At 43.1% G+C, this 241251-nt stretch overlaps 5 protein-coding genes, 1 non-coding gene and 1 pseudogene across 16 annotated transcripts; 3 read left to right on the top strand and 4 right to left on the bottom strand.

The window, feature by feature from the left end:
- Positions 1-47138: 47138 nt before the first annotated feature.
- Positions 47139-194472, top strand: CBFA2T2 (CBFA2/RUNX1 partner transcriptional co-repressor 2). 8 transcript variants are annotated; one of them, XM_044927729.2, is made up of 13 exons: positions 47139-47327; positions 152315-152458; positions 155201-155442; positions 167169-167258; positions 171627-171808; positions 172710-172963; positions 176975-177060; positions 178059-178254; positions 182098-182166; positions 186130-186317; positions 189199-189250; positions 189444-189519; positions 189648-194472. In XM_044927729.2, the coding sequence occupies exons 1-13, from the start codon at positions 47294-47296 to the stop codon at positions 189919-189921; spliced, it is 1887 nt and encodes a 628-aa protein (XP_044783664.2). In that variant the 5' UTR covers positions 47139-47293; the 3' UTR covers positions 189922-194472. The 8 variants fall into 8 exon arrangements, with proteins under 8 accessions (XP_044783664.2, XP_044783663.2, XP_044783666.2 ...); XM_044927728.2 differs by having other exon boundaries at positions 186127-186317; XM_044927730.2 differs by having other exon boundaries at positions 47155-47270; positions 186127-186317.
- LOC102413771 lies at positions 64781-65587 on the bottom strand (annotated as a pseudogene).
- Positions 112917-112988, bottom strand: TRNAC-GCA. Its single transcript has one exon. It is a non-coding gene; the product is annotated as a tRNA-Cys (tRNA).
- Positions 194473-203009: 8537 nt separating the features above from the next.
- NECAB3 (N-terminal EF-hand calcium binding protein 3) lies at positions 203010-221681 on the bottom strand. 4 transcript variants are annotated; one of them, XM_045162639.1, is made up of 13 exons: positions 221448-221679; positions 219427-219451; positions 217816-217924; positions 216838-216863; positions 216567-216664; positions 206111-206247; positions 205704-205822; positions 205503-205582; positions 205346-205399; positions 204717-204829; positions 204469-204599; positions 203895-203986; positions 203010-203816 (listed from the first exon to the last, which is right to left on the bottom strand). In XM_045162639.1, the coding sequence occupies exons 1-13, from the start codon at positions 221673-221675 to the stop codon at positions 203799-203801; spliced, it is 1230 nt and encodes a 409-aa protein (XP_045018574.1). In that variant the 5' UTR covers positions 221676-221679; the 3' UTR covers positions 203010-203798. The 4 variants fall into 4 exon arrangements, with proteins under 4 accessions (XP_045018574.1, XP_045018575.1, XP_045018576.1 ...); XM_045162640.1 differs by having other exon boundaries at positions 204469-204546; positions 221448-221677; XM_045162641.1 differs by lacking the exon at positions 203895-203986 and having other exon boundaries at positions 221448-221681.
- On the top strand, positions 209435-211196 carry C14H20orf144 (chromosome 14 C20orf144 homolog). Its single transcript, XM_006075759.4, has 2 exons — positions 209435-209823; positions 210745-211196. The coding sequence occupies exons 1-2, from the start codon at positions 209695-209697 to the stop codon at positions 211150-211152; spliced, it is 537 nt and encodes a 178-aa protein (XP_006075821.3). The 5' UTR covers positions 209435-209694; the 3' UTR covers positions 211153-211196.
- Positions 213920-215685, top strand: ACTL10 (actin like 10). Its single transcript, XM_045162643.1, has one exon. It carries the CDS (start codon positions 214200-214202, stop codon positions 215349-215351), a length of 1152 nt encoding a protein of 383 aa, XP_045018578.1. The 5' UTR covers positions 213920-214199; the 3' UTR covers positions 215352-215685.
- A 1342-nt stretch (positions 221682-223023) lies between the features above and the next one.
- On the bottom strand, positions 223024-232398 carry E2F1 (E2F transcription factor 1). Its single transcript, XM_045162638.1, has 7 exons — positions 232097-232398; positions 227354-227444; positions 226751-226970; positions 225787-225939; positions 224774-224888; positions 224453-224678; positions 223024-224333 (listed from the first exon to the last, which is right to left on the bottom strand). The coding sequence occupies exons 1-7, from the start codon at positions 232355-232357 to the stop codon at positions 224086-224088; spliced, it is 1314 nt and encodes a 437-aa protein (XP_045018573.1). The 5' UTR covers positions 232358-232398; the 3' UTR covers positions 223024-224085.
- Between the last annotated feature and the right edge of the window lie 8853 nt (positions 232399-241251).

Here is a 241251-nt window from a genome sequence, read left to right as displayed (position 1 = left end):
TTTTAACCCTGTTCAGAAACTGTGAGCTCCATATCGACCTTGGTCCTGGCCCTACAGTTCTCTAGGCCTCAATTACCTCATCTGTGAAATGGGGGTCCTAATAACCCCTATAACCCTCACAGGGACTGTGTCAGGGTTAAATCAGTGGGGAAATATATTTTACTCTGTGAATCTTATGCAATCAATATAATCACTTTTATTTGTTGAATCCTTACTTTTATTGAATCCACTTTTATTTATCTGTTGAATTGGCCAGGCCTAGATCTGAGCATTTTCATGTGTTTTCTCAGCTTTACAGTAGCCTCGTGAAGTAGCTACAGTTAAGAATACTCCCATTATACCGAAAGGAAAATTTTGATTCAGAAGATCTAATTGGCCCAGTTCACACATTTGTGAGTAGGGCAGAGCTGGGATTCAAACCTAGTCTTGTCTCACACCAGTGCCTGGGCACTGACCCTGGGCACTAGACAGATGAGGTGTGATCATTACCAGAAAAAACTCACTACCTCACAGACCTCAACCAGCCCTCATATCTGCTCCTTGTTTCCATCTTCCACTACTACCTGGGATGCTGTTGGACAATAAATAGGGCCACATCCGTGTATAGATTCCCTGCAAGTAGAATCTTCCACATAAGATATTATCAAGGGGAAGAAAAAAAAAAGCTCACAAGAAAACAGGTGGAGTGGTACAGAGGAGCCTGTTTTCAGGGCAGGAATAGAGACCCAGACAGAGAGAAGAGACGTGAGCACATAAGGTATGAGGGGAAGGAGGGGGTGAGCTGAACTGGGAGCACAGTGCTGACATGCATACACTACCATGTATAAAACAGAGCTCGTGGGAAGCAGCTGAATAGCACAGGGAGCTCAGCTCGGGGCTCTGTGATGGCCTACAGGGGTGGGATGGGGGAGGGGAGGGAGGTTCAAGAGGAAGAGGAGATATATATATATACATACATACACGTATCACTGGTTCACTTTATTGTACAGCAGAAACTAACACAACATTGTAAAGCAATTATATGATTACGCCAATAAAGAAAGAAAGAAAACAGGTACGTATACAAGTTGTCCTCATCAAACATCTGTTTGCGAATAACTAGGGATGAACCCAAGTATCCAACAATTTGGGAGTGGCTCTATACCACTGAAAACCTACTAAGGCTACATGCATAATGCAGATGCATTATATGCGCATGTACATATAAAAATAGATGTCATTTGTTCAGTTTGCTATATACATAGGTACATGAGCTGGCTGATTAATATACATTGTCATTTAAACTTCACATGAATTCTGCTCAGTCTGTATATTATCCCCATTTTATAGGTGAGAAAATTGAGGCACAGCCCTAGTAAGAACAGTTCTCTATGCAAACCTTGGGTCTGTCTGGCTTCCAAGCTCATATCCCCCCTATTCCTTTCTGCAACTCACATAGCAGCAAAGGATGATTTCACTGTTCATTCATTCAACCAATAATGCCTATTGACTATCCACTCTATGCCAGACACAGTGGTTGGTGTATAAATAAGTAGTTGTAAACAAGATAGCCAGTGTCTCACCTCACAGGACATACAGTCCACTGTGTGGAGGGGAGGATCTCATGGTGCTTAAGAGCAAGAGCTTTGGATTCTGATTTTCCATGTTCAAATCCCTACTGTGCCTTTTCTTCCTATCTTTACTGAGATATAACTGACATGTAACACTGTGCTACTTTCCAGCTCTGTGGTCCTGGGTGACTTTTTTAACATATAAGCTTCCATTTCATAATCTATGATATAGGAATATTAAAACTACTCTACCTTGGATTATTATGAGAAATACATAAAATAATATTCATAAACCACTTAACATAGTTCCTGTAGTACATAATTAGCATTCAAAAATATGAGTTATTGGACTTCCCTGGTGGTCCTGTAGTGAAGACTCCATGCTCCCACAGCAGAAAACACAGGTTCAATCCTTGATCATGGAACTAAGATCCCACATTCCTCGAGGGGCAGCCAAAAAACAAAACAAAAAACAAACAAACAAAAAAGTGAGTCATAATAATCTTGGAAAACAGGCATCAAGCAAATAGCTTTAATTTAGAGTGATAAGTCAGAGAAGGCAATGGCACCCCACTCAGTACTCTTGCCTGGAAAATCCCATGGACGGAGGAGCCTCGTGGGCTGCAGTCCATGGGGTCGCTAAGAGTCGGACACGACTGAGCGACTTCACTTTCACTTTTCACTTTCATGCATTGGAGGAGGAAATGGCAACCCACTCCAGTGTTCTTGCCTGGAGAATCCCAGGGATGGGGGAGCCTGGCGGGCTGCCGTCTACGGGGTCGCACAGAGTCGAACACGACTGAAGCGACTTAGCAGCAGCAGCAGCAGAGTGATAAGTATCAAAACACCATAGACACAAGTAAAACAAAGAAAACCTAGGGTCTTACATATACCCGATACACGATAAATATTGGATAAAACCCAAATGAACTTTTTGGCCAATCCAATATATAGAAGAAAGAGACAAAGTGAGAAAGAAAGGAAGGAAGATAGAAAGAAATTTAACGCTATATATACACACATATTTATGATCATGAAACTAAGATCCCACATTCCTGTGGGATCATATATATATATGTGTGTGTGTGTGTGTGTGTGTGTGTGTGTATGCATTGATATTTTAAAAATATGGTTGGGCTTCAAGATTGTAGATGAACCTGAGAAAATTGAGGTTAAACAATGATAAAAGAGAACAGCATTTTATTTGACTTTTAAAAGCTTCATTCTGAAGGAGGGAGGGTTGGGGGGGAGGCAAGTGGAATCAGGCAGGAGGCAAGAAACCAGAGGGAAGATGAGATTCCTTTCCCAGGACCAAATCCTAAAGCCAGATCCTTAAAAGTCACCCCACGTACTGCCCTGCTTAAAAAAGACTTAATGAGCCCCAGACAAACTTGGTGAGAAAGAGTTCCTCCCCTAGGGGACTGTTTTCTATGGTTATAAAGACAAAGGAGGAAGGAGAGGGGTGATGTGTGTAGAATTTAAAAGGAGGCTAGCAGAGAAGGAAGGAGGATGTAAAGACAGAGAAAACAGTGGTGTGTGTGCACGTGTATATGTGTGTGTGTATAGATGTGTACGTGTATTTTTTTTGTGTATCTGTGAGAGAGAGAGAGAGAATGTATGTGTGTGTCTCCATGATCACGCAGTACGAGCAATGCCAATCAGCTGTGCCCCCATCAGTCCACTCACAGCAGTGCTATAGCTGGAGGAATACACTACCCCTCCACTATGTCAGCTGATGCCACTCTGCTGTGGTTCAGAAATTGACCTTCCAGACACACACAGGCAGGACTGGCTCCTCACCAAACCCCAGGGCAGAGATCCCAAGGGAAACCAGTTCACTCCCAAGAGATAAGAGAGAAGGACAGGGAAAGGAAGGAGAGAGGAGCAGATCAGTTCACCAGTCTCAAATTCCCATAGAAGGTTCTGCAGGCTCAGGCTTTTGGACCAAGAACCTCAGGCCCTCATCCAGACAAGGAGGCCTCTGTGCTTTGGCTCCTAGGCAAATAGCAGAGATTCCTACACTCCTGGCCTTCCAGACCCAGTGAAAGCTGAAATAACGAGAGTTTACATAACCAGCATGCTTTTGTGGATCATCTCATTTAACCTTCAAGAAAATCATAGGTCCTGTTATTATCCCCATTAGGCAGATGAGGAAACTGAAGTTCAGCGACAGGAAGTACTAAGCCCAGCAAGTCTGGCACCAGAGCTCGCTGTGACACCATACTGCACCCAGGGAGACATTTGGATCTCTGGGATCCAAAGAGGGTGTGAGGTTTCCAAAATCTAAAATTGTGGTATCTTGTGGGATAGAAATCAAACCAAGTGCTGCCCTTACACACCACGTCTTAATCTTCTTGCACCTTGTGAGGCAGGAACTGTCATCTCCATTCTACAGGCCAAGGCTCAGAGACAGAAAGCAATTTGTCCAAGATCATATAGCTAATAAACAAGAGAGCCTGGGTATGAACCAAGTTATTTCTGATTCCAAAGTTTTGGCCATTTCTAAGCTACCCTAAGATCCAAGTTAAAATCAGACTCTCAGAATGTTTAGGGAATTCAAATTGTAAGCTTGTGGAATTTAGAATAAAGGAATGTTAGCATCCAAAAAGGAGAAGGCAATGGCACCCCACTCCAGTACTCTTACCTGGAAAATCCTATGGACGGAGGAGCCTGGTGGGCTGCAGTCCATGGGGTCGCTAAGAGTTGGACACGACTGAGGGACTTCACTTTCACTTCTCACTTTCATGCATTGGAGAAGGAAATGGCAACCCACTCCAATGTTCTTGCCTGGAGAATCCCAGGGACGGGGGAGCCTGGTGGGCTGCCGTCTATGGGGTCGCACAGAGTCGGACATGACGGAAGCAACTTAGCAGCAGCAGCAGCAGCATCCAAAAATCTTGATGTGGGGCTTCCCTGGTAATCCAATAGCTAAGATTTTGGCTCCTTATCAGTTCATCTATTCACTCATTCAAAAATATTATTAAGTCTCTACTCTGAGCCAGACACTGGCTTTTGAATTTATTCACTCAAAAAATATTTATTAAATCTCTACTCTGAGCCAGTGAGGTGCTGGTCATAGACCATGAACAAGATGTATATAGTCCCTGCCATAATGGAATCTACAGTCTAGTGGGGGAATCTTTATTAAGCAAACATGCGTGCCTGCTAAGTCACTTCGGTCATGTCTGACTGTTTGCGACCCCATAGACTGTAGCCCACCAAGCTTCTCTGTCCATGGGGATTCTCCAGGCAAGAATACTGGAGTGGATTTCCATGCCCTCCTCCAGGGGATCTTCCAGACCCAGCGATCAAACCTGGGTTTCTTAGGTCTTCTGCATTGACAGGCAGGTTCTTTACCACTAGCGCCACCTGGGAAGCCCTTTTTAAGCAAGAAAACAAGTCAAATAACTCCCAAAACTGATGCGTGCCTGAAAAAAAATTAACAGGGCACAATGATGGAAAACAGCAAGGAGGACCTATTGGAGAGTGGTCAAGGGAAGGGGTATATTCAAACTAAGATGTAAAAGTTAACAAGGAGCAAATAATGCTGAGAGGAAACAGCCTGTGCCAAGGCCCTGAGGTATGAAAGACCTTGGCTTCTTTGGGTGGTTGTAGTTTAATGGCCAAGGGAGAAAGTGCAAAGAGGTCATGGGAGCCAGATAATGCAGACCCCATGAGGCACGGAAGGCATCCAGAGTATTCCAAGCTGTCAGGCACTGGAGGGTTTTAGTAGAGAACTAACATGGTTTGCTTTATGGAGTTACCCTTTATTTTTATTAAGTATTTAAAATGTTTAGGGGGGACTTCCCTAGTGGTCCAGTGGTTAAAAATCTGCCTTCCAATGCAGGGGACCCCAGGTTTGATCCCTGGTGGGGGAACTAAGTTTCACATGCTGCAGGGCAACTAAGCCCATGTGCTACAACAACTGAGCCCCTGCACTCTAGAGCCTGGACTCTGCAACAAGAGAAGTCCCCGAGCACAGCAACAAAGAGCCCATCAGCCAAACTAAAATATATACATACACATTTATAAAAATTTAAAATATTTAGGGGAATTCCTTGATGGTCCAGTGGTTAAGACTCTGCTTTCTCGCTGCCAAAGGCCTGGGTTCAATCCCTGGTCAGGGAATTAAAATCCCCCAAGTCAGACAGCGTGGCCAAAAACTAAAAATAAATAAACTAATAATTAATTAAACATTTAAAATAATGGAGACATCTAGCTAATGTGTAAAGAATAAGAAAACAAGGACTTCCCAGGTGGCTCAGTGGTAAAGAATCCACCTGCCAATGCAGGAAGATGTAGGAGACTCAGGTTTGTTCCCTGGTCCAGGAAGATCCCACATGCTGCAGAGCAACTAAGCCCCTGCCCCACAACTATTGAGCCTGTGCTCTCGAGCCCAGGAGCCGCAACTGCTGAAGTCCCCACACCCTAGAGCCTGTGCTCTGCAAAGAGAAGCCACCGCAACAGTTAGAGAGAGTGCCCTGGGCTCATTACAACTAGAGAAAAAAGCGCAGCAATGAAAATTTTGAAAATTCAAACAAAAATTTTTTTAAATAAGAAAATAATCATGTAAATAGCACCCAGTTTAAAGAATAGAACATAATCAAACCACCTGTGATAAGCCCCCTCCCTTATCACATTCCCACATCCAGAGATGATTTGCTCTAATCGTGCCCTTATATTTTGTTACAGTGTTAATGTATATGTATGAATCCTAAAAAATCTATTGTTTTACTTTTTTTCTTTTTTTGCCTGTGCTCCTAGCTTGTCGGATCTTGGTTACCTGACCAGGGATTGAACACAGGCCCTGGAAATGAAAGCACCAAGTCCTAACCACTGAATCACCAGGGAATTCCCTATTTTGTAAACATCTTACAAATGAACATTTCTCCTTCTATTATTTAGAAGTTATATCATCTAACTGTATTCACTCCAATCTCTGATCTTCAGTTACTCTCTTTCAAAGTATTTGCTGTGTTTGTTTAGTGTTTTAATGCTCGTTCTTTCTTAATCCCACAAATTACATACCATGGTCACTTTATACAGTCAGTGTCTATTCAGCAGTACATACATGTTCACCATTTTCTTTACTCTTCACTCTTTCTTGAATCAAAATTTTCTTTTGGGACTGTTTTCTTTTTTTCCGATTCCAAAGAAAATCTTTGAGAATTTCCCTTAGTGAGAGAGAGAGTATGCTAATGGTAAACTCTCTGTTTTCCTTTACCTGAAAATATTTTTATTTTATGCTTTTATTGAAAGAGCTTCATTGAGTAGAAATTCTAGGTTGGCAGGTTTTTCCCCTAGCATTAAGGATACTCTGTCCCTGTCTTCTGGCTTCCACTGAAGCTATTGAGCAGTCAGCAGTCAATCAAATACTTATTTCTGTACATAAACTGTCTTTGGGGCTTCCTTTCAAAAACCAGCAACCCAAATTTAATCATGAGAAAAACATCAGACAAATCCCTAGGGAGAGACATTCTACAAAATAGCTGACCAGTTCTCAAAACTGTCAAGGTCGAGGGGAGGAGCCAAGATGGCGGAGGAGTAGGACGGGGAGAACACTTTCTCCCCCACAAATTCATCAAAAGAGCATTTAAACGTCGAGTAAATTCCACAAAACAACTTCTGAATGCCGGCAGAGGACATCAGGCACCCAGAAAAGCAGCCCAACTCTTCGAAAGGAGAGAGAAGAAATACAGCTCCATCCACCAGAACATCGACACAAGCTTCCCTAACCAGGAAACCTTGACAAGCCACCTGTACAAACCCACACACAGCGAGGAAACACCACAATAAAGAGAACTCCACAAACTGCCAGAATACAGAAAGGACACCCCAAACTCAGCAATTTAAACAAGATGAAGAGACAGAGGAATACCCAGCAGATAAAGGAACAGGATAAATGCCCACCAAACCAAACAAAAGAGGAAGAGATAGGGAATCTACCTGATAAAGAATTCCGAATAATGATAGTGAAATTGATCCAAAATCTTGAAATTAAAATGGAATCACAGATAAATAGCCTGGAGGCAAGGATTGAGAAGATGCAAGAAAGGTTTAAGAAGGACTTAAAAGAAATAAAAAAGAGTCAATATATAATGAATAATGCAATAAGTGAAATTAAAAACACTCTGGAGGCAACAAATAGTAGAATAACAGAGGTAGAAGATAGGATTAGTGAATTAGAAGATAGAATGGTAGAAATAAATGAATCAGAGAGGACAAAAGAAAAACGAATTAAAAGAAATGAGGACAATCTCAGAGACCTCCAGGACAATATTAAACGCTACAACATTCGAATCATAGGGGTCCCAGAAGAAGAAGACAAAAAGAAAGACCATGAGAAAATACTTGAAGAGATAATAGTTGAAAACTTCCCTAAAATGGGGAAGGAAATAATCACCCAAGTCCAAGAAACCCAGAGAGTCCCAAACAGGATAAACCCAAGGCGAAACACCCCAAGACACATATTAATCAAATTAACAAAGATCAAACACAAAGAACAAATATTAAAAGCAGCAAGGGAAAAACAACAAATAACACACAAGGGAATACCCATAAGGATAACAGCTGATCTTTCAATAGAAACTCTTCAAGCCAGGAGGGAATGGCAAGACATACTTAAAATGATGAAAGAAAATAACCTACAGCCCAGATTATTGTACCCAGCAAGGATCTCATTCAAGTATGAAGGAGAAATCAAAAGCTTTTCAGACAAGCAAAAGCTGAGAGAATTCTGCACCACCAAACCAGCTCTCCAACAAATACTAAAGGATATTCTCTAGACAGGAAACACAAAAAGGGTGTATAAATTCGAACCCCAAACAATAAAGTAAATGGCAACGGGATCATGCTTATCAGTAATTACCTTAAACGTAAATGGGTTGAATGCCCCAACCAAAAGACAAAGACTGGCTGAATGGATACAAAAACAAGACCCCTACATATGTTGTCTACAAGAGACCCACCTCAAAACAGGAGACGCATACAGACTGAAAGTGAAGGGCTGGAAAAAGATTTTCCATGCAAATAGGGACCAAAAGAAAGCAGGAGTAGCAATACTCATATCAGATAAAATAGACTTTAAAACAAAGACCTTGAAAAGAGACAAAGATGGTCACTACATAATGATCAAAGGATCAATCCAAGAAGAAGATATAACAATTATAAATATATATGCATCCAACATGGGAGCACCGCAGTATGTAAGACAAATGCTAACAAGTATGAAAGGAGAAATCAACAATAACACAATAATAGTGGGAGACTTTAATACCCCACTCACACCTATGGATAGATCAACTAAACAGAAAATTAACAAGGAAACACAAACTTTAAACGATACAATAGACCAGTTAGACCTAATTGATATCTATAGGACATTTCATCCCAAAACAATGAATTTCACCTTCTTCTCAAGCGCATATGGAACCTTCTCCAGGATAGATTACATCCTGGGCCATAAAGCTAGCCTTGGTAAATTCAAAAAAATAGAAATCATTCCAAGCATCTTTTCTGACCACAATGCAGTAAGACTAGATCTCAATTACAGGAGAAAAACTATTAAAAAAATCCAACATATGGAGGCTGAACAACACGCTGCTGAATAACCAACAAATCACAGAAGAAATCAAAAAAGAAATCAAAATTTGCATAGAAACGAGTGAAAATGAAAACACAACAACCCCAAACCTGTGGGACACTGTAAAAGCAGTCCTAAGGGGAAAGTTCATAGCAATACAGGCACACCTCAAGAAACAAGAAAAAAGTCAAATAAATAACCTAACTCTACACCTAAAGCAACTAGAAAAGGAAGAAATGAAGAACCCCAGGGTTAGTAGAAGGAAAGAAATCTTAAAAATTAGAGCAGAAATAAATGCAAAAGAAACAAAAGAGACCATAGCAAAAATCAACAAAGCCAAAAGCTGGTTCTTTGAAAGGATAAATAAAATTGACAAACCATTAGCCAGACTCATCAAGAAACAAAGGGAGAAAAATCAAATCAATAAAATTAGAAATGAAAATGGAGATATCACAACAGACAACACAGAAATACAAAGGATCATAAGAGACTACTATCAGCAATTATATGCCAATAAAATGGACAACGAGGAAGAAATGGACAAATTCTTAGAAAAGTACAACTTTCCAAAACTCGACCAGGAAGAAATAGAAAATCTTAACAGACCCATCACAAGCATGGAAATTGAAACTGTAATCAAAAATCTTCCAGCAAACAAAAGCCCAGGTCCAGACGGCTTCACAGCTGAATTCTACCAAAAATTTAGAGAAGAGCTAACACCTATCCTGCTCAAACTCTTCCAGAAAATTGCAGAGGATGGTAAACTTCCCAACTCATTCTATGAGGCCACCATCACCCTAATACCAAAACCTGACAAAGATCCCACAAAAAAAGAATACTACAGGCCAATATCACTGATGAACATAGATGCAAAAATCCTTAACAAAATTCTAGCAATCAGAATCCAACAACACATTAAAAAGATCATACACCATGACCAAGTGGGCTTTATCCCAGGGATGCAAGGATTCTTCAATATCCACAAATCAATCAATGTAATACACCACATTAACAAATTGAAAAATAAAAACCATATGATTATCTCAATAGATGCAGAGAAAGCCTTAGACAAAATTCAACATCCATTTATGATCAAAACTCTCCAGAAAGCAGGAATAGAAGGAACATACCTCAACATAATAAAAGCTATATATGACAAACCCACAGCAAACATTATCCTCAATGGTGAAAAATTGAAAGCATTTCCTCTAAAGTCAGGAACAAGACAAGGGTGCCCACTTTCACCATTACTATTCAACATAGTTTTGGAAGTTTTGGCCACAGCAATCAGAGCAGAAAAAGAAATAAAAGGAATCCAAATTGGAAAAGAAGAAGTAAAGCTCTCACTGTTTGCAGATGACATGATCCTCTACATAGAAAACCCTAAAGACTCCACCAGAAAATTACTAGAACTAATCAATGACTATAGTAAAGTTGCAGGATATAAAATCAACACACAGAAATCCCTTGCATTCCTATACACTAATAATGAGAAAACAGAAAGAGAAAGTAAGGAAACAATTCCATTCACCATTGCAACGGAAAGAATAAAATACTTAGGAATATATCTACCTAAAGAAACTAAAGACCTATATACAGAAAACTATAAAACACTGGTGAAAGAAATCAAAGAGGACACTAACAGATGGAGAAATATACCATGTTCATGGATTGGAAGAATCAATATAGTGAAAAGGAGTATACTACCCAAAGCAATCTATAGATTCAATGCAATCCCTATCAAGCTACCAACAGCATTCTTCACAGAGCTAGAACAAATAATTTCACAATTTGTATGGAAATACAAAAAACCTCGAAGAGCCAAAGCGATCTTGAGAAAGAAGAATGGAACTGGAGGAATCAACCTGCCTGACTTCAGGCTCTACTACAAAGCCACAGTTATCAAGACAGTATGCTACTGGCACAAAGACAGAAATCTAGATCAATGGAACAAAATAGAAAGCCCAGAGATAAATCCACGCACATATGGGCACCTTATCTTTGACAAAGGAGGCAAGAATATACAATGGATTAAAGACAATCTCTTCAACAAGTGGTGCTGGGAAATCTGGTCAACCACTTGTAAAAGAATGAAACTAGAACACTTTCTAACACCATACACAAAAATAAACTCAAAATGGATTAAAGATCTAAATGTAAGACCAGAAACTATAAAACTCCTAGAGGAGAACATAGGCAAAACACTCTCTGACATACATCACAGCAGGATCCTCTATGACCCACCTCCCAGAATATTGGAAATAAAAGCAAAAATAAACAAATGGGACCTAATTAACCTTAAAAGCTTCTGCACGTCAAAGGAAACTATTAGCAAGGTGAAAAGACAGCCTTCAGAATGGGAGAAGATAATAGCAAATGAAGCAACTGACAAACAACTAATCTCGAGAATATACAAGCAACTCCTACAGCTCAACTCCAGAAAAATAAATGACCCAATCAAAAAATGGGCCAAAGAACTAAATAGACATTTCTCCAAAGAAGACATCCAGATGGCTAACAAACACATGAAAAGATGCTCAACATCACTCATTATCAGAGAAATGCAAATCAAAACCACTATGAGGTACCATTTCACACCAGTCAGAATGGCTGCGATCCAAAAGTCTACAAGTAATAAATGCTGGAGAGGGTGTGGAGAAAAGGGAACCCTCTTACACTGTTGGTGGGAATGCAAACTAGTACAGCCACTATGGAGAACAGTGTGGAGATTCCTTAAAAAACTGGAAATAGACCTGCCTTATGATCCAGCAATCCCACTGCTGGGCATACACACTGAGGAAACCAGAAGGGAAAGAGACACGTGTACCCCAGTGTTCATCGCAGCACTGTTTATAATAGCCAGGACATGGAAGCAACCTAGATGTCCATCAGCAGATGAATGGATAAGAAAGCTGTGGTACATATACACAATGGAGTATTACTCAGCCATTAAAAAGAATACATTTGAATCAGTTCTAATGAGGTGGATGAAACTGGAGCCTATTATACAGAGTGAAGTAAGCCAGAAAGAAAAACACCAATACAGTATACTAATGCATATATATGGAATTTAGAAAGATGGTAACAATAACCCTATGTATGAGACAGCAAAAGAGACACTGATGTATAGAACAGTCTTATGGACTCTGTGAGAGAGGGAGAGGGTGGGAAGATTTGGGAGAATGGCATTGAAACATGTAAAATATCATGTATGAAACGAGTTGCCAGTCCAGGTTCGATGCACAATACTGGATGCTTGGGGCTGGTGCACTGGGACGACCCAGAGGGATGGAATGGGGAGGGAGGAGGGAGGGGGGTTCGAAAAAAAAAAAAAAAACTGTCAAGGTCATCAAAAATAAGGAAAGTCTGAGAAACTGTCAAGAGGCAGGGATCAAGATGATCCCCAAGGAAAAGAAATTCAAAAAGGCAAAATGGTTGTCTGAGGAAGCCTTACAAATAGCTGTGAATAGAAGAGAAGTGAAAGGCAAAGGAAAAAAAGAAAGATATACCCATTTGAATGCAGAGTTCCAAAGAATAGCAAGGAGAGATAAGAAAGCCTTCCTCAGCAATTAATGCAAAGAAATAGAGGAAAATGATAGAATGGGAAAGACTAGAGATCTTTTCAAGAAAATTAGAGATACCAAGGGAATATTTCATGCAAAGATGAGCACAATAAAGGACAGAAATGGTATGGACTTAACAGAAGCAGAAGATACTAAGAAGAGATGGCAAGAACACAAAAAAGAACTATACAAAAAAGATCTTCATGACTCAGATAATCATGATGGTTTGATCACCAGCCTAGAGCCAGACATCCTGGAATGTGAAGTCAAGTAGGCATTAGGAAGCATCACTACGAACAAAGCTAGTGAGGGTGATGGAATTCCAGTGGAGCTATTTCAAATCCTAAAAAATGATGCTGTGAAAATACTGCACTCAATATGCCAGCAAATTAGGAAAACTCAGCAGTGGCCACAGGACTGGAAAATGTCAGTTTTCACTCCAATCCCAAAGAAAGGCAATGCCAAAGAATGCTCAAACTACTGCACAATTGCACTCATCTCACACACTAGTAAAGTAATGCTCAAAATTCTCCAAGCCAGGCTTCAACAGTACGTAAATCATGAACTTTCAGTTGTTTAAGCTGGTTTTAGAAAAGGCAGAGGAACCAGAGATCAAATTGCCAACATCTGTTGGAGTATAGAAAAAGCAAGAGAGTTCCAGAAAAACATCTACTTCTGCTTTATTGACTATGCCAAAGCCTTTGACTGTGTGGACCACAACAAACCATGGAAAATTCTTCAAGAGATGGGAATACCAGACCACCTGACCTGCCTCTTGAGAAATCTGTATGCAGGTCAGGAAGCAACAGTTAGAACCGGACATGGAACAACAGACTGGTTCCAAATTGGGAAAGGAGTACATCAAGGCTGTATATTGTCACCCTTCTTATTTAACTTACATGCAGAGTACATCATGAGAAACACTGGGCTGGATGAAGCACAAGCTGGACCCAAGATTGCCAGTCAGTCAGTTCAGTTCAGTTGCTCAGTCATGTCTGACTCCTTGCAACACCCCATGAATCGCAGCACACCAGGCCTCCCTGTCCATCACCAACTCCCAGAGTTTACCCAAACTCATGTCCATTGAGTCAGTGATGCCATCCAGGCAACTCATCCTCTGTTGTCCCCTTCTCCTCCTGCCCCCAATCCCTCCCAACATCAGGGTCTTTTCCAATGAGTCAATTCTTTGCATGAGGTGGCTGGTAGAAATATCAATAACCTCAGATATGCAGATGATACTACCCTTATAACAGAAAGCCAAGAGGAACTAAAGAGCCTCTTGATGAAAGTGAAAGAGGAGAGTAAAAAAGTTGGCTTAAAACTCAATATTCAGAAACCTAAGATCATGGCATCTGGTCCCATAACTTTTTTTTTTTTTTTTTTTTAATTTTATTTTATTTTTAAAATTTACATAACTGTATTAGATTTGCCAAATATCAAAATGAATCCGCCACAGGTATACATGTGTTCCCCATTCTGAACCCTCCTCCCTCCTCCCTCCCCATTCCATCCCTCTGGGTCGTCCCAATGCACCAGCCCCAAGCATCCAGTATCGTGCATCGAACCTGGACTGGCATCTCATTTCCTGGTCCCATAACTTCATGGCAGATAGATGGGGAAACACTGAAAACAGTAACAGACTTTATTTTTGGGGGCTCAAAAATCACTGCAGATGGTGACTGCAGCCATGAAATTAAAAGACGCTTGGTCCTTGGAAGACAAGTTATGACCAACCTAGACAGCATATTAAAAAGCAAAGACATTGCTTTGCCAACAAAGGTCCATCTAGTCAAAGCTATGGTTTTTCCAGTAGTCATGTATGGATGTGAGAGTTGGACTATAAAGAAACCTGAGTGCCAAAGAATTGATGCTTTTGAACTATGGTGTTGGAGAAGACTCTTGAGAGTCCCTTGGACTGCAAGGAGATCCAAGCAGTTCATCCTAAAGGAAATCAGTCCTGAATATTCATTGGAAGGACTGATGCTAAAGCTGAAACTCTAATACTTTGGCTATCTGATGGGAAGAACTGGCTCATTTGAAAAGACCCTGATAATGGGAAAGATTAAAGGCAGGAGGAGAAGGGGATAACAGAGGATGAGGTGGCTGGATGGCATCACTGACTCAATGGACATGAGTTTGGGTAAACTCCGGGAGTTGGAGATGGACAGGGAGGCCTGGTGTGCTGCGATTCATGGGATCGCAAAGAGTCAGACATGACTGAGCGACTGATCTGAACTGAACTGAGAAACTGTCAGAGCTAAGAGGCTCCTAAGGAGACAGGACATCTAAAGGAAATGTGGCGTCCTGGATGGGATCCTGGAACAGAAAAAAGACATTAGGCAATAAAAACAAATTTTTTTTAATTAAAAAAAAAAAAAAGAACTTCCCTAGTGGTCCAGTCGTTAACACTATGCTCCCAATGTAGGGGGCACAGGTTTAATCCCTGTTCAGGGAACTAAGATCATGCCATGAGGCAGGGTCGAAAAAGAAAACAAAAACAAGGGGGCTTCCCTGGTGGCTCAGTGGTAAGGAATCCACCTCCCAACGCAGGAGACACGGGCTCGATCCCTGATCCAGATCCCACACACCTCAGAGCAACTAAGCTCATGTGCCGCATATGGAGCTTATGCTTTAGAGCCCAGGAGCCACAAGCACTGAGTCACCACACTGAAACTCCTGAAGCCCGTGGGCCCTAGAGACGGTACTCTGAAACAAGAGAAGCCACTGCAATGAAAAGCCCGCACACTGCAGCTAGAATAGCCCCTGCTGCCTCAACTAGAGAAAGCCCAGGCACAGCCGAGATGACTCAGCACAGCCAAAAACAAGCAAATAAAATTATTAAAAAATAAAAATCAAGAAAACCTCTAGCCTATGTCAACATCAAACGAAACAGTCAATGTATCCAACAAATATGTGTGAAGGTCTACTCTTAATTGGTCAAGGAACTGCATCCTCAGATCACAAGACAAAAAAAGGTAAAACCTATATTTTTTTAAAAATTCAGAGGTTGTTTAACAAAATAATTCCAGGGACTTCCCTGGTGGTCCAGTGGTTAAGAGCATGCCTGCCAAAGCAGGGAATGTGGGTTCGATCCCTCCACGAAGATCCCACATGCCGAGGCAACTAAGCCCATGCTCCACAACTGCTGAGCCCACATGCTGCCGAAGCCCATGCACCCTAGAGTCTGTTCTCTGCAACAAGAAAAGCCACCGCGGTGAGACGCCCACGCACCACAGTTAGAGAGTAGCCCTCGCTTGCTGCAAAAAGAGAGAGCCCACTGGCAACAACGAAGACCAAGTGCAGCCAAAAGTAAACTAAGTACATAAATACAAAAAAATAATAACAATTTCAGTTTTAGAGTTAGGCAGTTCCTTAAATGTTATAAAGCATAGTTACCATATGATCCAGCAATTCTATTCTTAGGCATATGCCTGAGAGACATGAAACCAACTGCTGAGTGGATAAACAATGTGATATATTCATACAGTAGATTGCTATCAAGCAATAAAAAAAGAAGAACAAGGTGCTGATACAGGATACAACAAGAAAGAACCTCAAAAACATTGTACTAAGTGAAAGTCTCTCAGTCGTTTCCGACTCTTTGCGACCCCATGGAATTCTCCAGGCCGGAATACTGGGGTGGGTAGCCTTTCCCTTCTCCAGGGGATCTTCCCAACCCAGGGATCGAACCCAGGTTTCCCATATTGCAGGTGGTTTCTTTACAAGCTGAGTCATAAGGGAAGCCCAAGAATACTGTAGTGGGTAGCCTATCCCTTCTCCAGGGGATCTTCCTGACCCAGGAATCAAATCAAAGGCCCTGTATTGCAAGGTCTCCTGCAATGCAGGCAGATGCTTTACCAACTAGGTATCAGGGAAACCCAAGTGAAAGAAGCCGGTCACAAAAGACCGCGTACTGAATGATTCCATTTATGTGGAAGGAATAGGCAAATCTATATCACTAGGCAAATTTTTAGAGACTGAAAATAGAAGGGCAGCTGCCTAGGCTCGGATTGGGAGAAGAGAGTCTATCTAGGGGTGAAAGGGTTCTTTCTTTCTTTAACTGGGGTATAGTTGCTTTACAATGTTGTGTTAGTTTCTGCTGTGCAATGAAGTGAGTCAGCTGTATGTATACATATATCCCCTCCCTCTTGGGCCTCTTCCCCTCCCCACTCATGTGGGTCACCGCAGAGCACTGAACTGAGCTCCCTGTGCTATACAGCAGCTTCCCACTAGCTATTTTGCACATGGCAGTGCACACACATCAATTTAAATCTCCCAGTTCATCCCACCCGCTCCCCTCCTCGTGTCCATGTCCATCCTCTAGTCTGTGCATATTGGGTCTGTACTATATTAGCAGATTCCACGTATAATGTGTTAATATACGGTATCTGTTTTTCTCTTTCTGACTTACCTCACTTGGTATGACAGACGCTAGGTCCATCCATGTCTCTACAAATGATCCAGCTTCATTCCTTTTTATAGCTAAGTAACGCTATGTGATAAAAATGTAATGAAAATCCATTTAGAGTATGGTGATAGTCACACAACTCTGTAAATATAATAAAAATGATTGAGTTATACATGAGTGAACTTTATGGTAGATGAATTGTATCTTGGGCTTCCCAGGTGGTACTAGTGGTAAAGAACCCAGCTGTCAATGCAGGAGATGTATGAGAAACAGATTTGATCCCTGGGTCGGGAAGATCCCCTGGAGGAGGGCATGGCAATCCGTTCCTGTATTCTTGCCTGGAGAATCTCATGGACAGAGGAGCCTGGCGGGCCACAGTCCATGGGGTCCCAAAGAGTTGGACACGACTAAAGTAACTTAGCATGCATGCAAACTGGGTCTCAGTCAAACTGTCTATCCATAGAGTTTCAGTTTAACTACAATTAAAAATTTACAATTTTCAGAACCAAAGATTCTACTGTCATACTTGACTCATGTTCTCCAATATGATAGAAAAGGTCTAAAATGGATGATACAATAACTCTTTCCAAAAATGTTTGAGATTTACATGTAACCATCCTTCATGAGTTGATTTTCATGAGTTGATTTATTTTCATAAGTTGTATGACTCAGATGTTACAGAAATACTTGTGCATGAAAATAGTTTTTGCTCTACCCCTTTCATTCTTAGCTGCTCATAGTGTATTTTTAGGTTTTACCCAGCACTTTTAGATTTTTTTGAGCAAAAGAGTTGTTCAGAAAAAAAAAAAAAAAGAAATAGAGTTGTTCAGAGTTATCTAATCCACTAAATTGCTGGCTGATTTATGCTTTTAAAATAACTCTCTGGCCACCAAATAGAATATGGACAATATGGGGGTGGGGGGTTGTGGATTAGAAACAAGGAGAGTATTTCAGGAGGGAGGCCCTAGGGAGCCTCACTAGCCCTGTTTCCGGAGCCCAGTATGGGTCACTCACAAAGGACACAGTCAACAAACAGGAGACAGGCTGATGTTGGGAGTCATACGGATTCCGCAGCCTAGTGGCACATCTGTCAGGTGCCAGCAGAGGGCAGCAGAGAGCCAGGGCTGCAGAGTCCAGGGCAGGCTGGCCATCCAGCTCTGGCACAACAAAGAGGGAAATCTAGAAGAGGGTGGGAGGCAGGCATCCTTGAGGTTGCCACTTCTGAAGCATTTTCTTCTCTTCCACAGATCAGAATTACAAATTCACTTCACAGATGGTGGTAATTATTATTGTAACCATATTATACCAGTCACCATTTGTTGAACCCAACCCAACGGCACATTTTCAACCCCCAGTCACAGACACCCCCCTCAGTGGAAAGAGAACCCATTTGGGTGTCAGACTGACTTGGCCTCAACCCTGGCTCTTCCATTAACATCGAATGTGCGTGTTAAGTCGCTGCAGTCATGTTCCACTCTTTGCGACCCTATGGACTATAGGCTCCTCTGCCCATGGGGTTCTCCAGGCAAGAATACTAGAGTGGGTTGCCATGCCCTCCTCCAGGGGATCTAACTGACCCAGGGATCGAACTCGAATCTCTTAATGTCTCCTGCATTGGCAGTCGAGTTCTTTACCACTGGTGCCACCTGGGAAGGCCCCACTAACATCATATGACCTCTAATAGCTTTCTCTTTGAGTCTACTTTCCTTGTCTATAAAATGGAGATAATAAAACAAAAGGTTGGAGGGCTCTGAGAGAATTAAATGGGCTCTGTGTAAGGTGCCTAGCACATGGGAGGATCTCCATAAATTTCAATCCCTTCTCTGGCTTCTACAGATTGTTTTATTTAGGTGAATGTTTTTGCTGTCACTCAATGGACATTCTCTTGGTGCATACTCTATGCCTAGATCTATCCTAGGTGCCTGGGGACACATGGGTGGATCTCCCAGACTCGCAGAAGCCAGGAAAGCACCCACGAAGACTATCTGGATTAAAAGTCAGGGTTCCAAATACCTGTTGCCTTGCATTAAATTTATGTTGCACCCCTCAGTTTATGACCTTGGGCAGGTGATCCTGTCTCTCTGAGCCTCAGTTGTATCATCTATAAAATGGGGATAGTTGCAGTACCTAGAGGATCAAGGTGACAATTAAGTGTACAATGTACAGCAAATGCACAAAGTAAGTGCTCAGTAAATTTAAAAACAAAACAGTGTCAGGAATTCCCTGGTGATCCAGTGGTCGGGACTCAGTGCTTTCACTTCTGGTGGCCTGGGTTTGATCTTTGGATGGGGAACTAAGATCCCTCAAGCGGTGGGGAAAGAAGCAAAAACAAAAATTAAAAAACAGAGCTAGCCTCCCTTAAAGTTACCTCTCCTTTTACTGCTCACTTTAGCCACCAAATGCCTCTTCAGATTTACCAAAGCAGGATGGCATAAGAGAGGAAAAAACACCCAGCATCTGAAGACTCATTCTATCACTGACCCACCGTGTGACCTTGAACATTCATTCGGCCTCTCTGTTCTTCAGTTTCCTATCCAAAAATTGGGGTCATAACAGTAGATACCGGTTAGGGTTTTTGTGAGGGTTAAATGAAGATAATACTTAGAAATTCTTAACACAGTGTCAGACAGAGTAAGTGCACAATACATATTCAGTTGCTAGTATTATTATTATCAATATTATTATTGTTACTACTACTATCCTACCATGCTATCCTCCACATCCACCCTGGCATCAGCTCCTATGGTTCAGCTTCCTCAAAGCCTCTCAAAGCAGTCTCCATCCTCAATTCCTGAGCCTAGCGCTGTCTATCATTTCAGGCCTCTATTAGGGGCTTGTTAAAACACCAATTGCTGAGCCCCATTCAGCCATTAATAAACCCAGAGTTTTGATTCAGTGGGTCTGCCATAGACTCATTTGCATTTTTAGCAAGTTCCCAGATGACAATGATGCTGTGGTCCAAGAATTATCCTTGGACAACCTTGACTTCTGAGCTCTTCTCAGCTTCTCTGATTCAGGAGTCTCCCACCCAGTCCTTCTCCGGCTGGTGGTCCCAGAACTGGGGTGACTTGGGGGTGGAGTTCATTCAATGAGGGTCAGAGGTTACAGACTAGGGTATGAAAAGGGGATTAGCCTCTGATTCGCCCATTTGTTCTTCACCCAGCCCCCTCCCCAACACACACACACACACAGCTCTTCTCTGCCCCTCCTGAGGAATATGTATACATACAGCTCTTCTTCACCCACTCCAGGATGAGTTCCAAGCTGTGGAGGGAGCCCCCCTGGGCTCAGAGCTCACCCGTCCTTGTGCTGTGTCCAGAATAACCCTTCCTTCCTCTCCGCACAGATGTTTCATTCTCCCTCCTCTCTGGTCTGAAATTCCCTCAAAAGCACTCACTAGTAATTTTACCGAATCACAGTAATTACCTCATTACTTTGATATTAATAGACTTCACTTGGCATCAAGGACCCAGTTGAAACATGCCCAGACCCTGTGTGGGGAGATGGATTCCTGGAGGCAGGACCTCAGGAGGGCCGGCCTGACTGCAGTCCTGTGGCTCAGCTCCGCTCACCTCCCTCCCCGCTGCCTTCTCCCTTCATGCTCTTGCCCACATCAGAGACTATTCTGGAACCACAGACTTCTGAGAAACAGCAGAGGCCAAACCATCCATTCCCCAGAGGCCTAGAGTCTCCCAGCAAAATAGTAGTGAATCCAGAGGAAACCCAGGGCCCTTGACCATCCAGGGCAGCCTTGTTCCCTTCCTTCCCTCAGCTACGCCCAAGATCTGACTTGGAGACCCTCTGAAACCCAGCCTGGGTGAGGAGGCAGGGAGGACTCCTAACCTCCTGATAGTAATGAATACTTACTGAATACGGTTCATAAACCTTCCAGGTGATAGCTTATGTCATCCTCATAGTCTCCTAGGAGATAACAGTTCTCATTTAACCCATTTTACAGATAAAGAAACAGAGTCACAGCCAAGAAAAAGGTTGCACAATTGTAATGGGGGCGTCCTTGGGGAGGACTCCAGGACTGAATCAATCACCTACAGATGCTCTGGGATCCTCCTCTCCCTACCCTGAGGCTTTCTTGTCTCTAGCAGCACCTTCAACCTCTTCCTCATTTCCAGGGACAACAGTGAGATTTAGTTCATATGTATTGAGGGCCAACTCTGTACCAGATGCTTTTCTTGCCTTGTCTTCCCTCTCCCTCAGGACTGTTCTCTATGATCAAGATTTAATTAGCCCCATTTTGGATGAGGAATGAGAGTTTAGGTGATCTGCCCAAGGACTCACTCTCAGTAATAGATCTGGATTAATTCAGGTAGGCCTGACTCCCAAGCTTATTCTTCTATCCATGAGACTCTCCTGCAAGCACTCTCCTCTGCAGGCTTCAGCTTCCCCATCTGCAGTAATCAGAGGGACCATCAGTGAGGGCCTCCTGAGCGCCAGGCACTGGTTTGCCACAATCCCTCCATGGCCCGTTGCACTTGATCTTCTTAGTGTATTTGAATTGGGGACCTGTTATAAAAACAGAGCCATACTCAGTCACATCTCCCCACCCTCAGATGGATGGTAAGTGGGTTTCCAAGTTCAAGGCTCTCCAGGAACACTGCTTGGGAAACTTCCTCTACAAATAGCACAGGGGGGAGGGACAGTTTCAGCAGAAAAGCTATGCAGGGCAAGGCAGGCCAAGGCTGAGAATGACTGGGCAGCCAGAGACTAGACTAGCCAAGCTGGTCAGGGCAAGGGGGGGCAGGGGGGCAGTATAGAGGATCCTTTGTCAGACCAGAAGCTACAAGGCTGCCCCATCCCCACCATCTGGCTCCAGCTCCAACCCAGTGATGCATGATGGGGGAAATGGGGGTGGGGTGCTGGGGGCTGCCCACCTGCTCTGCCTCCTGGGATAAACCAAACCCAAGACCTCCCAGGCCCATCTGGCCAACATATCCCCGAGCCCTGACTACCCCTGGGGACTCTTTTCGACAGGCTGGAATTGGCCGAGAGTGTGGCCAGCCTGTCAGGGTCACAGGTCACTGTTAATCTGCTAGAACAAGGGACGGCAGGCAGGCAGGTGGGCAGGCAGCCAGTGTGGGCAAAGCCCTGGCAGTTCCTGCCTTCTGCTCTGGTGGTCTCAGAGGGAGATTTTCCTCTTCTGGAGTCAGGGAGGTGGGTTAGAAAGAACACAGACTCTAGGAAAGTTGCAAACGCTTATATCTAGCTACCTAGCAATTCCTCTTCTAGGTAAGGACTCCAGAGAAACTCTCACCCTTATGTTCAAGATGTCATTGCAACACCATGTGTAATAGCTGAACACTGGCAATAACCCAAACACCCATCAATAGGTTCTGGTAAGTCCCCCACATATGAACCTTCAAGTTTCGAACTTTCAAAGATAACAAATGTGCATTGCATCAATGTCAGGCGTGAGTGAAACTGCAGGTTGCCCTCTGTCTCCTACTGTTGATGACCCTTCCATTCTAACATCTCCCACCTCTTCTCCATCCTCCAGTCAGTCACTCTTCTTGCCTGCTCACTCGATGTCAGCCCCGATATGCCAACTGTTGTTCGGTACTACTGTACTTTTTAAGGTACTGTACTATAAGATTTAAAATGTTTATTTGTGTGTGTGTGTTGGTTTGTTAGATATTATTTGTGTAAAAAGTATTATAAACCTATTACAGAGTAGTACTATATAACCAATGGCCTTAGTTGGGTACCTAGGCTAACTCTGTTGGACTGACAAATTGGACTCATGAATGTGCTTTCTGAAAGGAACTTGTTCTTAGGTAGGAGACTTACTGTATAAGAACCTAGACCATTTCCTCACTGTTACTCAGTTATTGGGTCTGAGAACTGAGGTCCCCCTATGTCAACAGGACTTGACCATTTGTTCCAGGAAATTCTTGTCCAGAAAGATAAGACTGTAAACCAGTAAATAACTTTGCTATTTGCCTCAGGAAATTCTTGCTAACCAGCTTGGGCAAAGTTTGCTCACCTTGGCAAATACCTCTCTTATCAGACGTCAGTTCATTTGTCGAAGTTTCAAGAACCTCTTCTCAGGTGTCCACCAACTCCAAACTGTTTTGTCACAAACTTTGCGCAATCGCAGCCAGTTTTCTGCTTTAAAAGACTTCTACTTGGGAATTCCCTGGTGGTCCAATGGTTAGGACTCCTTGCTCTCACTGCTGAGGGCTGAGATTCAATCCCTGGTCAGGAAACTAAAATCACACAAGCTATAAATAACCCTATAAGTATTCTTCCCTGATCACCCTTTTTTTGAGGCACTAAGACTCCCTGGAGATACTGCTTCCCCTTACTGTTGTTTAGTCACTAAGTCGTGTTCGGCTCCTTTGCAACCCTGTGGACTGTAGCCCACCAGGCTCCTCTGACCATGGGATTTTCCAGGCAAGAATACTGTGGTGGGTTACCATTTCCTTCTCCAGGAGATCTTCCAACCCAGGGATGGAACCTGAGTCTCCTGCATTGGCAGGCATATTCTTTCCTGCATTGGCAGGCATATTCTTTACTGCTGAGCCGCAAGGGAAACTCACTGTTTGCCCTTGCTGCAACAGATTTCATTAACTCAGCTTTACCTAAGAGCAACAGATTTTCCTGGTGGTCTTTCTGGAGAAGTTGACAATAGACAAATAAAATGTGGTCTCTTTATATGACACAATTACTACAGGTAAAGAAAATGAACTAGAAATGGATGGATCTTGAAAAAGATAAGGTGAAAAATTCAAGTTGCAGCAAGATGTGGGGAACAATACGACAAATTACATGACACTTTTAAAACACACAAATAATATTGTGTATGATTTTAGGACAACTCATAAAAAGGAGTACAGTTATAAACAATGCATGGTGCTCATGGAAACCCAGACTCAAGGCATTTATGAAAACCAAACTCCCCTGTGGAGGGCAGGAAGGGCAGTGGGATAGAGGAGTAGAGGAATGCAATGGAATGGAAGCTCTACTGTTTTATCACTTCTGTAAAAAAGGAAAATAAAAAAATTTGAAAAAACTTGTTTAAAATGGTAGTACTTGATTATTTGGGGAAATAGGTACCCATGTGATCTTTTCATTTCCAAAAATTGTTCTTTTTTTTTAAACTGTCTACTGGTCAAAAGCTTACTCTTTAAAAAAATTCTAGTAAAATATATAAAACATGAAATTTACCAATTTAATAATTTTCAGTTGTAGAGCTGTGTGGCTCTTTTTTCCTTTTTTGAGAATAATTGCTCTACAATGTTGTGTTATTTTCTGCTGTACAATGAAGTGAATCAGTTGTATGTACACACATATCCCCTTGCTCTTGGACTTTTCTCCCACTCCCCCCACCTCCCATCCCACCCATCTACGTCATCACAGAGCACCAAGCTGAGTCTCCTGTGCTATACAGTGGGTTCCCACTAGTTATCTATTTTACGCATGGTAGTGTATATATGTCAATCCTAACCTCTCAATGCGTTCCAACCTCCCCTTGCCCTGCTGTGTCCACATGTCTGTTCTGTAGGTCTGCTTCTCTATTCCAGTTCATTCACATTGTTATGCAAACAGCACCACTATCCATCTCCAGAACTTTTGCATCTTTCCAAATTGAAACTCCATACCTATTAAATAATAACTTCCCATTCTTCCCTCCCCCATCCCTGGCAACCACTATTCTACTTTCCATCTCTATGAATTTGACTACTCTAGGGACCTCATATAAATGATATCATACCATATTCGTCCTTCTGTGACTGGCTTATTTCACTTTGCATAATGTCTTCAAGATTCATCCATGTTGCGGCATGTGCTAGAATTTCCTTCCTTTCCAAGGCTGAATAATCAGTTCAGTTCAGTTGCTCAGTCATGTCCGACTATTTATGACCCCATGGACTACAGCATGCCAGGCTTCCCTGTCCATCACATACTCCCAGAGCTTATTCAAACTCACGTCCATTGAGTCGGTGATGCACTCCACTGTATTTATAGACCACATTGTGTTTATACATTCATCCATCAATGGACACTCAGCTTGCTTCCACTTTTTCACTATACTGAATGATGCTGCTATGAACATGGGTGTACAAATACTGTTTGAGATCTTGTTTTCAGTACTTTTAAGTATATACCCAGAAGTGAAATTGCTGTATCATTGGTAATTCTATGTTTGATTTTTCAAGAAATTACCATGCCATTTTCTGTAGCAGCTGCACCATTTTCCATTCCCACCAGCAGCAAGTGCACTAAGGTTTGAATTCCACATCCTCACCAGCCCTTGTTGTTCTCTGATATTTAACAACAGCCATCTTAGCGGGTGTCTGGGGCTTCCCAGGTAGCTCAGTGGGTAAAGAATATGCCTGCAGTGCAGGAGACACAACAGACACAGATTCCATCCCTGGGTCGAGAAGATCTCCTAGAGAAGAGTATGGCAACTCACTCCAATATTCTTGCCTGGAGAATCCCATGGACAGAGGAGCCTGGTGGGCTAAGTCCATAGGGATGCAAAGAGTTGAACACGACTGAAGCGACTGAGCACAGCACATTGGGTGTCTTAAATGGGCTTTTTTTTTGAAGTGCAAATAATCTTATATGCTTTTCTATATTGAAAAAAGGAGTGGGTGGGGGGAGGAAGTAAAAAGGAAGGAAAGAAAAAGTAAAAAAGAAAGAAAACATTTCCAAAGTTAAAGAAAGGAGGACAGGTTGGCTCAAATCCATAATCAGTAGTTAGATGAACAGCAATGAACAAACACCACTTCACCTCTCTGAGCCCCAATTCTGTTACCTAGGAAAATGGAGGACTAGTAATCCCACTTCTAGAATTAAGGAAGTAACAGTTGTGCAGATATTCATGCAAAGAAAGGAATCTGGCCAGAACACCAGTACATCTCCCTGCAAAAGTCGGTAACCAGGATCTGCGTGAAGGAAATGGAGCCTCACTAGCCCTTTACTGAGGGCCAGGCACTTCCAAACTTTAAAGTTCTCCCCATTGTGCAGAAAAGAAAGTGAAGGTGCAGAGGGTCCAGGGACCTGCCCATAGTCACATATGGCAGAGCGGGGACCTGACCCCAGACTGAAACTCTCAGCCTCTGCTTTGTATGTGACCTGATCCTAATCCCAAGTGTTCACTGGAATAGGGCCCTGTAGATCAGAAAGTTTGAGTACCTCCATAACTGTAACTAATATTTAAAGAGCACTAGTCCTATGCTGGCGGAGAAGGCAATGGCACCCTACTCCAGTACTCTTGCCTGGCAAATCCCGTGGACGGAGGAGCCTGGTGGGCTGCAGTCCATGGGGTCGCTAAGAGTCGGACACGACTTAGCGACTTCACTTTTGTTTTTCACTTTCATGCACTGGAGAAGGAAATGGCAACCCACTCCAATGTTCTTGCCTGGAGAATCCCAGGGACGGGGGAGCCTGGTGGGCTGCCGTCTCTGGGGTCATACGAAGTCGGACATGACTGAAGCGACTTAGCAGAAGCAGTCCTATGCTGGAGAAGGAAATGGCAACCCACTCCAGTGTTCTTGCCTGGAGAATCCCAGGGACAGGGGAGCCTGGTGGGCTGCTGTCTATGGGGTCGCCCAGAGTCGGACACGACTGAAGTGACTTAGAGGCAGCAGCAGTCCTATGCTAGGGCTTCCCTGGTAGCTCAGCTGGTAAAGAATCCAGCCACAATTCAGGAGAGCCCAGTTCGATTCCTGGGTCGGGAAGATCCCCTAGAAAAGGGATAGACAACCCATTCCAGTGTTCTTGGTCTTCTCTCGTGGCTCAGATGGTAAATAATCTGCCTGCAAAGCGGGAGACCTGGGTTCAATCCCCTGAGAGGGGCATGGCAACCCACTCTAATATTCTTCCCTGGAGAATCCTCATGGACAGAGGAGCCTGGAGGGCTACAGTCCATGGGGTCACAAAGAGTCAGACACAACTGAGCAACTAAACACAGCACAGCACAGTCCTGTGCCAAGCACCACTCTAAGCTCTGAATCCTTACAATCACCTTGAGTAAGTGTACTTCCTGCTCACTTATTTGGAAATGGAGTCTCAGATAAGTCAGAAGATTTGCCCAAAGTCACACAGCTAATAATAGTGTCTGGTCTATATGGCTGTAAAGCCACAACTGCCCCACTAAGTGGAAGACTCAGGATTCGAACTCAGAACACATCAGGACTCTAAGCCAGTGCACATTCTTGGTACCCTCTGTCTCCCAGGGAATGAAGTGGCTTCACCTTGCTCCCAGTCCTGGGCAGAATGCAGGGAGAGGCTTCTCCTTCAACTTGGAGGCTGAACCTGCCATAGGTGCTTTTTAGGCCACAAACCATTTTTTCTTTTTTTGGCCACCCCATGTGGCATGTGAGCTCTTACAGAGATCGAACCCACCTCCTCTGTAGTGGGAGTGCAGAGTCTTAACCACCGGATCGCCAGGGAAGTCCCAAGAAACCATTCTTTGAAAGCAGGTGAAAGAGTGCTAGGCTAGAAAGATTATGAATAATTATTAATACAGTCTAAATAAGTAAATATTAAAATAAGAAAACAATAATAGCTGACCTTGAGAAGTTATCTATGTACTAAGCACACATTGTCTCACTTAATCATTTAAATCTGTCAAGAATGCTATTGAGAAAAGAAAAAAAAAAAAGAATGCTATGAGGTAAGGTTGATCTGTTTGCATTTTGAAGAAGTAAAAACCAAGCTCAGAGCGGGTAGGTACCTTGCCTGAGATCACACAGATGTCAGGTGGTAAAGTCTAAAGAGGCCTGGTGACCTAAACCTTACCCACCCTGATGCTTCCTGGGGGACATTGGGAAAGTTAATCGCACTCAGAGCCTCAGTTTGCCCAGATGCAGACAGGGAGAAAAGACAGAGAGGACAGAACCAAAGAAGCATGGAGCCATGCAGTTAGGTGGACTGGGGCAGAGGGAAGCAGTATGCTAAAGACTGTAAGCGGAATCTATTTAAGCCTAGAGGTAGGAACTTTTCTTAGTCGCATTTCACAGATGAGGACTTAGAGGCACAGAGAGGTTAAATAAATGCCCAGTGCCACATAGCTACTGGACACAGATTTGTCAGACTCAAAAGGCCTCACTTTGTGACTGCTAGACCGGAAGTCCGTCAGCACTTTCCTTATTCAAAACCAAAGACCTTAAATGCTGTGTGAGGTTTGGACTTTTTCTCTCAAGATCTGCACTATCCAGTACAGTAACCATTAGCCACCTATGAAGGTGAAGGTGCTTGTCACTCAGTCGTGTCCGACGCTGTGCAACCCCATGGACTGTAGCCCACCAGGCTCCTCTGCCTACGGGATTTTCCAGGCAAGAATATTGGAGTGGGTTGCTATTTCTTTCTCCAGGGGATTTTCCTGACCCAGGGATCAAATCCAGGTCTTCTGCATTGTGGGTAGGCTCTTTACCATCTGAGCCACGAGGGAAGCCTATATAAGCCACAGGTACTTATTTATAATTAAATAAAACTAACAATTCAGTTCCAGTGTTGCATTTGCCATGTTTCAGGTGCCCCATCTCCATATGTGGCTACTGACTATATAGACCATTCCTGGCAACCCACTCCAGTATGCTTGCTTGGAGAATCCCAGGGACGGTGGAGCCTGGTGGGCTGCAGTCTATGGGGTCGCACAGAGTCGGACACGACTAAAACGATTTAGCAGCAGCAGCAGCAGCATCCCAGAAACCTCTGTTGGCAAGTGGTGATCTAGATGTTGTGGAGGGAAGGCATCAACCAGTAGCCGCAGCAGGAATGTCACCAGGGCAGGTCTTTGTGCCGCAACCATCACTAAGGAGTCAGGAAGGGAAACAGGCAGGTACCCAGGAGGTGACAGTGACCAGGTTATGCTGAAGAGCCTGAACCCAGATGGCAGCGGGGATAGAGAAGTGGATGCCAGGAGGGAGAAGGGAGATATTCCCAAGAGTTCAGCTTTCCTGGAATACCCTCCCTGCCACTTGCTGTGTGGCTTTGGGCACTGTGTGCATGCCACTTCTCTGAGCCTCAGTTTCTTCAACTATAAAATGAAAATAATAAAAGTACAAGCTGGGAATTCCCTGGCAATCCAGTGGTTAGGGGCTTCCCAGGTAGCTCAGTAGTAAGGAATCTGCCTGCCAATGCAAGAGACATAGAAGACACGGGTTCAATCCCTGGGTTGGGAAGATCCCCTGAAGGAGGAAATGACAGCCCACTCCAGTATTCTTGCCTGGAGAATCCCATGGACAGAGAAGTCTGACGGGCTACAGTCCATGGGGTTGCAAAAGAGTCAGACATGACTGAGTGACTGAGCACTCTCGAACCAATAGTTAGGACTCCACACATCCACTGCAGGGGGCATGGGTTCGATCCCTGTTCAGGAAACTAAGATCCCTATGAGCCACATGGCACAGCAAAAAAAAAAAAAAAAAAAAATGTACCAGCTGCACAAGGGTTGTTGTGAATTTTGAATGGCTAATGTGAATAAAGCAGAGCTTTTCCTATCTGTGATAAGGGACCAGCTTACAGTTTCCAATCCACCTGTGGACTGACATTTTATAAAATACAATGAAAATGAATTATTTGAAAAATAATCACATGCTCAAATGTCAGAGCAATGTCAAATTGCCATAAAACTTCTAGACATTCTTTTCTTACTCATTGTGCAGTAACAAACAGTTTAGGGACTTAGTAACAGTGATTATAGATCACTCGGTTTCAAGACTGGCACGGTTAATGGCAGCCATTGCTATCATTAATAATAATACTGATGGAGCAATGAATAATATATGTGGGGATGGGGAGAAGAAGGGGTCTTGGATGATACCCTATTGTGGCTAATACTCACAAGGGGGAAGGGCAGGACTGAAGCCCAGATACAAGTCACTCCAGAGTTCTCTCATTCAATGCAGTAGGGAGAAGGCTACAGAGGCCACAGGACTGACTGCAGGTGGTGGTGTCTTGTCATTCAGTCGCTAAGTCATGTCCGACTCATTGTGACCCCATGAACTGCAGCATGCCAGGCTTCCCTGTCCTTCACTATCTCCCCCAGTTTGCTCAAACTCATGTCCATTGATTCAGTGATGCCATCCAACCATCTCATCCTCTGTTGCCCCCTCCTCCTGCCCTCAATCTTTCCCAGTGTCAGGATCTTCTCCAATGGGTTGGCTCTTCATATCAAGTGGCCAGAGTATTGGAGCTTCAATTTCAGCATCAGTCCTTACAATGAATATTCAGGGTTGATTTCCTTTAAGATTGTCTGGTTGGATCTCCTTGCTGTCCAAGGAACTCTTTTAAGAGTCTTCTCCAGCACCACAGTTCAAAAGCAATTGATGCTTTGGCACTCAGCCTTCTTGACGGTCTCTCACATCCATAACATGACTACTGGAAAAACCATAGCTTTGACTATAGGACTTTTGCGAAGTGATGTCTCTGTTTTTCAATACATTGTCTAGGTTTGTCAGAGCTTTTCTTCCAAGGAGCAAGCTTCTTTTAACTTCATGACTTCAGCTACTGTCTGCAGTGATTTTGGAGCCCAAGAAAATAAAGGTAGATGTGGAATTCGGGCCTGGCTCATCGAGAGGTATACCTCTGGGCTTGTTATTTTTACCAGCCTTGCTGCAGATGAAACTCAGGTGTTATGACTCAAACGTGGAGAAATGGATCCTTTTGCGATAGTCTTTTCAATTGAATGCCTGGGTGAGGGGCAGGTTCCAGATCCCAGCTTTTGCACCTTCCTGGCACAGGACCTTGGTACATGCTGTGCGTCCCCTCCCCCTGAGCATTTTTCCTCCTTTCCCCTGGTTACTCCCACTGATCACTAAGGTTTTGCCACGCCCCCTCCGTAGCTGGTTTTACAGGGAGGTTAGGAAATGGCAACCCACTCCAGTATTCTTGCCTGGAAAATCCTATGGACGGAGGAATCTGGTAGGCTACAGTCCATGGGGTCGCAAAGAGTTGGACACGACTGAGCGACATTTACTTTTACTTCTCAATTGATAAGAATTTCACAGATTCAGAGTTCTATGACTTAGAATTTCACAACCAGAGAATTTTATTGACTGGAATTTTATGGCACCAGAAAAGTATTGATTAGCTTTCCATGGTCCCAGAATTCTATTACTTAGAATTTCATGACTTAAGAATGCCATTGATTCAAATTTCATGGTTAGTGTTCCGGTAATGAATACTTCCCCCAGATACCAACACAGACTGCTCAGCCCTCTGCTCAAACTGTCACCTGTCACCTTCTCAGGAGGGGCCTTCCTTCACCTCCTTATTTCAGATTGTCTGTCTGCCACTTGCTCTGTTTTATTTTTCTGCATGGTGGTGATCACCGCTCAACAGACCAAACTCGTTACTTACTGCCCCCTGTAATAGAATGTGAGAAAATCCACTGGACAGGGATTTTTGATCTAGTTCACTGCAGTATTCCCAGGGCCTAGAACAGTGCCTGATGCCCAGTAAATGCTCTATTAATATTTGTTGAATGTTTATAAATGAATCAACTGCAGAATTAATAAACTGTTTTAATTATTACACAGTTATCATATAATAATTTTTAAAAGAGTGACTGTCCATTTATCCACCTTCCTCCTTCAGCATGCTGCTTCTTACTCACTGCCTCAACTTACAATGGAGAGGAGAATGCCTCTCCATTATCTGTATCTCACTGCCTAAGACAGGGTTCTTATTTGAATCAAGATCTATAGGCTTCAAGGAGAGGGGAAGGAATTGAAATGAAGGACAGACAGAGATGAGTCAAAAAGGAGATATCCTGACATCTGCTGCTGCTGCTAAGTCGCGTCAGTCGTGTCCGACTCGGTGCGACCCCATAGACGGCAGCCCAACAGGCTCCTCTGTCCCTGGGATTCTCCAGGCAAGAATACTGGAGTAGGTTACCATTTCCTTCTCCAATGCATGAAAGTGAGAAGTGAAAGTGAAGTCCCTCAGTCATGTCCGACTCTTAGCGACCCCATGGACTGCAGGCTACCAGGCTCCTCATTCCATGAGATTCTCCAGGCAAGAGTACTGGAGTGGGTGCCATTGCCTTCTCCAACATCAGATCAGATCAGATCAGATCAGTCACTCAGTCATGTCCAACTCTTTGTGACCCCATGAATCACAGCACACCAGGCCTCCCTGTCCATCACCAACTCCCGGAGTTCACTCAGACTCATGTCCATCAAGTCAGTGATGCCATCCAGCCATCTCATCCTCTGTCGTCCCCTTCTCCTTTTGCCCCCAATCCCTCCCAGCATCAGAGTCTTTTCCAATGAGTCAACTCTTCGAATGAGGTGGCCAAAGTACTGGAGTTTCAGCATTAGCATCATTCCTTCCAAAGAAATCCCAGGGCTGATCTCCTTCAGAATGGACTGGTTGGATCTCCTTGCAGTCCAAGGGACTCTCAAGAGTCTTCTCCAACACCACAGTTCAAAAGCATCAATTCTTCGGTGCTCAGCCTTCTTCATAGTCCAACTCTCACATCCATACATGACCACAGGAAAAACCATAGCTTTGACTAGACGGACCTTTGTTGGCAAAGTAATGTCTCTGCTTTTGAATATGCTATCTAGGCTGGTCATAACTTTCCTTCCAAGGAGTAAGCGTCTTTTAATTTCATGGCTGCAGTCACCATCTGCAGTGATTTTGGAGCCCAGAAAAATAAAGTCTGACACTGTTTCCACTGTTTCCCCATCTATTTCCCATGAAGTGATGGGACTGGATGCCATGATCTTCGTTTTCTGAATGTTGAGCTTTAAGCCAACTTTTTCTTTTTCTTTTTTTTTTTTTTAAGCCAACTTTTTAACTCTCCACTTTCACCTTCATCAAGAGGCTTTTTAGTTCCTCTTCACTTTCTGCCATAAGGGTGGTGTCATCTGCATATCTGAGGTTATTGATATTTCTCCCCGCAATCTTGATTCCAGCTTGTGTTTCTTCCAGTCCAGTGTTTCTCATGATGTACTCTGCATATAAGTTAAATAAACAGGATGACAATATACAGCCTTGACGTACTCCTTTTCCTATTTGGAACCAGTCTGTTGTTCCATGTCCAGTTCTGACTGTTGCTTCCTGACCTGCATACAGGTTTCTCAAGAGACAGGTCAGGTGGTCTGGGATTCCCATCTCTTTCAGAATTTTCCACAGTTTATTGTGATCCACACAGTCAAAGGCTTTGGCATAGTCAATAAAGCAGAAATAGATGCTTTTCTGGAACTCTCTTGCTTTTTCCATGATCCAGCGGATGTTGGCAATTCAATCTCTAGTTCCTCTGCCTTTTCTAAAACCAGCTTGAACATCAGGAAGTTCACGGTTCACATATTGCTGAGGCCTGGATTGGAGAATTTTGAGCATTACTTTACTAGCGTGTGAGATGAGTGCAACTGTGCGGTAGTTTGAGCATTCTTTGGCATTGCCTTTCTTTGGGATTGGAATGAAAACTGACCTTTTCCAGTCCTGTGGCCACTGCTGAGTTTTCCAAATGTGCTGGCATACTGAGTGCAGCACTTTCACAGCATCATCTTTCAGGATTTGGAATAGCTCAACTGGAATTCTATCACCTCCACTACATCAGGAACCACTAATTTTTTAGGCCTCAAATGTTACCATCACCTCCTCCAGGAAGTTCTCCCTGATGGCCAAATTAACTTGGCTCACCTGTCAAATGCTCTTCAACTTTCATGCACCTTGTCCACAGCACTCTGTACTTAATTTGTATTTAGAGATGTGCTGTGTGATTGATATCTGTAGATAAGGACCACATCTGTTTTGTACCTCATGCGAGGACCAGTGCATAGCACACAGAAGGTGCTTCAACATACTTGTGAAATGAATGTATGAACACCGTATCACACTCCTGCTGGCAGAATGGAAAGTGACATGCTAGGGTCAATAGCTGTCAAGGGTCAGGGGATGTCAGAGGAAGAAAGACCCTCAGGAGACCAAAGCTCCCTCTGGAGTTATCTATAGGGTTAAGGGGAGGATAGGGTAAGCAAACTTTTCATGTCAATGGACAGATAGTAAAACATAGCCTGCCTGCTGTTGTAGCAATCAGCCATAAACAATATGTAAACAATAAGCATGGATGTGTTTCCAAAAACTTTACTTAGGGATGCTATTATATAATATACAATAGAATTTATAAAGCAGACGCTTTACCATCTGAGCCACCGGGGAAGTCAGAATTTATAAACTTCATATAAGTCTCAAGTGTCAAAGTAACATCTGACTTTGGTCTGTTCAACAGTTAAAAGGTATAAACAGTACAATACAGCAAGCAGCTATAACCTGCAAAACTCTAAAAAAGTTTTAAGTGGAAAGGGTGGGAGATGGAAGTGAAGAAGGGGCGTTTTTGTTTAAATTTGCAAGGTTGAGCAAGTCACTTAACCACTCGCAGCCTCCTGTTCCTCCTTTGGAAAAGGGTGATAATGAAGTCCTTAGTTCCCAAAGCAGTTCTGAGGATTAACTGAGATAACGCCTTCAACCCAGCCAGGCGGGCTCAGCATGAACCACTGGGCTGCTATTGTTAATAATAATCATTATTATTATTACCAGGGGGACTTTGGGAGGAGCCAACGGAAGGACATATGCAAATCCCACAGCACAAAGTCTGGCACCTAGAAGACCTCCATAGAAGATCCTAACCTCCCCTGGCCTCTACCCCGCCTCCACCCAGCCTAGGTCACTGGAGATAGACCTCCCTAGCATCCTCCACCAGCCTCCCAGGCTCTCCTGCTCCCCACAGGCCGCTTTGGAGACAGAGAAGGTGCCCACGGCAGCTGGCAGGGTGCGGGGAGGAGGGTTCTGACTAGGCCCCCCGCGTATTGTCTGAGCCCGCCAGCCCGCCAGCCAGCTGATGTCCTGAGTCCCGACACCAGCTGGCCCGCCCCACCCCCATCCAGTACTCCTTCCTCCCAGGTCCCTCCTTGTCACTCAGCCTCCATCCCCACCCACCCGCAGCCTAGAGTCAGGGTGTGACCAGAGGGTCTGAGCTTTTGTCCCCCAAACCATAGGCTGATTTGCATTCCTGTAGCAATTTGCACACCCTATTCATTTGTAGAGGCTAGACAACTGCAAAGCCAGCAGGGTCCTTGGGTTTATTTTATTTGCGAGGGGTTTTGAGAGGTGACTTTGGGTGTTCCCTTTCAGCATTTAGCACTTTCTCATTCTGGGACCTTGGCCACTCAGATCCTTAGTTTCCTCATCTGTAAAATGGGTACAATAACGCCTTTCTTATTGAGTGGTTGTGGGGAGTAAAGAGGGGCTTCCCAGGTGGCTCCGTGGTAAAGAATCTGCCTGCCATGCAGAAGAGGCAGGTTCAATCCCTGGGTCAGGAAGAGAAGGAAATGGCAGCGCACTCCAGCATCCCATGACAGGGGAACCTGGCAGGTATAGTCCATGGGGTTGCAAAAGAGTCAGACACAACCGAGCAACTAAACAGCAGAGGAGTAAGTAAGGGAACGCATGCAGTGTACCTGGCATAAAGTATGTGCTCAACAGGTGACAGCTTTTTAAAATATTTATTTATTTGGCTGCATCAAGTTATAGTTGCTGCCTGGGTTAGGATGCATGGACACTCTAGTTGTGGCACATGGGCTCCTGAGTGCACAGGCTCTGTGGTGCATAGGGTCTTAGTTACCCAACCAGGGATCGAACCTACATCTCCTGCACTATAGGGTGGATTCTTAACCAGTAGACCACTAGGGAAGGCCCAACTGTTACTACTTAAACAGAGTAGCACCCTCATGCCTTAAGAGCCAACTGTTAAAACTGGTGCTGTTCCATAAGACAGCCACTAGGCATGTGTGGCTATTTAAAGTTAAACAAGCAGTAAAGAATCTACCTGCAATGCAGGAGACATAAGAGATGCTGGTTCAATCCCTGGGTCGGGAAGATCCCCTGGAGAAGAGAAAGGCAACCCACTCCAGTATTCTTGCCTGGAGAATGCCATGGATAGAGGAGCCTGACGTGCTACAGTCCATGGGGTCCCAAAGAGTCAGACAGGACTGAGCAACTTAACACAATTAAATTACAATTACAGGTAAATTGAAGGTCAGAGAAGGGGACAACAGAGGATGAGATGGTTGGATGGAATCTCCGATTCAATGGCCATGACTTTGAACAAACTTCGGGAGATCGTAAAGGACAGGGAAGACTGACGTGCTGCAGTTCATGAGGTTGCAAAGAGTTGTACACGACTGAGTGACTGAACAACAATTACATTAAATTGGAACTTTAGTTCCTCAGTCTCACTAGCCTTGTGTTCAGGTGGCTGTCGTCTTGAGCAGCACAGATATTAAACATCCCCATTAGCAAAGAAAGGTTAGACTGTGTTGATTCAGGCCCTCTAACTCCCCTGAGCTTTTCTCCCTTTCCCCAAGAGGGCTCTCTCTTCTGCAGTCTTTCTCCCTGCCCCCATCAAGGTAATGACCTTGGTGAGTGGTGTTCTATTGTTCTCAGCACCTGGGCTAGAGGGTGGAGAACAGGTGTGGAGCTGTGCCCTGGAGCACCGAGGGGGTGGGCGCAAACTGTCCTTGTGCTAAAGCAAACAGCTGCACCCAGCTCTGTGCTGGCCACCAGCAGGAGCCTCCACGAGCCCGGATATCGGTGAGGGAGGGGAGGTTCCGGGTTTCCATCCTCACCATCACCCAGAGGTGGTTTAAGGTCACACAACAGATCAGCGCCTCAGATGAGCAGCTTCCAGCGCAGCTGACACCTGAGGAAGGTGTGCCAGATGGGAGGCCTGGAGTGCAGGGGGAGGGGAAGATTAGCAACCTCTCCAAGCCACGGCTCAGCCGCACCAGAGATTGAAAGGCAGAAATAGGTCACATTCAGACTATTTCAAACCAGGTGGTCCCTGGGGTTTAACAACCATAGCAAGAAATATTCTCAGTTCAGTTCAGTTCAGTCACTCAGTCGTGTCCGACTCTTTGTGACCCCATGAACCGCAGCACACCAGGCCTCCCTGTCCATCACCAACTCCCAGAGTCTACCCAAACCCATGTCCATTGAGTCAGTGATGCCATCCAGCCATCTCATCCTCTGACGTCCACTTCTCCTCCTGCCCCCAATCCCTCCCAGCATCAGGGTCTTTTCCAATGAGTCAACTCTTCGCATGAGGTGGCCAAAGTATTGGAGTTTCAGCTTCAACATCAGTTCTTCCAATGAACACCCAGGGCTGATCTCCTTTAGGATGGACTGGTTGGATCTCTTTGTAGTCCAAGGGACTCTCAAGAGTCTTCTCTAACACCACACTTCAAAAGCATCAATTCTTCAGCGCTCAGCTTTCTTCACAGTCCAACTCTCACATCCATACATGACCACTGGAAAAATCATAGCCTTGACTAGACGGACCTTTGTTGGCAAAGTAATGTCTCTGCTTTTCAATATGCTATCTAGGCTGGTCATAACTTTCCTTCCAAGGAGTAAGCGTCTTTTAATTTCATGGCTGCAGTCACCATCTGCAGTGATTTTGGAGCCCAAAAAGATAAAGTCTGACACTGTTTCCACTGTTTCCCCATCTATTTCCCATGAAGTGATGGGACCAGATGCCGTGATCTTAGTTTTCTGAATGTTGAGCTTTAAGCCAACTTTTTCACTTTTCTCTTTCACTTTCATCAAGAGGCTTTTTAGTTCCTCTTCACCTTCTGCCATAAGGGTGGTGTCATCTGTATATCGGAGGTTATTGATATTTCTCCCAGCAACCTTGATTCCAGCTTTTGCTTCTTCCAGCCCAGCGTTTCTCATGATGTACTCTGCATATAAGTTAAATAAGCAGGGTGACAATATACAGCCTTCACATACTCCTTTTCCTATTTGGAAATGTATTGGGTTGGCCCAAAAGTTCCTTTGGGTTTCCATCCCAGCTTACTGAAAAACCCAAACGAACTTCTGGGCCAGCCTGATAAATCTTGATGTGACTGTCAATTGTCATCTCCAAATCAACATCCCTAAAACTGAACTCACCCTTGTCTCCAGGATGCGTCTGTTCATTTTATAGTTGTCTCCAGCTTAGGCAACAGCTGCCCCATCCTTTCAGCTGTCCCAGCCCAAACCTTCAGATCAACCTTGATCCTTCTCTTTCCGCCACCCTACAAAGGAGCCCTGGCTTCCCAGGAGACACCAAGATGATCCCTGGGTTGGGAAAAACCCCTGAGAAGGAAATGGCAACCCACTCCAGTTCATGCTTGAGAAATCCCATGGACAGAGGAACCTGGTGGGCTACAGTCCATGGGATCGCAAAAGAGTTGAATACAATGACTGACTAATCACACACACAAAGAAGCCATCAGCCAATACTGTTGGCTCTGCTTTCAAAACATACCTTGAATCTGACTCCTTCTCACCTTCTCTGTCTTCTTCGCTGCAGTAACCCCAGTGCTCAGGACAATGCTTGGCACAAAATCAATGTTCAGTGTATGAAAGAAGGAAGCACAGGCTCTGGGCTAGAAACCATGCTAATGCAGTGCGCATTTCTATAGGTATGATGCAGTTCATAATAAAATGTCTAAAAAGAGACCAAAATAAATAAAGAAGTGATGAGAGGACTTTCTGGTAGTCCAACGATTAAGAATCCACCCACCAGTGCAGGGAATGTGGGTTCAAGCCCTGGTCCAGGAAGATGCCACATGCAACAGGGCAATTAAGCCCAGGCAACACAACTATTGAGCCCGACTGAGGTCTGGAGCCCCTCAGCCATAAGAGAAGCACAGCAATGAGAAGTCCATGGACAGCAATGAAGACCTAGCACAAAGTGAAAGTGAAGTTGCTCTGTTGTGTCCAACTCTTTGCGACCCCATGGACTGTAGCCTACCATGCTCCTCCATCCTTGGGATTCTCCAGGCAAGAATACTGGAGTGGGTTGCCATTTCCTTCTCCAGGAGATCTTCCCAACACAGGGATCAAACCCGGGTCTCCCACATTGCAGACAGACGCTTTACCATCTGAGCCACCAGGGAAGCTCAACCTAGCACAACCAAAAGTAAATAATAAAAACTTAAAAAAAAAAAACAAGAAGTTTTCCACTGTCCACCCTGGACAGTGGAAGCAAGTATAAAGAGAAAGGCATGGACTCAGGGGCGTTTACTGGTGATGTCAATGGAATGGTGATTGGTTGTGGACGTTGACAGGAGCAAGCCTTTCTCTCATTGCCTGTCGGGCAGGAGGTGCACTGGTTTGGGGTAGCATCTACTTCTATTGGGCACTTCTGAGTCTTGGGGATTTACTCACTCTCGGGAATGGATATTGGCCATTAGCAATTGTCCGCAGTTTCATCTACAAATTCGGAAATGCTGTAAAATAATTGCAATACCCATTGTTAGATGAGCATGCTCAAACCCTACAGGTGGAAAAAATGATTTGTTAAAATTGAAAATCCTGCTATTATTTGATCCAATACTTCCTCTCTGAAAAACCTACTTTAAGAATCAAAAAAGAGGAAAAGCTAATGCACAGTGGTGTTCAATAAGGCATAATTTGTCATTGAAAAAATTGGATTCTACCACAAGAAGAATATTATGAGACCATCAAAGAATGTTAATGAGTAGTTTCTAATGACATGAAAAAATGCTGATAGTGACATGAAAAAATACAGATAGAAAAAAAAAAAGATAATGGTGAAAAAAAGCTGGATGCAGAACACATTAACAGCATGATCTGAGAAGACTGTACAGTGAAATGGTGAGAAAAATTTAATTCTCAGTGTTAAGAATTGAGTGGTTTTCCTTTTCTTCCAGACCGTGTTATGTAGTATTCAAATTCCTCACCTTGAGTTTGCTCACTTCCTCCTCAATCATAAACAATAGTGAATTTTAATGATATAACTTGCCTTGTTCATCTCTCCCTCAGGGAACTCTTGGGCTCTTCAGCCTCCAATGGAGAAAAAACTTTGCTTATTAGAAAACTCCCAGCCATGCCAGGTATTTCTCTGGTGTATAGATAGGCTTTCTAAAGCACCATGAGCATTTCAGACTCCTGTTTACCCAACAAGGATCATATACCTTTAAATTGCTTCCCCTCGTTGACTGTCATCTGGCCAGGCCTTGTGTTTATCCTATGTTAGTGGAAGGGCATGGTCAGGGCAGATGGCAGGCAGCGAATATTTCTCTCTGCCACCCATCTTCATCTTCCTTGTCACCAATTAAAGAAGAATAATTCATTTGGTTTGGACAAGAAATAGGGTCCCCAGCAATTCTTTAGGTTTACTGAGTCTACCATTATATCTACTACTGTGAGCAGGAATCCCTTAGAAGAAATGGAGTAGCCATCATGGTCAACAAAAGAGTCTGAAACGCAGTACTTGGATGTAATCTCAAAAATGGCAGAATGATCTCTGTTCGTTTCCAAGGCAAATCATTCAATATCACAGTAATCCAAGTCTATGCCCCAACCAGTAACGCTGAAGAAGCGGAAGTTGAATGGTTCTATGAAGACCTACAAGACCTTTTAGAACTAACACCCAAAAAAGATGTCCTTTTCATTATAGGGGACTGGAATGCAAAAGTAGGAAGTCAGGAAACACGTAGAGTAAATTTGGCCCTAGAGTACAGAATGAAGGAGGGCAAAGGCTAATAGAGTTGTGCCAAGAGAACGCACTGGTCATAGTAAACACCCTCTTCCAAGAACACAAGAGAAGACTCTACATGTGGACATCATCAGATGGTCAACACCAAAATCAGATTGATTATATTCTTTGCAGCCAAAGATGGAGAAGCTCATACAGTCAGCAAAAACAAGACCGGGAGCTGACTGTGGCTCAGATCATGAACTCCTTATTGCCAAATTCAGACTTAAATTGAAGAAAGTAGGGAAAACCACTAGACCATTCAGGTATGACCTCAATCAAATCCCTTATGATTATACAGTGGAAGTGAGAAATAGATTTAAGGGACTAGATCTGATAGACAGAGTGCCTGATGAACTATGGATGGAGGTTCGTGACATTGTACAGGAGACAGGGATCAAGACCATCCCCATGGAAAAGAAATGCAGAAAAGCAAAATGGCTGTCTGAGGAGGCCTTACAAATAGCTGTGAAAAGAGAAGCGAAAAGCAAAGGAGAAAAGGAAAGATATAAGCATCTGAATGCAGAGTTCCAAAGAATAGCAAGAAGAGATAAGAAAGCCTTCTTCAGCGATCAATGCAAAGAAATAGAGGAAAACAACAGAATGGGAAAGACTAGAGATCTCTTCAAGAAAATTGGAGATACCAAGGGAACATTTCATGCAAAGATGGGCTCAATAAAGGACAGAAATGGTATGGACCTAGCAGAAGCAGAAGATATTAAGAAGAGGTAGCAAGAATACACAGAAGAACTGTACAAAAAAGATCTTCATGACCCAGATAATCACGATGGTGTGATCACTGACCTAGAGCCAGACATCTTGGAATGTGAAGTCAAGTGGGCCTTAGGAAGCATCACTACAAACAAAGCTAGTGGAGGTGACGGAATTTTAGTGGAGCTATTTCAAATCCTGAAAGATGATGCTGTGCAAGTGCTGCACTCAATATGTCAGCAAATATGGAAAACTCAGCAGTGGCCACAGGACCAGGAAAGGTCAGTTTTCATTCCAATCCCAAAGAAAGGCAATGTCAAGGAATGCTCAAACACACAATTGCACTCATCTCACACGCTAGTAAAGTTATGCTCAAAATTCTCCAAGCCAGGCCTCAGCAATAGGTGAACCATGAACTTCCAGATTTTCAAGCTGGATTTAGAAAAGGCAGAGGAACTAGAGATTGAATTGCCAACATCCGCTGGATCTTGGAAAAAGCAAGAGAGTTCCAGAAAAACATCTATTTCTGCTTTATTGACTATGCCAAAGCCTTTGACTGTGTGGATCACAATAAACTGTGGAAAATTCTGAAAGAGATGGGAATTCCAGACCACCTGACTTGTCTCTTGAGAAACCTGTATGCAGGTCAGGAAGCAACAGTTAGAACTGGACATGGAACAACAGACTGGTTCCAAATAGGAAAAGGAGTACGTCAAGGCTGTATATTGTCACCCTGCTTATTCAACTTCTATGTGGAATACATCATGAGAAACGCGGGCTGGAAGAAGCACAAGCTGGAATCAAGATTGCCGGGAGAAATATCAATAACCTCAGGTATGCAGATGATACCGCCCTTATGGCAGAAAGTGAAGAAGAACTAAAGAGCGTCTTGATGAAAGTGAAAGAGAAAAGTGAAAAAGTTGGCTTAAAGCTCAACATTCAGAAAACGAAGATCATGGCATCTGGTCCCATCACTTCATGGGAAATAGATGGGGAAACAGTGGAAATGGTGTCAGACTTTATCTTTTTGGGCTCCAAAATCACTGCAGATGGTGATTGCAGCCATGAAATTAAAAGATGCTTACTCCTTGGAAGGAAAGTTATGACCAACCTAGACAGCATATTGAAAAACAGAAACATTACTTTCCTGACAAAGGTCCGTCTAGTCAAAGCTATAGTTTTTTTCAGTAGTCATGTATGGATGTGAGAGTTGGACTGTGAAGAAAGCTGAGCGCTGAAGAATTGATGCTTTTGAACTGTGGTGTTGGAGAAGACTCTTGAGAGTCCCTTGGATTGCAAGGGGATTTTGTTCTCATGATCTTAGTTCCCTGGCCAGGGATTGGACTCCTGCACCCTGAAATGGAAGCAGTCTTAACCACTGAACCGCCAGAGAAGTCTCAGAAAGTTGATTTTTTTTTTTAAATTCTTTTGGCTGTGGCAGGTCTTAATTACAGTATATGGAATCTTCATTGTCTTTTGTGGGATCTCTCCTTGCTGCTCATGTGCTCTTTAGTTGCAGCTTGCGGGCTTAGTTGCTCAGCAGCATGTGGAATCCTAGTTCCTGATCAGTGATTGATCCTGTGTCCCCTGCATTGCAAGGCAGATTCTAGACATTGGACCACCAGGGAAGTCCCCCAGAAAGTTGATTTTTTAAAAGCGCAATCATAAGATCTGGAGAGTGCAGGATGGGAAGTGACTGCTAGTAAGTATAGGGGCATGTCTCTTTGAGGTAATGAAAATGTTCAAAGCTAGGTACTGGTGATGGTTGTACAACTCTGTGAGTATACTGAAACCATTGAATTATGCCATTTAAATGGGTGAATGTATGGCATATGAATTATATCTCAATAAAGCTGTTAAGAAACAATCATATAGCTAAAGTGATAGAACAGTGATGATATCTGGGTGGAGTATTAACTGAAAAGGGACAGTACAGAGCCTTCTAGGGTGGTAGAAATGAACTTTATCTTGATATAAGTAGTGGTTACAGGGTGTTAAGCCTGAAACAATTCATCAACGTGTATGCTTGAGATTTGTACATATTGGTGTGTATGTACCTTGCACTTCAATGGTTTCACTTTTATTTTTTAACATTTTTTATTTGGCTGTGCCAGGCCTTTGTTTTAGCACATGGAATCTTAGATCTTCAATCTTTCTTTGCAGCATACAGGATCTTAGTTCCCTAACCAGGAATGGAATTCGTGACCCCTTCAGTGGAAGCGTGGATCACCAGACCACAAGGGAAGTCCCTATACAATTTTTTAATATTCTTCTTCATTATGGTTTATCATAGAATATTGAATAGTTCCCTGTACTATACAGTAGGACTTTGTTTATCCATTCTATATGTAACAGTTTGCATCTACTAACCCTGAACACTCAGTCCATCCCTCCACTACCCTCATTCATGCTGTTGTGCCTACCAGAAATGTGTCCCTTTTTAATGCTGAATAATGTTTGCTTGAATGATGATTGTACCATAGTTTATCCATTCACTAGGTGAGGAACACTTAGATTTCCAGTTTTTAGTAATTTTGAATAAAGCTGCTATTGACAACCATGCACAAGTTTTTGTGTGAACATAAGTTTTTAAATCAGCTTCGAATTTCCAGGATAATCCCAATTTGACCATGGTATATTATCCTTTTTGTATGTTGTAGAATAAAATTTGTTAATATCTGGTTGAGGATTTTTGCATTGTAAATACTTATTAATTTTCCTGTGACTTCTTCTTTGACCCACTGGTTATTTAGAAATACTATATATTTTAGTTTTCAAGTGGTTGGGAATTTTCCAGATGTCTTCTCTTTTATAAATATTTATTTAGTGAATGCATTGATTCTCTCCTTTCCTAACGATGCTTGTATGACTCCCAAGGGCATGTGTTGGGGAAGGGTGTTAAGGGGGCTGACTAGAAAGGCTCTTTGTACTCTCACAGATGCCTGTGCCTACTTCCACTTTAGTATTTCCCTTATTTATTTAACAGGTGGGCCATCTCTGTCCCAGACACTGGAGACATAGTGGAAAACAACAAAAAGGAAATTTTTATGGAGCTTGAGGTCTATAGAGAAAGATGGATAGTAATCCAAGAATGGGAAAAATACATGCAAAATGACAAATGGATTCTGTGCTACGAAGAAGAGCTGCATAGTACTACAGGAGTGGACACTAGGAGGTCTGACAGGTCTGGAGGGTTTCTCTGAGGAAGTACTAGATGAGATGATGCCTAACAGGTGTATAGGTGCAAAGTGGGGGCTTGTAGTGTGTAGAGAGGAAGGGGCTCCCAGAGGCGACGTGAGGCTAGAGACCTGGTACACAATGGGAATCACATCCTGTCTGACCAGCCTGAGAGCAATGGAGAGGCTGCCATAGAAGTAAGCCAGATTTGACTTGGCAACGACAGACAAGACTTTGGGAAGAGTTGAAAGTTTCTCAGTTGTGTCTGACTCTTTGTGACCCCATGGACTGTACAGTTCATGGAATTCTCCAGGCCAGAAAACTGGAGTGGGTAGCCTTTCTCTTCTCCAGGGGATCTTCCCAACCCAGGGATCAAACCCAGGTCTCCTGCATTGCAGGTGGCTTCTTTACCAGCTGAGCCACAAGGGAAGCCCAAGAATACTGGAGTGGGTAGCCTTGGAAAGAAGTGGAAGCCCCTTTCCTTTCCTTCTATCTCTGGAGGGGAGCTCTTGTGGTTCCAGACCTGGGGGCTTTCCTGATCAGCAGGGCCTGTGAATGTGTGTTTCTGAATCAGTTTCTCATTTCCAAATGATATTGACAGTAGCCCACTTTGAGAACCACTGAGTTACGGGCTAGTTTCTCACTATATGTTTAGTAAATAAATTCATACTTATCAGCTTGAATGTGATATTGTGGCAGAAAATTCTGTTTAGCCTCTTTGACCAGGCAACCGCTTCATAGTATGTTGTCTTAGGCAAGTTAATTATTGTCCCTACTTCCTTCCTTCCTTCCTTCCTTTTGCTGAATTTTCCTTTAATTCAGCAAAAATTTCTTAAATATCTACATCATAAAAATACTTCAAATGTTGCTCAATTATTATATTCCAAATAGCTAAGTGCCAAGACAAGGCAAGGCCGTATATGGCAGGATTCAAACGGTAATAGAATGCATTAGCAAGACTTTTTTTGAGCACCTACTTTGTGTTAACAACTTCCAGGCATGAAGGGTAGAGGCTCAGTACTGGGAGGGAAAAGAGATTAACAAAAAAAAAAAAAAAAAAAGAAAGTGCCTATAATAATAAGTATAACATTTAAAAAATGTACCAGGCATTGTACTTTTCATGCAACATCTTTCAAGCTAGGTACTATTGTGAACTACTTGCCTAGGCTTAGAAATGTAGGATGACTTGTCCAGGGCTGTATAGCTGGTAAGTATGGAGCTATAATTTATATCCACTTTGTCTGGCTCTGGCATGTGGGCTTAGATTTAGCACAATTTTAGAGTGTACATAGTATGTAGGTGTTAAGAAAAATTATCCATTTATCCAAAACTTGGAAGTAAAGCAAAAGAATAACTATATGGAACTTGAATTTGCTTTTTCAGTTAACAAGTATGTCTTGGCAACCTTTTATTACAAGTAGATTTACCTACTTTTTAAATGTTGCATATTAGTCTCCATAGTTTGTTTTACTAGTTTTCCACGTTGGACATTCTAGTCAATTCCACTTTTTGTTATTGTAAATAATTCTGGCACAACCTTCTTTCCTACACAATTTTTTGTGCACATGAGCTAGTATTTCTTTGGGATGGAGACCCACAGTGGAATTTACAATCTATTGCATGAAATATGGCAACTCATTGTTTGGTGTTGTCCTGATTATTAGAAAGACTGAGCAGCTTTTAAAAATGTTTATTAGCTATTCAGATTTTATTTTCTGTGCATTGTCTATTTATTGTTTGTCCATTTTTCTATTAAATTATCTTACTTTTCTTATTGGTTTTAAGAAGCTCTTTATTTATTTTGAATATTGATTTTTTGTTGAGTATGTTGCAACTATTTTATCTCAGTCTTTTGCTTGCAAAAGACAAGTCTAGCTAAAAGAACGTTGCTTTTGGTATCTTTGTATATAGAGGAGTTTGGAAATTTTAATCTCTTGTTTTAGTTTAGAGACTTTGGGAGGCAGAATACTTCAGAGTAGTCCAAAGTACTGGGTCTTAAGTCACAAGTTCCTAGCTTCCAATCCCATCTCTGCTATTTGTTAACTGTACCCATTGAGCAACCTCGTTGGTGGGAAAGCCCTATTCGCTTGTATAGAAGAGGGGGAATAATAATACTTCTCTTGCTCATTGTAAGGATTAACGGGATGGAGTGTATAAAAATAGCTCGGTAATAATAATGACAGCTAACAGTTATTAACATTATGATCATGACATTTTAAATACTTGGAACACTTTCGGGGGAAGCGAGTTGCCTAAAGACAGGCGCAAAGGCGAAATGACCTTAACCTGGAGAACTCAGGTGAGGCATTGCGCCCTCCCCCCCTAAGCTCCGCCCCCTAGGGCTCCGCCTCTGGGTTCTGGCAGTTGCCTTGGCCACAGCTGGAATCCCTAAGCCTGAAGCGTGGAACTTGCACGTGATGGGCGCGCGTGACGCAAGGGGGCCGGGACTGAGAAGCAGGGTGCGCCGGGATAGGGTAGTAGGTTCGCGCGGAAGGGGCGGAGCAGGTCAGGAGGCGAGGTTTAGTGGGAGTCAGTCTAGGGGCCAGGCTTCCGCGTGCGTTGGTCTGGCGGGCGAGAACGCGCGGCGGGGGCGTGCCCGGCGGGCGGGGCGGGGCCAACTAGGGGGCGGGGCGGCGCGCGGCCTAACGGCGGCGGTGGCGGTGGCGGCGGCAGAGACTGTGGGGTCGGCGAGCTTGGCGGCTACAGGTCCCGCAGCGGCGCCTGCGGGGGACCCGGGCCGCGAGTGGAGGCGGAGGTGCGCGGCAGCGGCGCTGGGCGATGGTGGGCGTCCCTGGAGCGGCCGCCTTCCAGCGTAAGCGGGGCGGGAAAGCGGGCGGCTGAGGGGGGCGTGTGAAGGCCTGCAGCTCCACAGGCGCGAGCCGGCGCGAGGCCAGGCTGGTAAACTGAGGCCCCAAGAAGGGCGGCAGATCCAAGGTCACCCGGCAGGCCGGGCCTTCCCGGGCTCCTAGGGCCGCCCAGGAGCCTCCTGCACCGCTCGAGAGCTCGGAGCTCGTGGTGTGCGCGAGTCTCTGGGCACCGCGGCCTCGGAGACCCGGCTGGGCCGGCGTCCATCTAACTTGCCGGCGGACAAGGATTGTTTTGTTCTCCTGGCGCCGGGGCCACTAAGTCCGGCCCTAGAGAAATATTACACACATCCAATTTCGAGGGATGTGTGGCGGATGGTAGAAGAGGCGAGGATGGCCCCTCTGAGGGGCCTGTTGAGTGCAGGCTCAGGGGTCTGACTGCCGGGGTTCACATTGCGGCTCCTCCGCTTACAGGCGGTGACCTTGGGTCTCTCTGAGCCTCAGTTCCCCCTTCTGCAAAATGAAGGCGAGAAGAACATCTCCAGCCCTTCCCCACCCCGGTTCAGGGTTTTGTGAGGCCGAATAGGAGGCTTGATACGGACTCTGGCACGTACAGGCGTGTAAACTGTCATTGTAATCGCTGTTAAACCTCATCCAGGGTGAACCTCACTCGGGAAAGCTCGAAATTCAGCTCGGATTGTGTATTTATTTGAGATTTTAATTTTATTTTAGGTTAGTCCTGCTTTATGATCCAGTTGTTTTTCTTACCTTCATTTCTCCTTTTCAGCATTTATCAACTGTACCTCCTAGAAATGTGAGATCTTTGGAGGAGGTGTGGGCCTCTTAATAAAATTTTCATTGTTTCTTGTTAGCAATAATAGCCAACATTTTTTGAGCAGCAGGCAGTTTGCATTCTATTCATTTAGTACTTATTAAATCATTTATTAAATAAAAAGAACCATTTTGGCCCTGGGAATATAGCAGCAAACTAGATAAACTAGACTCAAGATTTGAGTTTTAGCTGGGGGAAGGGAGAGACACACGTTCAATGAGGAAACAGATAAATCCATTTTGCATGTTTTCTCTCATTTAATCCTGGTAACATAGATAAGAATTAAGTATTTGTGTATGCCCATTGTGCAGAGGATGAAGCTGAGGACGGGAGGAACCTTGTGGATTTAGCCTCAGAGCCCAGGTTCTTCCACCCATAAAAGGGGGGCTTTACACAGCCTCTCTTCTTTGTTTGATGCCCATCAAATGTTGGATTGAAGAAATGCAGAGTAGGTAGGTGGACCCAGCTAATGCCTCTTCATAGTCAAGTCTGCAGTTGATGCTTTGGAAAGTTTAATCTATTCCTCTTGGAGTTTAACTCAGCAGAGACTAGCAGAGGTGACCTTTAGGTCTGACAAAGTTACACTATCTCTGTATAGTGGAAGGACCTTTAATATGAACTTAGATTTTTTTTTTAATGCCCATATATCTTTTATGCAGTTTTCTGTTTAAGCTCTAAAGTACAATTTTTTGGTTCTATTATGTATCTAAGGTTTGTTTTTTGTTTGTTTATAGTCTTCCTAAGAGAATTCTATATAACATTTCTAGGCAATGTGTTTAGTATGTTTTTTTTTTAAATCCGGAAGTATTTATAAGTTGCATTAAAATGTTGAGAGACTTTTTTTTTTCCTGAAGAGAATTTTTTAAAATGAGGTTCTCATAATACATTGACCATCTGCTAAGCACCGGTCCTTGAGCTGATGTAGGGCTTCCAAATATAAATAAGAGCAAACTCTTACCTCTCTGAAGTTCACCTATAATCTTGATTGGCTTATGTTTTTTAACTAAAGTGCTAGGTAGAGAGAATGGAGGAACTGAGTCCCTGGAGGAAATAGTCTAGAATAGTGGCCTCAAATGGTTTTAATGTTCTTTGTATCAGTAAATATGGTTGAGTATGCACACACATTATGTGTGTTTAAGTTACTATTACAGTGTTGACTGTACTGTCTATTATGTACATTTTATAACATGTGCAAAAATAGACGTTTTACAAAAGGATGAACTGAAACAAATATAAGTAGAAGTTCCAGTGTTTGGCTTTCCACACCCCAGTGTGTGAATAGTAACTGTGCTCCCTGTGGTGGAGACCACTGATCTTGTAGTTCGACCTTCCCCTCAACCCATGATGTCTGTTGAAATTCAGTTCTGAAGTTGTGCCTAGATTGAAATCCTGGGGTCTAGTCCTTACTAGCTTTGAGACTTTCAGCACTACTTAACCTTTCTGTGCACTTAATTTTCCTCTCTTGTAAAATTGAGAAGAGAGTTCCTGTCATTTCCTTTTCAGTTTTACTGTGATGACTTACTGTGATGTACATATTAGTAGAATGTATGTGTTAATATATGTAGAATACTTACACTGGGCCTGGCATACTGTTTTGAGTGCTCTTAGTGGCTAAGGATACAGATGACTTGGAATCTCACAATCTAGTAGAAGTGAAGTGAAGTGAAACTCGCTCAGTCGTGTCCGACTCTTTGCGACCCCAGTCCATGGAATTCTCCAGGCCAGTATACTGGAGTGAGTAGCTTTTCCCTTCTCCAGGGGATCTTCCCAACCCAGGGGTTGAACCCAGGTCTCACACATTGCAGGTGGATTCTTTACCGTCTGAGCCACCAGGGAAGCCCCAATCTAGTAGAGGTCCCGTACAAATACATGGATAATGATAAAGTGCTTTAAGTTCTCAAAGTAAGGGCTTTTGGGAATGCAGAGTAGGCACATTGTAATTGTTCTTTGAGGGTCCAAGTAAGGTTCAGGTAAGGAGGTGACATTTGGAAGGAGAGGGACTTTTTCCAGGAGAATGAGGCATGAACCTTATTGGCTGAGGGTGTAGAGTGGAAACGGGGGGCTGTTGAGGGCTTGGTGAGTGGTTCTCCAGATCTGGACCTGTGGGAAACCTTGTTAATAGATAACAGTGAGTTCTGGCTGAAGTTATGCCTGCCAGGGGCTGGATGGCAACGAAACCTGTCCTAGAACTTTTCACAGCACAACAGCTCTTTCCTCTCTGGTGGCACTCATTCTGTCTTCTTACCATATCTTAAGATATGAATGCAAACTCCTAAGTATTAAATTCCTTGAGGGTTGTGATAGTATCTGCATTATTGTGATTTATTTTGCCTAGTAGGTAAGTGCAAAATCCACAAAGGTGGAGAAAGATACGTAAATTCTTGAACCTAAAAGATTTCTGAACAATTACAAGTGGGATGATAAATGACCATACTCAATTAGTGAAAAACTCACCCATAAATATTTTATGGTAGATAAGCAGTACTCTTCAAAAGGGGTGAGAACTGTCCCATTCAGTAACTCTTTCCTTGTCTGGCACTTAGCCATTAGGATGAAAGAAGAGATGTGAAAGTGCACCAGGAAGACTCTCAGGTAGAATTAGGTCCCTTCTGTTGGCTCCTCCAGGTCCACTCTCCATCCTTTCCCACCCTGGGAAGCTGACTTACTTAGACTACATCAGCTGGCTTTCTTCCCATCTGAGGATATGGAATTTAATTATCCTGCTCCCGTCCTATGAGTGTTGTCTCTGTCTAGCTGTGTCCCTTGTTATTCTTCTGAAGGTAGTTCTCCCTACATGCATGACTCGCTCCTTCTGGTTTTGAAAGTTTGTATTTCCTTTGTTCTTCAGGCTTAGAGGTACTCTCACTAGTCCTAGGGTACTTATTCGAGCCCAGATCATAGCAGATTTAAAAGCAGCAAATGCACTTGTAGAGGAGAGAGGCTATTCCAGGTAAGGATACTGACAAGGAGAAACTGGGTCTCGTCTTTTCCCCTGGGTCATCACCTGCTGTGGCATACTGGTGTGTTCAGTCAGTTTTTCTCCCAAACTATTAGGATATGAAAAGAAAAAATGGAATAAGATTAAAAACATCCATAACCTGTGGCCACACAATAAAGACTAGTAAATTGCAGTTAGTAGCCTGTTTAAAACGACAGGGATAGACATGAGATAGGGCTTCCCTGAGAGCTCAGTTGGTAAAGAATTCGCCTGCAATGCTGGAGACCCCGGTTTCATTCCTGGGTTGGGAAGATCCGCTGGAGAAGGGATAGGCTACCCACTCCAGTATTTTGGGGCTTCCCTTGTGGCTCAGCTGGTAAAGAATCTGCCTGCAATGCAGGAGACCTGGGTTCAATCCGTGGGTTGGGAAGATGCCTTGGAGAAGGCTACCCATTCCACATTCGGGCCTGGAGAATTCCATGGACTGTATAGGCCATGGGGTCCCAAAGAGTTGAACACAACTGAGCGACTTTCACTTGCATATATGAGATAGGTTGTTTGGCATAATGGAAAAAGCAGAATTTGGAGGCAGACTTTGGGTTTGAGGTTCCATTCTACTGGGAAGTTACTCTACCTCTGAGACTCAGTTGTTTGTTTATTTGATCTATAAATGAGGTTAACCCTTGCCTCATAATAATGATGACTAATATTGAATGTTTATTTTGGGCCACCTTTTGCCTTTTAATACTTTACTTTTATTTATATATCCTGTTTTACAAACTAGGAAATTGACTCAGATCTCACCTGTGCATGCTAAGTCTATTCAGTCATGTCTGACTCTGTGCAGCCCTATGAACTAGCCTGCCAAGCTCCTCTGTCCATGGGATTCTCTAGGCAAGAATACTGGAGTGGGTTGCCTTTTCTTCCTCCAGGGGATCTTCCTTACCCAGAGATTGAACCCGCATCCCTTACATCTATCTGCATTGGCAGGTGGGTTCTTTACCACTGGTGCCACCTAGAAATACATAGAGCTAATAAATGAACAGTTTAAAATCTAGATCTTTTGTGACCACAGAGCCTGACTTCTTAACATTAAAGTAGCTGCTGAAAGCTTTTAGACTGGAAAGTGAAAGAAAGTGAAGTCGCTCAGTCGTGTCCGACTCTTTGTAGCCCACCGGGCTCCTCCGTCCATGGGATTCTCCAGGCAAGAATTCTGGAGTGGGTTGCCATTTCCTTCTCCAGGGGATCTTCCCGACCCAGGGATCGAACCCAGGTCTCCTGCATTGCAAGCAGACACTTCAACCTCTGAGCCATCAGGGAAGCCTTTAAACCAGAAAGGTGGTTTAAGTAAGAATACAGTGGATGCATGTAGCACTAGGATAAAGATGAGTTAATTCCGAGTTCATACTTCCTCCAGGGTAAGGAAAACAGGAGGAAAGATGAGGAAGTAAAATTTCTTACTGCTGGTTTTAGCCTCAATTCTTAATTTTAGGGTATTGTTTTGAACTTCATAGAAAGTGATCATTCAGTTGTAAGGATTTACTTAAGATCCTTGAAAGTTTAAAGGCTGTGGGAGAATCTCTCCCCTAGTTATCGTTTCTGCTTTAGTAAAATTACAAAGAGGAGGGGTCTTTCTGGCGCTGTATTGACTGGCCCCATGTGCAATATGAGCTAGTATATTTACATGTGACAGAGTCTGTCTCTGGGTTTTATTATGGCTGGTTAAGTAACTTTTGCCTCTGTCTCTGGTTTTTGTCTCAGGCCTCTCCAAGGCCTTGAGGCTATCTGAAATTATAGCAGTTGGGGTATCATAAATTAAACTTGTAAAATGAGTCTATAGCAGATATGTCAACTGAATCTGACTTTAAGTCCAGTTGAATTCTTTAACAAAAAAGTCTTTGCTAGATTTTCTGCTGGGGGGCACTTTTCATATATGTTGTACTCAGTTGTGTCCAACTCTTTTTGAACCCATGGACTGTAGCCCGCCAGACTCCTCTGTCCATGGAATTTTCTATGGCAAGAATACTAGGGCGGGTTGCCATTTCCTACTCCAGGTGATTTTCCCAACACAGGATCAGACCCAAGCCACCTATGTCACCTGCATTGGCAGGCCAATCTTTACCACTATGCCACCTGGGAACCTCCTTTCATGTATGTTATCTCTGTAATTCTTAAAACATCCTTGAGAGGGAGTTAGTATCTCTGTTTTACAGATGAGAAAATAAGTCTCAGAGAAGTTAAATAAATTCCCCTAGGTCACAGAGTTAACCAGTAGCAGACAAACTATTCACACTTAGTTCAGTCCTGATAACTGAATTCACTGAGATCTGAGTCCAAAACCCACATTTTTCACTCTCTACCATGTGGCTTCTTCTTTTCACTAGCTAAACTATACGTTTTTAGACATATGTTCCCAAGGATCCCAGTGTTCTCTGAAGATACTTGATTTCCCGTCATTTTTCTTCAACACCTTTCTTTCCCTAACATCTTTTCTTATTTAAAAATATCCTGTGAATGGATATGGTTTAAAGAGTGCTGTATTAGATCTTGGTCTTGTTTAGAGGTATTCTGAATTGGCCTTAGCCATGAATTAAAAACAGAAAACAAAAAGGCAGCAGAAACTCTCAGCAGCTTTTACCAATTCATCCCATATGTTTCCTGATTTTAGCAGTGAAGCACATGATGGCAGTGAACATCAAAAGCCCAAGAAATGTCCGTGCTCATTTTGCATGGCCCTGTGAGGAGCTGTCAAATATGGATCATCAAATATAGTATATGGACTATACAGTGAACCTTTACTTTGGAATGTTGCTCTTTAAAATATGGTTCTGCCCCTCTATTTTGTATTCCTGTAATTAAATGCAGAAATCAAAGTAAAACTCAGAGGTACTCGAAGCTAGGTATCCTTCTGTCTGAATTGATAGCTTTGGAGTTGGCTAGACCTTTCAATTAAATTAGCTGATGGCGACAAATATGTAATCTGACCTCTCCAGCAATTCAAGTGAAATGTTAATACCAGGCATAGCAGAGTTCCCTTGACACACCGCTTTGACCTTTTCCTCTCATACAGATGTTTCCCTTATTCCTTTGTTAACTTAGCCATCTCAATGCAAAGGTCCTGCCTGCTTTTAATTTTTTGAAGCCACATGAGAACAGACATTCAGATAGCACAGATTTATTCATTGTTACCTTATATCCCTAGAGATTCACTAATCAAAATCACCATTTTCCTCTATTTCACATAGTTTTTAGCTGGTTTACTGTCTCCTTACCACTATCCTCTCCCTCTCCCATCCCCCATAGAAGTTAAAACACTAGTGATATTTTTTTCCACCAAAAATCTGGCAGTATTTCTTTGTCCTTAGTATTGAGAAAGTGATTATGATTCATTTTGTTTCTCTCTTGAGAAGTCGCATCAACCTTACAGGGCAGAAGCTGGCAGAAAGCAAGTCTTAATGGCCTAAATTAAAAGTAGCAGTGGCTTAGAAGAGGCAGGTTCTGAGGTGGGGAAGAGGAGATGATGGTCTTAGCTCCTCTGGCATTCATTCACTAGCTGCCTGGAGCTGCTAGGAGCTTAGGAGCTCAAGTTTTCATAAGCTCCTCCTTAAGGGCTTTTCTTTAGTTGTGGCCCCTGGGCTCAGCAGTTGTTCTTGGGCTCAGCAGTTGCGGCTTAGGGGCTTAGTGGCCCCAAAGCATGTGGGATCTTAGTTCCCTCACCAGGCATTGAACCACCATCCCCTGCACTGGAAGCTGGATTCTTAACCACTGGACCACCAGGGAGGTCCCTATATTCTTTTTACCTATGCATATTAATTTTTGAAACTAGAGTAAGTTACAAATATGATACTTCTTTACCCTAAATATGATAATGTATATTTTCAGTAAACTAAGACATTCTCTTATGTAACCACAACAATGTTCTTTCCAAAATCAGGAAATACAGATTGGTTATAATATTATTATCTAATATACTGACTTTATTCAAATTTTGCCATTTGTTTCAATGTTTTTTATAGGGAAAAATTTTTCTAATCTAGGATCCAATCCAGGATCTGCATAAAATATTTGTTTAATCTCCAGTCTCCTTAATTTGAAAGAACCCTTCAGACTTATCTTTCATGATCTTGTCTTTTTTGAATGGTATAGGCTGTTTATTTCAAAGAGTGTCTCTCAATTTGAATTTGCCTTCCTTATGAATAGATTCAGATTATGCATTTTGACGGGAATATTGCAGAGTAATGTTATATCCTTCCCATTGCATCATATCAGGAAGCGTTTGATATCCATTTGTTCAGTACTGATGATGATAACTTTGATCACTTATTTAAGATGATGTCTGTCAGGTTTTTCCACTATAGAGTTTAATGTTTTCCTTTTTAATTAGTAATGTTGTGGGAGATACTGAGTCCATGTAAATACCTCGATTTCATCAAACTTTTATCCAGTAGTTGTAACATCTGTTGATGATGTTTGCCTGAGTCAGTTATTACTGTGATAGTTGTGCTTTCATATTACAGAACTGTGCTTTCAGTTTTTATTTTTTGCTTTTCAGCTTATCAGTTTTATTCTTTGCTTATTGGTTAATATTCTGCTGGAGAGCATTTTCTTACCTTTATTTGTATGTATTAATATGGATTCATATTTTATGCAGTAGGTCATAATCTGTTACTGTCATTATTTTTTGTGGTTTTCACATTGTCCCAGATTCGGCAGTGGGAACCCCTTCAAGCTAGCTTTTGACACATTCCTAACATTCTTGAACCAGTTCCTTTTTGGCACAAAAAAGATGTTCCAGGCTTATCTTCCTACCTGAACTTTGGAATCAGCTATTTCTCTAAGATGTTTCTCTCCTAATTTCTTTTAGTGGAGAAAATTATTTAGAAATCAAGATCTAGTTCCTATGTATGCTCATTGCTATAGGTTGTCTTTGCTTTCAGATCCTTTCAATGGGCAGAGCTAAGAAATCTATGTGTATATATACGCACATATATATATACACACACACATATACACATACATATATATACACATATATCTAAGTTTATTTCTATTTTTATCTAAATATAATAAAAACCGAAACTGAGCAGAGGGCTCCTATGCCCGCAGTACTGAAAGCCAAACTCTGACAATGGGAGTTTGCAGCAAAGTATGGATTTCAAACCCACCTGGTCTTTGAGTTAGGGTTATGTTTTAGAGGAAGAACAAAGAGGCTGGGACTAATTGTTATGTGGCATTACTGTGACATTTCTTATTTGTAGTTTTGGGAAGTCAGGATGTCTCTGGTTTATGATTCTCCAGCCAAAGTGGTCCATGGCTCTGGGACCATTCATCTTGTGCTGGAGAAGCAACCTGAGTTTGTACGTTAATGATGATGTTCATAATGGCAATTTTAGTTGCTTAATGATGTTGTCAGTAATAGCAGTTTTAGTCATCTGACTTTTGTTGATTAGTGTTCAGTTAGCACAAGCTTGAGTACTACGAGAGGGAATCAAATTTTGGATAGAGAGATTGATCATAAACTTGATAAGGGAACTTGATTTCAGAATTGTGTGTTCAGACTAACACCTCCAATACCACAAAGTTTATTTAGCCTTTATCTTATTTTTCCTGTATTTTTAAGCCCCTTCTCTTACCTAGGGATTGTAAACCCGACTCACATAATCCATAATGTATTTATTTGTCCAAACCTAGAATATACTGAAAATAGCTCCAAGATTGCCAACCCATGTTACTATGAAATTCAGTTTATAAACCTCTTTGTTTATGGTTTTTTTGTCTTTAGTCTAAGGGTATGTGGTCAGTATATTGAACTCAGAAGTTACTTTGGGATAACTTCTCAGTGATTTAAGAGCATTGAAACATGTATACTATTATATGTGAAACAGATCGCCAGTCCAGGTTCCATGCATGAGACAGGGTGCTCAGGGCTGGTGCACTGGGATGACCCAGAGGGATGGGATGAGGAGGGAGTTGGGAGGAGGGTTCAAGATGAGGAACACATGTATACCCATGGCTGATTCATGTCAATGTATGGCAAAAACCACTACAATATTGTAAAGTAATTAGCCTCCAATTAAAATAAATTTTTAAAAAAATAAAATAAAAATTAAATGTAACAAACATACTAAAAAATAGATGTAACTCAACTTACAGAAATTTGATGTATCAGTTCAGTTCAGTCGCTCAGTTGTGTCCGACTCTGCAACCCCATGAACTGCAGCATGCCAGGCCTCCCTGTCCAACACCAACTCCCGGAGTCTACCCAAACCCATGTCCATCAAGTTGATGATGCCATCCAACCATCTTATCCTCTGTCCTCCCCTTCTTCTCCTGCCCTCAATCTGTCCCAGCATCAGGGTCTTTTCAAATGAGAAGTCAGCTTTTCGCATCAGGTGGCCAGAGTATTGGAGTTTCAGCCTCAACATCAGTCCTTCCAATGAACTCCCAGGACTGATCTCCTTTAGGATGGACTGGTTGGATCTCCTTGCAGTCCAAGGGACTCTCAAGAGTCTTCTCCAGCACCACAGTTCAAAAGCATCAATTCTTCGGCGCTCAGCCTTCTTCACAGTCCAACTCTCACATCCATACACGACCAGCATGGAAAAACCATAGCCTTGATTAGACGGACCTTTGTTGGCAAAGTAATGTCTCTGCTTTTGAATATGCTATCTAGGTTGGTCATAACTTTCCTGCTAAGGAGTAAGCATCTTTTAATTTCATGGCTGCAATCACCATCTGCAATGATTTTGGAGCCCAGGAAAATAAAGTCAGCCACTGTTTCCCTATCTATCTGCCATGAAGTGATGGGACCAGATGTCATGATTTTAGTTTTCTGAATGTTGAGCTTTAAGCCAACTTTTTTACTCTCCTCTTTCACTTTCATCAAGAGGGTTTTTAGTTCTTCTTCACTTTCTGCCATAAGGGTGGTGTCATCTGCGTATCTGAGGTTATTGATATTTCTCCTGGCAATCTTGATTCCAGCTTGTGCTTTCTCCAGCCCAGTGTTTCTCATAATGTACTCTGCATATAAGTTAAATAAGCAGGGTGACAATATACAGCTTTGACATACTCCTTTTCCTATTTGGAACCAGTCTGTTGTTCCATGTCCAGTTCTAACTGTTGCTTCCTGACCTGCATACATGTTTCTCAAGAGACAGGTCAGGTGGTCTGGTATTCCCATCTCTTTCAGAATTTTCCACAGTTCATTGTGATTCACACAGTCAAAGGCTTTGGCATAGTCAATAAAGCAGAAATAGATGTTTTTCTGGAACTCTCTTGCTTTTTTGATGATCCAGCAGATGTTGGCAATTTGATCTCTGGTTCCTCTGCCTTTTCTAAAACCAGCTTGAACATCTGGAAGTGCACGGTTCACATATTGCTGAAGCCTGGCTTGGAGAATTTTGAGCATTACTTTACTAGCATGTGAGATGAGTGCAATTGTGAGGTAGCTTGAGCATTCTTTGGCATTGCCTTTCTTTGGGATTGGAATGAAAACAGACCTGTTCAGTCCTGTGGCCACTGCTGAGTTTTCCATATTTGCTGACATATTGAGTGCAGCACTTGCACAGCATCATCTTTCAGGATTTGAAATAGCTCCACTGAAATTCCGTCACCTCCACTAGCTTTGTTTGTAGTGATGCTTCCTAAGGCCCACTTGACTTCACACTCCAGGATGTCTGGCTCTAGGTGAATGATCACACCATTGTGATTATCTGGGTCGTGAAGATCTTTTTTGTATAGTTCTTCTGTGTATTCTTGCCCCCTCTTCTTAATATCTTCTGCTTTTGTTAGGTCCATACCATTTCTGTCCTTTATCGAGCCCATCTTTGCATGAAATGTTCCCTTGGTATCTCTAATTTTCTTGAAGAGATCTCTAGTCTTTCCCATTCTGTTGTTTTCCTCTATTTCTTTGCATTGCTGAGGAAGGCTTTCTTATCTCTCCTTGCTATTCTTTGGAACTCTGCATTCAAATGAGTATATCTTTCCTTTACTCCTTTGCTTTTTGCTTCCTGTCTTTTGACAGCTATTTGTGTCTATATATATATATATGTTGGAGAAGGCAATGGCAACCCGTTGGAGAAGGCAATGGCAACCCACTCCATTACTCTTGCCTGGAAAATCCCATGGATGGAGGAGCCTAGTAGGCTGCAGTCCATGGCGTCGCTAGGAGTTGGACGCAACTGAGCGGCTTCCCTTTCACTTTTCACTTCCATGCATTGGAGAAGGAAATGGCAACGCACTCCAGTGTTCTTGCCTGGAGAATCCCAGGGACGGGGGAGCCTGGTGGGCTGCCGTCTATGGGGTCGCACTGAGTCGGACACGACTGAAGCGACTTAGCAGCAGCATATAAATATGTGACTGGTTGGTTTTGGCACATAGTGAAATTTAAATATTTTTGTCTTGTGAAAAAGGCAGAGTGATTTGCTGTTGAATGGTTTGCCTTTGAAATTCCAAGTAAAGAATTTAAGTGTGCTCATTTCTCAGATATATTTGTAGGTGAAAACTGTAGGTTGCCTTTTTTGGAGTTTTGGAATGGGGAGAGCATTGGAAGGAAGTAGGTGGCAATGAATGAAAGTCAAGTAGTAGTGACTGCTGGAGTGAGCACTGTCAAAATAATTAAACTAATGATTAAAGAGAGAGAATGGTTTCTCTGAAAACAGGGTATCCCTGTAAAACCTCCTCGGAGAGGTTTAACCCAGCAGTTGTTAGGTGGTTTAGCTAAAATTTCTTAAGCAAATACTGAACCAAACTGAGCATAAATATTGTGATAATTAACTATTCCTTTTTCCCTCAGATGTGTAAATGGAGTAGTTTAGTTTTTCTTTCTCTTTTAGTCATGTTTTTGAGGTATAATTTACATATAGTAAACTTTATTCTTTTTTAAGGGTACAGTTCTGTGAGTTCTGACAAATATATGCAATTGTAATCATCACACCAACCAAGATATAGATTATTTCCATCATCCCCAATAGTTACCTCGTGCTCCTTTCCCTTCATTTGGCAGCCCCTGCTAACTACTATAGGAGAAGGCAATGGCACCCCACTCCAGTACTGTTGCCTGGAAAATCCCATGGACGGAGGAGCCTGGTAGGCTGCAGTCTATGGGGTCGCGAAGAGTCGGACACGACTGAGCAACTTCACTTTCACTTTTCACTTCCATGCATTGGAGAAGGAAATGGCAACCCACTCCAGCGTTCTTGTCTGGAGAATCCCAGGGACAGGGGAGCCTGGTGGGCTTCCGTCTGTGGGGTCGCACAGAGTCAGACATGACTGAATCGACTTAGCAGCAGCAGCAGCTAACTACTATACTAGTTTTTGCCCCTCTAGTGGTTTCTATCTTTCTCTCTCATTTTTTGCCTTTTCCGTGTCATATGAATGAAACTGTACGATATGTAGCCTTTGTATCTGATATCTTTCACTTACTATAATTGTTTGAAAATCATCCATGTTGTATATATCTGTAGTTCCCTTTTATTGCTGAGAAGCATTCCACTGTATGGATATATTGTAATTTTTAAAATCAGTCTGTCTACTAGTTAATGGACATTTGTGTTGTTTCCTGTTTTGATGATATGAATGAAACTCTAAACATTTATGTCTTTTGCACACATGTCTTCATTTCTCTTGGGTAAATACTTAGGAGTGGGTTTGCTGGGTTCTAGGTAATTTCATGTTTAACATCTTAAGAAATGCCCAAAGTATTTTTTGAAGTGGCTGCACTGTACCATTTTGCATTTTTACTAGAGATCTATGAGAGTTCCATTTGCTTGTTGGGTGTTTTACTTTGTTTTAGAATTAGTTGTTAAGGAAACAGTGTATTTGGGTAAAATCAGTTTTGGTTGTCTTGTTTCTACTTAAAGGCATATTCTCTTTTATAATATAGAGTCTGTCTTCTGTTGGAGTCAACACAGTCATTTCTTATTTACATATCATTAACAGAAATAATAGCAACTACCACTTAAATGTCAGAAGTGAGTAGTAGTATTCTCATCCTCTTATTTCATATAAAGTTCAGGAGTCAGGTGATTTGGTCACTATCACACAGATAGAATGCAAGGGTGTAGGTTTTTGGGAGTTGAATCTGTGAGGGGACGTTGTTTTCTTTTTGGTTAGATGTGTAATAAGTGAAAACATGGGTATCATCCCAGTGCTTCCTTTTATCTTCAGCTCACAAGCAGTGCAACCTTGGACAATTCATATTTGGATTTTGAATGGCTTTTATCATCTGTGAAAAATGGACAGCCATACCATCCCTGTCTACCTGACAAGATGAGAATCAATTGAGGAATTGTAAAAGCATGTTCTAGACACTATTTGTTATTAAATCAATGATTTTGTAATGCATGAATATATTTTAGATGTTTAAACAATACAGATAAAGTAAAAATCCCCTTTATAGTCTTAAGTGAAGCTGTTCATGTAACAACTATATTGTGGAGCCGTTAGCCGCAGGGATGGTTCTAGGTGCTGAGGGGCTTCCCAGGTGGATAAAATTCAGTCCCTGTCTTCAAAGATCTTCCAGTTTGCCTTGCCCTGTATGTCCTAACATAGATTTTTGTTGATTGCTCTTGTAGTGAAAGCTTTGACAACTGGGTTTTAATTAAGTTCGGACAGTGATTGTCCATCTTTTTCTCTTATAACTGATGCTGTTGGGGAGAGTTGTATTGGGAAATACTGAAGCAAAGATTCTGGTTCAATTGATGGAGGTAGTGAACTTCTTGGGGAGGAGATGGGATGCCAGACATGCCTCCAAGCCACTGAGCACATAACTGTAGTCATGGATACCAATGCTTGAATTGTTCTGAGCGTCCTATAGGTCTCTAAATAGTCCATGCTAATTTTGTGGCTGTTGGACTCTAAGGAATGATTAGATAAATAAGGAGAGTTTCCATTAAAGCCATGGTTTTTAAATAGAAATTTGAAATCCTAGAATAAATTGTTGATTATCTTTTTCTTGAGTCTCTTGGTTCTCTTTATTCTGCTAATTGAGTTCAATAAATCATTTATTTGAGGGGCGGAAATGGCAACCCACTCCAGTATTCTTGCCTGGAGAATCCCATGGACGAAGGAGCCTGATGGGCTACAGTCCACGGGGTCGCAAAGAGTCGGACACGACTGAGCGACTTCACTTTCACTAATATCTGTATTCTACTGTGACCCAAGCTAGTTATACTAGAAGGTGAACTTTTTTTAAAAAGATATTTTGTTTATTTAGTGGTGGCATGTGGAATCTAGTTCCCTGACCAGGGGAACATTTATTAAGCCCCTAGTACAGGACGCTGGCAGATATAAAGAGAATTCTAAGGTGCCAGAGAAGTTTAAAAGTCGTTCAATGGTGGAGGGAGGAACAGATTGATGTTTCATTATCAATGGTAAGCAGTAATAATAGCATGATAAGAACCACTGCCGATAGGCATCTGACCTAACGTATCTGCATGTATGTATGGGTGTGTTTCAGAAAAGGCTTCTCCAACAACTGTTTAAAAAATATCAGGTTTTGGTCTGGTAGTATATTTACATAATTCAGCAATTAAAAGGTACAAAGGTTATTTAGTGAACTGTCTCCTTCACCTCTGTGCTCCAGCCAACACTTGCCTTCCTTGGAGGCAGCTAGCATTACTAGTTTCTACTGTATCCTTGCAGATATATTCTCGTAGGCCGTGTAACACCATAGATAAAAGAACTTCCTCATTCTGCATTGTATTTCATTGTATGGATGCATAATACTTTTTTTTCTACAGTCCACTACTGATGAACATTTTACATGCCAATCTTTTGCTGTTAGAAACAGTGCTGCATAGCTTTGTAAAAAATGCCATTTCATAAATCTGCTGACTAGATTCCTAGAAGTAGAACTGCTTGGACAAAGGGTACAATTTGTATAATTTTGATAGATGTTGCCAAATTACTCTCCAGAGATGATATATCAATTGTTTTTACTTCTAACAACAAAGTGTGTGATCCAAGTAAAGAAAGGGTAAGAGATGGGAAAGCTGAGTCTGGACCAGGTTTTGGGGGAGGGATTGAAAATATGTTATTTAAAGTATAAAGTGCTAGGTGAAGAAGGGTAGAAGATGAAAGTAGAGAACCAGGCAGGGAACAGGTTTATGCTTGGATTTTATTCCGTAGCTAATGGAGAACAACAGAAAGGATGAGGGAATGACGTCGTTACAATTGTATTCTAAGTAGAGCACCCTAGTGGCTCTGTGAAGTTGCATTTGAAGGGGCAAGACAGAAGCAGTTAAAATAATTTTGGTTAATGCAATAGCTTTGTCAGACCATGTGTTTCAGTTTGGGGTTTGGAAACTAGAAGGGATATAGTGTGCTAAGGGAGATAGAGGATATGGATTTAAAAGAGGAAGAGTGTATCTCACTGAAAGTAGTAAGAAAGGCTTCACTGAATATTACTTAGTTGCATTTTGATGGGTGGGTCCATCTTGGATTGGTAAATACAGAGAGTGAGAAACGGAATAAAGAAAATCATGCCAGGGCCTGATACTGGAATAAGCCAGCAATAGGCAAACTTTTTCTATAAAGAGCTTAATAGTAGATATTTTAGGCTTTATGGAACACATAATGGATTCTGTCACATATTCTCCTCCTCTTTTTTTTTTTTAACAACTTTAAAAGTATAGGAATTGCTAGCCTATAACCATTACTGACATAGGCCATGGGCAAGGTTTGTATAGGAGTGGGATGGGAAATGGCCTTAGTTACTAACTCTTGGTCTGGAAGGTACAGGATGTACTAGTAAGAGCAAGAGTAAAGGCAGGTTGAGGCAGAACTGTGGGACACTTTGAATATCAGGCTAAAGAATTTGTTCCTAGGTTAGACTCATTGAGGAATCATCTATCATATTGACTCTGAGATGGTGATATTTTGCCTGGTACTGTAAACTTACTGTATTATCAGCTGTAAAAAGCCTGGCTGGGAGAACTGTCTTGTGTAGACATTTGTGTTGCATGCATATACTGCTGATGCATTGCCCGATATTAGCATGAAGTACTGAGTGAGGTCTTACCTACTTACCGGGGCTTTCCTGGTGGCTTAGTGGTAGAGAATCTCTCTGCCAGTGCAGGAGACATGGGTTCAGTTCCTGGGTCAGGAAGATCCCCTGGAGAAGGAAATGGTAACCCACCCCAGTCTTCTTGCTGGGAAATCCCATGAACAGAGGAGCCTGGTGGGCTACAGTCCATGGGGGGTCACAAGGAGTTGGACATGACTCAGTGACTAAACAACAACATCTCATTTTATGAAACTGCTTTTATCAGCACAAAGACCAAGAATAGATACTCTGCTCTTGCTGCCTCTAAGTCCTTGAACTCATTTTGAGCACCTTATGTGTACACAGTGGGTGTGCAGGTTTTTGTTGAGGCAAAAGAATGCTCTAAATATAGGAAATTCAACAGATAAAGGATCTCTGAGGTTCTTCTCATTCCACAGTCTGTGTGTCCATGAATTCAAAGGCAATAAATCCTGAGGAAACCCTCAAGATAAAATCCTCAGACCATCCACCAGACATGGTATCTGACAACCTTTAACAACTGCTTCTTTATTCCTTTTGGTGGCCAAAGTGAATAGGATAACTATTCAGACTATTAGGGCATGCAAAGTTTGGAGACAACAATTTATCAGTCATTTTTTTTTTTTCTTTTCTCTAGCTTCATTCACTTTATTCTTCTCATATAAAATTATGTGGTAGCTACAGCTGGAGCCTGGGTCCTCTGTACAGAGACTCTTTACAAGATGGTCAGTGAATTCTGATACAGAGACTTAGTGAATACTGTCTCTTTCCGGAGATCAGGGATGAGGTAACTGTGAGTCTTGGAAATGGTGTCAAAAGTGGCCTTGGTGAAGTTGCCCAAGGTGGCAGTGCAGCCCCTAGCAGAGGAGGAGTCATCAATGCCAGCCATCATCAGGAGCTTGGGCACAGGGGCTGAGACAGTACCAGTGCCCCTGGGGGCAGGGATGAGGTGCACCAGCAGAGCCACAGCGGCCAGTCACCCTGCAAGGGACCATGTGGGGCTCCAATCTTCTTCCCCCAGTAGCTGTCTCATCACACACGGATGATGGAGAGCTTGGCCAGGATGATGGCTACCTCCATAGAGTACTTGATGCCCAAACTGACATGCCCTGTAGTAACTCCCGACGGTGACAGATGCCTTGAACCTGGTCTGCTGGTCAGTACAGGTCTGCTTAATTAAGGGATGCTCCCAGGAAAAAGTGAGCGATCTCAGATTCCTTGATAGCAGAGAGAAGAAATAGATCTCCTCCAGGGACTTGATCTTCATTTCTTTGACCAGGCAGCCCAGCTTGGTAATGGGGAGCCACTTGTCCTCTCGGCCTTGCCTCTGCGAGGTCCACGGCCTCTGCCTTGGCCTCAACCCTGGCCCCAGATGCCACTGCCAAAGCCTCCGCAGAAGCTACCATGGCCTCCCATTCCAGGGCCCCCGGCGGCCTCCTCCGGGCCCTCCCACAGCACCAGCGTCATCTGCCATTTGGTGTTTTTACAGAGAAGTGCCATCTTTTCTAATTAAGGCTGTTATTTCCATTTTGAAGCAATTGAAATTTCCCAGTTTTTTAAAGCACATGTTGGTTGTGGCAGTGAAAGCTGTAAATGCAGTAATCAAAGCTTTTTTGATTGTAGCACATTTTCAGATTTGGAACTAAGTCTAACAGGATTATATGGATGATTGATAAAGATTATAAACTTAGAAGGATCTATTAAGACTTCTTTCAGAAATAAGAAATTGGGATCCCATTAGGGCTTAATTGGTTTCACTTCAGTTTTTTAGCTTGGAGGCTGCTGAAGAGTTAATTGATTGTGCAAGGGTTTGGCCGTGTGTGGAGCACAGATTTATTTTAAGGAAAGGATCTCTTTGTATGTTTATGCATTTGTGAGATCAGTCCTGTTTACATATGAACCCGCTTCTCAATTATAGGGAAAACAGGCAGACAGTTGATGCCAATTAAATATTAGAACATGACACTGATTTTGGTTCCACACATTAAGGGGGAAAACAGGGCTAAAGGTTTTACTAAACTTACCCTGAATGCTGACATTCGAAAATAGAAACCATTGGGGAAAGGTCTGTCAGTAACAGATGAGTAAATTTTTCTCATTTGAATAGGTCCTTGTATCCAGTTAGATATTAACAGTATTGTGTAGTGAGAAAGGATCTTTAGGTTGATTTTCTTAACACTTAGGGGCTTCCCTGGAAGCTTCACTTTCCAGGAAGTCTGGTTCTAGGTGAGTGATCACACCATTGTGATTATCTAGGTCGTGAAGATCTTTTTTGTATAGTTCTTCTGTGTATTCTTGCCACCTCTTCTTAATATCTTCTGCTTCTGTTAGGTCCATACCATTTCTGTCCTTTATTGAGCCCATCTTTGTGTGAAATGTTCCATTGGTATCTCTCATTTTCTTGAAGAGATCTCTAGTCTTTCCCATTCTATTGTTTTCCTCTTATTTCTTTGCGCTGATTGCTGATTAATTGATTAATACATTCAGGTGGTGATAAAGTATTAACTAAGTGTGTTAGCTAGAGAGAAGAGAGTGGTGGGGAGTGCAGTTAGATGCAATGGTTAGGAAAGACTTCTGTGATCAAATGCTATTTGAGCAAAGACCTGGAGAAAATAGGCTGCTGCTGCTGCTAAGTCGCTTCAGTCGTGTCCGATTCTCTGGCAGCCCACCAGGCTCCCCCGTCCCTGGGATTCTCCAGGCAAGAACACTGGAGCGGGTTGCCATTTCCTTCTCCAATATGAAAGTGAAAATAGGCTAGCCATGTGGATATCTGGAAGAGAAGCAGTCAGCAAAGGGAAGCAAGTGTCTAAAGCTCTGAGGAGGGGTATGCTCGATAAGTTCATGAAGCAGCAAGGAGGCCGGTTTGCCCAACAAACTGGAAACACTGTACGGGCAATAGAGATAGAATGTCAGAAGGTAAAGCGGAAAGATTGTCAGAAGGTAAAGCGGAATCAGAGCATGTGGGGTCTGAAGAGTCAGGGAAGGATTTTGGATTTTCTAAATGAGGTAGGAGACTGTTGGAGGGTTTTGAGCAGGGGGAGACTTGATCTCCTTTATCTTTTAAAGAGTTCACTCTGCTCTTGGAGAAAATACTAATGGCAATGGTGGAAGCAGGAATGTAAATTCAGAAACTATTATAAATATAAGAACAAAAAAAATTATTGCTATGGGCCAAGAGAGGGAAGTTGATTTGGATCAGAATATTTATTAATGGGGGAGGTAAGGAGAAATCGTTGAATTCAGGATATTTTGAAGGTGCAGCTGATAGAATTTGCCCCAGTGGCTTGGCTGGAATTTGCCTCAGTGGATGGTTGTGTGTCAAGGATGACTCCAAGATTATTGACTTAAACAGCATCTTTACTGATTTGAGAAAAACGGGTGTTGAGAAAGACTGGGGAGATGGTAGAAGCCCCAGGTAGGTTTAGGCTGGGATGGGGAACCAAGAATTTGAAATGGGACATTTTGTATATGGAGAAGGCAATGGCACCCCACTCCACTACTCTTGCCTGGAAAATCCCACAGACGGAGGAGCCTGGAAGGCTGCAGTCCATGGGGTCGCGAAGAGTTGGATACGACTGAGCGACTTTGCTTTCACTTTTCACTTTCATGCATTGGAGAAGGAAATGGCAACCCACTCCAGTGTTATTGCCTGGAGAATCCCAGGGACAGGGGAGCCTGGTGGGCTGCCGTCTATGGGGTCTCACAGAGTTGGACACAACTGAAGCGACTGAGTAGCAGCAGCAGCATTTTGTATATGAGGTATCTGTTAAATATCCAAATGGAGATGTAGAGTAGACAGCAGGCTATGTGAATAAGATGATGGGGAATTCCCTGGCAGTCTAGTGGATAGGACTCTGTGCTTTTACTGCCCGGGCAGGTTCATTCCCTGGTTGAAGAGCTAAGATCCTGCAAGCCACACAGCTCAGTTTAAAAAAATGGTGAATGAAAATAGAGACTGGACCTAACAAGACCTTTATAGTGAACAGATGAATTCTCTTTATCATATGAATGTTTGTAAAGCTAATTATTTGGAATTTAGATTATGCAGACTTTTCTGGTGTTTTTGTGAGAGCTATTTGACAATGAAGTAATATATTAGGAATTTATTGAGAAAGTTCCTGGGTTCTTCTTTGCAAAATCTGTGGCCGAAATTTATTAGACTTTGTATATATTTAATTGGCACTTCCCAGGTGGCGTCAGTGGGAAAGAATCCACCTGCCATTGCAGGAGATGCAAGAGATATGGGTTTGATCCCTAGGTCTGGAAGATCATCTGGAGGAGGAAATGGCAACCCATTCCAGTTTTCTTGCCTGGAAAATTCCATGGACAGAGGAGCCTGGCGGGCTACAGTTCGTAGGATCACAAAGAGTTGGACACATCTGAGCACAGACTCATTGTAGATTTAATCTACTCTACCATAGTTTACATTGTCTGTTATTCCATGTAAAATGATCATAGTGACCTTAGAAGATCTGTATGACTATTAAGTATATTGTGAATTATTTGAAGAAAGAAAGCTTTAACCATAAACATAAAGCTTTAAAGCTTTATGTTTTATCACATATTTGTAATTTGTACCTACATTGAAAAATAGTGGTTTACATGAGGATTTCATATAGATTATTTTATTCAATGCTCACAACAGGTTGATTTGTACTGTTGCCATATCCCACTTTACAGTTGAGAAAACAGAGGCTGCATGGATAATGAACTGACACTCAGGGCATGTCTCTCTGTTTAGGTAGTAGAGACAGGACCTGAACTCCTCAGAATTATATAGACTAACTCTGTTAGCTACCATGTTCCATTTCTCTGCTATGCTGAATCTGTGATAATTTATTATAATAAACTATAATTTATTATAATAAATTTTTATTATAATTATATAATTTTTGAAAGATAGTTTACAAAAGTAACTTGACATTCTCATAAAAAATTTATAGCAAATTGTAGTCAAAAGTAAAAATACCATTTCACCTCATCACTGAAAGTTTGTATTTCCAGACTTTTTGGAATACCTTTACAGACATCTGTAAGACATACGAATGTATAATTTTTTTTATAAATGGAATCATAATATTTTGTGGAGTCTTTCTAATTTCCAGTCAGATGAGCAGTCCACAAAACCATTTTGTCAGACGTTTGCTTTAAACAAGAGCAGACATTTATCTCTTCTGCTATCTTAAGTACCTTGGAACATATTTTTATGAATGACTGCAGCTTTCAGTATTGATTTGTTCAGTGTTAGTAGTGAGATGTCTTTAAAGTGATCATACCTTTCATCTCAGAGAACTTTCCAAATGCTCTGTGAAAAAGGTAAATATATGACCAATTGCTTCTTGAGGTTGCCAAGAACCGTTCAAATCCTTTTCCCCTTCTCAGAAAGTGCAGGCTGGTCCACTTCGGAGCAGCTGGCTCTTGCAGATGCACCTGTTACCTGTAGTTGTAGGAGATGATGTCTCTCCATGTGTCTGGTAGTAGAAAAAGGAATTAATGAACTTGTAACTAAAATAGAACAGTGCCAGAAGTGAAAATAGGTCCTTTCTGCTATTGATGACGTAGAGAAGGAAAGCTTCAGGTGGATCAAACTCTCCAGGCCAGTCACAGGAATCTTGCCATTTTTAGCTCATTAATGCCATAAAGGTATTTTGGTGATTATTTTCACCAGTGTAAACTAATACATATGACAGATTATGCATTTTGCTTTTTATTTATTTATTGTTTTTTTTTTTAACTGAAATACAGTTGATTTACAATGTTGTGTTAGTTTCTTATGTAAAGTGATTCAGCTATACATATGTTCTTTTGCATTATAGTTTTTTACAAGATGGTGAATGTAGCCTCCTCTGCTGACAGTAGGATCGTGTTGTTTGTCTGTTTTATGTATAGTAGTTTGTATCTGCTGACCCCAGACTCCCGATTTATCCTACTGCCACCTTTAAGGCTTCCCAGGTGGAGCTAATAATAAAGAACCCAACTGCCAGTGCAGGAGACATAAGAGACGGGGGGTCGATCCCTGGGTTGGGAAGATCCCCTGGAGGGAGGGCATAGCAACCCACTCCAGTATTCCTGCCTGGAGAATCCCATGGATAGAGGAGCCTGGCGGGCTACAGTCCATAGGGCTGCAAAGAATTGGACACGACTGAAACTGTTGTAGGAAAGGGGACCCCTTCCAGGGCCTGAAACTGGGCTCTTGTCTAACACTCAGAAATGAATTGTCCGAGAAGACGCGTGTGCTGACAAAGCAAGAGATTTTATTGGGAAAGGGTGCCCGGGTGGAGAGCAGGAGGGTAAGGGAACCCAGGAGAACTGCTCTGTCACATGGCTTGCAGTCTTGGTTTTATGGTGATGGGATTAGTTTCTGGGTTGTCCTTAGGCAATCATTCTGACTCAGAGTCCTTCCTTGTGGTGCACGCCTTGTTCAGCCAAGGTAGATGCCAGAGAGAAGGATTCTGGGAGGTGGTTGGACAGGTGGTGTCTCTTTTTGACCTTTCCCGAATTCTTCTGGTTGATGGAGGCTTATTAGTTCCCTGTTCCTTACCAGGACCTCCTGTTGTAAAACAGCTCATGCAAATGGTTACTGTAGTGCCTGGCCAGGGTGGGTGGTTTCAGTCAGCGTGCTTCCCCTAACAAAACAACTTAGCACTCACACATGAGATCTGAGTCAATTTCCTAGTTTGTAAAAGAGGATATATATCTAATTTATTTTTTTATTATTATTTTTTTTGTGGTGTTGGAGAAGACTTTTATTTATTTATTTATTTTAATTTAATTTTATTTTATTTTTAAACTTTACATAATTGTATTAGTTTTGCCAAATATCAAAATGAATCCACCACAGGTATATATGTGTTCCCCATCCTGAACCCTCATCCCTCCTCCCTCCCCATTCCATCCCTCTGGGTCGTCCCAGTGCACCAGCCCCAAGCATCCAGTATCGTGCATCGAACCTGGACTGGCAACGCGTTTCATACATGATATTTTACATGTTTCAATGCCATTCTCCCAAATCTTCCCACCCTCTCCCTCTCTCACAGAGTGCATAAGACTGTTCTATACATCAGTGTCTCTTTTGCTGTCTCGTACACAGGGTTATTGTTACCATCTTTCTAAATTCCATATATATGCGTTAGTATACTGTATTGGTGTTTTTCTTTCTGACTTACTTCACTCTGTATAATAGGCTCCAGTTTCATCCACCTCATTAGAACTGATTCAAATGTATTCTTTTTAATGGCTGAGTAATACTCCATTGTGTATATGTACCACAGCTTTCTTATCCATTCATCTGCTGATGGACATCTAGGTTGCTTCCATGTCCTGGCTATTATAAACAGTGCTGCGATGAACACTGGGGTACACGTGTCTCTTTCCCTTCTGGTTTCCTCAGTGTGTATGCCCAGCAGTGGGATTGCTGGATCATAAGGCAGTTCTATTTCCAGTTTTTTAAGGAATCTCCACACTGTTCTCCATAGTGGCTGTACTAGTTTGCATTCCCACCAACAGTGTAAGAGGGTTCCCTTTTCTCCACACCCTCTCCAGCATTTATTACTTGTAGACTTTTGGATCGCAGCCATTCTGACTGGTGTGAAATGGTACCTCATAGTGGTTTTGATTTGCATTTCTCTGATCATGAGTGATGTTGAGCATCTTTTCATGTGTTTGCTAGCCATCTGTATGTCTTCTTTGGAGAAATGTCTATTTAGTTCTTTGGCCCATTTTATGATTGGGTCATTTATTTTTCTGGAGTTGAGCTGTAGGAGTTGCTTGTATATTCTCGAGATTAGTTGTTTGTCAGTTGCTTCATTTGCTATTATCTTCTCCCATTCTGAAGGCTGTCTTTTCACCTTGCTAATAGTTTCCTTTGACGTGCAGAAGCTTTTAAGGTTAATTAGGTCCCATTTGTTTATTTTTGCTTTTATTTCCAATATTCTGGGAGGTGGGTCATAGAGGATCCTGCTGTGATGTATGTCAGAGAGTGTTTTGCCTATGTTCTCCTCTAGGAGTTTTATAGTTTCTGGTCTTACGTTGAGATCTTTAATCCATTTTGAGTTTATTTTTGTGTATGGTGTGAGAAAGTGTTCTAGTTTCATTCTTTTACAAGTGGTTGACCAGATTTCCCAGCACCACTTGTTAAAGAGATTGTCTTTAATCCATTGTATATTCTTGCCCCCTTTGTCAAAGATAAGGTGCCCATATGTGCGTGGATTTATCTCTGGGCTTTCTATTTTGTTCCATTGATCTAGATTTCTGTCTTTGTGCCAGTACCATACTGTCTTGATAACTGTGGCTTTGTAGTAGAGCCTGAAGTCAGGCAGGTTGATTCCTCCAGTTCCATTCTTCTTTCTCAAGATCGCTTTGGCTATTCGAGGTTTTTTGTATTTCCATACAAATTGTGAAATTATTTGTTCTAGCTCTGTGAAGAATGCTGTTGGTAGCTTGATAGGGATTGCATTGAATCTATAGATTGCTTTGGGTAGTATACTCCTTTTCACTATATTGATTCTTCCAATCCATGAACATGGTATATTTCTCCATCTGTTAGTGTCCTCTTTGATTTCTTTCACCAGTGTTTTATAGTTTTCTATATATAGGTCTTTAGTTTCTTTAGGTAGATATATTCCTAAGTATTTTATTCTTTCCGTTGCAATGGTGAATGGAATTGTTTCCTTACTTTCTCTTTCTGTTTCCTCATTATTAGTGTATAGGAATGCAAGAGATTTCTGTGTGTTGATTTTATATCCTGCAACTTTACTATAGTCATTGATTAGTTCTAGTAATTTTCTGGTGGAGTCTTTAGGGTTTTCTATGTAGAGGATCATGTCATCTGCAAACAGTGAGAGCTTTACTTCTTCTTTTCCAATTTGGATTCCTTTTATTTCTTTTTCTGCTCTGATTGCTGTGGCCAAAACTTCCAAAACTATGTTGAATAGTAATGGTGAAAGTGGGCACCCTTGTCTTGTTCCTGACTTTAGAGGAAATGCTTTCAATTTTTCACCATTGAGGATAATGTTTGCTGTGGGTTTGTCATATATAGCTTTTATTATGTTGAGGTATGTTCCTTCTGTTCCTGCTTTCTGGAGAGTTTTGATCATAAATGGATGTTGAATTTTGTCAAAGGCTTTCTCTGCATCTATTGAGATAATCATATGGTTTTTATTTTTCAATTTGTTAATGTGGTGTATTACATTGATTGATTTGCGGATATTGAAGAATCCTTGCATCCCTGGGATAAAGCCCACTTGGTCATGGTGTATGATCTTTTTAATGTGTTGTTGGATTCTGATTGCTCGAATTTTGTTAAGGATTTTTGCATCTATGTTCATCAGTGATATTGGCCTGTAGTTTTCTTTTTTTGTGGGATCTTTGTCAGGTTTTGGTATTAGGGTGATGGTGGCCTCATAGCATGAGTTGGGAAGTTTACCATCCTAAAAGAGGATATATATCTAATTTAAAAGGGAAGGATTAAAGGCAGAAGGTGGGTATGATGCTTGTCACGGTTCAGTTCAGTTCAATTCAGTCTCTCAGTTGTGTCTGACTCTTTGCGAGCCCATGGACTGCAGCACGCCAGGCCTCCCTGTCTATCACCAACTCCTGGAGTTTACTCAGACTCATGTCCATTGAGTCAGTGATGCCATCCAACGATCTCATCCTCTCTTGTCCCCTTCTCCTGCCTTCGATCTTTCCTAGTATCAGGGTCTTTTCGGATGAGTCAGTTCTTCGCTTCAGGTGGTCAAAGTATTGGAGTTTCAGCTTCAGCATCAGCCCTTCCAATGAATCATGGTATCTGCCCCAAAATTAACATATCAAATAACTAGTAAATATAGGCTTACTAAAATAATGATTAAGGAGGAAAAAATAACTACGTGCCACATACGCTTTTGTGTGCATCCAAGGCATCTGGGAAGCTTGTTAAATACAGTTTCTGGGACTTCACCTTCCAGAAATTTAAATTCCAGAATTTAGGATCAGGTCAAGAATCTGTGTTTTTTCATCAGACTCCCTAAGTTCTTTTAGGTGGTCTAAAGACTACTTTCAGAAATACTGATTTAGAGTATCTAAACCTGATAAAGACCATCCAAATCTAAATGGAGAAAGCATTAGGGGGAGGAAAAATTATTTTGATATAGGACATTGAAGTAGAGTTAAAGTGAAAGTTGCTCAGCTGTGTCCGACTCTTTGCAACCCCATGGACAGTCCGGTTACAGTCCGTGGGATCACAGAGTTGGACATGACTGAGTCGCTGAGCATATACACACCTAATTTAAAGTCCCATGGGGAGAATAAAAAAACTCAATTGTAAAGTTTCTTAAGTGTAAAACTAGGAAGAAATTCTCATTTTTCACATGTTTAGTTGGCGTTATTTCTTAATTGAGTACATTTACTAGTATTGATACTGCCATTCTTAATATAATGCACTGACTGCTGGGAGATAATGAGCTCATTTTACTGGGATTATCTTCCTTTAAATGCTCTGAATTAAGTAGTTTGTGAAGTGGTTAATGATAACCAAATTTGTAATCTAGGATTTCACACTTTATAACAATTCTTTAGCATTATTACTCTAACTTCTTTGACATTGTTGTATTTGTGTTTTGGATATGAAAAATATATTTTAATATCTTATAGTTAAGAATGACATTGGTCTTTACTTTTGGCAATAAGATGAAAATGCTGCCCTGGGCTTGCCCGATTGGTGACTAGGGTTCTAGCACGCTGCATGTAATGGGTGTACAGAACCAGGTGTTTCACTTTAAGTGCAGCTGTGCCGTCTGTGGGAGCAGGTGGACAGAGTCTGTGTCATCAGGAAAACACAGCTGGTGAGACTTATGAGACGAGGTAATTGACTGCTTTTCCTCAGCTATAGCTCCCTCCAGTCACCTACACTTAAGCACAGCTTTTACCTGTGCACAGGTGTTGCCTTTGGTCAGGAAGACAGCAACAACCCAAGTGAACAAAAAAGTGTACATTTGGCTGCTTGTATATTTTTGGGATTGGCACTGAGAAGGATAATTTAAGGTTTTATTTTTTTACTTTTTATTTTTGTTTTTACTTACTTGAGAGTATTTCCAGTTTATCATATTAACTTCTCTGAGGGTTCCTTGTAAGGATAGTTAAATATAGTAATGTCTATATATAGTTTATGCAGGCTCCTTTCTCTGGAGAACTGGGAAGTAAGCAAAATAAAGCAAAATGTCATAGATCTCAAGCACTAAAGATTGGAAGGGAAATAAAAAGCTCTAGAGTCATAGATTCTTAGAATAGACTTACAAGGAATTATTTCTATTTCACATATAACAAAACTATGACTTAGAGAAAATAATTCCTCAGTACCAGAGCCTGATTCCTTAGAGCACTGGATTAGAATTCAAAGTAACTTGTAATTCTGAAAAAGTGGATCAAATCCAGTGGTATTTTACAAAGAAATAGCAAAGTGAATGAGCCAACTGAATATAGGGAGCAACTAGTTATGTACATAATTTCAGTTCATCTGAGACTGCAGTCTAAAAATGAGCCTATATTGGTGTTGTTTTGGAAAGAATCATCCCACTGGGTTGCATGAAGGGAGCCAGGAGTTTGCTCCTTCCTACCTAAGGTTTAACTTAATATTTATGTACCTCAGTTTAAGAGATCTGTGTGAACAGCATTTGAGAGATTCAAAGAAGATCCCGAAATGTGATTAAGAAAAAGAAACTCCGATTGATGAAGAGCATGCATGGTGGATTGATAGGCCTTTTGCAGAAGCTGGCTGGCTGTATGCCTCTTCATTTTAGACAAGATGGTCAGGCAACATCAACTTTACCTTAGCCATGAGAAGAGTAAATACACATTGTCTGTGCTGAGGCCAGCAGCATCATTGTCACCTGGGAGCTTTTTAAAAATGTAGAATTCAGGCTGTGTCACACGTCTAGTGAATTTGCATTTTAATAAGATTTCCCCAAGTAATTCGTATGTACTTAAATATCTGAGATGTACTGGGTTAGTTCAGTTCAGTTCAGTCGCTCAGTTGTGTCCGACTCTTTGCGACCCCATGAATCGCAGCACGCCAGGCCTCCCTGTCCATCACCAACTCTCGGAGTTTCTCGAGTCAGTGATGCCATCCAGCCATCTCATCCTCTGTCGTCCCCTTCTCCTCCTGCCCCCAATCCCTCCCAGCATCAGAGTCTTTTCCAGTGAGTCAGCTCTTCGCATGAGGTGGCCAAAGTACTGGAGTTGCAGCTTTAGGATCATTCCTTCCAAAGAAAACCCAGGGCTGATCTCCTTCAGAATGAACTGGTTGGATCTCCTTGCAGTCCAAGGGACTCTCAAGAGTCTTCTCCAACACCACAGTTCAAAAGCATCAATTCTTCGGTGCTCAGCCTTCTTCACAGTCCAACTCTCACATCCACACATGACCACAGGAAAAACCATAGTGGAATCTAGGTAGACACGGTGACTTTTAGATGACTTTTTAAAAATGTTCCTTCTTTTCTCCTTTTCATAATACTTTGACTTCCTGGAATTCAGAATCAGGGTTTGAACAGAGAAGTGAGTTACTCTGTTGCTTATGTTAACCATCTACATGGATTGGCTTTGGAATATCTAAGGGGTTTTCAGACTGAGTTCTTGAGTAATCGCTAACATTTCTCTCCCTTTGTTGTTGTTTCTTCTGGAACTTGTTTTAGATGGATGTGCTACAAACATGCAAATGTTCTCATTTTCAAATAAAACACTTTTGTTGCAAACTCATTTTTAGGTTTTTTTCCCCTCATCCATAGGCAATGGCCAAAAAATAAAAGAGAACAAACAAAAATACCTCAAGGCTCTATCTTAATAGGAAAGAAGTGTGTGCTTAGAGAAGGCCCAGTTTTAGGCTTGCTTTGCTAGAAGTGAACTGGTTAAGTTATACCCAAGTAATTGTATGATAAGGCACAATTTTTCTTTTGGTATTAATTTGAAAAGCAGGTCATAAGCATATTGCTATGCATAAGTCAGAAAATAATATAGGGAATAGTGTTTTTTCATTAACAGCTTTATAATAGATATAATTCACATACTATACTCTTTTAAAGTGTACAGTATAATGAATTTTAGTATATATACAAGGTTGTGCAGCTGTTGCCGTTGTTTACCGGGACATTTTCATAATCCCCAGAAGAAACTCCATACCCATTAACAATCACTCTGCATTTTACCCCTTTCCCATCCCTTAATCTATTTTCTGTCACTGGATTTGCCTGTGTGAACATTGCATATAAAGTGTTAGAAACATTTTTTGGCTTGTATTATAACTCTTTTCTGAATTACTTGTCAATATTTAGGATTGGGAAAAATACAGTATTTTGTGACTGTCAGTTTTTTGTGACTGACTGCTTTCACTTAGCATGATGTTTTTTGGTTTTCCATGTTGTAGTGCATATTAGCACTTCATTCCTGTTTATGACTGAATAATATTAATTATATGATACACAGTCCTCATCAATCACAGATTCTGTATGTGTGAAACTGTATACTTGATAAAATGTTTGTATCCAAAAATCAATATGAGGTGGTCATTTTTGGACATGAACAGTGAAAAATTTTAAGTTGCCCAGCACTCACATTCCCAGTTGACTTGAACATGCATGATAACATTCTGCCTTCTTTCTTGCTTTAGTTCTCATACTGCACACAAGTTGTTTTTTTTTTTGTTTGTTTTTTTCCCCAAACAAGTTCTTTTTGTGGTCTATTTAGTGCCACATTTTTCACATTTTTCTGCTGTTGGTAATTTTTCTGTTTAAAATGGCCCCCAAGTGCTGTCTGGTGTTCCTAAGGAAGAGAAGACTGTGATATGCCTTAAGGGAAATATATGTATGTTAAATAAGCTTTGTTCAGGCATGAGGTATATTGCTGTTGGGAATGAATTCAGTGTTAGTGAATCAACAGTATATTAAATCAGATGGCTTTAAACAGAAACACATAAAACAAGGCTATATATTGATCCATTGATGGAAATGTTTTGACCAGAGACTCGAAGGAACCTAACCCTGTGTTTATTTCCCCTAGGAGCAGTGGTTTGGTATTTGCTAATTCAATGTTTGCAGTAGCTTTACAGAACACAAGTACTGTGAAAATGAGTATATGCTGTGCCTCATTTTTACTTAAATCTTTATCAGTTGATGGAATTTGGCTTGTTTCAACTTTCTGGCTAATAAGAATTGAGTTGCTATAAACATTTGTATATGAGTTTTTATATGGACACACATTCTCTGTTCTTTTGGGTATATACCTAGGAGTGAAATTACTGGGTTATATGGTAATTCTGTGTTTAACTTTTTGAGGAACTGCCAGGTCCCTTTGGAAGAGTAGCCAACTATTTTACATTCCCTTTAGCAGTATATTTGGATTCCAGTTTCTCCACATCCTCCCCAATACTTGTTATTTTCTGTCTTTTTCTTTATTATAGGCATCTAGTGGGTTGGAAGTGGTGTCACATTGTCATTTTGACTTGCATTTCCCTAATGACTAACAGTGTTGAGCATCCTTTCATGTGTTTCTTGTCCATTCATACATCTTCTTTGAAGAAATTTCTAGTCTTTGCCCCAAAGATAGCTTTTTTGGGGAGGGGGAATATCCAGGATTCTTGCCTGGAGAATTCCATGGACAGAGAAGCCTGGCAGGCTACAGTTCATGGGGTCATAAAGAGTCGGACACGACTGAGTGACTAACACACACACAAAATATATATATATATTTGGTTATGCCAACACATCTTGCAGGATCTCAGTTCCCCAACCAGGGATCAGACCCAGGTCATGGCAGGGACAGTGCCGAATCCTAACCACTGGGCCACGTGGGACTCCTAAAGATAACTTTTTAATGAAATCAAAACATCTATTTGATGAATAAATTTATTTTATATCAAAACTGAAAATTTTAAATTGTCAACAACCCAAATTCAGAGTTCTAAATTAGCTTTTTGCAGGATATTGATAGATTATTGATTAAAAATTTCAAATTGATTGTAATATAGGAAGTATACCTCTTAAAGCCATATTTCCATGTGAAAGAGGACTGTGTTTTCATTATGGTTTTGAGAGGAATTTAGCCCAGTCTGCTGCTTTGTGGTTGGAAGACTTAGAAAGTTCTCCATTTTGCTTTTCTAGCTTGCATTGCAATATTTAGGCTCAGTTGGGCCACAGAGCCACATACTCAAGTGAGTACAGATGTGTATTTGAATGGTACACAACTCCACACTTGAATAAGGCATATTTCCACACTTGCCATTATCTAAGTGTGTGATCACCCCAGCGTTTCCTAATTTTGTAGGATCAGTTGGTAGTAAGCTGCTTTCTTGTTCAGGTCTTCAGCTGTGTTATTATTACAAGACTTATGGGACCTTGTTGAGCCACTACCTCTTTGTATGTATATTTGGTAAAGTTTGCTAAATCCAGGAGCCTTTTGAAATTGTTCTCCTTTATCTCATATCAACAGTTATTATAGATCATTTACTTTGTGTGTTTTATAATAAGTGTGTGTTTACTGGTTATTTAAATTTTATTTCTGAGTTTGGGATATTTGTGAGTTGTCCAGATTTTAAAAAGCAAACAAAATATATTTAGCATAGTTTTCATGAAAAGCAGAGAGCTAGGGGTTCTTCAGAAGACAAGCTTTTCAGGTCTTAAGAAACTTGATACCTTGTGAGAGGTGTATGGCCGGTACACTTAAGTAAATAAGTGAGGTTCAAAATGGACAACGTGGAAGAAATGGACAAATTCTTAGAAAAGTACAACTTTCCAAAACTCGACCAGGAAGAAATAGAAAATCTTAACAGACCCATCACAAGCACGGAAATTGAAACTGTAATCAAAAATCTTCCAGCAAACAAAAGCCCAGGTCCAGACGGCTTCACAGCTGAATTCTACCAAAAATTTAGAGAAGAGCTAACACCTATCCTGCTCAAACTCTTCCAGAAAATTGCAGAGGATGGTAAACTTCCCAACTCATTCTATGAGGCCACCATCACCCTAATACCAAAACCTGACAAAGATCCCACAAAAAAAGAAAACTACAGGCCAATATCACTGATGAACATAGATGCAAAAATCCTTAACAAAATTCGAGCAATCAGAATCCAACAACACATTAAAAAGATCATACACCATGACCAAGTGGGCTTTATCCCAGGGATGCAAGGATTCTTCAATATCCGCAAATCAATCAATGTAATACACCACATTAACAAATTGAAAAATAAAAACCATATGATTATCTCAATAGATGCAGAGAAAGCCTTTGACAAAATTCAACATCCATTTATGATCAAAACTCTCCAGAAAGCAGGAACAGAAGGAACATACCTCAACATAATAAAAGCTATATATGACAAACCCACAGCAAACATTATCCTCAATGGTGAAAAATTGAAAGCATTTCCTCTAAAGTCAGGAACAAGACAAGGGTGCCCACTTTCACCATTACTATTCAACATAGTTTTGGAAGTTTTGGCCACAGCAATCAGAGCAGAAAAAGAAATAAAAGGAATCCAAATTGGAAAAGAAGAAGTAAAGCTCTCACTGTTTGCAGATGACATGATCCTCTACATAGAAAACCCTAAAGACTCCACCAGAAAATTACTAGAACTAATCAATGACTATAGTAAAGTTGCAGGATATAAAATCAACACACAGAAATCTCTTGCATTCCTATACACTAATAATGAGGAAACAGAAAGAGAAAGTAAGGAAACAATTCCATTCACCATTGCAACGGAAAGAATAAAATACTTAGGAATATATCTACCTAAAGAAACTAAAGACCTATATATAGAAAACTATAAAACACTGGTGAAAGAAATCAAAGAGGACACTAACAGATGGAGAAATATACCATGTTCATGGATTGGAAGAATCAATATAGTGAAAAGGAGTATACTACCCAAAGCAATCTATAGATTCAATGCAATCCCTATCAAGCTACCAACAGCATTCTTCACAGAGCTAGAACAAATAATTTCACAATTTGTATGGAAATACAAAAAACCTCGAATAGCCAAAGCGATCTTGAGAAAGAAGAATGGAACTGGAGGAATCAACCTGCCTGACTTCAGGCTCTACTACAAAGCCACAGTTATCAAGACAGTATGGTACTGGCACAAAGACAGAAATCTAGATCAATGGAACAAAATAGAAAGCCCAGAGATAAATCCACGCACATATGGGCACCTTATCTTTGACAAAGGGGGCAAGAATATACAATGGATTAAAGACAATCTCTTTAACAAGTGGTGCTGGGAAATCTGGTCAACCACTTGTAAAAGAATGAAACTAGAACACTTTCTCACACCATACACAAAAATAAACTCAAAATGGATTAAAGATCTCAACGTAAGACCAGAAACTATAAAACTCCTAGAGGAGAACATAGGCAAAACACTCTCTGACATACATCACAGCAGGATCCTCTATGACCCACCTCCCAGAATATTGGAAATAAAAGCAAAAATAAACAAATGGGACCTAATTAACCTTAAAAGCTTCTGCACGTCAAAGGAAACTATTAGCAAGGTGAAAAGACAGCCTTCAGAATGGGAGAAGATAATAGCAAATGAAGCAACTGACAAACAACTAATCTCGAGAATATACAAGCAACTCCTACAGCTCAACTCCAGAAAAATAAATGACCCAATCATAAAATGGGCCAAAGAACTAAATAGACATTTCTCCAAAGAAGACATACAGATGGCTAGCAAACACATGAAAAGATGCTCAACATCACTCATGATCAGAGAAATGCAAATCAAAACCACTATGAGGTACCATTTCACACCAGTCAGAATGGCTGCGATCCAAAAGTCTACAAGTAATAAATGCTGGAGAGGGTGTGGAGAAAAGGGAACCCTCTTACACTGTTGGTGGGAATGCAAACTAGTACAGCCACTATGGAGAACAGTGTGGAGATTCCTTAAAAAACTGGAAATAGAACTGCCTTATGATCCAGCAATCCCACTGCTGGGCATACACACTGAGGAAACCAGAAGGGAAAGAGACACGTGTACCCCAGTGTTCATCGCAGCACTGTTTATAATAGCCAGGACATGGAAGCAACCTAGATGTCCATCAGCAGATGAATGGATAAGAAAGCTGTGGTACATATACACAATGGAGTATTACTCAGCCATTAAAAAGAATACATTTGAATCAGTTCTAATGAGGTGGATGAAACTGGAGCCTATTATACAGAGTGAAGTAAGTCAGAAAGAAAAACACCAATACAGTATACTAACGCATATATATGGAATTTAGAAAGATGGTAACAATAACCCTGTGTACGAGACAGCAAAAGAGACACTGATGTATAGAACAGTCTTATGCACTCTGTGAGAGAGGGAGAGGGTGGGAAGATTTGGGAGAATGGCATTGAAACATGTAAAATATCATGTATGAAACGCGTTGCCAGTCCAGGTTCGATGCACGATACTGGATGCTTGGGGCTGGTGCACTGGGACGACCCAGAGGGATGGAATGGGGAGGGAGGAGGGATGAGGGTTCAGGATGGGGAACACATATATACCTGTGGTGGATTCATTTTGATATTTGGCAAAACTAATACAATTATGTAAAGTTTAAAAATAAAAATAAAAAAAAAAAGAAACCAAAAAAAAAAACAAACAAGTAAATAAGTGAGGTTCAGATGAGGACACATGAATGGAATAAAAGAGATAATCAGTAAAAGTTGCATGTGGAAGATGTCATCTGAATCAGGTCTTGAAGGATAGCTTTCAAAGAGCAGATCATGAGTGGAATCCAGGCTTTTTGATTGGCTTGATTTGTTCAGTTGGCTGCTTTTCCTTCTGCTTTGAATCAGAGGACTCCCAGATGAGGCCTTTATCAACCTTTGACACAAGTGTAAGTTTTATTTTTGCCCCCAATACTTGTGTGTAGAATTAGGACTTTATGACTTATAAGTTGATTCTTAAGTGGTTCTTATACCTTTTTGCCAGCATTTTGTATATAACTAAGTACAGTCTTCCTGAACATGTCCACTCTTGAGGAATTTGCTCAAGAACCAAACTTAATTAGCCCGTATTCAATACCAAAGTATTATCCATATCTAGGCTCATGGTGCCACCAGTTGACTGGTGTGAGGAAATGTTTTAATCTTTCTCCCCACCCCCACCCCCGCCCCCTCCACTGCCGACTTGCACTGCCCATGGCCTAGTTATTTTCAGATTATAACATTTTTCTCATATTCATGCTCTTTTTAGTAATCTTCCATTCCTCTGGAAACTCTAGTTTTATTATTGTAGGACATCTTGCCATCTCCCCTGTTTACTTTGTTCTCATTGCGAGTTAAGAAAAAGTAAAAGAAAAAAAACTAGGCATAAGACTACTGCCACTATCTTTGTATCAAGAAAGAAGAAAGCAGTCATATTAAGGGAGAATGTTAGCAAAGGCTCAGAGGTAGGAAAGCACAAGATACGTGCTTTCTGTACAGAATGACAGAAGCTCTAATTTAGGCCAACATGTATCTCATATACTACCTAGACATATTGTTATTGTATAGCCTCCTGATCTTGTGTCTAGGGATTTCGAAAATGCATTTTCGTTGGATTATTGCCCCACTAGGAAAAAATTTCAGTCTGTTGCAGTTCCACATTTGAACTGCTTCATTCTGGATTCCTCATCCTTGGACCTTTCTAATAATTTCTGTGGTCACACTGGATCTGATCTGTTCCTGTGCTAAGTGAAAGCACACAAGCTGTGTAGGCATAAATGAGAGGCATATGGGAGTGGTGTAAGAGGAACTCTAGGAGTCTTCATATGCCTGGGTGGGCATGCTAAACTAATAGCTCCCAGCAGTTCTTCTGAATCAGACATTGTGGAGCCAAGAGTCTAGCATTTGGAATTCCACTGCCTGTGCAAAGGGTCTGTCTTTTATCCTCCAAACCAACATTTGTTAAATGGCTAATGACCCAGTGGACCTGTTGACAACAGAGGAAGGAGGCTGGCAAAGATCATATTTAAAGGAAAAAAGAAAGTTCAAAGGTATGAAAGTAAGAGCAAAAAGGATTTGATCTTATCTTCACCTACTCTTTATTATTATTTTTTAACAATTTATTGTGCAGAATTTTGAACATACATAGAGTAGACAGAGTAGTGTAATGAACCTCCATGTACCTTTCCCCTCAGCCCCAGTAAGCTGCAATTACCACACTTAATGAGCGGAAACCAGAGAGAACTCTGCTGAGCCTTGGGTTTGGTTTTCAGGCCTCTTTAGGTCTTGTCACCTTTAGCCTTAAGCCATCAAACTCTTTGTTTTAGCACCTACTCTGTATAGAACACTGAGGAGTAGGGCAGTACTTAATCTCTAATAGGTCAAGGAACTAAGTACTGCTGTTTATAGTTATGAGGGCAGAAAAGTGTAATTAATTCTGTCAAGGGAGGACACTGTGGAGAGGGCTTAGAAAGGCTTTATTGAGAAAGTGGCATTTTGAATTTACTGTAGAAGGTTGAGGCATGGGAGTATGGACTGGATTCCTGATCGAGTTAGCAGTGTAAGCAGTCTATTAGTTCTTTTCACTGGACTGTTCAGAACATGACATTTTTGTTTTATTTCTAACACAAGATATATTTTAGATGAGCTTTTCCTCCTGCTTTAAGCAATTTAGAAATATAAGTCAGTTTCAGATATATTTTTGTTAAACTGTCTGTCTCCTTGAATGCATATTAAGATAAATTATTTAAGGTATGTTAGATTCTTTTGAGAAATACCATTCAAAGCAAGCTGAGCCAAGTTGATTGTCTGGACAGGACTTGTGAGAGGATGTGGGCTTTGTCAGGATATCTTGTTTCAGTTATATTTATCAGTGAAATAAGCCAGGAGAGCAGTCTGACTTTTGCATTTTGGAAAGCTGACAGGCCAAGGGGAGTGCACCGTAAACAGCGTGTTATAGATGAATGAGGTATTGAGCTAGCCCAGCACCTTCTGCCTTGTGCTCTGTCTTCTGTTATTTCTCAAGAAATGATTCCTCTTTGTGTTTCATATCCATGGTACTCTCTGCTTGCAGAAGATGTTTGGCTTGTTTCACTGTCTTCTCATATCCAGCTGTTTCTAACTGCATGGAATCCTCAGGGATCTACTCACTCCCTCCTGAACAAACAGTGCTTCCTCCTGACTCTCTTTAAAACTTTTTATTGCTTTTTTCCTTCAGTTCAGTTCAGTCGCTCAGTTGTGTCCGACTCTTTGCGACCCCGTGGACTTTTTTTCTTACATATACCTTGTTTTGTTCTTTTACTTTTTAAGAAGTGGAGGTATAATGAACATACAATCACCTATACATGTTTAAAGTGTACAGTTTGAGTTTTCTTATAGTTATACGTGTGAAACCATCACCACAATCAAGATAGTGAACATATCAATCACTGTCATAAGTTTTCTTGTGCGTCTTTGTTGAAGAGTAGCTCCTCCTCTAGGCAAATCTGCTTATAGATTAGTTTGCATTTTCTAGAATTTTACATATATATTTATATTTTATATAAATGAAATAATACTGCGTATATTCTCTCTCTCCCTCTTCCTTTCTTTCTTCCTTGTCTGGCTTCATTCATTCAGCATAACTATCTTAATATATTGTTTTATGTATCAGTAGTTTATTTCTTTTTATTGTTTTAGTATTCCCTTGTATGGATATATCATTTGTTTATTTATTCACCTCTTAATAGATGCTTGAATTGTTTCCAGTTTTTGGCTATTGTAAGTAAGTAAGGCTACCTTTGTAAATACATAGAAATGGCATGGCTGGATTGTATGATAGTTGTATAACTATTCAAGAAATTGCCAAACTGTTTTTTCAAAATATTTTCATGTACATTTACCATCCATATTTTTTCCATGGTGAAATGTCTATTTAAATCTTTTACCCATTTTAACAAATTGAGTTGTTTATTTTCTTATTGAGTTTTGAGTTATTTATGCTGGGTGTAAGTCCTTTATCAGATATATGGTTTGCAGATACTTTCTCCCAGTCCGTAGCTTGTCTTTTTGTTCTCTTGGTAGTGGTATTTAGTTGCTAAGTAGTGTTCAACTCTTTACAACCCCATAGACTATAGCCCTCCAGGCTTCTCTGTCCATGGGATTTCCCAGGGAAGATGACTGGAGTGGGTTGCCATTCCCTTCCCCAAATTCCTGGGGATCTTCCTGACCCAGGGATTGAACCCAAGTCTCTGCATTGGTACACAGATTCTTTACCACTGAGGCATCAGGGAAGCCCTTTGTTCACTTAGTGATTTTTTTTTTTTTTTTTTGGAAGAGTAGAAGCTTAGAAATTATTTGAACTGCAGTTTGTCAATTTTTTCTTTTATGGACTGGGCAATACTTTTGTTGTCATATTTAAGAAATATTTGCCTAACTCAAGATTGCAAAGATTTTCTTTTATGCTTTCTCCTAGCAGTTGTGTAGTTTTGGTTTTACATTTGGGTCTGTTAATCCTTGTTTAGCTCATTTTTCATATGGTGTGAGGTATACATCAAAGGTCAGTTTTTTGCAGTGAATGTGTAGTTTCAGTGGCAGTTTTGTGAAAAGGCTGAACTTGCTCTGCTGGATTGCCCTTACTCTTTTGTCAAAAACTGTTGTCCAGGGACTTCCCTGGTGGTCCAGTAGCTAAGACTCCATGCTCCCAGTGATCAGTTGTCCATGTATGTGTGGGTCTATTTCTGGACTCTGTTTATTTATTTATGGCTGCCCTCAGTCTTTGTTGTTGTGCATGGGCTTCTTCTAGTTACAGAGTGCAGGGGCTTCTCATTGTGGTGGCTTCTCTTGTTGCAGAGCACAAGGCTGTAGGGCATGTGGGCTTCCGTAGTTGCAGTTCTCAGGCTCTAGAGTGCTGGTTCAGTAGTTGTGGTCCAGGGGTTTAGTTGCTCTGCAGCATGTGGAATCTTCCTGGACCAGGGATGGAACCCATGTCCCCCTGCCGTGTAGGCAAATTCTTAACCACTGGATCCACCAAGGAAGTCCTCTGTTCTGTTCTACTGATATGCTTGTCTTTATGCCTCTTCCATGGGATTTGATTTACCATAATTTAAAATCAAGTAGTGTTAGTCCTCCAACTGTATTTTTCTTTTTCAAAATTGTTTTGGCTGTTCTAGGTCCTTTGCATTTCCAAATAAATTTTAGGATCAATGTGACAGTTTCCACACACACACACACACACAAAAGCATGCTGGGATTTTGCTTGGGATTACATTGAATTTTTGGGTGGGGAGGGAGGAGAATTGACATCTTAACAATATTGAATCTTCTCATCTGTGAACATAGTATTTAGGTTCTTTTATTTAGGTCTTTGTTAATTTTTCTTAGCAATGTTTTGAAATTTCAAAGTATAGGTCTTACACATCTTTGTCATTTATTGAGTATTTTACAATTTTTGAGACCATTTTTTAAATTTCCACTTTTGATTGCTCATTGCTACTATGCACAAATTTTTGTATATTGATTTTTGTATATTGATCTTGCATCCTACAACTTTAATAAATAATTTCACTTACTATAATAGCGTTTTTGTAGATTTCATTGGCTTGTCTATACCATCTGCAGCTAAAGAGTTTTGTTCTTAAGTATCATTTGATTGATGACTTGCTTGATTGTCCTATTCTATACTGTTGTTAATGTTGTTCTCCCATCTCAGGGTACCCCTATAGGTTTTCAGGTCCTCTGAATCCTTCCTCATTTTTCAGGGTCAATTAAGTTTGCTTTAGTTACTCATTTCCCTCTGTTCTTTACATCCCTGTTAAGTTGACTTCTTCCTGAACTTAAGGACTGAGACTCTTTTTGTGCATCTTTGTATTCCTCAAAATGCCTTGCTCAGATGTATCATAGGTGCTAAAATGATTAGTTGATTATATGGTTAATTTAGCAATACCTGAACCGTGAACTTCCAGATGTTCAAGCTGGTTTTAGAAAAGGCAGAAGAACCAGAGATTGAATTGCCAACATCCGCAGGATCATCGAAAAAGCAAGAGAGTTCCAGAAAAACATCTATTTCTGCTTTATTGACTATGCCAAAGCCTTTGACTGTGTGGATCACAATAAACTGTGGAAAATTCTGAAAGAGATGGAATACCAGACCACCTGACCTGCCTCTTGAGAAACCTATATGCAGGTCAGGAAGCAACAGTTAGAACTGGACATGGGAACAACAGACTGGTTCCAAATAGGAAAAGAAGTACATCAAGGCTGTATATTGTCACCCTGCTTATTTAACTTCTATGCAGAGTACATCATGAGAAATGCTGGGCTGGAAGAAGCACAAGCTGGAATCAAGATTGCCGGGAGAAATATCAATAACCTCAGATATGCAGATGACACCACCCTTATGGCAGAAAGTAAAGAGGAACTAAAAAGCCTCTTGATGAAAGTGAAAGAGGAGAGTGAAAAAGTTGGCTTAACGCTCAACATACAGAAAACGAAGATCATGGCATCTGATCCCATCACTTCATGGGAAATAGATGGGGAAACAGTGGAAACAGTGTCAGACTTTATTTTTCTGGGCTCCAAAATCACAGCAGATGGTGATTGCAGCCATGAAATTAAAAGGAGGGTTATGACCAACCTAGATAGCATATTCAAAAGCAGAGACATTACTTTGCCAACAAAGGTCTGTCTAGTCAAGGCTATGGTTTTTCTGACGGTCATGTATGGATATGAGAGTTGGACTGTAAAGAAAGCTGAGTGCAGAAGAATTGATGCTTTTGAACTGTGGTGTTGGGGAAGACTCTTGAGAGTCCCATGGACTACAAGGAGATCCAACCAGTCCATTCTAAAGGAGATCAGTCCTGGGTCTTCTTTGGAAGGAATGATGCTAAAGCTGAAACTCCAGTACTTTGGCCACCTCATGCGAAGAGTTGACTCATTGGAAAAGACTGTGATGCTGGAAGGGATTGGGGGCAAGAGGAGAAGGGGACGACAGAGGATGAGATGGCTGGATGGCATCACTGACCCGATGGACGTGGGTCTGAGTGAACTCCGGGAGTTGGTGATGGACAGGGAGGCCTGGCGTGCTGCGATTCATGGGGTCACAGAGTCGGACACGACTGAGCGACTGAACTGAACTGAAGGCTGATGATGAGTTTCTGCTCCTGCCCATTGCTCAAGCAGTGATTTGACTGGTAGACAGTATGGCCTGTACATTCTAGTGTAGGCTTATGCCCAACCATTTTGATATATTCACTGCATGAAACCCCCAGCTTTCCCCTAGCCTTAGTTTTTTCCACTCCCCTTGGATATAGATGCATTTCTCCCTACTTATCTGAACTCAGGACCCATCTTTCGTCTCCATGAAGCATTACTTGCTTTTTGCTTAGTTGGAAGAGACTTTTTTTTGTCATTTTTGGTAATTTTTATTTTATATCTCAGATTATTATATCTGGTGCTATATGTTATTTATTCCCTATTATCTTATAGTCATATTGAAGGCAGGGACTTGCCTTAACTATTTTTGCATCTTAGTGCCATGATTTTCTCAAATTTTAGTGTATAGAGGAATCATCTTGAGAACTTATTAAAGTTTGGATTCTTGACCTGCTCTTCCCCATTCTGATTCATTGGATTTAATGTGGGCCTGGGAACATGCATATTAACAGACTCCTTGAGAGAGTTTAGTTAGGCAGGTGGGCTAGGGTCCCATATGGTTTACAGCATCTGTCAAGCTCAGTACCTTGTCTTGTTCTTCAGAGCATATAATATGATCTGTTGATTGAGTAACTAAATCAGTGGTCAGTCAAAACCAATAATCTACTCATTGGTATGTCTACTAGAAGTGATCTTAAAATCTGTCAAGATTTATTTTATTCCTGGCTACCTAATATTCTATAGATTTTGGTGAGTTGTATGAACTCTTTGGACCCTCAGTTTAAAGTGCCCTTTGACTTATTTTTTTAAATTTCTGATTAGTCAGTCAATTATCCTATGCTGAAAGCTGATTATAGACATACATGCATTTGAGTTTTGTTTTTAATCTATGTCTTATAAAAATAAGCTGTCTTTAGCATAGCTTTCTTACAGAAAACAATACTTTCAGACTTTGTAGGAACTAATAAAAGTCTTTATAATTCTTAACTTGCCTAATTAAATAATTTCTATGGATACAATGTGGTATTAGTTATTGGAAAACAAGTATAATTTAAGATTTTTCTGGTGCACTGTGGGTGCTTAAGGTAAACATATAAATTAGCAAAGGGAACACGTAAGGCAGTATGTGATGTGGGACCAAATGAATTGTCCATGTATAATAGAGGTAAGTAATTACTGGAGTTCAGAGAAGAGAGAGAACCTGGAAAGAGACTTGAGAACCTGAGAAGTCTCCAAGGAGAAGGTAACAGGAGCTGAACCTGAAGAATTCTGGAATTTGATCAGAGGAGTAGGGCATCCTAAGAGGGAAAAACAAAGATTCATTTTTTAGATGAAAAAAATGGAGGCCCAGAAAAGGAAGTGTCAGGTGAGATACTGGTCTCCCCACCCCACCCCCTACTCTTTCTGTTTGTTCAGCATTGGGATGTTTCCAGTGTTACCAAGTAAAAGACAGGTAGTGTTACGGTAACCAGGTGTCAAAGCACTGAAAGGTCCCAGTTTTAACTGTGATAATCTGAAAGTTTAAAACCAAATTTTTTTTGTAAAAGAATTATTAATTTGACAGAGTTGATGTTTCATTAGTACATATTTAGTTTGCATTTTCAACAGTACATTTTCAGAAGTAAAAGAGAAGTTGGAATAATAATTAAATATAATAATTTTGTATTGTATATTCCTTGAAACCATATTTATTGTGATGAGTACATGTCTGAGGATATCTAGTAGTCAATTCTTAGTTCTCATCTTACTAGAAGAATTGACTCAGTTGATCATACTATTTGTTTAGTTTCTAGAGTACCACCATACTGTTATTTTTCCTCCTATCTCACTGGGAAACTATTTCTTCTCAGTTTCCCTTAATGGTTCCTTCTTTTCTTCCTGATCTCTTTATGGGCTCCTAGAACCCAGTGCTCAGTCCTTGAATTTCATGTGTTTATCTATATTTATTCCCTTCATGAACTCATGGCTTTAAATACTATGCTGACAATTCCCAGATTTATATATTGAGCCCAGAACCCTTCCCAGAACTCTTGATTGGTTTGTCCACTTGTCTTCATGACATCTCTACTTGGATATCTTATAGCTGTCTCAAACTAAAAAATGTCTAAATCAGAACTTTTGACCTTCCTCCTCAAATCACATCTTCCTTCCATCTTCCCTGGCCTTTAATCAGAAACCTTGGAGTTATCTCTTTTTTTTAGTATATGTATTAAAATACATTTAACATAAAATTTACCATCTTAACCATTTTTTTTTAAATTGGAGTATCAAAGAAGGCTGGGCACGGAAGAATTGACACTTTCGAATTATGGTGCTGGAGAAAACTCTTGAGAGTCCCTTGGACAGCAAGGAGATCAAACCAGTCAGTCTTAAATAAAATCAGTCCTGAATGTTCATTGGAAGGACTGCTGCTGAAGCTGATGCTCCAGTAGTTTGGCCACTTGATGTGAAGAGCTCACTCATTGGAAAAGACCCTGATGCTGGGAAAAATTGAAGGCAAAGGAGAAGGAGGCAGTAGAGGATGATATGGTTATATACCATCACCAACTCAATGGGCATGAATTTGAGCCAACTCTGGAAGATAGTAGAGGACAGAGGAGCCTGGCATGCTGCAGTCCATGGGGTCTCAGGCTTAGTGACTAAACAACAGCAGCAGTAATTGCTTTACAATGATGTGTTAGTTTCTGCTGTTTAACAACATGAATCAGCTATATCCCTTCCCTCCCCTTCGTCCCACCATCTTAAGCATTTTTAAGCTCGATGTGTTAAATACTTTCACATTGTTGGGCTGCAGTCACCAGCATCCAGCCACATAACACTTTTCATCTTGTAAACTGAAACTCTGTACCTCTTAAGCAGTAACTTCCCATTCTCTCCATCCCCTAACTCCTGGCAACTACAGTTACACTTTTTGTCTCTAATTTTAACTACTGTTAAGTACCCCATATTGGAGAAGGCAATGGCACCCCACTCCAGTACTCTTGCCTGGAAAATCCCATGGATGGAGGAGCTTGGTAGGCTGCAGTCCATGGGCTTGCTAAGAATCAGACATGACTGAGCGACTTCACTTTGACTTTTCACTTTCCTGCATTGGAGGAGGAAATAGCAACCCACTCCAGTGTTCTTGCCTGGAGAATCCCATGGACAGAGGAGCCTGGTGGGCTGCCGTCTATGGGGTCGCACAGAGTCGGACACGACTGAAGCGACTTAGCAGCAGTAGCAGCAGCAAGTACCCCATATAAGTGAAATGCATAGTGTTTGTCTTTTTGTGAGTTCCTTATTTCTCTTAGCATAAAGTCCTTAAGGTTCTTCCATGTTGTAGCATATCACAGAATTTTCTTCCTTTTAAAGGCTGAATGATATTCCATTGCATGGGTATACCACATTTTGCTTATCCATTTGTCAGTGGACATTTGGATTGCTTCTGTGTTTTTTAGCTATTGTGAATAATGCTATTATAAATATACGATACGCGTATCTTTTCAAGACTCTGCTTTCAATTCTTTTGTGTATATACTCCAAAGTGGAATTAATTGTGGGCTCAAATGGTAATTCTCTTTAATTTTTTAGGAACCTTTACTGTTCTCCACAGTACCATTTCACATTCCCACCCACAGTATATCCTCTTTGGAGAAATGTCAGTTCAAGTCCTTTGCCCATTTTTCAATTGGGTCATTTGTTTTGTTGTTGTTGTTGTTGTTAGGAGTACTATATATTAATCTGGGTAGTAATCTCTTATCACATACATAATTTGCATACTCCCATGCTGTGGGTTGGCTTTTTACTCTGTGGATAGTGTATTACGTACAAAGTTTTTAATTTTTTATGAAGTCACTTTGTTTTTTTTGTTACCTAGCTTTTAAACAAAAACTGTTCAATTTTCTGTGTAACTTTTATTTTCATTACCCCCATTGACTCAGGAGATCATGTTTGCTTTACCTTGAGAATATACACAGAATCTAAAAACAACTTCAGTCCTCCCATTCTGGTCCAAACTACAAACACATCTGACTTGGCTTAGTAGAGTTGCATGCTAGTTGTTTTCCCTGCTTCCATTCTTGCCCCTCGATAGGTTTTGAACATGGCAGCCAGAGTGATTCAGTTTAGTCAGGTCTTATAAATTCTCTGCTTAGACCCCTGTTAATGACTCCCATTTTACTCAAAATAAAACAAGAGTTTTAAAAAAGACTTTCAAGGACTTCCCTGATGGTCCAGTGGTTACGACTCAGTGCATCTACTCCAGGGGGCATGGCTTCAATCTGTGTTTGGGAAGCTAAGATCCCACAGGCTGTGTGGTGTGGCCAGAAACAAAGACTTCCAAGCTTTCTGTGTTCAACACCCATGTGTCACTCCCCCTTGATCTCTAGACTCAAACCCTACTATTGATACTTTTCCAGCTCCAGCCACATATCTTCTTGCAGTTCCCTTTTGAATACTCTAGTCCTTGTCTTGTGTCAGGACCTTTACCTAGATTGCGTTTTGTTCACCTGTCCTGTGGTTCATTTCTTCACTTCCGTTCTCAATGAGGCCAACCAAGCTACCCTATTTTAAATTGTATGCCCTTCCCCATGGCCAGCTTATCGCTTTCTATGTATTTTACTTATTTTGTTTATTGTCTGTTTCCCCTTTCTAGAATGTAAGTTCCAAAGGGGACAGGGATTTTTGTCTGTTTTATTTATTGATATATTTCCATTGCTTAGAACATTGTCAGGCACATGGGAGATGTTCAGTAAATATTTGTTGAATGAATGAATGGAATGTGATCCTTGCTATCATGCATTTTTCAGTTTGTGGTTTGCTTTCTCTAAATGAAGTTGACTACATTTTCCTTACTTTTTGGTTTGGCTTAAGTATGTGTAATTCAGAATCTTTGTGAAATTATAGGCATTTAAGCTTTGGGAAGCAGTGTTTGTTAAAGAGAATGCTATCTTGAATTATGTTTTGAATGAAGGGAAAACTGTAAAATATTAAAAAAGTCATGTGCATGCATGTGCCAGGAAAGGTGATGATATGACCAGTTTTTGAAAAATACTGTTAGGTCACTTTGGGTCTTAAATCATTGCTATGGAACTCTTTAATTACATAATGTTTCATTTCCTTGAAGTAAAAAGCAAATTCTTTGGCTTATAAAGTGGACTCACAAACCAGATTATTTTAGCTCTTGTTAAAATTATTTATCTTTTTGTAATCTACCATAAAAAATCTTAAATTTCATTGAAACCCAAAATTCTGTGGTAGAAATCACATATGGAAGACTTTTGAACAAATATCCAGTGTTGAAGCAAACGTAAATAGTAGATATCATATTGATGCCAACTGAGGAAATATGATTAGACTTAGTCAATAAATAAATCTGTTAACATAATCTGCCATGTGCCAAATGAAATAATGAAAGTATTACTGTAGGAGGATGTTTTGTTAAATGTCCTACAAAGGCCTGTGTCTTCTCTGCAAACCTACCATGTGGTAAACACTTAATAATAATTGGGAAATAATAATAAGACCAAATTTTCTATCACTTAAATTGTTTATCTGAGGGAGGGGATATTTACTTATACATAAAACTTTAATAAGATGGCTAATATATCTTGTCTGTTAGTGGCTGACACTTTTTCTTTTCTTTTTCCTGAATATTTCCAGTGATTCCATAATAGAACATTTATATTTTGATGGTTTTTTACTTAAAACTTTAAAAGAAATAGCCATACGCTAAAGGAAAAGGAATTTTCAATTGATAGAATTTTGCATTTCTGTTGGTTTACTCTAGAAAACTAGCTCATTGCTGTATTTTCTTTGCAATTAAAAGTTTACAACTTGTAACAGCAGAGGAAAATAAGTTTACATATCTCTCTTTAGTTTCATTTCAGAGCTAGAATTTGTTAAAGATATGAAATACCAGGACTTATTAAGAGAGTTTTCAGGGAATGTGATAAAAGTAAAATTTTCAATGAAAATGCAAGAGAAAAATGGGATGAACTGAAGAATTTGTAAGGTTTTCCAGCAGAATGTATGAATTATATATTTATCTGTAGATTCTGTAGTTACTTTATAAAAGTAGAAAGCTATCATTAACCTTAGTATTTTGTGTCTCCAACTGAAATATTGATTGTGTGCTTGAAATACCGAATGATTTAAGTTTTCTTATGTTTCATGCTTCCTAAGTTATCAAAAGATAGAAAAAAAAAGACTACCTGGCAGAAATTTAACTTAGGTGTATATAAAAATCTGTTATGGTCACTCCCACATTTGAGCAAAAGAATTTGAACAGAACTAGTTGTAAAAAATTTCTCTGAAGTGACTATTTTCTGACTAACTTTTGGTATAAAACCAGAAACACTTTCCTGAAGGGTAAAAAGAAATAATCCCAGTGTATCAAGTGGGAAATCATAAGGAAAGTAGCATCTTTGTATTATTGCAGTTGTTGTATAAGTGCTAGACCAGTTGTGAGTTTTAATCTGTACCTTATGTTCACTTTTACCTTGAGAACTGGGAATTTAGATCTCTTTAACTGCTTGTGTGGTTTTTTGGACATTAGTTTCCTCTAGGTAGTAATAGGGGCTTCCCTGGTCATGGTAGTTGTAAAGAACCTACCTGCCAGTGTAGGAGACATAGAGATACAGGTTCAATCCCTGGGTTGGAAGATCCCCTGGAGGAGGGCATGGCAGCCCACTCCAGTATTCTTTCCTGGAGAATCCCAGGGACAGAGGAGCCAGAGGAACCCTATAGTCCATAGGGTTGCAAAGAGTCAGACATGACTAAAGCAGCTTAGTACATGTACAGGTAATAATAGACAGGCTTCAGCAATAGGTACTTGTCTTAATACTAATAAAACTCATATTTTAGGCTTTTCAACCTCAAATTTGAGTACCTGAAGAATATATAGATGTATTTTTTTAAATCTTTCTAAGTGAAGTGAAAGTCGCTCAGTTGTGTCCAAATCTTTGTGACTCGATGGACTCTACAGTCACAAAGAGTGATTCCATGTACAGTCCATGGAATTCTCCAGGCCAGAATATTGGGGTGGGTAGCTTTTCCCTTCTCCAGGGGATCTTACCAACCCAGGACTTGAACCCAGGTCTCCCACATTAAACATGACATCAAAATCAGGCAAACTTCTTGTAAGAGCATAATTGCCTCAAAATAATCAAGAGAAATTACCATGATATATTTCTAAAACCTGTTTAGGGTGAAACTTCCTAAATGGTGGTGTAAGGGGCTTGGCAAATTCCTTCCTCTCAAATTTTTGCAGTTAAAACTGGGCAGAATTGTTAAAAGCAACCATTGTAAAACTTGTCCTGGCTTGTTCCCAGCAGCATTACTCAACAACCAAAAGCTGGAAATAGTCCAAATGTCTGTCAGCTAGTAAATATAAAGAATGTGGTACATCCACCAATAGAATACCACTCTGCAGTAAAAAGTAATGAATATTGATACTTGGATGAACCTCAGAAGCATTGTATTTGAGTTACGGTAGTCAGATACAAAAGACAACATATTATGATTCCATTTATTTGAAATGTCCAGGAATGGTTAATTTATAGGAGCAGAGTAAGCAGATTAGTGGTTTCCTAGAACTGTGGGTATAAATGGGATTTCATGTAAAGGACCATAAAGGATCTGTGGGGAGCAATTGAAATATTCTAAAATGAGATCGTGGTGATGGTTATACAGCTTTATAAATTTACTAAAAATCATTGAATTATACATTTAAAACAGGTAAATTTTATGGTAAGTATGCTATGCCTTGGACTTCCCAGATAGTGCAGTGGTTACGAGTTCACCTGTCAGGCAGGAGACTCGGGTTTGATCCCTGGGTCGGGAAGATCCTCGGGAGAAGGAAATGGCAACCCACTCTAGTATTCTTGCCTGGGAAATCCCATGGACAAAGGAGCCTGGTGGACTACAGTCCATGGGATGGCAGTGTTGAACTCAACTTAGCAACTCAGCAGCAGCAGCAGCATGCTATACCTCAATAAAACTCTTATGTTGGGTTCCCCCCACCTCCACCATTCTAAAGGAGTGGCCCAAGTATAGCACATTTCTGCAAATGGGTTTACTTGAATGGCTTTTTTTCAGCCTATTTAATTCAGGTATTCTGAGAGCTTGAGGCCAGCAGGAGATAGAGCAGTGGCTTGGTTTGATCTTAGGCACCTCAATGACACTAACATTGTACGTTTTTAAATTTATAAAATAGGATTCAGTAAATACCCAACTTTAAAAAACCTGACAAGAATTTGGACATTGAGTTTTGTCATTCACATAAAGTCTTCTGAAAGATAGAGCTGTAGATTGTAGTAACTTGACAACTCTTGCACCTTCTTGCTAGGTATTCACCCCTGGGATGAATGATACCTTATCTGGGACAAGGCAAGGGTAGCAAAAATGGTCAAAATGTTTGGAGAAACCAATTCTAAGCTAGTAGTTTTTCATAGTTATTAACAAAGTAGTCTTGAAATTATTAAAAGTTTTTGCCATTTCAAAACAGTAGCTTTCCCACAAAAATTCTTGGAGAGAACATAACTTGATTTGACCACAGCATATTTAATAGGAATTTAATCCAACTTTTCAGAATTTATCCTCTCCTTGCTCTATTTTTTAAAACTTTTTTTTTTTTTTTAATTAATTTTTGGCTGTGCTGGTCTTCATTGCTACAGGGGCTTTCTCTAGTTGCAGCAAGTGAGGCTACTGTTCGTTGCAGTGGGCAGGCTTCTCATTGCACTGGCTTCTCTTGTTAGGGAGCACAGGCTCTAGGCGCTCGGGCTTCAGTAGTTGTGGTACATAGGCTCAGTAGTTTTGGCTCTCGGGAACTGTGTCCCCTCCGTTGACATGTGGTTTCTTATCCACTGCACCACCAGGGAGTCGCCCTTGCTCTATTTTAGTTAAATGAACGAGTTGGATTTTTGTTTTGTTTTGCTGTTTCTTTTTGGCCACACCATGCAGCTTGTGGGATCTTAGTTCTCGGGATTGAACCCAGGCCCACAGCAGTGAAGGGACCATGTCCTCACCAGCAGACCACGCAGGGACTCCCAAGTGGCAGTTGGATTAGATTCTTTCTAACATTGGTATTCTGTGGTTCAACCCTGTTAAATTATTTTTGAAGCAATTAGGAAATTTCAGTTTATCTAACAAATAAACATTGAGTATGTTGATCAAAACATACCAGTTGTCCTCAGAGAATAGTAATAGAGACTCAGGTCAACAAAAAACTGAAAATCTGAAGTACTAGTGTGGTATTATATCAGGCTTCTTGGACAGCACTGTGAGGGGCAAATTGTCAACTCTGCTTGCTTTGAGAATCATCTCTCCATAAGGGAAGGCCTCTAAGATAAGTCTTTAAAAGATAAATCCTTTCCCAGGTATGTAGAGAAGAGCTTATTTGAAGTGCTCTTAGTGAAGGAAAATGGTTGGTACTCTGATTTGAGTAGAATACCTGTGTATCATCCCTCGTGCCTTAAAATATAGGGTAATGTGTTGGTTTATTCTAGCAAATGAAAATTCCTGCTTCATTTATTTTCTGTTCCTCTGATCCATCAACTTTAAAAAAATCTGCTATCACAATCACATTGAATTCTTGATTTTAAATAATGATCCACCGCTGTTACAGTCTGATTTGGTCCCACAAGGGTCGATGACTCAAACATCAAGAGAATTGTTTCAGCTTTGTTTTCAAGATCTCTTGTGAATTTGATTGCTCCTCTGTTTTTTCTTTTAAAGTTGACACAAAATTCTTATAAGCTTTGTAATGGTAACTATGTAAAGCAAATAATCAGGAAATTATGAGGTTTTTAATAATAGTAAAACAGGAACCTATACGTAGTCACATAAACTGGAAAGTTAGAATATCTTGTTTCTGGAGAACCTCCAAACATCTCTTTCATTTTCAGGCTATTTTCAGGTTACTAGACTACATGGAAAATAAATTTAAATAAGACATAGAAACAAAGAAGTTTAAGCAAGAAGCAAAGCTATATAAGAGACCTCCTAACACCTAGTTTGATATCTGATTTGACAGATGGAGAGGGTTAATGATTTAGATAATATACTTAGTAGCTGAATTGGCACAGGTACTCCAGGCTATTTTTTTTTTTTTTTTTATAGAATTGTAAGAGAAAATTAGTATCTTTTAAAATGGTTGCTGTAAATAACCCAAAAAAGAGGAAACTCCATAGTCAGATCAGCTGTATATTTCTTTTTTTTTTTTTTTCAGCTGTATATTTCAAACTTTAAACATCTGTTGTCTCGTCCCATGGAACTGAAGATGAGAGAGACAGCTTTTGCCCATTGAGGTTTTTGCAGGATTGTCTGACATGGAGAAGCTGAGACAAACTGGCCTCTGTTATCTTCTTATTACTCCCAATAAAGCTCTGTGTGGTCTAACCCCTTGCTTGTCACACAACTTCAGCCTCCTCCTGCAGATTTAATGCTGTCTAGTCATGCCAACCTCCTTCCACTTCTTCAAACTAGCCATGCATCAGGTTCAGTTCACTCACTCAGTCATGTCCAACTCTGCAACCCCACGGACTGCAACACAGCAGGCTTCCCTCTCCATCACCAACTCCTGGAGCTTAGTCAAACTGATGTCTATCGAGTCAGTAATTCCGTCCAACCATCTCATCCTCTGTTGTCCCCTTCTCCTCCTTCCTTGAATCTTGCCCAGCATCAGGGTCTTTTCAAATGAGTCAGTTCTTCACATCAGGTGGCCAAAGTATTGGAGTTTCAGCTTCAGCATCAGTTCCTTCCAATGAACATTCAGGTTGATTTCCTTTAGGACTGACTGGTCTCTGCTTTTAATGTGCTTTCTTCCAAGGAGCAAGCATCTTTTAATTTCATGGCTGTAGTCACCATCTGCAGTGATTTGGGAGCCCCCCAAAATTAAGTCTGTCATTATTTCCATTGTGTCCCCATCTATTTGCCATGAAGTGATGGAACAAGATGCCATGATCTTAGTTTTCTGAATGTTGAGTTTTAAGCCATCTTTTTCACTCTCCTCTTTCACTTTCATCAGAAGCTCTTTAGTTTATTGCTTTTTGCCATAAGTGTGGTGTCATCTACATATCTGAGGTTATTGATATTTCTCCTGGAAATCTTGATTCCAGCTTGTGCTTCATCCAGCCTGGCATTTCTCATGATGTACTCTGCATAGAAGTTAAATAAGCTGGCTGACAATATACAGCCTTTATGTACTCCTTTACCAATTTGAAACCAGTCTGTTGTTCCATGTCTGGTTCTAACTGTTGCTTCTTGACCTGCATACACATTTCTCAGGAGGCAGGTCAGGTGGTCTGGTATTCCCATCTCTTGAAGAATTTTCCACAGTTTGTTGTGATCCACCCAGTCAAAGGCTTTGGCATAGTCAATAAAGCAGAGATAGACGCTTTTCTGGAACTCTGCTTTTTCGATGACCCAACAGATGTTGGCAATTTGATGTCTGGTTCCTCTTCCTTTTCAAAATCCAGCTTGAACATCTGGAAGTTCTTGGTTCACGTACTGTTGAAGCCTGGCTTGGAGAATTTTGGTCATTACTTTACTAGTGTGTGAGATGAGGGCAATTGTGTGGTAGTTTGAACATTCTTTGGCATTATCTTTTTTGGGATTGGAATGAAAACTGACCTTTGCTAGTCCTGGGGCCACTGCTGAGTTTTCCAAATTTGCTGGCATGTTGAGTGCAGCACTTTAACAGCATCATCTTTTACGATTTGAAATAGCTCAACTGGAATTCCATCACCTCCACTAGCTTTGTTCGTAGTGATGCTTCCTAAGGCCCACTTGACTTCACATTCCAGGATGTCTGGCTCTACGTGAGTGATCATACCATCGTGATTATCTGGGTCATGAAGATCTTTTTTGTACAGTTCTCTGTGTATTCTTGCTACCTCTTAATATCTTCTGCTTCTGTTAGTCCATACCATTTCTGTCCTTTATTGAGCCCATCTTTGCATAAAATGTTCCCTTCAGATCAGATCAGTCACTCAGTCATGTCCGACTCTTTGCGACCCCATGAATCGCAGCACGCCAGGCCTCCCTGTCCATCACCAACTCTCGGAGTTCACTGAGACTCATGTCCATCGAGTCAGTGATGCCATCCAACCATCTTATCCTCTGTCATCCCCTTCTCCTCCTGCCCCAAATCCCTCCCAGCATCAGGGTCTTTTCCAATGAATCAACTCTTCGCATGAGGTGGCCAAAGTACTGGAGTTTCAGCTTTAGCATCAGTCCTTCCAAAGAAATCCCAGGGTTGATCTCCTTCAGAATGGACTGGTTGGATCTCCTTGCAGTCCAAGGGACTCTCAAGAGTCTTCTCCAACACCACAGTTCAAAAGCATCAATTCTTCGGCGCTCAGCCTTCTTCACAGTCCAACTCTCACATGCATACATGACCACAGGAAAAACCATAGCCTTGACTAGATGGACCTTTGTTGGCAAAGTAATGTCTCTGCTTTTGAATATGCTATCTAGGTTGGTCATAACTTTCCTTCCAAGGAGTAAGCATCTTTTAATTTCATAGCTGTAGTCACCATCTGCCGTGATTTTGGAGCACAGAAAAATAAAGTCCGACACTGTTTCCACTGTTTCCCCATCTATTTCCCATGAAGTGGTAGGACCGGATGCCATGATCTTGGTTTTCTGAATGTTGAGCTTTAAGCCAACTTTTTCACTCTCCACTTTCACTTTCATCAAGAGGCTTTTGAGTTCCTCTTCACTTTCTGCCATAAGGGTGGTGTCATCTGCATATCTGAGGTTATTGAGATTTCTCCCCGCAATCTTGATTCCAGCTTGTGTTTCTTCCAGTCCAGCGTTTCTCATGATGTACTCTGCATATAAGTTAAATGAACAGGGCGACAATATACAGCCTTGACGAACTCCTTAATGTTCCCTTGGTATCTCTTAATTTTCCTGAAGAGATCTCTAGTCTTTCCCATTCTATTGTTTTCCTCTATTTCTTTGCATTGATCACTGAGGAAGGCTTTCTTATCTCTCCTTGCTGTTTGGAACTCTGCATTCAAATGGGTATATCTTTTTTTTTCTCCTTTGCGTTTTGCTTCTGTTCTTTTCTCAGCTATTTGTAAGGCCTCCTCAGACAGCCATTTTGCCTTTTTGCATTTCTTTTTCTTGGAGATGGTCTTGATTGATCACTGCATCCTGTACAGTGTCACGAACCTCCCTCCATAGTTCTTGAGGTGCCCTATCAGATCTAATCCCTTGAATCTGTTTGTCATGGCATGCATGCCTCTTCGCATATATCCCATCCCCTCTGCCTGAAACACTCGAAATACTCTTCATCTCCTTTTGAAAAAGAAGCCTAGTTCACTTCATATCTTTTAATTATTCAGTTTATCAGAGAATTCTCACTTCCCTCACTAACTCTCACTTCACCCCCTGATGGGAGGTCCATAGTTCCAATCTTTTTCTAATTTTTTTCCCTTTATGTTAATAACAGTGGTTCCCACCTTTTTTTGCACCAGGGACAGGTTTTATGAAAGACAGTGTGTCCATGAGTCAGAGTTGGGGGATGCTTTCAGGATGATTCAGGTATATCACATTTGTTGATCAACACTGCATCAGCTCCGCCTCAGATCATCAGGCATTAGATTCTCGTAGGGACCATGCTATCTATATCCAAATGTCGCTGATGATCTGACAGGAGGTAGAGCTCAGGCCGGAGAAGGCGATGGTACCCCACTCCAGTATTCTTGCCTGGAAAATCCCATGGATGGAGGAGCCTGGTAGGTTGCAGTCCATGGGGTCGCTAAGAGTCGGACACAACTGAGGGACTTCACTTTCATGCATTGGAGAAGGAAATGGCAACCCACTCCAGTGTTCTTGCCTGGAGAATCCCAGGGACGGGGGAGCCTGGTGACTGCCGTCTATGGGGTCGCACAGAGTCGGATATGACTGAAGTGACTTAGCAGTAGCAGAGCTCAGGCAGTAATGAGAGCAATGGCTGTAAAGACAGAAGAAGCTTCCCATGTTTGCCTCTGATCTCCTGCTCTTTGGCCTGGTACCTAATAGGCCATGGACTGGTCCTGATCCAATGGCCCAGGGGTTGGGGACTCCTGCTTTATTTACTGTTTGTTATATATTTATGTGTATGATAATTAGAATACTTTTCCCTCCAACAGACTGCAAGCTCTTTTTGGACAGAGACTATATTTTTGTTCATTGTTATATCTCCAACACATAGCATAATGCCTGGCCCAAGTAGGTGTCTGAGTCTTTCTAAATCTACTCTGTTGCAATGAGACCATAGAAGCATAGTTTTATGTATAGAGCCAGATAGTAAACATTTTTGGCTTTATGGGCTAATACAATCTCTGTCTCACCTCTGTCGTTGTCATGGGAAACCAGTTATAGATCAACAATACATAGACAAATGGGCTATATAAGTTTTAGTAAAACTTTATTTACCAAAGGAATAAAGAATTTACCAAAACTATACCCTGCTGATCCCCACTCCGAATAATCATCTTCTAAATCATTTTTGTGGACCTGAAAGTTCTCTCATTATGCAGTCTTGCAAACTTTCCCTAAAGGTTTTTTAGATGATTTCATTTTTGTATAGTAGATGTTAGAGCAATGATTTTTTAAAAGACTGGTGTTAAAATATTTTTTCTTTCAAAATATAATCTTTAAGATTTGTATTTTCTTATTATTTACTTGTATTATATTTTTTTGCTTTCCCCAATTTAGCAAGTATACTTGTACATTTAATTTTACATTTCTGTTTAAATAAAACATTATTCTTTATATTAATTTAAAAATAAAAAACTGGGGGGACTTCCTTAACAATTCAGTGGTTAAGACTCTGCTTGCGCTTCAGGGCCACAGGTTTGAACCCTGGTCAGGGATCTAAGATCTCACATGCTGTGCAGCAAAGTAGAATAGAATAAAGTATTTGGTTTTGGGGTAAAGTGTAGTTTGAAATTTTATAATGTGTTAAATTTTTAAAAAAATACAATCTGATGTTTGAGATGAAATATAATATTGTTTTTAAATGACAAAGAAGATTCCAAATATGCAAGTAAATATGATCCACAGTGGGGAATTCCCTGACAGTCTAGTGGATAGGACTCCGTGCTTTCACTGCTAATCCCTGCTCAGGGAAATAAAATCCCACAAACTTCATGGTATGGCCAAAAAAAAAAAAAGAAGACCATCCACAATGAAAATGTAGTTGACTGTAAGCATCAGTCTTTATTGTTATTTTTTGACACCATTGTTTTGAGGATCTAGAGTCATCTTTATGTGCTGGATGAGAGATAGTTTTAATCTAATGAGTCCAACTCAAAGGTCTGGATTACAAGCATATTTGTAGTATCATTTTTAGGCTTCTCAATTTTATGTTATATATTTTTTAAAAAACAATTTTAAAATTTACTTACTCTTGTGTGTGCTGGCTCTTCGTTGTTGTGCGGGCTGTCTCTAGCTGTGGCAAGCAGGGCTGCTCTAGTTGCGGTGTGCTGACTTCTCATTGTGGTGGCTTCTCTTGTTGCAGAGCAGGGGCTCTAGAGCACGGATTTCAGTAGTTGTCACAGGGACTTCGTTGCTCCTCAGCAAGCGGGATCCTCCCAGACCAGGAAATGAACCCATGTCCCCTGCATTAGCAGGCAGACTCCTAACCACTGGACCACTCGGGAAATCCCTACTTTGTCTTTCAGCAGTGGCCCATTATAGATATGAAATGAACATTATTACTGATACATAACTAAAAATAACAATTTAAAATAAGTTACTGTTCAGTACCACCACCATGGCAGTAGTTGTGATCAGAGTAAGAAACCAAAGGAGAGACTGTCATGAGCATCTTCATTAGAACCCCATGGACTGCTGCACATGTTCACTTAATACCCCAGAGTTTTCAAACTGTTTTGTTGTCAGTGCGGACTTTTTTCCTTTTTGATAAGTGCTTATTTGGTGTTATAGAACATTTATAGTAAGTTGCAAGAATCATAAAACAGACCCTTGTTCACCACTTGTTAACATTTTGTCCCATTTGCTTTATCATCATTGTGTGTGTATTAGGTATATATAATTTTTAAAACCACTCTGAGAATATGTGAAACAATGTCCCTCTTGCCTCCAAATACTTAAATGAGACAATGTCTAGATAATCCTGTTTTTCATCAACTTTCTATTCACTCGTCTACCATGGTGATTTTCTGCTTCCATCATCCTTTCTGTTTTTTTAGGTTGACATCTGCTAGAAGGGATTGCTTTCTTTTCTTCCTTACATATTGATGGATTTTTTAAATTCAATTTTTATTTCACATGTTATGCTTTAATCTATTATTGCCATTTATTTTGATGCTCAGATTGTCTCACAGTTGACCACAGTAGCCCTTTCTAACTGGCATCAGTATCTTTTTGACATGCCCTCATCATTTCTGAGTAGTCTTTTATTTTCTTACATAAGATGTTGCCTGCTTATTTTGTATTTTCCTGCCCAATCCTGGATCAGCCATTCCTCCAGGGAGCTCTGGTTTTACTAGAAAATGTGGTTTAGATATCAGGATCTGGATTTAAGATATGTTCATCGCTACAAGGTGTCATTGCTTCTAGACTCTGAGTGAACAGGTAGGAAGTATATGTATGAATGTGTTTGTGTGTGTATTCCTATGTCTATATGTTTTTATTATAAAAATTTATAATACAGTGTCATATATAATATAATAGCTATGTGTTCATATTGATACCTCCAATTCAAATCTAATATCCAGGGGCATATTCTAATTTTCCTATAGGAGGACATTAAAAAAAATGTTTGTTCCTCCCCAAGTTTTTGGTTGCCCTGCGTGGCATCCAGGATCTTAGTTTCCACCACCCACCAGGGATTGAACCCATGTACCCTGCAGTGGAGGCACAGAGTGTTAACCACTGGACAGCCAGGGAAGTCTTGGGAGGACATAAAAAAAAATCCTTTACAAATTTCATTGTAAAGCAACCAACTAGCACCTGTGTTCACTATTCCTGATAGATTGCACTATCATCCTTTATTTTTAAAAGTTGATGACATATCAACTCATGATGTAGTCAGTGAAATAAATGAATATGTTGGTACCATGTTAAACCTCATGTCAGACTTCAATTCATTTTGTCTGAGTTGCTTTAAAAAACTGTCTCTAGACACGGATACCAAGGGGGAAGGTCAGGGGAAAGTGGGATAGGATGAATTGGGAGATGGGGATTGACATACACACACTGTTGATACTAAGTATAAAATAGATAACTAATGAGAACCTACGGTTTCGTACAGGGAACTCTACTCACTGCTCTGTGGTGACCTAAATGGGAAGGAATTTTTTAAAAATGGGGATATCTGTATACATAGAGCTGATTCACTTTGCCATACAGTAGAAACTAACACAGCATTGAACAGCAAGCATACTCCAGTATAACTGTTCAAATCAGCCTGCCCATTTCACCCAAATTGGGCACACTTAAAAAAAAATGCTCTTTGTTTTTTACTTTGTGTTGTGGAAAATATCACCCGGGCCTACAAATGCACCCCGTGTAAGTAAGCACCATGCTGCAGTAGTCACCGGCTCAGCTTCTCTTAAAGGACATCTTAGACAGCATACAAGTTTAGCAATAACAATTTCTGTAAAACAAAACAAAATTTCTGTATATCTCTTAAGAAATACTTTTCTTAAAAATATAAATAATAAACAATTTAAAACAATGTTTTAGTATAATTAAATTTCAAGTGAGTCTTACAAATTTCCCAGTCATAGGTTATTTTTTATGGTTCTTTCAAGTCGGAATCCACATAAAGTCCACATACTGCGTTTAAGTCTTTTATTTCTCTTTATTTATAGGTTTCTCCTCCAGTTCCTTCCTCTATCTCACCCTTTTTTCTATAAATCTAGGTTGTTTGCACTATAGATTTCTTCACATTCTGGACTTTGCTAATTGTACTTCCATGCTGTCATTAATACGTTCCTATACTCTCTCAATGTCCAGTAAATCTGTTGTTAGATCCAAAGGCTTAATCAGCTTCAGACTTACTTTTTTCCTTTGACTGTGCTGGGTCTTTGTTGTTGTGTGCAAGCTTTCTTTAGTTGTGGCGAGCGGGAGCTACTCCAGTTGTGCGTTTTCTTCTCATTCCAATGGCTTTTCTTGTTGTGGAGCACAGGCTGTAGTCTGGGTGGGCTTCAGTAGTTGTGGTGCATAGGCTTCTTTGCTCCATGGCATGTGGGATCTTCTCAGACCATCTGTCAATCAAACCCATGTCCCTGGCATTGGCAGGTGGGTTCTTAACCAATGAACCACTAGGGAAGTCCCTGTATTTACTTTTTTTTTTAATCATGAATGCTTCACAGGTGATGGTATACTTCCTCTAGGAAGTATTAATGGACCATCAATGTCCATATATCTCTCATCTCATATGAGTGGCAATTGATTTATTACCTAGATTAATTTTTTTCAACACGGATTTGCAAAATGATTGTATTGTAAGTACATAGGTACCTCAGAGATAATTTCGGTTCAGTTCTAGACCACTCCCATAAAGTGAGTATCACAATAAAGTGACTCACATGAATTTTTTAGTTCCTTAGTGCATATTAATGTTTACACTAAACAGTAGTCTATTTAAAGTGTGGAGTAACAGGCCTAAAAAATGTACATACCTTAATTAAAAAATAGTTTACACATGTTCCCCATCCTGAACCCCGCCCCCCCCCCCCCACCCATGGCGGATTTATGTTGATGTATGGCAAAACAAATACAGTATTGTAATTAGCCTCCAATTAAAATAAATAAATTTAAATTAAAAAAAAGAGCAGATATAAGTTAAAAAATAATAAATAAATTTTAATAAACTAAAAAAAATAGTTTATTGCTAAAAAATGCTAACATCACCTGACAATGCAAGATTGCCAGTCATTCACTTTGTTTAAAAAAAAAAAAAAGAGAGAAGTATATGTAAAGTGCAGAAAAATGAGTTATGCCTGTATATAATTTTTTCATTTTAATTGGACTGTTTCAATAGGGATCAGTTTTCATTTCCTAGAGGTACAGCTCATATAGGAAAGCAGGTAAAATGCTTGATATATACTGGTTTCAGAATAATGAATTGGTTCCCTAGTATCCTCAAAAAGGTGAAAAATCAGTTTTTTTTCTAAGTTCCATTCTAAAGTCATGAATGTAAGTATTTTGCTTTGTTTCAATCCATTGCAGTTATTATGCCCAAATTATCACATTTTAGTTAGTGGGAGTCTCTTCAGGTTGGCTTCTAAGTCCCTTGGACCTAACTCCAAAAGACTTGGATAGCTTAATTGATTTCTGATATGACAAGTTTTGTACATTTCCTGCCCTATACCTGGAGTCAACTGTTTTTCTAAAGAGCTCTGCTTCCTTTTAGTGGGAAATGGTATTTAGGAACTGTAGTCTGGGTGCTAGAAGTGAAAGAACCATCTTTTTTTCCTTTTTAAAATAATACTAGACTTATTTATTCTCTCCTGCACTTATTATAGGTCAAAATTCCAAGGTATTTTAATTGGGTGATTGTGGTTAGTTATATGAACAAGTTAATGCTGGCTTTGGCAAGAGATTTCAGTTCTTTACCATATAGACATCTTAGGGCTGCTGAAGTTTTATGACATGGTGGCTGGCTTCTCCCAGAGCTAGTGATCCAGGACAGCCAGTGGCATCTTTTGATTCATTTTTCTACTAGGCAATAGGCTATAGTTTTCTGGCTGTGAATCCAGACTACTTGGTGCTGACACTTGCTTTGTGGGCTAAATAGCCAAGTTATGTAACTCTTTGTGCCTTATTTTCCTTAGCTGTAACTTTGCGATAATGATAATATTTAGAAACTTTATAATATAGGGTCTTTGTGAAGATTCAGACAATTAAAACTGTCTCTGGCATTTAATACGCATGGTAAGCACTCAGCCGGCTGCTGTTGCTTCTATTACCACCCCCCACTGGGATGGAACTACAGACATGAAACCTAGTCAGTTAGTTGCCCTTGACAGAAATAGTCTGTCTTCTTCTTTGCCCAAAATTGCCATGACTGAAAAATTGTTTACAGATTCCAGATATTCCAAGAATGATAGAAAAGGGTTAGAGAATCATAGCCACACCTGTTTTGATTATGTACATGGAGGATCTTTCATTCTTAATCTGTGTTCATGGAGACTTTAGTGCAGATACGTGTTGATGTAATGTGACCAGGAATCAGCCAAACATTCCCCCTGGTAACTTTTTGTTTTAAAATACTGATTTTCAGGGAGTTTTAAAAAAATGAAAAGGAGGTCCCGTGGACCTTTCACCCAGTTTACCTCAAAGGTAATATTTTGTGTGTCAAGTACAATGTCAGTTTTTGATGATCAATTTTCATTTAGCAATAATTGACTAAGCAGCTGTTATATGCTAAGTATTTGGAGGTATAAGTGATTAAACTCTGACCTTGAGCAGCTCAGTCCTTCTCTTTGGGTTCTCATTGTTAATATTTCTAAATGTATGTTTTGTCTTTTCATTGTTGAAGCTTGCATAAGCAGCTCCTTAGTGTTAAGCATTATGTTATTTCTCACATTCATATTTGCCTTGTTTTAAAACTATTTTTTGAATTGTGTCTCCATCTTTCATTTATAATCTTTACAGCATCAGAACCATGTTGCCTGCATTGTCTTATTTTAATCACGTGCCAGTTTTGCAGTGCTACCAAGTCTGGATCTGAGAGGCGGCTTGTGTGATTCATTTACATATATTTCTGTTAATATAGCTCCCCAAATTAATTTTCAACTTTGCATTTTACATCCAATTACATGTTCGTTTTAAGAAGGAATTTTTCATATGTAGAATTTTAAAACTGGTTCAAAGAGCAGAAGCTATTAAACAATAGCAGAAACCAGACAATATGTAGGACTTTAAATAGTAATTGTTAAACATTTGAATGTCCCCAAAATATGAGTCTCTGTGTCAGTGTGTGTTTCTACATGTTATTCCACTAGGGACTTGCACAGATAGGTTTTGCATAATATCCTTGCTGTTATTGTCAGCCATAAACAAATTACACGTATTTAACAAGTTAATGTCAGATTGGCCGGGAGCCACTGGGAGGTGTGTACTTAGTGACATCAGCTGGCAAAGAGCCCTGGTAACAGGGAGGGTTGGAAGGGTAGTGGAGGGAGAGGAAGCAGGAGGGAGGGAGAAAAGGAGAGAGACAGAGAGACTGACTGTATCTGGGGATTCTGGCAAGGTGAAGAGCTGGTCTGTTTGGCAGGACCTTCCCATCTGGGATCCATCTGTGTTTCCCTGGAATGGGACAGGCAGCTCTAGTCAGTGAGAAATCGCAGATGTGAGAGAGCTGACACATGTCCAGCTAATGAAAGAAGGAAGAAGGCTGGTCTCACATTGGGCTTTGAAGATTAGGAGGAGAAAAAGAGGAGCTTTTCTGTATCTATCTCAAATAAATTTGGTATATTTTAAGACTCTGGATTGTTAACAACCTGGGCATTTGGGGTAAGTACACTTTAGTTTTGGGGGCTAACATGGGCAATTATTTATTTCAGATTATGATGATATGAATATTTTGATATTTGATGAGAGTTTAGCCTTTAGCTACTGTTATTTTGATACTTCATTTAGTTTATATTTTTACTGTATCATTTTTCACTTCCACCTTTATATTTGAATGCCATGCTTTCTTGAATGGAAACTTTAATCAGATGTTACATATGAATTCTATGGCTAGATATAGTCCCACAAATATTTCTTTAAGATATTCTACATTGAGTCTTTCTGTGATATTTTGAGGGAAATTTTTTTCTCCTTTAGTATGCATAATACGAATAGTGTTAAAAAAAATGACTCATAAAATACTTTTTCTTATTGTCACATTTTATTTCAACATATTTGGGTGAATTACAGCTAAAAGGTAATTTTAATGTATTTAGCTCTTTGTTTTCCTCTCATAATTTCTTCCTATCTTGTTTTCTTCTGCTTACTTCCTACATGCAAAATAAATAACATCGACAAACCTGATTTGAATTGTAAGTTTGGAGTAGTTTTGTGATGCAGTAAATTCATGTGTAGTTAGCTACTGTGTTCTGTAGTCCTTTTTAGTTTGTGATCCATAATTTAATTTTTTTTTGGCCATTTCTGTACATTGTATTCATGTTTTTCCAGGCCCCCTAATTTGGACAACTATGAGAAGAGCATGGGTTTGGGAATTAGACATACTGTACAGCTCTTATTTGCTAGTTCTCTAATCTCAAGCAAGCTACTTATTCTCTTTGAGTCTGTTTTCTGAAATTCCTGCCTTATGTCATTATTGGCGAGATTTGTCTGGCACATAGAAGGCATACAAGTTAGTTTCAGAACTTTCTAGATGTTCATTATTTTGCTGTGATTGTCTCCTAAATCTTCTGCATTTTTAACTTCAGGCTCTTAGACTAAGAATAGATCTTATCTATGTAGTTTTCAGGGTACTTTCCTCTCACTTTACTTACCTTCCAGATCATTTGTTTCTGTTACAAATGTTGTATGCCATCTTTTTTTCTCACTGTGATTATAAATGATTTGGAAAGTATTCTAAATATTGTAATGCAAATGAACCTGTTTTATTATATCAGAACAGAACTTTAAATTGTATTTCTTTTCTTTCAAAATGCAAATAGGAACTTAAAAAAGCACTTTATTCCTTAAAAATTCTTCAGTCTTCACTTACGTTAGTTGGGTAATTATTTTAAGAGCACGGTATTAGTACAATACTGTTTATTTTCTTCTTTCAGTTTTGCAGTCAGATTTCTTTAGCTAGGGGGAGACTTTGTAAATGAACTTTTAAAATGCATATTCTCTTACACCCAGTTGATTAAATGATTTAGTAACAAATTTTGAGTTTATTTTTTTGATAGGCTCCGGTGTTCAGAATCTTTGGAGACTTGTTTGAATATTTGAGAGGGTATAGGATTTATATTGAATTTAATTGATACTCTTTCAGTGAGCAAGCTCTTTTCATTGTACTCTAAATGACGTGCTCCTAGGTTGAGTGGAGAGAAAAAGACTTAATGCTGAAGTGTAGTACAGGTTAGGGTCTACTGTGAAGTCATTCTCATACTGCCGCATGTCCTTACCAGGGATACTTTTGATGCTAGAGTTTCAAGAAGCATATGAAACAATAAATGATATGCATTTTAATATGTGGAGTTACTCTGACTGCAAATAAAGGTGACTTATTAAATGTCCTGCTAGGGCCAACACAGTTCAGGAGGATAGCTGCTTATTACTAAGGCAATAACCAATATTTTTGACTTGAATATTAGAGAAAATTATAGTATTGGGTTGGCCAAAAAGCTCATTTGGGTTTTTCGGTAACATCTTATGGAAGATGTTCCATCTTTCTGAAGACTGTGAAAGCTTTCAAGAAACTTTCCTACTGTAAAAAGAGGAAACCACCTAAATTGGCTTCCAGGAATGACCCAAAAGAAAGAAAGAAAGAACACATGTACACCCATGGTAGATTCATGTTGATGTATGGCCAATACATGTTGATGTAAAACCAATACAATATTGTAAAGTAATTAGCCTCTAATTAAAATAAATAAATTTAAATTAAAAAAAATAAAAAATATATATAAAAAAAAAAGTGAAGTCACTCAGTCGTGTCCGACTCTTTGCGACCCTGTGGACTGGAGCCCGCTAGGCTCCTCTGTCCATGGGATTCTCCAGGCAAGAGTACTGGAGTGGGTTGCCATTTCCTTCTCCAGGGGATCTTCCCAACCCAGGGATCGAACCTGGGTCTCCTGCATTGCAGGCAGACGCTTTATCCTCTGAGCCACCAGGGAAGCCCCGGGAATGACCCAACCAAGGCTTATTTTATAGCAAGGGGCCATGTTGGGTTGAAGGTATTTACAACAATAATGTCAGTAAACTAGAGAAGAAGATAATGACATTTAAATTGCATCTTTGGAACATAAAGGAAGAGTGCTTTTAAGTTTGAATGAATATACTTTATACGTAACTGGAAAAATTCAAGTTGATCTGAAAGACTAGTTGGATCATGCATTGAAGGTTTTTTAAGGCCAGTAATGTTCATAAGTCCCCAGTGATAACCTATTGAGAATGCTAGGACTGAAAGGGATCTTAAGGATAATCTAGTCAGTTGCATTATTTTATAGATAAGGAAAGGTGATAGAGTGGTAAAAAGTCAGCCTGGCCCAGCGTTTATTACCCTGGTTGGTAACTGAGCTTGGACTGGCATCGTATCCTGAGTTTCCAGGACATGGATTTTACAGTTTTTCATTGCCCATTGTGTGTGATAAGATGGTAAGAGATAAAAAGTCTTCTAGAGGAAGCAAAGTGAACTCAAATGAGTAAGTCCTGGAAATTACTGCCAACTCAGGCAATCAAGAGAATCTTCAAGAAGAGTTAGCATTTGATTAGAATTTAGAAGGACAGGAAGAACTTGGACTCCTCATTTTTTTTTGGAAGAAGCACAGTGGATAGATGAAAAAGTTCACCTTTCATTAGCTCCAAGTGCATTAACTCAGACTTTGTCAGATACATAACTACACAGTGTTAATTTCTACTGTGTTTTCAATTTGCCTAGCTGTTGTTGCTGCCTTTCCAAATCCAAGAGTAATTGTTTGTTTCTGAGATAATTATCTATATACATGATACCCCCTACCCCCTGTTTAAACTTAAGATTTATACCAAGAACTCTATAATTTAAAAGGTTTCTACTTAGGTGGACTGTGTGAGTTGTTTAATTTTCCCTCCAAGTTCAAGTCAATAAATACAGGAATTAGGAGTGGCTGTGTGTTGCAGAAAAACAACCCACTATAACTGGGTTTTTATATTCTTACTGGTTGATGGGCTTTCCAAACAGTGTTTACCTTTTAAGATCTATGTGGCGTCATATTTATGCTGGGAAACTTAAAATGCATATGGATTTACTTTTCTCAAGCATGCCAAAACTTGAAAAAGCCACTCTTTGTGCTTTGTTTAAAGCAATGGCTAGCAGAAATCCTGTTATCATTCAGTTTTGAACAGCTTGTTAGAGACGCCTGGCAAGGTGGAGTGCAGGTCTGTATGGAATATATATGTGCATATGTCCGCAGTTGCTTCTCATAGCTGAAGTTTTGGAGTAATTAGGGTATGTATTTTCATTTGGTTATGCTAGTTAGGAGAGGTGGGGGAAAGTCAGTGAAAAGATATGTAGGCTTTGGCATTAGACTGTGTAACCATGAGCAAATGTAACCATCACTACTGACCCCCAGTTTTTTCACTTGTAAAATGGGAATAAAGGTAGCTATTATTGTGGGCTGTAAGAATTAAGTTAGAAAGTAGCAAGCATGATACTAGCAGCATAAATACTCAATCAGATTTACCTTACCGTGTGATTTTTCTCAGTTCCCCTAACATCGAAGTTTCTTGCATTTTTAATAAGCCTCGCTTCAAGCTGACAGGGAGCCAACCCTGCTTCCTTAACTAATTCTTAGTCATGGGAGAAGGGTGTGTAGAGAGAATGCATCAGCCTTAACTCAAACCTGTTGCTGTGTGGCAAGCTGTTAGTGCTTAGGGACCTTGGTTACTTGCCCTGCTGGAAGAGCTGGGGGATGGGCCTCTTTGAGGGTGACAGATGTGCCCTCTGCTGCCGGCGGGCGCGTGCCGGCTCTGTCCCTCTGCTCCCAACACCAGGTGCAGCCATTGTTCTGGCTGGTCTCTCTTCATCCGGCCTCGTCTGTTACTCTGCTCTTTCTAGCTCATTGTTTCTGTAGGAAATTAGCATTAAAAACCCATCTGAAACCCCCATGTCCCTCAACTGCAGGTGACTGTTATTGGCCCCAGCTGCCACCCTTGCGCTTGATTACTTCCATATGAGTCTGTGCAAAGACGTAGTAGCCATTTATTGATTTCCACCACAACCCCCACCTCTATTACTCAAAGTGTAATACCCTGAAATCTATTAGACCCCCAATAGGCTGTATAGCTCAGTTGGCACTACAACTGTGATGAACGTTTTACAAGCAAAACTAATTATGCCCTCTTTCTCCCCCTTTACCACCTCCTACCTAAATATTAAATGTAAAAAACCAGAATGTCATAGTGGAATAGTAAATCTTTTAAATGTCTGGAGATGAATCTTTCTGAGTAGGAAAGCTTTTAGATTTTGGATGGGCTTTTATGGAAAATTTTAGTCATTGCTTTAAATATTTCATACCACACCCATAACATTCAAGCAAACCATGGCCCAGTAGGCCCCTAGGGTGGGGGTGGGGGGACACAAACATTTTGGTCATCTGCTCTTTGGTTTATTAAATTTAGTCAGGGCAGGCAGGATGTTAGTAAAGGGACCTAGTTTTAAATAATAATATATTTTGTGGAAAACTGCACACATTTAGAACTAGCTAAGTCCTCTAATTTTGTATCATTTTGTTGTTTGCCCCACTATGTTTGCACAAATTTTTATTCCAGTTTATTCACTCCAGTAAATACCACAGAGGGGAGATTGGCTTCCTGGGCTTTTCTTCCTTCATCAGTCAATTAAGTGTTCTATTTTGGTTATTGGACTAAATCAAGATTATAATGTATAACAAGTTACCAGACTTAAAACCCTAAATCAAAATTGTTATATGGACAAAGTCACTACCCTTATCAGTAAAGAGAATCTGGTCCTGGTGGCCTTTACAAGTAAACAACTCAGAAAAATCAAGGCGGGGATAATTGACTAACGTATTTTGACTGCTGATTATTTAGATGTGTCAACTCAGTCTTAAACTCTTGAGTTTATAATATTTCAAATTAAGTTATTTAATCTGATATATAAAGTAAGAATTTCAGTGTTTCAAATTTAGCTTTGTGGTGCTTATAACATAAGTAATTACAGAACATAAAGCCATTTCTGTTGGAGAAGTGTCCTTTTGCATTTCTTCCTTTTTTCCTTTTCCTTTCTCTTCAGGAATTTGGAGCTTGAAAAGTTCCTGGAGGCCCTGGCAGCCAACATTTTACCGGATAGCTCCTTTGGAGGCAAGGCTCCAAGTAAAGCTGTATGATTATGTTTAGAGTGGTTTACGATTTGTCATTTTTGAAGAGTCTCTGGAGCACTTTTAGATTTGTCCCTCACTTAAGTAATGAAGAAATAGAAGGTTAGAGATATCAAGAAAGGAGAGAATTGAGGTTTGAAACTGAGTCTTCTGACTCCAAATTAAGTGTGGGGCTAGTAAAAGTTAAGGCTGATTGTAAGCATGGCAGATGTTACTGTCTTGGAGTGTGCGTATGTATTCTTAGTTTTTCTTCCTTTATTAGTTTTTCTTCTTGATGCTCTGAAAGAACAGAATTTTCCTTTAGTGGCCTTTCTGAAGAGAGAAATATGATTCTTCTTTTACTGTCTTAGAGATTTGCAACCATATGTAAAATAGATAGCCACCTGGAATTTGCTATATCGCTCAGGAAACTCAAACAGGATCTCTGTATCAACCTGGAGGGGTGGGATGGGGAGGGAGATGGGAGGGAGGTTCAAAAGGGAAGGGATATATGCATACCTATGGCTGATTCATGTTGAGGTTTGACAGAAAACAACAAAATTCTGTAAAGCAATTGTCCTTCAATAAAAAAATAAAAGAGATTTGCAATCTAGTATGAGATAAATTTTCTGTTCATCCCTTTTAATGATGTAAATTGTCCTATACCATTCACGGGTCCAATGCCATGATGAAGCTGGCACTGGCTTTGTTTTTGAATGAGAACTGTGATTTCAAAAGCAGTGTTCTTGGGTTGCCCCAAGTAGAAAAGCATGGCAAGTGACCATGTATGCTTGTATTGCTCAGATCACATTTATGATAGAGATTCTTCAACAGGACTGGGATTGGGGTAAGGCAACTGAGATGCCTAGGTGAAGAATATGAGGCACTCTCTAAGGGAGGCACTCAACTAAGGGAACAATCTCTTACACCTAATTTTTAAAAAATGTATCAGGGACTTCCCTGATGGTACAGTGGATAGGAATACACCTGCCAATGCAGGAGACATGGGTTCGATTCCTGGTCCAGAAGATTCCACATGCCATGGAACAACTAGACCCATGTGCCACAACTCCTGAGCCCAAGTTCTGCAACTGTTGAAGCCTGGGCTGCCTAGAGCCTGTGCTCTGCAACAAGAGAAGCCACTGCAATGAGACGCCTGTGCACCAAAGTGAAGAGTAGCCCCCGCTTGCCACAGCTAGAGAAAGCCCTCACACAGCACCGAAAATCAGTGCAACCAGAATCTTTTTTTTTTTTTTAAAAAAGGTGTATCTGGAAGGTGGGCAAGAGAACCTGTGATTGGCCTTGGGAACTTTAATTTTGGGAGTCTGTTTTAAACACTTTAGTGCACGTTTTTGAAGGTCATTCAGCTTTCTTGGTTGGTTACATTTTAATGTACCACTTAATTTTTTTTCCTCATATTTTGCATACACAATATATACAGTTAATAGGATAACTGAAATTATGGGCAGTATGAGGACAGACATGAGAGAATATCCCACACTGTGTATTTCCTGCCTTTTTGAGGGTGATTGTTTGATATCCTTTAACTGCATCCTTCTGTGTCATCTTCCTGTAGCTCCTATCTATATGCTGATGACTCCTAAAGTTACACTTTAAGTCATGTTTGTCTTTTGAACTCCAGGATCCTCGTCTCTCTGCCTAATGACTGTTTCCACATGGCGGACTTGCTGACTGTGTTGCTCAAGTATACTGCAGCCGTAGTAATTTCCCAATTTTATTAGTTTTTAGAAAGATGTGTTAAAACTTTCCACTGTGTTTTCAGTTTCTCTTTGCAGTTCTGTCAGATTTTGTTTTTGAACCTGTGTTGTTGGGTACATACTTTGTCCAGGATCATCATATTTTCCTAAGGACTCATTTCTTTATCATTTAGATAATGATCTTTTTTGTCCCCAATAGTGCTTTTTTATTAAAATCTGTTTTCTCCAGTATTAATATTGCTAATTCATTTGTCTTTTTTAAATGATTTTTTTCTTAACCTTTCAGTATTATTATGGTTTTAACATGACTCTTATGAATATCAAATATGCAGATTTTGTTTGAATTCAATCTGAAAATATTCTTTTACTTGGTAACATTGTTCAGTTGCTCAGTTGTGTCTGACTCTTTGGGAGCCCATGGACTGCAACACACCAGGCTTCCTTGTCCTTCACTATTTCCTGAAGTTTGCTCAAACTGACGTCCATTGAATTGGTGATGCCATTCAACCATCTCATCTTCTGTCATCCCCTTCTCCTCCTGCCTTCAGTCTTTCACCAGCATCAGGGTGTTTTCCAGTGAGTTAACTCTTAGTGAATGAGTTTGATACGTTTAAAGAGTAGAAAAGTGGCCAGTGTAGTTAAAATGGAGTAGATGATAAGAAGGGCTTCCCTAGATGGCTTAGCAATAAAGAATCCGCCTGCAATGAAAGAGACACATGAGACATGGGTTCGGTTTCTGAGTTGAAAAGATCCCCTGGAGAAGGAAATGGCAACCTACTCCGGCATTCTTGCCTGAAAAATCCCAATGGACAGAGGAGCCCAGCAGGCTGTAGTCCTTAGGGTTGCGAAGAGTCGGACACAACTGAGCTACTTACTGAGCATGCACGCACAGATGAAGAGAAAAGGATAAAGAAGTTAGAGAAATAGGGAGACAGCTCCTGTAGAACTTTGTAAATCAGGGTGAGGAATTTGGATTTTGTTCATAATAGTGAAAGGGCTATCAGTGGGGTTGTAATGTGGTCTGATTTATACTTTATGAGGGTTATTCTTCCTGTGATAAGGAGAAGGAGCTATATGGGGGGGATGACTGAAAGCAATAAGGCCAGAAGTAAAAAATAAGTTTGGATTATGTTCATGACTTGGGAGATAGACAGGAGATGATTTGATTATGATTTGGATGTAAATTGAGTTTTCTGAATTTGTCAGTGTATTGAATATTGAGAGAAGAGTGCTTTCAAATAATTGTCACATTTGTTCTTATTGTTATTCATCCATTCATTTAAATATTTATTAAGTACCCATTGTGTGCCCAGGAACTCTTCTAGGCATTAAAGTTATATCAGTGAATGAAGCAAAGACCCTGCCCTTGTGGAAATTAAATTCTACTGGGAGAGACAAATGGTAAAGTTGTTTAATAAGTAATATATGTGACCTCAACTATATATGTTGTATATATTTAAAATGTCTGAAATATATGTTACAAAAATGGGAAGTGCTAAGGAATAAGGGAAAGAGTTTAAGAAGATCCAGGCTAAGTTGAGGCAGGTGTGTGTGTGTGTGTGTGTCAAGGGTAGTTAAGGAGAGTGGGTGTGGGTGTGTGTGTAAAGGGTAGTTAAGGAAGGTCCCTGCTGAGAAGGTAACGGTTTTGAGAATGCAAAGGTAATAAATATAAAAGTTCAGCACTTTTTTGTGGCACATTGTGCCTCTCACTTTTTGAGTACTTATTATCATGAAGATTGAAGATGATAGTTGTTTATGGAGTACAATCTTGACTCTGTGAAGTTGTATTCATCTTTTTGAGCATAGGCAAGGACTCATCAACGGAGAAGGCAACGGCACCCCACTCCACTACTCTTGCCTGGAAAATCCCATTGACAGAGGAGCCTGGTAGGCTGCAGTCCATGGGGTCGCTAAGAGTCGGGCACGACTGAGCGATTTCACTTTCACTTTTTACTTTCATGCATTGGAGAAGGAAATGGCAACCCACTCCAGTATTCTTGCTTGTAGAATCCCAGGGACAGAGGAGCCTAGTGCACTGCCGTCTATGGGGTCGCACAGAGTCGGACACAACTGAAGCGACTTAGCAGCAGCAGCAGCAAGGACTCACCAAATGAGAGCCTAAAGTATTTGGAGTGAGCCTTTAAGAAGTATAGGTCTTGGTGCGTGTGAAACATTCATAAATAGTTGGGGAGTAATTTAATAACAGAAATATACTCTTCTTTAGAAACAACTTTGCAAGGTCTTTTTGCTTTGACATTCATGTATATCCAAATGGGGTTTGAAGTGGCATACAATGAAAGATTAAAAAGAAGGCAGATTGAGCCAAGGATTTTGGACAAGTATCCTAAGTGGAATTAAGTTCTTGCCACTCAGCCCTGCATTAAACGTTTAGCTAAAACGAAAAGGAAAACCCCTAGGTGTTGACCTTGTTCTCATCATCTGGATAGAGGATACATGCTTAGGAGAGCCTTTTATCCTGGCTTAGTGAATCCGGGAAGGTGTGTCATGAAAAGATGATACCCAGGTCAGTTCTTTTGGAAAAGGTGAAGAGTCCCAGTAAACTTTGAGTTCAGAAGTGTAAGACTGATGTCTAGATTATACAACATAATCTGTAGAAAATGAGATTAAGATTCCTTTAAAAAATTTTAAAGCAGGAAAGTATAACTTGTTTGTCATTTTTGATGATGGAGACTTCTGGGCAAAAGGTGAATTTCACGAGGATAATCTTAGGGTTGAGAAGACCATTTTGAGATGATGGGTGTAGTATAGGCAAGAGATGATGAAGGTCTGTATTTTGTTTGTTGTAGATGGAGTAGAGAGGGCCAGAGGATTTGAACTTGGCAGGGAGTGGGTGGAGGATGCAAAGTAATGATTGGTTTTAAAATATAAATGAAAAGACTGAGCCAATCAGTTGTTGTTTTAAATGCAGCCTATGAAGGGTTTTATGGAAAAGGGAGGTTTAAAAGGGTGAATAAACCTTCAGTACTGTATGTATTTTGTTAGATATTTGGGGGTGGCAAAATAATTTCTAAATATTTCTAGCAACTTTATTTTCAGTTTTTTCCTGCAAGATGACAAAGTAAATCCTAGAGTTCTTTTTGATTGAATTAGCAGACCATATGGTGTTTACACAGACTGACTGCTACACAAGGTAGCTGTGTTATTTTTCTCTTTCAGGATATAATACTTAACCTGATGCCAGTGTTCTGAAACATTTATTTTCTAGTGAACAATATGTGAAGCAATTATTCTAGTCATTGTATTTTTTCTTGATGTCTCAGTTGATGTTACTCTTTGTGTAATGTTTAACCCTACTTGTTTATTTAATCTTTTTAAAAATTAAATCTTTAGTACAGGTCTGTATAGTGCTTTCTAATCTTTTCACATCATAGCACACAGAGAAACTGATAAATTCTGATTGGCCATCCCAGGCTGAGTAAATCATATCTCAGTACACTCATGACCATTCATAGCTCTCCAGTGTGCCTTGCTACACAGCTGGTGAAACTGCCTTATAGAAAGATTCTTATACTGCTTTTCTTTCTTTCTTTCTTTTTTTGGCTGCTCTGTGTGGCTTGCAGGATCTCAGTTCCCCATCCAGGAATTAAACCCAGGCCATGCCATGGCAGTGAAAACCCAGGATCCTAGGCACCAGGGAACCTTCCACCCCACCCCACCCCCCCCAAACGCTGCATTTTAGTTAGCTGAAGTTAGGGAAGAGTTACGGTCTATAGCGTGTATCAGATATGACAATGAAGAGCTCAAAAGAACTCACATGGGCTAGTGGAGAGAGATGGGCACAGAAAAAAAAGTTAGGTGGTACAGTACAACAAATGACATCCTATCAGTGTTTATAAGGAGTCGTGAGAGTGCAGCTGTGGGAAAGTTTAATTCTGTCAAGTTGCAGTTGAGGAGTATCTGGGAGGACAAAGTTCCTGAGAACAGGGAAGACAGGACAGTTTAGGGAGAGGGGACAGCCTGTTTGCAGCCTTTATGCATCTTTAATTTCTGTCAGAGATCTTGCTCCTCTTACTGTATAAGAAGATTTTGAAATGTAAGAAGTTTGCTCTAATGGCAGATACAGTTATCTGCCCTGCCAAAATGCCCATTTACTTTCCATTTATGTTGTTTGGATTCAGTCCCTACTCTAATCCAGACTTATATTTGTGTTGTGCTTTTAATTTTCAAAGCTTTTTATCCCCCATAACAGCTCCCCAGGGGCAGGAAATAAAAAACAGGTGGTAGTCTTTTTATTTTTATGGAGGAGAAAGCTGAGACATCATCATCATATCAGCAGTTTTGTTTTCCAGGTCATTACGAAGCAGGAATAGAATCCTGAAGAGAAATTCTTCTGTGATGACTGTCAGTTCCTAGATACAGTTTTTGTTCTTTGCTTAATTACAGAGGGTGCTGTCCAAGACGAAGAACCTCTGGGCACAGCTGGAGTGCGGACTGCTAGGGCAGTGACCAGGAGGGAGTCAGCAAAGCAGGTGGCATGGTTGCCGATCCCAGAGCTAACAATCTGGCATCTGCAAGCTGCAGCTCTAGTCATTGGTCACAGTGTATTTACGTACCTGCTCACACTTGGTGAGGAATCACTGAGTCTGGAGGAGAAATGGGACTATATAAGAATATACAAGAATATGTCACTAGGACTTCTACTCTGTGTTAGGTAGAGTTGTCCATGAGATTCCGTAGTTGGTAGTTGTCCCAGTTCATTTATTGCTGTGTTTATTCCATCTTCCTTGTACCAATTTTAGTTTAATGCCAGAATAAGAGTGAGCTATCTTAACAGATACTAACTTAACAGGTGCTAATTGCATCACTGTGATACTTGCCAAAGAGATTTTGTTTTCTAGTTGCTTTTGATCTGTTATATCTTTCAGGCTCTCTTGGAAAACACAGGATACTTGGTTATGTTTTAGGGTATCATTGATAAAAGAGTCATTTCAATGAGTGGTAATGGCTGTTGACCCTTTATATTTGTATCTGAACATTGTATTTATCCATTTTTGTAAAGGTACTTGAAATTTGGGCTTCCCTAGTAGCTCAGATGGTAAAAGCACCCGCCTGCAATGCAGGAGACCCAGGTTCGATCCCTGGGATGGGACGAACCCCTGGCGATGGAAATGGCAACCCACTCCAGTATTCTTGCCTGGAAAATCCCATGGATGGAGAAGCCTGGCAGGGTTCTACAGTCCATGGGGTTGCAAAGAGTCAGATAAGACTGAGAGATTCACACACACACACACACACACACACACACACTTGAATATTTTAGAAAATAGTGAAGAAAAGGGCTTATTGGATTGTTAGTTTTGAGGAGTTGTTTTGGGAGGAAAAGGATGATCTTGGTGTGGAGTTAACAGTTTCAAAATCCTGAAAAAAAATTTTTTTAATGAGATAATCAGTGCGTATGTTTTAATCTGCTAAATTTGTGGTAATTTGTTACATGGAAATAAAACAATTTCTTTCCTGTTTTGTCATGAGTAGAAGATGTCAGGTAATACATGAGGGTCTAGGACATTTATTTTTTCTTAATTCTTTGAGCTCTTTTTTTTTGGGGGGGGGGGTCATCTTTTATCAGAAGCCTCTCTGATTTTGGCTGAAGACATAAATGGGTTCCTACATAATAACTTTTACTTTTCAGTCTCACTTCCCCAGGACCCACTTCAGCTACAGATGCTTTGTAGTTACCATCATAAATTGTGAGGACGTCAAGTACTCTAGAAGAATATGAAGTCTGTGTGCTGTGATGAGTGTTCATTTATTGTATTCAGTTCTTTGTTACAGTGTGCAAAATTCATTGAGCCTTTTAATAATTCTTTCTTCCAGCATCTTTCAGTTTAGATTTCTTATGTTATAGTTATGGTCTCTTGAGTCCAGCAGAGCTATGGTTTCTTTTGGGGTAGGGAGGGGTTAGTGTTCTTGACACACAGCTTGTAGGACTTCAATTCCCCAACCAGGGATTGAACCCAGGCCACAGTTGTGAAAGCCCAGAATCCTAACCACTAGGCCAGCAGGGAACTCCCAAGCTGTCACTTCCTAACTACTGTATATGGCATTGAGCATAGTGTAACTTCCCCAGAGCCTTAGTTTCTGTTGAGTAATGATAATGGTTTTTCCTGTCATTTTGGTGGTGTTGCATAAAGAAAATATTTATAGAATGCTCAGTACGATTCTTTGCACATAATAAATATTATGTTATCATTTACAAATGAAAATAGAGGGTAATGGGAGATATTGTTGTTGCCAAAATTTGCTTCCTGACTTCTCCTTTCGAGCAAGAAAGCCTGGCTGAACTCAATATATTGGATAAATTGGAAACCTGATTCCTTATCAGTATGAATTAAGAAATCAGATGCCCATGAACATGGGCATCTGAAGAAAGGCTTTTAAATCAGTTTTCCTTTGTTATCAGTTGCTTACGTTTATATCCATTGTTAAAGTGGATGGCTGCATGATACAAATAACATCAAAATAACACAAGTTAATGTAAGAATAATGCAAACTGTTACAGAAAAAACAAGGTAAGATCAAAAGTACATGACCTCTCTCCTGCCCCACTCCTTTCCCTTATAGCTGACTACTTTGGTGTTCGTATACCTAATTCAGGTTTTTCCACACCTCTAAAACTGTAATGTTTTCAAAGCAGTTTATGTGATTGAATTTACTTAAGAGTATTGCTTTCCTTGGAAATAATTAGTTTTTAAAAATGGATCCTAGGAAAGTAGTAAAGAATTGAGAAGTCACATCTAAGAATAGAGAACTGGGGCCTAAGTTGAATTGGAAATGAGATAAACAACAACTATTTATTTGTTAAAAGAACCATAGTCAGGGGAATTTTATTAAATGAACTTCTGGGTGCACCCATTTGTTAGTTTCCCTTTGAGCTTTCAGCACTTTATCCATATTGCAAGGCTGTGGAGTTGCTATATTCTGCAGCATCACAAGGCTGGCATAGCAACTCTCTGCTTGCATTGCCTACAGCTATCATCCAAAGGGGCCAAACACATGGCATTGTAGTGTTATTTCCAGATGTCATTTGATGACTTAGAGTTTAAAGAAAGGTATTTGCTCTTGAACAGGAGAAAAAATTGTTACTTTGGCATAAGGTCTACCTTGGCACCATTCCCACATCTGTTATTGATTAGGAGTGAATGCTGGTCAGTCAGAATGCAAGAGTGGCAGCCGGTTATCAGGCTCACTCTTCAGGGTGACATACTTAAGGAAATTGCAAGGGTGTCATAAGCTGGCTGAGCAAAAGATGTGAAAGACCCTCTGATAGATGTACAGAGACTTGATGTACAGAGACAGTCTGAGTGGTTTCCACATGCCAAGAAGATATCATAACATCTGCATGCAGAACCTGTCCTTATAGTGGGCAGTGGAATAGGTAGTGGGATCCTTTCTTGCTGATTTTAAAATAGATTTAATTAACATAAAATGTGCAGATACTGTGTTCAGTCCATTGAGTTTTTAATAGTTGTCTACTCTTGTGTAACTATGCTGCTGCTGCTGCTAAGTCGCTTCAGTCGTATCTAACTCTGCAACTCCATAGATGGCAGCCCACCAGGCTCCTCTGTCCCTGGGATTCTCCAGGCAAGAACACCGGAGTGGATTGCCATTTCCTTCTCTAATGTATGCATGCATGCTAAGTCGCTCCAGTCGTGTCCAACTCTGTGCAACCCTGTGGACTGCAGCCCACCAGGCTCTTCTGACCACGGGATTCTCTTGGCAAGAGTACTGGAGCAGGTTGACATTTCCTTCTCCATTGTGGAACTATAGTCTTCAATTTTAGAACATTTTAATTTACCAGAAAATTTCTGTGTATCTCCTATAACCAGTAACTCACTTCTTCTCTTGTATTTCCATTAAATGGAGTCATGCAGCGTGTATTCTTCTATGTCTGATTATTCTGGTTTTGAGTTTCATACATGTAATTGCATAAATCAATGGATCATTTGTTTTTAATGTTTAATGTAGTATTCTGTTGGGTAGATTTCATTTAGTTACCTATTGATGGACATTTGAGTTGTCTCCAGTTCTGGCTCCTATAAATGTCTATATAATTTTGTAAATATACTCTTGAGTAGATGTATGTATGTTTGTTGTTGTTTGGTCGCTCAGTCCTGTCTGACTCTTTTGTGACCTCGTGGACTGTAGCCCACAAGGCTCCTCTGTCCATAGGGTTTCCCAGGTGAGAATACTGGAATGGATTGCCATTTCCTTTTCCAGGGGATCTTCCCAACTCAGGGATCTAACCTGCATTGCAGGCAGATTCTTTACCACTGAGCCATCAGGGAAGCCCATTTAACATTATTGGAAACTGCTAAATAGTTCTTTAGTAGTCCAAAGTGGTTGTACCATTTACACTTCTCCCAGCAATTTGTGAGAATTTCGTATGCTTCATATCCTTACCATTTCATCTTTTTTAGCAATTTTAGTGAGTTTATTTTTGGTAGCTCCTTGTGATTTTAATGTGCTTTTCCTTGATTAATGATGTTGGCCACATGTATATATCGGACATTGCTACGTCTCCCTTTGTGAAGATATATTAATCTATTCCATTTGCACGATCTATATTCAAATCTCATTGTCAAAATGTAGATTATTAGTGTATTTATTGTTAATTTGTCAGAGTTCTGTGTGCATTCTAGATATGAGTCCCTTGTTAGATATGTGAGCTTTAAATAATTTGTGTTATGCATGGCCCATCTGTCCATTATCTTAATAATGTCTTTTAAAAAAATTCCCTATTTTTGGTGGTGCTAGGTCTTTGTTGCTGCATTTTGGCTTTCTCTGGTTGTGGAGAACAGAGGCTATTCTTTAGTGGCGGTGCATGGGCTTCAGTAGTTGTGGCATGTGGGCTCAATAGTTGTGGCGCATGGGCATAGTTGTCCTTCACTCAGCATGTGGCATGCATTGCAAGGCAAATTCTTAACCACTGGACCATCAGCAAAACCCTTAATGATATCTTTTGAGGAATAGAAAACCTTGACTTCATAAAGTCTAATTTATCAATTAAAGATTTTTTAATAGTTTTTTTTATAGTTTGTGCTTTTTTTCTTTTATGACCTGCCCAAGGATTCTTTGCTTACCATATGGTCACCGAGATACTCTTCTGTTCTTTTTCTAGGAACTTTGTGACCCTGGGTGTTAGTCTGAGCTCCATGTTGCACTTGTGTCTGTGAATGGACTGACATAAAATTGAGATTTTATTTTTTTTTCCTACTTGGCTGTCCCCCACTGAATTGATTTGGTACCTTTTCTAACAGCCACTTGCCTTTGAGTAGTTTGTCCTCTAACCTTTTTTTTTTTTTTTGAGGTTGTTTTGACTGTTCTATATGCATAACATATCATGTAAATAAGTTCTTAGTGTCTGTCCCTCTTGTCTTTGTTTTTTAATGCAGAGATATTCTTAAATTTCTAAAACTTATAAAATTGAGAATATACTTTTTATGTGGTTGTAATGAAAAGTTGTAGAGTAATGAATGCTGTTGCACAGTATAATTTCTTTTGTGCTTAAAATATAAAGGCATATGACAAATTATTTTAAAATAGAAGAGTGTTTTGAGTTATCTCCCATTATAAGCAAAGCTAACATTTACCTTGTTTTTATTTGGATTTAAATCAAAGTTGGAAAGTTTGGGTTCTAATTTCCCATCCTGATTTTTTTTTTAACCTAATTGTTCCATTATTAGGAAAATTCAATAACTCTGTGTAACCCATTAACAAATGCCTGAGAGTTGACTTAAGCAGGTTTTTAAAAGTTAAATAACAAGTGTGTACTGGACTTGGCACTGGGAATATAGCAGTAATTGAGACAGCCATGGGCCCCAACTTTCAAGGGGCTTACTGTATAAGAGACAGAGGCTGGCCTCTTCTGGGGGGGAAAAAAGACAAATTATGCATTTGGGGACCGTGTGACTGTGAACAGAAGTTTTTTGATGTTCTTTATTTCAGGCAGCTGATAGAAACATCAAAACCATCACCTAAGGAAGTGATTTTTTTTTTTTTTTTTTGCCATTTGGGTAGAACAATATCCAGCATAGATAACATTGCAGTGTTTTTGTTTTGTTTTTTAATGAAAATAAGGCCTGAAGCCATGGTATACAGCATGAACATTGGAATGAATGGGTGTGTATGTCTACAATTTTCTTTGTCTATTATGTAGTTATTTAGTGTTTTGCACTTTCTAAATTCTCTTTACAAAGACTTGTTTTATACTGTGATTGGTATTGTATCTCAGGTTCTTTGTTTTTATTCTTTTTAATTTTGGTTTTGTTTTGTTTTAATCCAGAGGAACAAGAGGTGTTAGCCTGTGTTTTAAAACTCACATTTGATAGTGGTACAAACAGCTGTCACACTGAATAATTGTCAAGTCATTCTGAGGGTTTCTTTTGCTCACTAATCTGTAGGTATAAATCTGGGTTTTAACCACATGTGATTGGTAAAAATTAGTTCTTGGGAGAGTTTATGCTGTGTGAGCCATCTGTTCCCTGTTCTCAAACACTGAATGAAGTTAGCCTTAAGATTTTCAAACCATTGAACTAAGATGTATATTAGGAAGGTAGGCTGAATGAAATCTCTAGAAGAGACACTTGTAATTAGGGATCTATATGTGGACACCACTAGATTTGGTTGTAGAAGCATTAATATATGTGAATATACTCTTCATTTGGTGGACAGAAGTCTTCATTTTTAGCTGATTCTCAGTGGTGACCATGAGCCAAAACAGGATCTTAAGCTGATAGTACAATATGATTTGTATTTATAAGATTCAGCTAAATCTTCCTTTTTGTGTACATCCCCACTGCATCTTGGACTTCCCTGGTAGCTCAGTCGGTAAAGAATCTGCCTGCAGTGCAGGAGACCCAGGTTTGATCCCTGGGTCAGGAAGATCCCCTGGAGAAGGAAATGGCAACCCATTCGGTATTCTTGCTTGGAAATTCCTTTGGACAGAGGAGCCTGGTGGGCTGTAGTCCAAAGGGTCGCAAAGAGTCTGGCGTGACTTAGCAACTAAACCACCACCCATTCTCTTTCTACTTGAGGTTCCCTCCTTTGATTCTTGTCATCCATGTACACCATGGACTCTTTCTGGGTTAGAACTGTGACTTCATTTTGTATTCTGAGCACTTAGTACAGTACTTGGGTCATGTTAGCCTTTAGCAGTGATGGATAAGATGAATCATCATGGTAACCTCTTGCTTTAAAAGTGGCAGTACTACCTTCAGTTCAGTTCAGTTCAGTTGCTCAGTTGTGTCCGACTCTTTGCGACCCCATGAATCGCAGCACGCCAGGCCTCCCTGTCCATCACCAACTCCCGGAGTTCACTCAGACTCATGTCCATCGAGTCGGTGATGCCATCCAGCCATCTCATCCTCTGTCGTCCCCTTCTCCTCCTGCCCCCAATCCCTCCCAGCATCAGAGTCTTTTCCAATGAGTCAACTCTTTGCATGAAGTGGTCAAAGTATTGGAGTTTCAGCTTTAGCATCAGTCCTTCCAAAGAACACCCAGGGCTGATCTCTGGTGTGGACTGGTTGCATCTCCTTGCAGTCCAAGGGACTCTCAAGAGTCTTCTCCAACACCACAGTTCAAAAGCATCAATTCTTCAGCACTCAGCTTTCTTCACAGTCCAACTCTCACATCCATACATGACCACAGGAAAAACCATAGCCTTGACTAGACAGACCTTTGTTGGCAAAGTAATGTCTCTGCCTTTGAATATGCTATCTAGGTTGATCATAACTTTCCAAGGAGTAAGCGTCTTTTAATTTCATGGCTGCAGTCACCATCTGCAGTGATTTTGGAGCCCAGAAAAATAAAGTCTGACACTGTTTCCACTGTTTCCCCATCTATTTCCCATGAAGTGATGGGACCAGTGGCCATGATCTTCATTTTCTGAATGTTGAGCTTTAAGCCAACTTTTTCACTCTGCTCTTTCACTTTCATCAAGAAGCTTTTTAGTTCCTCTTCACTTTCTGCCATAAGGGTGGTGTCATCTGCATATCTGAGGTTATTGATATTTCTCCCTGGCAATCTTGATTCCAGCTTGTGCTTCTTCCAGCCCAGCATTACCTTTTATTAAAAACAAGTTCTGTTTTTTCCACATTTTCTTCCAGTTTTGCCTATAATTGTATTTATGTTTATTTATGTTACTTCCATAAATACATTATATATTCTCTTTTCCTTTACCTTAAGGCCTTACTATGTTGTCATTATTTCAGTAGAAAAGTATACTCATAATGTGCCTTGTTTTTATCACATATCATTATTTCCATGAAATCTTGTTGCCATTTACCAGTCTTTTATACAAGAATACTATGGTACTAATTTGAGAAGTCTTTTGTTTCAGTTTAGTCATTACCATAAAGTTGTTCTAGCCACATGGTAATAGGCTTTTCCCAGGGTCAGAGCCACAAGCTCCAAAATCTTGTCTGGGTCTCATTTTCTTTGTCTGGACAGCCTGCCTATATGGCTTTTTACCTTAAATTTCTTTAATTTTGTACACCTTATTTTGGGAGAGGTAACTATTTTGTTGTTGTTGTTTTAGTTGCTAAGTCTTGTCCACCCCCATGGACTGTAGCCCACCAGGCTTCTCTGTCTATGGGATTTCCAAGGTAAGAATACTAGAGTGGATTACCACTTCCTTCTCCCCGGGATCTTCACAACCCAGAGGTGAAACCCATGGCTTCTGCACTGCAGGTGAATTCTTTACTGCTGAGCCAAGTCAAGTATAAGAACTATTTTTATGAATCAATAATTTGAATACAATGTTTAATAAGGGTTTAGGATGTTTCTTTTTGAGTTGAGTATGTTTATACAATGTCTTCATATTTTATGTTTCATAAAGCATAGTAAATATCTTAAAATCACCTTGTTTCTAAAAAAAGATAAAATTACATATAATTAAGAATGAATTATTTGTTGGATTTAAATAATGAATCATAGAGGGATGTTGACTGGATATATTTAAAGCCCTAAATCACCTTCTTTGGATTTAGGTGGCAACCAAGTCTTCACCAGCAATGCATTTTGAAACCATTTCATCAGATGTGTTCTTTCTGCAGGGAGTTCTGCTGTAGTATGCATTTATTTCCACCTGCAGAGGACAACTGTGAAAAATGCTATAAGCACTTTCCTGTACTCCCTCTTCCACCAGCCATACCATGCATTAGTTATGAACTATTTCCCCTTCTTGATTGTATACTCTAGTCTTAGTTGTTTTTTTTTGTTTTGTTTTTTGTTTTTGTTTTTTGAGGGGAGAGGTGTTTAAGTATCATTTTTGGATTAGAAGATTTCTTCTCAACCCATTAGGTAAACTGTAGCCAGCTTCTTCAGCTGGCTTCTTGGTAGGAACAGTAGAGTTAGTAACAACAATAATAGTGGATGATATTGATGATGACAATGTTGGTGTTTTTGTAAAATGGTTTGCAATTTAGAACAGGACTACTAACTTCATTTCCTGATGACAGAACAGGTTGTAGAGAGGGGCAGATGTCATTGTCGGTTTTACGTAGACAGTGAACCACTGTTTTAGGTGTGCTTATTTGTTTAAGCAGTTACTGTGTACGGGAAAATGATACCCTGTAAACCCACAGTGAAGTTTTGACAGGTTAACTGGCATGCCTTTGGTCATACAACCAAATTACTGGGATTATAACCTAGGGCAGTTGGTCTGAATTAAGAACCTATTTTTACCCATCTGTGCTGCTCATGTGGAGAAGGACTGGGATCTAGGGCTTCTGACTTTGAAGTCTTGGTTTTCCTGTCATGCTTCCTATTTCAGGTAATCTGTCCCATTGTTCCCTGACCCTAAGTGTTTGTCAAAATTTTTGTTTCTGTAATTAGGTCACTGTAACTAGATCATACTGCTTGTGTGTAAAAGAAGACTTAATATGTTAGGAATGCTTGGCAGCTCAGTGGGTATCTTATGATTCCTCTGTAGAAAAGAAAATCTAGTGAGGAGAGTAAATGAAAATATTTCATAAGCAGTGTTCCAAAAGAATTCAAGAAATTGGTATTTACTTGCTGTGCCTGCTATATCCTCTGTTTCATTTTCATGCTCCTTTACATACTCTGTGTCCATGTGAATCAATTTTTAAAATAAATAATTGTAATCATACCGCATATATAACTTTATAGAAGGCTTCCCCCTCCATAGTTTTATTTTGTACTCATGTTCCAAGTGTTGAAAGATCTTTATAATTATAATTTGTAATGGCTTCATAATTCACATTGACATGCAGTTCCACCATTTAATTAACCATTCCTCTGTGGCATAGATTGTTTTATCCCTGGAGTTATTTTCTTAAGAACAAATTCCCAGGAGTGAGGTCACACAGTCAAATGGTATGAACATTTTTCTGGCAAAGAAATCATTTTTTAACCCCAGTAGCTGAAGTGGTACTTGGAAATATGTTTATTTCTGTGTTTTTTCTTTCTAGTACATTACTAATCAGATACTGGAACTAGAGGAAGATAACAAGCATATAGATAGTCCAGAAAGCCTTACAGTATGAGCTGGAAATATATCAGTATTTTCTCCCAGCATCAGTAGCCATTTTCTTACACTTTGGCAGAGTGATGGAAGACTGGCTGACTGAGAAAATGTGGAAAATTGGCATTAAAACCTTGCCTGTGGCAAACTGAAAGTTAACTTTAGAAGAAAAGCTTAACAGTAGAAGAAAGGCATGACTACTCTTCATGGTTAATTATGAAATATAGATTTAATTATTTTGTCCTTCGTTGCATGTAAGACTCTATTTGACTATTTGCCCCATTTCCCTAAAAAGGTAGATATTAATGGGTATCTTACTTTACCATGTGCATACAGACTGCAGATATATATATATATATATATGCTCATGTAATCCTATCAACACTGCAATTAATTATTATTTTGTACATATTTTAGAGTAAACTGAGGTTCCTATTGGTATTGGTTCTTTGCCCAAAACAGTGAAAAAATGCTCATCATATCTTTCTCTGAAGGTTTTAAGTAGACACTGGACTCATGAAAGTCATTCATATCTTACAGCAGATCCTTTCATTGGGCACGGATTCAAAATTGTTAAAATCTTAAGATCCTTCATAGTCAGGAGTTTCTAAAATCAAAAGTACTTTGCCATAGGGACTGATATAGAGGAGAAATAGAAAAGATGCTCTGAGTCAGGAAAAAGTCCCCACAGAGTCCTGTCCTGTCCCCACAATGGTATGTATTTTGACTCTTTAAAGTTTTCTTTTCCTTAGAATATTCATAATTAGAGCACAAATTTAGGATTATCTCAGTTTGGAAGCTGTGTACTTGATTGCTAGCTTCGTAAAAGTATATGGGATAGTCTCATAGAATTGTCTCTACCCAAGTCTAAACTTCACTACTAAACTGTGATTAATACTCTTTGCCTTTGTTGACTGGAATTAGTTTTAATTACATTCTCTTAAGTGGAACTTGTATGGAAAATATCTTAGATGTTTCCAAGACCTAAAGTTGAATTGTTTTACATGTATTTCATTTTAACTTGTTATGTCTGGACTGTTTTGGCATTTAAAGCCATTAATCTTAACATTTGTATCCCAAGGCAAATGAGAGGCAGATGCTCACATCTGGACCATTTGTTCCAAACATTGTTTCATTCATGTAGGTTAAATTACACTAGAAATTTTTATAGTGATGAAGTTAGGAATTTAGAGTGAACCATTTTTTCTCATTGAAAGGGAGTGTTGTCTGTAATTTCAGTAGAAATCTACGTGTGAATAAACAGACACACATATTTAAAAAAAATTACCATTGTCATTCAGCTCATATTTCTTTATTGTCCCTTTTTTCTGGCCTGTTTGAAAGGCTTATACTGCCTGATCTTTTTCTTTATTCCTCAGTTTATTATTAAGAACAACACTGTATTTAAGAGTAATAATAGTACACCCTAATCAAGCAAAGTGATTGCATCATGCACGGATGGTTTGACATTAAGGCCTTCAAGGAGGGGAAAAAAAATTCTATAAATAGATCCCTTCCCCACATTAAAAAAGTGTTCGATTAAACTGAAGACCTATTTCTAATAGAAACAAATAAAAAGGAAGTTTGTTGTTGATAGAAACTTAAAGGGTGTAAATGTATAATGTATGGCTTTAATTAGAACTGAAACTTAATGATGGTGAAGACAAACAGAGGACAGTTTGGGGCTATGGGAAACACACAAATGAATACTGATATAGAACTTCAGGGTTAGAAGTCAAATGCCCAGACACAAATATCACGAGGAGGCTGAGGAAACACCCCCTTTAGTCTTTATCTTTTGTGGGGCTATTAGTCTTGATTCTGTTTCTGCCAGATGCGTTGTAATAAAGCATCTTGTTTATATATATATCTTATTGCATTTTTTTAAGATTTAGGCCCATAAAATGATCAGTTAATATAAATTCTTTTTATTTTGAGCTTAAAGGAACTAAGAAGGAATAATAAATCAAAACTATCCCCCCTGCTTTTTTTTTTTTTTTTTTTTTGGCCATGCTGTGTGGCATGCGGGCTGGAATTGTAGTTCTCCAAGCAGGGATCGAACCAGGGAATTCCCAAAACTATCCTGCCCTTAACTGATCAGCCCAAACAGTGCCAGGTCATTATTGTTCAGATTTCTCTCTAATTGAGTTTCTTTTTGTGGCATGCAGTTTGTGCTAGATTTTTCTATTTTTATTTCATTTTCGCTTGTCAGCAGCAGCCCAGCAGCTGGACAGTATTGACAGCATTTTATAAACAAGGAAACGGAGACTTTTCAGGAAGAACTATTCCTACTATTAAAGAGTTAGAAAAGTAACAGAACCTCAGTTTGAATATGAATCTATCTGAATCCACAGACCATGTTTGTTTTTTCTTGGTGTGTCATATGTCTTCATCAGAGCTGTCCAGTTGAAATACAGTGCACGCCATGTAGGCTTATAATAGGGGGCACATAATGCAAAATTTTCTGGTAACTTCATTAAAAAAAAAAAACATTAAATTTATTTATTTAGTTTCAATTTTTCTTTTTTTAATTATGAGATTATCATAATTATTGTATTTTTTAAATATAATAACACATTTACAGGAGACTTGGAAAGTATAGAACAATGTTACATGTAGTTCTACTATATATTACAATTATTTTTTTAAGTAGATAAATGAAGACTTTTAGTTTGAGCTTCAATATCAAACTCTCAAAAATTAATAGTATGAAAAAAAAATTAATAGAATGAGTGTACAGAGAAGTAGAAGGATATAGTAGACCTGAAGAGCACTATGAACCAATTTAGCATAATTAAGATTTATACAATTTTCATGCAACAGTAGGATACAAGTTCTATTCAAGTTCTCATAGACTATAAACTCAGAGACACTAGAACATACCCAGGGACATAAAACAAGGTGCAAAAATTTTCTGGTCTAAAGGTATTAAAATCATTCAGTGTCTGTTCTCATATTACTGTGGGATTATGTTAGAAATCAATATCAAAATGTATTTGAACAGAACCCACATACTTGAAAGTGCAATGTAACATTTACCAAGAGAGATCTTTGACTTAGCCAATTCGAAAGCATCAGTTCCTCAGCACTCAGCTTTCGATATGGTCCAACTCTCACATCCATACATGATTACTAGAAAAACCAGAGCTTTGATTAGATGGACCTTTGTTGGCAAAGTGATGTCTCTGCTTTTTAATATGCTGTCTAGATTTGTCATAGCTTTTCTTCCAAGGAGAAAGTGTCTTTTAATTTCATGGCTGCAGTCACTGTCCATAGTGATTTTGGAGCCCAGGAAAGTAAAATCTGTCACTTTTTCCATTTTTTCCCATCTATTTGCCATTAAGTGATGGGACTGGATGCCATGATCTTAGCTTTTTGAATATTGAGTTTTAAGCCAGCCTTTCACTGTCCTCTTTCACCTTCATCAAGATGCTCTTTAGTTCCTCTTTGCTTTCTTCCATTAGGGTGGTGTCATCTGCATATCTGAGGTTATTAAAATTTCTCCCAAGCAATCTTGATTCCAGCTTGAGAGGTTGAGTTTTAGGTTGTATATAGTAAGGGTAACCTTCACCTCAAGGCATGATGCTGATCAAATGTAATTTTAAGTCATTCTGTTCATGTGAAAAATATTAACTTGGTCGAGACTTGAAACAGATGGTGTGCCGTTGGAATAGATAACTTTATTATTCCAAATAAACATTTGTGGAAGCTGAGAAGCAACAATCCATATTTCACTTTTCCTTATTTACATTATCAAGTCAGCTGTGTTGCTGCTACTTTTAACTTGCATTAAGGTTATCAACACAGTTTTGATGTTGGCAGGCAATTAAAACATATCCTTAAATTTTTTAAATCATTAGCATTGGAAGAGACCCTTCAATTACTTTCAACATGTAGTGGTATAATGATTGTTAATACATTGCTGATGGATAGCTGTCTAATGATATCTTATACATGAGTCATGTAACAGAGCACTTTCTTAGTTGTTACTTCTCTGGCTTTTCGACACCTCCCTCCCATGTTAAAGATGAGGAAAACTGGATTCTGGAGTGAATTGTACAAGGTCCCATGGCTGATAAATTGGCAGAACAATTAGGATTCAAAGCCACATCTTGTAGTTTAATGCCCGGTCTTCTTTCTGCTACAATAGCCTGCTTTTGACTCTACAAAGACTTAAATCTTCAGCTGGTTTGGAATGTGGTCTGTTTGTCAGACTGTCCTTTTCTTCTACCTTTGCTGCAAACTAGCCTTTTTGTCTTTGTTATATATTCTGATTCAACTAAGAGTCTTAATTTGCGAGAGGAAGGAAGATTATATGTTAATTGTTTGATATGGCCTAAAGCACTAACCATTGTGCTTGACTTGTTCCAGTTAAGTTTTGAAATGAGGTTTATGTACAGTCTGTTAAATGCCTTTGTATCTTTGCTACAAATAATATATTTGTTCTAGGCTTCTTTGTAATTTTTTCTTGTTTGTTGATGGTTTGACAAAAGGCAAAGTTCTTAAATACTTGGTTTTGAAAGGTGTTTTCTTTTTTTATTTTTTATTTAAGTCTATTTGAATTATAATGTATTAGTTGCTGCTGTATAGCCAAGTGGCATGTTGATATATACATTCTTTTTCACATTCTTTCCCATTATGGTTTATCACAGGATAGCGACTATAGTTCCCTGTGCTATAGTAGGACCTGATTGTTGTCTATTCTGTACCAATTTGCATCTGCGAATCCCAAACTCCCGATGCAAACCTCTCCCACACCCCTCCCTCTTGGCAACCACCAGTCTACTCTTTATGTCCCCATTTCTGTTTCTTAGATTCCACATTTAAGTGCTATTGTATAGTACTTGACTTTCTCTTTCTGACTTACTTCACTTTAGTGTGAGAGTCCATGTTGCTGTGAATGGCATTATTTGGTTCTTTTTTATGGCTGAGTAGTATTCCATTGTATATATACACCGCATCTTCTTTATCCATTCATCTATCAATGAACATTTAGGTTGCTTCCTTGCTTCAGTGGACACAGAGGTGCATGTGTCTTTTTGAATTATAGTTTCATTTGGATATATGCCTAGGAATGGGATTGCTGTATCATATGGTAATCCTGCTCTTAGTTTTCTGAGGAAGCTCCATACTGTTTTTCCACAGCATCTCACATTTGAACTTACATTCCCACTAACAATGTAGGATTCCCTTTTCTCTACACCGTCTCCAGCATTTGTTATTTGTAGACTTTTTAATGAGGGCTCTCTGACTGGAGTGAGGTGGCGCCTCATTGTAGTTGTGACTTGGATTTCTCTAATAATTAGTTGAGCATCTTTTCATGTGCCTATTGGCCATCTGTATTTCTTCTTTGGAGAAATGTCTCTGTAGGTCTTCTGCCCGTTTTTCAATTAGGTTGTTCTTTTGTTGTCAGATTGTATGAACTGTCTGTATATTTTTGAAATTAATCCCTTATCAGTTTCATTGTTTGCAAATATTTTCTTCCATTCTTTGATTGTGTTTTCAGTTTGCTTAAGTTTTCCTTTGCTATGTATGAGTTTTTAAGTTTGATTAGGGCCCTCTTGTTTATTAAAAGAATATATTCCTACATTAGTATTTGTATATTTAATTTTGAAACTCACAGTGTCTACAGTTTGAAAGATTATAGTCTTTACTTGGCTTCTGTGTTTTTCCCATTTCCCTGGCTGCTCATTTTCTTTTTTCTTTTTTTTCTTAATTTTCTTTTCATTTTTATTGAAATATAATCAACATGCAGTTCTGTATAAGTTTAAGGAGTTCTGCAAAATGACAACACAGTGCTGCTCATTTTCTGTCTCCTTTTTTAGTTTCTTCTCATCTTGCATGATCCCCCAAATTAGAATACCTAAAAATCAGTCCTTGAACCTCTGTTCTTTACTCACGCACTCTAATATAACGTTTCAAGCTCTAAACAGCATCTGTGTATCATCAGTTGACAACATTTAATCACAAGCTCACACTTTCCCACCTCATTTTCAGACTTTTATATCCACCTGCCTGTACAGCATCCCCATTTGAATATCTACTAGGCATGTCTAAGTTAGTTATGATCTCAAACTATACCTCCCACCCCATCTTCTTTTCACATTTTCCCCCTTCTCAGAAAATAGCGACTCCATTCTTCCAGTTGCACAGGCTAAAAATCTCAAAATTGTTCCTTGAGCTTTGTCCTCAGCAGTAGGATACTTTGTGGATAGATACTCACCTATTTTCAAATGAATGAATGAGAGAACACTAAAATTCAGATCAGGAAAAGTTGCTCAACCTCCTCTACTATTAAAGGGCTGAACTGTAAAAATGTATTTGTTGGAGTCCAGACCCCGAGTACTTCAGAACGTGACTGAATTTGGAGGTAGGGTCTTTAAGGAGGTAATTGAGTTAAAATGAGACTATTAAGGTTGTCCCTAATCCAATATGACTGCTCTCCTTATAAGAAGGGAATTCAGAAACACAGATGTCTTCAGAAAGAACATGTGAAGACACATGGAGAAGAAAGATACAAAGGAGGGAGGCTTCAGAAAAAAACAACCCTGACAAAACCTCAAACTTCTGGCTTCCTGAATTGTGAGAAAAGAAAAATCTCTGTTGTTAAAGCTACCCAGTCTGTGATACTTTGTTATGACAGCCAAACTAACATGCCAAAAAGAACAGTTCCATAAAATTCAGCTATACATTTTAGGGTCGCACAGAGCCAGACACAACTGAAGTGGCCTAACACACATGCATACGCTTTTTTTTTAATATTCCAATGTAGGGAAGTAACACCTTTCTTAACACGTCCTTTTTTCTGCCCTCCTTTGTTGTCTTATTCATATTTCCCCTGAGAATCGATTTGCACTGAAAAGGCTTTGGTAAATAGAAGATGGACATGGGTGACTGATTGTGGCTGTCCAGAACTGGGGGCTGAAAATATCACCAGAGAAATGCAAAGTAGAATGTTCTGTGAAACAGTATGGACAAATTGCAGAACGTGGGAAATGGTGAGACTGAGGAGCTTGTAAACATGCTATAAATCTTTAACTTTATGACTAATCCAAAGAAACTGATTAGTAACTTGAAGAAGAGGATGTGAGTAAACTATTAAAGTATCAATGAGTATTTAGTGTATAAATAGTCACTATCCTGTTTTTAAATTTATTTTTCACTGAAGTATAGGTGATTTATATTGGAGAAGGCAATGGCACCCCACTCCAGTACTTTTGCCTGGAGAATCCCATGGATGGAGGAGCCTGGTAGGCTGCAGTCCATGGGGTTGCTAAGAGTCAGACACGACTGAGCGACTTCACTTTCACTTTTCACTTTCATGCATTGGAGAAGGAAATGGCAACCCACTCCAGTGTTCTTGCCTGGAGAATCTCAGGGACGGGGAAGCCTGGTGGGCTGCCATCTATGGGGTCGCACAGAGTCGGACACGACTGAAGCGACTTAGTAGTATAGGTGATTTATAGTGTTGTGTTAGTTTCTGCTATGTAACAGAATGATTCAGTTTTACACATAAATATTTTTTCATATTCTTATTACAGGATATTGAATATAGTTCCTTGTGCTATACAGTATGACCTTGTTGTTTATCCATTCTCTGTACAATGGTCTGCCAAACTCCCAATCCATCCCTCCCCCGTATTTCCTCCCTCTTAGCCACAAGTCTGTGGACTATGTCTGTCAGTCTGTTTCTGTTTCATAAATAAGTTCATTTGTGTCATATTTTAGATTCCACATATAAGTGCTGTCATGTGATATTTGTCTAAACAGTCAACAAATCTTATTTATTGTAACTCTAAATATTTTTTAAATCTATCCCCATTTTTCCATTTCTACTGCTGCTCCTATCCAAGGCCACAGTTGTCTCCCACTATAATAACCTTGTAAGTTAGTCTCTTCCTGTATCATGATCTCACCATTTCCCCAACTGTAGCTAGTGATCTTTCTTTTCTTAGGACATATTTCAAGTTTACAAAATAGGAAAAAAACACAGTATAAAAAACACCCATGTACCCACTGTTTGTCAGATTTTAATGTTTTGTCTTATAATTTGCTTCAGATCTTTTAAAGAAGTGAAATGTTAGAACTACAGCTTGTGACTGTACCTGATTCCATTCCTTTCCTCCCTTTGCAGTAATCATTATCTTGAATTTGATGTTTATTATTCCCTTGCTTAAAAAAGTACTTTACTACATATACATATGTAAATGTAAATCAATCCCTCATCACGTAATTTTAAATGGTTTTTATAGAAGTATCCTACTGTCCCTATTTTTCGTACAACATACTCTTGAGCAAGTATGGCTACACTGTTTGGGGATTTAGCTTTTCAATACACAGAGCTTTAATTAGTTCACTTGTTTTAACAGTCTTCACTGTTTTTTATGAAGAAGCTACAATTGTCTATTCTCTGTTGCTGGACATTTATGTATGTAAATTTTGTATATTTTAGTAATTGCTCATCAGGTTACACCAAAAGTCTTGCTGGCATGTAATAAGATTTACATTGAATTTATTAATTAAAATGAAGTGAAAATATTAGTGAGTTTTCCATCCATAAGTATGACAAATCTTTCCAATTATTTGTCTCCTTTCATGTCTTTCAGTCTACTTATATTCTTTATAAAGATTTTATGTATCTTGAGTTATATTTATTTCTAGGTGGTTTATAATTGTTGTGTATTCATATCTTTTTGAAATTACTGTTTATTTGCTGGTACATAGGAATGTAATTTTTAAAGCTGTTTATTTATTTTTGGCTGTTCTGGGTCATCTTCACTGCACAGTTTTCTCTAGTTGGAGTGAGCGGGGGCTACTCTTGGTTACGGCGCAAAGGCTTCTCTAGGTTCTCGGGCATGCTGGCTTTTGGTAGTTGCAGCATGTGGCTGCAGTAGTTGCAATTCCCAGGCTCCAGAGCACAGGCTCAACAGTTGTGGCATACGAACTTGGTTACTCTGTTGCACGTGGGATCTTCCTGGTCCAGGGATCAAACCTGTGTTCCTTGCATTGGCAGGCGGATTCTTTACCACTGAGCCACCAGGGAAGCCCAGAAATGCAATTAATTTTTAAAATACTAGGCTTTTATCTAGCACCCTTGCTAAACCTGCATTTTTTTTCCTAATACTGGGTGGTAGAGTCTCTTGGGTCGACATAGAAAGTTATCTTGTGTGTGCAAAAGGATCATTTTATTTATTTCTTTCCAGTCCTTATACCTGTTAGGGTTGGCTAACAGCCCTGCTGCCATGACTTGTGGTGGTGGTGTTTTGGTCACTAAGTCATGTATGACTCTTGCGACCCCATGGACTGTAGGCTGCCAGGCTCCTCTATCCATGGGATTTCCCAGGCAAGAATACTAGAGTGGGTTACCATTTCCATTTCCAAGGGATCTTCCTGACCCAGGAATCGAACCCACTTCTCCTGCATGGCAGGTGGCCTCCTGCATTGCAAGTGGATTCTTTACTGCTGAGCCACCAGGGATTCCTACTATGGCTTAACTCTTGAGTAAATATTGAAAAGAAGCATTGATAATGGACATCTTTTTCTTTGAGAGTTGAAAGGTGATGCTTATATTTCACCAATAAGTATATGGGTTTTTAGAGGAGACCCTTTATCAAGTTAAGGAATTGATGTTCTATTTCTAGTTTTATTCATGTTTATAAATGGAATTGGGTTTTATTGACTGGTTTTCTATAATTGTAAAGTGATCTTAAGGTGGATTTAGGGGGATTTTTTAAAAGTAATTTTTATTGGAGTGTAGTTGATGTACACAGTTGTGTTAGTTTCTGCTATACAGCAGAAAGAATCAGTTAAATTTATACATCCACTCTTTTTTAGATTCTCTTCCCATCTAGGTTATTACGGAGTATTGAGTAGTTTCCTGTGCTATACTGTAGGTTCCTATTAGTCATCTGTTTTATGTTTGCTACTGCTAAGTCACTTCAGTCGTGTCCGACTCTGTGCGACCCCATAGACGGCAGCCCACCAGGCTCCGCCGTCCCTGGGATTCTCCAGGCAAGAATACTGGAGTGGGTTGCCATTTCCTTCTCCAGTGCACGAAAGTGAAAACTGAAAATGAAGTCACTCAGTCGTGTCCGACTCTTAGAGACCCCATGGACTGCAGTCTACCAGGCTCCTCTATCCATGATATTCTCCAGGCAAGAGTACTGGAGTGGGGAGCCATTGCCTTCTCCCATAGTTAATACCTATGCTATGCTAAATCACTTCAGTCGTGTCGGACTCTGTGCAATCCCATAGATGGCAGCCACCAGGCTCCCCCGTCCCTGGGATTCTCCAGGCAAGAACACTGGAGTGGGTTGCCATTTCCTTCTCCAATGCATGAAAGTGAAAAGTGAAAGTGAAGTCGCTCAGTCGTGTCCAACTCTTAGCGACCCCATGGACTGCAGCCTACCAGGCTCCTCCATCCATGGGATTTTCCAGGCAAAAGTACTGGAGTGGGTAGCCATTGTTTTATGTTTAGTAGTGTGTATATGTCAGTTCCAGTATCCCAATTTACCCCATTCCCCCTTGGATACCATAAGTTTGTTTTCTACATCAGTGACTATTTCTATTTTGTAAATAAGATCATTTGTGTCATTTTTTAGATTCCACATATAAGTGATATCATGATATTTGACTTCAGTACTGTGACAATCTCTAGGTCTATCCATGTCACTGCAAATTGCATTATTTCATTCTTTTTAAGGTGTTTTTCAAAAATCTGTTAATGTGGTGAATTATTGGACTTTCTAATATTAAATTATCCTTACATTCTTAGATAAACTCAGCTTGATTGTAATTTTTAAAAAATACGTTACTGGATTTGGCTTGCTGATTTTCTTAGCTTTATTGTGAGATAATTTATATATAATAAAATACACTCATTTAATATAAAAAATTTGAGTTTTAGCTATTGTATGTAGTTATTTTAACATCGTTACCATCAAGATGTGGAATATTTCCATCACCATAAAAAGATTTATCATGCCTCCTAATGTGCCCCTTGTGGTCAGTTTCTTCCCATCAGTACCAGGCACTGATCTGTTTTTTGTCACTAGTTCTGTCTTGTCTAAAGTTTCATATAACTAGGATACTATAGTATATAGTTTTGTTGTGTGTCTGACATCTTTCACTTAGCCTAATGCTTCTGGTATTCGGCCATGTTGTTGGATGGTAGTATGTTCCTTTTTGTTGATGTGTTACAATTTGTGTTTCTTTGATGGCTAGTATGTCTTACACCTTTTTATGTCCTCACCAGCCATTTGTATATCTTCTTTGAGAATTGTTCCTTCACATCTTTTTGTGCATTCTTAAAATTGGGTTGTTTGTTATCATCAAGTTGTTAGAGTTATTTATATGTTCTGGGTTATCTTTGTTTCTGGTATCAGATGGCACTAGTTGAAGACAGGGAAAGGTTCTCACCTGACTAAGAAGGAAATGAGCATAGTCATGAAGCAAGTGGTCCTTCACAGGTATGCTGGTCATCTTGGAGGTTCTCCATTTAGATCTGTCTGAATTTTGGAAGAACATCAGATAACTAGCCTCCTTTTTGCTGCTCTTCAGCTTCATGTTGTTAGTGTTTTGTCTTTAAATAATTTTTTTTTCTGTTTTAAAGTAATTTTTATATGTTCTTTTCTTTCACTGTCAATAGTAGAAGTCTCTTCACATCCAGGCTTTAGAAAATAAAACATTATTCAGATGAGCCACTTTGGTGGATGTGGTTTTTTACAAAAAGGTTTATAGGCATAAAATAAAAAATAAACTAAGAATTAGGCATTTGAATTTTTCCAGTTTTTTAATCAACCATAGTAGAGATCAGTAAACTGTGGCCCACTGCCTGGTTTTGCAAATAAAGTTTTATTGGAACACAGCCCAGTTCTTTGTATACTGTCTACTGTGCCACCACAGCAGAGTTGAATGTGACAGAGAGCATATGGCCCAAAATGCCAAAAATATTTACTGCCTTGCCCTTTACAGAAAAAGTTTGCTGATCCCTAACTGTAGAAATGTATTAAATTAATTTTTCAATGTGTTTATGAATGTGGAATGGAAACATCTGTTTTTTTCAATCCTTATCATTAGTATATGATAAAGCATTTATTTTGTTTCAGTTAGGTTCTGTTTTCAAAGTCCCTTGTAAAATACTTTCTAGTAGTTTCTTTACCTGAATACTTACGACTCTGTTTTTGTTAAATAATAAATTATCTCTCATTGTAAACAATTATTCCTGGCTATCACTGCATATGAAGCCTGCATGTTGTTAGAAAGTTGAATGTGTTGTCAGGTTTGTGGCAGAGCTACAAGAACGGGAAATGCTTATCCTTAAGCCTTATAAGCCTATAAGTGTGACAGTAATTTTGATGTTCTTTCCATGATCTTTAAAAGATTAAAATAGTCAGTTTTGGAAATGTTTCTTACCTGATGATTACACATTTAGAACATTTACCTATCCTTGACAATTGTTAAAGAGAAATTGTGGTCAAGAAAATCTTTTTCCTGATTTTTCCTTGGTCTGATGCCCACTTTTAGGACAGCATTCAAACCGTACACTTCATGCTTTTTGTCCAGATGTGCTGCAGGACAGCCCATGTAGCCTTCCCAGTAAACTACCTAATGGTTTATAAAGACTTCCCTGGCCTTCATGAATTAAGTAATGCTTCTACTTCTTTATTTTCTTAGTATTTTGTACACATTTAAATATAGCTGTCTTTCCTGTGACTCAGGGTCCTGTCTTCTTTCTCTCTCTCTCCCAGAGTCTTGCAAATACAGGGCAGTTGGTATTGTAGAAACTAGAGCACCTCAAAATTCAGCTACAAATGATTGCAAATAGTTCAGTTATATATCAGTAGAGAATTGTTTGAATACACTATGGTACACTCCCACAATGAACTGTCATGAGTTGATTTTTTTTTTAATTACAGTATAGTTGACTTACAGTGTTGTGTTTCTGTTGTACAGCAAAGGGAATAAGTATACCTATACTTATATACAGTCTTTTTTAGATTCTGTTCCCATATAGATCATTACAGAGTATTGGATAGAGTTCCTTGTGCTATATATAGTAGGTTCTTATTAGTTATACAGTATATATTTATACTATGCTATATATGTTTACCGGAGAAGGCAATGGCACCCCACTCCAGTACTCTTGCCTGGAAAATCCCACGGATGGAGGAGCCTGGAAGGCTGCAGTCCATGGGGTCACTAAGAGTTGGACACGACTGAGCGACTTCACTTTCACTTTTCACTTTCATGCATTGAAGAAGGAAATGGCAACCCACTCCAGTGTTCTTGCCTGGAGAATCCCAGGGATGGGGAAGCCTGGTGGGCTGCTGTCTATGGGGTCACACAGAGTCGGACACGACTGAAGTGACTTAGCAATATATATTTACTATATACCATAGATATTTAAATATACTATATATATTTATATATAGTAGTATCTATATGTCAATCCCAGTTTCCTAGTTTATCCCTCTCCCACCCATCATTCATTTGTTTATTTAAAAAAAAAAAAGTTGTGGAATTAGAACTTTCAGGACATGCTGTTAAATTAGAAAATGAAACAAAAAAACAAGAAGCAATACAGTTTGTATGTGGTATAGATCAGTTGCCTATTGTTTTATGCTACAACAAACCATGCTAAACCTTAGTGGCTTATAAATCTATGAGACAAGAGGTTCTGTTCTTGCTTGTGCTCATTTATTCATATGTCTGCAAGCAGTTAACTACAGATCATACTCATTAGGTTAGGCTCTTAGATGTTTGGGGATCAGCTCATTTGTAGAGAGAAAGAATGGGTGGATATACAAGAAACAGATTTAAGTGGTTTTGGGTGAGATGTGAGGTATATAGGGACAGGAGCAAGGAGTATTTCTTTTTATATCATATATTAATTTTTGAACCCCACAAATATATGCTTATTCATACAAAAAAGAAAATTATCTACCTAACCTCTGCCCACCCCGCCCCACCCCCATAGTTCTGTTTAAACTATGACAGTTGTTTCTTAGTTAGGAATCTGATTTGTTTTAAAGAATTGGTAATGACTTCCTTGGTTCACCCTGTTTGGAATGATCAGTATTCCTGTGTTATTCATCTGAAAGATCTATCAGTTCAGTTCAGTTCAGTTGCTCAGTCGTGTCCCAACTCTTTGCGACTCCATGGACTGCAGCATGCCAGGCCTCCCTGTCCATCACCAACATCATGAGTTTAATCAAACTCATGTCCATTGAGTTGGTGATGGCATCCAACCGTTTCATCGTCTGTCGTCCCCTTCTCCCGCCTTCAATCATTCCTAGCATCAGGGTCTTTTCAAATGAGTCAGCTCTTCACATCAGGTAGCCAAAGTATTGGAGTTTCAGCTTCAGCATCAGTCCTTCCAATGAATATTCAGGACTGATTTCCTCTAGGATGGACTGGTTGGATCTCCTTGCAGTCCAAGAGACTCGCAAGAATCTTATCGATCACCACGGTTCAAAAGCATCAATTCTTTGGTGCTCAGCTTTCTTTATGGTAAGAAAGTATATCTATAGTATAGTAAGATCTATATTCAGCTTATTTTTCTCAGAGATGATAATCAAGAGCACTTGACCATATCTTCTCTCCAGAACTTAGCATAGATTAACATCTCAATGGCCAAGTAAAATCATTAACAGGGTTATTGGGAGGGGATATGTCACAGAAACCATAGTCACACAGCAAGTAAGTGATAGAGCATCTTCATATCAAGCTCACCTTCTTTCACCTTAAGTTCATTCCCCTTTGCAGCTCTGGGGTTTCCACCTCTTTCCAGTTGTTTGTGGGCACTCCTTCCCCTCACATAGTTGGCATTTGTCTTCTCTCTTATTTATACTTCTTGTATTTGTTGCTCCTTCGTCAACCTGAAAGTAATTTTTTAAAAACTGTAATAAAAAAAACGGAAAATCAGTTTATAATGACTTGTAAATGCCCTCATTTGTTGGCAGTTTATCATACAGGATTCTTCTCAAGTAGGACTTAGTTACACAGGATGTTTGTGTTTAGCATTACTTTCTCTTAAAGCTACAGAATAATTCTGCCCTTTAGTTTCATGTTTGATTCTTCAACTTCTTATGTGGGGGGGAAGTATCACAGTACCCTCACACAGAGAACTGTTTATTATTTTTTCTTTCTGTCAGTTTTCTGTTTTCGTGACTTCCTTAGCATCTTTCACAATGGAGGGGTAAAATCATTACCCAGACATATTTTCCCGTGTTTGTCCTTCTTCTTTAGCTTAAGTTGTTTGGCTTTATGTTGTTAGGTGGTGAACCATCAGTGATTTTGCAAATTCATGTGATCACATTTCCAATATATCCAGATATTTTAAATAATCAAAGCACAAACTCATAGAGTGACTGAATAATTACTTTGAACTTTAGAATCTGTGTTTTAAGATCTAGTTGAACCTTTCTGATAAAACTAAGGGTTAATTTAATTTTCTAGGACTGAATACTTTGTCTCTTTAATGGTTCAGGCAGTGGTGTTTATGGGCTCAAGTCACACTTAAGAAAATAGAATTTCTTCTGTTTGAACTTTAACGTTCTCTGGAATTGAAAAGAGCTCAAAATATGGTTGATTCTTTCAAGGGATCCAGCTGGATGTTTTATAAAACATCAGTTTTAAAAAAATTCAGAAATGATGTCATTCTAAAAGTGATTGGCCACCAAGCAGAGGGTTAAAATGCCTACTTTGGAATATACTCCTTATCCACCATCTGAACAACTGTTGCATTTATCAGATTATGAACCAGGATAGAGCTCTCATGTTATCAGGTGCAGTCTTGCTGCCCAGCTTCCAACACAATATCATCTTACATTATACTTGGTACTTTTGCAACTGTTAATTCTTAGATTTTTTTTCCATACAATATCACTGAGGTCGCATGGACTGTTGATCGTATACTCATTTTCTGTGGGGAACAAATGTCAGTATTAACTTGGACATAGTCACAAGGCGAGTTAAGTGATAAAATCAGGCACTAGTCTTCATGTTTTCTAATCATTATTAGTATTTTTTCTTAAAATAGCTTCTTTATATCCAGCACTAGCATTATCTCTAATCCTTACAACAGAATGAGGCCCAGAAAAGTGAAGTGATTTAATAAAATTCATGCAGGCTGTTAGAATGATGGTTCACACCAAACCTTTCCATCTCTGTACCCACACTCTTCTGACTAGACAGTGTTGTTGCTTGAAACCTGAGGCATATCACTAGTGTTGCAGGTTTGGGAGTAGTGATGTGAATAAAGGATAGGTAGTTTTAACCTATAAACAATACTCTGGAGTTTGGGTTTTTCCCATTTTCTAAGCTTTCACTTGGTATATAAAAACTGCTCTGAGTTTTTCGTTCTGCCAAGTGCTTAGTGCTAAAACACATCTCACTGCTAAGGCCTCCTCGGGCCTTTGGCGCCCTTGCTGTAGAGGCAGGTGGTCTGAAGAAAGGCTCCCTCTAGGTTGTTGCACATTGTACACAACACACAACAGTGCGAGACAACTGTCAGCTCCTTCCTTCTTTTCTCCTCTCACCCTCCAGAAAGCTGGGCCCAGATGGAAGAGCTGGAAGCATGTCAACTGCGCTCTGAAGGGCATTGAGAAAACACTGTCAGGAAGAAAAAGGCAAACGTGATAGCTAATTAGTCCACTAATCAGACAGGACTACCATCAATTTCATCGTGAAAATGTCCCGGACAGAGAGATGGAAGGGCTGGCAGAGTGTTGCCCACATGGCTCTCAAAGAGGACTTTTTTTGTCAGGGGATTTGTAACTTGGGATTGCTACCCTGATTGACTGTACATATTCATTTTCTCTCTCCCCAAAATGTGGCCATTGCAAACTAAAGTAGAAAAATTCTTTGGGGGGATATTTTCCTCATGAGAACGTGCCCTTCAGTGTACAAAGATTTGCCTTTTTGCCAGTGTCATGAATGCTTTTAGATATATTGTATTTATAACTATGATCTCAGTGAAGGAAAACTTTGATGTAACATTCTCATTTTTCTATTTCTTGTACTTTGAATTTAGCAGTTATTGGAGAATAAGTGCATGGTACTTAAGTGAAAAGCTTGGAATGGCTGAGAGGAACATAGCTCAACTTAAAGGATATTATGGTAGCCCTGACCCTATTTTAACCAAGTAGGTAACAAGTTTCCTTTAATGGGAAAAATAACCCTCTGAAGGTATTAGAACATTACTCTTCAAGTCCTATTCATATTAGCTCAGACCTAATTCTAATGTCAAGTTTAATCTACCCAATCTGATTTTCTGGGATTTGTTGCCATCGAGTATTGTCAAACAGCTATAAATTGTCCTTGTGAATGAAGTAGCCTGTGTTTAGGGTCACCTCTACTTTTATTTTGGAGAAGGCAATGTCACCTCACTCCAGTACTGTTGCCTGGAAAATCCCATGGACACAGGAGCCTGGTAGGCTGCAGTCCATGGGGTCGCGAAGAGTCGGACACGAGTGAGCGACTTCCCTTTCACTTTTCACTTTCATGTATTGGAGAAGGAAATGGCAACCCACTCCAGTGTTCTTGCCTCGAGAATCCCAGGGACGGGGGAGCCTGGTAGGCTGCCATCTATGGGGTCACACAGAGTTGGACACTACTGAAGTGACTTAGCAGCAGCAGCAGCTACTTTTATTTTATTTTTTGGACACTCATCATAAATGACATGCCTGGTATCAGAGATGTTGTCTCCACTCTTCTTTCATACTTAGAATAGTTGGTATATATAAACATGTATTTCATCATCCATAGTAATTTATATACAGTCGACTATGATTCTGTTTCCATTCTATTGCAATTGATGTTCACTTGTCTGGATAGTCCCAAATTAGCTACCCACTCCCCACTACTTTGATTAATTTATTAGAAGTCAAGAAAGAATGCAGTTGAGATAAGCTGAATTCATAAGCTCGTTTCTTTCTTTCCCAGCCACTGTTCTCACTGTTAACCTTTGTGTCACATAATCCCTTGACCTCGCTGCCTTGTCTTAGATTCATAGGATTGCCATAACAAAGTACCACAAGCTGAGTCACTTAAAACAACACTATTCTCTCACAGTTCAAGAGGCCAGAAGTCCAAAATCAAGGTATCAGCAGGGTTGATTCATTCTTGGCCTCAGAGAAAGAATCTTTTTTATCCTTGTCTTCTAATTTCAGGTAGTTACTGACAATTCTTGACATTCCTTAGCTTGCAGATGGCACTATTCCAATCTCTGCCTCCATTGTCACATGGTGTTCTCTCTGTGGGCCTAGGTCTGTCTTCAGGTAGACTTCCCTCTGTCTGTCTTTTCCCTCCTCTTATAAGGACATGGGATTTAGAAACTACTCAGATAATCCAGGATAATCTCCTTCCCTCAAGATCCTTAATTATGTCTTCAAGGACCTTTTTTTTCCAAATAAGGAAACATTCACAGTCAAGGAATTAAGAGGTGAACATATTTTGGGCAACCACCATTCAGCCTATTATACTAAGTAATCATCTTCATAACTTCTTAGTCCTCTAGGTAGATATGTTGGTATTCTGTTGGCACAAACGTAATTACAGATTCAGAACATGAATTTTAAATTATTGTAACCAGCCTCAAACACATCTTTATTAATCAAAATAGGAACCATTACAATCAGCACATACTTGGCAAAGAGAAAGAAGTTTGTTTACTCCTGTAGCCGAAAAACCCGTGCTTCGGAATTTGACCAACTCTTGGAAAGCATTTTCTGTCTCCTGCTGATTGTGAAAGCATTTTTCCCTGCAAAAAGTTGTCGATGCTTGAAGTGGTATTTGGTTGGCAAGAGGTCAGTGGAGGATGAGGCAAAACTTTATATCCCAATTCATTCAACTTTTGAAGCACTGGTTGTACAACGTGCAGTCGGAAGTTGTAGAGAATTGGGCCCTTTCTGTTGACCAATGCCGGCTGTAGGCATTGCAGTTTTCGGTGCATCTCATTGATTTGCTAAGCATACTTATTAGGTGTAATGGTTTGGCTGGGATTCAGGAAGCTGTAATGGATCAGACGGGCAGCAGACCACCAAACAGTGACTCTGACGTTTTTTGGTGCAAGTTTGGCTTTGAGAAGTGCTTTGGAGCTTCTCGGTCCAACCACTGAGCTGCTCATCACCAGCTGTTATATAAAATCCTCTTTTCGTCACATGTCGTAATCCAATCAAGAAATGGTTCATTGTTATTGTGTGGAATAAGAGAAGACAACACTTCAAAAAATGGTGATTTTTTTGGACTTGCAGTCAGCTCATGAGGAACCTGCTTATCAAGCTTTTTCACCTTTCCAATTTGCTTCAAATGCCAAATGACCATAGAATTGTTGACGTTGAGTTCTTGGGCAACTTCTCATGTAGTTGCAAGAGGATCAGCTTCACTGATTGCTCTCAGTTGTCGTTGTCAGCTTCCAATGGCTGGCCACTGCACTCCTCATCTTCAAGGCTCTCGTCTGCTTTGCAAAACTTGATCCACCCCTGCACTGTGTGTTCATTAATTTAAGAATGTATTCCACTGCTGCTGCTAAGTCACTTCAGTCGTGTCCGACTCTTTGTGACCCCATAGACGGCAGCTCATCAGGCTCCTCCCCCGTCCCTGGGATTCTCCAGGCAAGAACACTGGAGTGGGCTGCCATTTCCTTCTCCAATGCATGAAAGTGAAAAGTGAAAGTGAAGTCGCTCAGTCGTATCCGACCCTCAGCAACCCCATGGACTGCAGCCTTCCAGGCTCCTCCATCCATGAGATTTTCCAGCTAAGAGTACTGGAGTGGGGTGCCATTGTATTCCACTATCAAACAGCAAATTTCAACAGTGCAAAAATGGCAATTACATTTGCACCAACATAATATTTCAGATTGTTGTCACTGTTTTTATTATCTTATAGAAAATTCTGACTTCCATTCCTTTTATTCTTTACAGTTGGTGCTGACAAAAGGGTGCCAGCGATGCCTGGATCTCCTGTGGAAGTGAAGATACAGTCAAGATCCTCCCCTCCCACCATGCCGCCCCTTCCACCAATAAATCCCGGAGGACCCAGGCCCGTGTCGTTCACTCCTACAGCACGTGAGACCTCTTAGTTGCTTGGGTTTGTGGTTCACAGTGACGTTTGGATCTAAATGAATGTCATTAAGTCTTCTATATTCACTACTCAACATTTTCTTAATGGCTATTAACATACACACATATATTTGGTTGTTTCTTTTTCCCTCAGAGAATAGTACATAACTCTTTCAGGTACTTGGAAATTTAGTAGTATAAATATTTTGTTTTCATATTTTTGACTTAAAAGTATCTATTTTAATTTCTTTGACTCTAAAAGGATGAATTTTCAATTATTATACTGGTTCATAGGATTCAAAGTAAATTTTATAAAATTACTGAACTGCTCCACGAGTGTCATGGTAAGGTTTTTTTACAAAAGAAAATGATTGTTTTATTAGTTTAGTAGGGCTGCTTTAACAAAATTCCAAAGACTGGGTGATTTAAACGACAGAAACTTATTTTTTCACAGGTCTGGAGGTTAGAAGTCTAAGATCAAGATGTCAGCAGATTGGTTTTTTCAGAGGGTCTCTCTCTGTCTTGAAGAGAGCTGCCTTCTTGCTCTGTCCTCTCATAGCCTTTCCTTGTGTGTGTGCATCCTTGATGCTTCTTCCTCTTCTTATAAGTACAATAGTCATGTTGGATTACGACCTAGGTTCATGACCTCATTTAACCTTTAAGGTCCCTGTCTCCAAATACAGTCATGTTCTAAGGTACTCTGGTGGTCAGAACTTCAACACAGGAATTTGAGAGGGTGATATAATTTAGTCCATAACAATCCTATTAAGACAATAAATGTATAATAAGTTGCCTAGCCTTATTAGTCAAAAAGGAACTAAAACCAATGTAGTACTGTGTACACCCACAAGAATGTTCAGAATGAAATAGAACATCAAGTCTTGGTGAGAGTATGTGTGAAGCAACTTGAACAATACATTGTTTTTATAAGAACGTTTTTTGGTACTATCTACTAAAGCTGAATTTCCCCAAACCCTGTAACAAATTTAGCCCTAAAACCTCAATTTTAAAAAGAAGATTTAATTATTTATGGTCCCAAAACATTTGAAGTTAAGTAACTGGCAACTGGAACAATTTGAGCCAGAATTTATGATATGAAGTTTGGTATCTTTTCCCCTTAATTTCTGTAATTTTATCTCACAGTTAAACAGCCTTAGATAAAGGTACTATCTTTGAAGTGAAGCAGATTTAAATCTAGACTATCATTCAGATTTCAAGATACACACTCTAGAATTCTATGTGTATCTGTATGTGTAACTAAATTGAGCCCTTTTGACCTCCATGCTTGACTGTTTAGGGGTGAATATGTGTTATTTCAGAAAATGTGATCACCTACTTGGGCTGTAAAACAGGCCAAGTAAGTATCAGAGTGGCCAAAAGCATGGTAATGTATTATATTTATGAGTTGCTTCAAAAGAGGGCAGCTCTCCAGTAGCAATGGGCCTTTCTGTGAACACCTTTGCAGCTAATTTTCTGAATTGCTGAGGTTGAGTGTTAAACCTTCCTTGCCAGTAGTAGCTCTAATGTCCTTTCCTGGAAGACAGTAGAAAGATCACCATCTTTTTCCTCAGCCTGTTAACCCTTTATGCAGTGAGCCTTTTAGCAACATTTTAATATACGCTTTGATAGCTAATTATGATATACACAGATGTATATTTAACAAGAATTGGACAGTCTTTCAAGGCAGTGCAAATATAGCAAGAACTAAGTATAATTTGGTAAGTAAAATAAGGGGCACATGTACATAGCACAGAAAAGTTATGAAATCTAGTAGGAGCAACATGCATGCATGCTGAGTCGCTTTTGTTATGTCCAGCTCTTTGCGACCTCATGGACTGTAGCCTGCCAGGCTCCTCTGTCACACAGTCTGTCAAATAATGCTTCTTAATACAGGTGATGTGTTTTTAGACATTGTTTTATTTTGCTAAATTTTCAGGCCTGGAAATGACTAAATAAAAATCTATTGACACTTAGGCGTATTTATTTCATTCATCAGGGAAGAAGGGACTTTGCCTCCAAGACCATAGCTCTAGAGCTGTGTTCCAGATTAAAACTACAAGAAATCAGTGTTCAGAACAACGGGCAAATAGGAAAACTAATTAATCACATATATTATCATTAGAGCAGAAATATAGAATGGAAGTATCCCATATGGTATCTAGAAGACGCTTGGCACTATCATGGCAGAGAAAAACAGATTTTGATGAACGTGAATATTCTGAATGGTCAAAGAGATACATATATATCTCATTGTAGGAATAAGTCAATAAACCTATGGGGTAGGAAAAAAAAAATACCATATTAACGCAACTCTCTGCTTTCTGATAATCTTGTTCAAGTGCTATATATTTAATTGACCGCTTTGCTTCTTTGGGAGTCTGAAGTTGGGATCAATGTCCTGTTGGAAATAGGATTCTACCAGATTCTGCTCATGCAACCCACTGCAAGAAGTCTTAAAAGCTACCCTTCCTCCCCACCCCCAACACCTGCAGAAGTTAGATGTCCCTTCTCTTTGCTCTTGTGGCTCTCAACACTCCTCTCTTAACATGTCTGTGTTACTCTGTTACCGTTTTTTATCAGGCAGTCTGTCTCATTGTAAAGCAGTGTTGTTGAGGGCTGAATCAGTGTCTTGTATATGCTTTTATCATGTGAATTACCAAATTCAAATCAATAAATGAAAGAGAATGCAAAAATAAGAAATTAACAGGGATCATTGTGATTTGCACTTAAACCAAGTTTTTCTTTTAGTGAGCAATGGCATCAACCATTCTCCTCCTACCCTTAACGGCGCCCCATCACCACCACAAAGATTCAGCAACGGTCCTGCCTCTTCCACATCATCTGCACTAACTAACCAACAGTTGCCAGCCACTTGTGGTGCTCGGCAGCTCAGCAAGTTGAAACGCTTCCTCACCACTCTGCAGCAGTTTGGCAATGACATCTCACCTGAGATTGGGGAGAAGGTGCGGACTCTTGTTCTAGCACTGGTGGTAAGTATGGCATCACTGTCAGTGACTGCTTTGAGTATGTGGCTCAGAACTGAAGCCAGCAGAGAAATTTGTGCACACTTCTCCTCATTCCCAAACTTGTAGCAGTGTGGTAAATTCTACAGTCTAGATTAATTTGTAGAATATTGTTGAATCATGGATTTCAGTTGTGGATAATGTTTATCAATTTAATTCCTTTAAGCAACTTTGAATTTGTCTTAAAACTGAGTTTCAAGAGATCCACTGAGGTTCCACTAAGTTTTGTTACTTAATAATATATTCAGTGCCTGGTGCATTGTTTCCTCATACAAATAGTTTCTTTAGGATTTTCAAGGTACACATAATTTTTTTTTACCTATTCTGAGGGACGAATCCATACTATAAGTTAGAGATTTTCTTACATTGACACCTGGGAGGGTTCAACTCTCAGTATATGTAAGAGAAGAGCTACCAGTTCTTAATGTTTGTAAATTGAATTCCTCAAGATTTACCTCAACTAAAAGCACACTGTGCTCCTGCATATTAGCCTCTTATGTGATAAAGATGATTCACACAACTTGGCAGTTCTCAGTGTGTAATTAGTGACCCCTTGGATTTCTCAAGAACCTTTCAGGAAGCCCAGGAGATCAAAAGCATTTTCATGCTAATATTAAAGTATTACTTACGTTTTGACTCTTAATTCTCTCATGACTGTTCAATAAAATTTTCTAGAGATTATATGACGTAGGATATTGCAACACATTAAATGCAGAAGAATCCAGCTCTCTTTTATTAAGTTATGTAGCAGAGAGGTTTGTATATCTGTATTATACATAATAGTGTGTATCTGTAAACCCCAAATTCTTAATCTGTCCCTCTCCCACTTTCCTCTTTGGTAGACATAGTTTTTAATCATAAACAGATATTGGATTTTATCAGAAGCTTTTTCTGAGTCTATTGAGATGATAATATGGTTTTTATTCTTAAGTTTGTTAATGTCGTGTATTACATTGATTGATTTCGATTATTCATGGTGTATAATCCTTTTAAAGTATTGTTGGAGTTGGTTTGCTAGTATTGTTGAGGATTTTTCCATCTATGTTCATCAGTAGTATTAACCTGTAGTTTTCTTTTTTTGTAATATCTTTATCAGGGTGATTGTCACCTAATAGAATGAGTTTGGAAGTATTCGCCCCTCTGCAAGTTTTTGAATAGTTTCAGGAGGATATGTGTTAACTCTTCTCTAAATGTTTGGTATAATTCACCTGTGAAGCCACCTGGTCCTGAACTTTTGTTTGTTGGGAGTTTTTTAATTACGTATTTAATTTCATTACTGGTAATTGGCCCACTCATATTTTCTATTTCTCCATAGTTCACATGGCAGATTGTAAGTTTCTAAGAGTTTGTCCATTTCTTCTAGGTTGTCCCTTTTGTTGGCATATAGTTGCTCCTAATAGTCTCTTACAGCCTTTTGTTTTTCTGTGGTATTGGTTGTAACTTCTGCTTTTTCATTTCTTATTTTATTGATTTGGGCCATCTCTCTTTTTTTATTAATCTGACTAAAGGTTTATCCATTTTGTTTATCTTTTCAAAGAACCAGATCTTAGTTTCATTGATCATCTTTTAAAATCTCCACTTCATTTATTTCTGCTCTGATCTTTATGCTATTTTCCTTCTGCTAGCTTTGGGATTTGTTTTTTCTTTATTCTCTAGCTGCTTTAGGTGTAAGCTTAGGTTGTTTATTGAGATTTTTCATATTACCTGAGGTAAATTAGTATCACTGTAAACTTCCCTCTTAGAACTGCTTTTGCTGCAACCCATAGGTTTTGGGGTGTCATATTTTTATTTGTCTCTAGATTTTTATTTTTAATTTCCTCTTCTATCTCTTCAGTGATCCATTGGTTGTTTAGTAGCATATTGTTTAACCTCTGTGTGTTTGTGTTTTAAAAGATGCTTGATATGATTTCAGTTTTCTGATGCTTTAATTGCCCAGCATGTGATCTGTCCTGCAGAATGTTCCATTAGCACTTGAAAAGAGTGAGTATCCTGCTGCTTTCAGATGGAATGCCCTATAAATATCAATTAAGTCCATCTGGTATAATTTGTCACTTAAGACCTGTATTTCCTTATTGATTTTCTGTCTGGGTGATATGTTCATTGATTAAATAGAGTATTAAGGTTCTTTGTGTCTGTTAACATTTGCCTTTATATTGCTCCTGTGTTGGGTGCATATATATATTACAGTTGTTCTGTCTTCTTGGGTTGATTCTTTGATCATTATATTTGGTGGGGATTTTTTTTCGGTCGGGGGGAGAGAGGTTTGGCCACGCCACTCACCTTGTGGAATCTTAGTTCCCCGACCAGAAATTGAACCTGAGCCCTCGGCAGTGAGAGCATGGTATCCTAACCACTGAACCACTAGGTAATTCCCAGTCACAGTCTTTAAAGTCTATTTTGTCTGATACGAGTATTGCCACTCTGACTTTATTTTGATTTCTATTTGCTTGGAATACCTTTTCCCATCTCCTCTTCTTTAGTCTATATGTGTCTCGAGATCTGACACATACCTCATGCTCAGTCACTTAGTCCTATCTGACTGTACGCAACCCTTTGAACTGTAGCCCGCCAGGCTTAGGCAGCATATATATGGGTCCTGTTTTTGTGTCCATTCAGCCAGTCTGTCCTTTGGTTGGAGCACTGAGTTCATTTACATTTAAGGTAGTTATCAGTATATATGCTCATATTGCCATTTTGTTTATTGTTTTTTGGATTTGTATTTGAGGTCCTTTTTTTCCTTTCTTCTTTTGTTCTCTTCTGTGATTTGATGACTATCTTTGCTGTTGTGTTTGAATTCCTTTTTTGTGTGTAGATATATTACAGATTTTTGTTTTGCAGTTACCATTAGGTTTTTGTATGGTGGTCTCTCTCTCTCTCTCTCTCTCTCTCTCTATATATATATACACATGCTTGTTTTAAGTTGCTGATTTCTTTCAGAAGAGTTTTAGATACCCTGCATTTTGTACTCTGCTCTCCTCATGATTACTGTTTTGGGTTTTATATTTTACATCTAATTGTTTTATGTGTCCCTTAACTGCTTATTGTGGATATGGAAATGTTGCTACTTTAGTCTACCCCACCCTCTAGGAGCTCTGTGTATGGATGATTTCTTGCCTTTATTTATATTTGCCTTTACCAGTAAGCTTTTCCATTTCCTAATTTTTTCATCACTTTAAGTGTATTGTGCCACTCCTCTTTTTTTTAGCAGTTTTTGCTAAAAAATCAGCTGATAGCCTTATTGGAGTTCCTTTGTATGTTATTTGTTACTTTTCCCTTATTGCTTTTAATATTCTCTGTTTATCTTTAATTTTTGTCATTTTGTTTACAAATGTGTCTTGGTGTGTTTTTCTGTAGATTAATCCTGTATAGGACAGTGCTTCCTGGGCTTCCAGGTTAAAGAAGTTTTCAGCTATCAACTCTTAATATTCTCTCAGTCTCTTTCTCTTTCTTCTCCTTTGGTGTCCCCTATAATGCAAACATTAGCACACTTGATGTTGTTCTAGAGGTCTCTTACACTGTCGCCATTTCTGTTCATTCTTTTTTCTGTTTCGTAGCACTGATTTCCATACTTTGTCATTCAGCTCATTTATCGATAATTCTACCTCATTTAGTCTACTATTGATTCCTTTTAGTGAATTTTTCATTTCAGTTATTGTATTCTTCACCTCTTTTTGGTTGTTTTTTATTATTTTCTAATTGTTTCTTGAAAAGTTCTTTTTGCTCTGTGTATCCATTTTCCTCCCAAATTCTTTGATTATCTTTACAATCATTCTGAACTCTTTCTTGAGTGGATTGCCTATCTCTACATCACCTGTTCTCCTGGGGTTTTATTTTGTTCCTTTGTCTGAAACATTCTTCTGTTGCCTCATTTTGTCTACGTTTCTATTTGTATTTTTTTGTATGTGGTAGGTTAGTTACATTTCCTGATTCTGGAGAAGTAGCTCTCTGTAGGAGATATCCTATGCATCCCAGGAGTGCACTCCCCTCTCGTCATCCAAGGAACAGGGGCCACCTGTTCTATGGTAGTGTCTGGCATGGGTTTGCAGACTTGGTTTTTATTTCCTTACAAAAGTTTGTATCCATAACAATTGTTTTTAATTCTCAGTTTTATTTTCAGATATAGTGATTATTGATAGATGTAACTCACAATAATTAGAGGGATTACGAGACTATAAAAGTTTATGAACTGCTGCTTTAAAACATTACTCAGTATTGTGTAGAAGAAACCACTTTCATACAAGGCAAAATGTAATAAATGACTTCTTTATCATGCGAGATTCTATCCCTGTTGTTTTGTATAACTGTGGTTATTAGTGGTGGTTCATTATCATTGCTGTATAATGTTTCATTGTAGAAATATACCACAGTTTATACTGTTCAAAAATATTTATTTGGGGCTGTGTCGGGTTGTCGTTACTGCACAAGGACGTTCTTTAGTTTCAGCAGGTGGGGACTACTCTGTATCTGCAATTCATGGGCTTCTCATTGCTGTGATTTCTCTTGTTGCAGAACATGGGGTCTAGAGCAAGGCTTTCAGTAGTTGTCTTGCACAGGCTTAGTTGCTCTGCAGCATGTAGAATCTTCCTGGACCATGAATCGAACCCGTGTCCCCTGCATTGGCAGCTTAACCACAGTTTATAGTTTTCAATGGACATTTGAGTTTCTTACATTTTGAGGCAGCATCACAGGTCCCCCAACACCACTCCCACGTTTTGAGATTTGCTAGAATTCTCGGGATTTGGCATATTGTTGTGCCCAGAGCTGAGATTTAATACAGAAATATAATAAGAATACACAGCTGGATCAGAAAGGTGAGACACAGTCAGGATCTGGAGGAATCCATGTGTAGGCTTCCTTTTTCCCCTGTCTCCCATCTGTGAAGGTAACAGCAGCATATGTGTGATGTTTCTACCCAAGGAACCCCATTAAACACTCGATGCGTGGGCAAATAGGCACTCTGTGCAGCATGTATGAAATTCCAGACTCCTAGAAGGAAAGTTAGTGTTTAGCATAAATCAGAGCTTGTAAAAATAGTACTGTCATCCATTGAGGGAAGGTGTTTTTGTTTCTTTGTTTGGGGTGACGGGGGGGTCTGTTTATTGGTCAGATTTTAGAGTACCATGGAAAAGTCTTTCTGACTCTAGACTAATAAAATTTACCTTAAATGTCAAAATGAGTTTGAACATAATTGGAAGCAAAGTAGACATCAGAATTTGTCTGATGCCATTTCCAGCAGCAAATTACTTTAAGTAGGATCTGCTTAATTTCAAGAGTAAAAGGAAAAAATGACAGCTCATTTGCACATGCATGCACACACAAAACGAATTTTTTTCTAGCTATGAGCTATGAAAATATACGTTTTGTTTGTTTGTTTGGAGTCTGTATCTCAAGGAGAGCAGAGAAGACTTGAAGAGAAAACATCTTGAGGATACAGTGGAGTGGTTTGCTAGTCCTCGACAGTGAAAGTGTTAGTTGCTTAGTCATGTCCGAATTTGCGAATCCATGAACTGTAGCCTGCCAAGCTCCTCTGTCCATGGGATTCTCCAGGCAAGAATACTGGCGTAGGGTGCCATTCCCTTCTCTAGGGGATCTTCCCGACACAGAGATCGAAACTAGGTCTCCTGAATTGCAGGTAGATTCTTTACCATCTGAGCCAAACGTAGATATAGCCAATTGTCTCTTTTAAATGGTTGTGCTTGGGTTAAAGTTTCATTTTTTTTCTCTTTCAGATTTTTTAATTGTTTGATCATGAGGTGGTAAGATACACATAGCACAAAATTTACCACCTTAACTAGTTTTTTCATCTTAACCATTTTTAAGTGCACAGTTCACTGGTATTAAATATACTCATTGTTGTGCAACATCAACCACCATCTATCTTCAGAAGTTTTTTTATCTTTTGGAACTGTAACTTGTGCCCTTAAGCAGTGATTCCCCGTTTCCTTCTGTCCTCAGCTCTGTCAGCCATCATTCTACTTGACTGCTCTAGGTACCTCATATTAGTGAAAGCACAGTATTTATCTTTTTGTGGCTGGCTTATTTCACTTATATAATATTGTCAAGGTTCACCCTATTAGTCTAGAGTCATGTTGTAGCATGTCTTACAATTTTCTCCCTGTTATGAGTTAATACTTCATTATACACACACTCACACACATACACACCATGTTTTGCTTATGCCTTCATCCGTTGATGAATACTTGAGATGCTTTCACTTTTTCAGTTATGAAAAGTTTTGTATCAGTGTAGGAAATTATACGTTCCTAGACACCAGTCAGTGCCCCAATCTTGCAAGCAGGCTTTCCTAAGGTTAGCAATTGTTGACCAACTATATTGTCTATTCTGTACAAAGGCCATTGTAAATAATGAGCATTTTTATGTATAGTACATGTATGCGAGCATTGCACTGAACAGTGGAATTGTGATTTCATAGGCTGTGCTAAGTCACTCCAGTCGTGTCCCACTCTGTGCGACCCCATAGACGGCAGCCCACCAGGCTCCCCCGTCCCTGGGATTCTCCAGGCAAGAACACTGGAGTGGGTTGCCATTTCCTTCTCCAATGCATGGAAGTGAAAAGTGAAAGTGAAGTCGCTCAGTCGTGTCCGAGTCTTAGCGACCCCATGGACTGCAGCCTACTAGGCTCCTCCGTCCAAGGGATTTTCCAGGCAAGAGTCATAGGGTATACATGTATGTAAATTTAGTATATAAGGCCAAATTGTTTTTCCAAGTTTATGCCAGTTTATATTCTCACATTTTGAAATTTTCACTGAGATCAACATCTTGGGGCTTCCCTGGTGGCTCAGTGGTAAAGAATCTACCTGCCCAGTGTAGGAGAGTCGGGTTCAATCCCTAATCTGGGACAAACCCACACACTGCAGAGCAGTTAAGCCCATGTGTCACAACTATTGCACATATGCCTTGGAGCCTGGGAGCCACACCGTGGCGCCCACGTACCACAGCAGCTGAAGCTGGTACATCCTAGAGCCTGTGCTCCACAAGAGAAGCCACTGCAATGAGAAGCCTGTGTACTGCAACTAGAGAATAGCCCCCACTCGCTGCAACCGGAGAAAAGCCCACACAGCAACAAAGACCCAGAATAGCCAAAACTAGATAGATAGATAAATAAAAATAAATAAGCTTATTTAAAAAAAAAAAGATCAGCATTTTATGCAGACATAGACAAATGGATTTGTGGACACAGCGGGGGAAGAAGAGGGTGGGACAAATTTAGTAGCATCGAAATACATACGTTACCATGTGTAAAATAGATAGCTAGTGGGATATTGCTGTGTAACACAGGGTGCTCAGCCTGCTGCTCTGTGAAAACCTAGAGGGGTAGGATGGCGGGGATGGGGAGAGAGCCTCAAGGGTTAGAGGATATATATCTGCTTATGGCTGATTCACATTGTCGGACATTAGAAACCAATACAAGATTGTAATGCAGTTATCCTCTAATTAAAATAGATTTTAAAAAAGATGAGTGTCTTAGTCCTTTTGGGCTCTTAGAATATTAAAGAGTAGGTGGCTTATAAACAACAAATATTCATTTCTCACAGCTCTCAAGGTTGGTAAGTTCAAGATCAAAGTTCAGCATATTAGGTGTCTGGTGAGAGCCCACTTCCTGGTTCATAGATGGTCTTCTCACTGTGTCCTCACAGGGTGGAAGAGGCAAGAGAGCTTTCTGGGATCTTTTTTTATAAGAGCTCTAATGCCATTCATTAGGGTTCTGTCCTCCTGACCTAGTCATCTCCCAAAGGCTGTGCTTCCAAATATTGGAAATGAAGTTTCGGTGTAGAAATTTTGAGGGCTTACAGAAACATGAATCTATAGTAATTGGTATTGAAACTATATTTGGAGACAAATGTTTGTTAAATTTAATATCTATTTGTTGTTAAAAAATGCACACCTAGCAGGAATTTCCTTAATCTGATGACAGTTGTATGTATAAACCGAAAACCTTCAGCAGACCTCTGCTTAATGGTGAAATTTCAAAAGCTTTCCCTCAGATAATAGGAACCAGATAGAAAGTCTATTCTCTGTAAACCTGAACATTATAGCCTAGTAAATAAGATACAAGGATTGGAAAAAGATAAACAAAACTGTCATTATTTGTAAATAAAATGATTGTCTTATGCATGTTGCATTTGAGCTTACCAGTCTGTTCTTTTTCCTGTCTTTTTTTTTCCTTTTTCCCTTTTCTTTTTCTTTTTTTCTACCCTCTTGGTGAAAACTTGTCTAATTTGGTAGAAAAGTAACACCTTTAGATTATTATATTTCCCCAATCCGTGAAAGCCTTATTTGATCTTCTATTTACGTAAGGAATGGTTAAGATTTTGTCAAGCATATATAAATGCACAGTCATTCCATGTGGAGAAAGCTTGCTTAGCAAAGTCAGAAAAGGTCACATAGGTGGCATAGCCAGAGTTGAGTTCGCCTGTGTGCATTTGGTATTTCTGTTGTGTAAGAGGTAAGGTCCTGGTTGTCCTTAACTATACCAGGAAGCAAGGGTGGCAATTTCCACTGCAAGGTAAAGATAAATGTTTTCTACTCTGGCTACTTATCTGGAAAATACACATTCTGGAAGGTAGTTTATGCCTTAAACTAGACAGTTCCTTTGACTTCCCAGTATTTCTCCTTGACATTCATCCTAAGAAAATGACAACCAATGTGCACTAACAGTATTTATAAGGCCAAAAAAAATTAGAACCAGCTAAATGTTCTATAAATGCCTGAGTAAATGACAGTACCTCAGTTTAACGTAATATGATATGGTCAGTCCAGTCTGATACAGAGATGTAAAAAAAAAAAGGTGTGTGTAAGTCACTCTAGTTGAGTCCGACTCTGCGAGTCGAACCTGGCTGCTCTGTCCATGGAATTCTCCAGGCAAGAACGCTAGAGTATGTTGTCATTCCCTTCTCCAAGGGATCCTCCCAACCCAGGGATCAAACCCAGGTCTCCCACATTAGCAGGCAGATTCTTTACCATCTGAGCCATCAGGGAAGCTCCAATAGAAAGGTATACTTCTTCCTATTCTTCCTGACAAATACAGCAAAAAAAAAAAAAGAAGAACAGTTACATAAAGCAAAATTAAGACTCTTGAAGATAGAAGAAAGCAGATTGGCTAGTGACCTTGAGACCCAAGGAAATACATAGCAGTGAGTTCCCTTGGTTTTATGCTTTCATCATATATCCTGGACTGTGGTCTGGAGAAATCAGTAACAAGGAAATGCTGATGAGCACAGACAAAAGCAAACCAAAAACCACCACCACGACAAACCCACCTCTTTCTAGCCAAAGGACTAGGAAAGGATCATCCAAGTAAGGTAGAAAACTTTTAGACAAAAATCACTCTATTGTAGTCGACCAGCTCAGGAAAAAAAAATAATAATGTACAACCTTCCCTCTCCCATAAGAGACCTAGTGGGGAGTCTGATCTCCCACCACTGCCCATCAGTAAGGAACCCCTCCTTCCTCTTCTGATCAACAGAGGTTGAGTGGGAAACTTGGGATTATACCGCAGCTGGCAGTTTCAGAGATTCTCCTGTTCTCAACGGCACAGTGATGGAGGATGCCTCAAAAACAGAATTTTTTGACAGGGGTTTTGAGTCAGCCATCATAAAAATGCTTCAGTGAGCAGTTACACAAATGAAGAAATACAAAGGTCTCAGCAAGGACATAGAAGGTATAAAGTAGAACTAAATGCAAATTGGAGAACTGACAAATATAATAACGAAATTATAAAAACTCAGTGATGGACTCAACAATAGACTGGAAAGAATCAGTAAACTTGAGGCTAGAGCACTTGAAAAAACTACCCAATCTATACAACATAGAGAAGTTAAAAAAAACATGAATAGAACCTTGGCGATTCGAAAGAGGTCTGAGTCATAGTAGGAGGAAAGAAAGAATGTGGGGCTAAAATAAAGGCTGAAAATATAACAAAAGACCTGTATCTATAGATTCAACAGCTGAGCAGACCTCAAATGAGACATCACATCTGAGGAATTCCCTCGTGGTCCAGTGGTTAGGACTCCATGCTATCACTGCTGAGCACCCTGGTTCAGTTCCTGGCTGGGGAACTAGAAAACCCCACAAGCTGCATGTCCTGTTCTTTGTGCCCCATGGACTGTAGCCCGCCAGGCTGCTCTGTCCATGGAATTCTCCAGGCAAGAACACTGGAGTGGGTTGTCATTTTCTTCTCCAAGGGACCTTCCTGACCCAGGGATTGAACATGGGTCTCACATATTGCAAGCAGATTCTTTACTGTCTGAGCCACTGGGAGGCCCTTCTCTTATACTTAATTTTTGTTCCCTGATTGTCAGTAGATTTGGTTGCATTATATACCTGTCATTTACAAAATCAGGCGCTCAGGTTTAAAAGGAATTTTTTTATATGAAATGGGATAAGCTGTTCAAACATTTTCATTTAACCTGGTTAAATTTGATACATTCTTTTTTCTAAAGAAATATTTTAGTTTTTACTCAATATTGTATGCTATATTTGGAAAATCAAACATAATTTCACATCTAGAAATAACTACTGTTGTAATTTTCCTTCCAGATACTTAAAATATTATATAAATGTATGTGTGTTATTTTCAAAAATGAATTATTAGAATATACCTCTATGTTACTGGTTTTTCACTTAGTATATTATAGGTATCTTGCTTCATTTATGCATACAAATCTACCACCCTAAGTGTTCTAATGTATTGTGCATTATAATAATGCATTATTAATAATAAATAATAATAAATGCATTATAATTTTTAATGCAGTATTGTGTTGGTGGACCTATATATTTTCCATCTCTTCTTATTAAGAAGCAATACTTTGCTGATGAATAATTTGTGCGGTACATGTTACGTCTTTGAACACTTGATGATTTTATATAAGTAAATCCTTGAAGTTGTCATTGTTCTTTTAGGTAAGCAAGAATTCAGATTAATGTTTTGTTTTTAACTTAGTTTGCTGTGTTTTAAGAAATTGAAGTAAAAATAAAAATAGTTTGTGAACTTTGAAGAAAATATTTGTATTGTTATATTCCTCTTAGAGAAGCTGAGAATCCTAGTTTAAAGAAAGACTTGAAAAAATACTGGGGAAATGCTGAAAAGTTTCCTGGGAATACTAAAATTTAGCTAGTGGAAGTCTGCTCACTTGGAGGTACTCTGATTTGTAAACAGACCACTTGAAGAGCACCTATTTTTGTTATTAACTTCCAGCTTAGAAGATGTAGGGAACTGATGCTAGGAGGTAGGCAGAACCAATGAAGAAATGAACTGAAGAAATGAGGCTCCAAGTCATTAAGTTGATACCGTGGACTAATTTGGGAACTGTTCAACTGGAAACACTGTACTCTTGGTTACTTGTACCTAAGGTGACTTGTGATGAGCCCCTCAAGACAGGGGACCTCAGTGCCATTCTTCACAGGAGGAATGCAATGCCCTATTTTGCCCAGGCTGCTGAACCTTATGGGGAACTTATTAGATTTGGGACAGTTGAGAAGAAAATCAAAGAGGCTGGATTTCTTTCATAAAGGAAACAGAATCTGGTTAACTTTTGAGAGGGATCTGGGTTCACAATAGTACTCTTGGAATTATCCTCATTATTTCAAAGGGCTCAGCACTGTCAGATTTATGTTAGGAGAACACTGTCCAGTTTTTGAAGTTGAAAGGTGTTATTTTCTTTTTTCAGAACTCAACAGTAACAATTGAAGAATTCCATTGCAAGCTCCAGGAGGCTACAAACTTCCCTCTTCGTCCTTTTGTTATTCCATTCCTCAAGGTAATTTTTATAACTACTGATTGTAAATGATCTTCAGCATTTCTTCAAAACTGCTACTGATCCCTCTTCTACGATCTCCATCAGGGCAGCTTGCCACATTTTCATGTCTTTGTTTTATTTGAGGCTGCTAGAGAAAATGTGAGTGCAGTTTTCAGATAAGGCTCATGTTTGGTGAGATGAGAGTTGCAAAAGCCTTGAGCTGTGCTTTATATGCACACACAGTTGATGACACACAGAAGGAGCAGGTGGGACGTGGGGAACAGGAGTGGGAGGGCTCGAGGTGTGTGCATGACACGGTGGTTGGGCTCTTGGCAGAAGAAGTAACTGAACACTCTTTTGGTTGTGGCCACCGGGTAAAGAGTGTGTGTTATCAGTGGGGGCTGTCAAAACAGAGGCCTTTGCAGTTAGGACTAATCCTAAGGGTAGAAGAGCATGTGGGAAGTCATTATTTGCTTCTCTCTTCCCCCCATTTAGTCTAGTTTCTAATTATGTCCTCTGAAATTAATTGTCCTCTGGAACATACCTTTTGGGGACATTGTTTAAAATTATTGTGCATCCCTGATATGTGAGTCTGGGTTAAATTTACATATAAAAGAAGACAATTTTATTTTGAATTAATTTTGTGCTCACAAAAAAAGTTTTAAGATGGTACAGTAAAATTCAGATTCTCTGAATGTTAATATTTTAATCACATCATTATTATTCTATAATTTTTTCCACAGAAATGTTTTAGAATAAGCTGCAAGCATGATACATATGAATACTTTAGTATAATTATCAAATCTAGAAAGTAACATTGAAAAAAAAAAAAGAAGAAAGTAACATTGATACAGTATTATCTATAGATCTTATTCATATTCACCAGATGTCCCACAAATGTCCTTTTTAGCAAAATGTCCTGATTTTTGGTCCCGCATCTAATTCAGGATCACATGTTGGATTACACTGTCATGTCTCCCTTCAGTTCATTTTAATCAGGAACAGCTTCTCAATCTCTTATGAGAGTGTGTGATTTTATAGCATATACTTCAATTTGGGTTTTTCTGATGGTGCTTTATGATTACAACAAGGTTATGCATTTATCACTGCCTGCTGTCAGGAGACGTAGATGTTCATTTGTCTCGTAATTGGTGGTGTTGATTTTGATTAGTTGGTAAAGGTGGTGTGCCACTGGTGCTATTTTTCCCTATTAAACAGTAATTTTTAAAAACAAGAGACATTAATGCATATATATGTATTGATGAACCTGTTTGTAGAGAAGGAATGGAGGTGCACACATAGAGAACACACTTGTGGACACAGTTGAAGGGAGAGAGTGGGACAAATGGAAAGAGTAGTGTTGATATATATACACTATCATGCTCAAAATAGATAGATGTTGAAGAGTTGCTGTATAACACAGGGTGCCAAGCCTGATGCTCTGATGACCTCGAATTACAGCTGATTTGAGTGGTTATATAGCAGAAACCAGCACAACATGGTAAAGCAGTTTTCTTCCAATTAAATAATAAATTAAAAAAAGAACAAGTGATATTATAACTCATAAAGATGTTTTAAAACTGAACCTGTGTCTGTGACACAATTTGAATTGTATTTAATTCAACTCATTATTAATGAGGAAATCTATAAAGTGTTATAACCTGTTCAGGAGAGAAGCCAAAGAATATACATTATAGATCAGGATTGTTGCTAAGAATATGCGAACAGGGAATTCCCTGGCCGTCCAGTGGTTAGAGCTCTGCCCTTCCACACTGCAGGGGGCACAGTTTCGATCCCTGGTCCAGAAATTATGATTCTGCATGCCACAAGGTGTGGCCAAAATAAAAATATGCAAACAAAAGTAAAATTGGCTGCTTATACAGTGGGGCAAGGGAAAAGTCCCTAGAACCTTTGCTGCATGTAATTTTATGCACGTTCACAGACAGCAAGTTTTTGCATTGCCATCGAAAGGTTAAGTTGCAGTGTTATAAAATAGGTCAAAGGCATTGAAAGGCTAGGGTCAGACACCATTGTATGCTAGACCATGCAGTTTGGAAACTAATGACCCGTATCCAGCCCACTACATGGTTTTACCAAGCGCTAGAAAGAAGAATGATTTTTACAGATGAACATTGGGATCGATTTGATGATAGGAAATACTTAAATAAGCTAAAAATGTTATCCTCAGTCCATCGCTAGCAAATGAATTTCATTCTTTTCATTAATAGACTATTAACAACAACAAAAAAAATTGAACTCAAACTTTTTATATTTTGAATTTGTCAATACAGTATTTGTGGAAATTTAATTTCTCTCCTTTATCACAATGTGAGTACTCACATAATATCAGTTCTTGTCTCGACAAAATAAATATGCCCCTGTACCTTCTTTATTTCCTAAGAAAATGTAATAGCATCAAAAGGTTGAGTCAACTTACTGAAGTACTGATTCTAGTGTTTGGGGTTTTTAAAATGAGAACATTAGAGACACGCAAGGAAATGCACAGGTCTCCATGCACAGCCTGTGTTGGGCTCTTTTCTGATGGCATTGATGCCTTGGCCTCTCAGAGCCGTCTGGGATGCCTTTTTCAGCCTTGAAACAGCTGTGTGAGTTCTATCTTGGTCTCTTTTCTGTATATCAGAGCCAGTAGATAATTATTTCCCCCAAGACTCCAGAATCAGAGAGATTTGGGAAATTTTTGTTAATAGGAAACAATTAACATTTTTAAAAATTCATTAAAGGGCACATGTCACAGCGTAGAGATCTAACATTGTATATTTTCCAATTAAGTTTTTACAGTTGCTACAAGATTGAAGTTATAAAATAGAAAACTTTAAAAGTTTTATATCATCAAATTCTCTATTCTTAACTCTTGTTATTTTGGAAGACAGCATGAGGTAGGTTGTTCTGGCAGCTTTTTGGCTAGCATTTGGGTTTTTGTCAATTTATTTCTGCTTTAAAACAGTCACTAATTATGGTGCTTGCTAAATTAACTGTTGGTAAAGGGATGAGTACTTGCATATATTAAACTCTCCTTCCACTTTCTTGTCTGTTTCCCTTGGGATAAAGGCTTATTATGAGCTCAGTCTGAGTTGTTTTAAAATTTGAGGGAAAATATAATTATTTTTTTAATAAAATAAGTATGGGGAAAGTATATTTTAAACATGAAGGACTTATAGTTAAGTTTAAAGGTGCACAGGGTTTTTTGTATGATTTGTCTCATTAGAGGTTTAAGTGTGAGGAGAAGGAAAAATAATCAGTACATAAATAATTATCCTTTTACAAAATAAGGGAATGTGCTCAATGGAGCAGCACAGTAAGAAATAGATTCTGCCCGTGGGACACCTGTGTATACTCAGGTACTGAACTAGTCTAAGGCTTGTTGCCCCGTTCCTATCACTCCTGTTATTTTTTTCAAGACCCCATGTTCCAACTAAGCCAGAATAATTGCTGTTTCCAGAATTCCATGGCAGCTCTAAGAGAGAACGGGAAGGCAAGGTTTTTGTGCTATCAGAATGTCCTAGGATTCAGAAAAGAGAGTGAAGTGAAGTCGCTAAGTTGTGTCCAACTCTTTGCGACCCCATGGACTGTAGCCTACCAGGCTCCTTGGTCCATGGGATTTTCCAGGCAAGAGTACTGGAGTGGGTTGCCATTTCCTTCTCCAGGGGATTGTCCCGACCCAGGGATCAAACCTGGGTCTCCTGCATTGTAGGAACCAGGACTTAAAATGAGAAAGGAAAGAGTGAGTGCCTCCTATTCCCGTGTATATGCTATATGTATGCTAAGTCACTTCAGTTGTGTCCGACTCTGTGTGACCCCATAGATGGCAGCCCACCAGGTTCCCCCGTCCCCGGGATTCTCCAGGCAAGAACACTGGAGTGGGCCGCCATTTCCTTCTCCAATGCATGAAAGTGAAAAGTGAAAGTGAAGTCACTCAGTCGTGTCCGACCCTCAGCGACCCCATGGACTGCAGCCTTCCAGGCTCCTCCGTCCATGGGATTTTCCAGGCAGGAGTACTGGAGTGGGGTGCCATTGCCTTCTCCATGTAGGCATTACTCATTCTCTAACTGGTCAGTCTTCAAAAATGTTTAAGTTTTGCAACTATTATGTTCAACAAACCTTTATTGAGCTTTGACTCTGTACTGGGGCCACAAAGGTAAATAAAGCACAGTTTCTTGCTTAAAGGGATTTAGATCTTGTGGGGACAGTAGACAAGTTAATAATTTAAGCTCAGTATAATGGATGTCATATGAAAATTGGACTGATAAGGAGAGAAGGGCTTTTGTTTTGTGGCATCCTGTTTGTGAAAGCCTTTGGAGGTGCAGAGGCCTGTGTGTAGGGCCCAACACTGGGAAAACTGCCTTCCAGCCCCTGCCTCTTCTTTTCAAGGCCAACCTGCCTCTGCTGCAGCGAGAACTGCTGCACTGCGCTCGGGCCGCCAAGCAGACCCCATCCCAGTACCTGGCTCAGCACGAACACCTTCTGCTCAACACAAGTATTGCGTCCCCTGCTGACTCTTCTGAGCTGCTCATGGAAGTGCATGGAAATGGGAAAAGGCCCAGTCCAGAGAGGTAAGCCGAGAAGAGCTGCTTTGTCCTTGATTTTCTGGAACGGCTCTGAGCTTTCCCTTTCTTGTGAAAGAAAAAGAACTGGATGACTGTGGTTATATATAGGTATGGACTCAGAATTTCTAAGGCTAGTTTTGCTTTGTCACAGCATCAGGCAGCAGAATGCTTTTCAACTCTTCAAATGACTCTGTACACCCCTGCTGATAAATTCTCCTCTCAAGTATTCTGTGTGTCCACTGCTCCAAAACCATAGAAAATATAATCTTGTTTAAGGCATTTTTTTCTGATGTGAAGTCTTATAAACGTGTAATCACTTTACTTTGAAAATTGAAATTATATTAATTTAATTTATCCTGGAAATTTATGTATGAGTATCTAACACTATTTTCTATGGTTTGTTGAGGAAGCAACATTTTAGTAACAGTGGAAAATTTGCTACAATTGAAGCAAATGACTAAAAATCCTACCAAATCACAAGTATATTAATTATGTGAGCCTTTTTCCTCCTATGTGGAGAATTGTCTCTTTCCAATACTGACCTCCACAGTAGCAAATTTGACATTGAACAGCATTTCTAAACATAGTTGAACCCATAATCTTCGATAGTCCTGTCAAGTAAGAAAATGTGTCATCTCCTTAATTTCTCCTTTGCTTCATGAGGTTGAGACGTTTCTGCTTGGTGTGGATGGGTTTGACCTCTCCTCTTATGCTGGGATAAATCAGTGGTTGCCTTTATCTGCCTGGCCCCTGAAGACATTTCAGTTCATGCCTCATCTCACACTGTTTCTTAACATCTTCCTGTTTGTGAAAATGCACGATACGTAGCACACAGTAGGTGCCCAGGAAATGTTTGCACCAACACTCGCTGACAGGCTCAGACGTGTACTTGCCCGTTCTTCTACAGGCGGGAAGAGAGCAGTTTTGAAAGAGACGCAATTGCTCCTGAGCCTCCTGCCAAGAGAGTGTGTACCATTAGCCCTGCTCCCCGGCACAGTCCTGCCCTCACTGTGCCCCTCATGAATCCTGGGGGCCAGTTCCATCCTACTCCTCCGCCTCTTCAGCACTACACCTTAGAAGATATCGCAACTTCCCACCTATATCGTGAGCCCAGCAAGATGATAGAACATCGAGAAGTTCGTGATAGACACCACAATCTTAGTAAGTGGCATAAACAGCATGATAATGATTTAAATTCAGATTGAATTCGTGGTTTTCTTTCCTTCTTAGTGATAAAATACTATCATCATTGCTTTTTTTCCCACTGATAAAACAATATCATACATGAAAAGAATGTTAGAATTACAGTATTCTCATTTGAAATTGATCTCAATTCATACTTTGTTTCTATTATCATTATAGGGTGGAAGTGGGCTAAACATATTTTAGGAAATACGCAGTGAAAAGCATTTAAAAATAAAGGGGTATTATTTATTCTGATACATTTCAGAAGGGAAATGGAGAATGGCAAAGTGAGATAAAATTACTCACATTTAGGAAATCTGGGTGAAGGGTATATGAGAATTCTTTACTCTTGCAACATTTCTGTAAGTCTGAGTTTATTTCAGAATGAAATGTTTTATTAAACAACAAAGATGTAAAACGTGGTGAAAGGTACAGAGACATTTAGGTCAGAAGTGAGGCATACCTGAAATTAAATCTTGATTCTGCATTATAACTAGCTGTGTGATCTGATGCAAGTTGCATAGGCTTTCTGTGCCTCGGCTTACTCATTTCTAAAATGGAGAGAAAACCACCCCCTGTGCTGGGTCATTGTCATGTGCCAGGAATGCCTGGCATATTCGTCCTCAGCAACCATTAAATTTAAGAAAAAACAAAAAGTCCCCTAGCAAACCTCACCTGAGATCAGTTTTGTGTTTTGTTTTTTTTTTTTTTTTTAATTAAAATTTTTTTTTCAATTATGAAAGTATGATAACATTTACAAGAGACTCAGAAAATGCAGAGTGAGATCAGTTTTGAACAAAGCTCTTTGTCATGTACTCATGTAACTTTACTGCAGAAGGTTCTTTGCAGTTGTTCTGCTGAGGTGTGTCAGAGCAGAGAACCAGAGGGCTACTAGCTTCCAGGATTGCCCATACATTTCCATTTGTGGGTTGCCCTGTGGAGTAAAAAGTTGCAAAACATTTGCCTGTCCCCCTTCTGACTTAGACTCACTGTCATCTTCAGAGACTTGAACCACAGTAGGGCTCTGGCTTCATGCAGTGGTAGCTGAATGGTGAGGGCGTGACAGCAGTGATGTTCTCAGCCGCCAACATTTACTGAGTCTTAAGTACTTAGATTGTGGTATATGTCGGTTGTCTCATTTAATCCTCACACATGGGGCTCCATGGAGTTTACATCTTTTTATACATGAAAATATGTGGCCAGAATCACATAGCTAGAAAGTGGCAAAAACAAGATTCTGACCCCAGTTGTCTGATGCTGAGAGCTTGGCTATATTCCCAGTATGCTATGATGCCTCCCTTAGCAGCTGTTCTGTATGTTTCATTTTATGTTAAAAATGAGACTTCCTATTGATTTCTTCTATATTCATACAAGTTTTTTTTGCCAGTTGAATCCATTAGAGAGAAGTATGCCACAAACTAGCTTAACTGCATTTTGGTCAGGTTTTCCTTATATTTCTACCAGTTTTAGAAAGAGGTTTTTTTTTTTCATCTTGAAGTGTTCTGCTCGAAAGATCTTTTAATCCTCTACCTTGATGGTTCTGTTTTACAATCAACCATTTGTCTTCCAATCTGGATATCAGATCAGATCAGATCAGTTGCTCAGTTGTGTCCGACTCTTTGCAACCCCATGAATCACAGCACGCCAGGCCTCCCTGTCCATCACCAACTCCCAGAGTTCACTGAGACTCACGTCCATCGAGTCAGTGATGCCATCCAGCCATCTCATCCTCTGTTGTCCCCTTCTCCTCTTGCCCCCAATCCCTCCCAGCATCAGAGTCTTTTCCAATGAGTCAACTCCTCGCATGAGGTGGCCAGAGTACTGGAGTTTCAGCTTTAGCATCATTCCTTCCAAAGAAATCCCAGGGCTGATCTCCTTCAGAATGGACCGGTTGCATCTCCTTGCAGTCCAAGGGACTCTCAAGAGTCTTCTCCAACACCACAGTTCAAAAGCATCAATTCTCCGGCGCTCAGCCTTCTTCACAGTCCAACTCTCACATGCATACATGACCACAGGAAAAACCATAGCCTTGACTAGACGGACCTTTGTTGGCAAAGTAATGTCTCTGCTTTTGAATATGCTATCTAGGTTAGTCATAACTTTCCTTCCAAGGAGTAAGCGTCTTTTAATTTCATGGCTGCAATCACCATCTATAGTGATTTTGGAGCCCAGAAAAATAAAGTCTGACACTGTTTCCACTGTTTCCCCATCTATTTCCCATGAAGTGATGGGGCCAGATGCCATGATCTTCGTTTTCTGAATGTTGAGCTTTAAGCCAGCTTTTTCACTCTCCACTTTCACTTTCATCAAGAGGCTTTTGAGTTCCTCTTCACTTTCTGCCATAAGGGTGGTGTCATCTGCATATCTGAGGTCATTGATATTTCTCCCAGCAATCTTGATTCCAGTTTGTGTTTCTTCCAGTCCAGCGTTTCTCATGATGTACTCTGCATATAATTTAAACAAGCAGGGTGACAATATACAGCCTTGATGAACTCCTTTTCCTATTTGGAACCAGTCTGTTGTTCCATGTCCAGTTCTAATTGTTGCTTCCTGACCTGCATCCAAATTTCTCAAGAGGCAGATCAGGTGGTCTGGGATTCCCATCTCTTTCAGAATTTTCCACAGTTTATTGTGATCCACACAGTCAAAGGCTTTGGCATAGTCAATAAAGCAGAAATAGATGCTTTTCTGGAACTCTCTTGCTTTTTCCATGATCCAGTGGTTGTTGGCAATTTGATCTCTGGTTCCTCTGCCTTTTCTAAAACCAGCTTGAACCTCAGGAAGTTCACGGTTCACATATTGCTGAAGCCTGGCTTGGAGAATTTTGAGCATTACTTTATTACTAGCGTGTGAGATGAGTGCAATTGTGCAGTAGTTTGAGCATTCTTTGGCATTGCCTTTCTTTGGGATTGGAATGAAAACTGACCTTTTCCAGTCCTGTGGCAGATTCTGTAATTTTCTCCAGTCCTCTTTTGAAAACATATGCCATAATAAAATAGTTCTTACCTAATCATTTCCTACCCCTCATTTTTAAACAAATAAACTGTAACACTCCCCTAATTTATTCTCTTAAAGTAAAATTCGTGGATACTATCCTATGGACAGTGGAGCGTAGCAGGCTACAGTCCATGGGGTAAGAGTCAGACACAGCTGCTCCACTACTGCTGCATGGCCTGCCTCAGTGCCATAATTTTAGGATCAATATTCTAGAGTAGGATGTTAATATGTAACAGAGTATTTTATAATATGTTAGTGCTCAGGCATGACTACACAGAAAGATATGATGAAGTCAGCAGATGGTTGCACAAATACAGATTCACTATGAACACAACGCCTGTAAATTCAGACTGATGACAGGTCACAAAGAGTTGGGCACAGGTGAAGTGACTTAGCACGCACACAATTGTGCTACATTGATGATTCAGATACCAGGAGTAGTGGTGACATAGATGACATGATTTTTCAAAATAGTGGATAATTCAGTATACCCTTGATTCACACAGTCGTGGCGTTCTTGCAAAACCATGCGACAGATAATACTTGGTACAGCACCAACTCTGTTCATGGCGACTGAGTCTCTATTGTGCCGCAACCTTGCCAGTACTTAGTATGGATGACAATTTTTCCAATAGAGATGTCAAATTATCTTCGTGAACATTTTATTTACACTATGTGACTACTACTGTTTGAATATCTTTTCATATGTTTATAAATCATCTCTGCTTTTTTTGTCTGGGACGTAACCATTTATTTCTTTTAACTACTTTTCTTCTGGCCTACTTGTCCTTCATAATTGATTAGTAGGAGTTTTTAATACACTCTGTGTAGTTATTTCTTGTTGGTTTTATGTCATTTTGTGGTTTTAAGTCATTGTGAATCATTCGCCTTAACAATGTGCTCATAGCTAGTATGAATGAATGTGTATTTACTTGGTAGAATTCTGTTTACTGTATTCTTCCCTTTATCTTCTAATTTAATTTCTAATAGGTCTAAATGGAGGCTATCAAGATGAGTTGGTAGACCACCGTTTGACAGAAAGGGAATGGGCTGATGAATGGAAACATCTTGATCATGTAAGAATTCTACAGTGTATAATTTTCCTAACTACTTATTACTTTTCATCCTAAATATTACTGAGAGTAAGAGTGTATATGCTTGAAGTGAACTTAACCAGAGCCCCAATGTCTTTGCAATAATAGCTGATTTATCTCCTACTCCCCAAGCTAGAGTGTGAAGAATAAGTCCCAAATCTTTGTGGCGGGTTTTCATTTTAGGTCATAACCAAGTGAAACTCTGTAGTATAATGGTTAAAAACATAGATTTATGAGTCTTAGGTCCCAGCTTTGCCACATCCTACCTTGGCAATGGTAGGAAGATAGAAAAATTAAGTCTAAAAATGGTGAAGTAACTTGCCCATTATCATTTTTAGGTTTCATTTTTATATATTAAAAAAACTAATGCTATGTTTGAATTTACAGGGGAGTTAGAATGATATACAAGGTGCTTGTCACAGGGCCTGGTATAGTAAATGGAGCTTTTCTAAATACAAATGAGAATTAGTACACTGGCACAGAATGTAAACTTAAATTCTCTGCTCCACTGGAAAAGAGAGTTTCCCCTCTCACTTAAAAGTGAAGAGAGGATGTAATAGTTCCTTAAAATATACATACAGTAGCTTCTCCTTTCTGAGTGATGTTGTCTCTGAACCTAATTTCTCTGATTGCTTTCTTACATAAAACTGCTCCGGGGGAAAAAAAAAAAAAAAAAAACTGCTCTGGGCAAAGATTATACTGTGCTTTCACCATACTCTGAAGAATCATATTATAATGAGACTGGCTGCTTCAACAGTGAAGAATCCAAAAATACTAGTTTGAAATCTTAAAAAAAAGAAAAGTATGTGTATATATTTAAAGAGAAACAGTAAGATAGGCTTTCCAATGTAAACTCTGTTGCTAAATCCGTAAGATTCTCAAGCCTTTACTCTGTGTATTTTGTTTACCTCTCCTCGATATTCAATGTTGATTGTCTGAATGTCCTTCTGTGGCTCCACCTGACCTCCTGCCTGGCTCAGGCCCTCAACTGCATTATGGAAATGGTAGAGAAAACAAGGCGCTCCATGGCAGTCCTGCGGCGCTGTCAAGAATCTGACCGTGAAGAACTCAACTACTGGAAAAGACGATTCAACGAAAACACAGAGATGAGGAAAACAGGGAGTGAGTTGGTCTCCAGGCAGCACAGTCCTGGGAGTGCAGATTCTCTCAGCAATGGTAAGGGGAGAGTCTTTTTAGTTGGCAAGGGAGGCTTTTTATATGTATCTTTTGTTCTTGTTGCTATTTTTTATATTTGAGGCTTTTTATATTTTTCTTTAAAAGGAAGATGGTACTTGATTGTGGAATTATAAAGACCTTGGGAATTATGAACAGTAAATAACAAAATATGTCAAGAACTTGGTCAGTATCTGATATGTTCAAGAAATGTTGTCTTCCCCACATAGAATGATTTTATTCTGTTTTATTCTGTTTTCAACTCTATACTGTATATAAGTATGGGGTGATGTTCAGAGAGTGTTTGAACGTTAACTTAAGCCTGCTGCTAAGTCGCTTCAGTCGTGTCTGACTCTGTGCGACCCCATAGACGGCAGCCCACCAGGCTCCCGTCCCTGGGATTCTCCAGGCAAGAACACTGGAGTGGGTTGCCATTTCCTTCTCCAATGCGTGAAAGTGAAGTCGCTCAGTCATGTCTGACTCTTCGCGACCCCATGGACTGCAGCCCACCAGGGTCCTCCACCCATGGGATTTTCCAGGCGAGTGTACTTACTAGCTGAATGTATTTGGGACATCTCATGTACATCACATTCATTCATTCCTTATAGTAGCCCTCAAAATATTCACCTCAGCTTCCATCTGCTTTTCCCCATTCCCTGTCTAGAAAAATACCATTTATCAACCTCTGCCTGGACAAAAAACCAAGTAGTTTTACTGTACCAAGCTGGGTCGTCCCTTCCTGCCTTTTCCCATCCTGAAGCAGTTGAGATGAAAATTGTTGAGCTCTCAATCCAGGATATATCCAGGATACCACCTGAAACTATTCCTCCAAAAATGTTCCCTTGCATTCACCTAGTGGATGAAAAAGTGTCCTGTCCAAAGGCATGGCTAAATGAGGGGCCACCTGTGATCAGACTGTTTCACCTAGAATTCTAACAAAACAATTGTTAGATTAATAACCCACAATTTAGGGGTGGGGTGGGGAATCACCTCCCATATGCCTTCATTATGGTATCTGCCACATCTGGGTAGGATGTGCCTTTAGGCATATGTGTCCTAACACAGGAAATAAACCATAAAGTGGAAAGACATGGAGGAAGGGAATCCCTGGACTACTTGGGAGGATCCCAAACAACAGTGGGACTTTCCAGGCTGAAATAGTCTGGAAAGTAGCCAGTTCAGACTAGAATAGCCCAGAAGCTGGCTGGAAATTTCTTCAAGAAAAGGGAATTTATAATGTATTGACACCACAGGAATAGAGTTTGAGATTGAATTTGAAATAATTACAAATTCAATTGTAATTATTGATGTAACAGAATTTGAGTATATTTATTTGGGGGAGGGGAAGAAGGAAATTTTTATTATGTCTGGTGGGCTGAAAAAAGAATGAAATTCCTTCCCACTGAAAAGTTTAATCAATTAATAATGCCTGCAACTGAAAGATCAAGATGTACCAATATTGAAAGAATCAGCTGAAAAGGACTTTACCATTGTTACAGCAGAAAGTATATATATGTGTACATATATGACCTACAGAGAGGTGATGCTCCTAATGTGGTTTGGGAGACCTTAACTGTGAACAGTGGGTTCTAGGCCAGGCACTTCTCTTCAGTCATTAATCCTGGATGCCCCTCAGAACCCATCTAAGGACCTTTGGAAAACTCCCGATGCCATGGCCCCAGCTCCAGAGGTTCTGATTTAATTTGTCTGAGATGGGACCTGGTCTCCCACAGTAAAGAACCATTTCTTTTTGTTTGGAGCAACCTCATGAAGTTGTTTTGTTTTTTGTTTTTTAACAGTCAAACTGTATGGCTCATTGTAGAAAATACAGAAACATATAAAGGATTTACTAGTTCATCATCCCACACTGAAGAGCTTTGGAATGTATCTGAGAATTCTGTATTACAACTTTCTGTTGATTTCTTTGAAAACATAACTGCGTATTAAACATGTTTCTCATATTGAAGATTTTATAAACAACATTTTAAAGACTACTACAGTATTCCACCATGTAAATATACTATTATTTTTTTAAGCCATTCTTATTGTTGAACTAAAGGTTTTTTGCTTATTTTTTGTTTTATGGTAAGTGATATATAAAATCTTTATAGGTGGGAATTTTTCCTTCAGGATACCCTTAGCTGTAAATTAATGAGTTATGGATACAGGTGTTTTGTTCACTTGATCATGTTTTGTTTAATGGATGAGATAGTTAATATGGGGTCAAATCTAACATTTTATTTATAGTTTTTCCTTGAACTTGATCCCTTCCCAGGGCACAATAAATTTCATCTATATTCAACTTTTATGTGTTTGCATATTAGCTATCCAACTTTAAATTCTCCAAATAGTTTAAATTTTCCTACCATCAATTGATACCCATCCTTTACCTGTTAAAATGAAATAACTATCATATGCTAATTTTGTTAATACTTAAATATTATACTCTTAAGTATTACAGTCTTTCTGACTATGTTAGTTATCACCTTTGGTAATAATAGTTGTATGGACTCTTACTGTGTTCCTGCCAGTGCTAATAAGCCTTTTATATGTGTTTTCAAGCCTGCCCATGGAGATAATAGGAACTGCCATTAGATTCATCTACAGATGGCAAAACTGAGGCTTAAATAAGTTAGAAACTTGGCATAAGTAGTCCTACAGCTTATTAAGTTTATTCCAGAACCAGCATACATGCTTAGCAATTAGGATAGCTTCCCAATGTAATATCAAACTTAATTATTATAGCTTCAGAATGTGTTTTAATATCTGGTAATATTAGATCCCCTTCATTTTCTTGGGTATATCTTTTTTTTTTTTTTAATGGAATTTAAAAGAATGAACTGCGTTGCAAAAATGTCAAGTAGTACAGAAACATATAGAATGTGGAAATCTTCCCTATCCCACTTTTTACCTCCTCCACTTATTAGCAAATTAGTGTTCCTAAGAAATTTTGTATGCCTATGCTTAAAGATAATTTGTTTCTCAATTTTTTGTTTTGAAGTTTTTTAAACACGTAGAAGTACTAAGAGAGCAACAGCACAGTGGCCAGGCACGTGCCCTGTGCCTCAGTTCACCATTTGTTCACGTTGGCCACGTTGGCTTTCTCAAGTGCTTTGTTCTGTTTCTCCTAAGAACTAGAGCATCCTCTTACAGAACCACAGTTCTTTCTGTCCCGCACTTCTGATCCAAATACTTGCATTCTCTGTCTGACCTTTGATTAATAGCTTCTGAAACTCTAGTTTTCTTAGTAAATGAGCTGAAAATTTTGACTTCTGGAAATACCATGAAGATACCACATATTTATCCATTCATATGTTGATGGGCACTTAGGTTGCTTCCATATCTTGGCTATTGTAAATAATGCTGCTATGAACGTTGGGGTGTTTATATCTTTTTGAATTACTGTATTCCTTTTCTTCAGATATGTACCCAGGCATGGAGTAGCTGGATCATATGGCAGTTTTTAGGTTTTTGAGGAACTGCCATACTGTTTCCTATAACGTCTGTACCAATTTACATTCCCCCCAACAGTGTACAAGGATTCCCTTTTTCCTCACACCTTCACCAACATTTGTTATTTGTAGTCTTTTTGATGATAGCCATTCTGATAGGTGTGAGGTGACATCTCATGGTTTTAATTTGCTTTTCTCCAATGATTAGCAAGTGAGCATTTAAAATTTAAGTGTACTATTATAACCTGATTTTATTTCTTGTTACAATATTTTTTCCAGTAAATGAGTGTATATGTTTGAATCTTTCTAAGTGGTAAATGAGAGTTTTCCACAAAAGTAAAACATGCCAATTATAGACAGTTCTGCGCTATGCTGTTTCTCTCTCTCTCTGTAGATTCTCAGCGGGAATTCAACAGTAGGCCGGGAACAGGATATGTACCTGTGGAGTTTTGGAAAAAGACTGGTATGTCTGTCTGTTTAGGGGTCACATGTACTCACTGATTTGAGTGTAGAGTACATATTTGTGAAAAGGTGATTTTCTCATAACTCCCTCTGCAAAAAGCTCTAGGCCCCTGCTTCTCCCCCTTTAGGTGTCCCCACTTCTGGACTGCCTGTTGTGTTCTTTGCTGGTTGAGAATTTGTAGTGATTCTGTACAGTCCATCCAAGTCCTTTTCACCGCTTCTACTGGGAGGCATTAAGTAACCGACTCTTCCCTATTTATATGCCCCATTTCTGGAAATATAGCTTAATTGATTTCTGCCTGTCCTCATCACTGTATTCTCACACTCCCACATTTGGTTCAGTCTGCTCTTCCTTTCACCTTCACTGTCTCGAGCTTCATCAAGACTGTTCTTGCTAGGTGTCATTTTCTGCAAGAATAAGGGAGGGTAGGAACTGCTTGTTGTGGAAAGACGGGGATTATGCTAACCTCCTATTACCTTATCCAAATACTAGTCTTTTTTTCCTTCTTGCCTCCCTTTCTCAGTGGAATTAATAGTTTTGGGGTTTCTCCCTAAGAAAAAATTTATTTCTACAAAAAGATTAATACCCACTTAATTTTAAGACCATAATATAAACAAATGGACAGACACATCACGTTATGAGAAATACAGATAACTCTATTGCAAAATGTTTATTTTCACTGACAGTCAAGAAAGTACAAGATAATGCAACCCTGACCAATTAGCCCCCAAAGTCTTTAACACCTAATTATTGACAAAATTTTAGAGGACCCTGTTAATTTCACTAAATAATTCTTAATGGATTAATGATTAAAAATTAATGAATAATAATACTTAATGAATTATTGAGTATTACCACCTGTGAACACAAGGGTATTTTGAAATCATTTCTCACTTGCATGCTTTTGACTCTTTCCTTTTAGAAGGAAATGATCCAGGGACTTTCCTGGTGGTCCAGTGGTTAAGACTCAGAGCTTCCAGTGCAGGGAGAATAGCTTTGATCCCTGGTTGGGGAACTAAGATTGCACATGCCTCATGGCACAGCCAAAAGAATTAAAACAAATTTAAAAATGATCGTAAAAAGGAGACTGACTTAGTGGTTTAGCGGTTGAGAAGTGGCCTACCAATCCAAGAGACATGTGTTTGATCCCTGGTCTAGGAAGGTTCCACATGCGGTGGGGGCAGCTAAGTCCGCAGATGGCAACTACTGAGCCCACACACCCCTGAGCCCATGCTCCACAGCAAGAGAAGTCACTACAGTCAAAAAGCCCACCCACCACAACTGGAGAAAGCCCGTGCACAGCAGCGAAGACCGAGTGCAACCAGAGATAAATAAATAAGTTTTTAAATAACAGTAACGATTTGGAATGACTCCCTACAATCCATGGTTGTAAGGAATGATCCAGATTTAGACACAAATTGTTAAAGAAGCAGTGTATAAAAAAGGGCTACACCAAAGCCTTTGACTGTGTGGATCACAACAAACTGTGGAAAATTCTTCAAGAGATGGGAATACCAGACCACCTGACCTGCCTCCTGTGAAATCCATATGCAGGTCAAGAAGCAACGGTTAGATCTGGATATGGAACAACAGACTGGTTCCAAATAGGAAAAGAAGTACGTCAAGGCTGTTTATGGTCACCCTGCTTATTTAACTTATCGGCAGAGTACATCATGTGAAATGCTGGGCTAAAGGAAGCACAAGCTGGAATCAAGATTGCTGGGAGAAGTATCAATAACCTCAGATATGCAGATGACACCACCCTTATGGCAGAAAGCGAAGGAGAACTTGATGAAAGTGAAGGAGAACTTCATGAAAGTGAAAGAGGAGAGTGAAAAAGTTGGCTTAAAACTCAACATTCAGAAAACAAAGATCAGGGCATCTCATCCCATCACTTCAATGCAAATAGATGGGGAAACAATGGAAACAGTGAGAGACTTTTTGGGCTCCAAAATCACTGCAGATGGTGACTACAGCCATGAAATTAAAAAACGCTTGCTCCTTGGAAGAAAAGCTGTGACCAACCTAGACAGCATATTAAAAAGCAGAGACATTACTTTTCCAACAACAGTCCGTCTATTCAAAGCTATGGTTTTTCCAGTAGTCACATACGGATATGAGAGTTGGACTATAAAGAAAGCTAAGTGCCGAAGAATTGATGCTTCTGAACTGTGGTGTTGGAGAAGACTCTTGAGAGTCCCTTGGACTGCAAGGAGATCCAACCAGTCCATCCTAAAGGAAATCAGTCCTGAATATTCATCGAAAGGACTGATGCTGAAGCTGAAACTCCAATACTTTGGCCACCTGATGCAAAGAACTGACTCACTGAAAAAGACCCTGATGTTGGGAAAGATTGAAGGCAAGAAGAGAAGGAGACCACAGAGGATAAGATGGTTGGATGGCATCACTGACGCGATGGACATGAGTTTGAGTAGGCTCCAGGAGTTGGTGATGGACAGGGAAGCCTGGCGTGCTACAGTCCATGGGGTCACAGAGTCGGACACAGCTGAGTGACTGAACTGAACTGGAGCAAGGGAAGGGCAACCTAGGAAATGCCCACCTGTCAATGAATGATTATTTGAATTTATAGTGTGGCACCATGGAATATTATCTTACCATTAAAACTAATTTGGATATTTGGCAAAACTAATACAATTATGTAAAGTTTAAAAATAAAATAAAATCAAAAACAAACAAATAAAAAAAACTCATTTGGAAAACTACATAGCACTTCAGAAAAATCTTTGCAGTTGGCAGTGGGGAGGTGTATATTTTATTACCAAGACATAAAGTAGAATTATGGGAAATGAAAATAGTTATCAGCATCACCCTTGACATTTGGGGTGAAAACTTTTCTTGGCTGGAGCAATATGATGGAAAGTTCTAGGTTGGCAGCCTAGAACACTGTGTGAACCCCCTTTGAGCCTCGGCCATGTGCAAGAACCAAGCAGTAAGGGAGTTTCCTTAGGCTTCACGGTTGTCCAGTCTTGTGGACTCAGAAGGAAGGTCATTCACGCTGGGACCCAGGACTGAGGCTCAGGTGCATACCATATGTCACCTGGAGTATACATCCTGTGTAAACTAAGCAGGGTTTGATGGGAAGAACTGATGAGGATCCAGCTGGGGTAATGGCAACTGGGGTTTTTGTAGCCCAGAGCACCTAGCAACCTTCCCAGAACTATATCTTCAGGCAACATTTCTCCACCGAGTTCAGTCTTCTGTACCTAACTGTCTCCTGGTGATTTGTACCTGGATGCACCTCAGCCTCTTGCTTACCTCCACACCAGCATTTTGCTCATTATCTGTTTCAATGCACAGCACTTCCATCCTTCACCTCCAGACCCTTAGGTGCACCAGCCTCATTCTATCTCACCCCCTCCTCTGTGTTACTTGCTCCCACCTACATTCAGAATCTCTATTTATCAGCCAGATTATTGACCAGCTTCTCAGTTGGTGTCTCTGCCCTCACTCTTTTCATTCTGTGTAGACCCTTTTAGGGTTTCACATTTTCTTTAGAAGAAGGGCCAAATTCCTTAGCGTGAAATGCAAGCTAGAAGATTCCTTTCCACCAACCATCTCAACCATGACACATTTTCCTGATCCTCCTCTGCCACTTACAGACCTGACCACCTTTCCCCTTGGAATTCTTGTCCCTGATAATGACAAGTATCATATCCCCTCAGCCACACTTACACTTGATCACGGTTGTGAAAATATGTTACATCTTAGTTGCCAAGGTCTCCTCAGCACCTTGCACAGTGCCGACAAGTGATTGGGTCTGCAGACCCAACAAATGATCGCATGAATAGACAAGTGAAGATAAAAATAAAAGTGAATGCCATGGTCATAAGTATTTTTAGAAGAAAAATCATGTTTGACCTCTGTCCCTTCTTTGAAATGATGTGGAGTAGGAGGGGAGAGATTTCTCGGCCAGTTGATTTTACTGTCACTTTCTTCCAGAAGAAGCTGTGAATAAGGTGAAAATTCAGGCCATGTCAGAAGTACAGAAAGCTGTTGCTGAGGCAGAGCAAAAAGCCTTTGAAGTGATTGCAACCGAGAGAGCTCGAATGGAGCAGACAATAGCGGACGTCAAGCGGCAGGCTGCAGAGGACGCCTTCCTCGTCATAAATGAGCAGGAAGAGTCAACAGAGGTCAGAGTGCTGGGGGCTGGGGCTGAGGGGACCAAGCCCACTGCTTTCCTCTCAGGTGCTGGGCAGTAAGAGCCAACAGGCCTCTCTTGAACTAGAGAATTATAATTTTTATTCAGTTCCAGAGAGGTTTGTTTCTCAATTATTATATTCTTACATATTGGCTCATTATATGGGTTTAAGTTACGAGAAGTCTCTCTCAAGTTTGGGGAACTACGTGACAACAGTGACCGCCGCTGCCTGAGTGGTGCCGCACACACAGCTCAGCGCGTGTGGTCTCTGTGATCCTCACAGTGGGATGTGGGTGTTGTTGGAATCCGGCTTTACCAGTGAGGAAACTGTGATTTCGGAAATTTAACTGACCTAATCCCACATCACTGAAGCCAGAGAAAGGCAGTGCAGGTCCTGCAGTATCCAGTCTGTTTACAAAGAGGCTAGTTATTTCATGGATTGAGGGGATAGATCCGGAAGGCCTGCTTGACTGCCCTGGGACATGGTAGTGCTTTGTACCACTATGAGGAAAAAAATAATTAAAAGAAAAGGCACATGACAGAAACATCCTAACAGCCCTTCAAATGTAATGAAATTTTTCTGTAACTTTGATTTCAGTTACTTTTCAGGTTTAAGGCAAACTTTTAAGTCCTGAAACAAGCCTGTTTCTATAAGTAGGTAAACCCCATGTACTCTCTGGGATATTCCTAAGGTTATAAAGAACTGAGCTTTTTTGTTGGTGGTGGTTTGTTTTTTAAACGACAGAAATTTTATTGTCTCATCCTCCTTAAATCTTTTTCAAAGAACAGTGTTAAGCATGATGATGTGAAGATGAACATGCCTGCCTATCACATGGCCGTTGAGAAAGGATGTGGGCAGGTCCTGTTGCAGCCTTTCCAGCTGAACTGGAAGAGAGTAGTTCCTCTGACTCTCCCCTTTCCCTTCTCCTCTCCTGTTTGTTTCTGTTGTGTATTGGATTCATTATAGCCACCCATATCAATATCTATATTCAGGGCACAAAGTGACTTGCAGGTGAGGCACACATTGGCATCCATCCCCGCAAACTTTCCTTCCAAAACAAGGCAGGATAGCAGGGCGTATGCTCTGAGTGAGTTTGTGTTGGACCAAGAGGGCTGGTTTCCTCCAGTTCACTCAGAAAGTTCTGCTTGATCTCTAGAGGTAACCCCTGGAGTTTCTCGTTCTCCTGTGAGAGGTAGTTCGGTAGGGCAGAAGGAGCCCAGGAGCCCTGAGCACTCGTCCCAGTTCCCCTCACACTAGCAGCATTCCTAAGGAAGATACAATTAGATCACAGTTGTGGAAGTGTTTTTAAACTGCAGTGCACTGTTCAGACAGGAAGGACTTTCTTACGTTGTTAACGCCATAGGTGTGGCAGCTCCCACTCTTGCAGAGCAGCTGCCTCCCCTGAGGCCAGACCCAAGCATCTCCCTTGGAATGACACCTCAGGTACAGGTCCCCTTCCGTCCCCAGCCTAGATTTCCTGGCAAACGTGATGGGCTAGCAGCTGAGTGTAAGATAAGAATCATTTCTCCTTTGAGCCAGGTTTGAAATAAGGTCAGGAAACTTTGGGATGGGCTCTGGGTCATTCTGATACAGGTGTTCCCCAGGCTACACGTGGAGTAGTAACTGACATAAACTGATGGCCCCTGCTTGTCAAAGGATATTCTGGAATACCATCTCTGACTTCCCTGGCCAGTAACTCAGAAGATTTATAACCTTCCCCATAAATTACAAGGCCTTTTTGGCCATGTGCTTTGCTCCATCTTTGAGGAATGCTGATTTGAAGGGTGATGACCACAGTAAACCTTTCATCATGTTTCTTGGCAAAGCCTTTTGGTAAAGTCAGGGCAAAGCCACAGAGACAGGGAATGCAAATTATCCTTTTCACCCTGGCTTCTCAATGGTGGTCAAGGTGAAAGCACCGTTGCTTTAATCCTCTGGCCCAGTTTGAGATGTTCTTGCAGACTTGGACAGAGGAAGTAGAGGCCTATGTTTCCACGGCAGCTCCATGAAGGACATTCCCCACAAGCAATACTGTTCGACCAAAGCACCGTCTGGAGTCAGCCTACCAGAGTGTGAAATTTTCTGGAATACAGCTTGCTTGAGAATCTGTGAACATCCTAAGAATGACTTCTGTCCCTGATTCTGGTTCTCCAGTGTTGGTGTTAGCAAGGTTGGGAAAGTCCCTGGAGTGTATTTCCTGAGAAGCCTCTAGTGTTGGAAGGGATCTGCAGTCCTTTCTGTTGCTCTTTGAAACTAAGTGTGTCCCTTGAGAATAGTAGAGCCAGGAGGCCCAGGTTCCAGGCTTTGCATAGCCACGTGATCATTTTACAAGCTCAGACAAGTCCTGCCCACTGGCCCTCAGTGTCCCATCTATCTATACAGAGCAAGAGGTGGGGGACCTCAAGGTCCTTTTTTGCTCTTATCAGTTGTTTGTTATTGTTGTTGTTTGTTAGTTGTTTTTACACTTGAGGAAGAGACAGCATCTTTCTTCCTTGATCATCAGGCCAGGCCTCATAATTGGCTTCTGCCATTCTGCAGAGCCTGCAGGGGAGGGTGCAGCTGGCTGATCAAATCCATAAGTGGGTCGTGGAGACCTTAGGTGTAAAACACTCGTGTGTCAGGGAGGAGAGTACCCAGGGGCAGGTGTGGGAGCAAAAAATAGGAAGAAACTCCCTGACATAGACCTTGGGACCTTAGGTTCTGAGGTATTACAGGGGCTCCTGTAAACAGACCGGAAGTAGTCCCGTGATCCCCAGCCCACCTCTGATGGGATGTATCACTGAACAGAGAATGGGCACATCAAGTAGCACAGCTTCCCACACACATGGTCACCCAGCCTAGTACCCACGCAGGTGACTTTTTTTTTTTAAAGATTTCAGGTGTTGTCAGTGAGCACAGTCAAGATCATTTCTGCATTGCAAAGGGTAAGAAGGAAAACTGTCTAAGCACATTTGTCTTGGAATAGCTAGCTATGATGTGGGAGCCTGGTTTGGTTTGGTCATTGAGGATTAAAATATGAGTCAAAACAAGGAGTTGTTGCCTTCAGCAGGACTTGCTCCTGCCCTACAGTGCTGTGTGCACATGTCGTCACATCCCCTCATGTCGCTGTCCCCACAGCCCAGGGCAGGCGGTCTTCCTGTAACACAGAAGAAGTAAACAGACAGCAGCGGCAGGGCAGGCAGTACAGGCGCAGGTGTGTGCAGCCCCAGAGCCCACACCCTCCCCACACGGCCCCGCCGCCTCTTCTGCAGAGGAGCTGGCACGTGATGACAAGTGTGCCCCCCAGGATCCCAGCAGCTGACCGATGCCTGTGTCTTGCAGAACTGCTGGAACTGTGGCCGCAAAGCCAGTGAAACCTGCAGTGGCTGCAACATCGCACGATACTGCGGTTCTTTCTGCCAGCATAAGGATTGGGAGCGGCACCACCGCCTCTGTGGCCAGAACCTGCACGGCCAGAGTCCCCACAGCCAAAGCCGGCCCCTGCTTCCTGGAGGGAGGGGCTCCTCAGCCCGGTCCGCCGACTGCAGCGTCCCCAGTCCAGCCCTGGACAAGACCTCGGCAACCACCTCACGCTCCTCCACACCAGCCTCTGTGACAGCCATCGACACCAACGGACTCTGAGCCCCAGACTCACTTCCCCCAGCAACCTCAGAGCACGACAGAATTCCACATGGAAGGCTGGCTATGTGAAGCAGTGCCAGTCGCTGTTGGGTCATCATCCAGAAGAGAAGTGGAGGCAGGCAGACTTGAAGCCCCAGCCTGTCCACACACTTGTCCATTTCCCACCTGTGTGTGCATGGCCGCTGGCTGGACCTGACTCCTCCATAGCTTCCAAGCTTGTTCTTCTCCCAGCTAAAGCTGGCACGGCCAGCCACTTTTCCATGTAGACCGCCAGCTCCTCCCTGCCTTGTGAGCAAGCCGACTGTCAGGTGTGCCCAGTCAGGCTGGAAGCAGCTCACCCCTTCACCGTCTGCTGCTCCAACGTCCTCCCGCAACCGAGGCCTAGAGACTGATAGCAAGCTGGGAAGGAGGGCTGTCTCCCACAGGAAGTGGCTCCTCTTGCCCCTGAACAGTTCCCTGAGCCCATTTCCACCCTCGGCAGGTGCCACTGATTAGTCCCTGGGGACTTGGGCAGGCAGAAAGCAGCACTCAGGACACCCTCGTCGGCCCTGCCGTTCAGACGTAAGATTTTCAGAAACCACAGGAAGAAGTCACCATTTCAGTAAAAGCACCCATAATAAAAAATAAAACTTCCACCAAGCATCACAGATCATGTTGGACAAGATTGTCCAGCCTGGCTGGCTATTTTAGTTTGGGACCCATTTTTTTTCTCTCTTTTTTTATTTTGCTTATGCAGAAAATAGTTTTCAGCGCATGGATTGGTCTGAGGGAGAATGAGACTCGATTATGGATCGTCTGTTCTCTCTGAGCATGTTGGCCAAACCAGTGCCATCGCATTACTGAATGGATCATCTGTTGGAAATGCAGAAACTTTTGTCACCACTTGGCTCTTTGCACAGTCGTCTTGTTCCGTGTCCTTTTATTCTCAGACCACGCATGTCCAGATCACTGGGTGGATCTTCTTCCCATGGTCTCTGTCTGGCACCTCTGAAGCCATAGTTGACCCATAGGATGTGATGTGGTGTGGCTATGACTTGCCTCACCAGTCAAGGCCTGGTCACTTCTGAGCGACCCTTTTGGACCTGAAAGAATTCTTCAGACTTTGTCATTATGTGTCCTATGTCAATTTATTATTGGGCATACAATCCTGTTTCCCTTCTCTAATTTTGTTCATACCTACCCTCTTTGAGCTAAGAAAAGTTTCCTGAAATGTGACAACCATTTGTGAGAGCCTGACCAATTTTTCTTCCTGTCTTCAGGGAGTTTTTCCAGCTGCTTACCTGATTCTCCAAACATGACATCACCTGTACTCCCTTTAAAATGTTAGGAATTGCCACACACGTTCTTCCTTGCCATTCAAGTTTTATTGGGAGCCCAAGGACCCTGACCCTCCCCCTGTCCAACTCCAAGCCTCTAGCACCCACTTGCACCAAGGAGTGAGTTGGTTGGCCCTGCTCCTGCCGACCCTTGAAAGCTCAACTTTAGACGGCCATTTTCTGCACATTGACCAGAGTGAATTGAAGGCTCCCAGTAAGGTATCAGCATAGTTATCGTTATCCTTACGTATAGGTATATCTTACTTTAAACACTAAGTCCCAGGACCTCCCTAGTGGTCTAGTGGCTATGCTTCTGTGCTCCCAATGCAGAGAGCCAGGGTTCAATCCCTGGTCAGGGAACTAGATCCCACAAGCTACAACTAAGACCCAGAGCAGCCAAGTAAATAAATAAATAAAAACAGTAAGTCCCTAATTTACCTTACTCAAGGATTTTCTGTCTTAAACTCAGTATGAGGCACCATTAAAATACCCAGACTTCTGCTGTGTAAAGTAAGGTATACCCAGAGAAAGCATAACAGAATAGTTGCTTTATTGTTCAGCTTTCCTTTAGTTACAGCAGTCGAGATATCCTGCCTAACAGATGAAATCAGAACCTCAGACAGGAGTTGCCTGCATTTCCCTGAGAAGAGATGTCCCATGAGAGGCGGTCACTGAGCCTATAAATCTGGTGGCAGCAAGAGGGTGTCTCACGGTGTCCACTGGGTCTGACCTCAGCTCCCTTTTTTGTCAGCAAGTTAGATGAACACCTAGGTGTGTCCTGTAAGTCTTCAGTGGCTGAGCCAGGGTAGCTCAGGTTTTTTCGGGTTGGAATAAAGAGCCAAAGCCAACCGAATACTGTTTGTCAGACTCGATGTCAGTCTCTACAGCTAAGGTTTAGGTTTAGTGTGCAGGTAGGTCCTAGCTGACTTTTGTGGACTGTGGATCCAATGACAGCTTAATTTTCAGAATTTCTGTAATGCTGTTCTAAACTGCTTTGCTCACGTGCCACCCAGAGACCAAGCTAAAGATTTCCGCAGTGTTCCACATTGCGGTTCAGATCTCAGGCCTGGTGCTGTATTCATTTTGGTCAGTTTCACACGTCGGTTGCTAGGGCATCTGTCCAGAACTTCCTATTTATATGTAAAGAATCCCTTTCTCCAGCTCCCTCTCTTCTGAAAGTCTCAGCTCTGGTTGGAGTTGGGAGAAGGGATACTGTCTTGGAATGGGGTGAGGGGACTGGAGGGCCAGGGCTGAGTCCAGGTTCCCCACTTGGTTTTCCGTGTCTGCTGATAACCACATTGATGGTGCAAATTCAGGCTCCCCCTTTCACCTAGTTAGACTTAAAGTATCTTAATGTAATCAGACTGCTTAGAGGACCAACCTTTATAGTTTAAGGGGACAAAGACAAGACATAGTGGTGGTCCTGAAGGTCTTGCCCGAGTGGTCCTGGGCTCTTCGTGTTATCCTAGGGATCAAAGGCAAGTGTGACAAGCAGTGGCACATCATTCTCCTCTGCCCAGTGAGGAATGGCTGCAGGAGCCAGAGAAGACCGGAAGTAGCCGGCATGGGAGCTGTTTTAAATGTTCTGAGGGAAGCTTTAGGGCCGGATCCTCAGAGCTTCAATCATCCTCTGGGCCCCCACTGCCTGCTCCACCCAGTGGTGAAAACAGACTCAGGTTCATTCCACCTGCTCGGAAGTGAGCAGCCCTCCTCCTGAATGTGAGAGCTTCACCTGGGGGCGTCCTTGCAGCACTCAGGATGGGGCTCAGTCACGACACCCTGAGGTCACAGAGCAAAGGCACCTTCTCTTGGACAGTGCTGAGTCCTGTGTGTGTCTCAGTGGAAACAAGACCCATCACCCTGGCAAAGGTCCATGCCTGGCGCTGGCTGCTGCGGGCCCTCTGCCGTGTAGATGACTTTTGCACATCTGGACCAGTGGCTCCACCTGGAGCTCCTCACTTCTTGGTGTCAACATGAGCATCTTCAGCTTCTAGACAGAAAATCTACACTTCACTTTGTACAGCCTTGTCCCAAAGTCAGATGGATCCCCAGTGCTGTCTGTCACCTGCTTGCAAAGGGCAGACCTTGTGGGCAGTTCCAGAAGAGATCTCAGCAAGTGGGCTTGAAGTTCCAACAACACAATTAAAATTGTGTGGTCATGAGTTCTTCAGGATGAAAGCATGAATAATGACCACATGGCTGTTTGTCCTGGAAACTGTAGATGAGATTATGGATTGAGTAAATCATTTAAAATAGAACTCATCTTCGAGGCTTTCTTCAGAACTGATTTCCAGGCTCCCGGGACAATAGACCAAGCCAGATTTCTTAGATTTTTTTTTTTTTTTTCCTTGAACAATTTACAGAGAACTGGGTGGTAGCAGTAAGAAAAACCAAATGTAAGAAAAACCAGAGAGAAATGGACTGTTCCAGCATGGGCCAAGCAGCCAGCTGTTGGGACTCCGTCCTGGGGTGGGGTGGGGGGTTACTGGGCGAGCTGTTGAATAGGGCCCTTTCCAACTGCGTGTCTGTAGTTCTTGTGAAACCAAAATGTTGACTCGCTGCCTCTTTGCCCACGTGCATTGACATGCTCAATTCCAAAGATGATGGTGCAGGCAACCTTTTCCATCATGAGCCAGGAGAAGGTTGAGGCCTGAGGGCGGCCTTGGCCTCCCCCCTTTGCCTCCATAGCCCCAGAGATGGCGCTTCCCCTGCTACCCCATCTGGTCAGACCCACAGCTGCCCAGTGTACACTCATTGATGCTTATACCAAATAGGGCATGTGCGGCTGGCGGCTGGCAGGGACAGCCCCGGGCCTGCGTTGGAGTTGGCAGAGAGAAGCGGCAATAAGCATTAGGCGGATGGCTGAAAGTGCTGTTTGGCTCAGAGGCCTTCAGTCCACTTTCACAGCTTTCCAAGTTCCTGATGAGGCTACAAAAGCTCCATCCACAGAGAAAGCCAATAATGTAAATAAATCCAAAACTGAGCTTCCAAGCATGGTTTTTTTAAGGGGGATGATGAATGTGAAACCACCCACAGGATGCAGTAGAGTTGATTTTTTTTCTGTGCTTTGTCATTTTACTCTGATAGGAACTTTTGTTACTTAACTCTGTGCATAACTTATTTAATGTACTGTATAAATGAACCAAAACTGTTAAATATGTATTTAGTTTGTTCTACTTCAAGTAGTCAATAAAAAGGCTATATTCCTTTTCTGACTCAAGCTGGAATGGGACTAGGAGGGAAGGTGGTGCGTGGACTTGTGTAAGACATCCTGCCGGCAGGCTTCTAATCCCCTCTGCCTTGTTCCTCGATCTGCTAGGAGGTGGTTCCGGCTGCTGGAACCGTGGGAAGCCAAGTGCCAAGAGCAGCATACAGACGCTGCCAGCTCCGTGTTAGCTCTTCACCATTAAGTGATCTTTTAATGAGGAAAATAACCACAGAAAGTTGGAAGAATAGGGTAGTGGCTCTGTAGGTCCTTTTTCTTTTCCAGTAACTTATTTCCTTAAACATTTTTTAACATACCTGGATTTGGGAATATTCCTTTTTACACTGATGTTAAATCATAAATAAGTTCATTTGCTTACTAGTTGTATGATCTAATCAAGGTCGTGTTTTTGTTTGTCTGATTTGGCCACACCACGCAGCTCACGGAGGATCTGAGTTCTACCTGGGACTGAACCCCGGTGCTCATCTGTGAGCATGGAGTCCTAACCAGAGAATTCCCTCAAGGCCATGGTTTTCCTTAACTCCTCACCTCCTGTTGGGCAGTTGGGTTGCTTTCAGGTTTTCCCTCACGTACTAAAGTGAACATCTTCCTAAGCATGATTTCCTTCTTTGGGGTAATTTTCCAGTGGGATTTCTGGAACTGGACATTTCTTGGGTGTTTGACTCTGTGTCCAGACTGCTTCCCCTGAAAGCTCACCAGCTTGCTGTGCCTCCAACAGGTCCCATGGCTCTGAGGTGGCCTGACCAGCTGAGCCATGAAGGTTGCTGCAGGCACACCTGTGCATGTGAGGTCTTGGGCTGTCCGGTTTCCTGGCCAGAGACCATTTCCCATGGGCCCGACTGGCCCCAGCCTCACTCCTGTCACCCAGATAACCATTTCTGGAAAGTAAGTAGCCCTAGAGGCTTGTTGGTGCCATCAGCTTCACGGGCCCCCGAAATGCAAAGGGAGGAGTTGGTTACTAGATCTCAGGGTTGGGAAAAGGATCGTCTTGGCCCTAGAAGGCAAGATGGGGGCCTAACTGTATGATCTTTCATGCAGATGGTGCCAACTGCCAGTCTTTCTCATCAGCGTCCCAGCACTGCCCTCCACCACCCAGGGGATCTCAAGCCTGTGACTGTTAAGTTAAAACCACAGTAGTAATTCAGTAGAGGAAAACTGCTCCATGAGGGCAAAAGAAATTCCAAAAAGTCAGAAGTTTAAGGGACTGTGGCACTCGGCTTTGAGTCTGTACAAAATGAAACAAAACCACCGGGACCTCTCCGTGAAGCCAGGGCGCTGGCTTTGGCCTCAGTGAGAAGGGGAGCAGGGGAAACTGACCAGAGCCTCTAATGTCTGCTCTCTCCTGGGGCTAAGGTCAGATTCTCCTTACTCCAGAGGTCAAAGAATACCTGGACTGAAGAATTAAGATGATTCCAGGTTGGTATTTCCTGGGATCTGGCAGAAGCAAAAATGCAAATCCTCTAGAGAAAAATATTAAAACTACAATCATATTATTACATATCAACCAAGTGTAAGTTGTCCATGAACTAAAGTTCGTATCCAAGCAAATGAGCCGTTACGAGCAACAGCAGCACAAACAATAAACTGATTTAGCGCTCACCCCAGGTGGTGCTAGTGGTAACGAAACCACCTGCCAATGTAGGAGATGGAGACGTGGGTTCGATCCCTGGGTCGGGAAGATCCCCTGGAGGAGGGTCTGACAACCCACTTCCTGCCTGGAGAATCCCATGGACAGAGGAGCCTGGTGGGCTACAGCCCATGGGGTTGCAAAGAGTCGGACATGACTAAAGTGACTTAGCACACACGCACACAACTTGGGTTTGACCCAGAGGTGCCCGGGAGAGAACAGCCACCCCAGCAGTGTCTGGACTCTCCTGGCAGGGGCGATGCTCCAGGACATCTGTGCTGAGGCCCTTCATCAAGCTTGTGAGGCCACCTGTTCAGATGTATGGTGTCGAAGGTCACTGCGCCACTGCTCTTTATTCTGCTGCATCTAAACAATAAATGAGAGTGAGTAGCAAAAGAATTGTTGAGATGGTCACAAATCTTGAAGGAACCTGAAAAGGCTGCTTCTATTATGAATCCTTATGTAAAGCATTACATTAAGGTAAAAAGCCTAAGTGATGCTATAGCAAAAAAGGTGTTCTCCCCTCTCAACCAGCTGGGTCAGCTTGCTCGCAGTAAAGGCTTGAACAGCCCTCCCTGGAGCCATTGCTGCTATGATGAGTCTCGAGTGCAGAGAAGGACCTTGTATAGTTTCCACTGCAACTCCTTTAGATGAAGCTGCTGCTGCTGCTGCTGAGTCGCTTCAGTCGTGTCCGACTCTGTGCGACCCCATAGAGGGCAGCCCACCAGGCTCCCCCGTCCCTGGGATTCTCCAGGCAAGAACACTGGAGTGGGTTGCCATTTCCTTCTCCAATGCACGAAAGTGAAAAGTGAACGTGAAGTTGCTCAGGTGTATCTGACCCTCAGCGACCCCATAGACTGCAGCCCACAAGGCCCCTCTGTCCATGGGATTTTCCAGGCAAGAGTACTGGAGTGGGGTGCCATCACCTTAGATGAAGCTACTCTTACTGAATTAAAACCTGTCCTAGCCTAGGGACTTCCCTAGTGGTCGAGTGTCTAGGAATCTACCTGCCAACTCAGGGGACATGGGTTCCATCCCTGGTTCGGGAAGATTCCTCACGCTTAGGTGCAGCTAGGCATGTGAACCACAACTACTGAGCTGCAACCCCTGAAGCCTGCACACCACCCTCTGCAACAAGAGAAGCCGCCGCAGTGAGAAGCCTGCACACCACTAGAGAGTAGCCCCTGTTCGCTGCAGCCAGAGAAAGCCCATGCACAGCAATGAAGACCGAGCGTCAGTTCAGTTCAGTCGCTCAGTCGTGTCCGACTCTTTGCGACCCCATGAATTACAGCACGCCAGGCCTCCCTGTCCATCACCAACTCCCAGAGTTCACTCAAACTCATGTCCATCGAGTCAGTGATGCCATCCAGCCATCTCATCCTGTCGTCTCCTTCTCCTCCTGCCCCCAGTCCTTCCCAGCATCAGAGTCTTTTCCAATGAGTCAACTCTTCGCATGAGGTGGCCAAAGTACTGGAGTTTCAGCTTTAGCATTACTCCTTCCAAAGAACACCCTGGACTGATCTCCTTCAGAATGGACTGGCTGGATCTCCTTGCAGTCCAAGGGACTCTCAAGAGTCTTCTCCAACACCACAGTTCAAAGGAAAGCATCAATTCTTCGGCACTCAGCTTTCTTCACAGTCCAACTCGCGCATCCATACATGTCTACTGGAAAAACCATAGACCCAAAATAGCCTAAATTTAAAAAAAGAAGGAAAGGTCCTGAAGAGCTTTCTAAGTAAAGGCCAAGTATTGAAACTAGAAGTTAAGACTGATCCATCAATCATGGGTGGAATGATTGGAAAGAAATATGTCTGCAAAAATCAACATGTAGAAGTTGAGCAAAGCAATGCAGATTTTCTGTCAGTGGAAATTCTTTCTTTTTTTTTTTTTTTTAATTCTTAATCTTGGAGAAACAATAAAGTGCTTCCTGAACAGAAAAAAAAATTTTTTATTTAGACTCCTGGGATCTGGGACTTCAGATACTGTTATTATCAGATACAGGATATAAAATAACTATGGAACCTTAAGATCGTGCTGGGAAAAAAATAGCAGAAAGTAAGAGACTGACTAGGTAGATTTGAAGATCAGTTCAGTTCAGTCGCTCAGTCGTGTCCGACTCTTTGCAACCCCATGAATTGCAGCACACCAGGCCTCCCTGTCCATCACCATTCCCGGAGTTCACTCAGACTCACGTCCATCAAGTCAGTAATGCCATCCAGCCATCTCATCCTCTGTCGTCCCCTTCTCCTGCCCCCAATCCCTCCCAGCATCAGAGTCTTTTCCAATGTGTCAACTCTTCCACTGAGGTGGCCAAAATACTGGAGTTTCAGCTTTAGCATCATTCCTTCCAAAGAAAACCCAGGGCTGATCTCCTTCAGAATGGACCGGTTGGATCTCCTTGCAGTCCAAGGGACTCTCAGGAGTCTTCTCCAACACCACAGTTCAAAAGCATCAATTCTTCGGCGCTCAGCCTTCTTCACAGTCCAACTCTCACATCCATATATGACCACAGGAAAAACCATAGCCTTGACTAGATGGACCTTTGTTGGCAAAGTAATGTCTCTGCTTTTCAATATGCTATCTAGGTTGGTCATAACTTTTCTTCCAAGGAGTAAGTGTCTTTTAATTTCATGGCTTTGAAGATAGGGGAATACAATCATTGAAATAAATACTCTGTGCACTATTGAACAGCAGATTAAATGAATCAAAATGAGTGAAGCATTGCTGTACGTGTCCTTGACAGAGAGAGACGAGATGGAAAAAAAAGTTGTTCCCCTTTTGGAAGGTAGGTTTCAAGGAAACAGCCCTTCCAAATTTTACCAAGAATGCAGCCAAGAACCCTACTGACTCAGTATAAAGGAAAATAACTGGCCTGAGATGATCCAGTCTCAGAATGAGCAGACATGCATTGATCTAAACCATCCTGTTTGTGCTTGTTCCTGATGCTGGAATTTCATGGTAGTGAGTTGGATGTATCTCCTCCTCCACATCCTCCCTCCCAAGACCGTTGGGGAACCAGCCACAAACCACCCCCACCTTCTCCGGAGCGGCTTCATTGCCTGGTGCCAGGCGCCCCCTTGTGGCTAGAGTCAGATCTGCTACCTCCCTCCACAAGCCGGCTTCCTTTCCAGGGAGCGGATCCCTGCACCCTTCCCTTTTCCCGTTCGCACAAGCCTTTTCTGAGGCTGCCTATCTGCCCCATGAATTCAGCTGACTTTCTCTGGGCACCGCCTAGAGAGTTCCAGAAATGATCAGGACTCGGCACCCCCACCTTCCAAGGGCTGAGCTCTGAAAAACCCACGTCAGATCCCCCCTCCACCTCGCGCGATATGCTTCCATGGATCTTGCCGTCTCCTCTGCTGCCCTGCAGCCCCAGGGCTTGGCCTCGCTTACTCCTCAAAGCTGCCACTGTCCTCCAGCCCCAGCCTGATTTCCGTTACCAGAGAAAGGGGGAGATTTCACTCAGCTCAGCGATGTTCACGTTTGACAGCAAGCAGCTCTCCGTGCCAGGGAGCAGACCCAGCTGTGTAACTCACAGCAGGCACTTGCTTGCTGAGCTTCTGGTTCTTCCCGTGTAAATCGGGGAAGCTAATGGTGCCTTCGCCACCAGGCTGTTGTGAGGTGAAATGTGATCAAATGGGAGTCACCCCCAGCTCTCGAAGCTCGTCAGTAAAGAATGCAGTGCAGGAGACCTGGGTTCTGTTCCTGGGTTGGGAAGATCCCTTGGAGAAGGAAATAGCAATCCACTCCAGCATGTTTGCCTGGAGAATTCCATGGACAGAGGAGTCCACCAGGCTACACTCCATGGAGTCACAAGTTAGACACAACTTAGTGACACCACCACCACTACCCAGCACAAGGCCCGCCACCCGGGAAGCCCCGTGAACACTGGCTGCCATCACAACCTGCTCTCTGCCAATGTGTGACATCCTTGAGGATTCACCTTTGTCCCAGTATCCCTCTTGAAGGCTGATGTCTTCCTCAAGTCATATTCCTTTCAAGGATAACATTTTTTGGCCACGCCTCGAGGCATGCAAAGAAATCTTAGTTCCTTAACCAGGGATGGAACCCACGCCCGCTGCAGTGGAAGCACAGGGTCCTAACCACTGGGCAGCCAGGGAATTCCTTCTTGAAGGCCTTTTGTTGGGAGCCATCCGAGTCTGTGTTAAGGGGACTTGGTGCGCGTGTTTCTCTCTGAAAGCTGGAGGGGAGTGGAAGCCACCCAGACTGCTGCTGTCTCGCCAGCACCTGGCCTGGCCCCGAGCCAGGCCCCAGGTTTTGGTGTGTGAAAGTGACTCACCACAGGTGGGAGGAAGGTGAGGAGGCAGGTGCAGGGAGTGGGTGAAAGGGTGGGTGTGGCAGCTGGCAGGAGGAGCTGGGATCTCCCAGCTTCACTGCTCTGCCCGCTCTTCGCCCGGGTGCTGTCACCAGCCTCGGACATTTCACCATCCCCAAAGCAGGGGCCGAGTGGTTGTTGAAATGAGCTGAAGAGCCAACGAGAGTGGGGCACTGAGGGCCAGGAGTGGGAAAGCAGGTCAGACCTGATGGCTTTGACCTGCTGCTCCAAGGCTAAGGAGGCAGTGGACAGGTAGGGGAGTGGGAGGGAGCAAAGGCGTCGAGGGGAGTGGCTGAGGTTGCAGACAGCCCGGCTCAGCTGGAGTGTGTTAGGGAGAGGAGGCTGCATGTAATGGGAGTGGGTGTTGATTGCTAAGAGCCTTGAATGCCAAGTCGAGATATCAGACTTGATCTTGATGCTAAAAGCATTGAAAGGTCTTAGCCAGAAGGGTGTGGTCACCACGGCAGTGTCTGAAAACACCTCCCCCAACCCGTCTGTTCCTTTCTGGGGAACAAACTGCAGAAGGGAAACCCAGTGGAAAACCTGCCACAGTCATCCCAACCAGAGATGAAGGTGGTCAAGACCTTGGGGCCTAGAGGGAGGGCAGGATGGAAATGAATGTGGCCTTTTGAGAGTTCAGTAGACACACGAGAAGGCCTGGGGCCCTCCGTGCCCCCACAGCCCCAGCTCAGAACTTCATTCTCCCTGTAGCTGGAATTCCCGACTCCTCCTGTCCAGCTCCCTGTAGCTGGAATTCCCGACTCCTCCTGTCCAGCTCCACACCTGCCCACAGCACTCCCCTGTCTGGTGACGCCCAGCTCCCCATTCCCTGAGAGACTGATCATTCGGAGTCCCCCCAACCTGGTCTCCCTGCCCCCCCACCATCCCTGCTAACCTGGTCTCCCTGCCCCACTCCCATCCCTGCTAACCTGGTCTCCCTGCCCCCCTCCATCTCGGCTAACCTGGTCTCCCTGCCCACCTCCTATCCCTTGCACGCCACTGTTCCTCCTCCTGCTCCCTTTGTCTGGAACATTCTCCCTGCCTGTCTATCCCTCACCTCTGTCTGGAGACCCACATTCATCTTTCACAGCTCTAACCCAACATCACCATTTCCAAGCGGCCTTAGACCCTGCAGGACTGACCCTCCCCTCCCCCGCCCGACCCTCCCCGCTCCAAACGTTCAGCCAGGGAGGAAGGATGCAACCCATCTTTTTCTTGTTTTTAAATAAAAAAGGTGTTAACTTCAGAACTCCATCACAGGGTGAAGCAGGCACCCGCTTGAGATGTCAGCCTGAGCTGAAGAATTTCAGCATCCTGGTTCAAAGGCAATGGGAAGTTTTTAGTGTTGAGGGTTTGCTGTTGGTGCTGTTTTCGTGGAGGAAACAGAAGGAATCAGAACTGGGCAGACAGCCAGATTACTTCCTCCTAGATGGGCTTCTCTAACAAGATAGACCCTGACCCTCCTCCAGCCACCCAGACCTGAGTGACTCAGGGGCTGGCAGCACTTTCTAGGAACTGCCAGGAGTCCAGAAGTGTGGTAGCCTGCTGGCCAGGGGCCCCCAGAGACCCCTGTGCTGGTTCCTGGCCTGGGCAGCTAGGCCAGTGGGAGCAGCTGTCTGTCCCTGCAAGTCTGAACTCCTACAGGGATCCCTGGAGAGAAACCTCCCTATGGCATCTATCCTGAGCTGGCACCGTCCAAACTGCCTTCCTGGCTGTGCCTCAGTGCCCAGCCACGACTGGCACCAGCAGGGCAGCCAGTGCCTTGGTGAAATGGCACTCAGCCCACTGGTCAGCCACCCCTTAAAACCTACCGCAGCTTCCGCAAGATGCAGTGCTTTTGAGGCCCGGCTGCCTCCCTGCCTTGGCCTTGACCTCAGCCCACCTCTGGCTCCCTTCCATTCAGTGAGGCAAACTCTCCCCACTCTCTGAACCTCAACTTGTACATTTCTTCTGCCTAAATGCTCCTGACCCCACACCCTCCAGACCAGGTCAAGAGGCCAACCTGTGCTCTTGTGCGGCCATGTGCCTCCCCGCTAGAGCCCACGACCTGGGTAGCCCTCTCCCACCCCTCTTCATGTCGTTCACCTCCCTCCATGCCCCAAGTCCCTTCCCTCAGGACGGCTCGAAGGAGGTCCATGTAGCTGGAGGACTGACTCATCCAGTATTCTCCCGGAACTGCCCTCTGGCGCTGTCAGGCAGCAGGGCTGGTGACAAGTCCAGCCGGGAAGGGCGGGGGAGGTTCTGTCTGGGGACAGGTCTTCTCACAGGGGTCAGCCATGCTCTTTAGGCCTTGAGAGGGCTCTGTGGTCTGCCCCCACCTTCATACCACACCTTGCTGGTAAAGGAAGGGGGTGAAGCTAGAACCCCCAGGATTTTAGGGGGGTTATGGCAGAGCCCATGTCCACTCTCCTTTCCCAGGAAAGATTTCAGAACTAGGCTTTGTGGAGTGAGAAGGTCCTGAATTGAGGGAACCTGGACTGGCCGTGATTAAGTCCCCACTCTCCACGGGCACGGGGACCAGGCCTCCTTGCTGAGAGAGAGAGAATGGAAGCAATGCCAGAGGTGACCACTGCCTTTATTGCCTCTGGGCTGGGGTTCAGAGGTATCTGGGGGCAGCAGGTGACTCTGGGCCCAAATTATTGCTACCTAGCAAGGTCACCCTGGGGCTTCCCATAGTGCCCTGAGTATGGGTGGGAATAAGCATGCAAATAATATGCAAATAACATGCAAACCAATCCAGGATCCTCTGGAGGGCTCTGGTGCAGCCACGGGTGCTGAAAGCGTCAGGAGCCTGCCGGCCCAGGAAGGGGGTGGGGACCCCCAGTCCTTTGCCCACACAGCAGACTGATCCAGCCCAGTCTTGGGGATCGAGGTCGGGGGCGGGGTGGAGGACAGTTCCTGAGCATCAGCCCTGGCTCTGCTGCTGGCTGGGGAAGAGCAGAAGCCTAGTCCCAAAACAGCAAGAAGAAAGCAGGCACCCACTAGGTAGCCAGACAGCCCCAGGCCAGCTCAGAGAGGGAAGGGACCTGCCCTGGTCACACAGCAAGTTAGGGGCAGAGGGGACCAGAATCCAGGCCTCCTGAGGCCAGAGTATCTCAGAGGCCGAAGCTATAAGCAATAGAACACACTGTTAAAGAAAGAGGAAGCAAGCAGCCCAGTCTCTGATCCCTGGGCTGTGAGACTCTCCACCAGCTGGCTCTGGGAGGCTCTGAGAGCCAGGCCCCAATTATGGAGGTGGCAGCGTCCTGGTCTTGAGCTTTGTGGAGCTGACCAGTCCAGAAGCTCCAGGAGGAGGCAGGCAGGGCTCTGGGGTCCTTGGCTTGTGCAGATCAGGCTCAGTTGTTATTCATAATCCACCAGGAGGCTGCGGGTCAGAGGTTGGAAGTCAGAGGCCATCAGGTGCCCACTGCCCTTCCTCAGAGGGTTGGTGGCCACTGCCCACCTGGGAAGAACACAGTGGTGAGGGTGTCTGGAGCCCGCAGATGGTCAATGAGGATGCGCTGGAAGGCCTTACTGCAAGCGGACTGCTGGTGCCTGGGGAGGGCCGCAGAGGGGACCGAGGCCAGAGCTGGTCCCAGTGACCGGGACCATGTGGTTAGAAGCGCCCCACTCCCGCCCGGCCCTGCTGCCTGGTTTCGGATCTCGGTCCTTCCTCGTAGTGGCTCTGAGCCTCAGTTTTCTCCTCCGTGAAATGGGGGTGCAGTGTCCACTGATACCATGAGGATTACATGCAGTCACACACAAGGCACGTGGCGTGGGGTGTGGCGTGGTGGGAGCTGTGTGTATGCACCGAGCACCTACCTGGCACCGGGTACTGTGTTCAGTTCTTTACATGCCAGCTCATAAGGGTGACAAGAGGATGGACTTAGCATCACTCCCATTTTCAAAAGGAGGCCACTGGGGCTCAGGGCTTAGGTAGCTCTCCTGACGTCACAGAGCCAGTGACTAGGAGAGGACTTGAACCCAGGCGTGGTTCACTCGAGGTCCCACAATAAACGTCAGACCACCGCTCCTACCTTCTCCAGGAAGCCTCGTCCTGCCAGAACTCGTACAGGGTGAAGGAAGCCTTGTCCAGCATCTTCTGGGCAGACACACTGCAGGGCCAAAGAGACGGCCAGGCCAGGCCAGGCCTGGGCTGCCACCACCCCTACCCGCCTCACCAGGGGTGTCTAATGAGAGTCCTGGCCCAGGACACCCATCCCAGCATTCCTCCCTGCCCGTCCACCCCCCACCTTGGCTGGCCACCACCCAGCTAAGGACTCACTGCAGGCAGTGGCTCTGGGACCCCGTGAAGTCCACGTAGCAGCACAGGGCACGGTGGAAGTCCTGCAGGGCTTCCTCTGCCACCCGCACCTGCCTCTGGGCCACGAGGATGTGCTGGCAAGAGAAACGGCCTGGTCAGCTGGGCGGGGCGGGGCAGTGGGTGAGGGCCTGCTGTGGCCTTCAGGAGGCCCTGCCCTTCTTGGCTTGCACCAGACCCAGCCAGCCCTGAGGTCGGGCTCCTGCCCCCACGCAACCCCCAGCATTCCTGGCTCCATCCTCCTCCTCCTCCTGTTGCCACGGTTACTGCCTCGCTCCAGCCACTGGCCGGCTCTCCTGCGGCACCGCACCGCTTCCAACTGCCCCCTTCAGTTTCTGTCCACACTGCTCCACACACCCAGCTTTCAGAACTGTAGGCAAGGGACGCTGATGCCCATGGAGGGACAGAGTGCTGCAGAGTCACGAAGCAACAACCAGAACCCCGCACCTGCCCACCAGGCCTGGGGAACAAAGGCTGGGCCAAGCCTGGAGAAGGGGCTGTATGTACAAGACAGAAGCCAGGGGTGGGTTGCCCCATGAACCTTCTTGCTTCACGCCAGCCCCACGCCAGCTGCCTGCCCCTCCCAGACTCACCGAGTTGGGCCCCTTGGTCAGCTCCTCTTCATGCAGGGGTTCCAGCCGGGGGGCCTGTGAGGGATGCAGAGCGTGGGCCGGGTCCCCTGTGTGAGCCTGCCTTGTGTGGGTTCCAGACAGTTCCCCCACCACAGGGTGATAGCCGCACAGCGCTCACCTTGCACTCCAGCTGGTCGATGAGCTCCTGGAGGCGGTTGATCTGGAGCCGCCACTGCATCTCAGCCTCGGAGCTCTGCCCTGGGGGTCGGGCACAGGCCCCTCAGGCTGGGGGCTTCTCGGGATGGATTGAGGGCGAGTGGAGGAGCAAACGCTGGGGCCCCGGGGGATACCGTGCCCTCCCACCCCGCCGCAGACACACCTGTGTTGGAGGAGCCAGGAGACCAGGTAGACGACCGACTGACACTCCGCAGGGCCCTGCGCCCTGCCCGCCGGCTGCCTCGGGGCCGGCTCGGCACCTCCACTTTCTCTTCATCTGATCTGAGGGGAGTGGAGGGTCAGTCCACTGCTCCCAGACCCATGGGGCCAAGCACTGGGGCCCCAGAACAGGCCTGGCCCCAAGCTTCAGGACATTGAGGTCCAGCTGCCAAAGCCAGCCACGCCTTCTCACCCTCTCCTGACCTCCCTCCCTAAGAACAAGAACTTGGGCTCCGGGATGCCAGAACTGTGGAATGTGATGGGAGCTGAGGGACCCGATACATGGAGATAATGGACATTCATGAACTGGACCCGCAGGTCCAGGTGCAGGTGGCCCAGCGCCTCACGTACCGCGGGCCATGGGCCTGGGCCTCCAAAGTGTCTGATGCCCCCTCCAGCGAGCTCTGCAGGGCCTGGAGCTGGCTCACCGTCTCCCGCAGTAGGAAGCGTGTCACAAACTGGTCTACCTTGGAGGCCCGCTCATACTCCTGGGGAAGAGGGGGGCATGGTTGGCATTTCCTGGCTCCAAGCATGTATTTCTGAATGGGGAGCTGACCCTTGCGCCCCACCCCCTACCCATCAGAGCACCAGTGGCAACGTAAAGAGCAGAGGGCCTGCAGACTTGGCATTAACAGGGCCCGGAGACTCCGGGGGGCAAGCAAACCCCAGACCCCATCCTTGTCTGGGCCCGGCCTCTCACTAGGAGGGATGAGGCCAATGCCCAGAGAAGCGTGTCCCATTCTCTGGGCCTCAAGGCCCCGTCCCTGTTGGAGCCACCACTTTCAGCCAGTAAGGCCCCAGGCATAGCTAGACTGGGTGTGGGTAGGGGCTGGGCCAAGGCAATTTTGACACATGAGGCAAAATGGTGTGATATGGCCCCAGACTCACCAGCTGGCCCCAAGCTCACAATCTTGGCATTCATCCATTCATTCAATCACTCATCCACGCACCCCACATTTACTGAGCACTTCTTACTAGAAGCTGTAGATACAAGACAGTGAGTCACATACCCCAGCGCTGATCCCTGTCTACACTGCCATTTCCCCCAGCCTTTGCCAAGGCAGGCAGAGACAAGGAGGCCGAGCGTTGCCAGGCCCTGTGCTGCCCAATCGGAATGCCCAGACTCCCCAGCTACCTTCATCTCCTCGTGCCTTCCTCGCCTATAAAACGGGTGGTAACAGCCGTCTCACTGAGCTGCTGAGAGGCTCCAATGAGTTATTTCCTACATAGGGCTCAGCCTGCTATCTGGTACATAAGTTCTCCATAAAGAACTGCTGTCACGGGACTTCCCTGGTGGTCCAGTGATTAAGACTCCGTGCTCCCAGTGCAGGGGGCCTGGGTTCAACCCCTGGTCAGTCGGGGAACTAAGATCCCACATGCCACACTGCCACTGTTTTTAGTCAAACATAATACTAACAAGAAACCTGCCCACTTGTACATCTAACAGTCATAGATTTCCTGAGGGTCTCCTCACCCACACCTCCCTCAGCCCCATATACACACTCGGTCCAGGGTGGGAGTCCCAGAGAGCTGAGGTGACCCCTCCCCAAGGGGCCTCAGAGGCAGCTTTGTCTCCCGCCTGTGACCTGCCTCAGTTCAGCCATCAGACGGGCAGACAGAGTGGTGGCTGGGACCTCTCATTCTCACACGGGTCAGTGGTTTCTCCGAGCCACTGGACTTCCTGGCCATTTTTTGAGCTTCCTGAAATCTGTCCGATAAATTCCCTTTCTAGTGCTTATGGCGACTGATCAGTCTCTGTTGCTTACAAAGAACCTGGCTGACACTAGCACCATTGCGTGCCAGGCCCTGTTTCCAAGCAGTTTCATTTAATCCTCATAGTAATTTACAGGAACCATCACTGACCCCATTTTGCAGATGAGAAGACTGAGGCCTACAGAAGTGGATTACCTTGGCCAAGGTCACACGAGTGTCAGAGTACAAACTCAGGTCACAGAAATTCCTCTCTCCTCACCACGAAGCCTTTTCATACTGTTCACAGGGTTCTCAAAGGGAGAATACGAGAGCAGGTTGGCCTTCTCTTCTCCAGTGGACCATGTTTTGTCACAGTGTTACTGAGTTACGCAAGTCCCTTTGCCACGGCAAGGCTGTGATCCATGTGATCATTTTAGTTAGCTTTCTGTGATTGTGGTTTTCGTCCTGGAGGATGTGGGACTGTAGCTCTTGCTTATTCTGTCTGCCAGACATCCTGGAGTGTGAAGTCAAGTGGGCCTTAGGAAGCATTAGTACAAACAAAGCTTGTGGAGGTGATGGAATTCCAGCTGAGCTATTTCAAATCCTAAAAGATGATACTGTTAAAGAGCTGCTGCACTCAACATGCCAGCAAATTTGTAAAACTCGGCAGTGGCCACAGGACTAGAAAAAGTCCAGTTTTCATTCCAATCCCAAATAAAAGCAATGCCAAAGAATGTTCAAACTACCATACAATCGCACTCATTTCACATGCTAGCAAGGTAATGCTCAAAATCCTTCAAGCTAGGCTTCAACAGTAGATGAGTCAAGAACTTCCAGATGCTGAATTTAGAAAAGGCAGAGGTATAAGAGATCTAATTACCAACATCCATTGGGTCATAGAAAAACCAAGAGAATTCCAGAAAATTTTCTGCTTCATTGACTACACTGAAGCCTTTGACTGTATGGATCACAACAAACTGGAACATTCTTAAAGAGCTGGGAATCCAGACCACCTTACCTGTCTCTTGAGAAACCTGTATGAAGGTCAAGAAGCAACAGTTAGAACCAGACATGGAACAACAGACTGGTTCAAAACTGGAAAAGGAGTATAACAAGGCTGTATATTATCATCCTGCTTATTTAACTTATATACAGAATACATCACGTGAAATGCTGGACTGGATGACTCACAAGCTGGAATCAAGATTGCCAGGAGAATTATCAATAACCTCAGATTATACCAATCTAATGGCAGAAAGTGAAGAAGAACTAAAGAGCCTCTTGATGAGGGTGAAAGAGGAGTGTGAAAAAGCTGGCTTAAAACATTCAAAAAACTAAGATCGTAGCATCCAATCCCATCACTTTGTGGCATAGATGGGGAAACAGTGACAGATTTTATTCTCTTGGTTTCCAAAATCACTGTGGACAGTGACTGCAGCCATGAAATTAAAAGATGCTTGCCCCTTGGAAGAAAAGCTATGACCAACATAGAGAGCACATTAAAAATGAGAGACTTCACTTTGCTGACAAAGGTCTGTATGTCAAAGCTATGTTTTTTTCCAATAGTCATGTATAGATATATAAGAGTTGGACCATAAAGAAGGCTGAGCACCAGAGAACTGATGCTTAGAATTGTGGTGCTGGAGAAGACTCTTGAGAGTCCCTTGGACAACAAGGAGATCAAACCAGTCCATCCTAAAGGAAATCAACCCTTAATATTCATTGGAACAACAGATGCTGAAGCCCCAATACTTTGGTCACCTGATGGGAAGAACTTACTCATTGGAAAAGACCCTGATGCTGGGAAAGATGGAAGGCAGGAGAAGGGGGCGACAGAGGATGAGATGGTTGGATGGCATCACTGACTCGATGGACATGAGTTTGAGCAAGCTCTGGGAGATAGTGATGGACAAGGAAGCCTGGCATGCTGCAGTCCATGGGGTTGCAAAGAGTCGGACATGACTGAGACACCACCATCACTAAGCACCTTACAAGCCATCACCTCACTAATCTTTAGCCCAGTTTTACACTGAGAAACCAAGGCCGGAAGTCACATACAGAGTAAATGGAGTCAAGATTCATCTGTGGGTTCTGGCAGGAGCAGCTCGGAGCCTGGAGCTGATGAGGTCAACCCATGAGGTCACAATGTGGTCCCTGGGACAGAGCGAGGGCAGGGGGCCCCCAGCCAGAGGGCAGGGCAGAGGCAGCATGTGCTGGGGTCCCCAGTGGTGACCAGCCCTGCCATGGGAAACAACAGTTCCCACAAGAGAACCAAAGTGCCCAAGCAGGCCCGCAAGGAGAAGCCACCTGACATGGACAAGGCCCGGCGCAAACGGCAGTTCTTCAACCACCTCAAGTGGAAAAAGCCCAGTGTGAGTCCAGGGAACAAGGGGCAGGTGGGGTTTGGCGGACCTGGATAGGTAGGTGGGCAGGAGCGGATGCTGGGGGTCTAGCCACATAGGGAATTGAAGGGGTTGCATGTGTGTGCTAAGCGGCTTCAGTTGTGTCTGACTGGTTGCAAGCCCACGGACTGTAGCCCACTAGGCTCTTCTGACCATGGGATTTCTTCCCAACCCAGGAATGGAACCCACATCTCTTCTGTCTCCTGCATTGGCAGGCAGGTTATTTACCACTAGCGCCACCTGGGAGGCCCCTATGGAAGGCATTAGAGAACCCCTGTTGAGGCCGAGGGTCTCAGGAACCCACGTGGGTGTGGATGGGGTCCTAATAACCCAGAAGGGAGAACAGGTATCCCAGAAACCAGGAAGTGGGTTAGACTTGGGAGCCTAGGAGGGTGTGCAGGAGACGGTTCTCCCAACCCGGGACAGATGGGTGGAAGTCCCAGCACGGTGAATCAGCCCTAGTGGCTGCCACTGGGCCTATGGGCACAGGGAGTTCCCTTATCCCCCGCTTTCCATTCCCCAGCTTCAAAACATGTTCCTTTCCCCTCTCTTCAACTAGGCATGAGGCCCTGGGCCGGGACCGGGGTGGGTAAAGGGTCCCAGCATCAAGGCTGGAAGCGCAGGCAGGGGAATCTCATAAACTTGATCGGAGTCAGGTCTCAGGAAGTCAGCCTGGGGTGGGTGAGGGTTTCCAGGGCGGGAGGCAGGGGTCTTGGGAGATGGAGAAGGGTGCTTGCCTCCCCCACCTCCCCTTACCCAGGCTGGGAGGACAGCGGGTACCCCGGAAACGAGAGAGGGCGGGCTTCTGGGAGACAGGACCCGGGTGGGTGAGGGTCCTCGGTAGGCAGGCGGGCGGAGCTCGTTCCCCTCACGCCCCTGCCCTACCCCCAGACCAAGATCGTGCTGCTCTTCCCCCTGGACAAGCGGCAGCAACTAGCCGAGGCGACGGCGGGGCCCGGAGCGCGGCCCGAGCGGGCGAGCGAGGCTGCGGCGGACACCCCCACGGGGCCCCCGGCGGCGGCACCCATGTTGCGAGGAGCTGGCGACGGCGCTGAGCGGCGCGAGAGCACGCGCGCGCGCGAGATGAAGAAGATCCTCGTCCTGCTGCTGCTGCTGGACGCGCGGCTGCAGGAGGAGGGGCGCCGCGCGGCGGACGGCCCCGGGGGCGGGGCCAAGGCGGCGCAGGGCTGGCAGCGGCTCTACACGCGCCTGCTGACCGAGAGCGAGACCGACTGCGAGGCCGAGGCCGCCGAGGAGCAGCCGCGCAAGCGGCGCCGCTGTCCCCGCCCGCGGCCCTGAGTGCCTGGCCCGGACCCCCGTACCCTGGTCCGGCCCAATAAAGAGCGCATAGCAACGCTGGCGTCTGTAACCCAGTCTGAACCTTCGGGGCGTCGAGACAGGGTCGGGGAAACTGAGGCCCAGAGCAAGAAGGGAAGAAAAGGCGAATGGGGGGCGTGGGGGCGGGGGGCGGGTGCAGAGCCATGGCCGTGGCCTGGGGCCAAGGCTGGTTTTGGTTTCTTCTTTCTTCTGACCCAAGTGTCAGAACCCCTGTGCCGCCCTGGAGAGGGAGCACCCTACCACAATGGAGCGAGGGTTCTCCTCTCCCTGCGACTCCTGGCCGGGGTCACTTCCCGCCACCAGGTCTGCAGATCCGACGGAAGAGAGCTTGGGCAAAGTTAGGCCTGGCCACGCTAGGAGGAGGAGGGGCCTGCTTCCAGCAGAGGCCAGGCAAGTCCAAGAGTCTCCAGCACTCAAATCTTTCCTAACTGAGGGAAAGTCCCAGGCAAAAAGCCACCACTGTGGGGAAGAACTGAGAAGGTCCAGAGTCAGCATAGTTTGAGCCTTAGACTCACATCCTGCCTGTGTGAGCACCCAGGAGGACAGACTGGGGTCCCTGGTCCTCTGACCCCTCAATCCTACCCCACTGTGCTTGATGACCCCCAAGGCACCTCAATCACCATCTCCCCACCTACCCCACCCCATCCTCTTCCCCACACTGCAGCCAAAGAGGCTTCTTCCAAACCACTTATCTATAGGGCAATTCACACTTCTGCTCATAAGCTCACACTGGCTCTCCACTGCCCACAGAGAAACACCCAAAATTATTGGAATGTACAGGCCCAGATCCCCAGCCCCAGTCTTGCCCTCTGGGGCTTCTTAATGACTTCCACTCTCACTCCTGCTCTGGCCATACTGCCCCTTGTGGTCTTTGATTCAAGGTTCACCTCCCTAGTTCATCCACAAGAGGCCCGGCACGCTTTCTGTGGGCAGGACCCAGCTGCTTCTCACACTCCTGGGTCCCAAACCCAGCACCAGACCCTAGTCATCCTTGTCCCGTCCAGCCATGCCAAACCTGCAGCCTGCTTTCCGCTGGCGACCAATCTCAAAATGCCCCTTTGGGGAGGGGGGCGCAATGCAGAGGGGTGAAGGTCCCAGCTCACTATAAACCACAGGTACAACTTCTCCTGAAGGTACACTTTGTCAGTGTCAACATCACATCGCCTGCATCAGGCTGAAGGTCGCACTACCCGTCACATCTCCCCCGCTGCTTTGTGAGAACTGACCCTTTCCTACCATCCACATGGTTGCAATCAAGGTAACCACCTTCTTCAATGTGGCCACATCTCCTGGCATAAGCAACAGGCCCAAGCCCAGTCCTATCAGTTCCTTCCCTGGGTCTGTAATTCAGGAACTATTGTTCAGTCGCTCAGTCATGGCCGACTCTTTGCAACCCCATGGACTGCAGCACGCCAGGTTTACCTGTCCTTCACTATCTCCTGGAGTTTGCTCAAACTCACGTCCATTAAGCCAAGGATGCCATCCAACCATCTCACCCTCTGTTGTCCCCTTCTCCTCCTCAGGAAATGTAGGAGACAATTTTTTCTATGGGAACATGCACAGGCTGAAGCCAGTCTTGAGAAGAATATAAACACAATGCAGAGCCCAATGCACCTCTTGAGTCCCCCACAGCCTGGCAGCCAGACCCTGCTTCCAGTCTTTCCCTAAAACCTGCTTTCAGTCTTGCCCTTAGTAGATATAAAACATACAAGGCTCTTGTGATAAAATCTGTAATTTAGCTTAAGCTCACCTGAATAGGTCTTCAACTTGCAACCATAATGGTCCTAAAGAGAAAAAAGAGACTCTGCAGAGACATGACATGGCCTGTTTCCTGTGTTGGGGGATGACCACCTTTTGGAGGAAGTAACTGAGCCCAGGGTGAGATTCGGACTCAGTACACAGTGAAGGCAGCCTCAGAATTGAGTCACAAATGCAGACACATGTTTGTAAGCCCCCGAAGGTAGGATCCCTTTGTGGGCTACCTGGGCCCTTGAAAGCTAAGCTCACAGAGATCTTCAGAGTGGCTGGAGATCCATGATTAAGAGCTTGCTCTTGGAGAGAGGCTGCACGTTTGTCCAGAGCTCATCAAAGTGGTTTGGGGAAGCAATTAAACTGGTTGTGCTGGCCCCAGGTGGCTCAGTGGTAAAGTATCCGCCTGAGAACGCTGGAGACTCAAGAGATGCAGGTTCAATCCCTGGGTTGGGAAGATACCCTGGAGTAGGAAATGGCAACCCACTCCAGTATTCTTCCATGGAAAATTCCATGGACACAAGGGCTTGGCAGGCTACAGTCCATGAGGTCGCAAAGAGCTGGACACGACTGAGCATAAACACTGAGCACAGCTGGGTGGCTGAGGCCACATCCCTTAATGTCAAAATCATTACCATTGGCCCTGTCCCGGGAGACAGGCTGGGTCTGGGCGTTTTCATCTGGATAGAGGCTATGGAAGCACAACAGATGCTGAGAACTGAGGTCACAATGAATCCAATCCAAGTTCTTTTCCTTGCTTCTTTGACCACCCCCTCCCACCTCCATTAGGAACCACAGTACTTCGGTCATGCCCAGTTGAGAAGTGCCAGGAGACCGCTGGAGGCGCAAGGGTCGGGCTGGACTCCTGGGTTCCCAAGGGTAACAGATGTCTGGATAACATTGCCACAAAGGCCTTTTATTCCCAGAGCTGCTCCTGGAGGCTTCTCAATCTCTTCAAGGATTTGGTCCACCCCTCTCATCATTCATCTAAGCAAGAGCTTAGAGGGGCGGAGCCGCAGCCCTGAGGCGGGTCCTGGAGACCGGGCCTCAGGCCCAGGGGCGGAGCCAAGTCAAGGGCTGAAGAGACCTCAGGCCAGAAGAGTGGGACCTCGGGACCAGAGGAACTGAGCCCAGAAAGGCGGGGGACGTGGGCCCAGGAGGTAGAGCTTCGAGCTGAAAGGCGGGCCTCCATCGAGGCCAGCTGAGGGGTCCCAGCCTTCAGGGCCGAGGTTTTGACTGCACGGCTTGCCGGCCGGAAGATGGCTTCGCTGTCCAATAGTCGCCGAGTCCGCCGGCTGTCCTCGTTGGGCCACGTCGCGGTGGTCGTGGACCAGGGTTCCGGCTTCACCAAGGCGGGCTTCGCGGGAGAGGAGCAGCCACGCCTGGTACTCAAGAGCTCCAGCCTGGTGCCCAGCTGGGACCGGCCCGTGCTGCCCGGGGCGCCGGGCTGCGAGCTGGCGGGCGGCGTGGCGCGGGCACACCCCATCAAGCACGGCGTGGTGGTGGACTGGGAGGCGTTGGAAGGGTTGTGGGAGCGCCTGCTGGTGGGCGGCCTGCGGGTGTGCCCGGAGGAGTGGCCAGTGCTCGTGAGCAACTCCCCGTCGGCGCCGCCCGTGGGCCGCGAGAGGGTGGCCGAGCTGCTGTTCGAGGCCCTGGCAGTGCCCGCGTGCCACCTGGCCAGCACCGCCTTGTTGGCGCTCTGCTCCGTCGGCGCGTTCAGCGGGCTGGCCTTGGAGGCGGGCGCAGGCGTGTGCCACGCCACGCCCGTCTATGCAGGCCACTCGTGGCACAAGGCCACCTTCCGGCTGGATGTGGCTGGCAGCACCCTGTCGCGCTACCTGCGGGACCTGCTGCTGGCAGCAGGGCCTGATCACCGACTGCAGGCCCTGCCCCACAAGATCATCGCACAGCTCAAGAAGCGCTGCTGCTACGTGTCGCTAGACTTTGAAGGTGACCTCTGTAATCCTGCCCGCCACCACCCAGTCAGTTTCTCCTTAGGCAGTGGGTGCTCTGTCTGCCTTGGCTGCGAGCGCTTCTGCTGCCCAGAACCCCTCTTCCAGCCGGGTCTGCTAGGCCAGGCTGAGCCGGGCCTGCCCATCCTGGCCTTCCGAGCACTGCAGAGGGTGCCTGCGACACTACGGACACGGCTGGCCAACACCATGGTGCTGGCCGGCGGCTCCACGCTTTTCCCTGGCTTCCCTGAGCGCCTGGAGCGGGAGCTGGAGGCCCAATGCCGGCGGCATGGCTGTGGGACGCTGCAGCCGAGCCTGGTGGCCAAGCCTGGGCGCGGGACAGCGGTGTGGACGGGCGGCTCCATGGTAGCCTCGCTGCGCACCTTCCAGTGCCGCTGGATGACCCGGGCCATGTATCAGGAATGTGGATCCAGGCTGGTGCACGAAGTGTTCCACTGAGTCCTGCTGGACTGGAAGGGGTGGTGCCATAAAAGGGGGCGCTGCAGAGGCAGATGCTCGGCAGGCTGAGCGCAGCTGTCAGAGGCATTGAGTGGCAGATAAAAACCTCAGTGATTACAGCTGGCAGAGTCGTGTGGTGATGGGTCACCTTCTACCCCTTTCTAGGCCAGGAAGGGGTGGTCAGGAGCCCTGGGGCTCTTACTTCGAGCTGCAGTGTAAATCCCCGCTAACCAGTGCCAGTTCAGAGAATGCCAGTACAGCTGCCCACCCCCAGGCCCTGTTTCCATGGCAACAAGGAAGGTGCTGTCCCTACTGGTGTCCAGGCCACAGATATGGAAGTCATCATAGCATACCAACCCCTCATCATGTAGCATTCGGATCCCTATCCTGTGCCAGGCCCCAAAGGTGACCCTTAGAAAACCTACTCGACCCTATGTGAAGGCAACCAGAAGGGGAAGCCCTGTCCTCAGCTGATCATTAACTCACAAAGAGCCTCAGTTTCTCCTTCTGTAGAAATGAGGTCAGGCACAATCCCAAGCCTGCTCACTGCTCCCTCCTCACCCCCTCACTCAGAGCTACGGGACAAAGAGAGGTGGAGACATCTCTTACAAGGAACACAGAAAGGGAAGGGTAGCTTTCGGTGTTTTTAAAAATACCATCCAAGGGCCTGGAGCCCTGGCTGTGAGCACTGTTTATTCTGTGTGCACGTGTCCATACTATACACAAGCATGGTGCACACATGCCCGTCTACTCACACATGCCCTCGGGCTGTCCCCCACCCCCTGCCACCGAGCTCTACACACCAGCATGGGCCTGTGGATGTGTGTGAGCATGCCCTACCCCCAACCCATCCCTGTTGGGAGCTGGGCTTCACACCCCACAACAATCAGGTCTGGTCAGTAATAAAAGCAGCAGCAGCTCCACATGTGAAGTGACTATTGTGAGCCAGGCAGAGAGAGAGCAAGACAGACACAACTCTCCACCTTCATTCTCCGTTAATCGTCAAAATGAATGTCTGGAGGTGGGTTCTATTAATATACCCAGTTTACAGATGAGGAAACTGAGACCCAGAGAGGTAAAGATGCACAGCCAGAAAGTGGAAGCCAGGCCTCCAGCCCCACAGCCCTGAGTCCAATGATGGAGGCTCCCACAGCACAGCAGACACCCCTAGCCCTCATCCTGCCGCCCCCCGCAACCATCAGCCCCTCCACTCACCAGCTTGGTGGTGTCCATGGCAGTGAGCACAGCACAGTTGAGCGACTCCAGCGCCGCCAGCACAGGCCGGTAGACGCCCAGGTGTTCAGAGAAGTAGTCTGAGGGCAGAGGAGATACTCAAAGCTTCCTGGGGTACATCCCCCCATTTACAACCTAGAATTCCCCAGCAGCCAACCAGGCCTTATGCTCTGAGACCAGCCCAGTCTGCTCCATCAGAACACCAGCAACACCCACATGCCCAGGAGACAAACACCCCCATGGGCCTACTCACCGCACAGTTTCTCCGTCTCCAAATTGCTGCAGGGAAAAGAGAAGGCGTCCTTCAGACCCTGCTGGTAAACTAGGACTGACTTTGAAGCCAGCGGTCCTTTCCTCTCCCTCCCCAGCTCAGCCCGACACGGAGGCGGCTTCTGACTCCACCCCACGTTACGCTGCTCAGTGGACAGAGACAGGGTACTACCAGCCCACCAAACAGTGTCTAAGGAGGAAAATTCAGTCCCACTCTCAACCTCCAAGTGGATTTCAGGCTGGGGGAGACAGATGTAGACACAGGCCAAAGAGGAGTGGTTAGATCTGGGAAGGAGAAGTCAGGTCTGTGGAAGCGCAGAAAAGGCATGGAGCATCTGTAGGTCAGGGAGGGCTTCCTGGAAGAGAGGCTCCCTAACCTAGGCTTTGAAGGACAAGGAATTTGGCGTATCTGGTGGTGGTAAGGTAGCAGCAGTGCAGACAAAGGTCTGGCCCAAGCCTCAGAAAATGGGAGTGCATGGGAGCCTAGAATTTCTTTTAAGGAGAGGGGAGTAGGGGGAAGTGAGAGGGACGGATAGCTGCACACACGTGTGCACCCACGTGAGGAAGCAGGAGAAGGCAAGCAAATTCGCACGAAGGCCTGGAGATGTGGGAGCACCTGCATCCATGGGTGGGAGCAGGCAGGGCCCAGCTGTCCCCAGGCATCCGCTGGTCGCTCAGCAGGAAGCGGGAGTATTGGGGGGGGGCACCTGTGGGCTGAACCATAGGTGGTGATTCAGGCCTGGCTATTTTGGGGTCCCAGCTGGAAGCAGTGTGATGGGCAGGACTGGAGCCAAGGAAGGGGTAGGTAGGCGGGTAAAGCTGGCACTTAGCCCTGGCACTCCTTTCCCCGTGCTCCCCCAATCCTCCATAAGGAACCCAAGCAAGAAGGGGACACAGTAGAGCAGGGACAGCCTGGGCTCACATTTACACACGGCGTGTGCACCCCAACCCCCATACTCACTCAGCAGGATGCCCATCAACACCACTGAACAGCTCTCGCAGCTCCCCAGGGCTGAGAACCCCATCGGCAAAGTAATTCTGGAATTCTTCAAATGAGAGCTTCCCGTCATCTGGGGGGTGGGGGTGGGCACAGGGAGCAGAGTCAGTATCTCTGAGCCCTGGCTGCACCCCTGCCACCCAGTGGAGGCCCCCTGAAGGCTTCGCAGTATCTCATAACCACCCAGCCAAGTGAAATGGGATTCTGGGCTGGAAAGAAGGCCTGGCCGTTGGGGACCAAAGGGTTGGGGCCCCCAGAGGTGCCCACTTCAAGCAACAGGGCCCACTCTGCAGACACCCAAGGGACAAGGCAGTGCATATGTGGCACTCGGCAGGGACTCAATGTTTGCCAAATGGAGAAATAAATGAACAACAGCCTGGGGCACAGTCGGATCATGGCAGGGCCTAGATGTCACTTGGAGGAACCAGGGCTGGGTCTTTGCCCACATGGCTCTTGGGTGGAGGGGACCTCCGTGCTCTGGACCCAGGCCCTTCACAGAGAAGCCGCAGGGAGTCAGATGAGATCTTCCTAAGAGCAGGGCCCCAGTAAGAAGCAGCAGACTGGCTCGGGAGGGAAAGACCTCCCCATCACAGAGGCTGCCTCCCCATCACAGAGGCTGAGAGCCTAAGAGCACACTGGCCAGAAGCACTGGGGATTTGGCCTGTGAGGTCTCTAAGCAGATGGAGTGGGAAAGTGGAGCCTGAGCCTCCCTCCCCAGACGGAATGCTGTGAGCCAAATGAGACCACGTGCCCTGCTCAACCAGCTGAAACAAATTTGAGGAGACCCAGGGAGAAGAGGCAAGGGGTGAGGACCCAGTCCTCTCTCAAGGAGGCCAGGTGAAGGTGAGGTCAAAGCTGACAGGTGGTCTCAGCTCAGACCCTCCACTGGCCCATCAGGGCACCGTGGGCTGCTCTGAGTCATCCGTGGGCAGCAACCTGCCTGCAAGGTCCCCTGATGGCTCATGCTTTAGCTTTCCAGATTTTGCCAGGCCAGCATCTGAGACTGCCCAGGACTCAGGGCATCGGGGGAGCTGACTCCCTGGACCTAGCTCTGTCCCGCCCACGCCCTCCCTGCAACCAGGTGGTTGGTAATATGGAAAGTTACTGAGCTCTCTAAGAATCTACGATAAAATCCCCCACAGCCCTGGCTCCATGACCACACCCTTCCAAGCCCCTCACAGAGGAAGCCTGGAACCAGGCATCGCATAGACCCGGGTTCAAGGCCCAGCACCTCCAGCAGCCTGCTGTACCTCTCTGGGCCTCGGCTCCTTTGTCTGTGAAATGGGGTGAAGACTTTGGCAGTGGTGAGGAAAACAGGAGGTCACGCAGGCCAGGACACTGCGTGAAAGTCAGCCCCCACCTCCAGCCTCTGGCTAAACCACATTTCCTCCACTCTCCCTCCTGCCAAACTGGATTCAAACAAAAATTTCCTCTGAGAAGGACACCTGGGTTGATTCTTCTGATTCGGGTCCTCTCAAGATTTCTCTCCATTCTCAACTGTGCCCCAAACCTTCCCCAGAGCCTCTCTGATGCCCCTCAACCCCCAGCATGGGACTCAGGGGAAGCCACACTCACCATTCTTGTCTGCTCGGCGGAAAACCTAGAGGACAAAAGGGCAGAGCTGGGAGCCCAGAACCGCCCCCCAGCTCCAAAGAGCCCCAGCTGGCCGGCCTGCCCCCTGCATCTCCCTTCCTCCTGCCCAGCTTGGTCCCAGCCCCCTGCCCAGCTCAGCCCTCCAGGGCCTTTTCCAACAAGGGGAAGAGCGCACAGCAGGCCCCGCGGCTTGCTCCCTTCTCCCGCAGGGCCTGGCCTTGTGGGGGGGTGCTCCAAGCTGGCTCTCTGCACCTTCACCTCCCACACCCGAGTCGATCCTGAGTTCTTTCTGATACATCAGCCCTTGGAACGGTCCCAGCTTGAGGCAGGTGGGGAGACGGGCCAAGATGCGGCCGGAAGATCCCGGGCACCCATCCCAGACCTGAACCCCAACTCTGCATGGTTCGTCCCAGACTCTGCCCACTCCAGGCTGTTTCTCTGTCAGCTTCTTGAGACCCTGCCATGCAGGCAGTGGCTAGCCCTTCCTTTGTGGGTGCCTGTTTACTCAGTAACATATCGGGGAACAGCCCAGGGTTAACCCTTCCAGGGCTGGGTCTTCCTATGAGGCCGACTCAGTACAAGGGTCTTGGGCAGGCCCATGTGCATATGTGTGTGTTGTACGTGCAAGGGGAGTAAGAGGCACAGAAAGCAAGGGTGGACAGATGGTATTTATGGAGAAACAGACAGGAAAGACAACAGAGGTAGCACAAGTAGAGTCCAGACATGGTCCCCGTCACCCCTAGGGACCAGAGACTCCCTGGTCACCCAACACAACCCAGCAAAGAGGGCACGAGCAGGTCTGGCAAGGAGGGGCAGGCCAAAGCCTGGACAGAGAGCCCTGGTCTGCTCCAGATTCAGAGTGCCCCTCCCCTCGGGCTGCTTTCTCGGGGATGAATGTACTCCCTGGCCTGAAGCCTGACTCACAGAAGGCTGCCACCAGCTCACTCGGGGTCACAGAGCCAGCCAGGGTGGCCTGGCCAGGACAGACATACTGGGGGTGGGGGTGGGGGCTGAGAGAGAGGGAGGGGTTCCAAGTGAACACTGAGGACATCAAGGGCCACACCCTAGTGCACCACTGCCTCCATGTGTGAGCTGGAACACATCCCTAACCCTCCAGGCCTTGGTTTTTCCATCTGGGAAATGGAAGGGTCAGGTCCCTTCCAGCTGAGAGGGCTCTGGCCAAGGTGCTGAGTCACTAGGGACAGTGGGGAGGGGGCAGGAGAACAGCCTTTCCCACCTGAAAGGGACCTCTGGGAGTGGGGACGCAAGAGGAACAGGACAGGCTGTGCACAGGGGTGAAAGGTGGGGAAGGGGTGCAGGTGAGTGACCCAGGCCGGGCCAGGGAGCTCCAGGTAGGTGCTCATAAGGGCTGCAGGGCCACCTGCCAGGCAAGGGGAAGGTGTACAGACCACAAAGGGTGAGTGTGGGCAGCACCAACCAACTCTGGGATCCCACAGCCCTTGGATGGGATCTGAGGGGGTCCGGGGTCAGCACTAGGTCAGGAGTCGGGGGTGGGGGGCTGCTTCCTCTCCCAGGCCCCCTTGCCTGGTCAGTCCAGCCTGGGGCTGCCAGAGACGGGCACCATGGCCGCTCCCGTGACCAAGAGTTGACAGCCCCCACCCGGCCAGACACATACATGGGGTGGTTTGGGGTCGGGGAGGGGGGTGCCGCGGGGGCAGTGGCACTGAACCAGAGGCAAGGAGAGATAAGCAGAGAAAAGAGTGCAAGGCAGAAGACGGGACACAAAGGCAGCGAGATAAAGATAAGGGAGACACACGGAAACAGAGAGCAAGAGAGAAATCGTGAGAGGGACCCAGAGGCCGAGGCAGAGACCCCAACAAACCTGGACGGAGACACATGGGCACGGGGACGGGGAAAATCAGAATGAGCGAGGGCAAGGAGAGGCAGTGAGAGGCTGTCCACAGAGACCGGGAGCGACCCCGCGGGAGAATGACCACCCCCAGGGCCACAGCGCCGGCACCCCTGGCCCGCTCCCCACTCACGTCCTGGAAGAGCGCGTGTCCGGCGGGCCCGGCGGCTGGCGCGGGCGCGGGGGGTCGCGGGGGCTCGGTCGCGGGCGGCCGGATCAGGCACACGGTGAGCAGCCCCGCGCACGCCATGGTGCCGCCACCCGCTTGGCTCCGGCTCGGCTGCGGCTCCGGGCTCTGGACGCCGCCGCCACCGCCGCCGCCGCGGACTTGGGGGGACGCGCAGGGGGGGCGCCCGCCCATCGGCGCCGGCGCGGAGGCTGAGGGCCCCGCCCCCCGCAGCTCCGCCCCCGCCGGGCGGGCCGCCGAGGGCCCCCTCCCCGCCCAGCTCCGGCCAGCGCTAGAGCTCGGCCCTCCGCCCGCCCGCCCGCCTCCAGGGCCTCAGCTTCCCCGTCTGGAAAAGGGGAGCAAACTCCAGCCTTTAGGGTGGCAAGAGCCGCGCGATGCAGAACCCCAACACAATGCACTTCTGCGACTCCCCATTCTCCGGGGGTGGCAGCCACTGGGGAGAAGTCACCCAAGGGGTCACTCCCTCCCGGGGACGGGCTGAGCGAATGACGGTCGGTGTGGAATATTACACAGCTACGAACAGGACGGGAAAGGCCTGCGCGTGCCCGCTGAGGGCGGGTCCCCACATCTTTACGGGGTCCAGTGAACTGCGGAAGCACGGGTGCGCCACCTGGTGGGCAAAACCCGCAAGCACCTTCCCCTGTGAGTCTTATCTTCTGCAAAATGGGAGTAAGGGAAGACATTGTCGTGGGGACTGACAGTGAGGGCTTAAAAAAGGGGTTGGCTCAGAGAAAGCCCACCTAAGGGCATGCTAGATCCGTGTGGACAGTCTGCCAGTCACCCTCCACTCTCAAGCTCAACTTAGACTTCCCTCCCCCACCATGGGGCCCCCTCTTCAATCTATCATCCCCCGCTGCAGCCAGAGGAAGCTTTTAAAATATAAAAAGGGAGCATCACTCCTCAGACTCACCAGTTCTCTCCCCCTGAATAAAGCCCAAGACTGAATGTCTCTCCACTCTGGCCCTCACCTCAGGGCTCCAGCCACCCTGGTTTCTCTCAGGTCCTGGGCCCATATTGCCTTCTCCTGCTTGGTGTATTCCTCTGCTTCCTTCTTAATTTCTACTATCCTACAGCTCTAGGTCAGGCACCACCTTTTCCAGGAAGCTCTCCCTGATTTTCTCATTTATTTGAGTTTCCTCCAGCAGATCAGATTCTGAGAGATCCACAAAGGGAGGGAACACATGTCCCCAGAATCTGACACAGTATCAGCCGGTTGTAATTATCTGCTGCCTGTTTACAAATGTCCAGAAACATCTGGAAGGAGCATAGCCAACTGATCAGGGTGGCCTCTCTGTGGCTGGAAAAAAGGGAATTCATTGCTTACTTTACTGGACCAGTTTTTTAATTAGGATTAAAAAAAAGGTGATGAAACCGATCATTCTTGGGGCTGTGAGGCTCAAATAAAATGAAGCCAGGCAGGGACAGGGAAACGGAAAGTAGGGAACGGTCATCATACCAGCAACCTTGACCTCTCCCACCCACAGACCTGCTCCCAGTACACAGTCCCCAAACTGGGCCCAAACACCATCAATATATTTATTAAAACCAAAGCAGAGGGAACAGAGCTATTAGGAAGGCAAATCAAAGTGCAGATTGGAGGGTGGGGCAGAGCAAGAAGTGGGGTGGAGGGGGCACTTCAAATGCCACAGGAAGGGCCCCTGTGGTCTGGGCTTGGGGGGGGAGGCCCTTCACCCCACCCCTCCCGCCCACCCTGTCAGTAAAGGTCCCCCACTCACCTCTCCCATCTCACATCCATCCTGGGGGCAGCTGGGGCCCTGCAGTGACCCCATGGGGAGGGACCACCCCCTCAATCCACCCATGGCTGTCAGTCAGTCAGTCTGTGTCTCCCTCCCTCACTTTCCGAATAAATAAACCACTCAGGCCTCAGCTCCTTCCGAGTGGGGCAAAAAACAGCTCAAGGACCCCTGCCCTCGCTCAGGGGGTAAGGGAGTTGCGGCACCAGTCCCACATCCCTCCTACCCTTTGCTGATGCCCCAAGCTTGCCAAAAAGGCCTTGATAAATAAATAACGCTCCATTAAAGCTTCAATCAGAAAAACCTTTAAGACGATAGAAGTGCTCTCGCTGTCCTGCCAACAAGCAGGCCAAGGCCTCGCCACCTGGCCTGGTCAGCAGACAGGATTCTGGGGGCAGGTGGCCACCCTGGGCCTCGTGGGGCCCCTGGAGCAAGAAGACCAAAAGTGCAGTTAGAGCCCCCACCACGCGCACACATGGACTCATGCACACACACGTGGACACACTGGGGCGTGTTTTCAGTGCACGCACAGATGTGTTCACCTTCATTCCCCGGGACATGCACACACACATGCTCACACACCACTCACCCCGTGGACACACACGTCGGGGGTTGGGTGCATGCACAAACACACCACAAACAGAATTCCCTTCCTGGCTTGCTCAGCCTCCTGGCAGGAGCCAGACTCCAGAGCTAGAAGCCTCTGGAGGTAGGAGAGAGGGGCATAAATTAAACGTTTCCAATTAGGCTAGGACGGCCAGGGGCGGGGGGCTCCAGGGCTGCAGAGACGGGGTGGGCATCTCAGGAGGCCCTGGTCCCCCTGAGCCCCGTCAGAAATCCAGGGGAGTGAGGTCCCCAAAGTCACAGTCGAAGAGGTCTCTGATGCCCTCACCCTCCTCGAGGCCAAAGTGGTAGTCGAGGGCCTCGTGGGGGGGGGACAGGGTGATGAACTCCTCGGGGAGGAGGCCGGAGAAGTCCTCCTTCACGTGCTCCAGGAGTGAGTCGGCCGCCACGAGCGGGGATAGGCGGTCCTCGTCCACGGGGGCCCGCAGGCCGCCCATCCGGGAAAGCAGAGGTTCTGGGGAGACGGGTGAGCATCACAGGCCGGGGACACCCCCGGCGGGGAGGGGCTGACACACCTGCCCCCCCACCTGGGAGAGGGGCCCAGCCTACCCCGCCCACCCAGCCTTCACCAACCTTGCTCCAGGCTGAGCAGAGACTGACTGGGATCCGTGGCAGGGGATGAGCGGGGTGATGGTGGTGGCGGCGGCACCGCACTGGCAAGCTCAGCTGTCCTGTCCTCCTCCCCCGAAGCTGCCCCCTGGGACGGGGTCTTTCCAGGGCTGGTTCCACCCACACTCTCCTCAGGGCACAGGAAAACGTCGATGGGGCCTTGTTTGCTCTTAAGGGAGATCTGAAAGTTCTGGGTGGAGGTAGCAGGCAGGGTAAACTGAGGCTCAGCTGGACTACCAGCCCAGCCCAGTTCATCCTGGTCCAGTCTAGACTCCCAGGTCTCACCTCCGAGGAGTCCACGGCTTGGAGCTGGGTCTCGGGGGGGGCCTTGATCACCATGACCATCTGCTCTGCAGGGTCTGCGATGCTACGAAGGTCCTGGCAGGTCACATAGGCCAGGGTTGGTGGAGTCAAGGACCACGTGATCTTTGGCCTTTGGGGGCCACCCACCCAGACACCTCAGAAGGCAGAGCCCATCCCTGCCTAGTCACTCCTGTCCTCTGCATTGCCCACTCCAGGGCCTGGCACATGGTCTCAAGCAGATCTCATGCCCTTGAGCCTGTTTCTACATCTGTACAATGAGATCACTCTACCTATTGAATCTCAAGGTAATGACAGCTGCCTATAATCATTTCATAAAAATTACTTAAATCCAGGCATAGTCCTAAGAATTTATTCTGACCCATGACCTTGATGTCAATTTGTGTGTGTGTGTGTGTGTGTTAAGTTGCTTAGTCATGTCCGATTCTGTGACCCCATGGACTATAGCCCACCAGGCTCCTCTCTCCATGGAATTCTCCAGGCATGAATACTGGAATGGGTTGCCATTCTCTTCTCCAGGGGATCCTCCTGACCCAGGGATCGAACCCGGGTCTCCCACACTGCAGGCAGATTCTTTACCGTCTGAGCCGTTATCTCCAAAATGTATAAACATAACTTCTTTCAAAGTAAAGTTTCTATTTTTGCAAATAAAAGCAACTCTAACCTTGAAGCTACAACTAGGTACTGAATCCCTGTATTAAATGTTATCCCTGTGTTAAATAAATCAGTTATTACTGATACTAGCTTTTCTGGTTTTAATCTGTACAGCTTTGAAATAGGATTGTTTTTCCCCTTTTCCAGAGGAAGCTGAGACTCAGAGAGGTTAAATAACTTGTCCAGTGTCACACTGTGAGTGAATGCTGAGCCAGGACCAGTATCCAAAGCCAGAACCCTCTCCTGAATCCAGGGCCCAGGGTAAGGCCCTCCACTCCCACTTGGATGGGGCCCTGGTGACCCTCCAGGCAGTTCAAGGATATCGCTGGCTGTCAGCATCCTCAGAGAGCAGACGCAGCTGGGTGCTGCAGATGTGGAGCAGGTGATCCAGCTGCTGCTCACTCTCCTGCAGTTGCTGGAGGTCCTGGGTCAATCCTTCAAGCCGCCCGCTGATCCCCACCGTTGCATGGCTGCCTCTGCCGGGAGGCAACAGGAGGGGTCAGCAGCTCCCAGCCCCTCTTTCCTGGAGCTGTGACCCTCAGCAACCAGTCTGCTGCTGCCCCCTGCCCCTCACGGCCTGACTCCTCAGCCAGGCTTCCAAGGCAGACTGGCTGGGTTCAGAGTTGGGCCTGAATGTCTGTGAACACCCACGTGGCCCTTGTAGGGGGCTGGGTAAGTACGCAAGGATAAGACATGCCGTGGAACCCTCTGTAGTTGAGCAAAAAGACATGGATGCGTTACATACAAAAATGGAAGCATTTGTAAGACATATCAAGTGAGAAGAAAATAAATAAATAAATCTATGTAGAATGGAATATTTACCCAAAACTGAAAACGCAGATGTGTCAGAGTGGAGTAAGATGACCGGGGAAAGAGGTGAAAACGGGAAAAAAATACTAAGAATTAACCACAGTAAAACAGCTGTGTTAGCCAAGCTCATCAACGGCAACAGAAGCCAGAACAGTGGTCACCTGGGTGGTATGAGGAAGGGACAGTGTCTGGGAAGAGGCACAGGGGAAGTTTCTGGGGTGCTGGAAATGTTCCTTATCCTTATCCAGATGGTGGTTACCCAGGTGAAGAAATGGAAAGTTGAGCTGAGCTAGATATGTAAGATTTGTGTTCTTTCCTGCATCCATCACCTCACGGAAGCCAGCTCTCCTCTCTAAACCTCGGTTTGCCCAGCTGTTAAGATGGGGACGCAGGCAGCCACAGTAGGTATGGCTCTCAGCTCCTCTGGCCCGGCCCACCCCGGGCCTCCGCCTACCCTCCTGTCCCGCCGGTACCTACAGCCACTGGATGTGGTTCTTGGACTTCTTCGCGATGAGGTGGATGCCCTCCAGGACGTTGGTGATGTCGTAGATGCGTCGTTTCTGCACCTTCAGCACCTCGGCCGCCCAGTTCAAGTCGACCACTCCATCAGCCGAGCGGCTCAGTAACTCCAAGAAGCGTTTGGTGGTCAGGTTCAACGATGTTTCGTAGCGTGACTTCTCCCCTGGGGACTTCACACCTGGGGGCCAGGCAGGACAAGGTCCCTTAGCACCACCCCCAGCCACACTGGGCTCCCTGGCAACGGCAGGGCAGGAGGATGGTAGGGTGGGGGTGGGAGGGGGCAGATGGTTCCTTCCCTTTGGTGAGGCCAAGCAGGGAGGCCCCATGACTGCTGCCTGCCAATCACAGCATTCCTCTTCCGGCTGGGGAACTTCCCACCCGCTAGGGCTTGGGGAAGCCATGCCAGGCGGCCACTCCAGCTGCCCCTTGGGGCCCCCCGAGGTCTGGATCAGACCCAGGCCTGACAGACCACAGCTTACTCTGCAAGCATGCCTGTCTGTCCATGCACCCTCAATGTGGGTCTGGCCAGGGGGCCTGCCCAAGCCCAAGCCCTGGGGGTACCTTTTCCTGGGTGGCGGCCTCTGCCCCGAGCTGGCCCGCTGCTCTCAGCCAGGTATTGATGGTCAGTTTCCAGGTTCAGCCTCCGCTTCACCTATGGCAAAAACAATGGGAGGATGCCCAGTAACCAGGACAGTGGGGCCACAAGAGACCTGGCTGAAGACCGGGTGCTCCTGGGTAGCCCCCTGCCCCAGTCACTCTACCAAGACGCCCAAGAGTGTGAGTGAGGGGGAGGTCCCAGGCAGCATGATCCTACCCCACAGGACAGAACACTCAACTGGAAGGCAGAAGTTCAAGCCCCAGTTCCGCCACTACCTCCCTGGGGGACCTATGTAGTCTGCAAACTTTTTGCTTCTCCTCTTTTCAACAGATGGAGCCTAACGTTCCCTTAAGTATGGGCCCAATCTGGTGACTCGCTTCTAATGGACAGAATGTGGTGGAAGTGACGGTATGTCACTTCTGAGACAGGGTCGCACAGGCACTAAAGCTTCCTCCTTGCCCTTTATTTGATCCCTCCCTCGTGGTTGGAGCTAGCGGCCATGTCACATAGGCACTCAGATAGCCCTAAGGAGGCCCAAGTGGCAAGAAACTAAAGCCCCGCCCCCAACAGCAACATGGGCAGGCTTAGAAGCATATCCTCCAACCCTGGTCATGCCTTCTGATGACTGCAGCTGGGCCAACATTTTGGCATTAACCTCAGAAGAGGTCCTCAGCCAGAAGCACCCAGCCAAGTCACGGCTGAATTTCCCACCCTCAGAAACCATATAACAAATGTCTGATGTTTTAAGCCCTTGGGATACTGATCCCCTGAAGTGAGTAACTACCTCTCTCTGGTTTCTGATTTGTCTGTGAATAAGGCAGCAGAATCATGGCCCCATCTTACAGGTAGGACAACCGAAGCCCAGAAAGACTCAAGGTGATACAAGCAGGAAGTGCCAGAGCCAGGATTCCTGCACGAGAATGGAGACTGCCCTGGGGATTTCAGAGGCTTCTCCCTCATATCCTGACGCAAACCAGCTATAACTGCCCCTCCGCCACCCACAGGGTTTCCTGAGCTAGAACCTGGTTCAGGCCCACCCACTGCCCTCATCGCATCTAGCTGCCAAAATTCCCGTCACCACAGCCACCAGCACCTCCTATCTGGACCACCCGGCTTGTCTTCCCGCTGGTCTCCCTGCCTCCGTCTGTCCCCTGCACCTTAGTATCCTCATCTGCCACCACTTCTCCCACAGGAAGTTCTGCTGAGCTTCTGAGTTTCTTCACAGACCTGCACCGCCAAGCCTTAGCCCATGCTGGTCCCTCCCTGGCTGACCCTTGCCTCCCTCGCTCCGAGTTCACACCAACGCTTCCCCCTCCAGAGAGGCACCTTACCCATCACCTCAGTCTTTCCAATCAGTCGCGTGATAGAAACTGAGCCTCGCAACCGTTTCCCACATGGTCTCTCGCCAGAAATTTCTGCAGCTGTTTGTCTCACCCAGAGGCCAGGGAGCCCCTCAGAGGCGGGCACTGGGTCTGAATAATCTCTGCACGTAAGGTCTGGGCATCAGCATGTTTGCTGAATGAACCGCCCCACATGCTGCCGGACTCAGACACACCCTCTCACACAGGCACCCATAGATTTTCTCAGGTATCTGCCAATATCAGAGCTAATGCATGCTGAGTGCTTCCTGTGTCCTGAGCACTGCTAGGTAACTGCTTCACCTGCGTGTGATCACCCACAACCTCCAGCCGCCTTGCAGCAGGGGTTCTGATGACTTCCACTTCCTGAGGAGTCTGCACCTCGCAGAGGTCACACAGTGAGAGGTGGAGTCAGGATTCGAACCTTAGTGGGCTGGGCAGAGGCTCATTCGGAAGCCAGGCTCCCACAAGCCAAACCACAATGTACCCGCTCTCCAGCCTCGCCCCAAAGCCCTGAACCCTAGCATGCTCCAGCCAACCGCACCTTTTGCCTCCTTCCTGCCCCCTCAAAAGGATGCCCGAGCTGAAGGTGGATCCATGCCACACTCAGGCAGACAGATGCCCGTCTCTGCCGCTGTTCTCCAGAGATGCAGGCACAGGGACCCAAAAAGCAGGGATGAAAGAAATCCAGATGACTCAAATACCTATCCATGGGAGAGGCCACAAAAACTGGTTCATCCAGCCCTTGGAATACCACACTGCTGTCAAGAAGGATGGGGGCAGGTTGATACAAAACTCTCCCAAAGACATATTGACAAGAAAAACATGGTTATGAAGCAATGCATTTATGTGATCCCTTTTGGGGATTAAAAAGCTCATGAAACCATTTTCTCTGCTTCAGTTTGTATTATTATAGAATCCATTTCAGTAGTAACCTTGGTATCAGGGCGAGGACCACGAGGAATTGCTGCCTTGTCTCTAAAGCGGGGATGATGTGCTATTGGAACACAGAAGTAAAGGAAAAACTTCAATTTCTAGAACTTTAGAAAGATGTCATAACCACCTTAAAAAAAGAAAAAAAGCAGGCTCTGGAAGAGAAAAAAGGAAAAATGAATGGGGCTGGGGATCTTGTCCCCCTCAACTTTCTCTTCTTCTATAGTAAATATGTATTATATTCAGTTTGTTTTTAAGAGCCATGACAACGGGGGAGACGTGGACAGGAAGAGCCGGGAGTAATGGGTGAATTGCACAGAGCCTTGTAGGCAGGAGGTACTCAATGAATGCTCACTGTGCAGAAGCTGAGCCTGCAGCTTGTTTCAAGGACTGCCCCCAAACAGACGCTAGTGCAGAGGGAGAGTGGAGGCCACGGCTCAGACAGCCAGCGGCTACTCACAGGCACGTTAGGGGGTGTTGGACGGCAAAAGCTGAGCGCATGTTTCTGAACTACAGCAGCAAGGTGGTACCAGGCCCTAGCCCTGCTCACGGCAGAAAACGCGTACTAGCCCTTAAGTACTGTGATGGAAGAGGCTCTTTACGTGCCTCTGTGCCTAGAACCTCAGAGGCACTCAATAACAACTGCTGAATGAATGGAATGCTCAGACCCAATGAGGCTGCCCCTGACACCCCGAGTGTGGAGCAGAGGGCAAACCTCCTGATCCCAGTCCCTGGCTGTCCCTCTAAGCCTGAAGCTCCATTGCCCAAGGGCAGGGCAGCCCTAGGCCTAAGCACCTGTCAATCAGCTAAATAGAGGCTACTGGATCGGGCTCCAAGCTGGTACCTGGAGGGACAGGTTGCTGGGGTATAGGAGACCAATCAGGGGACTGACCCTGTGCAACTTCCCTCCCTCTCACTTAGGAGGAAGGGACCCTGGGCTTCCTTCAATCTCTATTAGCATCTCCAGGAAGTAAGGCATGCCAGCAGTTAACCACTCAGGAAATCTGGACTGGTCCCACCACTCATGAGCTGACTCACCAAGGAAGGTTCTAACATCTCTAAGCCTCAGCTTCCCTATCTGTAAAACGGGAAAGTTGTTGACAGGGTTAAACGAGTTAATTGGGTAAAGTGCTTGGCACATGGCCTAACTCACAAAACAGTCTCAAAACAATGGTGCCTCCTATTGTTATTATTAGCATCTCAGTGATTCCGGAAGGACGGACATACTGGGCAGGGGGCCAAAGGGGTCGGGGGAACCTTGTTGGGGTGTCTCAGGGACCAGCTGCTACCCAGGCCTCCGTCAGCAGTTGGGCTTCCACCTCCTTGCCCTGGGCCCTGTCTCCCGCCTCAACTTGCTCAGCCAACTGTGCTGAGACCCCATCCTGCCTGCCCATCCATGCCCTAACTCTACCCACAGGCTGCACCAGTCAAACTGGTCTCCACACCCTGTCCTGCAGCCCACAGGACCAAGCTCTAGGCCTCCGCCCCCACCTTCCCCCCTCCCCCTAATTCAGACACCTCTCTGGGCCCCCTAGTCTCAACTGTCTTTAGCCTCTTGCTGTGCAGGGAGCACTTTATCAAGGGATCTCCCTGGAGCATTTACTCTCTCCTGGCACTGGGGGCCTCCTCTCCAGCTCCCAGAGGCTTAGCCCACCCAGGACTTCCACTGGGGCCCGGGGGTCTGCCTGCCTGATTAATGAGGTTCCATGGCAACCAGGGCCTGGGAGGGTGGAGGGTGGCAGATGGAAGGACAGGCAGAGGGAGGGGATCAGCAGCTGGCCCACTCACCCCCGCCCCTGCAGAGAAGGCCTCCCAGCCAGGCAGCCTGTCCCCAGAGGCCCGGAGGGCCAGGCCTGCACCTGGCAGTCCCAGAGGCAGGAAGGAGGTCTCCTCAATGGTTCTTCTATGGTCTGGTCCCAGAACACCCCAAGCAGCCATGCCCACCATCCAGCCACAAGTTCTGGTCTGAAGCCAGCAGGCCTCAGTTTAAATCCCACTTGCAGCCTTGTGACCAGGGGGCAAGCCACTTCCCCTCTCTGGGCACAGTTCAGATGAGCACAGTGACAACACCGAGCTCACAGCATGGATGTGAGTTTTAGCTGCCTTGAAGTTAGCCAGAGGCCTGGCATGCAGTCAGCGACAGCTGAATACACGTGGACCATTATTATCATTGAGTCTGCTCTGGCGAGGAAGCTGAGGCCCAGAGCACAGAGCAGCAAACAAGGACTGGCCCGAGGTCACCCCGCACCCCAGGGCGGAGCCCTGAGGCCCAACCCAGACTCGGCACCGCCCAGCCTGGGCGCTTCAGCCCACCCTCCCCCGCCCCCGCTGCCGCCGGGCCAAACATCGTGCCCCGCCCGGGTCTGCGCGGGGGTCCAAGGCATGCACTCGGCCCAGTGTCCCTGGTGTCCGTACCGGCGGGCGGCCGAGCGCGGGGCGCGGCGCGCTGGGTGTGGGCCGGGGCGCCTGCGGCGTGGCGAAGAGCAGCAGGTCAGGGTCCCGGGGGCCGGCGGCGGGTGCGGCGGGGCCGGCGGGGGCCGGCGGGGCGCTGGCGTCCTGCGCGGTGGAGATGATGACGATCTGCGAGGAGTCGAGCAGCCGCAGCGCGCCGGCCCCGAGCAGGGCCTCCAGCGCCGGCGCGCAAGGGCCGCCCGCGGGGGCCCCGGCCACGGCCATGGCGCTCACGGCCCGCGCGGCGCGGGTGGCAGTCGGCGGCGGCGGCGCGGGCCCATGGCGGCAGGTCGAGGCGAGGGCTAGATCCCGCTCCGGATCCCGCTCCGCCCCCGGCCGCCGCTGCCTGCAAAGTCCCGGCCACTTTTACGCGCCAAATCCTTTTTGCCGCGAAAGAGCCACGAGCCGCCGAGCGCTACCACCATTGGCTGCCCGAGCTGTGACGGAGGCGACGGCGACGGCGCCCATTGGCTGCAGCGCACCGTGCCGGCGGCGGAGGGCGGGACGGGGCGGCGGCGCGAGGCAGCACGGCCAATCCGGGGTCGGGGCGCGCGCAAGCTTTGTCGGGGCGGTGCCAGGCGCGTTCGCACTCCCCGCCCTCAGAGGGGACGGCCCCTGTCCGAGGCGTGGTGGCCCCACCCCCTCCCCGACGCACCCCCATCTGCCCGATGCCTCTAAGTGGAGACACTGAGGACAGAATGTGCATTAAGCATATCTCAACGTCAGCAGACCCCACGTGACTCCGAGAACTCACCTGTGGCCCCAACACCCTCGGCCAGATCTCTAGAAACTGCCACTCCTCTCTTCTGGGTTCTCAGGCCCACCTCCAAGCTCCGGCCACATCTCCCTCAACTTCCTCACCAAAGCCGTTCACTTTCAAATCGTGTGCCCATCCTATTCCTCTCACCCAGAGCCCAAGCAGAAGGGAGCTGTCAGAAAATGGGGAGGAATGTCTGGCCCACTACAGCTCTGGGCTTTTCTACAAGCCCTCCTATATCTGGAAACTCCAGTACCCTATGCACAACTTCTGCTTGAACTGATTCACTCATTCAACAAACGTTTTGAGAGCCGGCTCTAAGCCCCATTCTTGACTCTTGGCGCTAAGGAACTCACAGTATAGTGAAAAAGGGAAGAGGGAAACAGGTACAAGCATTTACAACATGATGTGGAATTTTCACTATTAATTCCATGTTAGATCTCACAAAGGGAGGAGGTGAGTATGCTGAGCATGAAAATGCATTTAATCCGGAGGCCCTGGGACCTCTCCATCAGCCATTTCTCATTGCTCAGATCAGCTGATTTGAGCAATACTGTCCTCTCCTCTATGCCAGGCTCTGTGCCAGCACTGAGGGCAGAGATGTAAAAGGCTTGATGATTTCTATGAACTTGCCTGCCATCTGGTGGGGACTGACCCATCAGGGGAAAAAAAAAGAAAGCTAAGACGCAATCAAGAATGAGATTCCTAGGCCCCATATAAATATCACTTCTTCCAGGGAGCACTCAGGTATTGAAGTTACTGGCTTCCTCCATTGTCCACCCCCACCTCTGTTCCAGCACTGAGCGGGCACACTGGATCGCTTTATCTGCCTTCCTTATCAGACTGGGAGCTCCAATAGGGCCTCTTCCCAACACTGGCCTGGTCCACAGTAGGTGCTGAGAAGGGCTGTAAAAAGAAACAGGCTCACACTGGAGGCTACCTGGAATGTCCCAGGTTTCAGAATCACCTGAGTGCTTGTTAACTATGGGCCCACCCCATCCCTGCCAATTTAGAATCTAAGCGCCCAGGAATCATTTTCACAAGCAAACTCCTACCCTCATGCCAGGTGATTTTCATGTACATTCACATTGGAGAACAAATCAGTGTACTTGTATAACCAAAATGTGTGGGGCAGCCTCAAATTACAACACCTTGCAGACACTTCATAGCCTCAGTTTCCTCATCTATAAAATGGGCTCACTGCCATTCCCCCACCTCACCTTCCAGGGTTGCCATGTGGATGAAAAGTACAAGGGATCTGAAAGTGTTTCAAAAACCATTAAGATGAAGTGGTTTAGGAACACACCAGGAGTTTCTTAAGCAGTTTGTGAAATTACTCATCGAAAATCCCAGACTATATGAGCACTAGAAGAGATCAGAGAGACTAAATAAGCTTCTTACAGTACAGAAGGGAAAACTGAAGCCCATTCAGGAGTGAACCAGCCAGTGACACAATCTGGCAGGCAATGGATTTCCAGCCCCAGGGTTGGCCTGTCCCCCTCCTCCCTCCCCAGTTCGAGAAGCTCCCACTAGAATGGTAGGTCTCACTCTAAATAGCCAAGCCAGATCCTGACAAGAGGGTGAGAGAAGCCAGCAACATTCCCACTCCAGAGGGAATTCCCTTCCTTCACACATTCCCAAAGGGGCTCAACAACAGTAACATTCATTCTGTGAAGCCCTTTCATCCCCAACAGTCATTCAGCAAATATTTATCAGGTACCTATTACATACCAAGCACTGTACTGGTTGCTGGTGAAGGAAGACAGATACCATTATTATTGCCCCATTTTAGGATGAGGAAACTGAGACCTAAAGGGCATGAGCTTACCTAGCCAATGAAAAAGCTTATTATTCAGACTTAATAAGACCAAAGCCTGGGGATTTTCAACGCCCTACCCTCCCTAAAGCATTCCAGTACACAATCTCCTAGGTCAAAGCAGGTGCCCTCCTTCCCACAAGCTCTCCTGTCCTCCTGTAGCAAAAAGGAGTAAAGAGCAGAATTTCCAGTGTGAACTCAGAGATAAGGGCCTTCTGCATCTATTAATACCCACTTGAAAGCAGCAAAGGCTTTCTAAGATAGAGCCTCTTAGCCCCAAGCCCGAGGTATCCTGATAAGCCTGTTCTCAACAGTTCTCAGGCTTCAAAAAAAAAATCCACAATTACTGGGCAGCCATTTCCACTGATGATCTCCTTTCGACCTGATAAATAAGTGAAGCTCGTTTATCTACATGGCGCAGGAAGGAGGCTCAGAGAGGGGCACTCGCTGCTCAAGGTCACACAGCAAAATAGAAGTCTTCCTCTGTAAAACCCAGGGCCTGCCCTTCATGTACAACCCCTCTGTAAATACCTCAGGGTCAGCCTCAGGGCTGTTAAGAGTACAATGTGTGGTTTCCAAAAGGTATTATGTGGGTAGTGGCTTAATTAACGGGCTCACTGTCCATCTCCACCTTTCTCAAGTCCTAACTCAAGAGAAGTCCAAAGGGGTGGAAGCTCCTGGAGCCACGATCCTTTGCCTGAAGATCTCTTTCCCAGAGGCAGGCTGGTGGAGGAGTGATAGCCTGGGTTTCTAAATCAGGTGGATGTAAACGAGAATCTGAGTCTGTGACCTTGGACAAGTCAATTAACTTCCTCTGAGCCTCACTCATTCATCTACTCCCCAGTCTCCATTCAATATTTACTGAGCCCCTGCTATGTATCCGACATTGTGCCAGGTGCTTGGGGGACAGCTGAAAGCAAAACACTCATCTCTGACTGCTGGAGCTCACCCTCCAATGAGAGAGTCAGATTTCTATGTATCTGCACAATATGCTCATTAAGAAGTTTGACAAGCGACACAAATAGTTCAAAGCTATTTATTCCGCATACACCAACTCCCCTAAACATACATTCATAGCTTAAAAAAAAATCTCCAAACATGAACATCCCATTATTATAAGGAATACATAATTGGGAGAAATGATTCTGTGGGGACTTCATTTTATTAAGAGGCACAGAGACATCCATTGTTGAGTTCTGGCAGAAGGAGGTGGGGAGTTTTATGTCTGCAACATTACATTCATCTCGAATGATCCCTTGTCACTACGCTGAATTGTTTGACTGACGGTTTACTGTCTCTGGAGACGTTCTGTCACAGTGCCAGTCCTGGCTGTGTCTGAACACAGGCCTCTCACCCATTCGGGAGGCTGTCTCACATAGGAGAAAGCCTTGGGAGTTGGGCAGACCCCTACTGTGTGGCTTGGCCAGATGGGTAAGTGATTTACCCCCATGAAGAGCTCTGATTGCCTCCTTGGTAGAACAAGGGGCAGGGGCTCCTCAACAGAATGGGTGTCAGGGTTCAATGAGAAAACAAGACAAAGCAGAGTTTGCAAACTGGCCCACAGGCCGGATTTAATTTGCTCAGGGTATTCTTCCCCTGAATTATGAATTAGTTTTTAAAACAAATTTTAAATTGGGACATGCTATAGAAAAATTTCACTTTTCACTTTCTCGTATTGGAGAAGGAAATGGCAACCCACTCCAGTGTTCTTGCCTGGAGAATCCCGGGGACGGGGGAGCCTGTTGAGCTGCCGTCTATGGGGTCGCACAGAGTCGGACATGACTGAAGCGACTTAGCAGCAGCAGCAGCATAGAAAATTTTAAATATTTGGATTTTTAAAAATTTTTGGCTGTGTTGCATGGCTTGCAGGATCTTAAATTCCCTGACACCTGGAATCCTAACCATTCGATTACAAGGGAATGCCCAAATGTTTGGCTTTAAAAAAAAGTAATATCTGGCAATGCCAGGTAGGCCATCAGGGTACTGAGCAAGTGCTGTCCCCCATTTAGCCAGAGCCTTGGCCCTCCAGGCAACCAGTGTCCCTGCCTGGCTTGCCTCTCATGATGACCTTATTTGCCCTGCCACTCTGAGTTTGCAATCCCTAATGCCTGTGCCCGGCACTGAGGAAGCATCCAATAAATGTTAACTACTCTTAGTAACATTACTAGAGCACCAGCACGGCTCCTCTTTGCGGAAGACGTGGATGTGGAAGGGGAGGGGAGTGGGTGTTCATGGGGCTTCGTGCCAGCCAGCAGTTGCCTGACTATGTGGCCTTAGCTCAATCTTTGGTCATCAGCCAGTCCAAATGTCCAGCCGGAGGGTCCAAGGTCAGTGGAAGTGGCTAGGCCTCTAGTCCATAAGTGAGCCTCCCTTCCCTTGCACCCCCATTATTCCATGAGCTCCAGCTCTGGGGACCCCCTCTCCTCTCCAAGGCCCACCCAGTGCCTCTTCCTTTCTCTGTATCACTCCAGCCTCTGCAGTGGGATTATGCTTTTCCAAGCAGAAGGAAGAAAACCTGACACGGTGGCCATGCCTGCCCTGACCAGTGCTGCAGTGAGGGGCTGGGGAGCCCTCAAAGCAGAAGGGCTCTGTTTTCTCACCTGTAAAATGGGGATGGTAATAATAACGATCACAGTGTTCACTTTATAGGCCTGTTGGGACATTAACTGAGTTATGAAAGCGCTTAGGGCAGTAGTTGGCGCGTAGAGAGCCCTCAATAAATGTCAGCAGTTACTAAGAATGAAGGCTGAATTATGGGAGCAGCTTGCCTACATCTCCTCCTAATTTTTCCAAATGAGAAAAGAAAAAAACTTCTTGTTAGACTGCAGAACGAGTTTTCAAGCAGCAATCCATGCACTGCTTCCCAAATTTTATTAGGCTCAGAGACAAGGAGAAAAACACACTTGGACAGCAATGACGTGTGTAGATGAGACAATCCTATATTCCACTGATTCTCAGACCATTTTCTAAAAATTGATTAATATTTTTTTGGCTATACCAGGGGGCAGGTGGGAATCTTAGTTCCCTGACCAGGGATTGAACCCGTGCCTCCTGCAGTGGAAGCACAGAGTCTTAACCACTGGACCGCCAGGGAAGTCCTCTCTCAAACTTTCTTTTTTCGTATTTAACAGCTCTGAAAGTGAGGTGCAGCATACAATCAATGGCATGCCCATTTTTAGTCAGCAGCTCTTCTCTTTCCTAGGGGCTCAAGATAAAACGTTGTGCCTCATTTTGGAGGGTGTCTTGGAAGTTGGAGATAAGGTGGCTGAAAAGCACGGGACCCGGGGCCTGCCCCCTCAGAGGCCTCGTTGTTCTCATCACCTCCAGCCTCCCCAGCACGTTTGAGGCCGGCCACGGTGGAGCAAGTTGCTTTTCTCTCATTTTGCTCGTTTTCTTTTCTGACACCTGCTGACCTGCATTTGGTCCCGGGGTTGACAGCACATGGCAAATGCGGTCAGGGAGGGGAGTAGCGAGAGCTCACGAAGAGAAGAGAAAGGCTTTTCATAATATATTAAGATATTCAGAAAGGAGGAGCCTGAGATATTCTCCCTCCCTCTCCTCTCTTTTTTTTTTTTTTTTTGAACAACAACAAAAAAATCCCTGCTGGAAGCCAGAGTTATATATATGCCAAACAGGCCAGGAAACCCAGCAGGCCTCCTGGAGCTGGCAATGAACCGAAACAGGGGCATTGTGTCCAGGCCACTGGCTGGCTGAGGGGCATTGTTAGGGCCTGGCCCTGTCTGGGAAGAGGGGGGCGCAGGGGGCAGGGGGAGTGTGTTCCCATGACTCCCTGGGGAGTGACAACAATCAAGGCCAGCTGCGAAGCTCGCATGCCAGGGGCCCGTGGGCGGGTGGCTGGCCCCAGAGGGGCCGTGGAGGGCTGCAGGGGGCTGAAGAGGCGAGGGGAGGCGGCAAGGTCCAGGTCTGTTTTTCAGCTGGGCGGGGGTGGGGGGGTCATTTGCTATACCCGTCTCTCTCATCCCCACCTCCAGAAAGTCCCGGGCCACTGAACCACTTTGCAAATGATACCCCAGATCTGCCCACTTCTCTCCACCCCAAGGCCCCACCCTGATCCAGGCTGCCATGGTCTCTCACTGGGACCCCTGCCTGGCCTCCTCACTGGATCTTAGTGCCAGCCTGGCTCTCTACGTTCTGTTCCCCACACATAGCTAGAAGGATCTTTCCAAAATGTAAATCACATCACAGCCACATCACTCTCCTGCTTAAACCTGCCAAAGGCTGCCTGTCAAACTGAGAAGAAAACCCAAACCCCTCACTCTGGCCCACAAAGCCAGCCTGATGGGCCCAGCCAGCCTCTGGGACTCCATCTCCAACACTCCAGGAAGCCCCCACCTGCCACTCTGTCGCAGTCTCGCAGACCTCCTGCAGGCCCTGGAATGCTGTCAGCTGTTCCCCCCTTAGGGCCTGCGCACTTTGCAGCTCCTATGCCAGGAACAGCCTTCCTCTACCTCTCAGCATGGCTCGATCCCAGAGCGAACACCTCCTCCTCAGAGAGGCCTTCCCTGGAAAACAGACCTTGCTGCTCTCTACTGCATTGCCTTCCTGGCACCTACCACTCTGAACTGTATATTCGTTAGTCTTCCCTCCCTGGGTGGTAAACCCCAGGTGAGCAGGAACTGGTTTTTTCATTGCTAAACCCTAGCCTCCCATATCACCAGGTACATAGTACCTAGCAAGAACTCAGCCAATATTGATTGTTGTTGTTCAGTTGCTAAGTTGTATCCAAGTCTTTGTGACCCCATGGACTGCAGCATGCCAGGCTTCCCTGTTATTCACTATCTCCCAGAGTTTGCTCAGATTCATGTCCATTGAGTCGGTGATGCTATCCAACCATCTCATCCTCTGTCACCCCCTTCTTCTCTTGTCCTCAATCTTCCCCAGCACCAGGGTCTTTTCCAATGAGTCAGCTTTTTGCATCAGGTGGCAAAGTATTGAAGCTTCAGCCTCAGTCCTTCCAATGAATATTCAGAGTTGATTCCCTTTAGGATTGACTGGTTTGATCTCCTTGAAGTCTAAGGGAGTCTCAAGAGTCTTCTCCAGCACTACAGTTCGAAAGCATCAATTCTTCAGCGCTCAGCTTTCTTTATGGTCCAGTTCTCACACCCATACATGACCACTGGAAAAACCATAGCTTTGCCTATACGGACCTTTGTCGGCAAAGTGATGTCTCTGCTTTTTAATACGTTGTCTAAGTTTGTCATAGCTTTTCAGCCACCCTCAAGCAGTTCTGAAACTGTGATGCATGAACCCAAGTTCCATGAACTTGGACAGGAAAAAAAATTACACCTATATTTTCACTAGTCTCTAACTGAAATGTAACATTTCCTTCCATTTTAAATGTAGGCAACAATCCAGAGGCCAATTAGCAGCAACTTGGGACTTTATCAGCAAGAGAAATCACAGCTAGCTCCTTATCACAGCTGCCCAGGGATCCTAAGATACTGTTCATGCTTATGACACCTGTGGACCTGCCACTCGATCTTTTTATCTGATGTGTTTAAAAAAGAACACACAGGGCTTCCCTGGTGCCCTTTGCTCTTTCAGTAGTAAAGAGTCTACCTGCCAATGCAGGAGGTACAAGTTGGAGCCCTGACCTGGGGAGATCCCACATGCCTCAGAGCAACTAAGCTAATGTGCCACAATTATTGAGCCTGTGCTCGAGAGTCTGGGAGCCGCAACTACTGAAGCCCGCGCACCGTAGAGCCCATGCTCCGCAACAAGAGAAGCCACCGCAATGAGAAGCCTGCGTGCCGCACCTAGAGAGTAGCCCCCGCTTGCCACAGCTAGAGAAAAGCCCGAGCAGCAGTGAAGACCCAGCACAGCCATAAAAAATATTACTAAGTCACAAAGATAAAAAATATTATTATTTCAATATTCAATATAATTGTTGTCTTTTATAATTCTATTTATGGTTTAAAAAACAGCATTCTTAAAAAAAAAAAAGAATTCTTGAGAAGGGTCTAGAGGCTTCACCAGATGCCAAAAGGGTTCATGACACACATAAAAGAGACACCCTAAAAAGGAGTGTCGTGAAAGAGCTGATGTAGGGAGTTCCCTGGCAGTCCAGTGGTTAGGACTCTAAGCTTCCGCTGCAGGGGGCCCAGGTTCAACTCCTTGTTAGGCAACTAAGATCCCACAAGCTGGGGAGTGTGGGCAAAAAAAAAAGAGCTGATGACGTATGACTTTGATCTCTCTCAGCTGACATCCAGCCCATGAGACGCTGAAGGGAGAGCTCAGAAAAGCAGGAGAGCAGGGCTTCCAACAGGAACCTCATGACCTGCATTTCACTGCGGCCTGGTCCTGTCTTGTTCATGAAATCATGAACACACAGCCCTGCAACAGAAAGCAGGAAGCCCTCTTGAAAATCAGTACTCAGAGGGGAGCCCAGCTTTCCCTCTGTCCTCTAGCTGGGCCCCTGTGGCCTCCAGTCCCAAGAGTGAGTTCTGCAGGAGGCCTCTGGTTAAACTTAACACACTCTCATCCAAAATGTGGGCTTTCCCCATGGCTCAGTGGTAAAAAATCCAC

Source organism: Bubalus bubalis, chromosome 14 (assembly GCF_019923935.1).
Source record: "Bubalus bubalis isolate 160015118507 breed Murrah chromosome 14, NDDB_SH_1, whole genome shotgun sequence".
In the NCBI taxonomy this organism is placed as follows: Eukaryota; Metazoa; Chordata; class Mammalia; order Artiodactyla; family Bovidae; genus Bubalus; species Bubalus bubalis.
The sequence above is the reverse complement of the archived record's forward strand: the minus strand, read 5'-3'. Positions and strand labels throughout refer to the sequence as shown.

Bases quoted from the DNA above. Each gene is read 5' to 3' on its own strand.
- CBFA2T2 (XM_044927728.2), top strand. From the start codon at position 47,294: ATGGTGGGCGTCCCTGGAGCGGCCGCCTTCCAGC. The intron at 167,259-171,626 runs GTAATTTTTATA...CTTCTTTTCAAG, and splicing joins TTGTTATTCCATTCCTCAAG to GCCAACCTGCCTCTGCTGCA. The intron at 189,251-189,443 runs GTAAGAAGGAAA...CTGTCCCCACAG, and splicing joins TCATTTCTGCATTGCAAAGG to CCCAGGGCAGGCGGTCTTCC.
- C14H20orf144 (XM_006075759.4), top strand. From the start codon at position 209,695: ATGGGAAACAACAGTTCCCACAAGAGAACCAAAGTGCCCAAGCAGGCC. The intron at 209,824-210,744 runs GTGAGTCCAGGG...CCCTACCCCCAG, and splicing joins TCAAGTGGAAAAAGCCCAGT to ACCAAGATCGTGCTGCTCTT.
- ACTL10 (XM_045162643.1), top strand. From the start codon at position 214,200: ATGGCTTCGCTGTCCAATAGTCGCCGAGTCCGCCGGCTGTCCTCGTTG.
- NECAB3 (XM_045162639.1), bottom strand. From the start codon at position 221,675: ATGGGCGGGCGCCCCCCCTGCGCGTCCCCCCAAGTCCGCGGCGGCGGC. The intron at 205,400-205,502 runs GTGAGCGCTGTG...CATCCCTCACAG, and splicing joins TCGACCAGCTGGAGTGCAAG to GCCCCCCGGCTGGAACCCCT. The intron at 204,600-204,716 runs GTGAGTCCTTAG...TGAGGCGGGTAG, and splicing joins TCCCAGAGCCACTGCCTGCA to GGGTGGTGGCAGCCCAGGCC.
- E2F1 (XM_045162638.1), bottom strand. From the start codon at position 232,357: ATGGCCGTGGCCGGGGCCCCCGCGGGCGGCCCTTGCGCGCCGGCGCTG. The intron at 224,889-225,786 runs ATATCCTTGAAC...GACTCCACCAAC, and splicing joins GAGGATGCTGACAGCCAGCG to CCTGGCCTATGTGACCTGCC. The intron at 224,679-224,773 runs GTGAGACCTGGG...ACCTCCACCCAG, and splicing joins AAGCCGTGGACTCCTCGGAG to AACTTTCAGATCTCCCTTAA.